This window comes from Microtus pennsylvanicus, chromosome 3, assembly GCF_037038515.1.
Source record: "Microtus pennsylvanicus isolate mMicPen1 chromosome 3, mMicPen1.hap1, whole genome shotgun sequence".
Taxonomy (NCBI): Eukaryota; Metazoa; Chordata; class Mammalia; order Rodentia; family Cricetidae; genus Microtus; species Microtus pennsylvanicus.
This window is the reverse complement of record NC_134581.1, coordinates 78,579,039-78,867,396: the sequence shown is the minus strand read 5'-3', so window position 1 is coordinate 78,867,396 and position 288,358 is coordinate 78,579,039. Positions and strand designations below refer to the sequence as shown.

The 288,358-nt window shown below is 45.1% G+C and overlaps 3 protein-coding genes across 5 annotated transcripts; all 3 read right to left on the bottom strand.

Annotated features, from left to right (window-relative positions):
• Positions 1–50,609: 50,609 nt before the first annotated feature.
• Positions 50,610–62,523, bottom strand: Sc5d (sterol-C5-desaturase). Of its 2 annotated transcripts, none has more exons than XM_075966275.1 (6): positions 62,359–62,523; positions 60,305–60,387; positions 58,693–58,910; positions 57,510–57,642; positions 54,881–54,981; positions 50,610–54,581 (listed from the first exon to the last, which is right to left on the bottom strand). In XM_075966275.1, the coding sequence occupies exons 3-6, from the start codon at positions 58,900–58,902 to the stop codon at positions 54,126–54,128; spliced, it is 900 nt and encodes a 299-aa protein (XP_075822390.1). In that variant the 5' UTR covers positions 58,903–58,910; positions 60,305–60,387; positions 62,359–62,523; the 3' UTR covers positions 50,610–54,125. The 2 variants fall into 2 exon arrangements, with proteins under 2 accessions (XP_075822390.1, XP_075822389.1); XM_075966274.1 differs by having other exon boundaries at positions 62,254–62,449.
• A 77,854-nt stretch (positions 62,524–140,377) lies between these two features.
• Positions 140,378–209,917, bottom strand: Tecta (tectorin alpha). 2 transcript variants are annotated; one of them, XM_075966272.1, is made up of 23 exons: positions 209,854–209,917; positions 206,435–206,568; positions 203,560–203,847; positions 199,755–199,892; positions 198,852–199,017; positions 194,549–194,961; positions 188,137–188,707; positions 185,507–186,099; positions 183,859–184,432; positions 178,016–178,617; positions 170,018–170,579; positions 163,659–163,858; positions 159,308–159,691; positions 156,806–157,092; positions 154,953–155,248; positions 151,515–151,625; positions 150,154–150,356; positions 148,925–149,088; positions 148,248–148,496; positions 143,140–143,302; positions 142,034–142,121; positions 141,644–141,760; positions 140,378–140,969 (listed from the first exon to the last, which is right to left on the bottom strand). In XM_075966272.1, exons 1-23 carry the CDS (start codon positions 209,915–209,917, stop codon positions 140,866–140,868), a joined length of 6,471 nt encoding a protein of 2,156 aa, XP_075822387.1. In that variant the 3' UTR covers positions 140,378–140,865. The 2 variants fall into 2 exon arrangements, with proteins under 2 accessions (XP_075822387.1, XP_075822386.1); XM_075966271.1 differs by having other exon boundaries at positions 154,953–155,233.
• A 13,491-nt stretch (positions 209,918–223,408) lies between these two features.
• Tbcel (tubulin folding cofactor E like) lies at positions 223,409–284,438 on the bottom strand. The gene is made up of 8 exons (XM_075966273.1): positions 284,256–284,438; positions 263,427–263,576; positions 260,387–260,526; positions 254,943–255,124; positions 253,359–253,615; positions 249,159–249,285; positions 247,461–247,577; positions 223,409–227,065 (listed from the first exon to the last, which is right to left on the bottom strand). The coding sequence occupies exons 2-8, from the start codon at positions 263,557–263,559 to the stop codon at positions 226,747–226,749; spliced, it is 1,275 nt and encodes a 424-aa protein (XP_075822388.1). The 5' UTR covers positions 263,560–263,576; positions 284,256–284,438; the 3' UTR covers positions 223,409–226,746.
• Between the last annotated feature and the right edge of the window lie 3,920 nt (positions 284,439–288,358).

Sequence of the window (288,358 nt, the reverse complement as noted above, 5' to 3'; positions counted from 1 at the left end):
GTAGTCCACCATCCCCTCTGGAGGGCTGGTCCTTGGCAGGCAGGTGAGGTAGTTCACCATCCCCTCTGGAGGGCTGGTCCTCGGCAGGCAGGTGAGGTAGTCCACCGTCCCCTCTGGAGGGCTGGTACCTAGCAGGTGGAGCCTTAAGCAGCTCAGCTTCTCAACTTGGCCCATCCCAGTCATCCTCTCAGGATCCCACACTCCAATCAGACATGTGCTTTCCCTCCTACATACTCACAGTTGAACCCAACCCCTGCCTCTCTCTTCCCTGTTCAACGTGCAGATACACATAGAAAAAACTTAGCCTGCTGCTGCCAGGACACCAGCACATCAAAATCTTTTCTGAAGAAGTTGTGTTATCCTTGCTTTAGAAACAGAGAAGTGTTTTTTTTAATATATTTTATTTTATGTGTATGAATGTTTTGTTAGCATACACACACACATATATATATATATATACACACACACATACACACACACACACATACACACACACACACACACACACACACACACACACACACACATATATATATATATATATATATATATATATACATGCACCAGCTCCCATGGTATAATGGTTAACACTCTGAACTCTGAATCCAGTGATCCCAGTTTGTATCTCAGTGGAACCTGCTCCTTGAGGAAGAGACCTGGTCAGTCATCCTCATCAACTCAGACAATGAAACCCAATATAAACAGGCTGCTCATGAATGCTTCAGCATTGCCAGGGGCATGTTTCATAGATATACATACACATCTATGTATATATAAGATAGATTGGTAGATAGATAGATAGATAGATAGATAGATAGATAGATAGATAGATAGATAGACTATATGCATACTTAGCAGCCAGGTCCTCTGTAAGAAGAGCAAGTGGTCATATGTAGGCAATTTTTCTGTCCTGACTGCCTGTTCCCAAATAAACAGCAGCCGCTTCCCAAATAACTGACTCAGAGACTCAATATAAAGTATAAATGCCTGGTCAATAGCTCAGGCTAATTACTATCTAACTCTTATATTTAAACTAATCCACATTTCTTATCTGTGAATTGTCATGTAGCTCATGGCTTGCTACCTCAATTTCTACACATCCTGCTTTGGTGGCAGCTGGCAGGTGTCTCTTTTAACTCCACCCTTCTTCCACCCAACATTCTCAGTTTGGCTATCTGGCCTATACCTTTTTTCCTGGCTACCCATCAATCAGTGTTTTATTAAACCAATTTGAGTGATTGGTGTAGGAGATCCTTCTGTTTATGTGTTGCTTTCATTGGTTAAATAAAGAAACTGCCTTGGCCTTTTGATAGGGTGGATCTCAGGTAGGTAGGGAAGACAGAACAGAATCTGGGAAGAAGGGCAGAGTGGCAGACGCCATGGTTCTCCTGCCCAAGACTGACACTGGTTAGGATCTTTCCCGGTAAGCCATGACCTCGTGATGTTACACAGATTGGTAGAAATGGGTTAGATCAGGATGTGAGAATTGGCCAAGAAGGGGCTAGATATAATGGGCCAGGCAGTGATTTAATTAATAAAATTTCTGTGTGGTTATTTTGGGGGTTAAGCTAGTCGGGCGGCAGGATGCAGCCAGCTCTTTTATACAACAAGTGATGTTGGAGGAGGAGGCCTAAGTGGCCCCGAAATAATCACACAGAAACTGTATTAATTAAATCACAGCTTGGCCCATTAGCTCTAGCTTCTTATTGGCTAACTATTACATATTAATTTAACCCATTTCTATTAATCTCTGTATCATAATGTGGCTGTGGTTTACTGGCTAAAGTTCCATCTGGCTCCAGCAGCTCCATGGTTTCTCTCTGACTCTGCCTTCCTTCCCCCACACTATAGGCTAAGCCAGTTTCTTTATTCATTAACCAATAAAAGCAACACATAGACAGAAGGAGCTCCCACACCAGAGTGACAAATATTCACACAGTGTACAGAAGGGTTATTCCACAACTGTCATGATCATGAGCCATCTCCCCACCGAAACTTCTTGTTCTTAACTCTTACCATATTCTGGGTTTTGTTTTGTTTTGTTTTGTTTTGATGACTATCAGGTTATTCTTCTGGGCAATCATTGTGGTACAGCAGGGAAAAAAAAAGATTTGAGATTAGAAGTATCCTGTCTTGACCTGTATAACATAAATGAAGTTGAGCAGGTTATTCTACTCCTCTATGGCTCAGTTCTACAATCTCTAAGAAAGTTGAATCCTACAACATACTAATGAGTAAATAAAGGACAAAGACTTTCTTATCCTTGACTCTTAAGTCACAGAGATTTGGCCCTAAGTATCTATTCTCTGACTTTTCCCTCCTGTACCTTCTCTATGGTCTCTCCACCTGAAGATCTCTCAGCCTTCAAAAGTCACAGGTCTTCAAATTTCCAAGCACTCTGGCAGGGCAGCTGGAGTCTTAGGACTGTGGCTGTTGCCAAATCGCTCACGCTGATCTGTACCTAAGAGGAAGGGCCAAAATGGGCTTAAATTTGTGTCAGAACTTTGTGAAGAAAAATGGAGGAAGAGACAGGAATGATCACATGACTATCAGATTGTGATGTGAGTCTAAATAGAGGAAGGAAGGCTGGGAAACTTTGCAGAGACTCACTAAGGCTACAACAGGCTTGCAAAGACCTTCAGGAAGCCCTTGAGCTCCTGTGGCCAGAGGGCTGTCTCTATATTTCCAGGGCGGGGGCGGGGATCTCTCTTAGTATCCATGTTCTGCTTTGTGTTACTGGAAGCAGCCCCTGGGAGGCACTGATGGGTGTTAGGGCAGAGTAGTCACATTGTTCAGCCATGCTCACTGTCCATGTAATAGCGGAGCCAAGGGTGATAGAAAGACTGAAAGAACGACATATCTCCTAATTCCACCCCCTCGTAGCTAGTAACCCTTAATAGAGAAGACTGCGACTTCTTCGGCTTTCTGTTTGAGATTTATAGCATGCCATAGTCACAGTCCCTTTAAATTCTATAATCTTAGACATTCAAATTTCCTCTAGAAAATACTGGTGAAGGTAACTCTATGACAGGCTGAAGGGTCAGTTGGCTTCACTCTTTCTGGGAATGAAGAGACGGATTTGGTTTCATCTGATCTAGTCCAGCCTGGTTTGGTCTGGCACATTCTGGTCTGGCCAAGTGGCTTTGACTCTCCTCTCACCTGAGACATCCGTGTCCCTCTCTCTGAGGGATTGGAGAAATGGCTTTGGTTCTGGTCTCAACTGTGTTCTCCTTTCTAAAGGCCTAGCTACCACCCCCTTAACTGGTTGTCTCTATGGTTGCCTACCAATCTCCCCTGGTAGAGTTGCAGCCCAGAGCCATTACCGAAAGTTTTCCTAATGCAGCCCCTCAGCATCTATGGAGGTAGGACCCACTCTGTACTTTCAGAAACATCCCCAAATGATTGTTGGTTAGCATAGAAGTCAAAGCTTTTGTGAAGAAACCATACAGCTGAGAGAAAGGGCTTACTAACTATTCACAGCTCCCAAACCATATCTGTATATACTCTGTGAACTATCCTATAACTTGCTACCTGCCCTTTTTGGACCTCTTCCCATGTCCCATGTGCCTCTCTCAGATCAGACTTATTAGTATACAGTATTTCCCAGGACATAGTTAAGGGGATGGATGGCTCTTCTGCATAGGCCTTGGCATCCTTAAGAAGATCCAATTTGTTTACCCTTCTTATACACTTTCTGGGGAATTTCACTAAAGGTCTGTGTGCCCTGAAAGCTTGTCACCCTCCCTTAGTAAACTAGTGACAGCTTGGCCATTATGTCAGTAGAATATAAAACTCAAATATAGGAGGACAGTAGAATCACACACACACACACACACACACACACACACACACACACACTTAAGAAGCAAATCAGCAATCCCTGCAATGTGTCAACCTGAGGTTACCCTTTGGTAACAGGAGTGTGGCAACTGAATTCAGCCTTCTGAGAGTTGTGCTTTGTGCCAGATGCCTAATTGTGCCTACTGAAGGTTCCCATGGGAGGGTGTGACCAACTGTCCAAGTTCCTGGCAGTAGTGTCTGGAAAATCCTCATCAAGGATCATGGAACAAAAGAGGGGCTCCTTGTTCTTGGCTATGACCTCTGCTAATGTATTGACTCTGCTCAATGCCAATACTAATTCGCTCTTCAAATAAGGGAAATAGTGATATTAAAATTTTACTGCCAGACAGAGTACAAAGTGCTTTTCATGAATCATATAACTTAATCCTCCCAACAGCTCTATGAGGAAGACATTTAATGGACAAAGAGTCTGAGGTTAGAGAGATGATGGCCTTGCTTAACACGAAAGCTCTTGAGTGTAAGAGGTTGTGCTGGACCATCAAGGCCAGACAGCTTCAGGCTCTTCCTGGTCTTCCTTCCTTCTGAGAGTTATCCTGTTTAATCTGGATAACTCCACTCACTGTGAAGTTCTCCAGGGCTGTCTCCCTGCCTCAACTATTTCACTTGTCGGTTCTCTTCCATGACCTCCCCCAACTTTGTCCAAAGTCCTTCAAGAAAGACCATCAAAGTCATCACATGATACAGAATTATTGCTCCCCTTAAAAGTGACATCCTTGGAGTCCTCACCGACTTGGTACCCTGTGACACCCTCCTCTTCCGGTTAAGTGTAGTGATCCTCTCTCATCTCTCGAGAGCGTCAGATGGGTCTGAGCTCAAGCTTCTTTTTGATATCAATCCTTAGGTGTTGTCAGCCCTAAAGATAAAAAGCACCAGTGTGCACAGAGGGCCTTACCCACATGATTAAGGCTAATAAGCTGATGTCAGGACTGCGTCATGAACTCAACTGTGCTTAGAAAATGGAAATGCTATGCCGAGAGGGATCAATAACTGTCAACAGATTTTTAGAGAAAAGCATTATGTGTCTGGACAGGCTTAGGTGGCATGTTAGTGTGATCAAGTTGTTCTGCCTTTGACATGTGACAGGTCAGTCTCCCAGACAGTAGCCAGGGTTTCGTGGGTGCCTGCTGCCCGCCTGGGGACACCATTGTGAAGAAGATTCACAGAGTCATGGTCTATATGGACCCAAGATTCAGTGGATACAGACTGCTTCCGTGCTACCCTTACTTTTTAATAATGTTGTAAATAATAAAAAAAAAAAGCCCAAGTGAGTGATGTTTTTCTAGGTGTCCTGGATGTCTGAAGGTGAACTTCAATTTCACTGCTCTGGTTATTTCTACCCAGTGCTCTCCAGTTTGAGATAGCATAGTAACAAGAGGGAGAGAGGGATTGGGGGGGGGGGGGATAATAAACAGGTAGATAGTAGAACCTGCTCAGCCTAGATGTGTTTAGAAGTGATTGCTGTTTTAGCCCCTATACTACACTCATCAACTTGCTTTTATTCATTCATGCATTTAATTATTCATTTATCAACCACTCATCCTGTGTTTATTATCTGCCTGGCCTTGTGCTGAGTGCTATAAGTTCCATGTCAATTAAGACATGCATCTCAATCCCTGTCATGTAAATAAGCAATTGCAGAGACTAAATTACAGGGTACTACCATATGATGGGAGCCAAAAGAGGGGTTGGCTGGCTTGGCCTGAAGATGTAATGTGTCTTGGCTGGGTTCTGGAGGGTAAGTATGGGCTTCCCAGGCAGATGAGGGGGAGTGATAGGGAAGAGCAGGAGCAAAGGACCAAAGGACCAGGCAAGATAAGATGAGCATTGTTATGATGCTGGAGTGTGATGCGTGCATTGTGATGGTCTTCTGCAGCCATTAAAAGTAATAACAGGGAAATCGTTAATCAGATCCTATGAGATTTGGACAGAATTCTGTCAATCTACTGACTCACTGATGGTTCCTAGACAAAGAAATAGCAAGCATATTTGTGGTGATACTTTGTTTGTGATCTAACGTATAAAGCTTGCCTGAAGATCTGAGTGAGGAGCCAGGGCACTAGTAGCCAGAGAGGCCAGGTAGTGGTGGCACATACCTTTAATCCCAGCACTCAGGAAGCAGAAGCAGGTGGATCTCTGTGAGATCCCTGGGCTATATTAGATTGCTCTAGTCTCAAAGAGAAGCAGAGCCAGGCAGTGGTGGATCACACCTTTAATCCCAGTGTTTGGGAGTCACGCGTCTTTAATCCCAGCACTAGGGAGGTGGAGACAGGAAGGGATGGCTGTACAGAGAGAGGGATATAAAGTGGAAGGAAACAGGAGCTCAGGGCATTCAGTCTGAGGATCCGTAGAGACAGAATATCCCATTTGGTCTGAGGATTCCATAGAGGTGTGGCTGGCTGCTCTGCTTCTCTGATCTTTTAGCTTTCACCCCAATATCTGACTCCGGTTGTTTTTATTAGGACCAATTAGAATTCAGACTACACATATTGCATTGTGTAGACTGTGCTATAGTCTAAGCAGTTCGCTCTGTTAGTGTCAAGGAAATCAGACTGAAGGAAGTAAGAGTAAGACTAGAAACAAGGACACTGTATTCCGTAAACTATGAGAGGGAAGCCCAGCGTCGCGCACACATCTTTAATCGCAACACTCTGGAGGCAGAAAATGGAGAATCTCTGAGGGCTTCAGGCCAGCCTGAGATACATGTCAGACCCTCTCTCAAAAAAAAAAAGAAAGAAAAGAAAAGAAAGGGAGAGGAAGAAGAGGGAAAGGTAGGGGAAGAGGAGGGGATAGGGAGAGAGTGGGGAAAAAGAGATGGGGAGAGGAAGCGTGAGAGACTTAAGGCACAGCTGGATCTGTGTGGAAAATATTTCCCTGAATGCAAGGATGAAGGACACTGTGCACTTCTTCCCCTTGAGTGGAGCAGCATAAGCACCCTAGACAGTGTTTCCATAGGATCGCATGGATGGAAGAAGCACATGTCCCTAAAGCATGTTGATGGAGTTACCAAAACAAGGAGTGAAGGGTACATACGACAGATAAAATTATGCCTGCTGGGGTCCCCTTCACCTAGGTAAAACTAATGAAGGACTGGGCTTGGGGAGGAAGAAGCACCCTTAAAGGGGTTAGAATGGATGAGATTCTGTGTCAAATTAGGGGATGAACAGAGAAGAAAGAACAAGCGGGCATGTATGGGGTGGTAAATACAGAGAACTGTAAGGAGATAAGTGAGTATGAGCTAGGTGGGAGTGTGAGCTAGGTGGGTGGTGTGAGCTAGGTGGATGGTGTGAGCTAGGTGGGAGTGTGAGCTATGTAGATAGTGTGAGCTAGGTGGATGGTGTGAGCTAGGTGGGAGTGTGAGCTATGTAGATAGTGTGAGCTAGGTGGGTGGTGTGAGCTAGGTGGGTGGTGTGAGCTAGGTGGGAGTGTGAGCTAGGTGGGTGGTGTGAGCTAGGTGGGAGTGTGAGCTAGGTGGGTGGTGTGAGCTAGATAGGTGGTGTGAGCTAGGTGGGAGTGAGCTAGGTGGGTGGTGTGAGCTAGGTGGGAGTGTGAGCTAGGTGGGAGTGTGAGCTAGGTGGGAGTGTGAGCTAGGTGGGAGTGTGAGCTAGGTGGGAGTGTGAGCTAGGTGGGAGTGTGAGCTAGGTGGGTGGTGTGAGCTAGGTGGGTGGTGTGAGCTAGGTGGGTGGTGTGAGCTAGGTGGGTGGTGTGAGCTAGGTGGGAGTGTGAGCTAGGTGGGCGGTGTGAGCTAGGTGGGCGGTGTGAGCTAGGTGGGCGGTGTGAGCTAGGTGGGCGGTGTGAGCTAGGTGGGCGGTGTGAGCTAGGTGGGCGGTGTGAGCTAGGTGGGCGGTGTGAGCTAGGTGGGCGGTGTGAGCTAGGTGGGCGGTGTGAGCTAGGTGGGCGGTGTGAGCTAGGTGGGCGGTGTGAGCTAGGTGGGCGGTGTGAGCTAGGTGGGCGGTGTGAGCTAGGTGGGCGGTGTGAGCTAGGTGGGCGGTGTGAGCTAGGTGGGCGGTGTGAGCTAGGTGGGTGGTGTGAGCTAGGTGGGTGGTGTGAGCTAGGTGGGCGTGTGAGCTAGGTGGGCGGTGTGAGCTAGGTGGGTGGTGTGAGCTAGATGGGCGGTGTGAGCTAGGTGAGTGGTGTGAGCTAGGTGGGAGTGTGAGCTAGGTGGGAGTGTGAGCGAGGTGGGAGTGTGAGCTAGGTGGGTGGTGTGAGCTAGGTGGGAGTCTGAGCTAGGTGGGAGTGTGAGCGAGGTGGGAGTGTGAGCGAGGTGGGAGTGTGAGCTAGGTGGGTGGTGTGAGCTAGATAGGTGGTGTGAGCTAGGTGGGCAGTGTGAATGCTGACAGTGAGTTCTTATGGCGCTTCACTGGGCTGCAACAGGGACTCGGTAAGGCATGTGGTTCGCACTGAGGATGGTTAAGAGGTAGGTGACATGGCCGGGAAGAAGGAAATGGTTGATAAATTCAGAGATCCCTCCTCAGGATCTATATCAACCACGGGTCAGAGGCAAGCTAACAAGTGATCTCTACTCATGGCCAGTATCAGGGTACACACAACAATCGATGAACGCATGCACCACCAAAGGGATGCTCTGTGTACCTTAGGCTCGATGTGGGACAATTAGTGTGCCCAGTGTACAAGATGCTCCTGCAACTCAGGAGCATTGCAGTTCTGGGCGGGGATCACTGCTGGCTGTGAGAGCTGTAGCGCTTGTGGAAATACCTGGAGCCAGCAGGACTCCCCCCCCCACCCATGACATTAGAATGCCTGTCTAGTAAGAAGCTGTCTCAGAGAAGGCTGTTTAGAAGTAGTGATTTCTGAAGGGCAACTTCCTTGCCAGACTTGTTGGCAGGGAACACAAGGAGAGTGGCAGCTCCTTGAGTCTAGGAAAGAATGGTTGGTGAGACTACAAGAAGGCTCTCCCACTGGCTTATAGCCCGAGAACGAGGCAGTAGGGGGCTGCCCAGGACATGGCAACTCTCACGACAATCAGAAAGGGGAGCGACATTGTGCAGGCCTTTGCTGGTTGGTATTTCTCATTAAGCCCAGAGCACAGGTGAGATAAGGACCTATGCTTCGGAACTGCTCTCAGAGCTGGGGTTCTCAACTTCATCCTTTCTGTCCTCAGGAATGGACAGAGATCAGCTGCCTCTAATGGGGCCACCAAACTCCCCTTCCAGGCCGTCTTCACCATCAGGATGGACCACAGCTGGACTGGCAGCATCCTCAGAACCAGAGTAAAATCCTGCTCCTGGTTGTACTGGTCAAACCCCTGTGAAGTTGTGAACTCCTGTGGCCATGTTTAGGGGGAAAAACCCTATATTCGCAAATTATCCTGATATCCTGTGTGTTGCTACTGAATCCAGAATGTAGTTTGTTTTTACTCTTTGGGGGCTGGTCACCCAGCTCCCAAATAAAAACACAGAGATTTGTTCTTAAGCCTGGCCTTAGCTTGGCTTGTTTCTAGCCAGGTTTTTTTTTGTTTGTTTGTTTGTTTATTTGTTTTTCCGAGACAGGGTTTCTCTGTGGTTTTGGAGCCTGTCCTGGAACTAGCTCTTGTAGACCAGGTTGGTCTGGAACTCACAGAGATCCGCCTGCCTCTGCCTCCCGAGTGCTGGGATTAAAGGCGTGCGCCACCACCGCCCGGCTTCTAGCCAGGTTTTCTTACTTAAATTATCCCATTTGTCTTTAACTACATTTTGTCCCTGGACTTTTACCTTTATTCTATATATCTTTCTTTCCTTATTATTCCATGGCTGGAAGGCTGGCTGGCTGGCTGCCTGGCTGGCTGGCTGGGAGGCTGGGTGACTGGCTAGCTGGCTGGCTGGATGGGTGAAGAGGCTGGCTGGCTGGCTGGCTGGCTGGCTGGTTGGGTGGCTGGGTGGGTGGGTGGCTGGGTGACTGGCTAGCTGGCTGGCTGGATGGGTGAGAGGCTGGCTGGCTGGCTGGCTGGTTGGGTGGCTGGGTGGGTGGGTGGCTGGGTGGCTAGAGGGGTGGGTGTCTGGGTGTCTGGGTGTCTGGGTGACTGGCTAGCTAGCTGGCCCCCGGTGCTGCCCTTGCCTTTTCCTTTTCTCACATCCTCCCTCCTTGTTCCTCTTCTTCCAAGCCTAGATTTCTTCTCCTATTTATTCTCTCTGCATGGCCCTGCCTATCCCTCTTATGTCTAGCTGTTGGCTATCCAGACCTTTATTAGACTAATCAAGTGTTTTAAGCAGGCAAAGTAACACAGCTTCAAGAATTAAACAAAAGCAACATAAAAGAATGCAACACATCTTTGCATCATTAAACAAATATTCCACAGCATAAACAAATGCAACACATTTTAAACTAATATTCCATAATGCCAGAAGAGTTTGTAACCCTGAGAAAGATGTCTACAATACATTTTTAATTGAAGAAATTAATTTTCAACCCAGTAAATGTATTATGAGCCTGGCAGAAATATACGGTGGATACATACTCAGCGAGGAAAATTAGGATTTCTCTTAAAAATTATTTATGTATTAAATTTATTAAATTAAAAATGCCTATGTCTTTGTGAATGAAAACCTCATGTGTTCAAGTGCCCAAAATGGCCAGAAGAGAGTTCTGGATCCCCTGGAGCTGAGGGTACAGGCCATTGAGAGTCATCTGGCTTGGGTGCTAGGAACAGAACATGGGTCCTCTAGAAGAGCAAGAAGTACTCTGAACCACTGAGCCATCTCTCCAGCCCAAAATTATGATTCTCAAATGCCATCCCATAATACCTATGAGGGATTGGTTTTGAGATCCCTGAGGTAATGAGAGTTCACTGAAGTCCAAGTCCCCTACAAAAAGTGGTGTGTACAGGCCTTGCACGTCTTCCTGCAGGGTTCTGAGGATGTCCAGACCGCCTTTGTCTCCAGAATAGAACAGAGGACATGGAGATGGGTGTGCTGCTCTAGTGGAGAGGAAGGCTGATGGCATGCTCCATGTAGTTACCCAGAGTCTGAAAAATATACACTAAAATGTTAGTAATGATTTTCTCTGTATTGTAAGAGAGAGAGAGAGAGTATTTGTGTCTGGGCCCGTGAATGCATTTGGCTTGTTTTGTTTATTCTAACTTTTCTTTGATGCCTACCTGTTATTTCTATGATGATGGCAATACTAACAATACAGATGAGAGATGCAAAATCATCTTCCAGCCCCATGCTCTTCCCGGCCTAAGGCCTGAAGTACAGTCAAGACAGCCCTGAAGAAAATGAAGATCACAAACCTGAGAAGTTTCCCTAGACTCCGCCTCAACCTTGGTGAAGATGCTGTTTGGAACTTGTCTAACGTGATAGAATCCTAAAGTGTCCACCCATCTCAAAGCAGCGTTGGCCTTTGACAAGTAATGACAAGAGTGGCCAAACTGGTACAGGAATTGAAAAATACCCATGTGTGTGTATGTATGTGGAGGCTAGGGGTTGGCACTTCAATCACCCTCGATTTTGTTTACTGGGGTAGGATCCCTCCTTGGACCTCACAAATCTGGTTATCTAGTTAGCCAACTTTCCCGAGGATTCTCGGCTTTCATCTCCCAAGCCCTGGGATTCCATGTAAGCTGTTATGCTCTCCTGGCTTTTCTATGGCTTGGGGTAACCTAAATTGTGGCCTTTCCACTTACAAAGCAAGCACTTTATTCAATGAGCTACGTCTCCAGGCCCATGAGAAAGACTTTTGCTCACTATGTGTGGTGTGGTGTTTTTTTATTCTAAGACCATAATGTTATCTTGGGTTTTGTTCCCAGTAGTTATGGAAACTAGATCAATACAGTGCTAGCCAGGTCTGCGGTGATGGCAATGCAAGGGAGGGTCAGGGCCCCTCACCTGAAATTCCTCCTCCTCCAGCTGCAAGTGAGTCTGGGAGATATCAACCTTCATAGAAGTTGGAAGATTAACTGAAAACAGAACCCCCGTGATGTAGCTTCCATGAGGCTGCCATCTATATGGGGTGGGGCTCGGTGGTCCTAAAGTTGTTTGGGGGTCACCATGTTCCTGGAAGTAACCCGCAGGTAAGCTTTGTTTGAAAAGCTCAATAAAGTCACTGGTCTCACTAAGTTGAACTTTAGTGAAGTCATACTGTTGTCTGTTGTTAACGCCCACGTGTAGTGGTCAGACATTCATTGTGCCACCCTAGGAAAGCAGCACAACATCATGTCGGCTCTCTGGAATTTTCACTATTGTATCATCTGCAAGCAACATTCATATGACTGAATGCTTATACTCAAAATTAGACTCCTTCCATTCATTTTCTCTCTAATTTGAACAGATCTTTGCTATATTCCCCGTTCACCTCCCTAGCCCCCCGTTATGGGATCATAAACTCCATCACCAAATCTGAGTCCTTGGGGTTTTCGGAGTCTGACACATTGGAAGTGTGAGATACAGCCATCTGGCAGGCTACAAAGCAAGAGGTTTTGAAATATTTATGTCCGTGAAGAATGAGCCATGATTTTAAACTGTGTGTTAGAGGTTGAGCAGACGCAGCACTTGGGGCCCTAGCAATGGAGCCAGCAGCTCTCTGATGAATTCTCCCTGTGTGAGAGAGCGGCTACAAAGCCTGCTTCATAAAGAATGAGAAAACTGTGTGGCTCTCCTTCCCTTTGCTTGGCCTTCTGTGTGTTTTCCGAAGGAATATTGGTGGAGAGAGAAGAGCTGATGCTGAGATTAATAACCCAGGATACTCTCGGAGGCCCCATAAGCTCTAGAAATGCTGTACAGATCTGGGTGATTAAGACTAGGCGAGAGGAGCCAGTCTTAATCAGCAGTGTGAGCTTAAATTTGGGGCTCTCTCTGGCAAAGTATCTGCAAGGGTCATTAGCTTTCATTAATTACACAATCAACAGAGCTCTAGTGGAGAGGGGCCACTGGTTACAGCAGGCTGGATTGGGAAGGCAGTTCAGGTGTCCTTGGGTGACAGTGGCACTCTGGACCTGCATACACAATTTTCCCCTGAGCATCTTCCTGCCGAAGAGCCGTGTGGACCAGCCCCATTTCCAGAGTCGGGGAAGAAGGACCCGTAGTCCACGTCTGAGGAGATCACCATTTGCTATTCTATCGACTCTGTTGTCAGACAGAGTGGAAAGAATAAAGACCCCTTTCTCCTCTTTCCTTTTCTCTTACATTTCCAGCCAAATCGGCGGGTATCGACTCACTCGTGGGGATGGTGTTCTTGGGGCTTTTCCAGGTTATTTTAAGAAGGCAGGCGTTCGCTGAAAATGAGCAGTCTATTTTTGTATTAATTTTGAAGACCATCTTTGATGGGGTTACTAGAATGCTAATAATATTTTTGATTTCCTCTATTTTCTTTCCAGAGCCTCCTAAATATCTTCCCTGGTCCTCGTGAGATGTAAGCGTGTGTGTGTGTATGTATATATATGTGTGTGTGTGTGTATGTGTGTGTAGGATGTATATGTATATATGTATGTATATGTCCCCAGAGCGCCACTGCAGAGGCCAGTGTCAGAGATGATGATAGGACTTCATGGTGGCTCCAGTTACATTACTTGGCAGCACTATTGTGTCCACATAGCTCATTCGAGAAGCTTGTGAGAGCACCATGCTAGAAGTGTAGCAGAGGATGCTTTTGGGGCTGTTCGTTTGACTGGCCCACTTTCCCTGACATCACCACTTCTAGCCATATCTTAACTTTGTCCAACTGCCCATTCCTGGCATCCCCTCAGCCTGTACCTACTGCTGAAGATCAGAACTCTTGACTAGAATTGGATGGAAGTCCCTTCTGAGGAGCAGCAGCTGCCGATGAGACAGGGCTGATGGCTGGACCCCTAGCGGGTGAATTTGTGAAGCAGTTCTACCAAAAATGAAGGAAAAGAGACCAGCAAGGTAAAAAAAACCAGGACCAGAGATGAGTCAGGAGCAAAGATGGAGAGCTTTCCCCTTTCTGCTTCTAGTTCCCTGCCCCCGGCTCTTGTTTCCAGACACATTCTGTTTGTCATTTTCTAATCAAACCCTTTTGTTTTTCTGTGGATTACCTGGAGATGGCTTCTGTGCCAGCAACAGAGGATTCCAATGTCTGAACTTCATGAGTTAGAGTCCCATCTTAACTGTTCTCTGAAGACCCGGGGTAGGTTCATGTTCCCTCTAGGCAAACTAATTTTGCTTGGTCCTGGAGCAACCGTTCATCTCTGTATCTGTTTTCACAGGTGAGAAAGAAGCAAAGATCAGCACTCCTGGTAGATGAACAGCGGAGAAGCAAATGTACTGTAGAGAGGGGGCATCTATTATCCTGGATTATGATCGATGGCATGTTATCAGACTGGTTTTTTTTTCTTTCCTGTCTGTGCAGCCTATAAACCTGAAGATTGGAGGAGAACAAATCTTGTCCGAAGATGCGGTTGATTTTCTTTATGGCCCCAGAACGATGTTAGCCAAGAAGACAGAAAGTCTTCACTGGTCTCAAATCAAATGAAGGAAAATGAGCAGAAGTGAGGATCGGGGAGATCTGGATGAGATACACAGCCGCAGAATCTAGAAGCCTGAATGCTATGTCCATGTTTCAGGGAGTGGTGGGGCTGTGGTCCCTACTCCCCGTCATTTGCTTTTCCTAAAGGGAGCGCAGGGTAAGGGGAGCAGCCGGGAGGGCAAGGTGCCACATGTATAGGTTTCCTAGGCAGCTCTAACAAAACACCACAAGCTAAATAGGAAAAATGCATTGACTTCCTTCTCTAGAAGCTAGCATTTCAAAATTTGTTTGCAAGGAGGAAGGAAAGATGCTGCCTATCCTTTCCCTTGTCCCCTGTGGTCCAAGCTCATGGCATTCTCAGTGCGTGCCTTCACGTCCTCTTCTGAGTGTTCACACTGCTTGGGTCCACATTGCCCTCTTCTTGTGGTGACATCATTGTTATTAGATTAAGGGCCCACCTGGGTAGACCATGACTTCATCTTAACTAATTATACCTTGTAACCACCATCTCTCCAAACAAGGTCACATTTTGAGATGTTGTAGGTTTTGGTTTAGGGATTCAACAAATCTTTTGGGGTGGGGCATCATACTCATTTGAGCTGAACTTGAAGCCATGTAGTTGTCTCAAGGATTTCAGGCTAATGCAGTAGGTATATGAAGCTGCCAATGAAGCTCAGAAAAATAATTGTTTTCAAGACGGGATTTTCCACAGTGAACCAGGGTGGCCTGTAATTAATGTGTGGGCCCCATTGACCTCGAACTCATGATCCTCCAATCTCATCCTGCCAAGAGCTGTGGTTGAGAGACACTCTATTTTGCTTTCTGTTGCTGTGATGAAGCACCTGACACAAAACTACCTGGGAAAGAAAGAGCTGATTTCAGCTTACAGGTTCTCATCCATGACTAAGGGAAGTCAAGGCAGGAACTCAACATAGGCACCTGAAATAGAAACCATGGAGAAAGCTTCTTCCTAGCTTGATCCCCCAGGCTTATACTCAGCTAGTTTTCTTATACCCGAAGAACATTCTGCCCAGGGGCAGCACAGGCCACAGAAGGCTAGGGCCTATGTCAATTAGCAATCAAGAAAATGGCCCACAGACATGCCATAGGCCCATCTGATGGAGGGGATTCCTTGGTTAATGTTCTCTCGTTCCAGGTGACTCTTGTTTGAGGCAAGCTGACAATAAAAACTAACCTGTATAACAGGTGTGTATTACCATACCAGGCTTCCTTAGAAACTTAGCATGTTAATTGGGTAGCTAGTAATGACCATTTTTTGATGAGATTGAGGATTTCTCCCGAAGGAAGGGATAGCCAGGAAGCAACATGGGCAGTGTGGAGGCATAGAGAGAACAAGGGGTTCTCTTAGCTCCATCTCACTATATCCAAGAGAAGAAAATGGGATTGGTTAGCCCCAAGGGACATGGGGCTCAACTCAGGCCTATAATTCCAGCGTGAAGACTAAAGAAGCATGGAGAAATTGAGACATCAGTGCCACTGGATGTACTGAGTGCATGTGGTTGGGATTCAGCAGCAGTTAGTATAAAGAGCTCAGAATCAGACCCCGATTATGGACGTTTTATGGCTAGGATCTCCAATTTGCCTCTCTGGCTGAGGAGTTACAGCCTTTTCATTTCCAGTCCCATTACAGAGAGCAGGTTTCAAATAAAGGACTCAACAAATAGTAGTTGACTGAAGGAACACATGCCTGCAGCAATTAGGCTGCCCAACAAACAGGACTGAGTGTGTGCAGTCCTACAAGGGGAGAGATAGAGGGACGGGAACTGGCATGTTCAATCTTAGCATTTGCGCCATCTGTGCCTGCCGTGGAGTGAGGAACAAGAAAACTCAACGTTGAGAGAAGGGAGGAGTCTGAAAAGCATTCTAACTACTGCCGAGCTGGCTTTTGCCTACTAAGTTTCGTTTGCAGTTTGTAATAAATCAATAGGTGTTCCATATTCAAATGTAAGAATGCATTATCCCATCAACTGAAAGATGAATTTGAATTATCCTTGTCATTGTTTCGCTCCATTCTATAATTGGTCATATTGATTTCTTCTGTCTGGGAAGTGTATCAGAACCAATGCATAATTACCGTGAAGTTGTATTCCCCTTAAAGTAATAGAAATATTCCTGGGACAGTTAAGTGTTAAGTATCCCTGGGGGTGAGCACTACCATTTCATTAAGTACCTGGACTCCAGTTGTTTCAACCCACTAATGGCAAAGATACAGAATTCAAGGAAGAATTTTTTTATTCTATCACAAAACCAGAAATACATAGTTTTAGAAGTCACAGCAGAGAGAAGGTTTTTTTTAATAATTCAAACTAGCTACCAACAAAGGGATTTCTATTGACTTTGCAGGAATCTGATCAGCCAGCCAGTATGAAATATTTCCAGGGATGGATAGCTCATCTGTTTGCCAGGAAGTCAGCTTTGTTATTGGACAACAGCCTGAGAGGGACTGGGATGAGACCCAAGAGTCTGTATTGTAATATCAATGATGTTGTGTCATGTTATTGAGCCTCAGCAAGGCTCGACTGTGTTTCAGAATCAGATTGGTGCTTCCCAAAGTTATGTCAGTTGGGTAGGCTATAGGTGAAGATACTGCTTTATGCAGAAGCGGGACATTCTAGGGAGAAGAGAGGATTGGAGAGACATTAGGTTGGGGCTCTGAATTCAAGGAATCCTCCAAGTAGCCAGCTTGCCCAGTGATGAGGGCAAGGACTGATCATAACCAGTAGCTAAACATGTAGCTTACTAATGAGCTCCAAAGACTAGGCCTATGAGCATCGGGTATTACCAGCTTAAAATGGTCTAGGCACAAGGTTGTACAAGACCCCTGGAGAGCTTAATAGAGAGAGGCAAGAAGGAAAGATGTGGAATGGACCTCCAAGGCTCTCTTATGCTCACAGTGGCACAGAACTTCCTGCTGCTTATAGTTGGCACACCATTGCTGAAACAATGCTGGTCCACGGCTAGGAAGAAGTTTAGTAGGTAAAGGTGCTTGTCTTCAAGTCTGATGACCTGAGTTTGTTCTGCAGGACCCATGTGGTGGGAGGAGAGAACTGATTGCCACCAATTGTCCTTTGACCTTCACATACATACATACTGTAGTGGATGTGCATGCTCTCTCTCTCTCTCTCTCTCTCTCTCTCTCTCTCTCTCTCTCTCTCTCTCTCTCTCACACACACACACACACACACACACACACACACACACACACATACACACACACCCTCCACCAGAGTACAGTTATCATTTATCACAAGAAAACACATGATCTTTTCTCCAGAAGCACCCAGGATCCAAAAGATGTTCTGAGATGTGCTATTTGATCTTGATTGTCATGATCGAGAGAAGCCATTGTCGTGTGGGTATGTTTGTGGCAGGGCAAGGGCACACATGCACATGTGTATGTGTGCATGTGCGTATGTGTGCACATGTGTATGCGTGCATGTGTATGCGTGCATGTGTATGTGTGCATGTGTATGCGTGCATGTGTATGCGTGCACGTGCGTATGTGTGCATGTGTGTATGTGTGCATGTGTATGTGTGCATGTGTATGCGTGCACGTGCGTATGTGTGCATGTGTGTATGTGTGCATGTGTATGTGTGCATGTGTATGCGTGCATGTGCGTATGTGTGCATGTGTGTATGTGTGCATGTTATGTGTGCATGTGTATGTGTGCATGTGTATGCGTGCATGTGTATGCGTACATGTGGAAGCCATAGATCAACGGCAGGTGTCTCCCCCAGCCACTGTCCATTAGTTTTCGAAACATGGCAGCTCACTGAACCTGGAGCTCACTGTGGATAGATCTGCTGGCCAGCAAATCGCAGGTATCCTCCATCTTTGCCTCCCTAGTGCTGGGACTGCCGGTGCATACTGCCACTCCCGGCTTCTAACATGGGGACCAGGAATCCAACCTCAAGACCTCATGCTTTCATGCCAGGAACTACACGAGCTTCCCAACTCCCTAGGCACAGAATGTCCTTATTTTCTTAGGTGGAAGGGCGCTAGTCCTTTTATTTGTGCGTATGCTGTTGAAAACAGAACCAGGGCTTCATACACAGTAGGCAAGTGACTTATCTGAGCTATTCTCCCAGCTTAGTGACAAGTTTTTGTGACAAGGTCGTTTTGAGATGATCTAATGATGAGAAGATGCTTGCTATGCCAAAAGAGGATAATGGAGAACTCCAAGTCACAGGGATAGTGAGAGAAAAGTCCATATGGTATGTTTGAATTTGAACATTTCTGAATGAAGATCTGTGTGGTTCAGGAGACTATGAATATGTATGTCTTCTAGGTGTGGAGGGAAGGTGAGGTGTGAGCGGAGCCATAATCAGGTGCCAGATAAAGACAGGCCTGCAGGAATTGTAAGGACTGGAGAAAGGGCACTGACTTTATTTGCTTTGACTTATGTAAAACCACACTAATTTGGGGTGGCCACTGTGTCTGGTTTTGAAAGTATTCACATCCAGCTGTCTATTAATCAGCTCGGGAATTTTCATGGGGATTTGTCTTTATCTGCTTCCAGTCATTATAACAAAATACCGGAGACAGGGTAAATTTGTAAAGGATAGAGATTTCTGGTTCCAGCCCCTAGGAAGTCTAAGAGCATGCTGCTGGCATCTGCTGGCAGTGCCTGTCAAGGGCCTCTCGCCACATCATAATGTGGCTGAATGTGAGCTATAGCAGCATAGTATTGGGGTTGAGCCCTTTGCTTCTTCTCAAGCCTCTAGTTTCATCATGGGATCTCCACCCTCATGACTTCCTTTCCTGACTCTTAAGAGCCCCACCTCTGAAAACCATCAGCTTCTGGGTTTGGGGGTCACATTTCCAATCCACAAATGTTTACAGTTTCCATAACAGGGCTGCTGCTGGATTTTAGTGTGTATTTTCCAAAGTCACTCCTTTCCCCATGCCGAAAGCTAGGTCAGGATCTCTCCATATCTTGTCCTCTTTTCCACGGCGTCTCAAAGACTTCCATGGGTTGATGCTGAGCCTAGGCCAGCAGGTCCCCACAACACTTGAGGGTATCCAAATAGGCTATCGATGCAGACAGTGAGAAGATTCTTTTTTTCTACATTGCCCAATATCTTCACCTTCATTTCTCTGTTGATGATATTTCTATTATTCTTTTCAGTTGGAAGATCTCACTTGACAGAGATGTACAATAGCGCCAGAGTGGTTTCCACTTTCTACTACTGGTTAAAATTGTCTTATCTTTTTGATTTTCCTTCCTGTTACTCTGAACATTAACATCTTGTTTGAACATTTTCTGCCAGTTTTAGCTCATACTATGTATTGCCTTTTCAGCACTGATATTCCTTTTATTTCTCTCTCTGTGTCTGCTGGACAATAGATGGTAGTAATCATTTTGTCTTCCAATTCCCACACATCAAGGCAGTTTCATACTTTAGTTCCCTCCATGCCCAATGTTTGGTCTGTTCTTATGCTGATCAGAAGCCCTGTTTGGACATTCCAAAAATACAGCTCAACTGATTTAAACCAATAGAGAGAGAGAAAGAAAGGAAGGGAGGGAGGGAGGGAGGGAGGGAGGGAGGGAGGGAGGGAGGGAGGGGAAGGAAGGAGGAAGGGAGGAGAAAAAGAAAAAAGGGAGTGGTCCCGATGACTTGGATGCTCACTGTTTGCAAGCAGAGAAGGCTCTTTGACCTTGAAGACGCGAAGATGATCCAGTCCCTCTGCCTCTGCTTATTGGTGTCACTTGTTGTCAAGTTTCAAAGGCCCCATGCCTTAGCCACACCATCTAACAAGACGGGGAAAGTCTTTTTAACTTTTAAAACTGTATTTCTTTATTGTGTATATGTGTGGGCATGCAAGCATAACACTATGAATGTGTGAGGGGCAGGGGACAAAGGTCTGTTCTTTCCTTGTGCCATATAGGACCCGGGGTTCATCATCAGGTCAGGAGGACTGCATCCACTCCAAGTTGCTCCCTGCTGGAGATATTAGCAAAGTCTCAGGGAATGCTTCTGTTGACCAGGCTCAGGGAGGACCCTACCCTAAATCAGTCCTTGGGAGATATGTGGTTGTCATTGGCCAAGTTGGAAGTATGGGCTTCACTCAAGCCTCCAGACCTGTGCATGTTAAAGGTAGTTAGCTCTTCATAAGAGGACCATCCAGAGTTCTCTTGTGAGAAGAGGGGGGCTGGATACCAACCTGTATGGCACACCCAGTGATCCCCGTCTTCTTGCTCTTTTCTTCTAAGTGTCCTTGTATTTGCTGTCTTCTTCCCCTGTTTTCTGTTCCTACCATAGCCGCAGCTTTGTAGTATATTTGAATTTTGCCAGGGTTGTTTGAAAGGGCCCCTTTAACGGGTCTCCCAAGTAATGTTTTCTTTAGAGAAATCCACATGCCATCCCTTATATGAAAGTGTTTATTTAGCCAACCTTATATACAGGAGCCTTCCTCTAAATCCTACCACTGAAGAGGCTGAGGCAGGAGGATCCTGAATTTGAGGCCAGCCTAGGCTTCTTAGCAAGCCTGGGCATCCCCTTCCCAAGTCTACAAGATTATGTTGTACAGCTCTGTGGACGTGACTTTCCAGCCCCCTACAGGTGACTCTCCTGGAATAATCTTCTAACATGCTTTTCCAATGTGCTGCCGTCTGCAGAGACCAGCATAGCAGGGGGAGAGAGAGAGTCAGAGAAGCATCATTCCGAGGAGGTACAGAAGCACCCTGTTTAACTGGACTAGCTGATGGGAGGAATACAAAGTGGTAGCAGAACTAGCCTCCAAACACAAAGAATTTTCAATATTAGAAAGAGAGGATACGCATGCCCCATTTATACTAGTATGGAGGAGCTAGCTGAGGGAGACTGTTCATATATTTTATAGATAGCTTGTAGCTAGAGCAATGAATGACAGTACCGTGCTGGAAATGCTTTATCTGGCTCTTGAAGGATGGGCAAGATGCTTCTGGCTAAGAGGAAATATGGATATGGGTGTGTCTTGCCAAGTGAACAGTTCAAAGCCGTGGCTAACTGAGCAGGAGGTCAGGGAACAGCAAGCGATTCAATACGCTCTTTGCGCAGGATAGTTGGAAATAGACGATGGCCTGTGTTTAGACTGGATTCTGCAGGGTGTTGAATGATGCCAGAAGTTAAATATGGTGGCTGTGATGCTAAAAGTTGCTAAGAGAGAGTGTAGCCCCAAGGTTAGCCAACCGTGTTCTGTAGTCCAAAGGGTCAATTGTCTTGTATGTTCCTAGGAAAACAAAGTCCTGGGCCTGGTACAGCAGGCGCTCCCCCCCCCATTAGAGTAGGGCTGGATTTTTTATCTCCGCAGTGGAGTGTGGCTGGCCCCGCTTTGATCAGGACTCGTGCCCAGGACAGAATTCAGTACTTGGGCCTCCATGATATTTTAAGATTTCCTCCTGACTAGCCCCATTTCTGACCCCTAACCAAGCCGAGTTCATCTGATGTTTTCTTATATCACAGCGGCAGCTCCAGGGGACCGTGTGCGACCTGCCAGCAGGCGACAGACAGAGTGGCATGGAGCATGATCTTTGTGCGTGCTCTGTGTGTGCTGCTGTTTCCCAGCTGGCCTGAAGGTCAGCCAAGGGAATGTGTTTGTGAAACCGGACAGCAGTCTAAGCTGTTGATGGGCTCCATTCTTCATTCTTCCTCTCTCTCCTAAGCCAGGACTGGGAGTCCGGTTTGCTTCTGGCAAGGAGCTTACCTTCTTTGTCAACTGACTAACCCCACCTTCCCACCCCTCTGTAAAGGAAGGGGTGGGTTTCTTGGCAGCTGTATTTCTGATGGTTTCTGAAAGGCCCTCGATTCTCCGCTGGCAGCGGCAGCTTCAGTGTTTTGTGCAATATGAGACAGTGGTGTGTCAAGACTTCATTCCAAGGTGCCCTGGGAAACACACCACATGGGCAGCCTCTCCCATCCCTCAGGAGTGCCTGGGAAGCAGAAGGAAGGAAGGTATGATGGTATGAGCAATGTTTGGGTAAGGCAGCCAGTTTGGGCAACTTCCTGTTCCAATGAGGCCTGTCTATTAGGATTAGGTCACAGACGCCCTGCCCAGCTTCAGACTAGCTTAGGAAGTGCAGGATGATGGCTAGAAGTCCTGAGAGAGAACTCCAGTTTGGAAGACTGTGACCTAGCCCTGACTGTCTATCAATCGGAGCCTGGTCCCTTGGTCCCTAAGTTCTCTTGCTAGTAGTAGGGCTAGGGACAGAGTTTACTCCCTACCCCAAAACACAGGTACCTCTGACACAGCCCTCAGAAGAGTTATCAGCTAACAGATACTGATCCGTCAGTTTCAAAGCTTCTGGGATTTGTTTCAATTCATTAGAGAACATCAAAGCCTGCCTTGAGAGGCAAGTCCACCCCCAACTCTTCAAGTACACTCTGCAAATCAAGAGAGTACCTGTCAGAATCAGACAGATCCAGATGAAAATCCGGATGTCCTCCAGGAGTGGCAAGCCACCATCAGGGCACCAGTGTCTGTGCCTGTTACATACTCACTCTGTAGTGATGCTAGCAATGCCTGTGCTGGGTTAGCCACACACTGTGATGCTACCTTTGCTATGATGGTGGAGATGTTGCCATGGCTGCTTGTCACTGACTAACCGGTTGTAGGAAACGGTCCCAAGATGAAACCCTAAGTTTTCCCGACTGTGGTTGCTCCCACAAACAGTCCGGAAAAGCTGTTAAACGACAGCGTCTCCACAGGGCTAATTTAACACAGTATTAATTCTAGGATGCAGCTGGGCCATCACCCCATCTGGGTGACTCCCACTCATGACTGGCACACTGCCCCGCAGAGGCAGCCTTCTCAGTGGCTTCCAGATTGACCTCAGGAGGGTGTTTGCAGCTCAGCTATCAAAGGGTTGTTAATTTTACACACATACCACATTAACACATGAGTTAACTGCTCTCATTAGCTTTTCTGCTGATAGCCAGCTTCAAAACTATTGCTCTGGCTATGGATGCTCTGCAGACATGCTCTCTCATTACTTGGGGTGGGGGGATAGCACCCCCACTCACCCATTAATCTAGAACAGCTGCTGTTTGGGGTTTTCCTGTGGTTCACTTGGTCAGTTAGACTGGACAAGTGGTGTGTCAGAAACCAGCACTCTACTGAGCAGCTGCGACAAGTGCAAAGAAGAAAGAGGTCTAGATGCTTCCGTGGTGAGCAGGTACCGTGGCGGACCACAAGGAGACAGAAAAGCACCTGCCGAAAGATCGCCATTGATGATGTTGAGCATGCGGACATCTATGCCTTACATTCAGGCTGCTTCATCCACTAAAGAAAATTTAGGAAAAAAAGGGGGGGGGACTCAGCAGTTCTTACAAAAATGTCCAGGCCATTTTTTAAAGTCCAGCCTTAGGTATAGCTTAACCACAGCTCAAGAATGTTGGGATTTTTTTCTTAATCTATCTCTACAGGACTCCAAAGTTGACTTTTTGGGAATGTCTTTCAAAATAAAAATGACGTTCCCTGTTTTGATGACTGAAGCTGTATGACAATGGTACAGATCCCATTTCAAAGACAACATGGTTGTGAGACCACGCGCACACTTGAGAAGCCCCTGTGTCTCTTTGGTTTGCCTTCGCCAGGGCAGGCAGTGGGCAGAGGGCGCTGGTTAGGGTGGTTTCTCTGGCCCACGTTGCTGTCCGCTCCGGAGGCTGTGACTGAGCCACCTGAATGTTCTCCTCCCTCTTTTGTGTCGATGCTCAGGGGAAGGGACCATCTCCTGCTAATGGGACGACTGTGAAGGGGGCTGAGGACCCAGGATCATTTGTCACAATCAGGCTTCCTCTTAGAAATCAAGGAGAGAGAATGTCATTCTGCCACATCCCTACATGTCCTTGACAGCCATCATCCATAAAAACAAAAACAAAATCAAAACAACCCTTTGAGTGATCACCCACCACCATACAGGAGGGCAATTGTGTAAACTGTGTGGGTCTGACCAGAAAGCCATTAACAGTAATCCTCAGCTGTTGGGACTGCCAGTGGGTAGCTTCCAAGTGCCACATGAATTCAAGGTGCACGGCCACTTTGCAGAGGCAGTTTCCAACACAGAGTGTTATTCGGCACTCCCATCTCCCCCACTGGGTTGGGTTGTAGGCTCCACGTGTTCAGGTCTGCCCATCCCATGGGGCAAGCTCAGAACCCAGTGGGCACCGTGAGTGTTCATTAGTGAAAGTCGGGTCGGAGCTATACAATGCCCATGGGGAAGAGCTTTGATCTGAACCACCTTATTGTGGCTGCATGCTGAAGACTAGAAAACATATTTCTTATATATGACTTAGCAATAAACGGGAGCGCTAGGACATTATGTACTAATGATTCCATTTTACACAGAGAGAAAGCAGAGGCCAAGAGACTTAGAAAAGTGGGGGGGGGGATCCAGAGGAGACAACTCCTAAACTGTCATGTTTTTTTTCTTTTCTTCTTGTATTTGCCTCTGTTCTTCAAAAAAAATTTTTATAGTGCACATATATTAGAAATAATCTTCATTAAAGTCGTCTGCGGAGCTTAAATACTTTGAAACCCACACACCCTCTTGCCAGCAGCTCAGCAAACAAAATGTCACTTCCTTTGTAGAATCCCTTTCATCAGGCGGCCGCCACCTTGTTTGTGTGACCTCCTTTCTTCTCTGGGGATATAATTCGTATTTTAGTTTGAAGAACCAGGTGACAAAGGAGAAAGCAAACCTCAACAAAAGCTCCTGGCAATCTAAAGGCTGATTTTTCTCCAAGCAAGTGTGCCTCTGTGGGGAGGGAGGGAGCCACTGTGTTGAATGGGTGTGAGCTGAAGTCACCACTAAATAGATGAGTCACTTTCCCCGAGGTCACGGCAAGGAGCAGGTGACTTCCTTTACTGAGAAGTTACCTTCCTCGGATTAACCGAGTTTCCTCGGAGCTTCTGTGTTTCCTTCCCTTGCTGCCTCCCTGTCTCTCCAGGGAGGATTCAAAGGCTTTGCCTTGCCTTGTGGTGGGGGTGGGCGCTGGACTGGGAAGAAGTGGGCCAGAGTGAGAGGGTGGGGAGGATGAACAAAGGAGAGACCATCCCAAGGAAGGCTAGCAGGTGATTCTTTGACATGCCCTTCTAGATTGCTTGCTACGTTACTGTTGCTATGTGCTCTCAGTGAACCTGGATGGCTACTCTGGGTGTCCAGCAAGCCCTGGTGTTGGGATTGTTTTACATGGGTTCTGGGGTATCAAACTCAGATCCTCATGTATGCATGGTATGCACTGTGCCAGATAAACCACCTTCCCACCGGTGCTGGCTAGTTCTATGTCAACTTGACATAAGCCAGAGTCATCTCAGAGGAGGGAACATCAAAGAAGAAAATCCTTCTGTAAGGTCAGGCTGTAGGCCGGCCTATAGGACCTTTTCTTAATCAGTAATTGATGTGGGAGAGTCAATGTGGGTGGCACCACCTCTGAGCTGAGGGTACTGGATGTTAAAGCAGGCTGAGCAAGCCATGGGGAAGAAGTCAGTGACCTGCAGCCCTCCATGGCCTCTGCATCAGTTCCTGCCTCCAGGTTTCTGCCCTGACTGCCTTCAGTGACAGTAAGCAGAGGAGTAAACTCTTTCTCCCCAAGTATCACAGCAATAATAGCTCCAGGATACCAGCCCTTGTGGGGAAATATTTTAGTGTTTGAAAACCCTCTCTCGAATGAAGCAGCAAGCACAGGGCCTACATCAGTCTGCATCAGGCTCTCTCTCTCTCTCTCTCTCTCTCTCTCTCTCTCTGTGTGTGTGTGTGTGTGTGTGTGTGTGTAATAACTTTCTGTTTAGTGTTTTTGTAGGATTCCTGAACATACAAACATGTGGGTCTCTGATTCTTGGGCCTTCTCTTGGGGCTCTCTTCCACCTGTTGGTTTGCCTTGTCCAACTTCGATGTGATAGTCTTTGTTTCATCTCATTATAATTTATTTTGTCATCTCTGGCTGTTATCTCTTAGAAGCCTGTTCTTTTCTAATGAGAGACAGAAACATAGTGGATTCATATGAGAAGGGAGATGGGGAGGAACTGGGAGGAGCAGAGGGAGGGGAAACTGTAATCAGGATATATTATGTGAGAAAAGATCCTATTTTTAATAAGTGGGAGAAAATAAAAAGTAAGATGAAAATTTTAAAAAGAAAAGGAAACCTTCTCGTGCTCCCAGTGATTGGGAGAATCTTTAGGTGTAAGTCACAGTGCTAGGAAAGACCTACTCAGAAATCAGACAGACAGTGATGAATAACAACTCTTCCTATTAGGCAAGTCTAGCCTCGGGGACTTCCTCACATGGCTCATGATGTGCAGTGGCTTAGCTGGTCATTCTCCTTGTGGGTTTTATTGTATTCTGCTTTAGCAACAGTGGTGAGCCATCAGAATGCTCTCTCTTAAGATTTTATTTTCTTTTTACTTGTGTGTGTGCACACACATGCATGCATTGTGCATATGAGTGTAGTGCCCATAGAGGCCAGAAAGGGGCTTCAGACCCCCCGAAGTTAGAGTAAGAACTGTTTGTGAGCTGCCTAATATGGGTGCTGGGAGCCCAACTCAGGTCCCATGAAAGAGCAAGCAGTATGTGTTCTTAATGGCTGAGTTTCCTCCCCAACCCCTCGGTATTCTTTTGAGAAACAGTGTGGTCCAAACTTGTCTACTCATTCACTTCTACTAGGGTAAGGTAAAGTCTCAACTGCCATGACAAGAATGTGATCCCCTCATTTCCCACACAGATGCCTATCCCCATTGTGTGAGGTTCCTCTGCCCCTCATACGCCTTTGGGAAGCCAGGTTCCTAAGCTTTGTTTTTCTTCTGTGCCATAGGCTGATATCACTGCACAATTCAGTGTGGCCTATGAGTGCCTCTATGGGGAAGCATGGCAGGAAACTCTGTTAGCGTAGCTTTACCTTCACAGCTTTAAGCCAGAAGTCCAGAGAGCACCTGTGTGGGCTGTCCTCTTATGTGCACAAATCGCGGCACCACTGACACCCATCACCATGGTGGGATGTTAGTTGCAGTCAGTGAATCCATACGCAGACATTGCCAACAATGGAAGGTCACAATTTCCACTTGGCCTCCCTCTCAGCGTTGGAGTTATATGTTCTGTGGTCTTGACAAACTTATGACATGTACCCACCATCCTAGCATCATACAAACAGCTTTATTATCACCCGAATCTCTGTGTTCTGCTCCCTCATGCCTCCCTCCCTGCTAGCTCCAGTTCACCTCTGATCTTTTTACAGTCCCCCTACTTCAGCCTCCCCCCAAAGCGCCATGCGGTTGGAATCACACAATAGCCTATATGCTTCTTCTACTTAGCCATTTTCTCCTTAGCATTGACTATGTCCGTATGTGTATGTGCACCGCAGAACATGTGTTCACCCCCTGAAGGATATTGTGGTTGGCCCCAAACTTCTGATAATTACAAAAAAAGCTGCTATGGACATCCAAGGGCAGGTGGATATTTGTATGCAAGTTTTTAGTTCATTTAGATACATGACCTGGATCGTATGTCTTCCAAGGCTGTGTCATTTTGAATCCCTTGAATCCCATATGAAAACCCACACTATTTTCCCCTCAGCATCCTTCGCCAGCGTTTGCTGCTTCCTATTTGCACAGGAGTGAGCATCCTTATCTGCAGGTGAACAGTTTCCTGCAGAACTGACTTAGTCGGCAGCAGAGTGGAGATGGTGACCACATATGAGCTCTCTTTGCCCTGTTACTTAACAGCCCCAAGTCCTTCACCAGGAAGGAAAGTTCTCTGGACTTTAGAGAAGACTTCGACATAACGGGAAAAGCCAGGTCAAAAAGGCTTAGGCTGGAAGATTGTGTATGTGTGTGTGTGGGGGGGGGGAGGTAGGCTTTTAATTTGCAGAGTGGCTCATTCCAAATTGGATCCTAGACTACTTCCTACTGCTGTTTGGGTATGCTTTGAGTTGGTGCCCAGGGATTCACATGTTGTTAGAGACTTGGATGTCAGTGTGGCCTCTTAAGAGGTGGTAGCACCTTTAAGAGGTAGGGAACTGCCTTTAGTGAAGATAGATGGATCCTTGGAGCTCATACCTCACCGATCAGCCAGTCCATCTAAATGAACAAGCTCCAGAGTTCGTCCGAGATCCCATCTCAAGACATGGTATAGAAGGGCTCAGTAGATAGAGTATCCTGCTTCCAGAAGAATTTGGCAAAGGAGGGGAAGCTGTGGGAAGGGACACATAGCAGTGGTCAGAGCTGAGGGAGGAGACTCGAGAGAGAGATGCCAAGGACTGGAGGAGAAATATAGCAAATGCCAGGCTCATACTGAGCTGGAGGGTGCTCTCGCCAGTTCGAAGAGTCGATTTTGAACGCAGCTTGAGTTTAGTCATGGGGTCAGAAGGCAGGTAGGACCCCCCAATTGGGTCTAAAACTGAGATACTATATTCAAGATTCTTGGTTGAGAGGTAAAGGAGAGGTCAAGAGGGGTTTGCATTTGTACAGCTGAGTCTTGATGTATTTATAGACAGGGTAAGGAGCCAATCAGAAGCTAGAGAACAATCTATTGGCGGGGTGCTCACAGATGGAGTAAGATTTCGAAGAGGAAAGTAGCTAATGAGTGAGAAGATGAGTTGGGGTAGGAAGAAGGTAGTGTGTGCTGGGGAAGGTGAGGAGGCCCTGTGAACAGGAGAAATCTCGAATAAGAGAGACACCAATAAACGAGAAAGAAGTTTCATTTTATTAGACTGTTGATGATGATTTTAATGGAGAAGGGAAGAAGCAAAAGTTCGTGTCAGGAGCCTCAAATTTTTTTTTTTGACAAAATAGCAGGCCAGGACATTGGGTGAAAGATTAGAGCTAACGATGACATCATAGCCTCCAGGCAGAATTGAAGATGCCAGTCAAGAAGTGGAAGTCTGGGGCTGGGGAGATGGCTCAGCAGCTAGGAGCACTTGTTCTTGTAGAGGACACAGGTTTAGTGCCCACCATCAACATGATGGCTTACCACCATTCGTAACTCCAGTTCCAGGGTACCGGATGCCTTCTTCTGACCTCCATGGGCACCAGCTAAGCACACTGCACATAACCTGGGGCAATATACTCACATATATAAAATAAAATAATAAATCAATCTTTAGTTAAAAAAACTTTAAAAAGAAGTTTCAGTCTAGACTCTACTTAAAGAGAAAGAAGCCAGGAGGGTCCCACAGTCTGGGTAGAAAACAGGAAGGGCAGGGAACAGGTGTGCTGGGAAGTCCCAGGAGGCAAGCAGGGCCCCAAAGCCGTGGGGAGATCAGGGATCATTAGCAGAGACTGCGATCAGGCACCTTCTCAAATACGTCCCGGCTCGACGCTTTTAAACAGTAAGCCATTCTTGGACATTTTAGGGAATGTTTTTATGGACGTGTTCCGTTTTGTTTTCATAGCAGCACTGTGAGGCGTGCCTTGTTCTTTCTCTACTCTGCAGAGAGACATAGCGTGACTCCGGGTCAGACAGGGAGCAGAGGCAAGATGGAGCACCAGGTATTGGGGTCGCCAGGCTCCACATAGGATATCATTTGATAGTTAAAGACACTGATGATGGAAGCTGATAATTAACTATGCTCCTGGGGTTAGTTTTCTAGGACCGTGGGATGAGTCTCCCGTTTCTACCAGTGCCCATGAGCACAGAGCAGCCACAGAGATGAACTCACAGGCACGTCTTGGCTTCCCTCCTCCCATCCACCCACACAGCCCTCACAGGCCCGCACACCCCATGCTCGGTCACACCTCAATGCTTCTGCACCTGCTGTCCTTCTGCCTGGAAAAGCCTCTCCGTGGCTGTCCCCTGCTTAGCTCCTACATTTTCCAATCTCACCTGCCACCTTCCCGCAGGCTGAGCTGAATGCCCTACTTTCTGTTTTGATCGCTGCCTCGGGCCGCCATCAGGTCTTTCGCTATGGTGTTGCTGCCCTTACACCCGTCTCTCTCGCCAGACAGAGAACTCCTGCGGACAGGCGCTGGCCCTTGCTTCTTTTTAGATCTCTGTGTAAACCGGCAAGGGTAGAGCTTGGTGGGTAAGTCCCCTGACGATGCAGGAGGGGACCCTGCTCCTGTCTCTCAGTGGAAAGCAGCCAAAAGCATCAGCCAGCTCCTCACAACTTGTGTGCCTTCACCTCACAGCTTCACGGCTCTTTAACGGAGATGACAAGATGTGACAGAAGCATGGAGAGACAGATAATTAACAAAAGCTTTCTTCCTTTCCGGAGACTTGCCTTCCTGCTCACCTTTTAACGTGTAGCATCGTGATGCATACAGACCTTCACTGCTTTCCCTCCCTCCAATAGCAGGCTGGGCCCGGGTGATTCTAAGAATCCTGGTCCCCCTGCTTTCCTTTACTCAGATCCTGGCCCTCGGTGACCCCATTGCAGTACCAGTCAGATCACCTGTCTATTCTCACCTCCAGTAACCCCCTTCTCCTTCCATCTGAAAGCCACAAATCCTTTCACATCTGGCCAGCGCTCTGCACAGCTGGCCCCATCACCTCTGACCCCACCCTCTCGATAACTACATGGCCATGATTCATAAGGCCCAGCTCACATCCTCCTCTGCCATTCCTACGCCTGGTTCTCCCTCTGATTCACTGTTTCTCTCTGACTCTCTCAGCTCACTCAGTAGCTCCTTCTTGGTGAGCATCCCTGATCACCCTCTCAGACATTACCACTTCCTCCCACCCCACCCCCCATACATCCTATCCACTTTTGGTTTCTCTTCCTACTTGGTACTAGAAGGGCACATGCGCCCCCTGCTATCTTGCCCGTCTCGTGTTTGCTGCTGAAGGGCAGTGATTTCAGATCCCTTTGGCGCCTGTCTGTGCTCCCGCCACCTAGAATGCTGTGTGTGGCCCAGATAGATCTTCAGCGACTTTTGTTGACTGAGATCCTGTTTCCAAGCTGAGCCTCTTGTTTCCTGGTTACAATTCATGCATCTCAATTTCTTTCATATGTGTTTGTTCTGTTTAATTAGACTGTGTCGTGTATACAATATATATCCTGTTACACACAAAAGCACAGAGCTTCTGCCCTGGGGCTTGTTGACTAAAGAAAGCGATGGTCCTCCCAGCTCAGCAGAGTCTGGGCCCTGACTTGCCCCCACCTCCCTGACAGCTACGCATCCTTTCCTCCTCTCCTCCCCTTATTGCTTTGTCTTAAGACAACATTATCACTCCTGGAGAAATCCTTCCTTCCCACTGTTTCTGCTAATTTAATCCTGGCTTTTTTAATCAGCTGTGAGGGGCGGGGGTGGAAGTGGGGAATGCAGCCAGACCACCATACATCATTGCATGGAAGAAAAGGCTTGACATTTTCATTGGCAAATCAATCCCGAAGCTCTGGGACTGGAGAAGACCCCAGAGGTCAGCCCATCCATCTCCACACCTCCAAGCAGTCTGTACTGAAAATCATCCCCTAAACCGACTGTCTAGCTTTTTCTCCGACTGTTCTCTAAGGGAGCTTCCCTCTTAACCTCTCTTGATGGGCCATTTTGGTGTTTTAGTGGGAAATGTGAAATTATTATTAAAGCAGTGGCAGTGCTGTAGGGCGGAGAATCGGAGCACAAATGAGCAGCCTGGAGGCCTAGGCAGAAGGCTCAGCTGGGGATGGGGCCAAGCTGGGTGTGTATTCTGAACTCACCACTAGCTACCTAGCTCAGCGACCTTGTGTAAGTAAATTAGCCTTAGAAAAAGATCCTTGAGGTAAGAAAACATAAATACAAAATAGAGATTAAGTACTTAATTAAAAATTCATTCCATTTTAAAATTTTAAGTGGTGTGTGTGTGTGTGTGTGTGTGTGTGTGTGTGTGTAGCTTATAGGGCAACCTGTAGGAGTTAGTCCTCTCCTTCCATGATGTGAGTTTTGGGGATCAAACTCAGACTGTCTGGCTTAGCAGCATGCACCTTTACCAAATGAGCCATCTCTTTGACTCCCTAAGGTCTCTAGCAACACACTGATACATACATACGTACATATGTACATACATATATACATACATGTGTACATACATAAAATAATAAATGCCCATGTTCAATAAGCATACAAATATATCCTCTCCTTTTGTTATTGCTCCCTTTCCCCAATCCAGATGCACTTTCTGCTCAATAAGGTTCTAAGCCAGTGGTTCTCAACCTCCCAAAAGGGGTGACCCTTCAACACAGTTCCTCATGCCCAAGTCCCTTTCTCAGGTCTGAAGCAGAGAAAGCTGCCTCTCACCAGGGTATGGGTGATGACTGGACCAAGAGCAAACCTCCAATGACTTAACTTCCTCCTTTCTCCCACCAGTTTCACAATATGCCAGACATTGGGGACCAAGCCTTTAGCATATAGCTGGGGGTGGGGGGCCAGGACATACACAACATTTATCCAAATCATATCACCGATGTTAAAAAGGTACTCCAAAATTATCTTCCATTATGATTTTAAAACTAGAAATAAGCTATAGTCATTAACTTCAAAAATACTAAAGAAAGTGGAGCAAGAGAAATTTTTGGGGAACTATGATTGATTCAGCAGGAAAGGAAAAGCTGCTACATCTTACTGGTGCCTCTAGTCACTGAGCGTCCAGATGTTCTTAATGCAGAGCCATCTGAGGTGTGGCACTTTCGCTACTAAAAGATGGTGATGGACCATTTAGAAAGAATGGTGCAAATCAAATAACCAGCTCAGGGTACCAAACTTGCAATGTCCTTCCTAAATGGCTGCTCTCCCAATTTAATCTGATAGCATATTAGTTCGTAATTTGTTAAATAGGCAGGCCGGCACTTGCTCTGAGCATATTTGAATGGGCTCCTGAAATACTCTGGGAGGCTTAAAGGAGGCTCAGGCTGCTTAGGAAGAGCATCCTACTCTGTCCAAGCACCCCATAATCGCTTTCTTTGATTCCTTTCACCCTTTGTGTGTGTGTGTGTGTGTGTGTGTGTGTGTGTGTGTGTGTGTGTAGGTATTCATACTCTAATGTGCATGTGTGGAGGACAGAAGTCAACATTGTGTGTCATTCCTCAGGACGTGGTTGGCCTTGTTTTTGAGACAAGCTTTTTCATTTTTACTCAGCACAAACTGATTCTGATTTGGCTGGCTGGCTGGCCAGCAAGCCCCACGCCTCTCCCTGTCTCTGCCGCCACAGCGTTGGGATTACAAACATGAGTCAACATGTTCAACTTTTTATGTGGCTGCTGGGAATCAAACTCAAGTCCTCATGCTCTCCTGGCTAGTACTTGACCCACTGAGCCACTTCCCTAGCTCCACACCCCCTGCCTTTCTGTGGGGAGTTCTCCCCTCAGCTTCCCTCTGCTTTTAACTTTTATCCGCTGAGAACTGAATCACCTCTCAAAGGAGGATTTTCCTGAACACTCACTCATTGTAGCATGTTCTCCCATGACTGTTCTAACTGGTCTGAGCTAGTTTCCCAGGGAAGCCTTGCAAAGCTCACACATGCCTCGTTTCTCACAGCAGCTTCAGCATCTAGATGAGGCCTGGTCAAAGGCCAAATACACATCAGTTTGCTAAATTCTACCTAAGGTATCTCTGTTTCCATCTTTTTCCATTTATCTCGAAGGTGTCTTCTTATACAGTGAACTGTAACCTGATGGAGGAGGGTCATTTGTCTATGTGTTACTTTCATTGGTTAATAAAGAAACTGCCTTGGCCTGAATTTAGATAGGCAGAGTAGACCGAACAGAATGCTGGGAAGAAGGGAAGTGAGCAGCCGCCATGACTCTCCTTTCTGAGACAGATGCAGGTTAAGATCTTCCTGGCAAGCTACCATTTCGTGGTGCTACACAGATTATTAGAAATGGGTTAATCAAGATGTGAGAGTTAGCCAATAAGAGGCTGAAACTAATGGGCCAGGCAGTGTTTAAAAGAATACAATTTGTGTGTTGTTATTTTGGGTATAAAGCTAGCCGTGAGGGAGCCGGGCCGCAGCCCACTGCTCCACACTACAGTAACCTAACTTGGGGTGTTAGCAAGATGGTAGCCTAGCCTCATAAAGAATGACTGGTTTTTAGCCAATAACAAGCAGGCAATTGTTCAGACCACCTTTGCACAAGACAGACAGGAGCTGCAGCCAATCTGCCTGTCTCTTCTAGTTTTACTCAACCCCTGGTTTGACTATAATTTGTCCCACTTTTGGTCCACACTGATGTCTGGTTCTAGAATTGGAAATAACATGTTATAAAACTAGATTGTTATATGGGGTATTTTTTGTAATTTTGTCTTTAGTGGCTCAAGCAAAAAAAAATTCTTTTTTAAGAAAAGCAAAATTTCAATATTCCCTTTAATTCCTGACACAGTTACAGAATGTACAAAGGCCCAGAATGTTCGTCTTCTCTGTGCCATGTTTAGTTCTAGGTGGGAGATTTTGTGTGACTGATTTAAATAGAGATGAATGACATACGACCTTGGGTTACTCAAAACTCAGAAAAAAGAGTGTCTCTGGTTGGATAGCTGGAGACAAAGTTCTCCTTGCCATTTAAAAAAAAGATTCAGAATGTCTGTCACCTCTACCCATTAGTATCTACAAAGGAAATACACGGAGTGGGGCCACAAACCAGTCGTCACTCTTATATGACTACAATGGTAAACCGAGACTCAGACTCTTACTAACATCCACACTGAGGGCTCACCATCTGCTGTACATTGAGTCTGTACAATAATGGGTAGCCTGCCCATTACCTGGGCAGGTTAAATTCATAGCAGAGAAAGAACAGGAAATACAGGCTATACCTGCCATCTCTCATATGGGAAAGTGCTCTGTACAACTGAGGCATGTAGTTGGCCAAGAGTCAGCCATCTTGTTTCTGCGTCAAGCTAACTTACAGTCCTCTGTGGCTGCAGTCTTCTGATCTTATTAGTGACCGCACGAGCTCTACAGAACTGCAACAACTTTCTCAAGTCTTCAAAACAAGTCCACAGCAAGAAGTGAGACCTAAAGCCAGGACTGTCAGGTGAGGAACTGATGTCCTCCCCATTACAAATGGCTAGGCTGATCGAGAGTTTTATACTCTCTGCAGCTGTACCACAAAGGGACACGAATGGGCAGAGTATGAAGAAGTAGGAAGGTCACAGGTCATGGTGAGTGCAGCCATCTTGGTGGTCACTGCTGAGCCCTCCAACAATATCCAACATCAGTCAGCCTCTGGGCCTTGACTTGAAATACGGCCTGGGGTTGGGTGGGGTGGGGGGAGGGTCAGAGCCTTCAGGCCCTAGGATGGTCAGTATGGGCCTATATCATTCAAGGCTCATGATTCCTGAGGAACTGGGGAAGGGGACGTCTTTGCTTTGACTCTGGGTGACATGGATAGTTGTTGGAAGTGATAGATGACTTTCTCAATTGTGGTAATACATCCAAATTCATCCAACAGTACACAGTATACATGTGCAGGGGCTTGTGCACCAGTGATATCATAACTAGGCAGCTTGCAGTAAGCAAATCAATAAATAAATACATAAAGTTGAAACCTGAATTTAAAAGAAAACAGAAAAGGGAAAGGCCATGGTAGCACGTGTTTGTAGTTCCAGCTACCAGAGCGGCTGAGGTAGAGGCCCACTTGAGCCCACGAGCTGGAGGCCAACACAATCACACTCCTGCCTGTGTATGTGAACATAAATGTGTGTGTGTGTATTGTGTATACGTAAGTGTATGTCCATGTATGTCTGTGTTGAGTATGGAAACCAGAAGCTGACATCACTAGAAGTTCCAGGTATATATTTTGTTTGTTTGTTTTTTGAGACAGGGTTTTGCTGTAACTATCAAGCCTATCCTGGAACTAGCTCTTGTAGACCAGGCTGGCCTGGAACCCACAGGAATCCACCTGCCTCTGCCTCCCGAGTGCTGGGATCCACCACCGCCCAGCTACTTTATTTTTTTTAACATGGGTCCTGAGGGACCAAACTCAGGGCCTCATATTTGAACAGCAAGCACTTTCTGAGGAAGCCATTCCCTAGCTCCAGTAGCCCATCTTTAAGAGAATGGCCCTGTAGAGTGTGTGCATAGACCGGTGTGATGTGCTGTAGCGCCCTGTAGAGTGTGTGCATAGACCAGTGTGATGTGCTGTAGCGCCCTGTAGAGTGTGTGCATAGACCAGTGTGATGTGCTGTAGCGCCCTGTAGAGTGTGTGCATAGACCAGTGTGATGTGCTGTAGCGCCCTGTAGAGTGTGTGCATGGACCAGTGTGATGTGCTGTAGCGCCCTGTAGAGTGTGTGCACAGACCGGTGTGATGTGCTGTAGCGCCCTGTAGAGTGTGTGCATAGACCAGTGTGATGTGCGGTAGTGCCCTGTAGAGTGTGTGCATAGACCGGTGTGATGTGCGGTAGTGCCCTGTAGAGTGTGTGCATAGACCGGTGCGATGTGCTGTAACGCCCTGTAGAGTGTGTGCATAGACCGGTGTGATGTGCTGTAACGCCCTGTAGAGTGTGTGCATAGACCAGTGTGATGTGCTGTAGCGCCCTGTAGAGTGTATGCATAGACCAGTGTGATGTGCTGTACCGCCCTGTAGAGTGTGTGCATAGACCAGTGTGATGTGCTGTAGCGCCCTATAGAGTGTGTGCATAGACCAGTGTGATGTGCTGTAGCGCCCTGTAGAGTGTGTGCATAGACCGGTGTGATGTGCTGTAGTGCCCTATAGAGTGTGTGTGCCCTATAGAGTGTGTGCATAGACCAGTGTGATGTGCTGTAACGCCCTGTAGAGTGTGTGCATAGACCAGTGTGATGTGCGGTAGTGCCCTGTAGAGTGTGTGCATAGACCGGTGTGATGTGCTGTAGCGCCCTGTAGAGTGTGTGCATAGACCAGTGTGATGTGCTGTAGCGCCCTGTAGAGTGTGTGCATAGACCGGTGTGATGTGCGGTAGTGCCCTGTAGAGTGTGTGCATAGACCAGTGTGATGTGCTGTAGCGCCCTGTAGAGTGTGTGCATAGACCAGTGTGATGTGCTGTAGCGCCCTGTAGAGTGTGTGCATAGACCGGTGTGATGTGCTGTAGCGCCCTGTAGAGTGTGTGCATAGACCGGTGTGATGTGCTGTAACGCCCTGTAGAGTGTGTGCATAGACCAGTGTGATGTGCTGTAACGCCCTGTAGAGTGTGTGCATAGACCGGTGTGATGTGCTGTAACGCCCTGTAGAGTGTGTGCATAGACCGGTGTGATGTGCTGTAACGCCCTGTAGAGTGTGTGCATAGACCGGTGTGATGTGCTGTAACGCCCTGTAGAGTGTGAGCAATGACCGGTGTGATGTGCTGTAACGCCCTGTAGAGTGTGTGCATAGACCAGTGTGATGTGCTGTAGCGCCCTGTAGAGTGTGTGCATAGACCAGTGTGATGTGCTGTAGCGCCCTGTAGAGTGTGTGCATAGACCGGTGTGATGTGCTGTAACGCCCTGTAGAGTGTGTGCATAGACCAGTGTGATGTGCTGTAACGCCCTGTAGAGTGTGTGCATAGACCGGTGTGATGTGCTGTAGTGCCCTATAGAGTGTGTGTGCCCTATAGAGTGTGTGCATAGACCAGTGTGATGTGCTGTAACGCCCTGTAGAGTGTGTGCATAGACCAGTGTGATGTGCGGTAGTGCCCTGTAGAGTGTGTGCATAGACCGGTGTGATGTGCTGTAGCGCCCTGTAGAGTGTGTGCATAGACCAGTGTGATGTGCTGTAGCGCCCTGTAGAGTGTGTGCATAGACCGGTGTGATGTGCGGTAGTGCCCTGTAGAGTGTGTGCATAGACCAGTGTGATGTGCTGTAGCGCCCTGTAGAGTGTGTGCATAGACCAGTGTGATGTGCTGTAGCGCCCTGTAGAGTGTGTGCATAGACCGGTGTGATGTGCTGTAGCGCCCTGTAGAGTGTGTGCATAGACCGGTGTGATGTGCTGTAACGCCCTGTAGAGTGTGTGTACAGACCGGTGTGATGTGCTGTAACGCCCTGTAGAGTGTGTGCATAGACCGGTGTGATGTGCTGTAGCGCCCTGTAGAGTGTGTGCATAGACCGGTGTGATTCAAGCCCAGCACAATGAAGACAAGAAAGGGTGGGGGGAAGGAGGAAGGAGGGAGGCAGCTGGCTGGAGAGAGAAAATGGTGGGGCAGCTTCTACATTCTTAAGCGGTTCTAAGTATCAAGTTTACCTCAACCGAGGCTGGTGGAGTGGAGTGGAGAACCGGATGGGGGATTTTCTGCAGACATTCCCCCTTTTCCTGTCTATGAACCTGGCTAGGGAAAAAACAAAATTACAGTCTGAGCTATTGCAAGCAAAACTCTAGCTCTGGTCTTGGCGGAGGCTTCCTGGTACTTCCTGGTTCTTTCTCCAGGGGGAGGAGGGCTCCTCTTCTCCAAAATAATACCACAGAAAAGGATGCTGCCTTCCAGTAATTTACCCTGTGGGTTTCAGATCACTGGATCCCACATTCCTGCGCTGAGACACTGGGACTAGGGAAAGGGTGTGCTTGCTTGTGCCCACCCCTCCCCCACGGTAGGCTCCACATGTAATCAGTGTGATTTATTTATCCCGCTTAATCTCTCCAAATGTCATTAGCTCTATTTGTGTCTGCCCTTATTGGACCATGCTGCGGTATTCAGTATACACTTAAAGTGGATACCGAGGAAAGCGGCTGCTCATTGCCAGCATTTCATACAAGTATCTAATTAAGTTCAGGTTATTGTGCTAACTATCATTCAGATCTATAAAGTTTATTAAGCTATCTGATTTTCCTATCATCCTACCGCAATTAGTGGTTATGTATTCATTCAACTGTCCAGATTTTTTTTTTTAAATTAAGTCTATGCCATGTCTCGGATGAATTGTTTCAATACACCTCACCATTAGGTTTGATCATAAAAATGTTTATGAGAGCAGGGCATGAAGTTTTCGCTTGAACTTCTGCCTTCAGCATACATATCTGTCATCAACTGTCAGGGGCACATCTTACACACTGAAAGGAAAGTTATATCCTGCCTCAATGGTGAATTCCAATTGTCAAGATTGGTTTTAAAAATGTATTTTGGGGGTGTGGTGAGCTGGAGAAAAGAAAGTAAGGGACATGAATGATGTAATCATCTTTTAATTTCCAAAAACAAATAGCATTTTCAGAATTTTCTAGTCCCCTAACCACTTCATACATACTATTTTACACACCCTCTTCAACAGGGAGGAGAAGGCTTCCCCTACAACCTGTTTGCTCACAGAGAAAATAAAAATGACCCCGGAGCTGCTCTCTGCCACTGAAGTCACACCCGTTTCCCCCACAGCCACCGCCTTCCTCAGGGACTATCCTCCGTCTCTGCGGCTGCTGGCCTTTATCTAGCTTTCTCCAGTCCTCTCTCCAGTCTGCAGTCAGTGCATAAACATCCTCCAAACTTTTCAAACCATGCCCCATCTGAACCCGAGCCCCACCAGCGCTCCAGACTCTGCGCTCCCACAAACACTGTGTGCTTCTCACTGTCTCTCCGCTTCTCTGGCTACTTCTGGGCAACATTCATTACTGGAGCCTCTTCTGCTTGGCGCTGAGAGACTGCTGAAGATGCTGGCCTGGCTCTGTTCCCCGGCCCTGCTCACTGCCTAGGCTGTGGCTACACATTGCTACTCTCAAATCTCTGACCCGAACCATCTTCCCATGCTCGCCTCAGCAGTCCGTAAGAATTTCTTATAAACCCCTCTACTCTGATCACCTCCCCAGATACCCTTCTCAGGGTCTTCCCATGCTCCTAGGATAAAGCCACCTCTTTCCAGGGCCACTGGAGTCCTTCAGAATCCAATCTCACCTTGTCCTCCAGCCTCTGTTCTTTTCCAACCTTCCAGAACTTTCCATTCAGCCATTCTGAACTTCCCTCAGAATCTTCAGTGGTCCATGTTCTCTTCAAACTCTGAACTTTCCTCCATCCAGTCCTTTTGCCTTGACCCTTCGCCACCTGTTCCAGATCATTCTACTGGCTCTGTTAGGTCCTGCTGACTTCTCACAGAACTTCTGTATATCTCTTCCCAAAATGTTTAATAGCCTCTTCTCCAGGCTTACGTGCTTGAGGCCTATATGGGGTGGACTGTCATGAGCCCTATATGAAGGGCCATTTGTCATGCCCTGCATCTGGGCAATGACTACCAGGTCTCACCCAGCTTATTTGTCCGCATTTGGAGGGAAGCATGAGGATTAAGAAGGAAATAGACAAGAGACAACTGATAGAGTCGGGAGGGCATCCAGCAAATCCCGAGATTTGCTTCGTGTTTATTTCTCATAGCCTCCATATACCCAATCCAAAGAGGAGGGGGGAGGCAAGAGACTCCTTTACCATGATACAAGGAATAAACAAAGTAATTACCTTCTTAGTACCCAAAAGACCAAGTAGCCACACCCTAGGTCAGAACATCCTCTTAGTTAGACCTTGAGTCAAACCTCCTGTCATAACCCTGAAGGAGGAAGAACAGGTCTGAACTCTCTGACCTTTAATCAAGGTAGAACAGATCTATTTCTGTGGGCTCCCACAGTGAACCTGTGATCTCCTGTTTGTTATTAACTATTGTTTCCAGGCTGACCTGCTCCTTCATACAGCGGTCAGGCAATTTTATAAGATTATGAAGGAAGACGCTGCCACTGTCAAAGACAGCTGTGCGGCTGTGCTGCTCTAAGATGCAGGGTGAGCATTTAATCAGGGGGGGAAAAATACCAAAAAAAGCAGAGCTACCGTCTGATTCAAACAACTCCTGCCTATTGTGCTTTCCTTCAGACTTTCTACAAAGCCACATTACACACCAAAGCCTATATTAGAGTTGACGGAAAAGAGGAAAGCAGAATTCCTCAATATTCAAAAACACGTTTACCGTATTTCTAAACATGGTATCATCAATTCTTAGATTTAGCACTTGCCTAACGTGTGTGAGGTCCTGCATTCTGTCCCAACCACCACAAGGAAAGAAGCAGCAAGAAAGGTTCATTTGAACTAGAAAGTCAAAATTAGATATGGGGGCACTTAGTCCCCTGGACTTAGACCAGTCTTTCCGCAAACCTCTCCTGGGTCTTGTCCAAGCTCTGGGAGACGTTGTCTCTTTCTAAATCTTGCAGTACCGGTTATTATTTTGCCCGGTGGCAATCATCTTCCCCTCTTGAGCCCTGTGTATCCCTCTGGACCTAAAATATCGGTAAGTCCCCATCTCAGATAAACAGAATGTTCCCTGCTAGGCAAAGGCATCCTTTACTCAACTATGACAAGGAAGGAAGACGCCCTGGTGACCTACAGCAGCCCACCGACGCAATTTTATCCCCACGAAAGAGATGTGCGCACACGCATGTTGTGTTTTATTGGGGATTTGTTGTTCTGCGGGTTTGGCTGTTGCTGAGCCAAGCATGAGCAAGGGCGCTGTAACCACGGTTGAAAGGCGCACAGCAGAGAACTGATTTAGGAGTCAGGTTTTCTAAAGACAAGAGAGGAAGTAGATGACCTTTCCGGATCCCTCCAGTCTGAAGGTTTTATGATTCCATGCACGTCCTCTGTCTAGACGTGAAATGTGGACGCGCTTGCTTTTATGGCTCCAACCTGAGAAAAGTCTAACTGCGCCACCTACAGTTTGATTCTAGGAAGTGCTCCTCTTCTGCCGGGGACAGTACCAAATCCGGACAAAAACAAGGGAGAAAAACCCACCGGAGAGAACACATTTCAGAGACTGTCCCCCAAGAATCTGAGTGTGTTCTCAGCCTAGCCTTTCAAAGAGACTGTGAAACAGCCCTCCAAAATTATTTGTTCATATAGTCAATGTCTCATGGGTTATGGGGGCAGAAAATTTGGCTCTTACTTTGACAAGTAGAAGACAAAGACCCATAGAGGCCGATTAGCCATCCACGGTTACACAGGGACCACATTACGACCAAGTGCTTTGACTCAGGAAATGACACTAGTGTGACGCTTCTCATACGCGCTCACGCACAGGTCTTGCGTACACCGTTCTACGGTCCAGGCAACCCGAACTCATCTCGTTCCTTTTGGCCATGTCTTTGTCTTTATAAATGCCTCCTCCTACTTCTGTAACTTTCCAGCTCCCAGAGGCCTCAGGGTAGGGTAGCCTCCGTCTTCCTCAAGCACACCAAAGACCTGCCCTGGATATGCTCTGACTCTCTGTCCCCCATGGGACCTATACTCTCGCTTACTCCCAGGAGTCAGCTTCAATGTTACCTCCTCAGGGATGGCGTCCTCAGCTGTCACAGCGGAGGTGGCCCCCCAGAGTCTGTCTTACTCGTTTTTCTAAGGTCAGTTTAAGTGTATTTTACAGATCCTTATTTGTCTGGGAATGGAACGAGTATACCGAATGGAACATGCAGTCCAAAGATCCCATCAGTGTGTTGGGGCTGTGGTTCCCACGCTAGGATCTCTCCAACCTGGATGTCTTCCGGCCTTGAGCCCATCTGATGGCTTCAAGACAGAGTGCTTGAGAAAGAAGACAAGAGGAAGAGGGGAAACGCAACGTGGAGTCATCCCTAGCTCCCACCTCAAGGAGAACAAGACAGAATTTATTTTGGAACTAAATATAAGTGCCTATGGTCCAAGAACACAGACTCATGTTACCACAAATGCTGTGCCCCAATGTGGCAACAGTTTTAGAAAGTTCCCATAGCAACAGAACAAAGAAAGTCTTAAATAAAGAACTTTTAGAATAAGTTGGTGGGAACATCAGATAAGTGTGTCATAGCCAAGAGGGGGAATCTGTTTTAGGGGACTCAGACTATCTGATGGCATTCCTGTCCTGAGGGCTGGTGAAAGCTAGTGCTCTGTTTCCACATTACATAGATAAGCAATGGAGGGGCATAAAGACAGGCCAGGATAATCTGCTTTGGAATGGTAATATTCCAGCTCTCCACACCCCAGAAGTTGTAATCAAGTAGTGAGCTGGTAGGATTGGCTCTATAGCACTGTTGGCTTCCCCCCTAGTTAGAGCTCTCCAAGCTCTGCACATGGGCTCATCACAGGCTGTTCCCTACCCCTCATACCTGCTTCTCATTACTAGTCAAGTACCTGGATGCTGGCCTCTCCAAAAGGAACAAAAACTTCCCAGCCAGCTCCTAACTCAGGAACCTGGGAAACTCCTTAGCTCCCTATAGAATGGAACTAGGGATAGAATCATGAAAGAGTTACCTGTAGCCACTCAGTGAGCTTGCCCCTGAGGGAACTGCTTTTTCCACAGCTGCAGCACTGGCTGCAAACCAAGATAACAACAGGAGGCAGCCTCCCATCAGTGTGGCCTTTAGCAAATTCCCCCATCTGCAGTGACCAAGTAGCAACTTAAGGGAAGACAAATTTATTCTGGTTTCAGTTCAAAAAGCTCATTCCATCACAGCAGGGGAGATATGGGAACAGGAACAGAAGGCTGGCTGGTCACATTATATCCACAGTCAGGAAGCAGGGAGCCATGCTATACGTGGCTCAGTTTGTCTTTATTCCAGATCTCAGCCCACAGAATGGTGTGGTCAGCTATAGTGCGTCCTTCTGCCTCGGTGAACCTAATCTAGACGTTCCTCCAGAGACACACTCAGAAGCTTGCCTCCATGGTGATTTTAGAGCCTGTCGGGTTGACAGCAGATATTAACCATCATCGTTTCTTTACAAGGCCTTCTCCATAGTTACCATTCAGGTTTAGGAGCTCACCATGTCATACTGGGGAATGGACCTGGTAGCTTCACATGGTTTGCTCCGCTGCAAACAGAAAATTGACCTTGCAATGACACCTGTGTCCTATGTGAATTTCACATGATGTGACTCCGTTAAAGATCATCAAAGAAGGGTTAAGATGCTAGTGATTTACCCCATGATGAGTCACAGGGATTTCCACATAAGGAGAGAGGTTTAGAGTTGAGCAGTTCGAAGATCCTCATCTCCTAAGGGGAGTTTAACTTTTAAAAGGCAAAAGTGCCTTGGATAGCAGATTAAATATAAAACAAGGGCAGTCATGTATTGAGGCTGACGTCAGATGACATAGGTATTTCCCCTTTCTATCCAGTCAATGTGTCCTGATGCATGAGCACACAAAATTGGTATTTGACAGGGGAGTTATATGCAGGGTCAGAGATACTCAGTGCCTAACCATGAGCACTGAGCCAATACCCAAACTTGTCAACTTTATGTTATGTCTCCTTTGACTAAACAGTAATACCTCACAACACTGTTCTTTCAGGGAACTCTTCCACTGCTGGAAAGAAGTGATCAGAGTCTCCAGATTCATATAAATTGATTAGACAATCCCTGTAGTGATGAGGCGAGCAGGCCTGCTTTTCATCCTGCCCGGCTCCTGCACGGCTAGCTTAGCTCTGGAAATAACAACACACAAACTGTATTCATTTAAACACTGCTTGGCCCATTAGCTCTAGCCTCTAACTGGCTAACTCTCACATCTTGATTAACCCATTTCTATTAATGTGTGTAGCACCACGAGGTGGTGGCTTACAGGGAAAGATTCTAGCCTACATCCATCTTGGAGAGGAGAGCCATGGCATCTGCCTTACTGCCTTCTTCTTCCCAGCATTCTGTTCTGTCTTCCCCGCCTACCTATGTTCTGACCCATCCGGCCAAGCAGTTTTCTTTATTAACCAATGAAATTAACACAGACACCATGGCTCTCCACTCCGAGATGGACGTAGGCTAGAATCTTTCCCTTCGTGGTGCTACACACATTAATAGAAATGGGTTAATCAAGATGTGAGAGTTAGCCAGTTAGAGGCTAGAGCTAATGAACCAAGCAATGTTTAAATGAATACAATTTGTGTGTTGTTATTTCGGGTCATAAGCTAGCCAGGCGGCAGGGAGTTGGGAGTAGTTTCTTCTACAAATCCCTGGCCACTGCTAACTTTTTACCCCTTCCTGACTGTGTTAGTCAGGGTTTCTATTGCTACAATAAAACACTATGACCAAGGTGACTTATAAAAGGAAGGGTTTGTTTGGGGCTCACAGTTGCGGAGAAATGAGTCTATCACTATCAAGCTGGGGAGCATGGCAGCAGGAAGGTACGTGATGGAGCAGCAGCTGAGATCCCACCTCTTGATTCACAAACAGGAAGCAGAGAGAGCTAGCTCAAAATGGCTTGAGTATTTAGAGACTTCAAAGCCCACCTCAAGTGACATATATTCTCCAGTAAGGACACACCTCCTAAGCCTACCCAAATAGCCACCATCTGGGGACCAAATAGACAAATGTCTGCCACTTAATGGGGTCATCTCATTCAAACTACCACACCAACCAATGCCATAGCTCAGAGGCCAACTGGCTATCAGTAGAACTTAAATTTGAGGGAGTTTCCTAAAAGCTTGGTCTTGTAAACCATACGAGATATGGTTCTATTTTAGAAAAGTTACCAAAGCTTTGGGGTGTCTTAACCAGGCCCTGAACTAGGAGTTAAAGGTCATGAGCTTATCATTTATTTTCTTAAGTTTCTCAGTACACTTAGGAACAACCAACCAACTCTGTCTCTGTTTCCACTAAAGTGTTAAATGCAGTATGTACTTATTCCTCTAAAGCCTTTCCTATAGGCACTTTATAGAATTCTATAGGGGATCTTAAAAATCAACTAAGTGTGTGTGTGTGTGTGTGTGTGTCTGTCTGTCTGTCTGTGTGTGCGCGTGTGTGTGCATGTGTCAGGGACCAACTCGTGAGGGTTGATTCTCTCCTTCCGCCACTTAGACCCTAGGTAAAGAACTCAGGCTGCCGTGCCTGGTAGCCATCACCTTTATCCACGAACCATCTCACAGGCCGTCCTCTGTAGGTGATTCCTAATTGTTCTGCTGTTGCCTATCATGAACTTCCAGCATCCCTCTTACTTGGAAAAAGGGTGTGGATGACTTTCAGGTTCGATCACATCAGAGAACCCACAGTACAGGGAGGAACAGTTCTGAAGGTTCTGACCTCTGGATTCTGTTTCAGTGTGAAACTCTTCATCAGTGTGGATCAGAGCAGCGGGGATTGACTGGGACAAGCCAAGGTCTTCGCCATCCTGCATCAGAAGCTGAAAGCCAGAGACACAGAGCAGGGCAGGAAGGAAAGACGAATGTCAGGAAGGGACAAGTTGGAGCTTGGGGTTTAGTTGGATACATCCTTAATCTTCCCCTGAAAGCCTCAACTTAAAATTTACTTTAAAAAACTTTAAAAAAATTTTTGTGTGTGTGTGTGTAAGGTGCCCACAGATGCCCCGGAGCTGAAGTTATAGGCAGTTGTAAGGTGCCTGACTTGGGTGGTGGGAACTGGACTTCTCTGGAAGGAGAGCAAGCTCTCTCAACCTGAGTTATCTCTCTGGCATTACTAGCTTCAACCTTGAGGTGAGACTTTTTTCTTTGGATGTCCAGGCCCTTCACTGTTGTAGGGTCACACACGGAGTGAACCCAGATGAGACAGGAACTGCAGGCATTGTGGAGCCAGACAAGCGAGGAGGCAATGGCAGCCAAGTGAGGTGCTTTCTAAATAGCTTCATCTCCTTCCCAAGACCTAAAGAGGGCCACTGCGACACTTCTACCTTCTAAGTCTCACACGAGACCGCAGCGTACCATGCCGAGTCTGAAACCAGTCAGGAAAGCCACTGTGCAAGCCACAGCTGTGGCCCAGATGAGGAAGCAATGCACACCCACCATACCTCTGGGTGAAAAGAGAAATCCCACTGAAACAGAAATCCCAAGTCAAGAACAAAAATGCGTGAGCCACAGCTACAGCCTGCTGTAGGTCCTCTCAGAGGACTTTATTGCATCAAATGTTTATACTTATAAAAGCAAAAAGAGATTAAATCAGGGATCAGAGCCTCCATTTTAAGCACCAGAGGGAAATGAGCAATTGAAAGGTAAAATAATTGGGAGGGGAAGAGAGAAAAAAATTGATGAGCCCAAAGACAAGCAACTAAGAAAAATCAGCAAATCTTGAAGTTGGAACTTTAGTCCATTTGTGATCCTGCCACAGTATATCTGGAGTGTTGGCTGGTTTTTGTTGTTTTAATTTATTTGAGATAGGGTTTCATGTATACCAGACTAGCCCTAAACTCCTTATATAGCGAAGGACAAACATCTGATCCTCCTGCCTCTGCCTCCCAAGTTCTAGGATTGCAGGCACACGTCATGTTACAAACCACAATATTATACATGTAATTGCTTGGCCATCTTTTCATGAGTGACTTATCAGAGCCAGGGGCTTTGGTAAAGGTTAAACTAAAAGGCAGGGCTTTTTGGTGTTATTGCTTTCTGAATAAAGTGGGTGGTTTTGGCTGCACATTTTCTCTGTAGCTGACTCCTCTTCTGTTACACATTTGGGAATTAATTCTCACAGTTCAGAACTGTTTCCTATGCCTTTGGGGATTACTGATCACATTTCCCTAGCTCTGTGTGAAAACGGTTTCTCACTGACAGGCCTTCGTCCCTCTCTCCTGGGTAAATGCAGAGATCTGCCTTCCTGCAATCAACAAGCATTTGGTCAGTGCTTAGTGTCAAGGCAAGAGCATTCCATTTAAGACATCCACAGGGGTCCAAGGACATAGAATCACTGCTTGTCCTACTGGCTAATTCATAGCTGCTCAGACAGATAGAAGAATACAATGCCCTGGTTTTACCTCACTTAAAAGATTCCTAACTCCTCACGCTCACCTCCACCTCAGTTTACTGATGATTTTAGTTCAGGAAATGGACTGCTTATGTTTGACTCTCAAGGGCAGTAGAAGAGATAATTAACAGCAACCAGACACAGACCCACAATGCCCACGATCAGAATGTCTGATAACAGCAAACCCCAGAACAGAAAATTTAGAGGCCTGGATCTCTTCTTTGTTTCTACCACTTAGAGCAATAAGTGTAAACTCCAGACCTAGGCCCATAGAAATTGCTGCATCTGCTGAATGTGCTAATGAGATAAGGAGCTTCCCCAAATGTTTACATAGGTTGCCTGGTTACCCTATATCCTCTATGCATGCTGGGGGAAAAAGGCAGTGCACTGACTTAAAATATAATCCATGCCTTGTTCTTAATTTTATTGAAAATAAACCTTTCATCTCTTTATCTAGCCACCTAAAAAGGCAGTATAGCATACGAGCCTTCCCCTCTAGAACTCCATGATTTAATTCCTTTCTTAAATAATAACTTTCTCCATTAAGGAATTCATTGGATGCGCACTAGCCACACACACACACACCCGTGTATGTGTGTTTGTGTAAAAACTCTTATCTGATTTTTATGGGGCAAAGGAATTTCAGCCCTGGAACCTGCTAGGACTGGGGAGCCGCTGGTTGTGGGGTATATATTACTGGGAACATTTGCAACAGGAGTTCTAAGGAATAAGAAAGAAGAAAGACGCAAAGAATATGTTGAGAGTAGATTTCTTAACCCTCAGGTTTTAGCTCCTTTTGCTTATTGTGGTGTTTCCTGAGCAATATTTGCTTTATTGAACCCTGCGAGGGGTTCCTTAGAAGTGGACTTTTGAGGACCCCGCTAGTTACTCTCAGTTTTCCTGTAAGAAGTCTGGGAATGGAATTCTATTTCTCGGCTCTGGAGCTGAGACCTGCTCTGACCCCCTGACTGGGTCATCCTCCAGAGCCAAGTGTGGGTCCTCACAAGGGCTGAAAAGGGGTGGAGAGCAGACCTCTGGACATTTTCTGATGTTTATAGCATTGACCTCACTTTAGGATGTGACTCCTTAAGTTCCTCAACTCCTAGTCCCTTTCCACCAAAGAAATTCTTATGTGGCCTCGAGTTTACAGCTATATAAAATATGCAGACAAACCAAGTATTTATTGACAATAAGCCATAAAGAAATTCACTTGACAGAATCGCTGGTTTAGAACAACTCTTGGTGTAGGTATAATTTTTCCACTTATTGAAGAAAGCAAACATCTGTGCTAATGACATGGATAATTAAATCCTAGCTGAGAAGTTGATCCTGCGGCTGATACTTTGGTCTTATTTATAGATTTTACTTTTGTGCTTAGGTGTATGTCTGTGTGTGTAAATGCCACACATGCTCAGGAAATCAGGACCGAGTGTCAGATTCCCTGAGGCAGGAGTTACAAAGGGCTGAGAGCCGCCCACCGTGGTGCTGGGAACCAAGCTTAGGTCCCCTGGAAGAGCAGTAGGTGCTCAGCCGCTGAGCCTGCTCTCCAGCCCTGACACTTTGATTTTATAGTCATCAACGCTGAGATGCAGAAATACCCAGTCCAAGTACATTTAGGGCTCTTTCAGAAATTGTTAGCAATTCTGTTCTAATCCGAAACCCAAATTCATTTCACAATCTTTATGACACTCGAGTCAGCATATCAAACGGCACCCTTTGAATCAAACATTTTGACAAAATTCACACAATTGGACAGCCACATGCAGAGGAGTGACAGCGGAGACACACTGAGCGTCTGTGCTCACCACAGGCCATCACGTGTCCAAGCAGAAGCCTTTATGTGCGCTGTAAGCACTGCGGCTTATAAGGCACAGGAGCTTGAAGGTGAACCGCGATGTTTCAAGCGTGTTCGCTGGCACTCAGCATGGGCACACACTGTGCAAAGCGACTGCGTGAAGCATCCAACTTGCACAGTGCATCATGGGTAAACACCCCCAAAAGCATCCCTCTCAGACTGATCAAAAAAACCAGAAACAAAAAAACCAATCAGTACTATAATGAGTTAAGGACCTATAACTATCGCTGCTGACATGTTAATAGGGGAATGTTCAAACAAGTTCGTGGCAAAAAATTTGTAAGTTAAACAAAGCAAACAAATTTCTTGAAATATAGTGCATCAAATCTGAAGAAAAGAGCTGACAACTTAAAAGGCCTTCTGCCACTAAAATGACTGGATTTACTCTGTGCTTTCAGGCCACAGTGAGGTGAGCAGCGTTGTACCCTACAGGCTCCCTGGCATGATCTTTTACCTCACCAGAGCCCAAGCAGAGCCACGTGACTGTGGACCGAAACTTCTGGATCACTAGACCACTACACATCACATCCCAGAATGGAAGAGAATGTGCCTCACCTTAGTCCCAGCCACGGAACCAAATGAACTTTGAACCACAAGGGAAGGGAAAGGAAGAAATGGGAGGCAAGGGTCACAGAATGAAATCTTGTCAAAATACAAAAACTGCCCAAGGACAACAGAATCTTCCCACAGCTTCCAGGCACACTGTGGGGGAGGTGAAGATGTCCTAGGAAGAACAATAAATGCAGTAACAAGGAAAGACGAATGTTGTCAAGTTGCCATTAACCAAAATTCAACATTTTTCCTTATAAGACATTAAGGAAGTGTGAAAGGACAGCTAAGGCCACGCAGAGAAACCCTGGCTCAGAAAACACGGAGAAAGGAAAGGAAGGAGGGAGGGAGGGAGGGAGGAAAGAACGAAGGAAGGAAACAACAACAAAATGAAATAAAAACACAAGTCCACACAACAATCTGTTCACAGATGTCCAGGGTAGCTTTATTCAAAGTATCTCCACACTGGAAATAATCCAAATATCCATCAACAAATATACAGATCAGCCAACAGTACTACAGTATTCAGTATAATGCTGTAATAGGAACACTACTCATCAATGAAAAGGAATGAAATATTGATAAATACAACAGTACACATGGCAAAACATGTTAAGCTAAAAAAAAAAGCTCAACACATAAGTATGTCTCATCTGATTGAATTTAAATGAAATTCTAGAATGGGCAAAATTAATCCCCAGGGACAGAGTAGATCCGTGGTTACCCAAGGTTGGGGGGAACTGCAGAGAGAGACAACGCATGCCCTGGTGAAGGACATGTTCTGCTTGATGGGGGGCAGGGGAGGGTGACATTGGTATTTAAATGATAAGGCTGAACTGTACAATTAGGACAGGCGCATGTAACTTTAGGAAAGCAAGCAGCATACAGACAAGAACCACGGGCACAGTGCCCCTTCGGGGCTGGATGTGTGCTAAATTTCTACCGGTTTCTTTAGCAGCATGTTAGGGGGTCGACTTTTCATCAAATGAACGGCTGAGTCAAATTACAATATCAAAAGAAATAGACATAAGTAATGGAGATTAACAGAAGCCTATGAGATAAGCTGGCTCTGCGAGAGGGCTCAGAGGGCGCCAAGTCAAAAGACTAACTTCTGATACCTCCCACTGTTCAGTGGCGATGTCTGAGGGATGGGTACCCAAACCCAAGTCTGACCAGGGGACTGAATCAAAATGTTAAGACTCTTACCAAGTTTAAGAAAATCTCATTATAAAAAAGACAAATGGTTGCATGTTCAGAAGAATTTGTCAGGCTCAAAAGAAACCAGAATATAAAAAAAAAAAAAGTCTATTGCACTTAGAATTAATAAAAATCTTCAACTTTAGAGATTTAGGAAGAAAACATTTTTGCCAGGCTGGGAATGAAGCTGAGAGCTTCATACAAGCTAAGCACACACTCTATCATTAGGCTACATTCTGTCCCCTGAACAATTATCTTCACAAAGCAAATTATCTATTTAACTTTTTTTTCTGATACCAAATCCTGCCCTGATGGTCAAGCCCACTAACCCTGAGTCATGCACTTCTTGTCCTTGAGAAGTGTATTCTGTTTGGGGAGGGAGGGGGGTGGGGACTGGCTTCTATCTTGTTTCTAAATTTTACTGTAGACTGGCTTGTAACATGCTTTGAAAAAGGATGCTGTAACAACAAAAATACTAGCTATTTTACCTCATTAAAGATAATTCACAGTGAGCAACATCTGGTTTTCAATTTTACTTCTATATTCCTGTAACTCAGCTCGATGTTCTTCACACTCCAGCGGGAAGGAGAAGGTAGCCTCCTCCACCATACTCCCGATAAGGACCCAGCAGAAGACTAAGAGCTATCATCACTGAAGGCAGAAAGAAGCCACTGTTCTCTGTGCTTGACCCTACTTGGGGGCAGTGGCTCATCTTTTATGAGGGGCAAGGTTGTAAAGGGCACCCGCTGTGACCCACTCGTCCTAGCAGCAACTGCTGAGGTGAAGCTGAAGATGACTTCCCAGGTTTGCCTCTGAAATTGTATTTAGCTGATCTTGACTTCATATACTTCCACAATGCAGTTTGACCGTATCCACGCCACTCTTCCTAACCCCAACTTCTCCCAATCTCTCTCCCAATTTCATATTCACCTTTTCTTCTTCTTTATAAGCCAGAGTCCAATTAGAGCTGCCCCTAGCCTCAGAGGTACAGGGTCACCCACTGGCAAAAAAGCAACTTAAAGAGTGTACCACTGCAAACAGACTCTCCCTTCCCTAGCAGCCATCAGCTGTCAGCAGCTCCCCGGCTAGAGTAGGGGCCTTGGGAGCCCCTCCACCCCATCCACGCTGGCATGTTCACTGGTTGGATGGTGTCCAGACAGACAGTTACAGTGAGATCGTAAGCACAATGGTCTCACATGTCCAGAATCTCACAGCATTCTCCCCTGGACTCGGATTCTTCCTTGATGTTTCCGGAGCCTTGGGGAGAAGGGGTGATGGAGATGTTCCATTCTGGGAAGAGGGTTTGCCCTTTCTTGATGTAGTATCAAACAGTGTATCTTGAGGATCCTTCGCTAAGAGTTGGGCGTGGGATTCATTCAACATCCCAATCATTCCTTATCTTAGTGATGCTTATGTATTCGGAAGCAGGGGTCCTGGTTATATCTCCAGGAAAAAGGAAGTCTAGCTCCTTACCCAGAGACTCTTTATTTCCATTTCTCCTCCCTCAGAGCACTTGATAATGTCAAATAACTGAGTGAGCAAGGGTTTGCTGAGTGAGAGATCCTTGTAGTAACTCTCACATCCAGCAGTCTGACCCTGGGTATCTGGGGCGCACTCAGCTTTTACAACCCACATCACCTCTGTCTTCAGAGTGACACTAATTTAAACAAAGGATGCTTTGTGCTATAACATTGAAGTGGTTAATAGCAGTCATGATCAACTTTTATTGCTTTTGCATAAACAGCCAATAGAATAGGTTTACACCAATATAATTAGCTTCCGGCACCCACCTTTCATGGGGCTGTCAAAGGATTTTTTTGCAGAGGCAGTAGGAAGAGGGGGAAGAAATGGAGGATGAGGTTTCAAAACGTATCTTAGGTAGATTTAAGTATTTGGCAATTATTCCCTTCATTTCAAAAGTCAGCTTCGTAACTTGGAAATACATAAAAGCACAGTGCCTCCACCTTATTAAAAAGAGATGTGCCACCTGGGTGCCCCAAGTTGATACCGAGCATTATCTGGATCCGTGTCTGTAGGCTTAGTAAACAGTAGTTTTAAATGACACGCATCAAGATCGTCTGTTAAATAATCTCATATCTGGATTGAATCATGGAAGAGCTGACATTTAAACAATTACCATTATTTATTCATTATTCAAATCTGATAATGCCCCAGGGAGTAAGGCGCCTATGTATAAGAAGATAATATAATCTTACTAACCAGCCATTAAATCAATCATATACCTAGCCACTTGTGTAACAGACAGTTCGGGCTGATGTTCCTATGTGAACAACGTCCTGCAAGTCCTCCACCGCCACTGCAGAGGCAGCGCTCCTGGGACAGGAGCCATCTTCATGTTAGTATTTCTTGGCTAGTCTCAGTATTGTTAAGCACAGCGAATTTTTCCCTTAATGAATATGAGTGGATTAAGGCAAAAGGACACAGACTAGCTTCTTCCATAGTTTATCTTCTACCTTATTTAAAGTTGCTGTTGGGGCTGCACAGGCTGCGGATCTGCTGGCCTGCAAAGACACAAACTGTCCCTGGGCCAATGCCTGACACATTAGCCACGAGCTTACAATCTTGGTGCTCCCAGCATCTTCCCTCAGTTTATTGTCAGGACTGCTCCTCAGCACGGCACGCAATGCTGAGATCAAATAACACCACTTATTTGCTATGTATCTTGGCTGTGTGTAGATTATTTCCTTATTTAAAATACTTAATAACTAGGCAATAATCTACTTAGTCTTTGCAAATTCGGCATTGCACAGTTTTTTGCTTTTACAGCCGTTTTCTGCAAGGCTGTTGAATTCTCCTTCTGCCATCTTCCTCACATAACTATGTGGTCCTTTCCCTTCAAAGGAGGAAGGATGCTTAAAAGAGCCCCCAATTCTATCCCACAGTGTGAAATACTGTCCGTAGTTATAGTCAAAATACATGTGGTGGTCTGTGTGATGAGCTGACCCATTAATAAATGGCCTTAAGACCTGGGGGACACGAAAATCACCGTCGTGAATAGAAATTGTCCAGACATTAACCAAGACATATAACCCTAGGTAGACCACCTTGTGCAGTGGGAAGACAAAGGGGTATATATGGTAAGGCAGACTCTGGAGGAAGCCATCCACAGGGTGAAAAGCATGACTTGCGAATGGAGTGGGGATCTTCCAGACATGATGAGGTTTATGTATGTGCTGAGGAGGAAAAGGATACGGTTAGAGCCATATGCAAACATAGCTTCCACTCCTGGTACAGATACGGCCTAACTGGAATTCACTTCCTCTTTACTTCCAGGGTTAGAACTGTACGACAGGCCCTCTAGATCCACGAAGGAAACCATTAATAAAATGCATAGAGCCCCTATGATGATGACCAGGAGAGCTTCTTGGGTATTGAATACAAGCAAGAGGAAGCCCTACAGTCTAGAGTATAGGCTTTATAATACTGAAATGTGTGCTATCTTCCCCCTTCTCTGCCCTTTAAATGACTCTACCTTGTAGACCAGTCTATGATGCAGGCCCCTGTGGATCCAGTAGATCAGCATGTCTGTGAAAAACAGGAACGATACCACACTAGCAACGAGATGAATCCAGCCTAAAAGAGACCACACAGAACAAGAGTCCAAGTTTGTCTCCATGATTAGTGCTCCCTTCCCACATGGCCACATAAATGCAAAAGGAGGTCCTAAATTCAAACACAATCAACACATTGAAAGGTCATCTCCCTTCACTACCTGGAACCACTTCCATCCCAGCTTCCCCTCACCTAACAACTTGACATGTTCTACCTTGCATTTTTTAATTCTAATTACATTTTTAGCTGTGATACAAAACCATAAAAATTGCCCAGACAGTATTTCTTTTCTTTTTTATGACTTAACTTTATTATTTTGCTTATCTGTTTCTCAAGACAGAATTTCTCTGTATAGCCCTGGCTGACCTGTAATTCACTCTGTAGACCCCAGGCTGGCCTCAAACTCACAGAGATCCACCTGCCTCTCCCTTCCAAGTGCTGGGATTAAAGGTGTGCACCACCATCGCCCAGCATTAACTTGACTATTTTTAACCATGTGTATGTAGTATGTGCATGTACGTATGAAGGTTCTGGTTCTTGTGTGGCTGGAATTACTAGCAGTCGTGAGCCCCTCAATGTGGATGCTGGGAACTGAACTTGGGGCCTCTTAGCTGGAGTCATCTTTCTAGTACAAGTATTAACTAAGCTACGACGATGCCCCTGATAGAGGACAGCCCCACTGCTTTCCTTCACCTTAGCCTTTTAAAATCCTATCGCTGTGCGCTGCCTCCTGCCCTGGAGCTCAGTTTCCCACGAAATACTGTCACTCCAGAAACTCACCCCACAATGAGTCCTTTTCTAAGATTTCCAGCCTCATCCTCCTGGGATTTTGCTCCAACCAGGCCGATGCACTCAACCTCCTCCGGTGCCTGCAGTATCTTACCTCTCTGACTTGGGCTAACTCTGACCCAGCATGGCCAGAATGCCCTCTCCCTGATTTTGCCCACTCCCTCAGTCACTGTCAAAGCCTCTTCTAATTAACCACCTCCTACTCTGAGAGCTCAGCTCTGGTATCAGCAAGCGGGGCTTCAAGCCTCGGAGCATATGGGCAGGTTCTCATTTGGTCCCCCATACGCTGCTTCTAAAAGCAGCCTGACAACTCTCTGCAGAGCTGCTGGAGAAAAGCAGTGGGTGGACACGGGGCAGAGCCGCAAGCTGCAGCTGGCGCCTGTCAATCTCAATGCATGCTGCTCTGCCCTCCTGTGTTCTGGATGTCAGGAACACATCTTGAAGGAACTTCAGAACTACACAGAGACCACATCGCTGCAAGACTACCTTTAAAAGAAGGAAGTCTCAAGCTCTAAATGCAGGGGTCAGTTTCTAAACTCTGAACAGAGACATAATGGACTACTATAATTAATATACTCTATGATGATATTTACAGATATGAAACTGGCCACGGTTACTAAATCATCAGAACGCAAACTGCATACACGGCATTGTTTCTGCAATGAAATCAAAGAAGCAGGCAGGCCCAGATGAGAGGGAGGACATACGGACAAACAGCAGGACAGCTGACTGTGACTTTCAGTTAAGTCTCACGAACTACTGGAATTACTTTCCCAGCAGTTTGAAGTAGCAGTCTTAGGAAATACACGGAAGGGTCCCTGATCAGTTTTTCCATAGGCACGATGTCATCGAAAACTGACTTTAAAAATGACAGTGGAGTTAAAGTCCACATGTGTGGCGAGACGTAAGTGGAAGTGAGCAGAACAGTAGAAACAACAGGGCAGTTGGAGATAGAGGCATGTTTGGAGACTTAAAGAAAGAAACCGTAAGACAATCACGGAGGCACACTTGGTGATTTTAAAGCCAGCCTGGGCTACACAGCAAGACTCTGTCAAGAAAGAAGAGAAAGAAAAAGGGAGGGGAGAAGGAAGGAAGAAAGGAAAGGGGAGAAGGGAGGAAGCAGGCAGGCCGGCTGGGGAGATGGTTCACCAGTAAAGCACTTGTCTCACAGGCCTGAGGGCCTGAGTATGATTCTTAAGAACCATACAAAAAAAAAAAAAAAAAGAAAAAAAGAAATGCTAACTGTGGTGATGGGGATTTGGATTCCACACTGGTGAGGTAGGAACACTGGTGCTGGCTGGCCAGCCAGTCTGGACCAACTGGCAAACTCCAGGCCAATGAGAGAACCTGTCTAGACTTGACCAGGTGGCACATGCCTTTAACTCCAGCACCTGGGAAACAGAGGCGACAGATGGATCTCTGTGTGGTTTTGTTCCATTTAAGTAAGTTCCAGGCCATTCAGGGCTACCTACTGTGAAGGCCTGTCTCAAAAAAAAAAAAAAAGCAAAACAAAACAAAGCAAAAAACAAAAACAAACACTGCCCCCCCCCCAAAATCAACAACAGCAACAAGAACAAAAAAACAACAATAAAAACCCAGGAGGTAAAGAATATTGCTGAAGCTGGCATTTGAGGTAGCCCTCTGACCTGTTTCATGCATGAACACATATGCACATACACATGAAGAAAGAACAAAAGAACAAACAACACAACAATAACAGCTTGTACTTAAGCCCCCGCCCGCCCCCAGTATCTGCTCACCACTTGGGAAGTCTCCTATGTCATCATAGAGCTTGCTGTAACCTCTTAGCTCCAGGAGGAACAGTGAAATGGTGGGGATACTAATCCAGGGCAAAGACTTGACCGTGAACATGATCTCTCGATAGACTTGATTCTAAAGATGAAAGTTCCAATTATTTACAAGTCACAAAAACTGTCATAAAGTTGATTGGGGGTGGATTTTTAAATATTTTCTGTTCATAGTTGGACTCTGGCTCGTATCAGGCAAGAACTCTACCACCAAACTATATTCCTACCCCTCAATTTTCTCTCTTTTCCTCAGATTCTATTTCATATTTTATTTTTAAATGTGTGTGTCTGTGTGCATGTAGATATGTGCCTATGAATGCAATGTTTGCAGAGACCAGAAGGCCCCAGAAGCTGATGTTTTAGGCAGCTGTGAGTTGTCAACATGGGTGCTGGGTACCAAACTTGGGTCCTCTGCAGAAAAAAAACATACACTCTCAACTGTTGCGCCCACTCTCCAAGCCCACTAAATTCTCTTTTATACTAAGAAGCCAACTTCCTAACTTTTCCTGTGAAGACTTTAACACACAGGAAATCATAAGAGATGCATTCCTTTATACCAACCAAAGGCAGCAAGTACCTTCACTTCTGAATTCTTTTCTCGTCTTCACCACGTCTATATGCTGAGTAGTCTGTATGGAGTAAAGCCTATGGAGCAATCTTTAAGTGAACTTCCCTCACCAGCTCCTTTCAGTCCAGGGACTACCCGACCAGTGACAGTGGCGGTCACAGAAAATTGTTCCAAGCTGATTATGAACAAGTCTCAACCGCTGACCTTGAATCCCCAGCTTAGCCGCCGAAAAAACACACATAGCAAAACTACCTTTCATCTTGCAATGGCCAGAGGGTAAAATATTTACATAAGCACAATAACTGCATACATATATTTATTCACCAATATCAGCAAAGTAATTCTCATCTATGTACATGGGGAAGTAAGATTTGCAGCTGGCGGAAAACCAGATCCACTTATTATTTAGAATATAAAAAGGAAAGAGGTGATTAACCCTTATAAAAACATCCAACCCATTCAGGGGGCTGTTTTAAAAAACTTTATTTACATATAACCAGTTTAATTAGCTGAAAAAGTCACCATACATTGTATCATTAAGGTAACAGAAACTCGAAAATCTCTTACCTTTAAAAACTGTGGATGCTTCATTAATGAATGATCATAGACAAAATAATAGCTCAGGGTTGCACAGAAGAAGTAGAGGATATAAGCACCCAGGTTTGTGACAATCAGGAGACTAATGGTTTGCCGGACGATGTTGTCCTCGGGCCACGAGACTGGGTATACGTATGGAGTAAAGAAGTAGTGATCGGCGACGCTGAGAACCAGGTCCATGGCAGCCCCTGCACGACAAGTGTGTGGCACTTTACTCCTCACATCTCCACAATGTTTCAGAAAAGCTGTAGGCAGTTTCTGGACTAACAGCAATCTTACGTAGCACAGACGTGGCCACCAGCCTCCCCTGGTGCCAGAAGAGAATCTATATACATACATCATTCCTAGTCTGACCTCTTCCTATCATATAATGCTGAAATTAGACATTAATCACATGTGAAGATCAGGATGGAGCAACACAGTGCAAGATACCTTTGATAGGGTTTCTTCTCCCTTGCCTATTGCCCTAAGGTTTGGCTTGCACGCTAGCTATTACCCTAAGTAATGCCTTTAACAATTTTCCCATAAGCGTTCACAACATAGCCACTCATGCTAGCTTACTACCCTCAGGCACTCTCGTCTAATAACCTTCCAGTAGTTTCCCAATCATGTCTCCAGAAGCAAGAGAATCAATGTGTAGCATATCCTCGAGGGTAGCCTCCCCTGAGCTATTCCCGGTTTTTTTAGACTTAGGAAACCCTTCATTTGGGCCGGGGAGATGGCTTAGTCAGCCAAGTGTCTGCCTTGGAAACATGAGGACTGAGTCTGGAGTCCCTGAACCCAGGTGAAGAGCAGGGCATGGTGGCTTGTGTCTAAATAATCCCACTGATGGCAAGATGGGAGGGAGACACAGGAGGACCCTGGAACTCCCTGGTCGGCTAGCTCAGCCTACCTAGGAGAGTCTCAGGCCAATGAGAGCCCCTATCTCAAACACAGGGTAGAAGGCACCCATGGACAGCAACTGAAGCTATTGTGCTGTAAACATTCTTTCTAACATGAAGCCAAGGAGAAGAATGTGCTAAAGAGTCGTCTACGCAGAAGGAACGTTCCCAAGTATCTTTCATTAGACTTCCAGATATTTCCCACAGTCCCATTTTCTTCATTTCTAGGTTCTTCCCTCTTACTACTGCTGCTAACAGGCACCAGTCTATTAACGTGCATTAACAGTAGTGCATGTATGCTGCCTGGTTTCATGATCAATGCAGCCACTAGCAACACCTGTTTACTTTTTTATTGTCACGCCTATGTTATCAAACATGGCTAGTATTTCATTTTTCTCTCCTAGGCAATATTTTGGTTGTCACTTCTGGTTAAAATTCAATAGTTTGTCTTGCCAGTCCAAAAGTCACGAGTGGCGTTAGTTCCCACACGGTCTCTTTCAGCAGGAGGCGTCAGAAACATACCACACACGGGGAGTGCCCTCAATATGTCCTGGGAAGTACTGACAGCAGCTTCCTTCTTGCTGCCACCCAGCAGGCTGTCTTCAGCCACTTCTGACATTTTCCCAAGGAAGTAGTAAATCAAAAGTTAACAAAACAACAAAAAGCCAAACATTGCCGGAGGGCACAGGCAGGAGGAGTACCTGGAATGCTGCCCACGAAACAAGAGGTGCACGTCAGTCACTTGGAGTCAGGACCTGTCATCAGGTGAGTGTGAGCACTGAACCTACGACAGAAAGAAGACAGCTGATTGGTTCCCAGGGCTTGCAGGCTCTGAGATGGAGACTGTGTGTAACCGGGGCAGGCTGCTCAGCTGCTCTCCACAGGTATGGAACCATTTTGTGTATCCAACTCCATAGGAAAGAGAAGACATCTTGGTGCTTACTTAATCCATATCTACCTTGAGTGATACTGAGCACAGCTTCATCCATTTGTAATAAATTATACTTTGTCTATGAATGGTCTTGATTTTATCCTTTAATCACTTCCCCCTGGGATGGTTCAGTTTCTCTGAAAATCTCTTCTACCTCTCCTCCTCTTCCTCCAGCTCCATTACTCAGGCCATCCTCCCTCCACAGCCTTCCAAGTAGCCTAGCCCAGAAGTTTGCAGCACCACGCCCAGCTAGGATCTGATTTATTAAGAGGCTTAGCCCTTTGCTTATGGGATGAATCACAAATATTTTTTCTCACTTTGTCATGAAAACAATAAATTTATATTAAGGGTTAGGTGTTTGGATCTCCATCATATATGCTACTGATCATTCAATTTAACTTGTACCAAGTTTTATATACAGTAATAAACACCCACACATTCATATAATTTTGTATGTAATTTAAAGGACTAAACCCCTTAAAGTCAGAGGGTCTGTGGACTCTCAGTTATTTGGGCACTGCTGCTTGAAACTGAAGTTTACATAAAACTTATACTGCCTTGAAGAAGAAGCGTGTTCCCCCCTTTAGAACATGGTTATCAATTAAACGGGTCTGGGCTGTAATTCATTGATATTCCTTCAGCCTAGTATGTCCAAAGTCCTGGTTCTTCCCCCAGAATCAGTTAATATGTAAATAAACACACTATTGTACTTTGACAACTTAAAACTAGTATATTTTTCTTAACTAAAAGAAAAAGCACAGAAACAATAGTTAGCATTTATATATTCTTCGAAAAGCCTATAATTATTAATTCACCACCCCACTCCACCCCCACCCCAGCCCCAGGGTCTTAGCTATGTAGCCTGGAACTTCAATCTCCTGCTTCAGCCTCCTGAGCTCCCAGATTCCTCGTACCACATCTCCTCTGACATTTACACATTTGGAGGCGTAATGGAGAGGTCTTCTCATCTAAGTCTCACCAGTCCATAAGGTATATACTTGTATAAGCGTAATATACAGGACAGTGAAGGCAGGAATAATTTAAATAACTTTGTCTGTAAGGAGTAGTCGATGTGATGTAAAGCCCACTGCTTGCTTCTTCTACATCACTACCTCTCTAGAGTCACACAGATGGATAAGGAACTCTGAGTTCTCCACACTAACTATATTACATAATGCATGCCCCAAAAATCCAAGTTAAAGATCAGGGGTCACACAGCTGTTACCAGCAAACACTTTAACAAAACAACTGAGGGCGCCACAAACTCAGCTAACCCACAAAGTTTTGACAAACCCAACCACTTTCCAGACTGGTAACTTCCCCAATGGGGTCAGGTTTTCAATGGGACCACCTTCGAGTTTACTAGGCAATAAAGCAGAGAGGCCAGGTTACGCGACTTTTCCTAATGATGCTCAAGGAAGCATGCCGCCTTCTTGCAGTCTTCAAAAAAAAAGGCAGGGAGAGCTGGCCCACTACCCTCACTAAGTCGCAGTAACTGTCAAATCAGACGCAGGTCGCAAAGCAACGCACCAGCGTTTCCCATCTCTGCCTGGAAGTGGGATCCACAACAGGCAACCTCCAGCACGGGTGGCAACCCAGCTCTCCAGGGTTGGTGTCTTTCCCTGCCCCTCAATAGCCCACATCGCAGGCCCCTCGGCCCAAGGTGTCCACCCGGCCACCACCCCATGCCACCTGCGCCTCTAGCGGGGACGGTCACACCTGTGCGGAGGATGCTGTCCCAGCATCCGGCAATTGGGGATCCCTTGTGATCGTTCGCAGGTCCTTCCACTCGTGGGTATCCAGCTGCCCGCACACCGAACCTACCTGCCGGGCCAGAGCCGCTCAGCACGCCGCCGCTACACCGCAAGCGGGGGCTGGAGCTGGAGAGTGCGAGACACCGCCCGCCCAGCAGAGCCCCGCCCACATGCAGGCAGCCCGCCAATCAGCGGCCGGCGCCATAAGCTGATGTGACGGCGAATCGCGCGACCTGGAGCGGCGCGGCCTCCGTGGTCACGTGGCCTCAGCTCGCGAGCCCCGCCCCCCGGTCGACTCACGTCTGAGCTTAACCCGACGCTGTGGGCCGCACGTCTGCGTGAGCACGGTCACCTGCCCACTTTCTTCCCGCCGTGGAAACCACCCGGGATCAGTGCAAAATGGCATTCAGCCTGAAGGAAAATCAATGACTTTTCCTTTGAAGTTAATAGCGGAGGCATTTGCCAATGCTTGTGGCTTAAACATTAATAATTTTTTTTTCACCTACCCGGAACAGATCCTTTTCTGTAGCATTGAAAGTTTAGCATTTGCATGAAATATGTAAAGTGAAAAAAAATCTGTGTAGTTTAGTCAATTAAAGAAGCAGTTATCTATGGAGAAAAAAGAAAAAGGTTATGATCTGACTGAACCTGGCTTACATAGGTGTTCAAACACTGACAAGATGAAAATACAGATAGAAAAAATAAATTTAGAGATCAAATTAGCTAATTATGACTCAAGAATGTAGGCAATAATCCATTCTATAAAATAAAAGAGCTTATCAAAAGTGAGCGGTAGAGATTGGCTGTATCAGCTAAAGGAAATGAACCTTAGAAGAAGAAAAGGCCAAAAGGATGGATGCTTTCGAAGTGGCATTCATAGGATTTACCTGTTCTGATTGGCTGCTGTCCTTTCTTTTTCCCAATGTAAAGGGTGGGTACTTCAAAAGTCAGTTTAGTTAAGTGGCATTGACCTTAAGAGACTCCATTCTGGCTTGGTCTGGTCTTCTAGACCTCTGAGGCAAGAGACTAGTTCAAAATAATGATCCTCCATAAATTTCACTTAATACGTGTGTTTTCCAGGGTTCTGTAGAGGGACAGAACTGATAACATGAATATATACATAAAGAGTTGTGAAACCAGCTTATATTAAAATAATAAGTAGTCTCACACCTGGAATAGCCCAGTAGCTGTTCCACCCTGGAGGCTGGTTATTTCACCAGGCAGTGACTGTCTCACACTGAAAGAATGAACAGCCTGGTAGAAGGTCTGCTCACAGGTTTGGGTGCTTCAGCAGTCCCTGTCTACCACCAAAAACTGGGAAGGTCTCCAGAGAGTCTCTGGTTCTCTGTCAACAATGCAAGCTTGGAAATGCTGGTTTTGATGTCGGCGATGGAATCAGCAGCAGCAAGGTCAGTGGCAAGGGGAAGACGGGAGGCCAAGCAAGGTAAAGGGAAAACATGCTCCTTCTATCCTACCCCTCCCTTTTTAATTGGGGGGGCACTATCAGAAATGCTGCCCACATGTAAGGTATCTTCTTTCGTATCAGTGAAGACAGTCACATCAATGAGCCTCCCTATTCAGATCATTCTAATTTGTGGCAAGTAGTCACTAAAACCAGCCACCGCACTAAGATAAAGCAAATCTGTGCAGAATTAAGCAGGAGGATGGGTGAGTTCTAGAGGTGTGCCTCGGTATGAGAGTATAGGATTTGCTTTGTGACAGTGGACCTGGCACATCACCATTTTGCTGGGGCTTCAACTATAGTGGTTCCCAAAGTCCTGTATCCTATCCACAGCATCAACAGTATTGGGGCAGCTACTAGGAATGTAGATGTGGGGGTTATGTTTCAATGTTAGAGGTAACCTGATAACTTCCATTCCGATTCCTTATATAAACAAGCTGTTCCCCCACCCCCAGAGAAGTCTTTGCTCTATGTATAGAATAAAGTGCTCTCCAACACTAGAATACAAATAAAAGCCAATTCAGTTTCTAAACATATCTTGTCATTTTGTCTTCTGACATTCCTGTAATGGTTAACCATGATTTTCAGTCCATTGGATTAATAAACACATAAGAGGGGCTGGAGAAACTGCTCAGTGGTTAAGAGCACGACCTGCTCTTCTTCATTTCCCAGTCTCCACATTGCAGCTCACAAACATATGTAATTCCAGGTTCTGCTGCCCTTTTCTAGCCTCTGCAGGAACCAGGCACACCCACAGTGTGCAGACATATATACGGGCAAAACACCACACGCACGCACGTGCGCACGCGCACACACACACACACACACACACACACACACACTGATAACCACCTAAGAGATTAGTAAGCATAGTGTAGCATAAGAGCACTTCTATCAAATCCTGAGGCTCTGACTTATTAATAACATCATCCAGTGATGGATTAAAATGTAAGGACTATTGAGAGAGAGTAGAAGAGTGGAATGTAGGGACCAGTGGGAGGAAGGTCACTGGTGAGGGAAGCCTTGCCCTGGCTTCCTTCCTGTATCTCCTTTTCTGCTTCCTGACCACTTCCTCCTCACCATGATGGACTAACACCTCTGAAATAGTGAGTCAAAATAAGACATCCCTCCTCTGAGCTAATTATGTAAATTATTGTGGCTCAGCAAGTCCAAGTCTGACTAATGTAATCCCCTTTGGTTGACTGGATTTCATATTTAAATAAATAAACTCTACAGAACCAACTGGAAAATCTGACCTGGGTTCCTCTGTGGGAATAACCAGCTGCAGTCACATTGACTGCTTCTGTCACGTGGCCCTTGGCCTTCTGGTTTAAATGAAGCTCCACAACTCTTACCAACTTCCCAGTTGTGCCATTTCCTGGTAACAGCAGTCATTGGCTTGTGTGCCTTCTTGATGTGGGAATATCATATATCCGTTGCTTTCATTTGTTAATTAATAAAGAAACTGCTTAGCCTGATAGGTTAGAACATAGGTGGGTGGAGTAAACAGAACAGAATGCTGGGAGGAAGAGGAAGTTAGCTCAGACACCATGCCGCTTCTCTCCAGGGCAGACACGATGAAGCTCTGATCCAGGATGGACGTAGGCTAGAATCTTCCTGGTAGGTGCACCTCATGGTGATCCACACATTAATAGAAATGGGCCAAGCAGTGTTTATATGAATACTGATGGAGGAAGGTCATTGGTTAAAATAAAAGAAACTGCTTGGCTCTCATTGGTTAGGAGATAGGTGGGAGGAATAAACAGAACAAAACGCTGGGAGGAAGAGGAAGTGAGCTCAGACTCGACAGCTCTCCTCTCGGGAGCAGACGCCTTCAGAGAGACGCCATGCCCGGCTCCCGGGCAGACACACGCAATGAAGCTCTGACCTAGAATCTTCCCGGTAAGACCGGTGCTCACAGATTATTAGAGATGGGTTGATTGGGATATCAGAATTAGCCAGTAAGGGCTAGAGCTAAGGGCCAAGCAGTGATTAAAAGAATACAGTGTCCGTGTAATTATTTTGGGTAAAGCTAGCCGGGCAGGCGGCTGGGGTGTTGGGGGACGCAGCCCCGCCGCCGCCACCCTTATTACTACAGAATACAGTTTGTGTGTCATTATTTTTGGGGCACAAGCTAGCCAGACGGCCAGGAGCCGGGCAGCAGGAATGCAGCCCATAGTTCTTTCAACACCTCTGACCTAGCATCTTGGGATTAGGAAGAGAAAACACTTTACATAATGAAATTTAAAATAAGTGAGAAGAATAAATGGTGAAAGGGTGTGTGTGTGTGTGTGTGTGTGTGTGTGTGTGTGTGTGTGTGTGTTATGTACAAGTATGTGCCTGTGGCACTCAGGAGACAGTGTTGAGGAGTCAGTTCTCACTTTCCACCCTCTGTTAAGACAGGATTTCTCTAGTTTCTACTGCCTCAATACTGTATACTCCAGGCTAGTTGGCTCATAAGCTTATGAAAGAGGATCAACCCCCAACACCCACATAAAGAGCTAGACATGTTGGCTCATAATTGTAATCCTATCCTCAGGAAAATGAAAACAGGAAGATCCCTGGGGTTTTCTGTCTAGCTAGCCAAGCCTAACTAGTGAGTGGTGGGTTAGTAAGAGACCCTGTCTCTCAAAACAAGGTGGGTGGCTATTGAAGAATGACATCTGAAGGTGAGTATTGACCTCTATATGTATCTGCACACATGCACGCACAAACACGCATGCACACACATGCACACACACACACAAACACACAGGAAATTGTAGGAGGCTTAAACACCAGAAAGGAGAGCTGTTGGGTAACATATTTTAAGCTATCTAGCACAATTGGTCTAGAGAGAATAAGAAAATAAAGTTACAGTTTGAATATGGGTAGTGTCCCTATAATCCCACATATTAAGATCTTGATAATTGGGGGTCCCTAGGTCATTAAAGACATTCCCTTGCTTGGGACAGGATTCAAGAAGTAGAAAAAAGTATTGAATTATAAACCAAGGTCAAACAGGGCCAGAGAGAAGCTTTTAGTGACTTATTTTTACAAGATTAACTAAGGCTGTACAAATAGGAGTAACAGACCCAGAAGCTAGACGAGTACTATTGAATCTCTGGAGTTTGAAACATACCAACTTAGAATGCAAAAAGATACCTGGGCCTTTAGAGTTTAGATAAGCACCAATGGACGAACAGATCCTGCATACAATGAACATTGAGACATTTGACTATAATACTGAATCTTGGGTAGGAGAAGCAATTTCCAAAGGAATGAGGAGACATCAAAATGCCAAATGTTTCAGTTGTGATAGAATACAATACAGGGAAGGATCCAAGTAGTTCTCTTTGAGGTCATAAAAGGCTGATTCAGTTATCACACATTTATTAGAAGTTATGGCCATCATTGGTATACCTGCACAAATAAAGACAGATAATGGTCCAGCATATGTCTCTAGGAAAATGAAACCATTTTTTTGCTTATTATAATATAAAGCATATTACAGGTATACCAAACAATCCCACAGGTCAGGCAGTTATAGAACTATAAAGGATATGCTAAACAAATAGAAAGGGATGAAAAATACCCCCAGGAATAGATTACATAATGCTTTATTAAATTTGAATTTTCTTAACGCTAATGAGAAAGGAAAAACAGCAGCAGAGAGACATTGGATAATAGAAAAATCTTCTGAATTAAATCAGCTGGGGTATTTCAAGGATGTGTTGACCTCACAATGAAAACCAGGAGATGTGCTATGTTGGGGAAGGGGTTTTGCTCTTGTTTCCATAGGAGAAGAAAAGCTATGGATACTATCAAAATTAATAAAGATTCAGTTTGAAAAAGAGAAACCTCCTGAGAAAGAGAAATGACAGCTCATCCACAAAGGTGACAACCATACAGGTAGTAAAGAAAACTCATACGGGTTGGGGCAGGGTTCTATTTTTGTCTTTGCAGAAAAATACTCATCTTCAAAAAATCTAGAGACCTTGGACATCTAGATGCTTAAAGGAGAAAAGATAACTATCCATAAAGAATCACCAAGCTAAGAGAATTATGACTTATGAGGACAGGTCATCTGAGGGTAAGAATCTCTGAACATAAACTAGAATAATAGTCATGACTCACTTAAAAATCAAAGCTGGCTTGGGAGTTGGACAATGGCTTTGTCCTTCTCTAAATCCAAGTGTGTTGTTAAGAGAAAAATTCAGAGTTTTTGTCTCATGTCAGGGGCCATCTGGTATGGGACAGAAAGAAGAAAGAATTTAGAAAAAAATTACTTTTTTTCATACCTATTTTTGTCTCTATTGTACCTTTCATTGAATATATGTCTGTATAAATTATGTTTAAGTTTTCTACAATGAACAATGGGTTTTCCTGCAGTAATCTTTGGAGTTTCCAGGAAGAAGATGGGACCCCACAATGACTCCACCTGGTTGATATAATGTCATGAGGCTGATAGCACTACAATAAGACCTGTTTTGGGTACCAACTGCTCAAGATGGTTTCGACTTAGTTAGCTGAAATGGTGCACCTTTTTACAACGTTCTGGCCAAAATTCTAAATATGATTCTCAGAAAAACCTTACTGAATACTCAGAGACTATTTGCAATTATACCAGACAGAAATCTTGAAACTTAACCATTATTTTACTTTCACTCCATAGAAAAAAACATCACCCCCATGACAGCTGGAAGTAATTCTAGAAGACAACGTCCCCTCTCTCAACAAAGTTTGTCCTCAGGGTTAGGGACATCAATTAAGGGTTGATTATAATTGGTATAGGATTGGGGGTTGGGGTGGAAATTATGTAAGCTCAGGATCTCTTTTTTTAAAAAAAATGGGAAATTGGATGGGATAATAGATTAGTATGAGAAAACTAACACTAATCATAGTGAGTAATTGAGTGAATACTTATGAGCTATTATTTATAGGCAATTTACACTGGTATAAATTCTTGTATATTGTTACAAATTCAAATTGTATTGACTATGTTTCTATTTCTGTTTATAGTATTTGTACACCCAGGAAAAGTTGTTTTGTCATACTATATGCATACATGCTTCTACCTCTGCTAAAGACATTTTGCATATTGGTATAATTTTAGGATATATTTATCATATTGAAATATACATTTCTACCTCTGACCAAGATACTTATATACTGTTTACATTTTGAGGTCATTGTCCTCATTTGTTGCACAGTTGTTTAAAGATTGTTTAATATTCTAGTATGAAGTCCTAGTCTTTAAGTTATATAGGTATTAAGAATTATAGGTCAATAGTCATCCATGTTTGTTATAGTTAGACTAATCAGGTTCTTTAGATACATAGAAATTGATAGGTAATCTTCAACCACTTCAAAGAGCTGTAGAATATGGCATTTAAATAACTTAGGGTTTTGTTGATGTGAGACATGATTGCTTCTGGCAGCACCAATCTATTCCTGAGAGAATGTTGAGCACCAAAGACACTCCACTTGGAGCTTGTTTTCTTCTTGGCAAAACTGGCCTTTGGGCAAGGAACTGCCCATGCATCAACCACTGACAAAATGCATGATGTCTGGCCAGGACAAGCAGAATACAATAAAAAAGACTGTCAAATCTTGCCAAGACAGCTTTGAAAATTTTCCTGCTTCTGAAAATGATCTGTCAGTTACTCTAGCCCTTAGCCAAAGTTGGTTGCTTCAACATTGCAAATGAGACTTGGGTGATTGCCCAGGTAGCCAGTTGTCTCTGTCATTTGTTGCACATTTTGGAAGTTGCTTGATTGCACTTCCTGCTTACTCAAGTAATATTATTTCTCTTCTTAGATCTTTAATGGGTTTGAAGATTAGATAGTTGTAGTTACTTGGCCAAGTTATTTATAATACAAGACTTAGACTCCTTAGGCTAGGGTAATTATTGAAATATTTATCACATGTTTCTTGCTTGATGTTTCTGCTGGTTAGAATTCTAATTTTTATACTTGATATGGAGAGTGAGGGAAGGCAGGCAGAAAGTAAAATCCCTTCCATGTCCTTGTATGTGGGCTGCTACCAGATGGTGTGGCCAAGATTTAGAGTAGGTCTCCCTTCCTCAAATATTCCACTCAAAAAGTCCCTCATAGGTGTGCCCAGCTGTGTGGGTTTTAGTTGACTCGAGAGTCGTTCAGTTTGACAACCAAGATTAGCCATCACACCCTGGAAGGGGCTTTGGAACCCTGGTTCATATTCTCTCTCTCTCTCTCTCTCTCTCTCTCTCTCTCTCTCTCTCTCTCTCTCTCTGCTTTTTAGCTTGTCGTCTGGCACCATTACAGAGGCCCAAAGCTTCAGGACACACCTGCACACCTTCAGAACCACGAGCTACATAACCCCTTTCTCTTTATCAGCTAATTGACTAGCTGAGGAATACAGAAATTTGGTACCAAGGAAGAGGGCCATTGTCATCCACGTGAGGAGGTGGAGGAGCCTTTGGAATTGGTTTGTGGGAAGAGTATGGAGGTTTTGGATGAACAAGCTAGAGCAATCCTAAAATGCTATTGAGAGGGCTGGATAGATAGCTCCATGGTTAATAGCACACACTGCTCTTCTAACGGACCTGAGTTCATCTCCCAAGTACCTAGGTCAGGGAGCCCACAGCCATTTATAACTCCAGCACCAGGGATCTGATGCTTTTGGCCTCAGCACTCTCAAGTACATGTGCTCACACACGCAAACACACACACATACACACATATAATTGCACATACTCAGAGACAGATACACACATGCACACTCTTGTATATACACATAGATATACACACATACACATGATAAAAAATAAAATAAATCTTAACAAACACGGCTAAGAGGAGCTTGATGTGGGACAGTTGTGATGGCTTTGAAGAGGATGCTGATAGCAATGTGAATAGTGAAAGTCATGCTGGTAACATTTCAGATGAAAAAGATTGTGGAACTGGAGAAAAGGCCCTTTTACTGATACCATGGCAAAGACTTGAACAATGCTGTGGCATTTTATGAATGCTAATCTTAAAGACAATGAACTGGTTTACCTGACAAACTCTGATTTTTTTCTCTATTTTTTCATTTTTATTAGTTCTTTGATAATTTTGTACAATATATTTTGATCATAGTCACCTGTCCCAGACTCCTCCTATATCTGTTTTTCCTTCCCATCTACCCAACTCTCTCCTCTTTACCTGCCCTCAAATCTGTCAAGGTCGGTTTCTGCTGCCCATATTCTCTTGGATGTGTGACTTTGACTAGAGGGTAGTCTTCCCCTCAGGGGTGGCACCCTTAAAGAAACCTGACTCTCCCTCTCGGAGCAACTATCATTGCCAAAAGCTTATTGGCTGTGGGGGCTTCATGCCCACCCCCTTCCCACACTGGAGTTTGGTCTGGCTTGTGTTACTGCAGTTTTGCACATGGTGTCTTGGTGCTGTGAGCTCGTATATGCAGAAAGTACTACCTGCTTACACTCACCCACCTCTGGCCCTTATACTCTTCACACTTCCTCTTCTACAATGACCTTTGAGCCTTGGGAGGAGGAGATGTGATATAGATGTCTCATTTAAGACTGAACATTACTTGGTCTCTCATTCTCTGCATCTTGATCAGTTGTGGGTTTCCGTGTTGGTTGCTATCTTCTACAACAGGACGCTTCTCTGATGAGTGTTGATAGATTCACAAATCTGGGTCCATGCCACATATCTTGCAGAGATTTTAGGACATCACACCAAAGGAATTACTGGTTGCTTTCAGTCATATTCACAGTGAGGTTAAAAAGATTGGAGAGACCTGTAGTTTAGTCAAAAAGAGAAAAAGTATGTAAAGGTGTGGGCAAGAAGGTTGCAATTGGTAAGCCTTAGTAATTGTGTTGGCTAGACTTATGTCAACTTGAAACATCAGGTCAATAGGAAAAGTCTCAAGAGTTCCCCGGAAATCAGCAAGTGCTGAGTGTGGAAGCACAGATGTATTTCAAAGACTTTCTACTGTAACTCATTACAAAATTGAGCTCCAGGGAAGCCTGCGGGTCCCTAGGATTCCACTTCTGTGTTTAGCAATTGCCATGGATTAAGTGGAGCCGAGCAGCTTGTTCCAGCGGCAGACATTGGTGCGTCTACACGACACTGGCTTTACCACTGTGGCAGAGTGCAAGAGTTACCCAGCCATGACCATTTCAAAAACTCTGGACGGTCAGCCAGTGAGTTACAGAGCTGAAGTTCCTGCAAAAACTCTCTCAATGGGTGTTGCATAGTGGAGCCGTGGGAGTCAAGTGAATGTTTGCAAGGGTGACAGTGGGAAGAAGCATCAGGAACGTGCAATGCCTGCCAAAGGAAGCTGCATGCGACCGACAGAGGCAGCCCAAGCCAGCAGTCAAACTGATTTTAACCCCACCACACATAGCATGCAAACAATACGGAAACATAAGCACACACAAGGGCATACACATGAACACACATGAAAATAAGCTCAAAGATTTTATAGATTTCCTTTCTGTTTCTCATTTGTCCATTTTAAAGATTAGATCGCATCTGATTATTTCCTACATGGTGCTAGTAATCCTTACTCTGAAATCTGTACTTCCAGAAACATCTCTTTCTTAAATTAGGCCAAAGGTCAGCAGGTGCAGTTTGGTTCTACAGACATAAGGTAGTATGTTCACCTGTTTCCAAAAGCTAAACATTCGAGGGGGGAAGTATCCTTATTAATAGGAAAATATTCTGAAACATCAATTTTAGGTCATTTTCTTCTTTACTTTGACTTACAGCTACTTATTCATACTCCCTGTATGTACCTCTGTGTCTAGAAGAGAAAGAAGAAGGAACAAACAAACTGGACTTCTCACACTCCTTTCCCACCCTACACTAGGCAACATTAGCCTGTTCTATATTTAAACCGAGATACGGTGAGTTTCCATCTGGACTGGACACTACAGGCTCATTCAGAGTAGCAAATTAATGGCTCGGGTGGCTAATTTTCAGGTGATGTCCCTAGATACTATGAACACAGCAAATTTTAACATGCACACACATTCACGCGTGCATGCACACACACACATGTATGCATGTGTTATCTGAATGAAGAAATAGTTCCTCACATGTATTTGCTGACTCTGTGTGTGAGCTTGTGCATGTTTGTATAAACACATGTGCACATCCGTGCCACATTACATGTGTGGAGGTCAGAGGACAACTCACAAAAGTTGGTCCTTTCCTTCCATCCTTTGAATTACAGGGCTAGAACTCAGGTCTTCAGGCTTAGCTTTAGCACTGGGCCACCTCAATGGCTATCTTTGGGCTTTAAAGACATAGTTAGAGAGAGCAGCTGGGCAAATGAGATCTCATGGATTCATCCATGCTGGTCTTAGAAATCTATAGAGGCTTTTTCCTCAAAATACCACTCAGGGCTTAGCCAGAAATAGACAGGAATCTGTTGTGATGGGTAAGAGATAAATGCTGTAAATGCAAGCTGAGAAGACAGTGTCACGGAGGTCAGCAGGGTGCTCAGATGTGCAGGCCACAGTCTCATAGGACACATTAAAGCCGAAAAGTAGGGAGCATGGTTAGGAAAGGGGGGAAGGTTGAGGGATAAACGGGGGCAAGAAGCAACCGTTCTTAGTGTTTGGGGACCAGACTGTAATGCTTCATGAAGCTTGCTCCTCTGAGAATTGTCCCATTTCAGTGCACCTCAACAGGGTGTCAGGTGGCTCTCCTGCAGGCAAAAGAGTAGCTTGGGATATTGGCGGATCAGTCCCTCCCACGATGTCTCTGTTGATGGTTCTGCATTGTTTCCAGGAACAGGGTATGGAGAGCTCCAGGGAGATGCCAGTCCTTGGACTTCTGATGGCATTCATTAACTACCACATGAGCCTTTTTTGGCTTGAAAACCAAGGTGAAGAAACCAGAGTACCATGGAAGCAAAGAGCAGAGCTGAGGACCAAGTCAAGGGCATTCAGCGGCAGTGTTTCAGAATATCCCTGTGTGGGTCATCAGGGGTGTCACAGACAGTGCAGCAGGGGTGGGAGACACAGCGCCACACCACCATCTGCAGCAGCCTGAGAAATTCTGTTCGGAGGTTTCCACTCAAGTGAAGCTGGGCTTCTCACTTTTACCACCTGAAAGAATTTCTGAGTAAGTCAGTAGGAAGCAACATTGAAGCTTGTTTTAAAAGCTTTGAGGCATGACCTTAAGTGTCTTTTGGCCATTTGAACTTCTTCTGTTGAGAATTCTCTGTTCAGTTCCGTGCCCCATTTTTTAATTGGGTTAATTAGCATTTTAAAGTCTAGTTTCTTGAGTTCTCTATATATTTTGGAGATCAGATCTTTGTCTGTTGCGGGGTTGGTGAAGATCTTCTCCCAGTCAGTAGGTTGCCTTTTTGTCTTAGTGACAGTGTCCTTTGCTTTACAGAAGCTTCTCAGTTTTAGTAGGTCCCATTTATTCAATGTTGCCCTTAATGTCTGTGCTGCTGGGGTTATACATAGGAAGTGATCTCCTGTGCCCATCTGTTGTAGGGTATTTCCCACTTTCTCTTCTATCAGGTTCAGTGTGTTCGGACTGATATTGAGGTCTTTGATCCATTTGGACTTGAGTTTTGTGCATGGTGATAGATATGGGTCTATTTTCATTCTTCTACAGGTTGACATCCAGTTGTGCCAGCACCATTTGTTGAAGATGCTTTCTTTCTTTTATTGTATACTTTTAGCTCCTTTATTGAAAATGAGGTGATCAAAGGTCATGCTTAACCTCCTTAGCGATCAGGGAAATGCAAATCAAAACAACTTTGAGATATCATCTTACACCTGTCAGAATGGCTAAAATCAAAAACACCAATGATAGCCTTTGCTGGAGAGGTTGTGGAGGAAGGGGTACCCTCATCCATTGCTGGTGGGAACGCAATCTTGTGCAACCACTTTGGAAATCAGTGTTTCGGTTTCTCAGGAAATTCGGGATCAACTTACCCCTGGACCCAGCAATACCACTCTTGGGAATATACCCAAGAGATGCCCTACCATATGACAAAAGCATTTGTTCAACTATGTTCATAACAGTATTATTTGTAATAGCCAGAACCTGGAGAAAACCCAGATGCCCTTCAATGGAAGAATGGATGAAGAAAGTGTGGAATATATACACATTAGAGTACTACGCTGCGGTAAAAAACAACGACTTCTCGAATTTTGCATGCAAATGGATGGAAATAGCAAACACTATCCTGAGTGAGGTTTCCCAGACCCAAAAAGATGAACATGGGATGTACTCACTCATAATTGGTTTCTAGCCATAAATAAAGGTCACGGAGTCAAAAAAGAAAGCTTTGAGGTCTGAAAAGAGGAGATGGCCCTGGTGTGGGAGGTCCTTCTATGTGCTGCTTTGATCAGTTAATGAATAAAGAACTGCGTTGAGCCTATGGCAGGGAAGAACAGAACTAGGCATGGGTTGGGGGAGGGGGAGACAGACATGGAGACATGAGACTAGGCTGTATGCTGGGAGAAAGAAGGGCGGAGTCAGAGAGCCACCTGAGACAGACATGCTGAAACTTTATCCAGAAAAGAGGCTGGATGTGTGCTTTACCTTGGCATAAATAATGTAAGAGGCCATGTCCAACTGGGCAGGTAACTTAAAGTCTACTGGCAGTAGGAATTCCTACAGCATGGCCCCACTGGGAAAATGGTTGCAGTGCAAGCTTGAGGGCCTGAGTTTGAATCCCCAGCATCGGTGGGAAATCCAGTTAGTGTGTAGCCCTGGGCTGGAGGGAGGAGTTAGGTGGAGCCCAGAAGCTGACTGGTTAGTCAGTTTAACTGAGATAGTATGCTCCGCGTTCAGTGAGAAATCTCATTTTAAAAAATGAGATAGAGAGTAATGAAGACATCCTGATGCCAACCTCTGGTCTCCACGTGTGCCCACATTGATAAGCTCAGCTGCAATCACATGTGTACACATGTGTACCAACCCCTCCCCAACACAGAAAGAAACACCTAAGTATAGACACTAACTACAGGGAGGGGGAGGGAAGAATAGTGTTGGCTCTTCATGGTAGGTAGCCCAGAAGGCCTCTGCTTCATGATGGCTCTGCCTATATTACCTTCAAGCATTTGTGCCACCAAAGCCTCCAGGTTAGTGGTTCTCAACCTTCCTAATGCTGCAACTCTTTAATACAGGTCCTCATGTCATGGTGACTGTTCAGTTGGAAGCTCTGCCTCGGCCCACTCCTCCCTCTCCAAACCCTGCCTGCTCAGAAAGACCATCAAAAGTCCAGGCTCCTCCCCCAAATCTCAAGACCAGTCCTACAGAGTATTTAGGCTCCCAGTCCCTAGATCTGCCACCTCAATTCTGGGGGGCTGAAAAGGTCACCTGAGAGCGCTTGGCTCATTAAACCTGGTCTTTTTAATTTGACTTGATCTGGCTTACTGTGTCAGTAGAGAAACCCACTATCAAGGATCCAAAAATAGCCATAAAATTATTTTTGCTTCTATTTCATAACTGTAATTTTGCTGCTATTATGAACTGTAATATACATGTTTGTGTTTTCTGATGGTTTTAGGCAAGCCCTCTGAAAGGGTCATTTGACCCCAAAAGGGATCATGACCCACAGGTTGAGAACTCCTGCTCTAGACTTTTTTTGCGACAGATCTACAACATGGTGTATTTTGTAGATTAGCTCCTTATCAGATAGATGATTTAAGAAGATTTTCTTCCATTCCATGGCCTGAATCTACATTTTATTGATTACTTCATTTGCTTCTCAGAAGGTTCAATATCGTCCCATTTGTTTATTTTTTATTATTCATTTTGTAGCTTCACCAAAAAAAATCATTACCAAATGTTTGAATGGAAGCTTCACCCCAGTCCCTGACATTTATGTATCCAAAGAGTCTGAAATGTTCAGATGGAAGTTCTAACCCAAGCCCCCTTCCCTTGGAGTTGCTCAGTCCAAACTCTGCCCCTGAGAAAGCCTGCCAAATGATGACCCCTCCCCAGAGATGCTCAAGACCTCTCCCACAGGTATTTAAACTGTCCCCCAGAAAACAAACACGTGTTTTTCAAGTCTTCCTTTCCTTTCCTGTCTCCTCTCTGGGGGGCTGGAAAACTGTCTGGGAGCATGGTATCCATTAAACCTGGACCTTTTCTAATTCTGTTTTTGTTTGGTCTGATTTGGATTACTGCATCGGCAGAGAGGCTTATTGGGGTGCAGAAACTTTTCATGTAGAGGTACCACTGAGGGGCTGTTTTTCTCCCACTGGCCCAGGGCCATGTGGTGAGGAAACCCCCTTCTCCCACATACCTGATCTCCATCAGTTTTCAACTGGGTAAGTCGTCCTTTCCAAATCATTGCCTTAGAGGCCCAGGGCCGCCTGCAATTTGGGGGGTGTCCTGCCAAAGACTCAGCTGTGCCAGACCTCTGACCTGTTACCGGGACAAGGACCTGCCTTTCTGTCCAAACAGCTGGACCTCACTGTCTGTGGATGGCAGCCATGCTTGAGATCTCTGGCAGCAGCAGCTAAACTCACCTGGGAGGCTCTCAAGAACACCCTGTTCAAGCCAGGCACGGTATATTTCCACCCACTGCCTCGCAGAATTTCTGAGTCATTCTTCTCTCTTCCTCCTTGGGCCTTCAACCCCAAATTACCTTGGCCTCCAGTCCTGCCCTAAAGTCTGCAACCCTCCTTCCTGTCCCCTCCCTCTCTGGTACCTCCTCTCACTCCTGCCTAGAGGCTGCAATGGCCTTATGCTCACCTTGGCCTGGTCTTCTAGATCAACCACTTAGAAATCCCCCACTCCCCCCTGTTTGTTGATGGAAGTTCCTTTATAGACAGGTCAGGGAACCACCAGGTAGCATAAGCAGTGGTCACTTCCACTAAAACAATTGAAGTGATCCACCAGTCTATGGGAACCTCTTCACAAAGGCCAAATTAATTGCTTTGACTAGAGCACTCCAGATAGCCAAGTGTCAATGGGCTAACATCTATACTGACTCTAAATATGCTTTTTTAATAGCCCATACTCATCTGTCCTCTGGAAGGTAAGGGGCTTCCTCGCTACCAAGGATACTCCCATAGTTAACCGGCCCTTATAGTCAAACTCTTGGAGGCCCTCCAGCTTCCTGCAGAAGTAGCCATAATTCACTACAGGAGATACCAGTCCTCCAAGGACCCGGGGGCCTTAGGCAATGCCAAGGCTGACTCGTTAGCCCACAGGCTGGCCTCCAGCTCCTCTGGATCAACAGAACATATTTTGGTTTTGACTCCCTCCTATCAGCCCTGCTATCAACCAGAAGACAGGGACAAACTCATGAAAAGGGGGGCCACACAAAGGATTGATGGTTCTACCTAAATAGCAGTCTCATCCGTCCACAGGGCCAGGCATTGCTTATCATTTCAGACATCCACCAGACCTTACACATAGGCCCCAAGGCTTTGTTCCATTTCGTAGAGCACCTCTTTGACCCTACCCATCTCTGAGCACGTATTTCACGGTTCACTCCTCCTGCCAGACGTGTGCCAAGGCCGATCCATAGGGGCCTTTGTACCAGCTTCGTGGACATCAACCGGGTGAAGATTGGCAGGTTGATTTCACTCCTGTGTCCACTCATAAAAGACTCCATTACCTCCTAATGTTGCTGACACTTTTACAGGATGGAGAGAGCTGTTTTCCACCTCCAGGGAAAGAGCACATGTGGTGGCCCAGGTACTCCTGGACTACATCATTCCTCCGTCTGGCGTGCCACAGACCATACACATGGACAATGGGCCAGCCTTCACTTCCACGGTCATGGAGCTCATGTCAGAAGCTCTCAGCATCTCCTGGAAGCTCCACATCCCCTACCATCCACAATCCTTGGGAAAGGTGGAGAGGGCCAATGGACTCATTAAGCAATAGCTAATGAAGCTCTCCACTGAACTCAGGTTATCTTGGCCCTCCCTTATCCCCATTGCCCTTCCCCACCCCACATTCTCCTACAGGTCTAAGCCCTTGAGAGCTTCTTTATGGCAGGCCCTTCCTCCTCATTCACCTCCTCCCAACCCAAATGCCTCCATTGGCTGGGTCCCTACCCTCCTCCTCCTTCTGAGGTCCCTTCTCTGTTCACATGCTGACTGCTATCTTCCTGCCCCCACACCAACAGACCCAATTGCCCCTGAGCCTGCTCTCGCTGGGGGACAGAGTACTCCTCAAACAGGTAGTTCCTAGGTTTTTTTGAGCCTCGATGGACAAGACCTAACACAGTGATCCTCACCACAACTTTGGCTGCCAAGCTCCTGGGACAACCATGCTGGTACCACCTCTCCAGGTTCAGGATACTTGGTCTGTCCAGCAGTTGGGACCCTCCGGTTTTTCAAGATGTTGCAATGAAGGGCCTATCTGCTCTTCTTCCTGACACACTCATCTTTGTTGGTACAACCAAGACATGATAACAATCTATTTTTTCTCCTAGCAACCTGCCTTCTCAACTCTCTCAGGGAACAGATGCCTGAGGCCTCCAGGAAGGCAGTTAACTGGATGCCTCTCCACCCACAACTCCCAACTCTCCCCTCCCCCACGTGGCACCATGCCCGCAGGAAGCAGCCAGACATGGACCGGCATCCATATATCCAAAGAGTCTGGGATGTTTGGATGGAAGCCTCACCCAAGCCCCTGACATCCACATATCCACAGAATCTGGAATGTTCTGGTGGAAGTTCAATCCCTAGTCTCCTTCCCCTGAGAAATTCCACCAAACATTGACCCCTCTTCAGAGATGCTCAAGACCACTCCCACAGGGTATTTAAACTGGCATCCAGACAACAAACAAGTGGTTTTCCAGTCTTCCTTTCTTGTCTCCTCTCTGGGGGGGGGGGGGGGCTGAAAAGCCATCCAGGAGCATGGTATCCATTAAACCTGGACTTTTTCTAATTGAGTTTTATTTGGTCTGATTTGGATTATTGCATCAGTAGGGAGGCTTATTGGGGTGCAGAAACTTTTCACTAAAACCAAAACTTTCTTCTGGAAGTTTTATGGTTTCAGTGAAGTGACTGAGGTAATGCTATCTTGTTTTGATCTTACCTTGTCTCCAGTTTGTGTCTGCTCAAGCATTTTTCAGCCCCTAGTTTGTAGCATGATTAGTAAAAACCTGGAAATAGATATTAAGGTTCAACCTGAAAGCCAGAAAAGCGAAACAGGCAGTCACTGGCTCTTACCTCTACCTCAGTCTGAAATGGCGATCCTGCCTCCAGGAATCTCAGAATGAGATTGTGTCTGAGAGATGTCTTTTCCCATCTTATATTCCTCTCTAGGGCTGAGATTAAAGGCATGCACCACTACTGCCCAGTTCCTATGGCAACCTAGTGTGGCTACTGAGATTAAAGGTGTGTCACCACTGCATGAACTGTAAAGATGGGGCTGTTGTATTCTCTGACCTTCAGTTAAGCTTTATTTATTGAAAATACAAAATAAATATCACTACACTAGTCTCCTGAACAATCACATCAGCCTTGGCAACATATTCAGGACATCCTATGACCTTGACCAAAGCCCAGATGTACAACCAAGACAATCGATGTGTTCTGAGAAAACAGATGTCACAAGGTTCCCCCTGACCTACACCTGACAATTGTGTCATTGAGGTTTTCCTGTATAAATGTTGTCCTCTGGAGTTTCAATCCCAAGAGGTTTTCTAAGACACCAGCCAGTTCATGGTCACTGGCTAAGAAAGGGACCCTCATTTAGCCTGATATGGGGTGGTGGTCTGTAACTCCTCGCAGGTCCTACAACATCAGGTTTTGTAGTTAAGTCTTTTGTGTGTGGTGTATTATAAGGGCCAAATCTCACCCTCTTGCATGCAGAGTTCTAGTTTTCTCCCCATCACTATTGAATTCCAACCTGTGAAAGGTGGGAAAACATGAAATTTAAAGGGAAAAGACGAGGAAATGGGGAGGGCATTGGATTAGACAGGAGGGAACAGAGGGTAAACCTGATCCATGTTGTAATAGGAGCGGCAGGGCTGCGTCCCCGGCACCTGGCCGCCCGCATGGCTAGCTTATGCCCCGAAATAATTACACGGAAACTGTATTCTTTTAAACACTGCCTGGCCCATTAGTTCCAGCCTCTTATTGGCTAGCTCTTACATATTGACCTAACCCATTTCATAAATCTGTGTAGCCTACGAGCTGGCTTACCAGGAATGATCTTAACCTGCGACTGCCTGGAGTGGGAGAATCATGGCGACTCACTTGACTCAGCTTCTTTCTCCCAGCATTCTGTTCTGTTTACTCCACCTACCTAATTTTATGTCCTATTAAAGGGCCAAGGCAGTCTCTTTATTTAACCAATGAAATTAACACAAAACAGAAGACTCTCCCCCATCAGATCCAAACACATTATACGAAGGCACATAATTATCACCGTCTTCTTTGGTGGTATAACAGCTTGTGCCAGGTTAGCACTTGTGGTCAGCTACATTGGTTACCAAATGAAAAGATGCCTAATGAATTTGAGCAAATGTCAGATCAATCTGGAAGATAGTGACCTGGATGGCTGCCACAAAGATTCTCATTTCTTAGAGCATATCATTAACCACTCTGGGCACAGTTTGATGAACAGAGTAGAGAGAAGGATGAAACAATCCTTTTCTGAAAGAGCAGGCACTCACAAAGAAAAAAAAAACTAAAAAAACAAAAAATCCTAAAATGTATAGATAATTATACTGTCCATCACTAAGACTGGTATCATTAGATATGGATTATGTTAAGAATGTCTTCTCTATAAAAAAATTTTAACATCTTGAGTAAATTGGAATTTTTACGTATTTGTTTTATTTTATTATACTTAAAATGATGTTGATGAACATGAGTCTGTGTGTGCTTACGTGCACAAATGCAGGTGTCCTCAGAGACCAGAGGCCTTTGGTCTGTAGAGCAGGAGCTATGGGAGGCTGAGAATTAACAAGCTTGAGTGATGGGATCTGAACTCGGGTCCTCTGCAAGAGCAGTGAAGGAGACTTCTGCAGAGTCGGGGCTCTCTCCTGGACCCCGGTTAGGCAGGAAGCATACAAAAACACCTGCTTTCACAGAGAGATCCTCTATTTATTGGGGAAGAAAAGTTAAAGTGGCTGCTTAAGCCGAGGAAAGAGGAGAGGTCTGTGCTAGGATGGGCTAGGAGGTGGTGGTATATTTTGTCTGGGCATATTAATTAAGGCAGCCAAAAGGAGGATTTTTGATTGCTGAACTTCAATACTGTGATAGCTGGACCTTGGTAGTCAGCCTCAGAAGGAGGAAGTGGCTACAAAAAAGGGAACAGACCTTTGTGGCTAGCTTTAGGAATGTAACCTTATAGTATTTAGCAAGACAGAGGGAAGGGGGGAGAAGGGTAAGGCCTGCCAGAGCCACAGGCTCCAGTGGGCTAGTCTCCCTTTAAGCAGTGTGCACTCTCAACTGCTCAACATCTCTCTGCCTGGAAAACTTGCACGTCGTAATGTGTATAAATAAAAGCAAGTCTAATTTCAGTAAGAGAGATGAATGTTAGCCTGTTTATATACCACAGTGCTTCAGGGCTGTGGAAACGCATTGTAGCTTTACTTATCAACTCATGTGAGCCTCAGAAATAGATAAGTGGGAAAAAAAAAACAGGCCAGGGGAAAAAACACACAACTTGATGATTTTAGTATCGTAATACGGCACAAGTGGGACCCAGTGGGCCCCAAAGTGGCTGAGTCCAAACCATGGCTGAGGGACAGACAAATATGCCATACAGACAGAGTTTGAGTGTGGAGTTTATTGCGACAAAGGGAATGGGAAGAGAAGAGAGAACAGGAGAGACAGAGAGACATAGACAAAGAGAGAAGGAGAGAGGGATGGAGGGAGACAGAAACGCCACCTCCTCAGAGAGAATGGCAGAGAGAAGGGAGTGGGTGGAGCTTGTCTTTTAAAGGGACCTTTGCACCTGCGCACAGACTAGGACCCTGGGCTGGCCAGCCTGGGTACATCCTGCCAGATGACAGGGCAGCCACCATAATCCCTGAATCCTAACAAATAATGCTTTCCAAAACTCGGACAGATCTTCCCTCCGTACACAGTAATATATCATACACTGTAAGTGAATTTTCACAAGAGCTATTGATCCATGTGCAGAGGAGAATAAGATGAGAGAGTGCCCGTTGGCTTCTGGGATTTATTTAGTTCTATTTTGTTCCTTAAGCTTGGAGATGGTTGTGGAGTATTCAGCCAGGCAGGCAGCTCGGCAGTGGAACGTTTGTCAGCCTTAGAGAGCATTGAGTTTGACCCCCAGAACAGTAAAAACAAACAAACAAGAACAGCCAAACGACACCGAAATCACCTCGCCTCAGAGCTGGGGATGTAGCTCAGCTGTAGGATGTTTGCCCAGCATACACAAAGTTCTGAATTTGACACCCAGCAGAGTAACAGCGCAAGTTGGCTTACACCTGCAATTCCAACGCTCAGGAAGCAGAGGCAGGAGGATCAGAAGTTCAAGGTCGTCCTTGACTACATAATGAGTTGGAGGCCATCTTAGGGTATATGAAACACAATATAAAAAGAAATAAGCCCAAGTAAACAAGAAATCAACACCTTGCCTGAGCAGATGATTGTTTTCATTGGTGAAGGGGACTCTCCAGCCTGAGCACAACAGACATGACGCTGGCAGGCCTTCCTCTCCCCCTTTCCCTCCTCCTCACTAAAATCTTTTAGACTGCATCCCTAAAGCTAGCCACAAAAGTCTCTTCCTTTATTTGGCCACTTCCTCCTCCTGATGCCAACTGCCAGGTTCTAGCTATCAAAGTATTGATTTCCAGAAATCAAAAGCCCCCATGTGGCTGTCCTAATTAACATGTCCAATCAAAATTAAACACCTTGTGTTAACACGGGGTTCTCTTTTACCTTTATAAACTGCCCTTTGCCTATGGACCACAACTGTCTCTTCTCTATCCAGAGGCAGCCCTGTGTCTCCTGAGGACCAATACCCCTTTGTCTTCTCTCTGGTTCCCTTCCCCTTCTCCATCGTCCTCTATCTCCTGTCTTTGTCTTTTATTCCCTGCCCTTTGTCCCTCTGGGGCAAATAAATCTCCTTCCTGCTGGGAACTTGGTCTGAGGGTGTCTTGTTCCAGTGCTGATTCTTTCAATCGGCGCTATTTAAATAATAAGTACATTTTATTCATTATTTTGTATACGTGACTTTTGTTTATTTAAAAAAGTTAAGTTTTGTTTTTAAAATCAGCCTAAATCCTGTCAGAAGGTCTTCATTATGAAATTGGTGCTTTTTCTTGGAAAACAACATATCAAATGGGTCCATCTAGTGGTGAGTCAGAGAATCGCCAGCGTACCTGGACGTCCACCAAGGGAATAACGCTTTTACATGGTAAAATCCTGGAAAGCCTATGATTTCCCCCATTCTCTTTCCCTTTCGGGTATTACAGTGCTTGCTTGCTGTGTGCCATCCTGTGGCAGGGACACTTTCCGCGCCTCTCTTCATCTACACATACATACATATAGACATCCCCTCCCAGTGTAGAGGTGTATCCTCACAGCGACACATGGTTCAGGCCACTCTGTAGGAGCATCTCATTGAAAGACACAAACAAGGTGCAGAGCGTGATGAAGCCTGTTGGGACAGCCGCTGGGACAGCCGATTTAAATTTTTCATTGTTTCTTTGATGAATTGTTCAAAGACTGTAGGCTCCTGTACGGAGGTTTGCCGCAGGGCATGACAATTCACTGCTGTACTAGAGGCAGGGATTTCAGGAGTTCAAGGTCATCCTTGGCTATATAGAGTTTGGAGTCCAGCTACATCTAATCAAGTCTCAAAGAAATAGCCAACTAACCAACAAACAAAAATCAAACAGGCTGTAGTACCAACTCCTGGGCTCAATCCCATCTTATTAACAGTGTAACTGTGTATCAATACCTCAACTCTTTTTTCTTCTTCAGCTTTCTCATTTGTGGAATAAGGATTATTCCACAAATATATTGATATATTTTGGTCTCATATAGTTATTGTAAAGATGAAGTGACTGTTAGCTGTCAGGTAATTAGAAAATACTAAGAACATAATAAGCATGCAATAAAGATTAGCTATTATTTTTATGTTTGCAAATTTGAAAACATTCAGAGTTTTATGTGGTGATTTTTTGTTTGTGATCTAACAAATAAAGCTTACCTGAGGATCAGAGTACAGCACTAAGCCACTAAGCCATAGAGGCCAGGCAATGGTGGCACACACCTTTAATCCCAGCATTTGGGATGCAGAGGCAGATGGATCTCTGTGAGTTCAAGGCCGCCCTGGGCTACACGAGATTGATCTAGTCTAAAAGAGAAACAGAGCCAGGCAGTAGTGGCAGGCACCTTTAATTCCAGTACTTGGAAATCACACATCTTTAATCCGAGCAATAGAGAGGTGGAGACAGGAAGGGATATGACTGGGCAGAGAGGTGGGGCTTTCTGACTCAGGCAGAAAAACAGCAGAAGACGACCTTGCAGGTGTAATTTTTAAAAGAAGGGGAGATCTGTGTTAGAATGGGCTAAGATGGGGTGGTAAAGGAGACAGGAGATGAGGGATAAGGGGAAGGAGACAAGGAAAAGAGGCAGGTAGGATTTGTTCTGGAAGGACAAAGGACTGCCTCTGGATAGAGGAGACACTTGGGCAAGTGGAGGTTTATAAAGGTAAGGGAGAAACCCTGTGTTCCAATGAGGTGTTTCATTTTAATTGCACAAGTTTGCCAAGTGAGCCAAGAGGACTTTTGATTGTTGGATTTGGTAGTCAGTCTCAGGAGGAGGAAGTGACCAAATAAGGAAACAGACCTTGGTGACCAGCTTTAGGAATGTGATCTAATGGTTTTTATGGAGGACGAGGAAAGGGGAGAAGAGCAAGGCCTATCGGAGCCATGTTTGCCAAGCTTGGGCAGAGGGAAGGGGGAAGAGGGGAAAGGCCCTCCAGAACCACATACTCGAGCCCGCTTGTGTGCCTTCAGTAACAGCATTTAAAACACGTGATTAACTAAAACTTTCAAGTCGGTTAGAAACGTTCCTTCTCCTCTATTTAAAATCATGATACAAAAATTTATTGTAAATGACAGGAATCTTGTAAACAGAAGATAATGCTTTTAGTTTATTAAAAACATGAAAAATCTACTTAAAACTTTTAAAGACTATAGAGACTTCATTTGATAAATTAAAATCTAAGCTATGAATCAGCTGGCATATGCATGACTACAGAAGGTTGGTGATGAAATAGTAAGAAGCAGAAAGAAATATTTCCAAGATCTCCTGGAGTTCTGCTGAAGACCTGTAGAGTGCATTATTCGACAGCAATCAAAATTCTGGCTTGTTCCGTGGAGATGGATGAAATAATCCTGAAATTATTTTGAATAAGATTATTGTCAATTAAAAAAAAAGAGATCCAGGTCTGGCTGTACGCTTCTATAATCCCAGTACTTGAGAGGCAGAGGCTGGAGGCTCATGAGTTTGTTGCCAGCCTTGCTGTATGATTGTGTCACAACAATCAGTCAGCCAATCAAATAAACTAACAAATCATAAATCAAACAAGGGGAAGGAAAGGGAGGAAAGAGAGAGAGGGAGACAGAACAGTCCACCCATGTTCTGAAATGTGTTTTAAATGTGATATGGACACAAAGACAGATATTTCCAGCAGTACGGTGGATTGGCCAAACCTTAAACATGTGATATTACATATGAAACTCTATACTGAGTGTCTCTCCATAGTCATGCCTGTTAGACTCCATGACCTCAGGGCACTACAGGAATAGCCCAGTCACACAAAATGAAAATCAGTTCACAGACATTTGACAACACAACACGACAGTCACAATAACACTGATTCAAACATCACTAAGACCCCACTTCTTAAAACAGGAAAAACGGTGGACTCAGGAACTATTTATTAATTTCTTCTGGATCTCTATGTGATGATCTACATCAACATACATGGAAATATTTATATTTTTGTCCTAGTGAAGATATGGTGTTGGTTTATCTTTAAACAATTTAAAAGATCAAACTGTACTCATGATAGTGTTAAATGAAGCATTCTTTAAAGTAAAAATGGAAAATAGGGACAAACTTAGAATATTTTACAATGGAGGCTATGAAGAGGGCAAGTTCATTTTATTTACCTTTTATATTTATTTGTCTTATGCTTGTGAGTGTTTGCTTGAATTTATGTGCACCCCACAGCCATACAGTGCCCAAGGAGGCCAGAAGAGGGTAGCAGAACTCCTGGAATGGTGTTAGAGGCATCATGTGGGTGCTGGAAACTGAATCCAGGTCCCCTGCAAGAGCAGCAAGTGCTCTTAGCAGCTGAGCCATCTCTCTGACCCTCAAAATTTCATTTTCTACTGAGTTAAGCATCCATTGCTACTCAAAAATGAAGAGTGTTGAGTTTGAGGGGTGTCACCGTGTATTGAACTCTTGTTATGAAGCAGATCATACACACACACACACACACACACAGACACACACGTATGCGCATGCACTCACGCACACACATACACAATCTCAGGCTCTCACAATCACTGTGCAAGGTAGAGATTTTCTATTCTCAGTGTCTAGATTTGAGGTCCATGCTCTCATGGAATCTCACGGCTCACAAAGGCAGCGCAGATAGTAAGGGAGGAAGCTGCCCTCGTTGCCTACCTCGCCCACAGCTGATCAAAGGGAATGGACCTTGCTCAGCTCCTGACAGGCGTCATTCTTTGGCCGGTTCGCTGTGACCTATGATTTCTAAACCCTCATCCAAACCGGCCTTCCTCACCACACAGTCTGACTCTGGTTCAGGAGCAGCCAATCCCACCGCAGACCCCTGACTAGTGCTATGGGCTGACACACAAAGCTCTGCCCGAGCGAGATGACAGGAATTGCCCACATAATCTCCATCTAGTCCAATTTTAGAAACTGCCAGTCAGGTAGTTGGTGGGGGCAAAAGTTTGGAGAACATGAGATAAGTATTGAGGGTTTTGACAAATAAAAAATTAGAAGAAGCCATTGGTTGGGGCTGAACTCTTCCTGAGGTCCCAGCAGACCAGACTAACACCCACAGAGTACTCACTTACACTGGGATCGTATATTCCAGGGATTGGGAGACAGAAACAGTAGTTTCAAAGCAGATCAATATGGAGTATGCTAGTAAGCTTGCTTCTGCCTTCATAATCACCAAAAAACTACTGTAAGCTAACCAGCTAATTGTTTTTCTAGTGTTCTCCCTCTGCGTGTCCTTCCTTGAAGGAAAATAATTGAAATAATCAATCCCCTTATAAATAATCAGTCCCCTTAGCGTTCTTAGGTTTGGGTTTCATTTGTGCAGTGTGGAGAGTCAAACCTGGCCCTTCTCACAGAGTAGACAAATGTTCTGCTCCTGAGCCGTGGCCCCCAACCCCATGTTCCCCACTCCTAATCGCCTTGTTTTCTCTGTCTATAAAAACAGACTCTTCTTGCCCAGCTCACTGAAACAGCTAGTCAGTTTCTTGAAATGTTGTGGGATCCTAGAATCACAAACCAAGCAGACTGAGAAGACAACAACTGAATCTGTAATGTTTTCTCTTTACAGAGCAGCCATGACTCAGAGGTGTCCCCTCCCCCTAAGTCTGTGCATTAGAAACTTAACCTTCAATTCAACACAGTTGTGAAATGAGACCTTTGAGAAGTGACCGAGTCTTGAGGACTCTGCCCTCACAATGGGTTGATATGCTTGTGGAAATAGCTTGTTACTAATGTTATGAGTGTGGGTTTGTTATAAAAGTGACGATAGCCCTGTCTTGCTTTTACACCTTTATCCATGGGATTATGTTGCAAGGAGACCGCTTGTTTGTCCTGGCTTCTCAGCCCCGAAATAACCACACAGAAACTGTGTTAATTAATCACTGCTTAGCCCATTAGCTCTAGCTTCTATTGGCTAACTCTTACATATTAATTTAACCCATTTCTATTAATCTGTATATCACCACGAGGTTGTGGCCTACCAGCAAAGTTTTAGTACATCTACCTCCGGCTGCAGATCCATGGTGTCTCCCTGACTCTGCCTTCTTCCTCCCAGAAATCAGTTCTGTCTTTCCCACCTAACTAAGTTTTGTCCTATCAACAGGCTAAGGCAGTTTCTTTATTCATTAACCGAGAAAAGCAACACACAGACAGAAGGACTCCCCCACACACACCAGGATAAGGTAAGGCAAAGTCCTTGCCAGTAGCCCCAGATCTTGGACTTTCTAGCTCTAGACTGTTAAAAAAAATTATATTTAATACAAATCATCTGGTGTGTGGTGGTGTTAGAGCCACAGGAAAAGAAAACAGAGGGTAATTAAGCTTGCTCTCAAGAACATCTCCTAATTAACAGAAATAGGGATAAACTGTTGCATCAACCAGTGACAGAAAGACCAGGGAAAAGAAAGAATGGATAGAATTGATCAAAAAAGAAAAGGAAAGAGAAACAATTGCTGACCATGCTAAATTCTACAAATGGTGCCTACCCTATAAAATCAGACTCACTTTGTGAGTCAGTATCTTCTCATCCTTACCACCTGTTGTGCAGCAGGAAGTTCTAAAGGGAGGGTCATTAAGACCCAGAAGTAAATTCACAAGTCTCAGGGAGTCCCTGAAACTTAGCTGGTGCACAAAGTTCTCCTTACCCCAACATTACGTAAGAAGTGAGGACTGCTGAAAAGAGAAGACGTACCCATCTGCCCAGCTGCCCGCAGGTTGTCCAGAGAACTCTTGGTGCTAGCTTTTGTAAGTCATCTCCTATGCTAGAGTGAGCTTTTGTTGATGCAGCTGGCTTTGTCTCACTTATGCTTCTTGAAGTAACCCCTTCACCCATACTTCTGTAAGTAACTACAGTAAACTCATTGGTTAGTCAGGTTGGACTTGGGTGATACTATTGCTTTGGTCTGGCATCAAATAACTATCTGGTACGAGCAGACAGCTGTTCACATCTCCCAAGGCATAGTGTCACACCATGTCACCTTTCTAGATTAGTTTCCTGCATGGCCTTTGTCAGAGCTCTTGATTCCGGCTACACAATCAACTGCGTGCGTACAAACACACCATGCCTGCTAGTAACAACTTGCCCTCAGTTCCAGAGTCATCCTTTTTTTTTTGAATCTGTCATACAAGTATACCATTGTTGGCCTGACTCCTTCTGTTGTATCCTATAAGACACAAGAGAAGCTTCTCTAAGAAGCTTTTCAGAACCTTCTTCATCAGACTAAAGTCACCTGAGCAGAGCGCCACTGTTCTTGGAGTTGGATTCAATCTAGAAAGTTCTTCTGAGATCTCTAAGTCATGAGCATATAGTAAACAAACAAGCAATAGAGGGAGGGCCAGCATCGAAACTTTTAGAATATCAACCCAAATAACCTCTAAGGTGAGTTTTTGTGTATTTGCTTTCTTTCTTTTTCTGAAAGGGTTTCTCCCTGTAACACCTTGGCTGCCCTAGAGCTCTCTCTGTAGACCAGACTCAGATCTAACCAGGATCAGAGAGATCTACCTGCCTCTGCCTCCTGAGTGCTGGGATTAAAGGCGTGCACCACCACTACCTAGCTCAACTATCCCTTCTAGACAGGGAGGAAGCCTTTGGGTTATGGTCATCCACATATCCTTGTTTTACTTTCTGAGTTAAAGCAAGTGTATTCTAAGATACACACAGTATGTAATTATATACACACAGTATATATATAATATGTACACACATGTATATACATGCATATTATTGACTCTGAAGGAGTAGACAGTTTTAATTCATTTGTAACTCATAACAAACAGATCTGGCCCTAAACTAACGTGAATGCTCCCTGGAACAGTCCATGTGTTCTTGAGACAGCCAAGAAATTGCTCCTGAAAGGGTAAGGCAGCTCTCTGAGTCCTGCAGAGAAATGATGCAAGTTCTTCTGGCTCTCTGCCTTCCCTTTATCCATTTGGTTCACTGGTTTGTGAGCAAATTTCTGTATGAGCCTTCCAAAGCTGCTGTAGCACCATCGAGTAAAGAGAGGACTGTGGCGGCACTTTGTATTTGTGTAAGGAGAGCAGCAGTCCCAGGTGAGCACATCGTTTCAAAATATTCTTTTCTATGTTCCTCATGTAACACTAGCCTGGAAGGAATTACACACATTAAAAACATGATACAGCCGGGTGGTGGTGGCGCACGCCTTTAATCCCAGCACTCGGGAGGCAGAGGCAGGTGGATCTCTGTGAGTTTGAGGCCAGCCTGGTCTACAAGATCTAGTTCCAGGACAGGAACCAAAAGCTACAGAGAAACCCTGTCTCGAAAATCAAAAAAAAAAAAAGATACAATAAGAACTCTTCCCAATGAGCTTGCACCAAAGTGGGTGTTATAATTCTACGTTCCTAGGGAATGGTTCTTTCAATTCAGAAACTTGAATTTTCAATGTCTGCCACCCCATCGATTCATAAATGATGTCTACAGTTTACTAAATGGTCAACTTAAAACTAAAAATAATAAATCACAAATCACTGGACACAAACTTTTAACATAAGAAACTTGATAGTGACTTCGTTACGTCTCTTCTGTGAATAAGACACCTATTTTCATCATTATTTTAAAATTTTTACTGAAAATTTAATGCAGGTCAATTGTTTAAAAGTTAAAAATTTTAGAAATCAAAGGAATAAAAAGAGTCGATGTGCAATCAGAACACTCAAGAATAGCTATTGTCAGTCATTTGGTGTGCTTTTCTCTCAGTCTCTCCAAGGTGCTCATATTAATATACAAAGCTTGAGTGGTTCATACCATCCTTACTTTTCAAATGATGCATTTTCCCGAAGTGATGAATATTCTTCATAAACTCCATTTTAATGGCTGCAACTATTACAAGTTATTTTCCACCCTCATCAGATTATACTTCTCCCACTGCCATGGACGTAGCAAGTTGTCATGACCTATGAGACTATACTTAAACTTTCCCCCACTTTGGCTCTTCCCGTCTTCCTCCTTTGCTTCTAGACTTTAGCTGTACCCTGTGGACTTCTGTGCACCGTGCTCTCTCTGACATCCTGCACCCTCACGTGTTGATCCTTCTAAGACCGTGGTGCTCAGCCTCCTAATGCTGTGACCCTTTAATACAGCTCCTCATGTTGTGGTGACCCCCACCATAGAATTATTTTTGGTTGCTACTCTGTAACTGTAATTTTACTACTTTTATGAATTGTAAAATAAGTTTCCAAGTTTTCCTAAGGTCTTAGGTGATCCCTGTGAAACGGTTGCTCAATCCCAAAGGGGTCACGACTCATAGTTTGAAAACCAGCATTTTAACACCTCTTACTTCCTTAACTTCTCAATCCTTCCATCTCCCTATTACTGGTTGGCTTTTCCCCTAAGTAATGTCTGCTGATCTCCAATGACCAGGATCAATGTGGCAGGGTGGTGGTGGTACATGGATAGAATAAAGGATGGGGTGTCTAGAGTTTGGTTCTTAATTTTTAGAAGGATGTACACAAAAGAAGCTGAGAAGAGCTCTCAAAGGAAATCCAAAGAAAATAAGCTATCATAGGAATTTAGCAGGAAAATTTGTCAAAATTTATAGATCAACCGAAGCCAGGATTACTGGCATACCCCTATACTCTCATGGCTCAGGGGGGTGAGGTGTGAACCTCCTGAGTCAGAGGCTAACCTGATCTATTTGTTTCTTTTTGGTTGCTGTACTAAAACTCTATAACCAATGCAATTCATATAAGAGAATTCATTTTGGCTCTTGGTTCCAGAGGGATAAGAGTCCATCACGGTGGGGAAGCATGACAACAAATGCCAGACCTGGCAGCAGGAGCAGTGAGCTGAGAGATGAATCACCTGCACAAGGTAGAGAGAGAACTGAAAATTGGGCAAGACTATACATGCTTAAAGCCCATCCCCAGTGACATACTTCCTCTATGGAGACAAGGCCTCCTAAATCTTCCCAAACAGCATCACCATCTTGGGACCAAGTGTTCAACTGTCTGAGCCCATGGGGAAACATTTATCATTCAAAGCACCACGCTGGGGTAAGACAATGTGATCTGTACCCTTCTTTTTGTTTTTAAAACAAGAACGACTGATACGCTTAACACATATAAATTTCAAAGACATACTAAGTTGTCTTGATTTGCATTTCCCTGATCGCTAAGGAAGCTGAGCATGACCTTAAATGTCTTTTGGCCATTTGAACTTCTTCTGTTGAGAATGATACCATCTTACACCTGTCAGAATGGCTAAAATCAAAAACACCAATGATAGCCTTTGCTAGAGAGGTTGTGGAGAAAGGGGTACACTCATCCATTGCTGGTGGGAATGCAAACTTGTGCAACCACTTTGGAAAGCAGTGTGGTGGTTTCTCAGGAAATTCGGAATCAACCTACCCCTGGACCTAGCAATACCACTCTTGGGAATATACCCAAGAGATGCCCTATCATACAACAAAAGTATATGCTCAACTATGTTCATAGCAGCATAGTTTGTAATAGCCAGAACCTGGAAACAACCTAGATGCCCTTCAATGGAAGAATAGATGAAGAAAGTGTGGAATATATACATATTAGAGTACTACTCAGCAGTAAAAAACAATGACTTTTTGAATTTTGCATGCAAATGGACGGAAATAGAAAACACTATCCTGAGTGAAGTAAGCCAGACCCAAAAAGAGGAACATGGGATGTACTCACTCATATATGGTTTCTAGCCATAAATAAAGGACATTGAGCCTATAATTCGTGATCCTAGAGACGCTAAATAAGAAGGTGAACCCAAAGAAAAACATAAACATCCTCCTGGATATTAACCTTCATCAGGCGATGAAAGGAGACAGAGACAGAAACCCATATTGGAGCACCCGACTGAAGTCTCAAGGTCCAAATCAGGAGCAGAAGGAGAGAGAGCACGAGCAAGGAACTCAGGGCCATGAGGGGTGCACCCACACACTGAGACAATGGGGATGTTCTTTCGGGAACTCACCAAGGCCAGCTTGACTGGGTCTGAAAAAGCATGGGATAAAACCGGACTCACTGAACATAGTGGACAATGAGGACTGCTGAGAAGTCAAGAACAATGGCACTGGGTTTTGATCCTACTGCATGTACTGGCTTTGTGGGAGCCTAGGCTGTTTGGATGTTCACCTTACTAGACCTGGAAGGAGGTGGGAGGTCCTTGGACTCCCCACAAGTCAGGGAACCTGGTCTGCTCTTGGGGCTGATGAGAGAGGGGGAGTTGATTGGGGGAGGGGGAGGGATATGGGAGGCGGTGGTGGGGAAGAGACAGAAATCTTTAATAAATAAATAAATTAATTAAAAAAAAACAAAAACATACTAAGTAAGAAAGAAAGAAAAGAAAAATATATAGTATACAATTCCAGTAATATGGATGCTAAATAATCTAAGATATACCCATAGAAAGCACATCAGTGAGTGTCTGGAATCATAGGCGTATGGAGCTTGATTGGATGGGGAACCAGGTTAACTTTTGAGGTATTGGGAATTTTCTTTTTATTGACTGTAGTTGTGGTTGTTCTAAAGATTTACACACTTGGAAAAATCTATCAAATAATAAATTTTGTACCAGCAAATTTTTTGGGGGGGGGGAGATGTGGGGGTGAATTACATCCAAAGCTATTGCAAAGTGAGATAGGTCATGTCCAGAGATGGGAACTTTGGAAACAGCATTGTTAGAAACCATGGGTTTTGTGTTAAGCAGTGTTTTGTTTTGTTTTGTTTCCCTGACACAAAATATCTAATTAAAAAGAAACTTAAATGAGGGAAAATGCGGTTTCAGTCTATGGTAGGTTGGCTCCGTCTCCTTAGGGCTGTGGTGAGCCAATATATCCTGTCAGAAGACTGGCTCACCTCACAGAAGCCAGGAGTCGGAGAGACAGGGAGGAGCCAGAGACAAGTAATAACCTCAAAGGCTCCCCCTACCCAGCCCCCCCTCCTGCTCAGTGTGAATGCAATAGTGAGTTAACCAGTTGATGAAGCCAGTACCCTTGTGACCCAGCCATCTCTCGGGATCAGCACCAGCTGGGGACCAAGTCTTAAATATTAAGTCTTGGTAACAATTTCATTTCAAAAAAACCTCATTAATAATTGTTTTGATGACAGGCCATGCCTGCCAGAAAGCCAAGTAGGCTGCCTATAGATCTATTTTCTTTGTGTTTCCCTAGATCCAATCCCAAGCCTCATCCCCAACTCTGCAGCAGGACAACTGTGGCACCCCTGTTCCCAAATTCTATGGATCCCACAGACCTTCCTCTCTTAGCCTTCCTCCCTCTTCTTGCGGCTTTATCCCAGCCCCCGACTCCAGCAGGCACTCCCTGCTAACCCACAGACCACTCCTGCAAAGGAAGCAGGTAGACTATCTTTAAATCCTCCCCTCTCTTTCTGTCCCTCTTGATTGGACCTCCTAGTCTCGTTCCATTTCTATAGCAGACCCTCTGGGGTAACCTCTCTTCACTGTCTCCCCCTATTCCAAGAAGATGAAACAAGCAGAGTCTGGTTGAACACTCTGCTCTCCTTCCTCCTCGGAGCTCCCAGTCCTCAGAAATATATTTTACCCACAACCCCCTTGGCCAAAACCATCAGGTACAAAGAAAATTTCCTCCCAGCCAATACACAGCCATCACAATCTCTGAAAATCCAGAGAGGAAACTAAGGAACAAAACACCCACCCAAGAAAGACAGACCCAGAAATCAGCACCTAGACCTATAATCATTCCAATTCTAGATGCCTAGACACCAGCATTTTGTTATTTTGGGGTTATCTTGATACCTAAATCACATAAAGACCCAACATAGAGTTACAGACCAATTTTCCTTATAAACCTGAGTGCAGAAATACTTAATAAAATACTAGCAAACAGAATCCAAGAACACATCAAAAAAATTACCTACCATGATCAAGTAGGTTTCATCCCAGAGATGCAGGAATGATTCAATATATATAACAGTCAATAAATGTAATTCACCATATAAACAAACTGAAAGACAAAAGCCACATAATCTTTTCATTAGATGCAGAAAAGGCCTTTGACATAATCCAACACCACGTCATGATAAAAAAAAAGGGGTGCTGTAGGAAGTGCTACAGCCATAGTTGCCTGCCCACTGGGGCATGGTCTCTTAAACTATTTTTATGTTGATGTTGAGCATGAGTCTGGCCTCTTTTCTGGATGCGAGATTCAGTTTCTGATCTCTGTTCTAGCAGAGGATTCTGTTTTGTGAGTCTATTCCTAAATAAATAACCATCTATTTCTCAATTCTGAGCTAGTATGGGATTTCTTTTAAGTGTCCTTCTTCAAAAAGGATATTAGGGATACAGGGACATATCTAAACATAAAAAAGCAGTTTCTGGCAAAGCCATAGCCAACATTGTAGGGTAAAAGGGTCAGCCAAAGAAATCTACCCTTACCCTGAAACCAGAGCCAGTGAAAAAAACCCATTCTGACCCTGAAACCTGAGTCAGTGAGAGAAACACTCTTTAGCCCTGAAACGGAACTAAAGAAACACACCCTGATCCTGAAACTAGAGACAAAAGGTTAAAAAGGGCCAGTGAAAGAAACACTCTTTGGCCCTGAAACCAGAGCCAAATCTTCCCCTGACCAACTGAGCATGAAACCAACCAATCCCTGAGCACAAAACAAACCAATCCCTAAGCATATAATCTAGCCAATTTGAGCTTGTCCAAGATCAAGGGGATTGAGATCTGACCAATTCCCTCCCTGAAAATCTTCTCCCTGGACAATCTCTGCCTCTAAGAAGCCTTATATAACCCCTGTGCCTGTTCAGTTGGTAGCTGCCCTTCTCCACCCTGGCAGAGGCAGATACACTTCTGGATTCCTCCTTCCCAAATAAATCTCTTGAAAGATTTTTGGGTGAAGACCTTCTTTTGCTGTTGTGGAGAAGAATATTTGCTGGGAACTCTCTTTGCATAGTGTCGCAGAGAAGCAATGTACACTTCTGCTGGGAAGCTCCCTTAGGAGAACCTAGCAGAGGTAACAACTTCCTGCTGGAGCCAGAGCTATATTTCTGCAGGGATTTCCTCCTTAGCAGAGTGAAGCAGAGAAGTAACTATTTGGGCCAGAGCTAGGAGGAAACAGACCTCCCTGTTGGGAAGCTCCCTAGTGGAGCTGAGCAGAGAAGCAACAGATACCTCTGCTGGGAAACTCTCTTCGAGGAGTGGAGCAGAATCTCAACAAGGAGCAGGGTTACCACATCCTCCACGGAGATCATCCCCCATCAGACCCAGCTTCAGGTATATCCTGACTTCCCAACAGTCAGGATACCTTTCTCCCCACAGCTGTAGGTATCCAGGACACCTTCTCTTCACAGCTTCAGATATAACCTGACTTCCCAACAAGCCAGGGTACCTTTCCTTCCGGAGCTGTAGTACTTGCAAACATCAACTTAAGTGGAGAGAAACTCAAAGCAATTCCACCAAAATCAGGAACAAGACAAGGTTATCCACTATCTCCAAACCTATACAATATGGTTCAATAAGTTAATATACCTTAGCTAGAATAATAAGATTGAAGAACTTCAAGGGGATACTGTTTGGAAAGAAAGAAGTCTAAGGATTTTTTTCATGTTTGGTTTTGTGGTGGCTTGAAAGAAAATGGCCCCCAAAAGAAGTGGCATTATTAGGAGGTGTGACCTTGTTTGAGTAGGCGTGGTCTTGTTGGAGTAAGTGTATCACTGTGGAGGTGGGGCTTTGAGGTCTCATATATGTTTAGGATACCACCCAGGACCTGAGACCACTCCCTGTTGCCTACATAAGATGTAGACCTCTCAGCTACCTCTCTAGCACCATGGCTACCTGCACATCATCATGTGCCTCCATGAGGATGATAATGGACTGAGCCTCTGGACAGCAAGTAAGCCACTAGAATTAAATGTTGTCTTTTATAAGAGTTGCTGTGCTCATGGTGTCTCTTCACAGCAACAGAAACCCTAAGACAGGGTGTATCTCCTAAAAGCCTATTTCTAATGACAGCCAGAAAGAGAGTGGATCTGGAGGGAAAGGGAGGAGAAGAACTTAGAGGAGTAAGGGGGGGTAGAATCTATTTTCAGAAAAAAAGAGTATTTTTGATATAAGTAGGCTGAAGAGTGAAGGGAGCTTAGGGAGTGTAAAAGGATTTTTACTTTTATTTATTTATTCTGTGTGTGTGCATGCGTGCATGGTGAACATAGGTATGTGAGAGTTAGAAACAAGTTCTGAGCGTTCATTCTCTCCCTCCGTCATGCAGGTTCCTGTAGTTGATTGTTTTTCACTCTACTCCGTCACTGTTGGCTTTTTGCTCTTTGACTGTTTTGGGAGCCCACCACCCAGCTCCCAAATAAATACACACAGAGACATATTCTTACTTATGAATGCCTGGCCTTAGCTTAACTTATTTCTAGCCAGCTTTTCTTAAATTATTCCCTCTACCTTTTGCCTCTGAGCTTTTGCCTTTCTCTATTTCTGTATATCTTTTCTTCTCTTCTTATTCTGTAACTGGTTGTGTGGCTGTGTGGCTGTGTGGCTGGCCCCTTCTTTTCTCCCTCTTCCCAGATTTCTCCTATGATTTATTCTCTCTGCCTGCCAGCCCCACCAATCCTTTCTCCTGCCTCACTATTGGCTGTTCAGCTCTTTATTAGACCAATCAGGTGTTTTAGATAGACGAAGTAACACAACTTCACAGATTTAAACAAAAGCAACATAAGAGAATGCAGCGCATCTTTGCATCATTAAACAAATACTCCACAGCATAAACAAATGTAACACACCTTAAAATAATATTCTACAACAGGTTCCAGAGATGAAACACACACTGTCAGGCTTCTTGGCAAGCCCTGTTACCCCCCTGAGCCAGTTTTGCTACCCCTTCCCCTGCAATGCAGTTCTTTTTAAGAACTTTTGCTTTGAACCAAAGTCAAGAAATGGGTGATAGCTTGTGCAGTCAAGTATGTTTCTTAACATTGGTTATTTAAGGCATGACTGGATGCTGCTGGGAACAGCCCAGTGACGGGAGTGAAACTAATGATATGAGAAAATAATTGTGATGAAGGTAAGAGTGTCCTGGATACAAACCTCAGAGAAAGCATCCATCTTGGACCAGAGCTGGAAGGGCATCCTTCACATTCGCTGGGCAGTGGACTGGGGAGGGGCAACAGATGAGCGGCTCTCTTTGATGTCTGTGTGCATTAAGGATGACTTGGGGGAGAAGCTATTGGGGGCTTAAGGAGAGACAGTAACCCAGGAATGCCCTCTAGAAGAGAGCATTTTCTAGAGAATATGAGAGGGATGTTTGGTTGGGGTGACTGTGCCTTTAAGCTTTATCCAGAGGGAAGCCCATGGGCACAGAAATGAGGTTTCCAGCAGCTACGCTCAGCTCCTGGACCACAGGCACACAGTTTTCAGGATGGTTTTTCTGCCCCCTGAGGTTGACATATTCCAGGTGACATTTGAATAGAGCTGGCAAAGCTTCTTGCTAGTTTCAAGGCAGGGATTATCTGATATCCACAGGTGTATCATGTGGGTGCTATGTAGGTGAGGTGTGAAGCAAAGATAAGAAGTGTGCCATAGATAAAAGGAAAGTGGCTATTAGCAGGTAGAAAGCTCTGCCCGGGTGAGAGAATTTAGGGGAGGTCAGGAAATCAATTGAAAAACTAAGAGATGGAGATCTGTGAGTCTGGCACTTAAAATCAAGATGGCAGATTTGTTCTTTTTTTTTTAATGTGAGTGATGGCTGCCATGAGTGGAGGTCAGTTCCTAGCTTGTCTATGGTTTGTGATAGGTTTCTGCATGCATCCAAAGTCTCCAGAACGGATAGGCTGCAGGCATAGACATGGGAAAGAACTGTAAGCCCAGACTAGAGGCTAAATTAGCAACAGGACTTAGCAAGTAATGACCTCACAGAAAGACAGAAGTCTAATTGTCTTACTTCTCACCACTAGCTCTAGCCCGCTCGCTCTTCAGGCTCTCTTAGTGTGTTTTGGAAGGTGGGAAAGAAGAACAAAACCAAATTGATTTCAGCTGTGTTTTAATGTGTGCTCTCCCCCCCGCCACGCCATTGATTTTCTACCTTGAATCAGTTACTTTCTTTTTCTGGATGAATAAAGTTTGAAGCAAGGTCTGCTGATGGGATTAGAGGTGTTCAGAAGGATGTTTTCCATGATTGCCCAATGCTAGCAGCTGTTACAATGCTGGGGGTGAAATTCTACTCATGGAATTACTTTGCTGAGCCTTGTTGACTGGTGCAGACCCAAAGCCAACTGTTGGTACCTGGTATCATGCCAAGATTCCTCCTCCACCCTCCACAATCACCTGTACAGGACAAACCTTCATCCCCAGCACATTTTTTCTATTATTAGTATCCCTCAAATAATAAGAAAAACCCAACCCTATTATTAATAAGCATAATTATAGTAATAGTCCTTTATGTAATGTCTCCCACATGCCTGGTACTATACTGGTTATAATAAGGCCTTAAAATCCAGCATACTGCAACACCACATGGTAACTCACTAGGGTCTGTCTGTCCATACACTGTGTGCATTCTGCCAATTGAACAAGTTGTGGAACTTGTCAGGCTTGGCTGCAAGTGGCTTTGCTTGCAGAGTCATCTTCCCAGCCCTCGTCGGCTTTTGTTTTCCTCCAGACCTCTGTGCTCTGGTTGTGTAATGTGATGTGCCGTACTCACTGTGATCTGGCAAAGGTTTAAGGCCATGATAAAGAGATTATGGCCCAAACATTCTTGAGCAAGATCACATTGTATTAAAAACTGGCTATAGATGGAGACTCAGAGTTGAATTTGAAATGGATGTGTTCACACTCTTGTATTTGTCCTCAATGTGCACTGAAGTATTTGCAAAGGTGGGCCTGCCTCTCGAAGATAATTTCCCGAGAGAGAGAAGCAGGCCCGTGAAGAAATAGGTGTAAAAAACAGCAAACGAGATAAACTCATCACGTGAGATGTAATTGATAGATTTGAGAGATGTTAAAGAGACCGGCTGACTCATTGCTTAGTCCCACCAAGGCCAGTCAAGTTGGGGAGACTCCTGTTGCCAGGTGTTTTTTTCCCCACTTTTCCATTGCTGCTGAGAGTCTGCGTTCCTGGAACAGCTGTGCCTAACAACACCCACTGCTCCAGTTTCCCAGTTACTGTGTAAGTTTAGTGTTTTCATTGTTGGCAGTTTGGTTTCTGGGGTACTGGGGTTATGTCTTGGGCAAGAACTCTATTACCAAGCTTAGCTCTCACCCTACTCTGCTTCCTGAAATCACCCCTAACTCCTGTTGCAGTAAGCACATATAGCAACTCTTTTCTAAACTGCCTCTTTCTGTCACTGTGCTCCATCCTGTGCACACAGCCATGTGTGCTTCCCTGCACAGCAGGAGAGGGGCCACCAGGGAATCTGTGTTTCCTATCACAGCTCTCTCTGGCAAAAGAGGCCTGGCTCATCTTCAGTCTTGATGCTGAAAGCATGGGGTAGATGGACAGGGTGGGATACCCAGTCCTGAGAAGGTGGGTGACTGCCAACAGCGGGCCAGAGACTGGTGGATGATGTAACCATAATATAAAAAGCACAGTGACCAATTATTGAGAGGAGAAGAGAAACAACTAAGAGTTGTGCTTTTTAAAAAAAAACAAAACCCATAAAATTTGGGGAAACTGGGTAAAAGGCTCATGCTTGTAAGGTATAGGGGAATTATTGGTGCTATTTTTATACTTATGTCTAAAATTATGTCCAAATGAATGTTTAACCAACTTTAACACACCTTCAAACACATGATTTTTGACAAAGAAGCAAAAAATATCAAATGGAAAAAAGAAAGCATATTTAACAAATGGTGTTGGCATGACTGGATATCAACATGTAGAAGAATGAAAATAGATCCATATCTATCACCATGCACAAAACTCAAGTCCAAATGGATCAAAGACCTCAACATAAAGCCAGCCACACTGAACCTCATAGAAGAGAAAGTGGGAAGTACACTTGAACGCATTGGCATGGGAGACCACTTCCTAAATATAACCCCAGTAGCACAGACACTGAGAGAAAAAATTAATAAATGGGACCTCCTGAAATTGAAAAGCTTCTATAAAGCAAAGGACATGGTGAACAAGACAAAACGACAGCCTACAGAATGGGAAAAGATCTTCACCAACCCCACATCAGACAGAGGTCTGATCTCCAAAATATACAAAGAACTCAAGAAATTGGTCATCAAAAAAACAAATAATCCAATAAAAAATGGAGTACAGACTTAAACAGAGAACTCTCAACAGAGGAAGCTAAAATGGACGAAAGACACTTAAGGAAATATTCAACACCCTTAGTCATCAGAAAAATGCAAATCAAAATAATTCTGAGATTCCATCTTTCACCTGTAAGAATGGCCAAGATCAAAAACACTGATGACAACTTATGCTGAATAGGATTTGGTGAAAGGGAACACTCTTGCATTGCTGGTGGGAGTGCAAGCTGGTATGGCCCCTTTGGATATCAGTGTGGCAATTTCTCAGAAAATTAGGAAACAACCTTCCTCAAGATACAGCAATACCACTTTTGAGTATATATTCAAAGGATGCTCAATCGTGCCACAAGGACATATACTCAACTATGTTCATAGCAGCATTGTTTGTCATAGCCAGAACCTGGAAACAACTTAAATGCCTCTTGACTGAAGAATGGATAAGGAAAATGTGTCACATTTATACAATGGAGTACTACATAGCAGAAAAAATAACAACCTCTTGAAATTTGCAGTTGATAGGATGGAGCTAGAAAACATCATTTTGAGTGAGGTAACTCAGACACAGAAAGACAGTTATCACATGTACTCACTCATAGGTTGTTTTTAAACATAAAGCAAAGAAAACCGGCCTAAGAATCACAATCTCAGAGAACCTAGACAACAATGAGGACACTAAGAGAGACACAACTTGATCTAATCTACATGGGAAGTAGAAAAAGACAGATCTGAGTAAATTGGGAGCATGGGAACCTTGGGAGAGAGTTGAAGGGGAGGGGAGCAGATAAAAATGTAGCACTCAATAAAAATCAATAATATATATTATTGATTATATATAAAATATTTATATATAAAATAAAAATGTATTATATATTGATTATATGTATAACACACACACACACACACACACATATATATATATATATATATATATATATATATATATATATATCACCAACTTGAATTTGGGATGCCCAGAAGTCATTGAAGGGATCATTGGGTAATCACAGTTACCAGTTCAATGGTATGGATCTAGAAGCAGCTTAGCTGTATGGAAGGGGCTGATGACACTGTAGCATGAATGGGGGGCATCAGGTAGCTAAGCTGCTGGCTAGGGCTTGAGCCATAAGCAGAAATCACCCATGGGTGGTAGCAGTGAAGGAACGACAGCTGGTGAGGAGTCGTGAGGAAGAAGCAGGAGACATGTTTTGGTGCTGAGGATCCAAATGTAAGCAGGACACTGTCAAATGTTAACCCAGATGCTCTGTTCCCCTCACGATGCTCTTGGTCTCTCCAGGCTGTAGCCAGGACTTTCTGTGCTGTTGTCTTTATCTGGATGGCCAATGTCAAAAAGCCAGCCTCTATGAGGGTCTTCTTGCTGCATCCCAACATGGTAGAGGAGATACAGCAAGACCAACAACGACAGTGCTAGCTGGATTCTTTCTTCCGATAAGCTCATCAGTTCCATCTTGCCCCTCACTATATGACATTTTTAAATCCCAATCCCTCCCCGTAGAGCACCACCTCTGGACACCATCTATGTGTGTGTCATGGAGTGAGCTTTAGAAGGCTTTAGGGGGCATTTGAATTATGGCCAAGGCCTTGAGGAAGGAGTGATGAGGCAAAAGAGGAGTCAGAATTCTGGATTCTGAGTTTCAAGGTATGCTGTCCAAAAACGAGCAAAGCAATGCATATTAAAATGAACTAAAGGCCAGGGAAAGGTATCAAAGGATAAAAGCTCTTGCCACCAAGCCCGAAGGACTGAGTTCAATCCCTGGGACCCACATCATAGAAAGAGAGAGAGAACTCCCAACAGTGGTCCTCTGGCCTCCATAGACACGCCATGGCATGATGCACCACACATATTCAAGACATAAATCAATGATAATTTCGAGTGGGCTAAATACAAAACAGATACTTCTGTAGTGATAAAGGCGCGGTGGGGCTGTGTTCCCAGCACCCCGGCCGCCTGCTCGGCTAGCTTATGCCCCGAAATAATTACACGGACACTGTATTCTTTTAATCACTGCTTGGCCCATTTCTATCTAGCCCTTACTGGCTAATTCTGATATTCTGATCAACCCATTTCTAATAAACTGTAGCACCGGTCTTACCGGGAAGATTCTAGCCTAAGTCCATCCTGGGTCAGAGCTTCATGCGTGCGTCTGCCCAGGAGCCAGGAGCATGGTGTCTCTCTGAGGCATCTACTCCCGAGAGGAGAGCTGTGGAGTCTGACCTCACTTCCTCTTCCTCCCAGCACTCCATTCTGTTTACTCCTCCCACCTATCTTCTAACCAATGAAATGGGCCAAGGCAGTTCCTTTATTAGCCAATGACCTTCCTCCATCGTACTTCATCAAAGAAGATACACGCGTGGTAATTGTCACCTTGAAAGGTAGACAACAGTGTGTTATTAGTTGAAATTCAAAACTATAATGGGGCTTTACTACATGCCTATTAGAATGACTAAAATCCAAAACAAAAGCTGACAATAGCAAATGCTGGCGAGGAGGCAGAGCAACAGGGAGTCTGACTCACTGCTGGTGGGAACACAGCATGGCGCAGCCTCCTTGGAAGAGAGTTTGGCAGTTTCTTCTCCGGATAAACCCTGGGTAGAGTGTGCGTTTAAGTTGGAAACAAACACAGTACTTGGAATGGGTTTGAGGAAACTTGTACCATATGCAGATTTTCTCCAAGTGGCTAAACAAAGAGCGAAAAGTGGGTAACAAGAAAAGGAAATGCTCCCAGTGCAGAGCTGGCAGCACAAACATGTCCACACACCTGTGTGGCACACCATTGACAGCTTTCTGTGCACAAGACTGACAGCCGGTGCTCCATGTGGTCACAATTTCCCACTGTAACAACACGCCGACACTTCCCTCAGGAAAATTATTCTTAAGGATGGCGTGATGGGTGTTCCTGCATCTGACCGGTTCCAACTTTAGGTGTGTACAGAAGCAGGCACCTGCAAAAGATTCCTTACCTGGTGTCAGGCAATGGCATAGGAGGAACTCAGCGACAGAATGAAGTCCTCATGGCTGCACTCGTGTGTTCATATGGTAGGTGAGACCTCCACAGGGGAATTTCAGATGGAGGGAAAGCGATGGAGCAACTTTGGCTGTGTTTCGGGTACACAGTCTGTCTTGACTCTGAAACCATCATTTGCACACACTTGTTCAGGTTCTTTAGATCAGTTGATGTAGCCGACCTGACAAGAAAACATTTTGACACAAAAATATGCAGAGAGATGGCTCATTCATCATTAACAGCATAACCACCCCCGAATCCTTTCCAGAGGCAATGAAAGTGTCCTTCAGTAGGCGAATGTGGACTGACGGGGTGGTGCGTTCATGCAATGGGATATTGTTCAGTGAGAAAAGGAAACGCCTTGACAGTCACAACAAGGCATACATGGACAAATCATATTGTATATATGCTAAGTGAAAAAGGTCACATCCTATATCATATACCACCTTTTTCTTTTCTCTCAATCTACCACTTCCTATAGTTATCATGTTAAATGTCTTCCATTTGTTAAAGGTGTAGTGTCTAGCTTGGAACTATTGGGATATGGTGGGAAATTCTATCTTTTCAAAAAATAGTATTTAGGGGCTGGAGAGATGGCTCAGTGATTAAGAGCATTGCCTGTTCTTCCAAAGGTCCTGAGTTCAATTCCTGGCAACCACATGGTGGCTCACAACCATCTGTAATGAGGTCTGGTGCCCTCTTCTGGCCTGCAGACATATACACAGACAAAATATTGTATACATAATAAATAAATAAATAAATATTTTAAAAAACTAGTATTTATTAATTATGCATAATGAGTTTCGTTGCAACATTCTCACATGTGTACATAACATATTTCTACCATGTTGACTCCCATTATGCTCTCTGGCCTCTCTCTCACTCATGCTGATCCTGCTTCCCTTCCCAGCTGTCCTCTCATGTCTTTGGTTAAATGCTCCACTGAGTTTGCTGACCGGAGCATGGACATCTTACCAGCAGCCTCCCCTCTGGATAAAATGCCTCTTTCTTATTCAGCAACCACTCACTGCCTGCAGATCCTCAGGGACAGGTGGTCCCAGCCACCAATCACTGCCTGCAGAGTCACGGGGACAGGTGGTCCCTCCTGAGATAGGGCCTAGTGACATGTCTTGTAACTGTTGAAGACATGTGTATGGGAACTCCAGAGCCTCTGTCTTCTTCTTCTGCTTCCTGCCCATCACAATGTGAATTGCTTTAGTCCACCAAGTATGTTCTACCACGGTGTGGTGCTTCCCCATGGTCCATGGGCAGCGAGGCCATCCAGCCACCGAGTGAAACCTTACATACCTTGAGACAAAGTGAAGCGTTCCTCTCTAGAAGTTGCTTAGTGTGACTTTTCTTTCAGTAACAGAAAGGCCGATGGCATATCCATTATATTATTATTAAAAAGACAAAAGGCATCGAAACAATACAAGATTATCAGTGGCTTCTAGGGCCTTGGAGATAGAGGGAAGAATAAGTGCAGCCCAGGGAATGTTTAGGGCCGCAAGACATTCCGCATGATATAGTAACGGGGGATACATGACACTGGAGCTGTGTCAAAACCTCTAGAATTTTATAGCATAGAGCGAGCTGTGATGCGTGCAAAGTTTGTAAAGCCTTTAGAGAGTCTCCATGTGAAACTGAGAACGTGGTGGAACATTCTACCTCTACTGTGAGCATACGAAGTAAGAGTTGCTAGAACTGGCATTATTTTAAGTACTTCCTAGAGGTAAAAGTGGCTAAATGGGTGGCAGGTACTGTGACCCAGGCTGTCACTCTTGGAGTGGGAGGCAGCAGATAAAACAATTCACATCGAAGTCTTTCTCATTTTAGAAGGACTGATGTGATTCCACTGAAGCCACCCCAATGATTCTGGAAGATTCCCCTCAGGTCCCGATCCTTCACTGAACCACTGGTGCAAAGTCCCAGAGCCACAGGTTCTGGGAAAGAGGATGTGGGATCTCGGTGTCTGCATCATGCTGCTTATCCAAGGATGGTTGAACAGGGATATGTAAGTATGTAAGTCGTGGATACGTAAGTACGGTTTAGCATATGCACTTATATTTTATTTTTTTCTAACATTTTAAATTGATTCTTTGGAATTTCACATCATGTACCCCAATCCCACCCATTTTCCAGTCCTTCTATGTCTGCCCTCTACCCTTAAAACCTCCCCCCAAAAGAGAGTTTTAAAAAATTAAAAATGAAATTAAACAAATAAAAATCTCGCTGACCCCTCTGGGCAATGACCTGCTCCACTATGGCCGTACGCTTTTCTCACCCCCAGCACAATTGCCTCGTCTGCAGTTCCACTGTGTGTGCCAATTCACGCTTCCTTCTCTCCACCTCCCCATCACATATTCGCTCATCGTAGTGGCCCTGGGAGCTGCCGTGTGTCATGCAGTAGACCCTTCTGCCCAAACATCTCTGCTTGAAAATGTTCATTTCAATGAGGCGTTGGTCTGGTTTGAGGCCTGTGAATTCGGCCACACCATCAATCCTGGACCCTCACTGAGACTGCTCTTGAATATCCTGCTGTTGGGACAGGTCATGGAGACCCTGCAGCTCTGCCAGCTTTCCTATGCCCACACCATTGGGGCTAGCTATTTCGCACCACCAGGGCCAGCAGCTCTTCTAAGTGGTCAGTAAGGTGACCAGGGAGGGGAGGGGAGGGGAGGTCAGTGCTCTTAACCTCTGAGCCATCTCTCCAGCCCCAGCGCTTGCTTTCTTATTCTGCCAGCCATGAGGGCTTGGAAGCCAACATGGTAGCAACAACCACACTTGACACTAGACTTTGCGTTTCTGGAACAATCTTTTGATTAAGAGAACAAGGGGCCCTTGGAGGAATGACAGACTGTAGGTAGGTGGCACATTGTCATTCGAGAAATAAGTGCCCAATCTTCTCTTACAGCCCAGATCTGATGCCTTCCACCCAAGCTTTTGCTTCAAATATGTGTCCCCTTGGTGGTGGCCCCATTTGAGGAGGTTGTAGCATCCTTAGAGGTGGGGTTTGGCTGGCAGAAGCAGGCCATTCTGTTACAGTCTCTGATTTCTAGTCCTCTGTACTGTGAATGGCTCCCACTGCCACCAACTGCTATATACGCTCCCGCCCTGGTGGACTGAAGCCTTTGAAACCACAAACCCAAGTAAGTCTTCCCTGCATGATGTGTTTGTCAGATGCTATGGTCACAGTGCTGCGGGGGTGACTAATGTCCTCTTAGTGACAGTCAACAGCTGTGACTTCTGTTTCCACCAGGACTGGGGCTTTTGTCCCCAGACAGACCGCTCCTGAAGGAAGACACTAGGGAGACAGGGTTTGCTGGCAGAAAGTGCTGACATACTAGATGACTGATGGAGACACTCTGTGGTGACATTCTGTTTGTCATCTAACAAATAAAGCTCACCTGAAAATCAGAGTGCAGAACTAAGCCACTAGTTAGCCAGAGAGGCCAAGCAGTGGTGGCACATACCTTTAATCCCAGCACTATGGGAGGCAGAGGCAGATGAATCTCGGTGAGTTCAAGGCCACCCTGGGCTACTTGAGAGTGATTCAGTCTAAAAGAGAAAAAGAACCAGGTGGTCACGGCTCACACCTTTAATCCCAGTACTTGGGAGTCATGTGCCTTTAATCCCAACACTAGGGAGATGGAGACTGGAAGGGATATGGCTGGGCAGAGAGAGGACTATAAGGCGGGAGGACACAGTAGCTTGTGGCATTCAGTCTGAGGATTTGTAGAGACAAGATCTTGCCCACCTTATTCTGAGGATTCAGCAGAGGGAAAAGGTCTCTTTAGAGGCTGGCTCCTTCACCTCTCTGATCTTTCAGCATTTACCTCAATATCTGACTCTGGTTTTTATTATTAAGACCAATTTGAATTCACATTACAAGACTTGGAAGCCTGACAGAGATATTCTCCACGACTGTCCCATCTATGGCCAGAACAACTTTTCTTGATTTCTTACTTTTCCTGGTTCAAAAGGCATCCAGTTTTTCCAGGGCAGCCTGTGGTGCTGCTTCCCTTTGACCTTGGTTCTTCCAGTTCTGAGAAGTTGGAGTGGCGCCATGGCCACGTTTGCAACGACAGAAGATTGTCTCCATGCCTGGCATAGGGCTGTCAGTGTGGGTTGCAGCCATTCTGTCTTCATAGGCTTTGAAGATCAGTGTGAGCTTTATGTGAGCTCTTGTCATGGGAACGGTGTGAGATCCAAAGATGTTGAAACTGATGATTATTTGGATTTTAAAAAGAACTTTGTCAAATCCATCTGTCGAAATCTAAAAAGAGAACCTCCCCACACTGTATCATGGAGAGGATCCCAGCATGCTCTTGGGCTCTTCTGAGTCATTTTTTTCTGCTTTCACCCTGACATCAGAAAGCAACCCAGCAGGGGCTTACTCCAGCTTTGGCCAACCCACGTCTTTGTCTTCGTTAACTAGCTCCTACCCGAGTGATGTGTACACAGCATCACGACGGGTTAGGAAAAGCCAGTGGGAGGGAAGGACCTCTGCCCAGTGTGAGCTCTGCCCGTGTTCTTGCATTTGAAGAATGGGGCAGGATGTGCGCACAAGACGAACCAGGCAAAATGTGTTTCAGCTGCAGCATAAGGTGGCCACTGTGACCTCCTGAGCGCTGAAGAAGAGGGAGGCCACAGCAGCTTAACCACAGGGTGGGGCCTGGGGAGGGGAGAGAGAGAAGGAGTTCACTTTCTTGGTCAATAGTTTTGTGTGTGTGTGTGTGTGTGTGTGTGTGTGTGTGTGTGTGTGTGTGTGTAAGTACATACCTGTATGTGCATGTACATGTATCTAAATCAGTGCTGACTTTTACATTTAAATATTTTAAATGACTACAAGTGATTTTAGGGGCAGAATTCTGAGATACGGTCTTACTATTTAATTAATTTTGTATCCCAGTAGAGTCTCACACTCGCAATAATACTTCTGCTTCAGCCTTCCAAGTTTGAGGACCACATGGATGAGCCAACAGGCCTCGCTGGAAAAAAAAAAAAGATACAAAATCTAACTGCTAAAGATCCATGATCACGTTAGAAGAATTTGAAAAAAAAATAGAATAAAATAGGGTTAGATTGCAACACAATATGTAAAATAAACCCCCTGAGGGCTCAAACTGATATGCATGAATGATTAGGTGGGGATTAATGGTAAAATCTTTCAGGCACAAGAATTTCAGATGAGATGTGGCTGCTCTGCACTGTGAAGCTAAGGCAAAGCCTCCCAACTTCAAGTACAGGCTGTGCACACCATCTTCCTTCCATAGAGTGTAATGTCGAAAAAGAGAACAAATAGGAATGGCTTTGAAATGGAGACATCTAACATGACTCCAGACACCGTGTTAGCATCAGCATCTCAACACCAAGTCACATCGATGTGTGGGATGACAACTGCATTTGGCCTCCATGAGCTTTCTCCCTCGGGGACGTGATCCTAATTTAATTATTGGGAAAGCACCAGTCAACTCCCAATATTACTCTGTAAACCTTCTGTAGCCATGTGCTAATGAGCTCTCCTGAAGACCAACAAGGGAAAGTTTAGGAAATGCATAGGACAAGAGATGTCTGAAGGGATGTGTTGACTTTATGTGCTCTAACATCGACCTGGACAGAGAAAGACCTTGGGACGTGATGGCGGAAACTGGAATGAGTGATGGGCTCTGGGGATGCTCTGCATCAGGACTGCTTCATCAGCTGTTAACAAGGTACCATGTAAGATGTTAAATGATGGGGAAATTCAGTGAGCCTTGGGAATTCTCTACACGGCCTGCAGTTTCTCAGTAAATCTAAAATAGTTCCAAAATGTAAGGTTAATTTTTTAAAAGTATAATAGATGAGAAAAGAAATCCTGAGCTTAGAAAATGTCAAACTTAGAAGAACATTGGTTAGTCAAAAGCAATCTTCACCACCCAGAGGGGGGAAGAGGTTTCCTTTTAAAGAAGAAAAAAGAGAAATTACCCGAGAATTAAAACTTTGTATTTTAGAACTGGAGAGATGGCTCAGTGGATAAGAGTACTTGTCTACTCTTCCAGAGTTCAATTTCTAGCAACCACATGATGGCTCACAACCATCTGTACTAGAACACTAATATATGTGTGTGTGTGTATACACATACAAATATATGTGTATATTATATGAATAAATAAATCTTTAAAAAATTATTTTGTGTTTCCAAGACAAAGAAGCCCATGCCTGCTTACCGTCCTCAAGAGTAAATCCAGAGCTTCAGGGCCCAAAGGAAGGATCTGTTTCCCTGTGGGATGGAAAGTTGTCCAGTTCCCAGTGTGCCATAGGAGCATGACGGAAATGACTAAAAGGGACTTCCAGGCACATTGGCCTGAGGCATCCGCACAGTCTCTGCATATCTCGGATTTTTTTTCTGTGTATGGGGATGTGAAGCTGTGAACCAGCATCCCGGCAGCCCTGGAGCATCCTGCAGTAAAGGCAGTGACCCACGGCCATCTATGTGGTCCAGTGACTGGAGACCAAGCAGCAGCAGGACACCTTAACAACTTTACACTAGATTGGCATTGAAGATTCCTGTACCTTGCTAATAAGCCTCCTAAATTTAGTTAAGATCTTAAGAAAAGACAACAGAAGTCTCTTCAGTGGTTGGTACCGAATTAACTAGGGCTTGGAATCTATTTCCTAGAGAATCTAAGTACAGATGTAGAAAAATAACTATATGTTGTATACCCTAAAGTGTGTAAGATGATAATTCAAACTCGTTGAACGAAGGACGGCCATTTTAAGAAGAGTAACGCTGACGAATTTCCTGGACTAATGATAAATATAGTAAAGACCCTATATTGGTCTCCTGGGACTATGACAGAAATGCTTCCTGGAAGCTAGAAGGGCAAAGCCAAGAAGCCACCTGGATCATATTTCCTCTGAAGTCTCCAGGGAAGAGTCCTTTCTTTCCTTCAAGAGTCTGTTGGCTGCTACGTGCCCTGGGCATTCCTTAGCTTAGGTTTGTATGACCCCAAGCTCAGCCATTGTTGGAGGAATTTCTCACTGTAGAGCTGTATCTCTTTGTTTCAAAAACCTTCCTCCTCTCTCCCATAAAAACCCCAGACATGTACAAGCCCATCCTAAGCCACTGCAGTCTCATTCTAACTGGATATAGAGTTTCAAAGGTTCTCCTTCTACATAATGTAACATGCCTATTAAAGGAATCCTACAGCATGTCTTCTTTGGTGACAGTGATGTCTGTCATGGCAACTGTAGCCATGCTAGTGGGGATGTGAAGGTCTGCATTTTCTGTCATTGGAATGTTAAACATATTTTAGCATCCTTTTTGGTCATTTGTGTGTCTTCTTTGGTGAAATATTACTCAAATAATTTACTCTAAGCACTTTAAATTGGATGATTTACACTAGTATTGAGTTGGAGAAGCTTATTATGTATTCTGTATACAAAGCTCTTATCAGACACATGATGTGAAAGTATTTTCTCCTAGTTTTTGACTTGTCCTTTCAGTTTCTTGATGTCTTTTACAGCACCAAAGTTTTCTTTCCTTCTTTTTTTCAAGACAGACTTTCTCTGTAGCTTTGGGGCCTGTCCTGGAATTAACTCTGTAGACCAGACTGGTCTCAGACTCACAGAGATCCTTCTGCCTCTGCCTCCCGAGTACTGGAATTAAAAGTGTGTACCACCACTGCCTGGCCAACAGCACCAAAGTTTAACGTTTTGATGAAATTCAACTTATGTATTTTTTGCGTTTGCATTTCTGATATCATATCTAAGAAGGCATTGCCTAATCCAAGAGGGTGAATATTTGTCTAAGAGTTTACCTAAAAACATTCGAATTGTGGACCATGCACTTTGATCCACTTTGAGTTATGTTTAGACATGACAGAAGGTCACATGCAAAGAAAGAATGTAACATCACTTTATACACACTAATACTTAGTCGTTCCAGCATCATTTGTTGAAGGATAAAAACCCCTTATTTCTTTCCCACTGATTTCTTTGCATATGATATATATATATATATTGACATATATATATGTCTATATATAATGTTATGTAAGTTTATCTCTAAATATTCTTCTTTTCTCCCCAATACCACACAGTCTTAATTAATGTAGCTTTGTGTTAAGTTGTGAGATCAGAATATGATTTTTTCCAAGCTTGTTTCTTTTTTCCCCCTGAAGATATCTTTAGACATTCAGGATCCTTACATGTTCACATGTTCATATGAACTTTTCTACTTCTGGGGGAAATTACATCTGTGAGATTTTTGTAGTAGACTGCATTGAATCTGTAGCTCAATTTAGGGACTATTGCTAAATTATTAGGTCGAATAGCAGCCTCCAAAAGCTACAACTTGTCTTAAATCAGAGAACCTGTGACTGTGACCTTTTAAGAGAAGATTTTCCCAGATATGATTAAGTTAAAGACCCTCAAATGAGATTATACTGAACTAGTGCTGGTGGTCTAACCTCAGGAGGCTAAGGTAGGAGGATCACAAGCTCAAGACCTATCTGGGCTACAAAACAAATTCAAGGTGCATAATTCAATCCCTGATATCATTTTTTTAATAAGAAGGGGCTGGAGGTGGATGAAGAAATGGTGATAGTGATGATGATCCTGGTTCTAAGATTATATGACGAACCTTACATCCAATGGATACCCACTTTGTAAAAGAAGGAGGAGGTGAGGAGCGGGGAGGAGAAGATGGCAATGGTGATCCTGGCTATAAGAATATATGGTGAACCCTACATCCAATGAGAGTTATATTTATAAAGGGGCAGAAGGATGTTTCAGACTCAGACATGCAAGCATGTAAAGATGGAGAAAGAGATTGGCACCACACACTCCCAAGCCAGGCCTGCGTGTTCTCACCAGTGGCTGGAAGAGGAGGCAAATATTTCCCCTAACACTTTTGGAGGGAGACATTCCCGTTGAGACATTGATTTCTGCCCTCACCCTGATTTGTTTCTTTACTTAAACAATTTTAAGCTGATTCGGGGCTTCAGTGGGAGATTCTGCCAATTGCTTTCGTTTCTCTGTGTCGGGGTGATACTATCATTTCTTGGTACATCATATAACTTTTGTGGTTGAAACCTGGAGCCCTCAAGCAGAGTACAGCCATCCTGCATTCTCCCACTACTTGGGGTTTGTTGTCTTCAGCCTGTTGAGTGACTGCTCTGTGCTGATTGCTTAGCATCTGTCTTTCCCCTCAGGTGTGGCTACTGGACTTTCAGCTTGGTTAGATTGGCAGTTACTCAAACCATTAGAAAGATGTATCTTTTGATGCTAAGGATCACTAAGACTCCCAGACTCCTTGCCTAGCACGTTTGATGTTCCCTGTTCAAATCCTAGGACTGTTCCCTGTAGTGATATGTCATTTGTATTTTAATAAATGAAGTTTGCCTGAAGATCAGAGAGTAAAACAGCTACCCTACTTAGTCTTACAGACCAGGCAGTGGTGACACACACCCTTAATCCCAGCAGCCACACTAGTTTGCCATAGAAACCGGGTGGTAGTGGTACACGCTTTTAAACCCAGCCCTAGAGAGGTATATAAGATAAGAGGAGACAACTCTTAGACACAATCTCATTCTGAGGATTCCTGGAGGCAAGATCACCATTTTGGACTGAGGTAGAGGTAAGAGCCAATGACTGGCTGTCTTGCTTTTCTGACCTTCAGGTTGAACCCCAATGTCAGTCTCAGGGCTTTTATTAATCATGCCACAGTTACTTCACACACCTTAAAAAAGAACAAAACAAAACAAAACAAGACTCAATGTATGTTTTGGGGGATAACCTCAACACCCAGCCAGTTATTTGACAATTTTATCTTAGCCTTCACTTTTCTACTTGAGAAGGATTGGTGGTGAGACCTTAGGATCTTCCCACATGCCTTTCTAGCTTCCCATTAACAATCTGCTATGGTTTTAAGGTTGACCATCTCTAAATATCCATCTATCAAATGCATGGTTCCTAGGGTGATGCTATTGGGGATGGTGGAGTCGAGGTTTTCAGAGGTCAGGACTAGCAGAAAGCTCTATTAGTTGCAATTCTAAAAGAACAGAGCGGGTATCATGAACACATACTAAAGGAGATTTCTTTTTTTTAATATTTATTTATTTATTATGGATACAATATTCTGTTTGCATATATGCCTACAGGCTAGAAGAGGGCACCAGACCCCATTAAAGATGGTTGTGAGCCACCATGTGGTTGCTGGGAATCGAACTCAGGTCCTTTGGAAGAGCACACAATGCTCTTAACCGCTGAGCCATCTCTCCAGCCCACTAAAGGAGATTTCTTAGACTGGCTTACACAATAGGATCAGAGTAGCTCAACAATGGCTGCCTCACACCAGCGAGCCTGAGAATCCAATTGTGCAATAGAAAGCTGAATGGCTCAACAGTCCCAGTCCTCGTGCTGAAAGCCTGAAGGAATCTATTCCTTGAGAGTCGCTGGTTTTCTGTGGTGAGATTTTGTTTGTGCTATAACAAATAAAGCCTGCCTGAAGATCAGAGTGTGGAGCTAACCACACCAGTTAGCCGTATTCAGCTCACATTGGAAGCCAGAAGAAGCTGGCTTTTGATATCAGTGAAAACATGCAGCAACAGCAACAGCCAGCAACACGTAGACGAACTTGCCAGGAAGGGCAAAGGCAAGCAGATAAAACCAAGTATTTCTTTCTGCCCGTTCCTCTCATCTGGGTTGCCACTAGAAGGTGCTGACCACACTTAGGGTTGATCTTCCCACTTCAAATAATCTGGCCAAGCAAATCCCTCATAGATCCTCCCAGCAGCTTACCTTTTAATTGATTCCAGCTCCAGTCAAACTGACAAATAAGATAAATCATCAAGAATTCTTCAAACCTGTGGGGTGCCATACCTCATCATGATGTGCCAACAGGTCCTAAACAGCCATGCCAGCCTGAATTCGGACTTGATGAAAACACCTTTTTTCCCTCTTTGTAAGTTCATTATCTCAAGTATTCCTTTTTGTCACCCAAACTGTCGGTTTCTTAAACCCCCACGTAGACATGCCATGTATCAACTTCTTCTTTCCTCACCTTAAGCCTTTTAGTTTTCTGGCACTCTGAAGGAGTCTTAGTTAGGGTTTCTGTTGCTGCAAGGAAACAACATGACCAGACAGCAAGTTGGGGAGGAAAGGGTTTATTTGCTGTTTATCACTGAAGACATCAGGAATCTCAAACGGGGCAGGATCCTGGAGGCAGGAGCTGATGCAGAAGCAATGCAGGGTGCTTGTTTCTGGCTTCCTCCCCATGATTTGCTCATTCTGCGTTCTTTACAGAACCAAGGACCACCAGACCAGGGATGATCCCATCCACAATGGACTGGGCCCTCCCCCATCAATCACTAATTAAGAAACTGCCTTCCAGATGGATCTTATGGAGGCATTTTTCTCAATTAAGATTCCCTCCTTTCTGATAACTCTAGCTTATGACAAGTTGGCCTAAGACTAGTCTGGATAAGTGGCATTGGCTTATTGTTGCTGTCTCTATGGTATCTAGGCAGCTGACTTTCATGGCTGCCAGTGAGATAGAGAGGAATGAGATCAAACTGAATCAAACGTCCCATTATCCCTCCCCTCCCAGCCCCTGTCTCTGCTTGTGTGTTTTCCTGATCTATCACTTATTTCCTTCTGCCTTTCAGGGAGTCCTCTCACTGAACCTGGAGCTAGACCAACAGTCAGCAAGCCCCAGAGGTCTTCCGGTCTTCAGGATTCCCAGTAGTGCTGAGGTTACAGGCATGTGTGACCTTGTTTTGGTTTTTCTATGGGTGCTAAGGAATTGAACTCAAGTCCTCTTGTTTGCATAGCAAGCATTTTTACTCACTGAACTATCTCCCCAGCCCTCAGAGATTTCTTGCTTTTGTTCTGTTTGGTTTTAGTACTAGGAATTGAACATAGGCCCTCATGTTTCTAAGGCAGATTTCTACCACTGAGCTAAAGATACAGTCCCAGCTCTTGATTGTTCTTCCCCTTACCTAGATCCAAATGGTTTGCTTAAGAGAGAGAAAATTAAAGTTTCCCTTTGCCTCAAACCTTTGGTTTGTTACCAGAGCTCCGTGGAAGTTGGTTCTGGTTGGTTTTGCCAGTGCCCCTGCTGCCTGTCTGGAGGCGTCTGGAGATCCCCATAGGCCATTCCCCTGATAGCCTACGGTCTTTGGATTTTGTTGTCGTTATTTATTTATTTTTTAAGCTGAACATATATTGTCAGATGTGTTCCAAATATCAAGAGCAGTTTAGATGACTGTTTGCACTGTAGATTAAGCATATTGATGAGGATCTTGCCAAAGCAGAGTATCTTTTTGTGCACTGAGATGGGTAACGGGAGGAGGGGGGGCCTGATTTACATCTGGATGTTATGAGCTAGCTGTTTATCTTGGAGTTGCGTGTAAATGTCAGCTTGGAGAGAGGGAGAGAGGATTGCTTATACATTAGCGAAGCTGAAATAAGCAGCCAGGCTCCTCAAATGCCATTAATAAAACATTGGAGGGTGTTATTTTGAGTTAAGCAGGTCTGCGTGGCTATGCCTAAGATGACTGAGAAATGTTTTCCTTTGAAAACTCAGTTCCTGAAGGGAGGAGTCAAAATCCATTTCTCAATTAAAAAAAAAAACAACAAAAAAAACATTTGTCTTTCTTTCCAATAAAATGTCACAACATGTGCAATAGGACCTCTCCTACACCATGGCCTCTCTTGAAGATGCCCAGCCCTCCAGCAAGTCAGAATGAGAAGGAGTAAGTGAGTCACTGTGTCCTCCTGCTGGGGGATGATTCAAACCAGCACAGGGCAATGGTACCCTCCCACACACTGGCTAGCCCTCAGCTCAGCTTTGCTTCTATGGCATTGCTGTATAAACAAGCCTCATGTGGAACATGACAAGGTCACGTTTGTATTTTGACAGATGTCGCTCATGTTTGGAAGCCATGCATTGGGGTAACGTGTCATCACCAGGAGAGTTAACTACCCATCTGTGGGCCTTGTATGAGGATACTACTCGGCATTCTATCTATAAGGTCCCTTCCTCATCACCCAGCATGCCATGTAGGGAAACTGATATTGTAATACTAGAGAGACTCATGGAATCTATTCTAGCTTAACATCACATGCATGCGCGTTCACACACACACACACACAATACACACAAGTATGTGTCTATGCATACATATGTATATGCATGTTTTTTTCCTAATATCTCACCATTTCTATCTCAGCTCTGGGACCTCTGAAATAGTTAGTGTGGACTGTGGGCTGAGAATGTATATTTCTAACTGTTTTCTGATAAAAAAAAAATGTTGGTCACAGGCGATAGACAGAATGGCTATCGCAACACAAGGGATTTGTTTTAGGTCTATGTTACTCTGCAGGCTCATGAAAATATCAGGTTTTCCCTTAACTCAACTGGAAGGGTGTTTGGAGTCCTACTATGGGTCAAACAAACACTTTGCTGAGTCCAGAAAGTGAAGTTCATGAACTCAGCCACCTGAGGAGGATAATCCAGTAGACAGAAGGTAGGAACAGGCCATTGCCATAAGATGCGATAGGTACCCTAACCATCCTCTCTGTGGGAACTCGGGGTCACTTCCTCAAGGAGATTGATTGGCTCTCTTCAATATTACTAACTTTTATTAGGAAATTTATACGTGTTTGCCTTGTCCAATGTAATCTTTGGGACTATGTTTACATGTTGGAAGCGTATTAACATACATTGCTTCGTGTACATAGGCTTTTTGTGGCAAGAATACTTACATCTCTAACTTTCTTCAGAATCACAGCTCATTGTGACCGACTACCACTGCCATGTGGCACAACCGGCCTCTCAGACTCACTCCTCCTGTCTAAATGCAATTTTAATCATTTATCAACATCTTTCCACACCCTGCTTGCGCCATGTCCATGCGTACAATGAGTTCTCCTGGAAGATAACCTGAAAGGTTCGCTAGGCTTTGTGTGCGGTTATTTTTATATTTCAAAATGATCTTATCTCGGAGTGTAAAGTTCACTTCTGCCTTTTCATATCCCCCACTCCCAAGAACCACAAAAAGTTTCTGGCAGGTCACAAGCGCATGACCTTCTGTACAAGCAAGTGTGAAAAGGGGGATTCTTGTTTGCCATGCTTGAGCAGCCGTAGCAATAGAAGATGTGCCCAGAAATGTTTCACGTCTCTGTTCCTTTTAAGTGTAATTAAAATAACTGGGCTAGTGCGTAGGTTACAATATTTGCTGGGAAGCCACTTGCTGATATGGTTCCTTTGAACGCCTGGATAGCAGTGATTAAAATGCATGAGGGGGTGTTTTCTGGAATGAATCAGTCAAGTTCCATTTTAGATGGCGAGCGCTGAGTGAGAAAAATGAGAGCCACATCACTTCAGTATTACTCGAGACTCTCCGCCTGGTATTTTTCATAAGAGAGGATTTTCACATTCCTCATAAACGTTTGCCGACCTGCTAATATCCACTATTTAAATTACTCTGCATAGCATCTACGCTGATAAATGAGGTGTCAAAAATATAAAAGCCATTTTATATTTCTTTTTCTTTCTTTTTTCTTTTTCTTTCTTTTTTCTCTTTCTTTTTTCTTTCTTTCTTTTTTTTTTTTTTTTTGTTTTTCAAAATAGAACTTCTCTATGTAGACCAGGCTGGCCTTAAACTCAGATCCTCCTGCTTCTGTCCTCTGAGTGTTTGTGTTAAAGGCATGCACCACCACTGCCTGGCAAAAAAATCATTTCTTAACCAGTGCCCTGTGATGCTTGGTTGGCATGGTCTCTCTGACTTCCTTATACCCTTGGCTAATTTTTTTAAAGATATTTATTATGTATACAACGTTCTGCCTCCATGTATGCCTGCACACCAGAGGAGGGCGCCAGATCTCATTACAGATGGTTGTGAGCCACCATGTGGTTGCTGGGAATTGAACTCAGGACCTTTGGAAGAGCAGCCAGTGCTCTTAACCACAGAGTCATCTCTCCAGTCCCATCCTTGGCTAATTTTTAATTGAGATGACAAAGAGAACAGAAGGTGGAAACTTCAGGACCTGGAGGGGAGGGGAGAATGATACTGGCTGGTGTGCCTGGTCTTCTCACTGAACTTTTGGCAGCTGTGTGAGCAGCGGCTCTCTCTATGCTTGGCAGCAGGTGTTGATACGCAACACCATATCAAAGCACTTTTGCAGAGATTGTGATGTGGATTCTGATTTGGAGTGGGCAGGGTATCACAGCTTGGCCCTCAAACCCAAAATCACCCTGTCTGTGAGTGACTCACGGAAGTACAGATTTCTTAAGAATCCCTGCCTCCTTCACAAATTCCACCCACGGGGACGACATCCTCTGTGAGTCAGAGATTGATCTGTCCCTACTGGGAGATGTTCTCTATCATCACCATGGATGAGCGGACTTAAAACCCACTAAGGGAGCAGTGAAGAAACATTAACTTTATTCGTATGACTTTTTAGTTACCAAGGAAACAAATTAAACTTTACTAACAATGAATACTTAGTCAATCCTGATGCTTTCATTCAATTTGTAAATTGGATAGCTGCTACCTATGGCAGGCTAGTCCCCAGTATTCCAAAGAAAAGATGGAAATGTCACAGTGTAGCAGGCTTGACAGTGGTGTTTTCAGTCACTATCTCTTATCATGCTGTCATCTAGACACATTATTTACACTAATTTATGTAAAATTCATGGTTTCTACAGGACCTTGGCTAAAGAAGAGTCTGACAAGGAGATCACAGACAAAATACAAAAACAGCATCACAAGATGCACAACTTAGCAAGAAAATGAAATGAAGCTTCCACGTGAGAAACAACCCTTGTGACATCAGCTGGTCCCTACGGTGACACATTATACATATAGGTCATAGAATTGTGACAAATAAGTGTTCATTTTTTTGTAGTAGAAATTAGAAAACGTAAAACTCCCATCAAATTGTTTAGGATTGAGCCAAAAATCTTTTCAGAGAGACATTTGTAGTGTTAAATACTTACGGTAGGGAAGAGTAGATATCTAATTAGTTTAGCCTGCACTTTGAGAAGTTATAGGAAAAAAAAACAAAAAAATACGTAAAGTTAAGGCTGGAGAGAGGGCTCTTGGCTGAGTGCTTGCTCTTCCTGGGGACTGGAGTTTGCTCCCCAGAACCCTTGTAGGATAACTCACAACAGTCTATAATTCTGTCTCCATGGAATCCAGTTCCCTCTTCTGTCCTCCATGGGCATTATAGTCATATGCACACACCGCCCCACACATACACATGTGATTAAAACTAAAATTTTGCTGGGTGTGGCAGCCTTTAATCCCAGCACTTGGGGGGGGGGCAGTGGCAGGTGGATCTCTAAATTTGAAGCTGGCCTGGTCTAACAAGTGAGCTCCAGGACAGCCAGGGATACAGAGAGAAACACTGTCTCAAAAAACAAAAACAAAAAAAACCAAAAAATAGATAAAAATATATCTTGAAAATACAATAAATAGGTATAATAACTTATAACATTTAAACTTTAACTAAAAGTCCCTGGAAAGGCATAAGATTAAAACTGATTCAAAAATAATTAGAGAATTAGAAGATGTTACAGCTGTAAAAGAAACTGAATCAGTTAAAATATGAGTAAATTAAAATATATTCCCCCCCAAAACTTCCTCTTGCTCTATGTAGGTTTTGAGGGAGAAACTTCAAAAACAAAGAAACGAAGGAAGGAAGGAAGGAAGGAAGGAAGGAAGGAAGGAAGGAAGGAAGGAAAGGAAGGAAGGAAGTTAGTTCTAATCTCTGAATGCAATTATGGGCAAACCAGAAAATATTCTATAACTCACAAGGCAGCAGAATTTTGGTTTAAAATTTCAGCGAGGAATATATGCAGGAAAAAATATAGGGAAATATGAACTAATTATTAGCAATATCACAATGTCAAAAGAGTAATCCTTCGTAAAAGAATTATTGTTGTTAAAAACATAAGTCAGGTAGTGGTGGCACATGCCTTTAACTCCAGCATTTGGGAAGTAGACACAGGCAGATCTCTATGAGTTCGAGGGCAGCTTGGTCTAAAAAGTGAGTTCCAGTGCAGTCAGAGCTGTTACACAGAGAAACCCTATCTCAAAAATAAAATAAAATAAATGTGGTAGTATAAAAAGCAAGCACCTGATCACATTAATCAATTAAGAGATAAACTATATGTTCACTACATGTTGAAAATCATATGAGAAAATTCAGTATTGTCATAATGCAAGTTATTGGAAAAGTAGAGGTGTAGAAGAATAGTCACAAAAAATTCAAAAGCAGAGGTTAGCTTAATGGGGGAAGCAGGAAAGTTTTTACTTGTCAAAATGAACAACCCAAAGCTCCCATTATACACACTGAACAGTGTTCTGGATATCCTAACACAGCCAGGCAAAATAATCGAAAGGTATGTGATGTGGGATTCCCCTCTGTATGCTATGAATATGTTTTATTACCACCGGTTATTAAAGAAGTTGTTTTGGCTTAGCAGAGTAAAGCCAGGCAGGAAATCTGAACAGAGATAGAGAGAGAAAGTAGGCGGAGTCAGGGAGATGCCAGAAGCTTACCTGTAGGCTACAGCCTTATGGAGATACACAGATTAATAGAAATGGGTTAATTTAAGATGTAAGAGTTAGCTAAAAATATGCCTAAGCTATTGGCCAAACAGTATTGGAATCAATATAGTTTCTGTGCTATTATTCAGGGAAATGAACAAGCAGTCTCCGTTTACAGTTATGAACATCAGACTGGGGCCTTGGGCATGGCTGTGGTAGAGGGCTTGCGGTGTGCACAGACCTGAGACAGAAATGAAGATAATAAAGATAGGTAGAGATAGAGATGGATGGGGTGATATGCAGAGAGATACATACAGATAAGTTATTGGAACTCCAGAGATTATCAAAATAGAAACATTCAATATACAAAAGCACCCGTGTTTCAACATCAGCAACAATTAGAAAATATATTAAGAAAGAAATATCATTCCCATTAACAACAAACCTTAAATGCCAGCATTTTGAAAATAAATATTTCCAAAACCTCACGAGCAAAAATGAAGCATATTTGAAAAGAAATTAAAACTCAAAATGGATGCAGATAGTATGTTTGTCATACTGTGTAGTTCTATAAAGGGATCTGTTTGAAAATGAATCTTTGCATATAATGCAATTCTTATAAAAAATTCTCACAATCTTTGGTTGCTTGTTTTGATTTTGGAGAACTTGAGCTGATTTTAACGTCTATACGCAAGAGCAGAGACTTGAGACTAAGACATCTTAACAAAGGGACTAAAACAGAAAGGTGCGCTCTGTAGTGTGTGAGATGCGTTATAAAACTATAGCAATTAAGACCCTGGCTTTAGGGCACAAGTAAATAAATAAGCCAATAGATAAAACAGAGAGTTCAAAAACATCTGTATGTAAAGGGGCACTAAAAATCAACGGAGAAAAGATAGGCTATTGCGTAAGCAGGCTTCGGCTTCTCATGACCTGGTGGTAGGAAAAATTGAATTTTATTTCAATTTCATACAAAACACAATCCTAGTGGATTCATTACGTAAATATTATTTTTTTTGTTAAAAACATTTAGGGGAGCAGAGGCAGGCAGATCTCTGTGAGTTCGAGGCCAGCCTGGTCTACAAGAGTTAGTTCCAGGACAGGCACCAAAGCTACAGAGAAACCCTGTCTCAGAAAAAAAAAAAAGTTTAGGGGAATAGCTTTCCATTCCTGAATTTTGGGTAGGACATGAATTTTTAAAACATATACAGTGAGACACTACTAATTATTGAAGGAGTAAAATTAAGAATTTGAATCTGTTTTTAAAATATATCTCAAGATGGGAGAGTGCATTTCCAGTACACGGAAGTGTAAATACTAGAGTCTGGACTCTAAATGAATTATAAGATTCAATCGGAAGTGACGAGTAACTAGACAGATGAACGGCAGACACAAACATTTGCCAGTAAAAATGGTACAGACGTTTATGCACTGATATAATTCACCTCAGCAGAAATGAAAATTTAAAGATATCTTTTTTCCCATTTCCTTTTTCAAAATGTGTATCCATATGTTCAGGTGTCCATGGAGGCCAGAAGAGGGCACCAGATTCCCCGGAACTGGAGTTACAAGCAGTTGGGAGGCACTGGATGTGCCTGTTGGACCCTGAAATCAGGTTCTCTGCAAGAAAAATACATGCTCTTAACTGCGGAACCATCTCTCTCCAGTCCCCTTTATGTCAAAACCTTGAAATGTAGTCTCAGACTCAACAAACTTGGGGGAAACCAACTTTGCAAACCTAGATGTCGGCAAGGCAACACAGCTGCAGAAAAACTGAAAGAAACTGATAACAAGCAGGGAGAGAGGCTGGGGTGAGTGACAAGGTTTATCCTTCCAGGGCATGGTTCCCCCAAATCACTTCTTCCAGTGAGGCCTGCCTTCTACTTCCCACCATCTCCCTGTAATGAAGCCACTTCCTCAGTCCAAGTGATTTGTCTGTTGGTGAAGTCAGAGCCCTCACGGTTTAACCAGCCCTCAGTGAGGGAATGTACTAACCTTCAACCTACCGGCGGGGACTTAGCTTTTGTCAGGAGAACCTTTTGGAGGGATGTGTGATACCCAGACTCTGATGGGACCTAAATGAATGTCCCGTCTATTGTGATTCTTCAAACCATGTATGTGCTCTTTTATAAATGCACAATACTTCACAACAAAAATATAAATTAACTGTTTATAATTCTGAAAATACTTGGACATTTTTCTTTGATTACTTGCAAATGTGTTTCTCAAAACAGCTTAATAATTAGACACCACATCCCTAAGCTAAAATAGCATAACATTAGAAATCTTAAATTAAAAATTAACATTATTAATTTTTGCTAGTATTTATAAAAAATTTCCAGATATTTCAAGTTTCTCAAAAATAGAGTGTATAGACATTTTCCCTTCTATGCTATTATTATGCAATGATTATTTGAAATTTAACTCTTTAATAATTTTTGTATGTGTCATAGCATATATTTGTAAATTCATGCTGACATTTCATTTGGTGGGATAGCATACGCTAAGACAAAAGTCTGCTTTTACCATCGGCTGACCTTGAATTCATGGCAATCCTCCCAGCTCAGTGTTCCAGGTGCTTGTATAACAAGTATGCCTGGTGAGATTTTATTTTTTTAGTAAAGACTGTTTTTTTAAGATTTATTTATTATTTATACAACATTCTGCCTGCACACCAGAAGAGGGCACCAGAGTTCATCATAGATGGTTGAGAGCCACCATTTGGTTGCTGGGAATTGAACTAAGGACCTCTGGAAAAGCAGTCAGTGCTCTTAACCTCTGAGTCATCTCTCCAGCCCCTAGACATTTTTTTTCTTAAGACGGAATATAACTATATATCCAAGCCCCTCCCCCCTGAAATCATAACTCCCTTGTCTCAGTCTCCTGAGAGCTTATAGGTGAATATCATCCAACCTTACCTACCCCACTACTCAGAAATATCAAAACACTTGCAGGCCATTGGTCAGGACAGGGTTAAACAGCAGTACTCAAGCTGAATGAAGGTGCTTAAGACCCACAGGAGTGCACAGGAGTGCACATCCCACATGCCGCTCTTCAACGTGGTACCCAGGATTATGATGAGTTTGCAGAGGACCCTGAAATGCCCATCTTTTGAATCATACTTCACACAGTTCTGCCATGAGTAGCTCATCTGCCGCAATTTTGTCCTTAACTTAGACCCCAATTAAGACACATCTCTCGAGAGCTACGTACGGTCTAGACTGCACAGATCTGCTTCTTCTGCAATTAGCGTGGAGATGATGCCGTTGACCTGTATGGAAGGGTGCCATAAGGAAGAAACGGCCCTTTGAATTCATGCCAACAATTGGAATGAAGATGTAATGGAGATACAATGCGGGGAAGGGGAGCAGATCCTGGAGCTCCATCTGCGGTGAGGGCAGGGGCAGCGGTGTAGGCAAGGGCAGCGGTGAGGGCAGGGGCAGCGGTGTGGGCAGGGGGCAGCGGTGTGGGCAGGGGGCAGTGGTGTAGGCAGGGGGCAGCGGTGTGGGCAGGGGCAGCGGTGCAGGCAGGGGCAGCGGTGTGGGGGGCAGGGGCAGTGGTGCAGGCAGGGGGCAGCGGTGTGGGCAGGGGCAGCGGTGCAGGCAGGGGGCAGCGGTGTGGGCAGGGGGCAGCGGTGTGGGCAGGGGCCAGCGGTGTGGGCAGGGACAGCGGTGTGGGCAGGGGCAGCGGTGTGGGCAGGGGCAGCGGTACCTTCTCACTGCGACAACACACAAGAGCACTCAGAAGGTAGTGTTTCCCTTCTCTATGCAGGGGACAATTAGGCTGTTCTGCGTGATCCTGAGACTTGAGAGTCTGCCTCTGCCCCCCCGTATTTGATCCTTGTTTTAGATGGCCGTCGTGACTGGCAGAAAGAACCTCCTGTGGATGAGAAGAGACTCAATAGCAAGCCTTACCACATGGTGACACCTATTTTACCCTCCCTACACACTAGTTAATCTAAGCAAAAAAAAAAAATCTTTTTATCCTATGAAAATTGAGTGGCTTTGGGATTGTTTGCTGGAGAGCCTGGCGGTCCATCCTCAGTCCTTGACGTAGGTTTCATCCCACCCACGTCTCTAAAAGGTCTCAGCGGCTCCTTATACTATCCATCCCTTTTCCTCATCTACTGGCAATATTTTAAATGTAAATTTCCTGCGTTTCTGCTACTGCTGTAAAGAACTGTCCGGCTGTTTTGAGAAGGACAGTGGAAGTATGGCCATGAACGAAAGGAGACTTGAGAAGGTGAGTCCGTCAAGTTGGGTCTAGTAAGTTCGGGCACGGCCTCAGCGAATGTGCAGCTCACAATACAGTCCGTCATGTATGCGCCTCTCCCTCTTCCATATTTAAACAGTAATTAGACCTTCCTGTAGTAAATTCTAACAACCCAAGGAGCTCTCCGTGGCTTTTCAGTTGCTCTGGTGTTTGTGTGGTTTTGAGATGGGGGCGGGGGGTCTTGCTATGTAACCTAGGTTGGCTTTGAACACCCGATCCTTCTGTCCCTACGTCCCAAATGCTAAGAGTACAGGCCTGTGTCCCCGACTTTGACTCTTTATGGAGATCTAAGCACATCTGTGTTGCTTTTGCTTCTAAAATGGTGTTTATGGCCCCGTAAAAACACTTGAGGTGAGTCCTTTTAGTTAATTGGAAAAGATTAGTCAAGTATTTTTTGATTGAATTTTCTTTAGGGCTTGTGTGTGTGCATGCTTGTGTGCGCATGGGCCTGAGGGTACGTGTGTGTGTGTGTGTGTGTGTGTGTGTGTGTGTGTGTGTGTGTGTGTGTGCATGCTTGTGTGCGCATGGGCCTGAGGGTACGTGTGTGTGTGTGTGTGTGTGTGTGTGTGTGTGTGTGTGTGAGTGCATGCTTGTGTGCACATGGGCCTGAGGGTACGTGTGCACGCGTGCACGCTTGTGTGCAGAGGCCAAAAGTCAATTGCAGGCTTCATTCTGCAGCCACCATCCACTGTCTTGAGCTAGGGAGTTCCGAATGAGGAGCTTTCTGATTAGTTGGTGCTGATTGGCAGTGAGCTCAAGGGATCTGCCTGTGTCCACCTCTACTTTTCTTGAATTTTTTGTTTTTTTTGTTGTTGTTTGTTTTGCTTTGACTTTCATTTTATTTAATTCTTTGTGTCTTTCACATATACATTTCAGTCCCATTCATTTCTCATCCCTGTGTATCTGCCCTCTGTCCTTACAGTCCCACCCCCATAAAATTTAAGAGGAAGAAAAAAGGGGGGAATCTTGTCATGGAAGCTGTAGTGTGCCATAGTGAGTCATGCAATGAACCCCTTTGTCCATACATCTTTTCTTGCACGTGTTCGTTGCAAAGAGTCGTTGGTCTGATTTGAGGCCCCTGGTTTCTGCTGCACTACGGATGCTGCGTTCTCGCTGGATTCCTCTGGGTTATCCTGTTATTGCCCTGTGTCGTGGAGATCCTGCAGCTTTGGGTCTGCAGGACCAGTACTTTCACATGTTCCAACAGATCACAGATGGGCTGGATGTTGGGATGGTCTGACCCATAACCTTGCTTCTGGGCCTGGGTAGTTGCAAGGTTGGTCAGCCTGCCAGCTCTCCCTTGTCCTCACCACCAGGGGGAGCTCTCCTGCATTCCCCTGGCTGTTTCACCCCTTGTAGTGATGAGCAGGGGGCAGGCCAGTTCTCCTGCTTTCAAGTCCTCAGGGTGGGATCTCCCACACCTACACCTTCAGGGCCGCTCTACTGTGCTGCCCAGGTAAGGTGCCGGGGCCACTCTCCTGAGTGCTGCAGCAGATGGGGGTCAGGGCTAATCCTCAGAGTCAGCTCTCTCGTCTGCCTCAGGCATTGATGGGCAAGGGAAGGGGGATGGGGAATTTGGGGTGGGAAGATGACACCTCTCCCCCAGCCATGCCCCCACATGACAGGTGAGTAATGGGAACAGTTCCTCCATGCTCACAATATGTGTAGCTCGTCCACACTTGTGCCAAAGGGGATGGCTGTACTGTGCTGCCCATGCAAGGTGCAGGACCTGCTCTCCCGAGTGGCAGCTAGTGGCAGTCACGTTTTAGAAAACAAACTTGGGTCCTAATGTTTGCCAAGCCCTGGTTGTTTTTTCCTGCTCTGAGTCAGTTGTTTGTGGGGAAAGCCATCTTAGAACAACTTTGTATGAATCAATCTTTTTCAAAGAAACTCCGGGTTTGCTTTTGTTTTGCCACACTAGCTGAGAACATTTTCATCTTACATTTCTACCTGCTGCTACCATTTAGCAAGAAGATCTAAGTGCATTAATAATGGGTCGGAAATGAGTGTGTTTACATAATTTTTAATAAATGCAATCTGCTCATTTTCTTTTCATTAATGCATTACTGTTCTTAGGAGCTTTTAATTTCTCCTGCCTTTTAGGAAAGCCTACACGCTGGATGATTTTCCTGCTTAAATGGCACTTCGGCATTCAGAAACACCAGTAAGCTCTGGGAAACTATTCCCACAAGAGGCTTCTGGGAAAAAGCTTTTCCAGTAAGTGGATCAGTGTTTTTAAGATGCTAATAACCGTGCTGATTTGGTCCCTCCTAGGGTTGTAGTTAAAATTAATTGAAAAACAACAACAGAACGCTCCTACACTTCACACAGAGACCAAATAGTGTCAGGAAACGGTGAACAAGCGAAGCCGATCTCGCGGTAATTAATGGCTCCCTTTCGGTGACGTTGGAAACTAGTGGCTTAGCAAAAGAAAATATTTCCCTCATATTTTAGAGTAATTTATATTGTCAAGAGGAAAATAAGAGTTAGATTGTCATTTTTAAGGATTGATTTTCCTTTGGCTTACATGTATGTCTGTGCTCGTGTATTGACAGAGGCAGTTGAGGGCAGTGCCTGCTGAGGCTAGGGAGGGGCATCAGAGTCTCTGGAGCTGGAGTTACAGTTCTGAGTCACCTAGTGTGGATGCTCTGGGAACTAAACTCAGGCCCTCTGCAAGACCGAGAACACTCGTGAGCACTGGCCCGTCTCTCCAGCCTTCTTGCTAGCAGAGGAATAGTTCTTTGCTGGTTAATCTTTTGCACAGCTGCTCTACAGCAAGACCTAAAGCTGTTGAGCTAGCAACACAGAGTTTCCTTAAACTACTGCACAATCAGTGAACACAGAGAGCCATGTTATGTGACTTAGAGTTGTCCTTTGACTTGATACTTTGGGCAGCTCATCCTTTATCTGTAGGTTGTACAGCTTCTCAAAAAGGCTAAATACCTGGCCTGTGACCCATGGTGCTCAGTATGATTAACCTCTTCGCCCTGCTTCAAATCTCCACCAACCCTGGGAGGAGTCACATCACCCCTTTGAGTTTTGCTGGGCTCTTTCTGGTCATCCTTTGGTCTCCTTATTTAATTTCTTCCTCGAATTCTTAAAACTCTCTCGGTGTGTGCACATGCAAGTGAACCCATGCATGATGTGTAGGGACACACATGTGCCAGAATGCATGTGTGGAGGTCAGAAGAAAGTCTGTGACGTCAGTTCTCTATTTCCATTTCTATGTGGGCTCCTGAGATCCAACTCAGGTCATGAGGATCTCACAGCAAGCCCTTTACCCACTAAACCATCTTGCAGGAGACTAATTTCTACTTTTTGTTCCACTCATCTTTGGTCTCTATTCCCCGACCTCTCCTAATTCTGTCTAGAGTCTAAAATATTATCAGAATCTACATGGCTGCTGTCTACAGCTGGTCTGCTGAGCTCCTGCCATGTGTCTTGCTGCCTACTTGACACCTCTTCTTGGATCTCTTAGAGACATCTCACGCTCAACACCTACAAAACTCAATTCCTGATTTCCTTTCTCAAACTACAGATTTCTCCCAGCTCAGTAGACGCTGTCAGCACACTTCCATCTGTATAGGTCAGATATTCCTTGCTACCTCTGTCCTTGCATCAAACCCCAAATATGACCCAGTCCCACAGCCTCTGGCTCCCAAACGTAGTTCAGAGCCGTCTGTTTCTCCCCACGCCTATGTCCCAGTGCTGAAGGCAGAGTCTGTGGATGCACCAAGCCCCTCTTGCATAGTATTTGCATATAACCCATTCACATTATCCTAAATATCTTTATTAACTCGCCTCTGGGTTACTTACAAAATATATTGTGATGCAATGATATGCAAATAATTGTGATATTAAGCTATTTAAGCAATATTTAAAAAGAAAGAAGTATTACCACAATTAAGAACAGTGTAGGGCAGGGTGACCGTACACACGCTTACATGTGGAGGTCAGAGGACACCTTTTAGAAATCAGGTTTCTCAATCTATTGTGAATTCCAGGAATATTGAGCTTAGGCCATCAGGATTTCATGGCAAGCACTTTGGTCCAGTAAACCATTTCACTGATCCTGGCATAAAAACAAACAGTAAGTGATTTTCTTACTTACTAAGTTTTCTAGTGGCTACCTGCCTATTTGTCCCCTAAATAAATTCAGACTACTTCTCATGGCTGATGAGGTCATGCCTACCCTTCTACCCCTAAAGCACACCAACCTAAAACATTTTATCCACACTGGCCAAGACACAGCTCCCCTGCTCTGTTCTGTCTGAAGCCCTCTCCTGACTCCTCCGTCTTCATGCTGTCTACTTCCTCCTCCCTTCCAGGACAAGGTGTGGGAATCAGTTTTCTCCTTCCACCAAGTTGGTCCGAGGGATGGAACTCGGGTCATCAGACATTACGCCTTACCAGCTGTGCCATCTTGCTGGCCCTAAGTTAGTGTCGTTTTTTTTTTAAATTTATTTATTTATTAAGGATTTCTGCCTCCTCCCCGCCACCGCCTCCCATTTCCCTCCCCCTCCCCCAATCAAGTCCCTCTCCCTCATCAGCTCGAAGAGCAATCAGGGTTCCCTGCCCTGTGGGAAGTCCAAGGACCACCTACCTCCATCCAGGTTTAGTAAGGTGAGCATCCAAATTGCCTAGGCTCCCCCAAAGCCAGTGCGTGCAGTAGGATCAAAAACCCATTGCCATTGTTCTTGAGTTCTCAGTAGTTCTCATTGTCTGCTATGTTCAGCAAGTCTGGTTTTACCTTCATCAGGCGATGAAAGGAGACAGAGACAGAGACCCACATTGGAGCACCGAACAGAAATCTCAAGGTCCAAATCAGGAGCAGAAGGAGAGGGAGCACGAGCAAGGAACTCAGGATCGCGAGGGGTACACCCACACACTGAGACAATGGGGATGTTCTATCGGGAATTCACCAAAGCATGGGTTAGTGTCGTTTTTGATCTTCACATTTAGCTCCTGAATTCCCACCTTGCTCTAAAGCACAGCCTCTTTTTGATGCGGGAATTAGACCAGCCTATGTAATCTTCTAAGTGGCTTTTAAAGAGAAGTTGGCTTCTGTCGTTCTCTGATTCTGCCTAAACAACAACACAAGGATAAGACACGGGCTCTTATAATGGGCATTTCTTTCCTCCCCTTCTTCCTCGATTCTCTTCCTCTGCCTCGGAGGCGTTTGTTAGCCAGGGTGTACTACATGTTCTAGTATTCTATCTCTTGTGCTTTAACGCAAGCCCGGGATCTCATTTTTCTTTGAGATCAGTTCAAAAGAACTGTGTTTCTTTTATAAAACATAACCAAATCTCAGGGCCTCTTTTCTCTTCCAGGGCTACAGGACTTCTCCAAAAAGCAGACAGACCAGTGGCTGGAGACCAGCGACCTCAACAGTCAGTTCCTGGTGCTATGAACCGTGGGGGAGGGGAAGAACTTTTACCAAATATTTATATGGTTTGGAAAGGGAAAGCTTAAGACCAAATAATAAAAATTATAAGGTTGGTAAAATGAAGTTTTTTCCATTGCCATTCATCCCGAGGCCTCAAACTTCATGCACAAACCCCATCTAAAGAAATAAAATAGAACCTGCCTCAAGCAAATGTCCAAGAAATAGTTTTACAACATCTTAGGGGGAAATTAAGAGTTTCCTAGAGGAACAACCAATCCAACTCCTGTGGATTAGCTTTAATATTTATTGCCTGGCTGTTCGGGGTACTCCATTAATTTTTTTGTTATAAAATCTTGTGTTTACTTGAAAGGAATAGTATCAAGATACTTTTTTCTTTCCTTTCCATCAGTTTAGCAGCCACAAGGGATATTTCGTTAAATTCAACTTTCTTACCCAGGGAACACTTGTCTAGAAATTTCCTTTCTCAGGTCTCAATTGCAGTAGGATTTGGGTTTGTTTGTTTGTTTTTTCCATTGAATTAAGACTAAGAGGCATTGCTCTTATAATGTCCTCACATATCTCAGGGTTAAGGTAATTTTATTTACCTTTGTGTTGGCTAATTTTTTTTTTTTTTTTTGGATTTTCGAGACAGGGTTTCTCTGTAGCTTTGGTTCCTGTCCTGGAACTAGCTCTTCTAGACCAGGCTGGCCTCAAACTCACAGAGATCCACCTGCCTCTGCCTCCCAAGTGCTTGTGTTGGCTAATCTTATGTCAACTTGTCTGAAGGGAGAGGACCTCCATTGAGAAAGTACCTCCATTAGACCCATCTGTAGGGCATTTTCTTAATTAGTGATTGATGTGGGAGGGCCGAGCCTATTGTGGGTAGTGCCACCCCTGGGCTGGTGGTCAAGGATTCTACAAGAAAACAGGCTGAGCAATCCAGGGGAAGCAAGTCAGTAAGCAGCTCCTCTCCATGGCTTCTGCATCAGCTCCTGCCTCCAGATTCCTGCCCCATTTGAGTTCCTGTCCTGACTTTTTTTGATGATAAACAGCAAACAAACCCTTGTCTCTTTCATTTGGTGTTTTGTTGCAGCAATAGAAACCCTAACTAAGACAGTCTTTTGGTACAACCTGCCTAGGTGTTCTAGAAGAAATGACCTCATCTTCTCTCAGCCTCTCTGGAAAGAGATGAGACTTTGGCAGCATCTGGTCAGCCAAGCTCCTTAAGGGTCCCATGAATAGCGGGGACCAGTGTGGGACTCACTTGAGCCTCTGGCCCCTTTGTAATCTCTCTGCCACTCCTAGCTGTGTTTTGTCCATGACTGAGCAGAATCTTCTCGTCATGCCTTCCAAAAATGAAAGAACTCCGCAGCTTACATTTTCCCGGCCCCCATGCATTTGCTTTCTTCTGGTGAGAGGAACAACTCAGAATAGAATTGGCATAAATAATGTAGGAACCAGTGAGCAAGCTTCCTTCCCCCTCCCAGGTCTTTACACAGTGCTCAGTGGCCCAAGTTTGTGTTTTAAGAAAGGACGTATTTTTAATAAGAGACCTAAAGATGAAGAAGATTGTGTTGTTGTCTTATGTGCGTGTATACGTTTAGGGGGGGGGTTGTATATCTGCCTCTACTCTTCTCTGCCTTATTCCTTTAAGATGAGTCTCCCGCGGAACCTGGAGCTAGGCTGGTTAGTGTTCAGTAAAGCTCAGCAATGCCCCTGACCCTCGCTTCCACAGCACCAGCGTTCTAGGCCCAGGCAACCATGCCTGACTTTCTGTCTGGGTGCTGGGGATTTGAACTCAAGTCCTCAGGCTTGAGCAGCAATCTCTCTCGCCCACTGAGTTCTGTAGTAATAAGGAGCGGTGGTGGGGCTGCGTCCCCAACACCCCAGCCGCCTGCTCGGCTAGCTTTTGCCCCGAAATAACAACACACAAACTGTATTCATTTAAACACTGCTTGGCCCTTTAGCTTTTGCCCTTACTGGCTAATTCTGATATACTGATCAACCCATCTCTAATAATCTGTGAGCACCGGTCTTACAGGGAAAGATTCAGCATGTCTGACCTGGCGGCTTGCTTCAACGTGTGCCTCTGCCCGGGAGCCGGGCATGGCATCTCTTCTCTGAGGCGTCGCTCCGGAGAGGAGAGCTGTGGAGTCTGAGCTCACTTCCTCTTCCTCCCGGCATTCTGTTCTGTTTACTCCACCTACCTATGTCCTAACCAATAAAATGGGCCAAAGCAGTTCCTTTATTAGCCAATGACCTTCCTCCATCAGAGTTCTCTCTCCAGCAGCCCCCATTGTCATTTTTGTGGTGCTGTCATATCAGAATGCCAGTTCTTGGTAACTCTGATTAGCATGCATATTTTACTATAAAATTTTCAAATCACTAGTCTTTAAGTCCTATCATTTCGTTCTCCCTACAAAATATGGGAAGCCCTCAAAATATGGTTGAGCTAGAACACCTTCATCCTGAGCCAGCTGTGAAGTTATTGGTTCCCTTGGTTTTGATGAGTCCTGGTGCCTCTTTGGGGGGTCCAGGGAGGATGGTAAATTTTGTTGAATACGTGTGCTTAAATTATAATGGTGGAATTACAGTAAAGTTTTTATGGTGGTGGTGATCTGGTGTCATAAAAAGGAAACATTTAGACTTGTATGGTAGAGACTCATTTCCCTGTGATTTAGGCAGCTCTTGCTTTGGGGACAATTTGCCCACTCAGAATATCTTTAAACTAGTGATCATCACCAGGTAAATGTTCAGCGTGGACCAAGGGAGTGTTGAAGGTATAAGTGATAAGTTTTCTTTCCCTCTATTAATTTAGCTTTCTGAATAAAAGTGAAGGTAGTCCTCTACAAAGTGACCAGGCTTAACTACAGTTAGAGCATGCTAGCCTGTGGGAGACAAGCCTTAAAATCTAACCTCCACGTAGGCCAAGATTCTGCTTATCCTGAATTAATAGGGTACTACCACTCATCTATCTTGGACGTTTAAAGTCAGCATTTAGAGCCTGAAACTTTTTTGTAACAGGCCAACGTGTGTGTGTGTGTGTGTGTGTGTGTGTGTGTGTGTGTGTGTGTGTGTGTGTGTTATTCACGGTTGTTTTCTCTCATTTTGTGCTGTGAATATTCCGATAGGACACCCAGGTGCATTCACAGGAGACAGTGAATCCTTTCCCCCTTGTCGAATCGGTTTGCCAAACTGCTTTCTGATCATGACTCTTCACGCAGCAGACTCCCTGCTCAGCGTGGATGCAAATAGCCCTTAACAGCACGTGGCAAGCGTCATTGCAAAGATTCATGGAAAATGTGAAAGAACACACACACTTATGACCCCACATACTTGGGAGGCTGGACACCACAGGTCCATGTAGGACCTAAAACACATTGAGGACCAGAATGAATACTGAATCATAAATGTTTATGAAAATTATGGTTTGGATGTGAAATGTCCCTCTCCATCCCCCTCCCCCCTCGTGTATTTAATCGCTTGGTCTCTAGTTAGTGGCACTGACCGGAGAGGTGGTGGAACCTTGGGGACTGGGCCTAGCTAGTGTAAGCTAGTTGCTGTCAGGCCTTGAAGTGGGTGTCTGTTTCTGGTTCCAGCCACAGCTCTCTACTCTCCCGTCAGCCACAAAGTAAATAAGCTAAAGAATAAGATATAGCGGTCGCAGACTGTGCCACATCATTCCATCCCTGCCACGGTGGATGGCAGCCCTGAAAACTCTGAACCAAAATATATCTTTCCTTCCTTAAGTTCTTGTGTCAAGCACTCTGTAGAGACAATGGGGAAACAAGCCATTACAGTAGATAAGAGTAGTAGCCCTGTCTTTTCTACCTTGGGCTAACATATAACCTAGAAGCAAAATTATATATAAAGACAGACTTTAAAAAATTTTTTAATAATTTTGAGTAGATTTAACGCAAAGATTTGCAAATCTTGAGAAACTAAACATGTTACTGTCTTTAATAGGATGTTTTTATTCCAGTTAAAATGGGACTACATAGTTGGATTCTTTTGTACCCTGAAGTATTGCATAAGGAAATTTAAGAATTAAGAGGAGGAAGCCTCATAGATTCCTGGTTATTAAAATATTATTCCCATTCAAATATCTCTCATTAGGAATTGACTGTTATAGAAAAAGTGTGCATGAAAAACCCATATATATACACACACATGCATACATATATACATATATATAACATACATACGTGGGATTTTCATGTATATTTATTCTCTAATGTATATATGAGAGTGGGCTCATGTTTTCCCCTAGTACTTGATACTATATGTGTTTTAACTTCAACTTAGCACCTCTGTAAGGTCTCCTCCAACGTGCAGCGTGATTCAAAGCCAAACAATATTAAATACAGCGGGAACGCATTCGTTATGGAGGGCACTGCATTTGCATAACATATTGCAATTTCATCTAATGGGAAAGCATCTTAGCTCCCCAAATATTTCACAATGGATATTTTATGCTAACAAACAAAACAGCAGCTAACCTAGAGGCTATGTGCAAACAGCACGCACACAAAATGTACAGTGAATATTATTCCTCCACTTGTTCCCTCAGCAAACAGAATTTGATTGCCGGGTTCTTCCTGGAATGATGAATCTTTTGTGTTTTATTTCTATCTATAGACACTGAGATCTGTCCCTCTGCCATGGTAATGTTTTCTTAGAAGAGAGCCGTATTTCAGTGAACATAATTAAACCATCACTAACAGATCCTTCCATTAGTCAGAGCCGAGTTACTGCTCTTGCTTGGTAGATACGGAGCTCAGCGGCTTACATTCTCCTGGAGGGAAAAGGCCACTAAATATTTCATGAGCTCTCTTCTCGGTCTGATTGTTTATTTCGCAACGTTTTAAAGAGATACTTAATGTTTTTCAGCAGCTATCTCTGTCATTGCGTTAGAGAAATAGATATTAAGGGCAAAATTTGCATGGGATGCCCAAAGCTGGTATTTTCTCGGAACAAGTCTTACTGTGCGCATAAAAATCAATCCCACGAAGTTCTTCAGAAGATGCCCTTGGCATTTGATGTGTTTTCTAAACTGTATTCTGGTAATGTTCTGTATCTAAGGTGTGGGGAGGCGGGGATTGTAATTTGATTGCTGTGGTTTGGTACAATTTGAGTTTCATGCTAAATTAAAAATAGACACTAGAGGGTGCTGTTTGATTTTCTTTTTTTCACTGGTCTGGCTGCCGCTGTCAGTACACCCATGACGGGAAGTCCCCCAGCAACGAAATAGGAGGTGAAGAGATACCCTAAGGTTTTGGAGGGAGTCGGAGAGATTCTAACAGGGTAGCTCTTAACTAATTTAGAATTAGTAGGGAACAATGCTTTGTATCCCAGCCCTGGTAGTTGTTACCTTTCAATAATTACCTAATTTCTTTAGTTGTGAGTTTTATTAGATTTCAAGCTCTCGCTAAATGTCAAATGGCTCTAAAAATAGTTGGAATATTAGACTATGTTAAATAATTAGTGCTCTCAAAACTCTGCCATGAAGATTTCGAGTAAAGCACATACCTAACACGAGTTAAGAAGCCAATTATAGCATCCCCAGCTGTCACAAATACCAGTTCCATGCTCCCCGGTGTTACTCTTGGTATCAAATACCCAGTCAACAAGCTTCCCAACCGGATTTCTTCTCTCTTTTCTACCCTAAGCTAGCACACCCTTTCTTCCCTTTCCCCCTTGAGTACAAAGACAAGATAAAGTTCTAGAATCATCTTTTTTGTTTATTTGAGATGGGGTCTCACATAGCCTGAAATGGCCTTTGAACTCCTGATCCTCCTGCCTCCACTTCCTAGGGTAGGGATAATAGGGATGTACCACCACATCTGGCTTCCAAATTATCTTAGTCAGCTATCACGGGGCTTATATTTCTCTAGTATCATTTTTCTAACCTAAGAATATTTAAAGGCCAGCATGATGGCTCATTTGGTAAAGGCACTTGCCATCAAGTCTGATGACCTGAATTTGATCCATGAGATTCAGAGGGAGAGAGAATCAGCTGGCACAAGCTGTCCTCTGACTTCCGACATGTGTGTTAGCACACGCAAACAAATAAGTAAATATGAGATCTACAGGCTATTCAAAGAAACGTCTGTGTTCTCATTTCGCAGGGAAGAAGATGAAGATGAGCATCAGGGGTGTTAAAAAATTTGTGTTTGGGGCAGAGTGTGAGACAAGTCAGGGCCGGCTCACTGTCTTCCTGCCTTCAGGGAAATGGGCTAAGTGACCTGCCTGTGTGTTCTCATTCCTGCAGGAGTATTTCTCAGCTCCGAGAGAAGTGCCTGTCTGAAGCCACCATGGAAGCCACTGCTGCTGATTTCCAGTCTTCCTTACAGGGGCCATCTCACAAGGTCTCTGAAAGTCAGGTATAGTCACATGACTCGCATCAGCCTACGGAATGGGGACGGCAACAGTAAGTGAGACTTCCAGGCAGAGAAGTGACAGAGGTGGGGCCATGGTGGGAAGGGTGCGGTTCTGCATGCCCTCCTCCTTTGAAGCCACGCATTGATCTGGTAGCATCAAAATATGATGACACCTCCATCCGCAGCTTGCCCCCCAGGAGGGCAATGAATGGTAGAATCCATAGAATGTGAGCCTTCACTGTTTAAGCCTCTGTGACTGCAGTCTTGTGCTAAGGCACCACAGCATGACTTCAGACAGGTGAGAAAGTCAAAGGAATGAAATTGTGGCAAAAAGATCATTTTATTTTATCTTACGTATGTACTATGGTGTGTATGTGTGTGTGCACACTCACATGTATGTGAATACAGATGTGTGTGCACCTTTGTGTGCACGCGCTGATGGTCCGAAGTTGACAGCAGATGGCTATCACTCTTCAACTTCTTCCTGAGTCAGTCCCTCTCAGCTGAACCCAGAGCTCACTGATCAGATAAATCGGTTACTCATCGTGCCCCAGGAATCCTGCCTCTGCCATCCAACGTTGAGAGAACAGTGGGCCTCCACACCTTCCTGGCTTACACATGGCTTCTGAACTCTAAGCCTCATGTTTGCGCACTGAGTACTTTATCCACTGAGCCCCATCCTCAACCCAAATCTTCACTTTAGAAGCTCAAGCCGAAACCAACAGTACTAAGTCTAGTAACTTTTGACGACGTGGTGAGAATCAGTAAAGATAAATTACTAAGCAGTATTTCTTTTCCTTCTTGATGCTTTTGTTCATACTTTATCTCAGGAACCCAATGGGAATGTATTGGGCTTGGCCCATCTGACCTGACGGGAAAGACCTGGCCTGCTCCGGAGTGGAGGGAAGTGGCGCGACAGCTCGGCCGCGGCTCTCATCTCAAGGAGCCAGGCCTTGAAGTTTCCACATAGACAGAGAAGATGCAGCTGACCATCAGCTTCTGCCCCAGCAAAGATGAATATGGAGAGCTGACCCAGAATGGTCAACCATGTTCAGTGTTTTCTCCAAAGACCCTAAGGTGTCCGTCTACACTGAAGCACACACTTCCTCATCTCCATCTGTCCCCATCCTTCTCCTAGCTCCAGGGCATGTGCAGATACTCCTACATCTGTCAGAAATCTCTGGTCCTGCCAACAGAGCCAACTCAGGGCAGCCTCTGACGACACCTTGCTTCCTCAAGCTCAGTAGCAGAGAGATGCTTGTGTCTTTGACACATGAAATGACAGTCATTGCTCAGAGCCCATGTACAAAGAGGTCACACGTTTTCCCTCAGCTTCTCAGAGTTTCCAGAAAAAAAATTTAATTGCCATAGATCTGATTCCAAGATAACTTCAAAACAAACTTGAAGTATGGCTTACTGTGTTTCTAGCCTTAGAAAGGGAGGCACCCCGGGAATAGATTTAGTAAGCCCTTTATCTTGTAGTTAATAATACTATGTGCTTATGTACCACATATAAAGGAGGATGCTACCTGCCTCTCTTCGGCGAGTATGTTTGTGCTCTGAGGATCTGAGGATGCTCTGTGAGTGCGAACCAACAAGGACATCACACACATCTGGCTGACAATGCTCGCCTGGTCCAGTGGCTACTATTGTTTCCTTTCTGTTGTTTAATCCTAGCATGCTACTAGTCTACATACAGAATTTAATCGCAAATCATGAGAATACTCGAACGCAAAGTTTATTTAAGGATAAAACACATTAAAAATTATTTGGTTGATTTGTAAAAAGTGAAGGAGTGGGTTTAAGGGTTGGGTGAGGTTCTCCAGGTCTGCAAACATTATATCCAGTGGTTGAAGCTGGTATGGCAAGGTGGAGGCCGCAGCACGGTGGGGGAAGGAGTTAAGTGTGATCAGTGGGCAGGCTTGCACATCAGAGATCACACTGCTGAACAGAAGGACTGCCTAGAGGGAGTCATAGCTTTAACTTAGAGTTACGGCAATAGGCCCGTCTCTAACAACAGGGGTCCAGAAACCACAGGGGACAGACTGAGTTTTCTCATCAGGCTTCTATAACCAGAGGCTTTCCCTGACTGGCTTTTGGCCTGAACCACAGTCCCCAGTGCCAACTGTATGAGCTTTAGGGTAAATGTATGCTTTCTCCCCATTTGTTTTGAAAAGCCGCCATTGCATACCATGGAAGAGGAGCCAGGAACTTCAGTGTCCTCCATATCTGACTGCTGGGGGAAGGTGGCATAAGTTTGAGAGGCTGTACACATTCAAACAGGTTTGGCCTTGGGGACACACACTTTTTATACCTACAGGGACTGAAGGAAGCACCATGAGTTCATTGTGAGGTTGTGCCTGATGTATAGACAAAATGCCATAGCGAAAACTGGGTCACGATGAGAAGAAGCGTCCAGACTTGAAGTTCGACAGAAGAATTCGAGGCTGTGGACAGAAAGAAGCATAGCAAGAACATGTCAGTTCAACAGGCTTCAGACCTGCCCGGCAGCACTCAAATAAAGGGAGTGTCTTGGGAAAATCCAAATGGCCCTGATTAAGAAAGAGAAAAAAAAAAAGCAAATAAATCTAACCTTTAAGAGAGCCCTGTGTTCCTTAGACCGAGGAAATCAGATGCCAAGGTTATGGACTTTCTGTCTGATTGTGTTTCTTTGAGCTAGGGTCTCACTGTACAACCCAATCTGATGTGGAGCTCACGAGTCTCCTGCCTCAGCCTTGCAGTTGCTGGAACTGCGGGTATGTGCCACCATGTCCACCTAAGACTACCAACTTCAGCGCAAGGGGCTTGGCTGAAATTTTATGGTCAACACATAGCCTAGAAATTACTGAATCAATTTTAATTGTCCACATCTTTTAGAGGAAAAAACAATGGCCCAAGGTATTTGTTGGTGGTGGTAGTGGTGTTTTTGGTGGTTTTTTTTTGGTGGGGGGTTATTTGTTTGTTTCTGTTTGCTTTGGGGTGCTGGAACTCCTTGGGTGCCCCTTGTCTTTCTCTGGGGCTGTCACAGACAAGACATTAAGTGGGCTTCAGCTGAGGTTCTCTTCATGGCGAAGGAGCTTCCTAGGTCACCTAGCATCCCGTCCCTTCAGAAGAGACCCACCTCTGCAGCTCCTGCCATCCTCCTGTAGGGAGCCAGTCACACAGCTGCACAGAGGCCCATCCACCCGGCTGGTGCAGATCTGCTCGCAACCCCCATTGTCCTCACACCAGTCCAGCCCTGAAAATGAACACATGGGAGACTTGATGACAGAAATACCAACCCTGCAACTCAGAATCAAGGCAGGGTCGGGGGCTTGAAGGAGAGGAGGGGAGGAAGAGTTGCTAAAACCCAATGAAAAGGTTTTCCTGGAGAACATAGGCAGTCCGCTCATACTGGTGTCTCCGGTGTCGCCCCCTTATCCACCAGACACACGTCACAAGTGAGGCTCGTCTGAGCCCTGACCTCCCATTGTCTTAGTAATTTATAGTGTGTTTTAGGGAACATACATACTTTTTCTCCTAATAGGTCCCACTGAAATGATCTGTTCTTTGGGCTCTTTTGTATAATCTGTGGCGATCCTGGAATTTTGCGGGCAATTCTGAAAGAAAGAACACCAGAGGGGGATTTCACACAATTAAGCTGATAACTTATTCTTCACCATGTTTCCACCTCCAAGAGAGACAGCGGCTTCGGCTTCCAGCACTATCGCTGCTCAGATTAATTAGAACCAATGCATTCTTGATCATCGAGCCCACTGGGACTCGAGGCTTTATGTCAAGCAGAATTAAATATACTCTCCACACTAGAATGAGACTCAAAGAGGCTCTCTGCTCAGGAATGAAAATTGCTGGCTCTCGCCTGATACTAATGTATGCAGCGCCATCTGATAGTAGCTCTGACCATAACTTACATCCCGCTTCTGTAAACATGAGGGAACCATAAAGATGAAACCTGAAAGACGAGGAATAAGAATCCAGAGCAATAACATCTCGAGGACATAGCCATCATGGTAAGGATGTAAGTCTGGCATAGAGGAGGTGATGGATTTGCCCTTTTGTCTGCAATCCCATCCAGTTCCAGACTGTTAGACGGTAGTGCAGATCTGATGAGCTATTGAGCACTTGGATGCATTGAATTCTGAGTTTGAGTACCAATGTTGTGATGCTCAGCCCATGGGCTATTCAATGCAGGAAGCGTGACTCAATACACTGCTGCAGACTACTGTGACAGTCCTTACTCAGGTCGGTCGTGTCTGTTCGGGGTATAGACATTCTTGGAGACAGCTTCAAAGTGTTACTACTGGAGAGGAAATACTACTGCCCTCTAGAGGCCCATAATGCTCTTAGCGCCCTACACTACACAGCTCAGCTCTCCTTCACAGCGTTGCTCCATCCAAGATGTCAATGGCTCCAGGAACCCTTGCCTAGTGTGATGTCACTTTGTAGTATTTTAGAGACTGAGTACTACATGGAGATCATTCCACTATACACTCTGCACCAAATATGACCACCCACTCTTGAAGGTGTTTGGATGCCTCCAACGCTGCCACCGGCATCCACAGTCACTGTGGGGCAGCTAGAGAAAGGCTGAGCACATCGTTTTTTTTTTACACTTACAATTTTGCAGGAGTATTTTTCCGAGTCACAGAGGGACACTGCACAGTGAAGATGAACTTCATCATAATCTCCGATGAATTTGAAGACAGTGACATGAAAACGACAGGTTAGGGACACTCCGTTCTCCTCGATGCCAATGGTGTTATCTTTGATGTTCTGACACCTATTCAGGAAAAAAAAAAATCATGGACTCCAGCTTCGTTTGGTTGTTTGTTTTTTCTCTCTCTCTTTTAGAGGTTAATCCTCATCTTTATTTCAATTTCTCACGTTTCATATAAAATGGCCATAAACACCAAGAATGAGTTCGCATTTGAAAGTGACCTCTGGATTGCTCCAGTGTGCCATTTATTACCACTCCCTCCTATTTTCATTGTTTGTTTTGAAACACTGACTGCCACCTTGAATCGCTAACCTAACAGCAACAACCAATGAAATGTTTGCGGGGACCGCTCTCAATTTCCCAACGCATCAGGAACTCGGTCGGCCCCCTCACAGCGCCATGTTCCACAGGAGACAATTTAACAAACACAAGTCCCACTTCCTCTGGTTTCTCCAGTTAATTATCGATGTTGGCAGGGGCCCTGATTCAAATCCCTTGGGGACTCTTCCCACACTAAAGTAGTTAGGAGCTAGAGGGAAGGAGGAACAGGATGGCTGAGTCCCAGGGATTGTTTTGGTGGAGGGGGACTGCCTCTTTCTCACCACCCTTGGCTTCTTGTTGTGTCGCCAAAACCCAGTTCCCACCACCAGCACATCCCCCCACAGGCATGGTGATTTTTCCCTCCCACAACCACTTAAAAGTTCCCAGCTGCATTATAGTCTGTTCTGCTCGTGTCTTCATGTGAGGTCTTCCCCACTGGAAGGCCTTTCTGCTCTTTTTTCCTGGGCCCAACCTATAGCGCTCACTCCCATGTAAGTATCTCTGATGCACATGCTGGACCCAGGCAGCAACAGGTAGCCTTTCCCAGACTTGACAGCAGGGTCCTGTGGAGTCCTTCAAGTGTAGGGAGAAAGTCACAGTCACCACTGCAGCTCTGCCATACCACATGGCATATGGCAGATATTCAAAAATCATTTTTGAATAGATGAATGAGGGAAGGAAGGAAGGGAGGGAGGGAGGGAGGAAGGGAGGGTGGAAGGAAGGGAGGGAGGAAGAGAGGAAGAGAGGAAGAGAGGAAGAGAGGAAGGGAGGAAGGAAGTGCCAAGACCACTGTGAGTCCAGAGGAGCCACAAGACTTTTAAGGGATAACGATCTTAAAAGGTGTCTCTTTTTCTTTCTTGTTTCTTTTCCCCAAGTCCACTGGATTAAATAGCTCAGCAATAAGGAAAATTAAAAATTGAAGTTATCCTTCAGTGTTCCCACACCTATTAGTTTTCGTAATTAGACAAAATGCAACTTGGCTTTTCGGAGCAGTAGTCTCTTAAATGCTTTGAAAGAAAGGCTAAGTGTGCCACGGTTTTCTTTGTCATTATTATTCATTGGGAGGATCAGAGTCAGCTCAAGGATTTTCAGACTCCCAGTCTTCACAGGGACCTTCCCTCTTAGGACAGGCTCCCTCCTCTCTCTGTACGTGGAGGCATAAAGTTTAGGTATCAGAAAGTCCTGCAAACGAGCAAAGGGTACGGCTGTCTGGACACTCTATTAGAGCAAGCAAACAATTCTTAAGAGCTCTTTCCAATGGCGTCTTGTCTAGACTGTTCCTTTGGGGGAGCAGGGGGTTGTCACAGAAGCCTTCAATGTCTTCCATTCTCAATTGTAAGTATGCAGTTCTCAATACCACTACAGACGAAGGTTTCTTGCCAGCTCCGGTTGGCGGGAGGGTGGATCACGGTTTTTGGCAACAATGTGGACCACAGACATCCACAAAGCCTCAGGCAGCAGCACAGACCATGGACTCAGCAAGGCCTCTGGTGGCAGTGTAGACCATGGACAAGAGAGCGCTTAAAGTTTGTGACAGGGACGCTGAAATGTTATTCTTCCCAGTTGAGGACTTCTGCCTGGGGGTTGGGGAAGAACTGTTTTCTTTAAGGAGCTGGCCACTGGGAGTTTGACCACGCTGCAGTGAGTATATGGGCAACATTGGACTCAGTGTGTGTGTGTGTGTGTGTGTGTTTCTTCTTCTTCTCCTCCTCCTTCTCCTTCCTCTTCTTTTGGGAGAGGGAACTAGGGTCAGGGGATGGACCTGGGAGGACTAGGAAGTGAGTGTGATTGGGGTGCATTATGTGAAATTCCCAAATAATCAATAAAAATATTGTGTTGGGGTAGGGAGGAGAAAGCAAACAAGCCAAGACTATTAATCGACACTTGTCCTTTTGCCTATCGGGACACCTGAACAGAAGGAAGACGTGGCCTGGATTCCCAAATGACTGGGCCAGTAGTAGAAGCTGATGTTGTCTCTTATCTTCCACTTCGCTGGGGAGGAACAGCTGCCCCCACCCCCGTACATGAAAGGGTCCATTTTGCTGCTCATTCACTAAGCTGAGCATGTTTCCCCATGAATTCATTGGGAGTGTGGGGGAAAAACAATACGCACATGCCTCATAGAAAGGTTAGGACTGATGAATTCCAGTTCTCTCTGAGGATGAGGTAATTTCTCACATAACAATGGTTTAATTTGAAGGCCTTTATTTAGACAGACCCAGGGGTAAGCTGAGATTTATGAACATGCTTGCTGGCTCACTCTCCCTCTCTGGGTCAAGTCTATTAAATACTATTTTTAAAATGCTAAATACCACGTCGTCCTTCAAAGGATACCTAAACTTTGTCATTTGGGTTTGTAGCTGGAGCACGGCTCCTGTCTTAGCTTCTTTACTTCAATAAAGGAAGGTGGTAAAGGAGGAGGGTGGGGGAAAGAGACACAGGAAAAGAGAAAAAAGGTACTGTCGATGCCGTCTTCAGGGACTGAGAGACACCTAGCAGTCTCCAAGTCCCCACTCGGCTCTTGGAGGGCTGAATATCTACTCAGAAAGATGAAGACTTTAGTGAGGGCTTTGCCGAGAAATTCCACAACACACCCAAACAATGCACTGGGTAGCACCCTGGGCACATAGGTCACTATGTGTTCAGACAGCTAAAATGACCCCTGTGCCTCCTGCTGGTTGGTGGCCTTGGGCGATATCTACCTAACTTCTCTGAGGTTGTTATCAGCAAAATCGTGGACTTTTACAACTTTCCCCGGGCCTCTCCCCATTCTCTCAGAGTTCCCATTCCTTTTCTAGTAGTCACAAAGCTAATGACAACTTCCAGAACTGCACTCCCCATCACCGAGGCCTCTGAGGTAGGTGGCAACCGGGGCCGGGGAAGTTCAATGCTGTCTCTTCCCAATAAGGGTGATCCTATATGAGCGTATCTGGAATTAGATGTGCCCCATTCTCAGTGAGGACAGCAGTGGCAGAATGTGAGGCCAGGATTGCCAGCAGCTGCCTAACTGGGCCAATGGCAGAGACAGACGGACAGGTGAAGGCAAGAGAAAACGGGAGAGCCTTGACATCTCCTTGAATCCGATCATCCCTGACATTCAGCCCTCATCCGTGACTGCATTTCATAAGCAGTAAATTCCCTTTTTATTTTCGTGTCAGCCAAATCACACTGACTTCTACTAGATTGAAAGAAATCTGATTAATGTAGTCACTCCAATTAAGAAAGCTTGTACCGTGGTGACGAAAGCATTGGAAAGTGAGACGCTGGGGGTGTTTACACTCTTCTTCTGGTGTACTAAAACGTCGTTGTATTTTACACTTAAAGCAACCACATCTTTTTTTTGCATAAGCATACCATGATAATAAAATAAATTAGTATGAAATTTACTAGTATAGGTGTAAATGGCCAAGCAACCCCATGTTCTTACTCTTTCTTGTTTGGTCTAGCCTTCTCATTCATGAATTGGATAAATTTTGTTGGGTAACCATGTTTCAGGAGATATGTGAGGGGCAGGCATATTATAGCAAGGATGAAGAAGCATGGTTAGCCTAAGATACCCCCTCTGACATATGGTTCTACTTTCTATAGTTTTGGTTATTCACGTTCAATCACAGTACAACAATATTCAGTGGAAAGACTAAGAAATAATTTATGAGGTTTGAAATTGCATGCCGTTCTGAGGACTACAACGGAATCTGGCGAAGCCCTGCTCCAGCAAGCCAGGACTCAATCATCCCTTCGTCTTCTTGTGTGTCCTTGCTGTGCATGGTACTTACCCAGCAGTCATTCGGTAGCCGCCTCGGCCGTCAGACTGATTAGTGTGGGAGCCCAGTGCATGCGCTAGTCATCTGTCTGTAGTCCTGAAGCTGAGTCCCAGGGCCTGCATTGTCCACCTCCCTCCTCTACCGCATCAGCACCGCGTCCTCTCATCATCACAAGGAGATGAAGGGTGAGTGCACTAAGTAAGATGCTTGGAGGGAGAAACAGTGCTCGCACAACTTCTATTACTCTACATTGTCACAAAAGCTCTTTTAATTATTAGCTATCCTCGTTAATCTCTTAATGGGCCTAATTTACAAGCTCAACTTTCTTATGGGTATAGGGCAGTGTGATCAGAACTGTCTACGGCTGCAGGACGTCACCGGGAGTCTTGGAATGTGTTCCATCTCCATAACGGGGAATCATGATATCCTAATTGCTTTTTACTTTTGGTGTTATTGCTGTAGCTCTTGTTGTTGGCACTGGGAGCTGCTCTCGAGCCTCAGCACGGGCTGGCAGAGAGCTCTACCAACGAGCGCCGTCCTTGCTCCCTTCTTTGCTATTTGTGCACCTGCCGTAGGCCTGGACCGCCACTCACTCTCACTCTCACTCATTGCTCATTTTCAGAATTCCAGATTCCTCTCGAAATGAAGGCGGAAGCGAGCATGTCGGGACTCCTTATTTAAAGCATTATATGGTAAATGCCTCCTGCAGGGGATCTGCCCCTAACTTGTGTGACTTTTGGCGAGTTGCTGAATCTTATACAGTCTACCTCCCAGGGTATGGGAGAGATGAATCTGCTCATATAAAACACTGGTAGGTGTCAACAGAAGTTAGCGCTATTCCCACTCTTAAAGGATGATACAGAAAATGGTACGTCAAAGGCTCTGAGCTTGTTGCCAATGGCAAGGCGGCCCCGGCCACTTACCCTCCTTCAATGATGAAGTACCGAAGCTTGTCATTGCTGTCTCGGGAGGGGGTGGCATAGCATTTGTTGAGTGTGAGGATCAAGTGTGTGGAGTCAGCTCCAACCACGAAGACCCCCACGTAGAGAACATCGCGCGTCGTCAGCACAACTTCCCCCTGGCGGTACGGGTGTTTGTACGAGGCGTTTTTGTAGAGCGCCATCTTGGTAGTGAAGCTGCCCTCTTGAGTGGGAACTGTCAGGTTGATGACGCTAACAAAGAGAGACTCACATGTGAGGCGAAGAACCCCCCCGCCAATTGTTATTTATTCAATGACCTGCTGTTTTCCAAGCTAAAATGTAGAGGAAGGCAGAACATGCAGGCCTAAAATGTAAGGCTGCCTTGAGTAATTTAGTCCCTACATGGGGCAATTTACATTTAAATGAAATTAAATAAAATAAAAAATTCAATTTATCAGTCCCCGGAGCCAAATTTCCAACACTCATTGGTCACAGGTAGTTACTGTACCACATAGTTCAGCAGCGAAGCATTCCCGTCATTAGTCGAGAGCATCTTGTTTCCGGAAACGTGAATTATATTTTCTCTGGTGCCTCAAAGACAAATGCTAGCTATTCTGAGGCTGCTAACCTTAGCTGTCAAGGAGAGAGGAAGCATAAGAGCAGCCCGTGAAATTCTTTACCTCAGCATAGGCTTCACGACAGAGTCCAAGGAGATCTTGATATCCAGCTCATAAGCGCATGAAAATTCCACATTGATCGTGCGGTCCCGAGTGATGATGTTGCCTGTGTTGTTGGCGCTCTCGATCCAGATTGTGTTTTTATACATGATATGAGTGCCATTGGACTGCAGATCAAGGGGAGGTCAGAAATCATTAAAATACGGGAGCATGCGGTTAGCATTTCAAATCTGTCTCCCGGAATGGTAGAGAAATGGCTTTGTTCCATACCAAACCCAGAGGCTAGAATACATCAGCATGGAAGCAGCCTCAGCACCAACTGGGGGAAAGAAGTATTGCCATAGATACGAGCAGTGCCCTTCAGTCTGATAACCTTGAGTGCCCGCAGGAGGCAGATTCCATGTGCCACTGAATTCCAGTTACAAACAGATATCTGTTGGAACTCGGGCTAGGGAGAGCATGGACTCGGGCTAGGGAGAGCATGGACTCGGGCTAGGGAAACCATGAACTCGGGCTAGGGAGAACACGGACTTGGGCTAGGGAGAGCACGGACTCGGGTTAGGAAGAGCATGAACTCAGGTAGGGAAAGCATGAGATACTGACAATGCCCAGAAAATGTTAATTGAATTGGAAATTCTTTTTCGGTCCTTAACCTGAAATCTCTCTTCTAACAAACATTTTTTTTCCAGGTACTCTTACAAGTACCAACTGAACAAGTGAGTTTCACCTCCTTAGCCCATTCTCCCTCTGATGAAAGCACTTTGTTACGTCATAGGAAGAAACGAGATGATGTGAGATGCTTCATTAAACCAAGTGCTGGAAACCCCGACACTAAAAGTTGGGGCCTTTCTATATTTATACCGCCAACTCCTTTCTTCAGCTGGCATCCTTATGACCTAAACCAGCTGGACCAGGCTCTATTTACCTGGAAAGATAACAGAAGCATACAAAAGGTAACGAAAGTCTTGCAGATAAATAGAACAAAGGACCGCAGTGGGCATTGCAAACCAAGGAAAGAAGTGTCCCACTCAGAACGTGTTTTCCGTTCACTCAACCACTGGGCCCCAAATGATGATCTCTCTTTCTGTCTTTGATTGTTGCATGTGTGCTCCGCTACGTGTCAATAAGTGTTCTAAGCACACTGCCCTGACTTTTAGGATGATCAATGAACACACTCCAGGAGATGACACTGCCTCAGCCAAATGCTCTCTCTGCCCGCCCCATTGTCTCACCTGCACAATGTTTCCGCAGTTCCCTTTGGTATTGTTGATCTGAAAGGAGATAAAATCCTCCCCCTCGATGCCGAGGCACTGTCTGTCATTGATCCTCACACCCTCTCTCTCGAAGCCCAGCTGGAAGAGCTTGCACTTAGAAATGGATACTTCCATCTGGGCCGCCTTGCAGGTCACCTCTGCGTCGATGATGTCATGTGAGTCTGTGAGAACAGTCAGGAGGATAAGCCTGTCAGGGGGAGTCGGTCTTGCTGCACGGGTGGGCTGGGGCCCCCATGGCTGTGTTTCTTTAGAAGCAGGAAGCAATCTCCACTCAGAGGCTGCAATTCTTTCTAATTACACTTTGATCACACCAACTGAGTACATGAATTCATTCGAAGCAATAACCTGGGCGTTGGTGGAGGCTTATTAAAAAGATAAAAATGCTAATAAAGTGCCTTTTGTCTTCTCTGTAGAAACCCAGGCCTTCCTCCCACACAGGCTGGTGGCAGGTACTTTTCTGTAAGTGACACACAGAATCTGTCACAGTGTGGTCTGGCTGAGGAGCTGATGCCTCAGGGAAAGCAGTGCTGGCCTGACCCCACCACCCACCGCCCTGGCTGAGCCCCGCTCAACAGAACCTCTAGGGATTCCGGGTGAGCTCCACTAGAAGGCTTTATCTCTGAGTACCTAAGCACCATAGAAACAAAGAAAAATGTTTTTGCTGCCTAGATGAACATGTCCCTTCCTATGCAACATTCTAGTCGACTGGGCTTTTATCTTTGAATGATGCTAATATTAGCATGTGCTGTGAGTTACTTGGTTTGGAAAAGGTCGTAAAGCCAAAAGACAAAGCACTTCCCCTTTAAGCTGGCATCCAGGTGGGCTCTGCTAAGGACAATGCCATTTCTAACCCTGGGGAACTAAGGTCAGGGACAGAAGGAACACTGGTTATCTGCTGTTCACATCAAACATTGCAGCCCTGTCTTCAGGATCAAATATCTTTGGGCCAGATAAAGCAGGCTGGAAGTCCGTCTTAAGGCATCTGGCTCTCTAATTCTTTCTTGTTGGCATCAAACCATTTACTTATTTGGGAGTCTAAAAGAGCAACTTGGATCTGTTCTGATGTTACTTGGACTCACGTAGGAATGACTAGTTCTATTCATATACGCATCTGCATGTCAGGATGTATTGAAAAGGATATTGCTATGAGGAAAAGATCATTAGCCTACGTTGACCCTGTCAAATTGTTTCCTTGACCCTGAAGGTTTTGCTTTGGGTTTCTAGCACAGTGCGGGGTGGGCACACAGCTCCTTCCCTGGCATTTTTCTTGATAAGCTTCCTCATTAGAGCTTCTGGGCAGAGATGCGTTAGCCACTCACTGTTTCCGTATGGGGGCGGCTCAATGCAGCCACACAATTCTCCTCCGTTGTCCAGCTCACAGGTCCTGTTGGGACAGTCCGCCCCCACACAGGGGTCTTCAACCACTCCTGCTAAAAAGGAAAACACAGAAACGCACAATTTGATTTTCACACCTACATGCAGTTGCATTGGATTACACTACATATTTGACACACAGTTCAGTAGGGACCAGTCAGGTGGGAAAGCTGACAGGCAGGGTAAACTCCAGGAAATAAAGGCAAGTACTCGTGATTGTATGTTTACTGTGACTCTGCACTATGCCTTAGCATGAATTAGCATGACTGACCCTCACAAATGCTCCTCAAGCTGAATATTAGAAACCCAGTTTCACAGCTAAAACTTACCCAACTTACCCAAGATCATCCAGGCAGGTAAGTTGTAGAAATAAAAACCAGACTTATCTACCAAGTAATTCTATAAATTCTGTACCCACCATACCATATCACAGTACATTTTATACATATTGTAATTACTTGAATTTTCTATATTTATAGAAAATTCACATCCAAATAATTTGTTTCTTGCTTTCCAGCATCCAGCCATCTCATAGGCAGTGCTCAACAAATATTTATCAATAACAAAAATCTTAGGACTCCTAAGATCGTAGAGAAGCCCCTCCTATGAGACTTCTTTGATTCACGGTGCACCTTCTCCCCAAACATCTACTTGATTTTATAAAGGTAGGCAGATCAACAACTATGCATCTTTCTCCAATTCAATCAACTGTACCATTTTGCTAAAGGGAACAAGGAATAAGGTAATGTGGAAGCTTAGGAGGTGTAAAACACCAGCCTGTTATTATGAACAATATTCTTGTAAGCCATGACTCTTCATCATCCCTTTGACACTCGCTAACTGAAAGTGTTCTCTTTAAGAGACTAATTCTTTATACGATGAATATCCTTCCAACCAAGAGAGAAAGAGCCTTGTTCAATGTGCCATAGCTTTTTGCTAAGGATACACTTGCCCATCATGAGGGAAGTTGCTCTGGGAGCTCTTTATGGGGCTTAGAAAGGTCACACATGTCAGTTATTAGAAACCATCTCAGATCAACTGCATATGTGGTGGTAATCAGTAACAAGACACTGGGGACTTAAAAACTACTCAGCAAGCAGAATTTTAAGTGATCATCACAGACACATACAAAAAAAATAAGGTTAATAACAAACTTCGGAGCCTGGAAAGATAGCTCAGCAGTTAAGGACAGTTGCTACTCTTTTAGGAGAGCCAAGTTTGGTTCTCAGCACCCATATAATGGCTCGCAACCATCTGTAATTCTAGTTTGAGGGGACTCAACTTCCTCCTTTAGTCTCTTCATACACTAGACATACACATGCTGTGCCTACGTATATATAGACAAATACATGTGCATAAGATAAAAATAAATGTTTTTAAAATACAATCTTCAACACACACATGCCTTGTTCAATGTGGATGTCAATCCCTGCTACTGAGTAACTAATTGTATGTGGTGAGATGGGGTGGGAAGTTCTTCTGTATATGTGTTGCTTTTATTGGTTAATGAATAAAAAGGCTGTGTGGGCCTATGGCAGGACAGAAAAGAGCAAGGTGGGAATTCCAAGCAGAGATAGAGGAGGAAAGGAGATGGAGTCATAGAGACACACGTAGCTGCTGAAGGAGAGAGACAACCTGGGACCTTACCAGTAAACCACAAAATAATAGGAGTGGGTTAATGTAAGAGTTAGTTAATAAGAAGCCTGAGCTAATAGGTCAAGCAGTGTTGTAATTAATATAGTCTCTGTGTTATTATTTGGGTTTGGGCAGCTGGGAACCAAACGAGCTGTCTCCATCTACAGTGAGAGTACAGAGATGGCTCAGCATCGTGCCTTATTTTCTAGAAAGACGAGTGAAGGAAAGCCATCAGCATTGCTTAGATGTGTCTATTCTGAAAAGGCTTTCTGTTTTTAAGACCTTTCTCTGCTCACCCAATGTGTTCAATATTTGACACAGGAACAAGCACACAGCGGGCAGTCAGCAGAGGGCGTCCATGGCTAATTCCATAGGAGACTGGCCAAAGAGAACAGAAATGATGAACAGTGTACGGCCTGCAGGAAGAAGAGCTCATCCAAAATGTAGAGGTCCTTCTCCCTCTTGACACACAAGGTATAAACACGCTCTGGCAGGAAGAAGCTTGTGTGTGTGTGTGTGTGTGTGTGTGTGTGTGTGTGTGTGTGTGTACAGATAAAAGCCAAACACATTTCAAAATTCAAACACTTAACTTTTAAGTTAGTTAAATTGTTTTACTTATGAACACACTAAACTCTGAGTTACCAAACAGATTTTTCAACAGACTAGTAATTTTTTTTAACAGTTTCTGAAATCACCAAAGACATTTTAATTAACTACATGATTTTTAGGTTCTGAACTGAGTGCACCTCAACCACTTAATCATATTTACTCTACAGACTCACTAATGCATGTGTGCTTTAGAAATGATCCTGAAAACCTACTGGCTCTTAGATGCACTCCGGGTTGGTATTGTGTCTGCATACAAACACATATTCTGTTGTTCACACCATCATACCGTACTGATGGAAATGGCCATTTATATAATGGGCACACCTATACTTATTACACACTTATTTGTGTCTGTATTATTAAGAATTACTTCATCAGGCAGTGGTGGCACATGTCTTTAATCCTAGCACTTGGGAGGCAGAGTCAGGAGGATCTTTGCGAGTTGTAGGCCAGCCTGGTCTACAAGAACTAGTTCCATGCTACAGAGAAATCCTGTCTCAGAAGAAGAAGGAGGAGGAGGAGGAGGAGGAGGAGGAAGGGGAGGAGGAGGAGGAGGAGGAAGAGGAGGAGGAAGAGGAAGAAGAAGAAGAAGAAGAAGAAGAAGAAGAAGAAGAAGAAGAAGAAGAAGAAGAAGAAGAAGAAGAAGAAGAAGAAATTACTTCATTTATTAAGACGGTAAACACACTGAAACATGGAAATACTACATACCCTGAAGTTTCTTACTACAGAACACAACACATGAAGCAGAAGTTTTTATTTCACCATCTAGTTTAATGTATGAACCCTACAGACACCCATCTGCAGCTTCCTTTGAAACCAGATAGAGCCAGTACACTCCAGCTCATCTTTCCACCGGCAATGCCTTCCCCTTTCTGCTATGGAAGTCATGGAGGAGCTGAGTTGAGAACTAAGAGCAACCAGGAGTCTCAAACTACCTACGCCCGTCCACCAAGTCACTAGACTGCTGCTTCTCCCACCTAGAGCCCCCCCTGGAAAGGCCCCCTCTTTGACTCTGGGGGCAGCCGACAGCACTCTCCTCTCCTCCTCAGGGAGCAGACGGACAAGGAAAGGTGGGGTGGACCCAACATCAGAGCAGTGCCACGCACACAGCACCCACAGAGAGAAAAGGATTCTCTTACAGCAGTTCTCCTTCTCGATCCACTCGGTGCTGAGGATGCCGAAGGAGCGGCAAGCCTCCCCGTAGGCGGCCAGGGAGCCGCAGAGCTGGAACTTCTTGTGGTTGTAGCAGCCGTCCAGGTAGCAGGACTCGTAGAAGGGGAGGGGATCAAGAAGGCCGTAGCAGGGCTGAAAGAAGCCCTTCATGTCGGTGAGCTTCAGGCAGTAGCCATCCCCCTGCATGGTTTGGATGTGCACGTTGTCACACGTGGCTGCGTACTGGGAGAATTGGAGCTCGTTGCAGCTGGGGGCGAGAGGTCTGGTCAGAATGCGGGAAGCGGAAACCGCCATCTGAGTTCGCCCACAGAACGTAAGACCACGTCTGTCGTGTCTGCTGGGCTAGCTAGGCCTGGAGCTCATATGATATGCAGATGTCAACTAACTAGCATTGTGACCTTAGGAAAGTCAGGTTCCAACTGTCTCTATCGACTTAAAAAAGTGAAACAATTTCGATTGTTCATATCGCTGGGATAGAGTGAAGATAAAATACCAGAATGGATAATTAACCAACAGGTATTGATATAGCAGTCATTCGCACTTCAATATAGTTCACTGATATCATTGGCACAATAATGGTTAACAGCATATTGGCAAAATAACAATACCAACAATAACGATGCCTACAGGATTAAAGAACGAGGAGGAAATTCAGGAGCTTCTAGACAGTTCCAATTTAGCTGTCAGAGAGCAAAAGCAAAATATTTGTAAGAGAGCTGTGTGCAGCTGAAGATAGTTCATAGCAGGAAAACCAAAGAAAGGCAGGAGGAAACAAAACAAAGTGGAAACAAAAACACAGCCTCTCCGGGGGCCTAGAGCCTTGCTTATTCGTGGGAAACCCGGAAGAGCTTAAATGCCCAAAAGCAGCTGTACTACCTGTGAGCCACTTTGCGGGACATAGAGGGAGAGGAGGCACCAAAGTAGAAGCAGAGGATTCTAGTCCTGGCTTGGCACTTCCAGGACCTCCTCATGCAAATGAGCCATTTAGAATGTTTCTCTAAGTAAAGAGAGATACCCAACTAGATGCTAAAATCCTTCCCAGCTCTGGGTCCACTGAGTTACAGACTCATTTACATATCATCTTGACATGATATATTATTCAGCGTTTGCTTAGGGCAAGGCCAGAAGCTTGGAGCACCCTTTCTACAGCTGGGTACTTAGATGGTATCTGACATGTAGGGCATGAAGAGGCCAGGCCCTTGGAGAAGCAAAGAAATGTCAGGAAGAAGAAACATGTTCACAGAGCCAGAAAGGTGTCCGCGGGATTCTGCAGCTGAGGGAGACCCTAAATCAAGATCCTCTGCAATACCGTGTTTAGCTCCGACTCAGCTGACCAGAGGGGAAGTGGCTGGTAATCACTTCTATAGCCCATGTTTACAGAACGACTTCTTCATTCACAACATCAGTAAAGCCTTCTGGGAAGATTGCAGGTTACCCAAGCAGCCTCAGCACTAAGTAGCAAAGAGCTGCCTTTCTCCAATGTCATCTCTCCATTGCATCACCAGTAGGCGATCCTAGATCTCAGGTAGATAGCTGGCGACAGCTTCAGATTCTAGTCCCAGGCACACTCTTCTGAGTGGCTGAGAACAGGATCACATGACAACTTAGAATTCTATCATCTAAACCCCACTCCTACAGTTGGAAAATTTACTGGGTCCTCCAATGCACCTAAACTCCAAAGGCCAAACACAGAGTTCTGCATGACAGGATGAGAAAGGATGCTAAGGGAAGTACACGCCCCGTTCACACCTCCTATGTATGTAGGGAGACTGGAGCAAAAAGTCCGTGGCCATGGTTTGAACTACTGGGATACACTCACCTCTTCTGCATGCCATTGGTCTTCCAGCTCTGGGCCAGCACCACACTGCTCACCACCGGTTTCCCCCGCAAGGTCACATAATCATCAGTCATGTCCCCATTGAAGTTGCCACAGAGGCCACACACTTTGTTCTGCAGCCTCTCACTGATGCTGATTTTAATGATGTTGAAACCATTGTAGTATATCTGGATGTCGGGGCTGGTGTCGATCACCAGAAACCCCTCGCTGCTGTAGATTTTGGTTGCCAAGCCAGTTATAAATGGTACATTTACTTGTGTGCCGTTCACCTATTAGATGCAGAGAGATAGGAAGTCCTTACCTGAGGGCTGGGATTGGCCCATCTTTTCAGCAAAGAGCCAGATGTTACAGGCCCTGATTTCTCTACCACAGTTACCCAACTCTGCCCATGTGCTGGGCCATCACCCACCCTGTGTAACAAAGTGAGTGGCTAGCTTCCAATCAATCTTTATTTACAAAGTCAGACAGGTGAGGTGGCAGCTCAGTCAGCATAGCGCTGCCCTCAAGAACATGAGGAAATGCTTTTAGTGTCAGGAACCCACAGTGCAAAAAGTCAGCAACCCATGGTGGCTCATGCTTATAATTCCAGAGCTGGGGAGAGGCTGAAACAGGAGAATCTCTGGGGCTTGTAAGGACAGCCAGTCTAACTCACTCCTCAAGCTCCAGGCAGCTGAGAGACCCCACCTCCAAAATGAATAAATAACTAAACAAGCAAACACACAAATAAATATATATGGGCAACCTGAGAAAAGACGCCTGAGGTTGTCCTCTGACTGCCACACACCAGAGCACACATGGGTATACACGTGCATTAACACACAGACACCGCAAGTAGATGTGGTCATGGGCTACAGACTCACCACCCCTGCCCTAGAGTTTATGAATATACACTTATCCCGCGGTTTCCAGAAAGGAAGCCAACTGTAGGAACAGAAAAGTTAAGAGGGAAGAAAACGTCAGAATAATACGCCTTCCTTTAATGGATAGATTTCTGTGTTAAACTTTCCCCAGCATCTACCAGTTACTGAAAATGACATCATAATCTTGTTCTAAGGAGAGTCCAACATGGTTACAATGGATCTTGGGATAGCTGCCACGTTTATTGCTTTCTTATTTATAATGTGCAAACCTCAGGTCTTCCCTGCTGTCTTATAAACACGGTATTTTCTGCATTTGTCATTTTCCTGGTCTATAAAATGTCTTAGCCTTTGGGATTAGATATAACGTGTTTTTCCTGTGCTTACAAAAGTGATTACAAAATCAATTGGATTACCCCCCCTTAGTTATTAGTAATGTTCCATAAAAAAAAAAGATGGCTTTAAAAAAATCCTGCCTTTTCTTTTGACTGGCTTGGGGTATTACTTGGCAGTGGTGTCTGTGTGCCTCTCCTGAGGGTCACTTTCACCTCGTCCTGTGTTCCCACCAGCGCAGCTGTGTCCCTGCAGGCCATTTTGCCAGAGGAATTAGAGTGTCAAAACCAGCTGCAGCTTTCCCGGAAGTTTAAAGCCAGTAGTAAAACCCGGATTCTTCCCTTTAAGCTTGCAAAAAGTCGGTCTCTTGCCTGGCACTATATGCCAAGCTATTTGATGACTCCTTAAATAAAAGTTCATTCAATGCTAGATTTAGCTGAGCTGGTAGTGGAAGGCCAATGAAAGGCCCAATGTTCCAGAACATGTACACGGGGCTCTTCTCCTCACATCCCCACCTTGTACCTGAGCTCACTGTAATGGAGCCTGGCTTCATCTTTTGGGTCAACCTAATGTGGCCAGTCTGGTATAGCTGCAGACCGGGGCCCAATAGTTCATTATTTTCCTACGTGGAATGAGTAACGGCATTTAAACCAAATATTCATTTTGGGGGGTGAGTGGGCCCTTCACATGTGTTGATATACAGGTCTTAGATTTAAAATTTTTAACAGCCAAGGCAATGACCCTAGGAAGAATCAACCTAAGATAAATTCGACATTTTCTTTCAGTTGGAACGTCATCATGGGGCTGCCGGTGAAGGCAGCTGCTCTCCTTGGCTTTATTCGCATCATTGTTTTTATAGGTAAATAAATACCTGCCATCTCTGTTTAGGGAATGCGTGGCAGAAATGCGGGTTGGTCTTAGTATAAGTGGGCAGCATCAAGAATAGTTGTAAAGGCTCTTAAGATTTAATGAGATGCCTTTTGGAAATTAATCCAGAGTAAAAGCTGGCTTATCTACCATTTTATCACCTGGATCCCGGTTGCCAGCCTGCTGTCAATACAGCCTGAGATGCTAAGTTTCCTGCAAGGCCTTTAAAAGCATGGGTAACAGAGGCAGTGGCCTATTCTTATGCCCGCAGAAGTTTCGGGCTTCAACTCTCTAAAATGTGGCCATGTGTGTAGGATACTTGGAGCAATTCCTTATTACCCTTCAACTCAGTTATTTGGGATAAACTACATCGAACAGCCCACTATTAAAGACCCGGCTCCCTTGGAACATTTCTTAAGAATCAAACCTTGACAGTGTTGCGGTCATTGATGAGAATCTGCTCTTCGTTGATGTAGAAATAGACAGGGGAGATGATGGTGAGGTTGGGCGAGGACCACTTGTCAAAGTTGATGATGAGCTGGAAGGAGATGTCGGGCAGCTTCTGGCAGATGGTGGATAGCACGAAGGCGCAGTTGGCCGGGAAGCGCAGGAAGGCACCATCGAAGGTGCGGAAGACGCCACCCCCTGCCGCTAAGCAGTAGGAGGTCTTGGTGCTAAAGCAGCCACGCACCCCACTGCGCAGGGCGCACTCCTCATCTGACTTGCACTGGCGTGGGTCGCACTGGATCAGGTTGCGCCTGAAGCAGCGGCAGCGCCTCGTGCAGTCTCCATTCCAGAACAGCTGCTTGGGCTGGAAGAGAGATGCCATTGGAGTTAAACTGTGACCTCAGATTGCCCTGGAGACCCCAGAGCCCAGCCTCGCCTCCCTTTCATAGCGCTGGTGTTTCGCTAGAGAGTGGAAGAGAGGCTGCCTGGATTCAAACACATATCCCTTTGATGCAATTCAGAGGCCAAAGAATACGCAATTTAGACTTTATTGGTTTCAATCAAGAACTCTGAACCTTTATGCCTGGCGTTGTTGAACTAATCAGAGCCTACCCGAATGTGCAGCCAGCTGTTAGAGGAGGTAGGTGAAGAGGAAAAATGCGTTGTAGATTTTCTTAAGCCTGAGAATCATGCTTCTAAGAAATATAGGCTCCCCTTTAAGATGAAATTTAAATTCACTCGGGAATGGGAGACCGGTGCTTTAAATCTCAACCCTCAAAAGAAAATGATAATCAACTCCTATGAGCAGCCATTTCACCGTTTCCCCATTCGGAGCTCTTCCCTCACTCCAGCCTGCTTCTGATTTGCCTCTGCTGCAAGCGCCTCCATTTCCCGGGGCTCTAAAGGTGACATGTCCAGCCAACACCTAGGTCTTTTTTTTTCCTCTATGAAAAGAAAGCTCTAGGATCAGATCACTGGCCAGTCGGTCCCAGCCCTGTCACCCTGTATACTCCATCTGGGGATCATCACTAAACATAGTGAGTTTGCTGGTCTGAAGTGGGGATCCTAATCACATCTCACAGGGCAGGCAGTGGTGAAGGTCAAACTAAACATGACATGTAAAGCCCATTTCCCGGCATCAAGTAACAACCAGATATATGCTCACCGCTGTTAGTTTTACACAAGAGCCTCTCAGCCTCCTTCAGAGGCTTTACACAAAATCATATAAATGCCTATGGCACAAGGTCTCCTCACGGATGAGACACTGGTTCAGATTCTTCCTCAGATGGGCAGCAATCTGCAGACACAATCCTACTTGATAGAGTTTATAGCCTTAACCTTGTACTTGCTCTAGATTGGGAATGTTGGGGAACAGTCATGGCCGTCTACGTGGGAGGACCACAATAAGTAGACGATGAGAGAAAGGGCTATGCAATGCCTTTTCGGCTGACCATCCCTTGTCATATGTACTATGAACAAGAGGAGTTTGGATTTGGGAGCTTTTCAGACTTAGGAGTAATTGCACATATATGATGAGCTATCTTGGGAAGAGGACCCATGTTCAAACATGAAATTCATTTTATGTTTCATATATTCACTCTACATTTAGCCTGATAATTTAATATGATATTTTACATGTCTTGTGTCAAAGTTTCATAGAGTAATTTTTTTTTTGCCTATAGCATCAGGTCAGTGCCCAAAGGACTTTATATTCTGTAGCATTTTGTATTTCAGATTTTTGGATCAGAGATGCGTAATTTATATCAATTTGGCAGATATAAAAGATGTCTTCAGATGCACAAAGGGGCCGATGATTCTCTCGGGTCCCTGTTTTCTTCTTTCACTACAGATTTCACGATACCCTGAGACTGACTGATTGCGACTCAGATTCAAGGGTGAGCAGAGGGCAAGCTCTTCCAACCAGTGTGTCATTCATCCTCCAAGTGAAGACATCAGGAGCCAGATCCCCGCTCCTCCTAGATCTGTAACACATCCCGGGTCCCAGAAGCCTCACAAACTGGCTTCATTTCTCTTATCAGATTTATACAATAATTGAGTGCTTGGCCTGGCCTCTGTTTGATAAGAACACAGACTTTACATTGGTGGGAAGGAAAAGATAACCTGATGTTTGTAGATATGATCGGGGGTAAATAATTCATCCACAGAAGAACTTGATTGCAAAACCAGCACCAAGGGGAGTGCCTGGCCCCATGCTGCTTTCTTTACCTTAATTAGACAGCTGGGTGATTACCCTACATGCTAATGACTAGATGTGTTCTCTCTTTATTTCCAGAGAAATCTGCTGTATAAACAAGCCTCCGAGCTTGTTTGAATTGAGGCAAATGGATGTGGATTATTTGTTCTGTGACTTTGTCACTTCCCGGATAGAAGCTGTTGTCAAAACCCACTGACTTTCCGATGAAAAACCAGATAATAATGTTGATAGAACTAATAGCTGCCGAGGGTTGTTATGAGACTTTCTGGAGGAGTCCAAGTGTTCTATATGCATCATTTACTAACATGTCTGGATCTTTTCTTTTATTTACTAAATGTTTCTCAAGAGAATAAGAGCCACCACCATAACAACAGCACTACCAATCACTGAAGGACTGGATGCCCGGTGCCAGGCTGGGTAACTAGCGTGGGGCATATGGATGACCCTATTGAGAAGCCACAGTTGGCTACATTTCATTCATAGGAGGCAGAAGGTCAGGGAAATGAGACCGTTGGCTCAATGTGATCCTCCAACAGTGAGACAGCCAGGGCCAAGCTCAAATCCTGTTCCCTTCGGCCACGCTGACACTTAGGATCCCTGTGTGAAGGGTACATGATACAGCGAATAAACAGACATATTTGGGCCGTCTCCAGGCTAGGAGCAGAGTTTAGAAGTGTGCTCTTTGAGTCTGGGACCTGGTTATAATCACTCCCCGATGAGGAGAACATGGAAATGATTTTCTTCCTCTGCCTTTCAAATGATCTTCCCAAGAGTTAAGTTGGGCCCTAGTTCTCTGGAGAAGCCCTCTTGCTAATTCTACTATTCTATGTTATGTTCACCCTGTCTTTCGGATATAACCTCCAAATGTCTTTTCCAATGAAAACGAAATTGAGCATAATGCCTACATTTCTATCCTTTTATTTATTCCCCAAATAAAGGCCGCTCAGTCAATCTCAAATGAGTCAAAGCATCTTTACAGAAAGGAGACATTATTTATTTTTGCCTAGTCGAGTTCCAGTTCAGATGCTTCAATTAGATTTCTGGCAAGCTCTCCTACCTTCATTTAAAATTGATCTGCTCTGTGGGGCATCATTTTTCACTTGTTGATATGCTATTTTGTAATTGTTCCCGTCTTTAAAGCACAATTTTTGTTTCTCTTGCGAATAGGTATTTCTAAGTCCCTTAAGGGAATACACTTCCTTGTCCTCTGAATGCTACTCAAAACAGTGGCTGGCACAGGGCCAATGAACGCTCAGCGTGTGGAGTTAACTGTCTGCTCACTCACATGTAAATAAAGATTGCTCTTGAGGCAACAGGACTGGCTGAAGACCTTCTCGTCAAGGCTTTCTTTAGCTTGGTGTTATGGAACATTAACTACCAGATGGCTAGAGATGTGCCCCCGTGCTAGAACCCTCTCCCGACGTGTTCGAGGACCTGAGTTCTATCCCTAGTGCTGCCTCTTCTCCCAGATCTAAATAGTAAAATGATTCAGCAAGCCAGTATGTTTTCTTGGGAAATGTGGAAGAGGGGCTTCTTGGTCAGCATTCTGTTTCTGTTCTCCCGCCCCCATCCCGGGAGAAGCAAAAGGTGGGATGAAAGCTGGAGGCAAGCGGTCCAGACTCGACATTCTGGGGATGAAGCTGAATGACAAATGGCACATGTGTGGGTGCTTCAATAGCCAGAGAGGGCAGGCCACTCCTCCCAGCCTCCAGCCCCATATTTTCTGCTTAAAAACATCCTTAACGGAGACAGCCACAAATGTCAGATTCACAGCCACTGTATTTCCAAACTAGAGCCCTGTCGGAAGCTTTCAGAGCAAGATTTACAGGGAGGCAGTCAGAAAGGCATGAGAGAGAGAGGAGGAGGAGGCCTTGCCCATGCAGAGGAGGCAGGAGAGTGAGGCCTGGCTGCAATTCCAAACCTCACAGAGAGCAAAGGCCTCTCCAGAACACCGCTTTACTTCCCAGCTCCGGCGTCAGCTCACCTATGCTAGAGTAAGCCCCATGTTCGTCAGTCATAACAGAGCAGGAAACCTGGGCAGTTCTGGCTGCCCCCTTGGCCTTGTAGAGAAGCCAGCGTGGCGTGGAGGAAGAGGCCAGCTGCCTCCTATACCCACCTCATAGTATTTGCCATCCGAGTAGCAGCCGCAGTTGTGGGGCAAGATGCAGCTCTTGCCGTTGAGGACATAGCCCGCGTCACACTGGCAGCCCTCCACGCAGTAGTGATTGCAGTCACTCTTCAGGCGGATGGCAGCGCAGCGAGGCTGGCAGACGCTCACACAGCTCTCATAGTGGCTGTTGGGAGGGCAGGTGACCGCTGGAACAGAAGGGACTAGTCACAGCCTTGCTTAGGGAGCGAGGGTGTGGGGCGAGGGAAGAGGTGTGAGGCTTGCCACTCTCCCTCACTCATACCCTTTGCCTATGAGAAGCCTCTGCCCAGTTTCTTATCCTCTAAATAACAGTCCAATGTGCAGAGGGAAGGGACTGGAGTCTCCTCACAGAATCTTCATCCTTTCTTCAGCATTAGCTTTTGCCATCTTTATTGCCTGCCACTGTGAAAACTCACCAGTCACAACAAATCCCCGCTTGGGCGAGAAAAGGCATGCGCACCCACCCCGCATCCAGGGCTTCATTCATATTGATCCCCTTATTCATATCCTGCTTCTCTCAACTGCCCATTCTTCGGGTCCCACTTAGAGAAACATGATGTAGTGTCCTCCTCCTGTTATCAATACCAGTTACCCTCACCTCAGAATCTCTACAGACCCTTACGTCTATCTAAACTGGTGGTTTATATCAGCAAGACTCCCGCGCTATGTAATGTCTGAAAATGTGTGTGTGTGTGTGTGTGTGTGTGTGTGTGTGTGTGTGTGTGTGTGTGTGTGTGTGTGTAAATCAATTACGTGCTACTGGTTCTGATTTGCATCTAAAACTGCATCCATGGAAGGTAGAGAAAATACTGGTGAATAACGAAGGTTACAAACAGGTTTCTTAGGATCTCTAAGGTTCAGCTTCTGTGTGTAGATAATGCAGATACCAACAGCACCTAAATTTGTATGCTTAGAAGAGCGCTGGCCATGTAGTGTTCAATAAGTATTAACCAAACATTAAAGCAAGTCTTGCTTGAAGGTTTTATAGATGCTGCCATCTTAATCAATGCATGCTAAAAGTACAACAACCATTCATGTGGAAACGTCTACTCTACAATATATGGACGGTTTGGGGGGGTTATCCTTCATCTAGTGGTAAAGGGGTACCTTTAGAGTGTGTAGTCCTAAAAATTTTAAGGCATGGGTATGTTCATATAAGCACTACCATAGTATGGTATCATAGTTTTGAAAAATATTTAGTTCAAAAGATAATATCCTCGTGTTATAGAAAATACAAACTGCCTGAGTGCAATAACTAACAAATTACAGTGGATTCTTGCATAAATCATCTCTGCACATAGATGCGCGCGCACGCATCTTCACCGCAGCCTTGGCTTTTACATAAATGGGAGCATAATCTACAAACCTCACTGCACATTGCTTTTTAATGACGATATTTCTTCCATTCGCTCTCAAATTATTGTCTTTACACAGCTTCAGGGTGTGTGCCTTTTATGTGAATATCATTGTATGTGTAGTTTTGCCCTCATAAATTAGGCTGCAGAATAAGTTCGGAAACATGGAATTTTTAAGTCAAAGGATAGAAACCCCTATATTATTGTTGTTACTGCTGCTACCACTGCTTCAGTGCTGGAGATCCAACCCAGGTCTCACACCTGCTAGATAAGCGTTCTACCATTGAGCTATGCTACCAGCCCCTCAAGTGTGTGGCAGATATCACTGAACTGCCCTGGAAGAGAAGAGAGTGTCCCAGTGAACGAGCAAGGAGATTCAGTTTCCTGGGGTCTTGATGACTACAACCAAAATTTCTGATTTCTGGAAATGTGGAAAGTTAAAAGAAATCTATTTCTGCTGTTTGTGCATTTAGTTCACATTTCTTTGAGCCTTATTATCTTTTTATTTGTTCATAATCATTTTTCTGTCTCCCGAGAATTGCCTTTTCTCATCCATTACACACTGTGTTGCTGAAGTTCCTTCTTATTAAACTGTAAGTGCTTTTTACAAATTAAAAATGTGCTTTTGTGTGCCGCATGTATTACGAAATACTTATCATTTGTCTCTGACTTTGCTTCTTTTGAAAAAAATTTCACTTTTTTAATTATGTTTTTGCCATGTAGAGAGGTAAAGATTTTTATGAGGTCAAGTTTATCTGGTTTTCCTCAACAGCTTTGATTGGAGGGTGGGAACAAACTCCTTTGTTTCATTCAAGTACTTTCATAATTCAATTTTTAAATGTTTAATCTTTATTATCTCTAGACTGTATGTTGTATCCAGAAGTGAAGGGAAGATTAAACTCTTATTTTTCCCAGAGAGTTTCCCCACCATCTTCTTACAATTTATTAGACAAACCTTCCTTTCCTCAAGCTCTCTGAAACCAGCTTTGCTGTATATCGAATCTATTGATTAGGTGACCAGGTCTTTTGCTGACGTGCTCAGTTTTTCAGCGGTTTGTCTTTCCATTGCTGCAGTTTATTCTTTTTATCTGCTGCTAGCGAATTTCATCATGAGAAAGTATTGACAGTGAGTGTTAGTTTATTAATGTAACATGAATACCATTAGTAGAGAATATTAGTAGTAAAATGTAGCCATTTTCGTATCTCAGAAGGCACTTATTTCTCTTTCTCCATATTTAAGACCTTGGATTCTTCCCTGGCATCTAAACAGCAATGAAAACATGGTGGCTGGCTGATCAATAGACACCTGATTGTCAAAATCAAATTTTCAAATTTCAGAAACTGATTTATTGCTCCTCTCGTCCCAAATGTGCTTCTGAGAGCTGGAGAATGATGACTGGTCACATGTGCTATGTTCAAGAATGTGACTCTTGTTGAGGCCAGAAGACCTATTTAAAATCGAGCCTGGGAGGATGGCAGGGTGCACAGACCCCAAGGAAAAGCAGTGGAACAGAATGGAACGGGCGAGCTCTTTGGAATCAGTCTGACCTGACTCCGAACACTGACTCCTACCATTAGCTGGCAGGGTCACCTTGCGCAGGTTCCTTATGTTTTCTGAACTCATTTATTTCCTCCCCTATAAAATGGGGGTGATGCTGCAGCTCTCTTACCAAGCAGCTGCTAAAATGAGATCGTTTGGAAGCTGCTAGTTCCTTCTTTCCTTTTCCTTCCTGTGAATAACAAAGGGGCTTTGTCCTTCTACGATTTGGATGGGCTCAAGGATGGCGGGACTATTTATAGTAGCTATTCATTTTAAAAAATTAATCTACAGGAGTCTGTTAGATTTGCAGGGGGAATAAGTAAAACAAATCCTTAATGTTTAAACACTGATGAAGGGGAACCCCGAAACGATTATGCTAATCAGTTTTGACCGCTCATATGCCAAGTGCTTAGGTGGGCATCAGAGAGGCATTGGTTCCTGATGGCCAATAGGGCAAGGCTGCCTCTGTATGCACTTTCCCTCTTCCACAAGTTGCTTTCTTTTTACACTGCCTGCTTTCCAGTTGCCCCTCTAGAAAGTCCACATGCCACACATCTTGAACAGGGCCTGGAAACAGCAAGAATGAAGGAGCACTACAAATTTGTGCCTTTTACTGTGTTCTCGCCTTCTTCTCTCTAAGTTCCTGAAGGAGCAACTAAAATAGCTCACCAGCCTCAGCTGATGGGGTTTTAGGTGGGGTTAGTAATTAAGACCATTTATCTCCCATTTTTCCTCCAAGGCCATTTGTTCAACGTGGGTAGAGAGGTTTTCAATGCATTTACAAATTAGGTAATTGAGTAATAAATTATCCCATTGATAGGAGCAGCCGATATTGTTGAGAAAAATTGGCATTTTACCTTGTAACCAATAAAGCGTATGTTGAATGGGCAGTTTGGTTTACTCCCACTAAGTCGAAAAAGGTTCACTTTTCCCTGAAAGTGCCGTTCTTATACATAACGTGTGAATGACACATTGGGTTAATTTTTAGAGGAATGATGACCCCCAACTTCCCAGAGGTCAAAGTCACCTAGGATTCAAAGGACCATGTCAGGCCAGGCTTTTTGTGAATGTCTCACTCAAATTGGAAAGCTAAGCCGCCGGCGACCCTGTCTTGTTTCCCACACCACCCACAAACCATCTTCAAAGGATACGTTTGTCCTCTGGGTCTAGCTCCCCTCTTTCTCACCCATTCACAGCCACCATCCTCCCACCTGCTCCGCATCTGGAATCTTTACCCCTGGTTTGAAAGGCTGAAACAGGAAAAGCTAAGTCACTCTGCACTGGGAACCTGTCTCTGAAGTATCAGCCTGGGACAAACTTGGGGAAGCTGATCTGTGCAGGGGTGGAATCTAAGGTTGACAGTCTGAATGCCCTGAATGGAAGTCTCTACGACTAGGTTAACCAATGCACACAGAAGTGTAGGGGCAGAACTTTGAAGAGAAAAGAGGACCTAGTCAGGAGGACAGGAGGAAATGGAAACTCTTCTTCATATCTCTCGTTACAAGTCAAGTTCTATCACAATAACTCTGCCTTCAGACAGAGGGTCCTATGGCTTCCCAGCTCAATTCTTTCTCCTTCCCACAAGTGTCAAAAGCTGAGGCCTATTAGCTGAGAGTGAAGTCTTGGTGATGGTAGTTCCTTTAATACCTTACCTTAGTTGTCACAGTTAGACATGATAGCATTTGGCATACATTATACCTGACTGTCCCTCCCTCCCCCCACCCCCGTCCAATCCATTTCAGCCATTCCAGAAAACCAGAGCCAATAAGCAAGGCTCCAGAGAAAGAGCTAGCTCCCTGTGACAGACCTCAAGGAAAAGCAGGCTGAAGCTCCTCATAGAAACCTGCTTTCTCATTCCATGCCATGTTCAGGTGTCTCTGCCAAGAGCCTGTTTTTCAGACATGGAGGAGGGCAAGCACTCCAGTCCCCCTGCACTGACTCCAGTGAATCCCCAGTAGCCCTGGAGATTGCTCTAGGCCCAGGACTTTGGTGAGCACATTTGTTTGAAAACACTAGAGGCTGATTTGTCTAGACAGTCATCCACAGACATCTTGTCCGCCACCTTCCTTGCTTGAGAACTGAACGTGGATGATACAGTCTCGGTATCATTTCCCTCCCCTCTCTCTTCTCCGCACCCCAAACCGTTTCCACCAATCCAATGGCTGTATATGAAATGCAGACTGATCATTAAAACACAATAGCTCTGCATCCAAATCTCCCATTTCCAGGATGCAAATGAGAGTTTGTTCTCTGTGGAGCCTGCCGCACCCTTTATTTAGAGTTCTGAGCATCCAGCATTAATTTGCACCCTTTTTCTACAATCAGATCTTTTATACAAAGCAATGTGCTATAGTTAATGAGATTAGGATAGGAAAATAGGATGTAACAGGTTAACTAAAAACCCACGGTGGCTTCGTCCTCAACCTTTTCCTACAGGCACCTACTGAATGCCGGCAAGTACTCTAGCTAACTCTTCTCCTATAGTTTATAGTCCACTAGTGTAGCACATGGGTATGGGGTGAGAAGGTCAAATCCCATTTGCCTTGCCATTGAGACTGACTGTCTAACCTTAGTCAAGTAACTCAGCTCCTGTGAGTTTCAATTTCATCTTGCCTATTTGGGTTATTGAAAAGAATCAATGAGATAACATTGATCAGAGTATTTTAGCAGAGGGTTTGACTCACAGCAAGTCATTAATATAATACTACCACCTAGCATTTATTGTGTGCTGGGATTCCAATGATTTGATTTTACCCTTTTGATATTACTGTGGATAAATGGTACAGGCAGCATTATAGCTGCTCTTAGGAGAAGAAGCTGAGTACCAGGGAGGGAAGTGAGTGGGTTACACTGATCCTTAAGGACCAAGTTGAGGCTAGAATCCATGACCTCTACTCCCTTTTCTAATGCTCTTAATATTCTACAGTCATGAAGTCAAGACTATATTTATATATGTATATATGTATATGCATATGTATATATGTATAATATAATGTATATGTATGTGTCAGACAGAATGACATATATAAGGAAGGTATGTAAGTTATCCATGCAATTATGGACCCATGAGGTTCAAGAGTAAATGAACAAACTAACCATCCAACTCTTCCCCTGTTAGTCTCTGGGGAGTATTTTATTGTGTACTTTGAATTCAAATGCAGTATGTGGCGTTCTGTGCATTAGATACCTGGTCTTATTCCACTCTCCAAGGCAACCCATCAAATTCATGGTGTTGACCCCTCTCTACAGAGAAAGAAAGGAAACTGTAGGAGGCTACAGCTTCTGTTTGAGATAGAAGACTCGGTCACAAAGTGCATGCCCTGAAGTCACTCTTCTCAATTTGCTCTCACTTCTGTGGAGCTGAGAGACCAGCCTCTCACACCTATCATAAATAAAAAGGAGCAAGCCAGAAAGACAGAAGATGGACTCACTGCAGGATGTGTAGTTCCTCCAGCCGGTCACTGCAATCCCTTGGGTCTGGCAGGTGCTGGCATAGTTTTGGAGCCAGCTGCAGGCTGTCTGCACAGCACCGCCATCAATACAGGAGTCAAACAAACAGTTTTTGTAGAAGAAGGTGGGGTTGACTTTGCTGTGACACTTGGCAAAGCCAGCATTCTGGTTGGGGATGAGGCCACACAGCTGTTGCACTTTGGAGAAACCTTCAACTTTGGCACAGGATGGGCAGCGGTCCCCACAGCCCACCTGGCAGAAGGTGTCTCTCTTCACCCAGCTCTGCCCAAACTCGTTGATGCTCAGTGCAAGCAGCCCCATGGGCATCTCCAAGTCATCATCAGGGTTGCCATTGTAGCGTCCACAAAGGCCATAGGTGCTGTTCTGCATGCTCCGGGGGAGAGTGATGGACAGGAAGGTTTTCCAGTCGTACACAAGCTTCAGGCCAAAGTCAGTCTCCACCACCACGTGAAAGCCAAAAGAAAAGATGTTTATCTTCCCTTGTCCTAACTTCAGGGGCAGGTACAAACGCTCATCGTTGACCTGTAAGGGACAGAGAAGAGAAGAGAAAAAGCCCAGTTGGCCCAAGGATTTCTCAGACCTCCTAGTCATCAGTTTCTTGAAGCACACATTCCATAGGTGGCTTGCCCAGGCAGAACATGGACTTTGTATGTAGTGTTGTTTATGCCAGTCAATTCTTATTATTAGGATTTGAACAGACTTAAATGACTATCCTTTGTACACTAATATACCTATTTATTTCGGTGCCTTCTGTTTGTTTATACAGCATTCTTTTCCCCTAGGAGTTCAAATTGTTTTCTCTAAGGTAATGAGAGGGTAATAAAAATTCAATTAACACTGAGAATAAAATACCAAAACTTAGAACTCCTGTGTTTCTATTTCTAGCTCTATGGTGGATTTATTTTAGGCAATCTCTTTATTAATTCCATTGGGATTTTTTTTTTTGAGGGTGACTTTTGGTTCCTCTACCTGCCACACCACTCGTCACACATCCCCATCTCTCTCATCCTCAGAATTGCTCCCATGCTCCTTCTCCAATAAAGCAAGATTCTCTGAGTCTAAGATCACGGTTAGTAGAATCACTCCCTCGCCTGGGCAGGCACAGCATGTCATATTTAGAATTCTCTTATATCTCCTCTAGATCAAACACGTGTACATGATCATTGAGGTATACATCCAAACCTCCCCTTTGATGCAACTGGTTATAGGTACTTCTGTCTTACCTGCAAGATTAGAAGCAACCTAAAGGCAGGAGTCATTATGTCCACCTTCTCCTTACGACCTTCTACACGCCTCACAGTTTAGTTTCCCAGATGAACCAAGCACACCATCCTAGCCCACTATCTCCTACGATTCAACTGTGTTTTTCCTGGTCCTGGCCAGGACCCTCGTCCCATGCACTGTGGCTGTGGTACAATGATAACACAGATGTCCATAGCCCACACAAAGGCAAGCCCTGGCCAATGAATGGTCCACACTGGTGACTATCTCCATGATATAGGTCATTTTCTGAATATTTAGAATCCTTGTACCTAACGCCAGTCTTTATTTCTTCCTCTAGGCTTTCCCTCACTTTCCTAAGAAGCCCTGTCTCAGGACTTGCTTCTAAGGAATGTTCCCCCAACACACCAAACAGGTCCTTCCTTTATGTCCTTTCACCCCTCAACACTCAGCTCTGCTTCTATGCATATTTTTCCAGGTAGAATCCATTCATCTAACAGACATCAGTGTGGCAACTACTGTGTGCCAAGCACAGTGCCAGGCTGGGGCAAGGCAAGAGCCTGTTTTCCAGCATATAGCAAGGCAAGGACTTGAACAGATAGTGAGACTGTCTGATAGAAGCATTAACACAGGCTCAGATATGCATGGACCTCAGACTCAGCCTGGGTAACAGAATTAGTGGAGCCTACAGAAGACAATACTCACGTGGAGTCTTAAAGGACACACAAGGGTGGGTGAGGTGAGGAGGAAGGAGCATAGCCAAAGCAAAAGCCCAGACAAGATCAAATAGCTTACTAACAATGAAAGATGATCACACTTTAGTACCGATGAAAAATCAAATGCAACTTTGGGAATAAAAGATGATCTAAAGACAGAGAGGTTGGAAGGACTTCAGTCAAGGATGGTCACGTTTTTAGTGTCCATCAGGCAAAGAGACCGTGACAGAAAGCTTGACCCATGGATGTCAGTCTTTAGGTGAGGGGACATTATCTAAGATCCTAACAGGAGAATTTAAATAGAATAATGAGATCAGAAAACACGCTGCACATAAAATAACAAGTAGGAGATCCAGAAAGAAAGATGATCCACAGAGGACTTCTGTTAGAAAGGGAGAAAGGGTGGGAGAGAGCTTGAGGAGTGGGCTTTGGTATAGAGTAAGCATGCTTATGGGTATCAGGGAAAGACCATAGAGAAAGAAGGCTGAAGATACTGGAGGAAGGGAAGAGGGCAGACAGGCCACACCCACAGGTTAAGGACAATGGAAAGGAGAGATGTCTGCATCTAGGCAGGGAGAAAATTGAATCATGAAGAGACAAGATACCTCAAGGATGGAGGGAGGACAAAGAAGGTGGGACACAGCTTGCTTCCCAACAGTAAACTTAAAGGCGAAAGTAGGTGGGCCATGTGCAAACACAGACTCTCCCCACCACCCCAGCAGATCACCAGGACAAAAGAGGCCACAGAAGTTCGGAGAAGCCACAGAAGCTCAGAGACACCTTGGAGGCTAATAATCTTGGCCGATGAGTGCAGCTTGCTTGTCTTGTATTATGGGTTCTTTAGTTCCTGAAGTCACATGGGAGATACCAACCCAGAGAGGCAAAACAATGCAATTAAACCTTGCACATGCACTGTCAAAGAGAACCTTGAAAGAAAGCATAGCCTCCATCTCTAACCAACTCAGATCTCCCTGTCTCTATTGCCCCATGATGCTACCTGTCATAGCCCATTGCCTTGACTCTCTCTGGAAATAAGGAAGGGGAGAATAGGGACCCCAGGGAGAGGAGTTCAGATGGAAGGAAAGCAGGAGGTTGATATTGCCAAAGGGTTTGATGGATGAAGTTAAAGGTGCATCAGAGGGTGAGTGGAAGGCACAAGGATGGTAGTTATCACACATCAGTACTTCCATGCCCAGAGGGAACTGAATCCATCACCCCTGAAGACATCAACTCCCAGGATACTTCAGACCCTTCTGTAATATACTAGCAATCTATTCATAGACTCTAGACACATAGTCTATCAGGCATTTGACCGCATGTGTCCTAGGATAGCTATGAACACAGCTCAACGTGAAATCATAAATTTACTTAAGCATTATGAATTGTTTTGTTTTTGTTGTTATAGGTGTGTGTGTGTGTGTAACTAATTCAGATGTTAGTCGAACAGATGATGATGTTTGTGACAATATCAGAGAGATGGACACACCTGCATGACCACCCCCAGGTTACTTGTAAGATGAAGATGCCATGGTAACAATGCTACACCACACAGTTTAGGAAAGAATGAAAAAAAATCCACACATACAGAATAGATGCAAATATAGACAGGATTGATGATGTTGGTTAAGCCTGTGGATGTGAGAGCTGTGGCAGGGAGTCGGATTTTACTGGAGATGAGATCACGTGCTAGCATTTCCATGACAGTTTCCCTCTGTGGGTTTCAGCTCACACCCCACACCCCGCTTTCTCTTCAGTTCTGCCCTGTTGCCTCCCTGACCAAGATGCTCTCAGCTCATTCTCTGCCTACTAGACAGGCTCCTCCAGGTTTAGATCTGGGTCACCTCTTCCAAGAACCCTTCCCTGAAGTCTAAAGCAGAACATTTTTGTATGCTTCATGATTACCACCGACATTGACTGTTAGCAGGTCCATTTCTCCCACTAGGCTCTTATGAGGGAAACCATGTTTAATTATTTCTGCTGGGTTTTTTTTTTCATTCTTGATGCCACGTGTAACACATTCCTTGACTGGGGAAATACTTCCTATATAACCATGAGGATCTGGATTCAAATCCCAAGAACACATAGAAGCCTGAACACAATAGTACATGTCCTTTGTTCTGTAGTCCTACGGGAGAGGAGAGGCACAGATAGGAGAATCTACAGATGCTTCTAGCCAGCAGGCCTGGTGAGCTCAGTGAAGAATGAGAGACGGTATCGCAGACAAGGTAGAATTTGAGGACCAACATCCAGACTTGTCCTATGACCTACACAAGCATGCTGTGTGGAATACACAAGCTTTTACTCAAACACATGAATGTGCGTGCATACACATACAGCTCTTTTAAATTTTCATCTTTTAGTACAGAGAGGGTTGTTGAACTGAACCATACCAGAGTGAAGCCCCAAAATTAATAAGAGGCTGAGAGAGGGTCCCCCATAGCCCAGCCTGGTCTGTACAGAACATGTTTGCTCCTAGCTTTATTTGCCGTGTTAATTTTTCCATTGCCTGCAGCACAGTTCAGTGCACACAAAGGTCAGAATCATAGCAGAATCTCATGTCCCAGAGAGTGCCTTCTATATTATCCTCCATTTCTAGGAGCACGGTGGTGGCCTGGGGCTCTGGGCTACACTTGGTCTTGTACTTTATTTCCCACTGTCACGGTGACAGCCATTATTCTTCAGCTATGGTGACTAATAATAACATCATGAAAAAACAAATGCAAATCACTGAATAAGCAGGTCCTGTAATGCATATTAATAATTCAAAGCAACTGCTAAATCTATCCCATGGGCTCCCAAAGTAAAAAGCCTTTGGTGAATCCCGAACTTGGCCTTCGTGTCAGGAGTTTGAAAGCTATCTGCTCTGTTCCCAGAATGGCACTTAGAAAGAAGGGTCCTGGCCAGGAGTCCTCATGACCCCTTGACCTCCACATCTTTGATGCTAATTTCTCTCTATCTGCCTCTGTTACGAGTGGAATGTGTACCCCAGGAAGATAAACTGAGGCTATAACTCGTGCTACCTGTGAATGTAGCCTAAACTGGGAAACACAGTCTTTAAGGACATAACCTAGATGAGATGAGGTCATGGTGGACTAAGCAGACCCCGCCCACATCCAAGGATGGCTGTCCTTAAAAGGAAAGGGAGATATGGATACTGATAAACAGGGTACAGAGAGTCCTTATGGTTCTTATCCATGAGCGCATTTCACAAGACCAGGGCAGGGCACGTGCCTGGAAGGTGGCCTGACTCTGTGCGGCTTAGCCCAACAATGGGAGGGAAAGAAAGGAAATGCACAAAGAGAATGGGGAACTAGCTCCTCTGAAGGACAGAGGAGGCATGTCATATTCGTGAATGTGTTGGTTAGTGGTTTTATTGTTTTGTTTGTTTGTTTATTCATTTCGTTTATTGATTGTCCTGACAACTTGACACAAGCTAGACTCATCTGGGGAGAAGAAACCTCAACTGGAAAAATGCCTCCATCAGATTGTCTACAGGCAAGTCTGTGGTATTTTTTTTTCATTAATGATTGATGTAGGAAGACCCAGACCACTGGAGGCAGGGCTCCCCTGGGCTGGTGGCCCCGGATTACATAAAACAAAGCAAGCTGAGCAGTGTTCCTCCATGGCCTCTTTAGTACCTACCTTGGCTTCCACTGTTGCCTGTAAAACCAAATCAACCTTTGCTCCCCCAAGTTGCTTTTGGTCACCTCATTTATCACAGCATTTATCTTACCAGTAGTAAGAAAACGAAAACAACAAGAATCCAATGAGCTATCTGTGCAAATGACTAGGAAGAGGCTAAACGAAAACCTGTACAACCTCAGATATCTACACCTTCATGCAAGGCAAGGCAGAAGCAGGATGTGCAGTAAAGTAGGTTGGCAAGGCTTATCAGCAGGCAAATATATTTTAGCGGGGAAACAATCCAACAACCTTGAAAGGCAAAAAGAAAAAGTGGAAGGGTATTGTGAATATCAAGGAGGTAATTAGCTGCATGAAAATTTATAAACCTAAGGGCAGAAATGTATCAGAGAAGGTAAAGGGAGGAGAGGACGAAAGTGAGGTAATAGCACAGACAGTGAGCGACACCTTTGCTTTGCCTCTGATGAGGATGGGATGGACAGAAGGTGCTACAGGGAGGTGCTTCAACTATCAAGACATCCGCCAGGAATTTTGATCTCAAGGCTGGGGAAGTGACTTAGCTAGTAAAGTGTTTATACACAAACAAATTCCCAGAAGCTACATAAAAAGCCAGGCTTGCTGGCACATGCCTGCGACTTCAGCATTGGGAAAAGATCAGAGAATCCAAGAGTCGTGTTGGCAAGCTAATCTAGCCAGTTACTAGCTCCAGGCTCGCTAACAGTTGAGAGATCCAATCTTAAAAAGTAATAATTAGGGTTGGAGAGATAGCTCACTGGTTAAGAACTCTGGCTGTTTTTCCAGAGGACCCAGGTTTAATTCCCAGCATCCACATAGTGGCTCACAACGGTCTGTTTTAGGGGAGATCCAATCACTATCTTCTCTTGGCCTCTGTGGGCACCAGGCACATGTGTGGTTTACATACATACATACATACATACATACATACATACATACATACATACAGGCAAAATACCCATACATTTAAAATAAAATTGAAAAAAAAATTGCATGGTGATCAATAAAGAGAGACAAACACAGACACACACACGCGCACACACACGCACACACACACACACACACGGAGAGGTATGGATACCTGTATACACACAAAGAAAAGCAGTCTAATCTGGCTAAGAGACAAACACCTGGCATATTCCTCACTAGCCTCATCGGCCCATTTAATAGCTCAGATTGCTAAAGAAATGACCAGAAGCAGAATGAAACACACAGGAACTTTAAAAGAAAAGGGTCATGATGTCACCTCAATCATTCACTTGACAAGTGTCACTGTGCATGGGGCACAATTCCAATCTATAGTGAGACTCTTCACCAGAAACAAAACATAAACACTCTAACGCTACACTAAGGCTGCTGCCTTAAATGCCAAGAAGGAAGTTTATCCAATAAATGTAAAAGGGAGGCTTTTCTGGAAGCTGTACCCTCTCTGTGTCAAAGCTAAATGGACCCCCAGGAGGAACTAAAACCAGGAGGACCTCTCGGGCAATAGTAGCCCATTGTGTTTTGCTTAGTTCACTTTATTCCAACATTTCAAAAAGAAAACCTACGATATGTAAAGAGGTCCTTTTGGAGATGATGAGTTATAGCGCAAACCTGTGAGGGGAAGGTTCATCCGCTAAATCCGTGCCTGTGAAACAGCCCCACAGTCTACCCTACCAGGTGAGCTGGCTGGTAGTCAACATCTGAGCATCAGGTTCAGATAAGACAGTATAGCAGGGAAAGCTTCTCTGCCATGGGGGCTGCTGTCCAAGGAACTCACGGGACTCCTTGTTCCTAATGCTCCCATCATCATGGTTCAAGAAGGCTTCATGGATGAGAGGGTAGTAAGAGTAGAAGGAGGGACCCAAAGCCTTCGTGAGTAAAGACAGCATAGTGGGCCCCCAAGTACTCCAGACGTGAGTAAGACTCTGGAACTCAGATGCCGTGACACCCAACAGGGAGAATGAGAGAGGTCAGTGAGGCCAGAGCAGGCAGAGGACAGGTTGGTCTCAGGAAAGGGGATGACAAATGAGGACATTAGTGCCATTGAGAGAAGCACGGTCTGTGCCAGGCATGCAGTTTCTTGCAGATAAACTAGAAGGTCATGGGATCGCCCTAGGTTGCACAGTGGTTATGGACACTAGATTTGAACCTAGATCTTTGCTCTTGATGCATCCTTCTATGATCTAAGGTCCATTGCGAGTACTTCTGCCTGTGACTTGGGCAATCCTTTGCTCTCTAATCCCCAAGGCCTCCCTCTAATAGCACACTATGATTGCCTTTGGATGCTGGACCGCCATGGCTCAGCAGCATCCGTCTGGACCAGGACACTGTCTCCATAAGTGCTGAATTCCTTCCGGAGGTTGGTCTTTCACTACTCACCATCACAGTGTGCTTGTAAGCCCGGTGAATCACAATGTTGTAGCCAAACACGCTCACATCCACCTGCTTCACCCACAAGGCCAGTGATGGGTCCCGATCCTCATTCTTGGCTGTTACAACGAACTTGGGGAAAGAGTCTGAGATGGATCTGCTTCCTGTGGTGCAGAGGATGAGAGGGCAACTGGTCTGAAAGTCAAAGGGATAGCCATCAAAGGTGAGGTAGTGGCCATAACCAGAGACGATACACGAAGCATCGGTCCGGGGCTGGCAGTAGAATAAGCCATTCTCTTCCATGCAGTATTCATCATCTCTGCAGGGAATGGTCTCACAGTGGACACTGTTGTCTGTGCCATTGCAGTAGCAGAAGATCTGGCAGTCCTGGTCCACCCAGAAGGTCTCATTGGTGGCAAGTTGATGCCCTTCAAAGTTGCAGCCACACTCACTCCGGGTCACACACTGACTGCCCTGCAGGGCATAGCCTTCATCACATTGGCATCCCTCCGAGCAGCTCTCCACACAGATGGGGCCCAGGGCCAGGGTCTCACAGGTCTCTGTACATGTCATACACTCCTCAAAATGACTGTTCTCTGGGCAGTCTAGAGCTGAGGGTGGTCAAAGAGAAGACAAGTTTGAGAATTGAACAGAGGGTAGAGACAAAAGTATGCTGTCATGTGCACTTTTGCAAAACTATGTGTGTGCAATCACATGTGGACTCATATTTGTGTAGGACAATGAGCTCTATGAAGTTGTATGGTTAAATGCTGTCATCCTCCCCGGCACGATCAAGGGCCAAAGGACACTCACAGGCTTCAACTGTGTATTTGATCTTCTATGTAAAAGATTCTTTGTCTATGAACACCTGCTACATGTGGCCCTTTTGTGAGCCTCATCTCAATCACCTGGATTAGGAAAAGTCTTTTTTTATTAATCACTATTCTATAGGTGAGGATAGGGAACGCCAATGATGTAGCTTATCTACCCGATGAGAACCACGCAGGGGTTCAAACAGGTGCCTTGACTTAGATTCTGAAGATGGTGTGTGATGTGCTACAAAGCCACTTGTTCTATGGCCATAGAGACCTCTCTCAGCCCTGACTTGTGAATATCTCTGAGCTCCAGTTCAACAATAGCCATATTTACCTGGTAGGATTGTTCTGAGGATTAATAATTTAATATGCTGAGTACATAGTAGAGTATCAATAAACAGCATGACCCCACCCACCCCCCAAACCCTGGAGCATCTTTCTCTTAAACATTTTGCCTTGGTCTGATTCCTTTCCTTTGTCTTTTATTTCTCTGTATCTGACACCCTGTGGTCTCCTTCACCCCCTCTCCATGCTCTGTAGGCAATGATCCGTCTGCCTCTTCTCACACTGTCCTCTGCCAGGATATCCCCCTACAACACTAGGTCTCTACACATCTTTCCAAATCACACTTTCTCCCAGCAGCCTTCCTCGTTAGATCAAGGCTCTGTCATAGAGGAGCACGTGCGACTCTCTGCGAGGTTTTGGGTTAGCACCCCACTTCTCTCCATGCTGTGGCTGGTGACAATTTGACAGGAGCAGGGGCAGAATCCAACAGCACAGGAGACATCTGCCTACAAGTCTGTGTGGTCTAAAGAGCTACAAAGGTCCCCACCCCTCCAGGAAAACAAGATCTTGTTTACAGAACTTTCTTTGGCTCTTAGACCTACAATCCTGCCTTGCCAATGTCTTATGATCCAAGGACATGAAGGACACTACAGAGAAATAAATTACAGGGACGCAATAGTTCTGCCCACAAGGACCAACTCAATCGCTCTGCACTATGGACTGAAAGCCCATCTTTTTTTTTTTCCCCCTCTAGTTTAAAGGACTCTCTCCATTTCCGTTGACTACAAAACCATATGGCTTTGGAGTTGAAGGCTAGTTCAACACTGATTATAGATGTCTGGACAGAGGGATTTTCACACTTGTCTCTAAATTATGAATGCTATAGCACCGACTGCAGGTTTATGGGGAAAGCAAATAGCATGACTTATTTAAATGGCTGTTGCTTCTGACTTATTGTGTTGTCTGGATTTGTCTGAAAGTCTGGAACATAGAGATGTGGAGTCATAAAACTTTCCCCTGCCCCTGAAATCACTCTGGGAAATAACTAAATTGGGGATGTGGCTCTGCCAAAAGGAGGGCTGGTTAAAAAATGGCCAAACACGGATAGCATGGTAGTCTCTTTACAAGTTCAAAGAAGATGTTATTCCTTGTCTGTAGCTGTCATTCAATCCTTTTTTTTTTCAGGACCCAGTCATAACAAGCCCTCGCTGCTCAGACAGCTGGCTGATCAAGTATACACACTTTGGTTATTCTCAACAGATTCAAACGAGCCAACTTAGTGGATAGACCAGGTGTAAGCCTGGCTCTTTTCCTAATGAAACTATTCTCCATGTGGCCACCTCTGCCCAAATCCCCCTTTAACAAGTGCTAACAAAAACTACCTCCACGCCATTGGCCTGGATGAGGCTTGGTGACATGCCTTTCTCAGGATCCTCACAGCCAGGCCAGGCTAAACTGAGTGCCACAAAAATGTGTTCTGTACAGTACAAAACAACCCATAAGCACTCCCTGCCGGGCAGGAGCTAGTTATCTAAAAGGATGTCCTGGCAGCAGCATAGATCTGGGATGAGGGATCTTGGCAAACCCACACCATGTGTGAAATCAAGCCAGAAAGCTGGGTGTGAGAACAGGGGCAAAGGAGAGGCTGGAGAAAGGAGGTGTGCGGGCGAGCAGATCAGAGGGGCTTTGGGGAAGTAGTTCAAGATCCCACTAGGTAGAGCAGTCGGCAGGAACATAGTGGCTTTCCTGCTGACAGAGACTTTGCAAAGAGTTAGGCTTCAAGACTCATGGCATCTGTTGCTAGTCCCTTCTGAACAAAGCTAAGGCTCATCAGCAGCGTACTCACCCAAGGTGAAAGTCACCAGGTCTCCCACATACTTATTAGATTTCTTAAGTTCATAAATTAGAGGCTTAAAATGCATGTGCCTGCATGCACGCGCGCATGTGTGTGTGTGTGTGTGTGTGTGTGTGTTTAACTCTGCTGAAAGAACCTATAGCAAAGCAAAGATAACCTCAAGAGCACGGGGTAACTGATTCCCAGGAGTTTGTCTCATCACACCCCTCACTGAAAGGAAGTAGAGCCCCTTGATATAAGGGCTGAATGTGGCCCAGGGAGGAGAGAATTGAGAGATAAATGTGAGTCTTTTGTTTGATTGGAAAATAAGACAGAGCTAAAAAGCACAACAGAGGCATGACAAAGAACAGGAGTCAGTTTGAAGGTTCCCACAGGCCAAACATGAAGCAATTTTAACATCAAAATTCTTTCTAAATGTAATATGAAATATAAAAGAACCACCCCAGAATCCGTGTCTATATTGTTGAGACAAGGTGACATAGACAAGAGGTCTGAGCAGATGGGTCGATCAACTGAGGGAGAGTTAGGAGAGATGGGAAGGCTCTTGCGCTGGGATGGCGATTTCTGACAGGTAACATAGGGAAGACGATGCTCCACCTGGAATTGTACAGTTGATAATCACAGTGCAGAAGTATAACACAAGCTAGAATCTACCATAGGTGTGCAACCAGGCGAAGATTTTGATGGACAGCAATAATGGACAATGTCAAAAACTCTCCCCACATTTTGCTTTTTGGCTGTAAGAGAAAACTCATGGGAATCTACCAAGGAGCCATTCTCCCATACCTTGACCTGGACATGAGCAGGCACCTCACCCACAAGGGGGCAGGCTGGATCTAGCCTGGGTCTGCTGGGAGAGCCTTGAGGAGGCAGAGTGGTGCGCAGCTGGGGTTCACATGAGTCTAAATGAGAAGCAATTCTATTTTAAAGGACACAGAAAGCTAAGGGATGCTTCAAATCATATTATGGGGCACATTATAGGACTAAAGAAACATGTTTTAAGATATGAACCTAGACAAGATCTGTGCAGAGGGGAAAAGCATAAAAGGTGTTGCTGAGTCAGGTGACAAGACTGGAATGCGGATCTTAGGTTGTTCTATCTACATTAGATTTCCTCAAGTAGATAACTGTACCGCGGTTACATAAGCTTCCCTCCTAAGTCTCAGGGAGTAACTACTGAAGAACTAGTGGGGATAGGTGACTGGTGGAAAGCCCCCTCAAAGTTAAAGTTCCCCAGCAAGGTCTTTGGAACATTAGGGGTGTGCCTTGAAACGGAGAGTAGGAATCCGGTGCTTCCTCTCCCTCCCCTTCCTACAATGAACATTTTTTCTTCCCCAGATGCACCCCACCATGCTGCACCCTCACTGCTGGCCCCAGAGCAATAGGGTCAATAGGGCCCATCAGCCCTTGAGCTGAACTATGAGCCAAAAAATAATGTTCACTCTTTGTAGGCTGATTACCCTTGGGCATTTTGTTATAGTCCCAGAAGGTTGAGGAAAGGGCCATGATATGTGCAAATTGCTCTCTGATTGGGGGGAGGGGAGGGCAGATGGGGGAAGGAAACAAAAGGGATAGACTGTACAGGTTTAGTCTGGGTAATAGGTACATAGGAATACTCACAATGTTTGTGTAACTTTGAAACTATTTTTTTTTAAATGATCACACTTAGAGTGGGTCATGCCAGAAAGATACACAGACCTAGAAGTTGGCATCTTCACAGTCTAGGTTTTGGTTTAGGGCCAGTCTTTAGTGGAGAGAGCAATGTGTAGAAGGCCTGGCCATGCCGTTCTTACTGTCCTGCATGGGTTCCGCCCTCTCAGCCCCTCCCCTTCTGCTTCTTCTGATAAGCTGGGTGTTAGGTATCTTGTCTGCTCAGGAGTAATTCTAATGACTACTAGTATCACCACTGCCTGGCTGAGAGGGATCACATACTCTGGGGACAAAATGAAGAGCCAGGTACATGGGACTGTCTTAATAGCCATTGTCAGGTTTGCCCCAGGGAGATACACTGATCTCCAACACCCTGAAAAAGCTTCCCAGCTGATTGTGCCCTACCAAATGAATGGGGCTCTTCTTTACTCAAGGTGAAGGCACCCATGGAGCCATCACCAAGATTTCTAATCTTTTAACCCAGTGTCTGTGCTCTCTGTGGATAAAACCACCAGACAGTGGGATGGCTAACTGCTCTACAATGAAAAGATGCTGTGTGCTGAGAAAGGAAAAGAAGGGACTTAGGAGGAGATGAGGTTGATGAAGTACCCACCGCACAAACACGAAGATCCCTAGCATCTATAGAAAAACCTCAGCACTGAGAAGTGGAACCCTGGAGCTCTCTAGTCAGTGAGTCTAGCCAATCAGTGAACTTAGATTCAGTAAGAGACACTGTCTCAAAAGATAAGGCTGGAGCGGCTGAAAAGGTGGGTCAACAATTAAGAGTGTGCAGAGGACCTGAGTTTGGGTACCAGTACCCATTCTGGGATGCTCACAGTGGTTTGTAACTCTAGCCCCACGGCATTGGATGTTCTCTGGCCTCCAATGTGCACACACGCACACGCACACACACACACACACACACACACACACACACACACACACACTTTAAAAATCTAACTCTTCAACCAAAAAAAGTAAGGTGGGAAGGAATAGTGGAAGATATCAATGTCAATCTCTAGCATCTACACACACATGTACATATGTACATGCACACATAGAAACCATATACACAGACACACACACACGAAAATAAAGATGAGAAACAGTCTAGTCTGGGGTAATGGGATCAAAAATAGGTCATTGGACTCCCCTTGAGCTCGGTCCCAGTAAGAAGTCCTGACTAGCAAACCATGGTAGAGGATGCATCCCCAGCCTTAGCCTCCCCACAGTGAGCCCTAACTTACGGCAGAAGTCATAGGTCCTCCAGGGGCCCACCTCCACATCTGCATTCTTGCAAGCACTGGCATAGCGGGCCACTGAATCACACAGCTCCGACTCATTGCCTCCGCTCTGGCACAGGCGGAAGAGGCAGGTGCGGTAGTAGGCAGTGACGTTGACCACCCCGTGACACTCTAGGAAGGAGCTGTTGGAGGGGTCGTTGATGATACCGCACCGGGAGCGGCCCCGGTAGAACTTGAGCAGCTCCGAGTCATTGTTACAGGCCTTCAGCAGGTCCCCACACTCGCCATTACAAATTTCCTCAAAGGTTGTCCAGCTCTCCAAGAACACTGCCAGGTTGTCTGTACATTTGCCATTAGGAAGGCAGAACTCATCGCTAGCATTGGCGTTGAAGAAGCCACACAGGCCCCCAGTACAGTTGAAGTACGCGGTGGAGAGCCGGATGTACAACAGGCCCACATCGGAGTACTGGACTGACACCACGCCTTTGGACTCCACGGTCGTGCTGTTTTTGTTTCGATGAATCTCCAGCCTCCCCGAAGGATGGAAGAAGGGTAATTCCACATCTTGACCATTGAGCTGAAAAAATCAAAAGCACTGTTATCAGTGACCGGGACCCACGAAGGACCCACTGCCTCCGAGGCTGGGAAAGAGCCGGCTTTGTGCCAGGACAAGCTCTGTGAAAACACGGAGCTGATGCTGTATGGAAACTGGACACAGACCCCAACTGTCTGTTCATAGGCTTGTTTCTTTCTTCTGAAATCCCCACTCTCTCATTACCTTAGTGTGCCCCAGACCTTAAGCTGGTCCCACACAAACACACTGAGTGAAACCGTCTTGAGAAGCTGTATTCCTCCTGCAGCCATTCCCCTTCCAGCACTGGTTCCCACACAGACCCCATCCTCCACACCTTTCTGCTTCCTTCTTTGATCATCGGATTTTAATTTTTCCTGTGCCCCAGACCACTGGAGCACATGGAGGAGAGCTAATGTCTAGATGTCCGTTCACCTGTGCCTGCTGTTCCTTCACTAGGCTAACCTCTGTCAATTCACATAGCCCCTCGGCACCTTCTATGGAATCGAGCATTGCCCAAGATTCCTTCCAGAACCAATGAACCTGGACTCCTGATCATGGCGACCTTAGCCCATGCCAGAGGGCAGGCACCCCAAGGAATCTTTCCTTGCCTTCTATATTGAGAACTGCCTTCTATCTGCAGAAGGAATATTACGGCATGCAGAACACAGATGACAACACCCGGCTTACCTGCACTTAAATCCCATTTTGAAGCTGTGTGTCCCGGAAGGAAGTGTCTTAACCTTTCTGTACCTTAGTTTTGACAGCTATGTGATAAAGGTAATACTATAAACTACTTCATGAAAAAGGCTTAGAAAAGTGCTTGGCACACAGCCTTCTGTGGAGATTTGTACTTATAGAGAGGGACTTTTACTCTCCGATTCAGAAAAGCCCAACCTGGCTCCATTTCTCTACCTGCTAAAATCTCATTTGGGGTCAATCATTTTTAAAACGCCACCATATGGGAGCCATGTTCTTTTCAGAATCCACTCACAGCCAGAGGAAGAGAGCCAAACCAGATGAAAAGGGCAAGTTCCATCACTCCATCCGAAGACCCTCGAAGGAAGCAAGGAATCTTACCTTGACTTCCAAAGCCCCAACTCCTCCTATCTTGACCTCTTGGTCAGCCACGAGGATCCGAAGACCCCGGAGCCAAGCAGGCCCTGCATCAGGCTTCTTCTTGTTGATGTCAATTTCCAAGTACTCAGGACGCTCGGGGCAGGTCTTGAGGAGTGTGTAAGAGAACTCCGATGGGAACGCGTAGGCAGCACCATCAAATGTATGCAGCACCTGGTTCTGGCTGAGCAGGCACACAGTCTCCCGCTTGGGGAAGCAGCCCTGGTAGCCATCCTCCACAGCACACACCTCCCCGCTCCGGCAGGTCTTGTTGAAGCAGTAGACATCCCCTCCCTCCTCGCATAAGCACTGCACCGTGCAGTTGGCCGTGGCCCAGAAGAACTCCCCCAGGGTGTAGTAGTGGCCGTCGAAGTCACAGCCACACTTGTGCAAGGGGACACACTGACTGGTGCTGAGAACAAAGCCCTCGTTGCACTCACAACCTTCCGTGCACGGGGTGGCACAGTTCTGAGAGGCCGTCAGGTCCGAGCAGGTGTCAGGGCAACTACTGGTGCAGACAGAATAATGGCTGAAGCTTGGGCACCGCACCGTGGACACTGGTGAGGAGAAAGGAAGACAGCTCAGTCATAGGTGAGTAGACCCAAAGCCAACCAGGACAGGGGCTGGGAGAAAACACAAATGCTCCTCCCAGATCATCCAGGCCCCAAAGTGAGGGCCGGGTGGCCACGCGCTGAGGGAGAGACGGAAGGGGGACACCTGTAAGTATTGACTCAATTGCTTTCTCTATACACTGGGGCTGTGAGGTTTTACCTGAATTCAAACCCACTAAATTTCACCTTGAAGTTGCTCCCTACTAACTTAGCCCTATTCCTCAATCAAGGGTTATTACTCGGTGATCTACGGTCATGAAGATGTTTTCCAATCCTCCACCAAGGACATAGGAGATGCCTTGATTTTAAATAGCATGGCCCATTCTTAGGAGGAAATAAAACTTTCAGGAGAAATGAAAATTGTGCCCGTTAGAGCAGCAATTTGAGGACATGAAATTTCAAACAAGAAGGCACTTAAAATATCAGAGTGTGACCGAGGCAGACTGTGGAAATGAATTCCTGGGACATTAAAAATGAGAAAGGAGCTGAGCAGTCTGCCGAGATTGTGTGCCTGTTCCTCTGGGAGGCTTGCTGGGAGCTAGCTGCTGCCTTCCGAGGCCCGTCCGTGCCTTAGAAGCTTGCGTCTCTTATTTAAAAGCGCTCAAGTCTACATAAATGTTTGAATCTAGTTGAATCCAGCAGGCATAAGTCTAGCAAACCAGCTTTGAATTAAATATAATTCATCCAAGTAAGGGGGTGAATATAAGGCGAGAATCAGACCACTAGGAAAAATATACAACCGTTATTTATAAAAATTTACTTGGGCAATTTGGATGCTCTTGGATTATATAAGGCTCAAAGAGAAGCCATATTCAACTTGGATCTGAATTATGAGAAGGCTCCTCAGAGTATAATGGAGGCTGGCCAGTCATTCACACAGCAAGAAAGATACACTGTCTCTCGGTAGTGTGACCAATATACTGAGATTTGAATCTGACAGACAATGATTTATGTGGCTCCAACTCACGCTTGTGGAGGGAAGCCCCGTATAGCCTTGGAATCCAGAGAAACTTAAATCTCACCTCCACACACAGCCTCTCAAAGGCATGGACAGCAACTGTCCATTTATTCGTGTGAAGGGAGCCAGGGCCCAGGAAGGAGACAAGTTATTATTGTGCCTTTATACTTTTATATAAGTAGGAAAGGGGAGATTTAACTGGGATGGGGAGGAGGAGAGAAACAGCTGACAGCTAAGCAGTATGGGAAAACTTCATCCATAAGCCTATTGTAAAATGTTCTGGACATGCACATGCTTTTAATCCTAGCACTTGAGAGGCAGAGGCAGGCAGATCTCTGCGAGTTTGAGGCCAACCTGGTTTATAGAGCAAGTTTCAAGATAGCCAGGGCTAGAGGAAGAAACCCTGTCTTGAAAAAAACAAAACAAAAAACAACAACAACAAAACCCCAAACAAACAAATAAAAAGTCCTGGATACCCCCAGTAGTCCAGGTGCCTCCTGACTCCCGGCAAGAAAGGGCTTCCATATTGATGCTAGGCTGTATTCTCTGTCTATGGCCCTTTCTCTGACAGGTCAGATGGGATGCTGTAGAACAAACTGCACAAACTCTGAAGGCCCTGGAGGTGGGGACCTAAGCTAAGGAGCTAAAGAGCCAGGGCAGAAGCCTCCACCTGGGAGGGAAGTCACGCCCCCACGAGGGCTCTATCCCCTAAGCTACCTTCTGCCCTTCCTCATGAGCCAACTGTGGAAGCTCCCCTCGCTGGCTCAGCTCTGGGCTGTCATCCCCACTACGTGCATTTTCTGCCATTCATTTCCTGTTTCTAGATGCCTTATATTCATCGATGCTACCTTATTTCTTGGTTCTGACAGTGGGAGCAAAGAGCTCTTCATCATTCATTCTGTATAATTTGTGATATTTCAATACCACCCTCACTCTCAGCCAGACCATGTCTGGAGGAGCCCTGACATCCAATCCCTGTCCCTGGAATGGGGGGCTGTCTTTCATAGAACAGCACACCAGCTTACCACACCCAGTTTGGATTCTCCAGTCTCCGATTGGGATGCCCAGGGCTTGACACACCAAGGCGTAGGCCTGAATGGCTTGGCAGAGGAGCGTGCCGTTGTCCCTCACGCTGCACAAGTCATACACACAGCTGTGCACGAAAGCTGTGGCATCCACAACAGTGCCACACTCCCACAGGGGACCGTCAGTCTTGTTGAGGAAGCCGCAGTAGTCAGAACCAAAGTAGAGAGCCTCGGTGGCCGCATCGCACTGGGTACAATTGTCCACACAGCCGGAACCACACTTCCAGTCGGCATGGTAGACACGCCAGCTCTCTCCCAGGTCCAGCACCGACATGGCCGGCCTGCCATCTGGGCGGAGGAAGTCATCCAGTGGGTTTTTATTGTAGTTCCCACAGAGCCCACAGGTGGAGTTTATGTAAGAGCCTGGGATGGAAATGGAGGCGTAGTGCTGGCCGTCAAACGTCACTAAGAGCCCAAAATCTGTTTCCACGGCAGTAGACATGCCACTCTGGTAGATTTTCACTGCCCCCAACTCTAAGGTGACAGGCAAAGAAGTCACCAGGTCATTAACCTGCCAACAGTAACAGTAGAAGGCAGGTGAGCAGGTGGCCACACATGCGCTCCAGCACAGGTTGGCAAGGGATGGCAGGACGACTGTTTAGCTATCTGGGGGAGGGAGGATTACTTAGGAAATGGTGAGCTCTGGGCCGGAAGACCCTGGCCATTTGAGCCCAACAACTCTGACAGTTCTAGTGCCATCGTGCGTGCCTCTGGGGACTGGCTGGCTGGCGCCCTTCTTGCCCGGCTCTAGCCTGACTTCAAGCTTTTGCCTGAGTGGTGCACCGCTTTGATTTCCCGTTTTTATTTCTCTAAAGATTCATTAAATCTGAAGTGTCACATGTGTTTTCCATGACCCCCTCACTTTGTACCCACTGGCCCTCTTGCCAGATGTTATGTGGTTGTGCCAACTTTAGAATGCTGCTGATCTTAGAGGTCACCCTAGGGCCTTACTCTAAGCATGCTTCACTGTGGTTTCCTGATTTCTGAACTACACCATTCGATCACTCAACATCAACAAGTCTAAATACTTGCTAAATACCACACACTAAGCCAGGATCCGAGAAGCACAGGGTTAAAGAAATAATATTCACCCTTGTTCCTCAAGGCGCTCTCCGCCTAGAGAAGAAGAGGAACACAAACAGATATTTATAGTAGTCAGTTTTAAATATGAATCAAGGGGTGCGATGGGAGAACAGAGTGAACACTTAACCCAGCCTTGGGGACTCATACATGGTTTTTAGAGGCAGTTAAATCTGACTTGAGTTTTTAGAGATAAACTCAAGTTGCCAGATAAAAGCCCTGGGGTGGGTGTTGAGCAGAGAATTCCAGGACCAAAGAATAAAGGCAGGGAATTAGAGGTAACTGTGTGGGGTGGGAAGAATTATGGGATGCTGAGGGTTGCTGAGGAAATCAGTAGCCAGAGAGGAAGCTGAAGACACAAACCAAGCCCTGGGGCTGCTCTGATGTCAGGCAGTGTTCTAAGACTTTAGAGTCACCAAGTGAATTGATCAAAATTCCCTTCCTTATGTAACCTAGCATTTAGCAAGGGAGACTAACCACCAGCAAAATGAAGGTGTACAGCATCTAAAGACGTGTGAATGAGGATTACAAATCCCAATGTTGAGAAGGAAGTTTTATAGCTGTAAGTGAATGGTCAGGGCGCAGCTTCATGGGAAGGTGACATCCGAGAGAGGAAGACGCCTTGCGGTGAGCTGTCACGGGGAGAGACCAGCAGGCCCTCAGGTGGGGGTGCTCTGGGTGCTACAGCATCAGGGTCTCCATGTGGTAGACCTGAGCAAGCAGTGGCGGGCAGTGGTAGTTGATGTCAGGCAGGGTAGCAGCCAGAACAAGACAGGACTTTGGTTTTAGCTCTGAGCAAAATGTTGAGCCACTTGGGTGTTTAAAGCAAAGGATCCACAGGATCTGACTTCCACTTTGAAAGAACCACTCTGGCTCCCCTGTTGAGAACAGACCTTGAAGGGCCTTTAAAAACAAGACAGCACAAATAGACCTGAATTTCTACTCAGTAGGGAGCAAGCCCCTGAAGGGTCATGAACAAAGAAATAACACAGGAGGTTTGCATTTCAGGAAGCTGATCCTGGCTGGCAGGAAGTGCTTGATGAACTAAGCCAAGATGAGCAGCAAGGAGCCTAGACAGCAGCTGCCAGGGCCCAAGAGAAGACAGGGGTTAAAGCAAAAACCGGACACAAAGTGGGAGGCACAAGCTGCGCACCCCACTCGATTGTCCCTCACAGTCTCTCCTGTGGTTGATTCAGAACTGGGGGAAAAATCAAGAGTGAATCTTAATCATCTAGAAAACACGAACAGGTGCTTCTAACAGAGAGTCAAACTTTACCTTCACAGTTACTGTCCCTAGCTTCTGAAGCTGTTCCTGTTCAAGACCTGGGGTGAAATGATTAGTCAGGGTCCTCGGTGGGCTTGACTTTAACTGCACTTCAGCTTCTCAGGCTGACCTAGATTCACACTGGTTTCTGGCATATAGAAACATCTGGACGGGAGCCTGACCTTCTATTTGGTCAGTACGTTCCCAGTTGGAAGTGAGTTGGTAAACTGCCTAGGTATTGCGCCCAAGGTTTACTGAAGTAAACACCTCAGGTATTCTCTGAGACTGGAAGCAGACCCTCAGCAGAGTTACCCTTAATGGTCTACTCACACTGATGTCGGCTCTGACTAGTCTGTACCTCAAAATTCCGGTAACTTCTGCCCAGTTTAACTCAGTTTTAAAGCTACAACTACACTTTTAGGAGTTTGTCCTGGTGGTCCCCCACTCCTGGTACAGTGTTCTGTCTTCACCTGCTTGACTTGTAATGAAATATTTCTAAACCACAGAAGCCTGGAAATTCAGGATAGGAATGCCCACAGGTTAGTGTTGTAAGGGCCAGCTTTCTGGTTCGTAGGTATGTATTCATGTGATAGAAAGGGCAAATTAGCTTTCTATGGCCTTCTATAGGGCACCAATCATATTACCTAATTATTTCCCCCATCCCATCTTCTAATACTACCTTCAGGAGAACTTATTAATGGAACATCAGCATATGAATGGGGAGAGCATAAACCTTCAGACTGTGCCAGTGGTAGAAGACTGAAGAAGCCTGAGACACTGTCCTGCAGTCAGAAATGGGAAACCACTGGCGATGGTGGCGCACACCTTTAATCCCAGTACTCAGGAGGCAGAGGCAGGCAGATCTCTGTGAGTTCGAGCCCAGCCTGGTCTACAAGAGCTAGTTCCAGGACAGGCTCCAAAGCCACAGAGAAACCCTGTCTCGGAAACCAAAAAGAAATGGGAAAACCAAGGAGTTGGGTCATTTGCCTCTATCTCATAGGTAGGGCTAAGTTAATAGGGGTACAGAAAGCCACTTTATAGGAAAGGGAAGCCTGCCAGAGTGACAAACAATTATCCCCTGTCCCTGTTTGGGTGTGGAAGAGTAAATCTTCTCTAAGATTGGTCTAATTTCAAATTCCAAGTAGGTTAATTGCTGGAGGCCTCCCTTCCCTCTCCCTTAAGTTCCTATTCCTAGCAAGGAGACAAAGTCTTCAAGGCCTCAAAGCAGAAGTCCTCAGCCTCTGGATTTTGCTACAGTCTCTAAACCCCCACCATGGGTTCCCTGTCTCTGTTCTCATTCTCCTCTGGTTGGAGAGTTTTTATCCCGGCCCAAGAGTGCACGGCGCTTTCTGTGCTCTTGCCACATCCAGCCACCATATTTATGTTCCCCAAGACTCAAAGCAGGAGCCCCTGGAGAACAATAAATGCCCTTGACATGTGATGTATTGCTTCATTGCTACCTTTAATTCACTAGTAACAGACAAACCTCTTGGCCTTTCCTTCTCCTTAGGTTCTAGGCACTTTCCTCGTCAGCCGGTCTCTCCGAAGATGTGTGCAGGGATAGGGCGGGAAGGGAGAAGAGGAATCACAAAGTGTGGGGCTTGGAAACGGTAATGTGGGACCAGCATGTGCTGAGTGCCTACTGTGTGCCAGCCTCTGTGATGCGGGATGTACATGTTTGTTCTAATCAATGTGTGTAAACCCTTAAAGGTTCCTACATGTTCTCTTCACTGTAAATGAGGCTAGCTAGAGCTTGTGACAGAACCGGACAGCTACTGAGGTCCAAAGCCATGCTTTGACATTGCTGCCCTGGCCTGGATTAGCTCTGAGAAGAGGCAACAAGTCCAGGCTATTGTCTAGGTGCCCGGTAGGTGACACAACTTCCCCACCTTTACAGAAAAGGAAAATGAAGCAGAGGCCGCGCTGCTGGAAGAGATAGCACAGGTACAGAGCAGGTCCCACTCCACAGTCAGAGCTCTCCCTACCACATGGGCTACATGGCCTGCCCAGCCCCTGGAAGTACCCTAAACCATTCAGGTTTATGGTGGGGAGAAACCAGAAAACCTTTCATCACTGAGAGACATTTGCTAAGTATGGACGCTCAGTCATGTTGACTTTCTTTGGACTTCATTAGCATACATAACCCAAATTGCTTATCATATGAGAATGGGTTCAGCAGGGAAAACCCCACTGAAAGAATACTGCTTCTAATCCAGCAAATGGAGGCAGGGTTGGAGAAAGGGGGCATGTGGTTTGCAAGGGCACAGCTTGCGTCATCCCTGGCACATTACGGCTGGCTAGGAGGTCAGCAGCTTCCCAGTAGTCTCCAGCTCCTTCCTGTTTCCTGGGCCTCTCCCTGGCTGTCCCCACATCACCCTGGGTCAGGGCCCTGCATCCGTCTAGCCACTCTGCCCAGGGTGGCAGGTGTATTCCAAGGCACTGGAAACCATTTGGCAAAGGGAAAAGGACGTCGTTGTTAGCTTGCAGTTGGAGTCACATAACCTTTTCTTGCCGAAGCATTGGTATTCACATCCACAGCTCCCTGTCGCTACAGAAAATTGAGGAATCCGCGCCCTACGCCTGGACGGCGGAATAGAGCCATGCAAAATTAGCAGAGCTGCTGGGCCTCAAAGAGACGACAGTGTCCTTTCTTTCATTAAAAAGAGAAAAAAAGAAGTAGAAAGTCTGAGCTTGAGCAAAAAGGAATTTTAATCAAAGTAGAAAATAGGGACAAAGCAAGACCCTTCCTTTTCAACTATTGGTATCGAACACACTGGTTTACAACACAGGCGAACTGGCAAAGCTGGTGGAAAAAAAAATTAGCTGGAAAGGTATCTATCCATGGGGATCAAAATGGCTCTCAATGGCACCGTACAAATTTACATTGGAAAAAGTCCAAACTTCTGTACGAGACTCCTTCGCTGATAGATGAACCTGTCCCTAGAGAGACTGGCCAAATAGCAAGCAAATTGGCATTTCCACCATGGTCACAGCTCACTTTCCTAATTAGAAAGCCGATGGCCTGCACACACTTGAGAATGGCTGCACCAGAAAAAGGAGAATTGGTTCCCTGGTTTTGCCTTTTGTCAGATATGCGACCGCAATGAAAACTACAGCGCATTTTTTTTTATTAGTTCTGGGTGGCCCTCTATTTAACAGCCAAGCATGGGATTAAAGATTGCATGGGATACAGCAATCACCCCTTGTGGTCTTCAAGTTAAGACTGCTTGAATAAATACATGGTTACACCAAGGTCTTCATTAACATTATGAAAATTGAGGCCTCCATCAATTGAGTAATTGCCAGTAGCTCCTAGCGTTCCCTCTTTAGTCAGTGCCCCTGTAACAAGAGTCATTTACATATGCTAAACAGGCCAGCAGAGATTTGTGCTCTTCTCTGTCAGTGTGGGCAGAAGTGGCGGTTTCTGCAGAGGAGCGTTTGGGTAAAGCTTTCCTGGGATCTTTTCATACAGGACTCATTAAGGAAGTCACCAAATCTGCTTTAGGGTAGTGCCTGTGTAGACATCAATCAATGTGGAAGTTTCTCTGTGAATGAAACAAGAGTTCCTGGGCAAACAGAATCAGGGTGCTGAGTGGATTGAGGATGATTCCAAGGCTATATACTGTCCAAGCCTGGACATGACCATATGACTTTAATTATTGCAAGCCAAGTCTACGAGGAACTAAGTTTGTCGGTTACGGTAACTTCTGAGAGACATATATATACCTGTATGTATGTGTACACATGTACATGTGAAAATATGTGCACATCAGTAAGAGAACTAGGAGTGTGCATGTGTTTGGTTTTTTTAAAAATATATGGTCTTGTTATGAGGCTTTTGCACAAATAAACTTCGGCTTATTAAAGCATCTTCCAAGGCAAGAAGTGCATCTACCTGTTTGGCACTATAGAAAGACAAACAACGAAACAGTAGACAGAGGGAAACTTTCCCCAGGACAAAGTATCCTGGATTCTCCATCTCCCCATGATATATGGAGAGGGTCTTACCTTGACTTTTCCATAGCTTCCTTTAGGGATGAGAATCTTGTAGCCATTGACCTCAACAGAGAGCTCCTTCACCCACGAGACAGCAGAGCCCCCTCGGTGCTCGTTCTTGGCCTCCACACTGAAGAAGGGGAGGCTGGAGGTTTGCAGACACTGTCGGGCCAATAGGTAAGCACAAGAGCCTTGGAAGTGGAAGAGGAAGCCATCGAAGGTGTGATAGTGTGGTTCCCCGAACACCACACAGGTGCTGGTCTCCACAGGGCTGCAGTAGAAGAACCGGCCCTTGGGCTCGCACACCTCATAGGGGCTGCAGGACGCTTCCTGACAGTAAATCTCATTGTTAAAATCCAGACAGCGGCACTTGACGGTGCAGTTCAGGTCATCCCAAAACACCTCCCCTCGCCGGAGGAACTGTCCTGGGAATAAGGACAGCAGAGCCAACACTTACTACTTCCCCTCTGTGCCAGGCACTGGGACAAAGGCTTGGCTTTGATTATGCCTTCTCGACCCACTCATGAACCCACTTAGGTAGAGATTAAAGACTGTCACCCTCATTTAACAATTGGGGAAACTGAGGCTTAAGAGCAGTTGAATAATTTCATTTAACGCCGCTCAGCAACTCAGCCAAGATTTCAGGCGGAGTGGGTCTGAATCCAGTGTGAGTTGCTGGCATTGTTAACTCCCCAGCTGGTGAGCAAGCCCACATTCAAGCAAAGACACATTGCCTTCGTCTGTGGGAAAGTCTCTGACACTCAGGAGCCATTTCCTTTTCAAGAATACGAGCAAGGGCATTCCAAAAGCAGACCCAGCTGATAGGACTGGGTCTCAGGACTCAGCAATCAGTTGTTCCTTTCCTAATTGGTTCACTGAATCAACAGTCTAGGCAGCATGTACGCAAAAAGGTCAACAGCACAAATCAGGAGGCAGCCATAAATCGCAGCTTCCTGGGAATAGTCTAGAAAAGACTGACCTCTTCTGTGCTACTTTCAAAGGTTCATAAATACTACAGATGCTGCTCAGGCTGAATTTCAACCCTTGCGAGTTGTTTTCTCTCCAGCTCCAGACTGTGCCCAAGTCTGGTATTCCTCTCTCTTTATCTTCTGGAGAGAACCTGTTGTCCAAGTCTAGGTCAGGGGAAGGACCAGGGGAATGACTTTAAGGCAGGTGCTAATTTGTAATAAATATTCACTACAGTTTATTTGACATACATTTAATCTTTAAAATCATTTCCCTAAATAAATTATGTAAAACACACACACACATACACACACACACACACACCCCAAGACTAAATATCTTGCAAGTTATACAAGTCTACCATCTTAACCCCAGAAGAAGGCAGGGGACTGTAGGAACAGCTCTTTCTATATCTGTCCAACAAGACTATGTCTCAACAAGCAATTATGCCTCCTACCTGTTGAGATTTGCAGCTAAAAGGAGATAATAGATGTATTCATATTCCCAGTAGGTTGTATGTATCCGCCCTTAAAACAGACCCTAAGTCCTCTAGCACTTTGGCGCTAGCTCAAGGCTGCACATCTTTTAACAGCCTTCATTCAGTATCATTTCCAGTCTCTGCATTTCCAGGCTTCCAATAAATGAGAGCAAAATGACTCCGAATAGAGGAGGTTTGGAGCAAAAGGTAGATGCTCTGTGATAATTTTGTTTGTGCAATGATGATTTAATAAGCCAGCTCCATGGAATCGAGTCCCCTGCTATAACCCAGGCCAAATCCCAATCTCATTAGATTGATATACGTCCAGTGGCACATAAAAACGCACAAGTCCTGTGTGGATATTGAATTTGCCCTGCATATGAAACCCAAACACATAACTCAAGAGGGAAAGAAAGCCGTGAAAGTGGGAACATTGCACACAGCCTGCATCAGTCTGTCCCCACAGCTCTGCCCGCCAATGCTGTCTGTCATTCCAGTGCTCATTCCCAGGACTCGGATGCGAGGTTGCCAGTGAGAGCTCACGTTGCACTCAGTAGTCAGTGAACTCGACATCACTTGAGCAAAAGGGAAGACATGCTAGGGTGAAAGTCTGAGCCGAGATGAGGAGGCAAGGGGATAGCATCTCAACAGTGTTAAGATAGTGTTAACTAGTGTGATGGGGAAACTATCAACCTATCACATCTAATTAGGGTGTGGCTACCTGGGGCCCAAGTAGAGATACTGGTAGATCCAGGTGTGCCCTCTCTCTCTGCACAGTGCTTGCCGGACCTATTGGATTTCGGACCTCCCACTCTTGTAGCGTGAGTTTTTGCTTTTCAACTATTAAAAAAAATGCAACTGTTGTTTTTGAGCTGGTCTGGTTATTTATCATGCCGACCTAATTCATCAGCATTAGTGTTGTGTTGATTTTCCCAAAAAGGAAGAGGGACAGTCTCAGAAATCATGCGGGGGTGGAGGGGGGCTTTGGGACCAGATTCTTTCCTATCCAGATTAATACCCACTAAGCTGCATAGTGCTTCTTGCTATTCCAGCATGAAGGACTTCACAGAATCCACAAGGCTAAGATGCCCAGGCAAACCATCCTCACATGCAACCTTGCCTGAGGGCAAAGTCAAGAGGTTAGTAAATCAGTAGGTGAATGCAGGGAGCATGGGAACTTCAGACCATATGAAACTGGCTTTTCTATGTGTTGAATATCAAGAGAGGCATCTGGCAGCAAAATAGGGAGACCATGTTTTCTACCCAAGGAGGAGAGATCTCCTTAGCCCAAAGCAAAAGGTTCTTACAGATCTGCAATCACTTTGCCCAACACATCCTGTGCTTCCACAATACTTTGTGCCATGCTTTTTATTTGTGCTACACTATGTCACCATTATTTCTGTGGTTATTTCTTTTGCTGTAATATTATCATGGGCAACTATAATACTGACATCTCTGCTACCTGAAGAGTAGTTGGGGTTCAGTGGGTCTCTTACATTGTTCTTTAGAAAGATAAAGTGGATGGATTTGGTGCATCAGTGGACATGTGAATAGATGGGTTGATAAGAAGACTAACGTAAGGTTGGGAGGATGGATGGATGGGTGGATAGTGGATGGGAGAATGAGAGGATGGGAGGATGGGTGGATGGGAGTACTGGAGGATGGGTGGATGGGTGGATGGGAGGATGGGTAGGTGGGAGAACGGGAGGATGGGTGGATGGGTGGATGGGAGAACGGGAGGATGGGTGGAGGGGAGGATGGGCTGATGGGAGGATGGGTGGAGGGGAGGATGGGTGGATGGAAGGATGGGTAGATGGGAGAATGAGAGAATGGGAGGATGGGTGGATGGGAGGATGGGTGGATGGGAGAACGGGAGGATGGGTGGATGGGCGGATGGGAGGATGGGTAGGTGGAAGAATGGGAGGATGGGTGGATGGGTGGCTAGGGGAATGAGTGAATAGGATGGTAGATGGAGATGGGGTGGGTAGAGAGGGGAATGTTGGATTGGTGAGTAGCTCAGCAAAAGGACGGAGAGGTAGATGATGGTCACTAGGTGAGCATCAGATAAACAGACAATTTCTTGCTTCTTGTTGCTGTAGCCTCTACTTCTACATACAGAGTTGTTAACAGAAATCTCGTTTCCTGAATCCTTTGAACTTAGGGGGCAGGAAACAATACCCAGGGATGCTCCTGTGAGAACTCCAGGGCTATTATGCAGTTCTGAAGAGATTTTGGTAGTTGAGAAAAGATACCACCACACTACAGAAACCAATGTAAAGGGAACTCACCGAGGAGCCTGTTCACACAGACTAGGAGCAGCTTTGATTCCCCCAGTCCCTGCAATGTCTTCCTACCCCTCCAAGGTTTTTAGAAGCTCCCCTAAAAAGTCTGCTACTTTTTTCTTTCTCCTTGTACTAGGAGTTCCTGATTTACCACTACAGGGACTTGGCGACACTCCAAGTTCACCCACTCCTGTGGCTCTACGGCATGCAGATGGCAGGAGAAGAGTAAAGATGAGGATGGAATCTTAAAGAGGAAGCAACAACAACAACAAAAATAACATGAGGACAGGAGGGCTCCCTTCTGTCCGTGTGGCTGGGAAATAACTTAGGATCCTGGTGCACTTTGAAGATAGTCCAAAGTAGTATCTGCATGCACCCTACAGGCAAGGGCTTGGAAGTATACTGCACGCAGTGTTCCTCCTGGGCTGATGAACGTGCGTGCTAAAATTACCTTGATCTCTATCAGGCAGCTGAAAGATGTCAAAAGAGTAAGCCATCAGGAAGGAGTCCGCCCCCATGGCTGGAAAGCACGCCTGTCAATCCAAGGGAAAGGAACCCTGCTCTGTCAGAGAAAAGAGGAAAGGTTTACCCCTGGAGGTGCAGCCATTGGCCGGGTCGATTTCCTTCCCGTCAACTTTAAATGCCCAGCGTCCTGGAACATTGACATTCGTGGTCTCTTGGATATTTACAATCTCAGGAGTTCTTGACCCCGGTAGGCTGAAGAAATTCGTGAGGTTTCCACCATTAAATCCCGCCTAGAGCAAGCGAGAGAGAGAGAGAGAGAGAGAGAGAGAGAGAGAGAGAGAGAGAGAGGAGAGGGGAGAGGGGAGAGGGGAGAGGGGAGAGGGGAGAGGGGAGAGGGGAGAGGGGAGAGGGGAGAGGGGAGAGGGGAGAGGGGAGAGGGGAGAGGGGAGAGGGGAGAGGGGAGAGGGGAGAGGGGAGAGGGGAGAGGGGAGAGGGGAGAGGGGAGAGGGGAGAGGGGAGAGGGGAGAGAGAGAGTTTTGAGTGAACACCATTTCTATTAGTTATCTGAGCTAACTACTTGTTTTTGTTTGTTTGTTTTGTATTTTTAGTTTTTTTGATACAGGGTTTCTCTGTGTAACAGCCCCAGCTGTCCTGGAACTAACTCTATAGACCAGGCTGGCCTCAAACTCACAGAGATCCATCTAACTCTGCCTCCCCAGTGTTGGGATTAAGGGTGTGTGCCAGCACTGCTCAGCACTTTAAGAATCCATCACACCTGGAAACAAGAGGTTACCTTTTCCCTGAACTCCACCAGGCCACCATTCAAGGTGTGGAAGGCCTATCTAGTTCACCCCATGCCCAGATTAAGGTAGAAAAGATGAACAAGGCTAGCCCCTCAGTGCAACTACAAATCAGACATGTTTCAAGAACAAGGGTATCGGCAGGGCTCTGTCCATGATGCTAAGCAAAGCAAGCAAAGGATGTAATAATTTAAATCTACAAGAGGACAAGACGGGGAGCCTCTTACCTGTGCCATCACACCCCCAAGGCCTGTCAGGGGGTCGCCACCACTCGCTGTCCCAGTAGTCCAGTTGATTTCATAGTAATTAAAGAGTGTGAATGTATAGGAGCCATCAGACACCAGCACGGCCTGGAAGGTGTTCACCTGCAGAATGTGCAGAACAAGCTCAGGAGCTCCTCACCCAGTGATGGCTCCCCGCCACTCCACAACCTCTATGGACCGCCCCCCCCTACCCTCCACCCTACCACCAAACAGCTCTGAACTGTACTGCTTCAGGGTCCTCATGCTCTGTCTTTTCTTGAAATTTGTCCTTGCCTCCAGTGCAAAAATGCAAGCTGTGTAGGACTGTGTATCCAAATGAGAAATTGGCTGAGATAAACCTGGAGTCTGACTCAGTGCTCCCCCCACCCCGTCCCACCCCATGACATCTCTTTTGGACCAAAAGAGAAGATTCAGAGGACCTGTCTGAGCATGCTATGACTTGAGAACACCTATAGATGGCAGCATGAGAATAAACTATAGGAAAGAGTCAAGCCAGGGACATCAGCATCCATCCCTGCTCCCACAGCCAGAGTGGGCAGGGTGGGGCGGGGAGGGACGCAGAGAACCCAAAGCTCCAGTACAGTGGTCCTCCGGACTGGGCTCTCCCAGTTCCTAGAAGACATCGCTAGTCTGGATGAGACGTCTCCCCTTTTTAAAACGAAAGTTGGGAAGTGATTTTTAAGAATCACTTTCTGGAAAGAAAATATTCCTCTAATTGAGCATTTATGCATGACTTAGTATCTGCAAAGTCATCAGTGCTCATCCGTAACTCAGACTGAAGCTAAGATGGGCAATGGTTTCAGTCCATTCCATTTAGAGCTAAGTAACTACGGACTAAGGGAAATGAGTTGCTGGAAACTGAGCAGTGACAGGGTCATGGTACATGGGATCGCAGCCAGAACACCCAGTCTACCTCTCAGGACATGGTCACTCCATGCCGTCTTAATCACAAACTTTTGAGAGGACAGAGATGTTATATAAATCCAAACCAACCTCGCAGTTGGTACTCAAATATAAGATGCATCAAGCTTTGACCTTTCCTATTTCCCTTTCCTAATCCCCACCCTTGGGCCTGTGTTTTCAGGTAATGCAGATCAAAAGAGAATTAAAAGTAGCCATTATGACCTTTCTCTGTTCAAGCCTCATCCTTTTCCCATCTGCCTGAGAGCGCCCCAGTTAGCATTCAGCGAGAGAGCAGAGGAAGACCCAAATTCCTATCCTGTGTAATCAGACTGGAGTGGAGGATCTTGGAAGCCCATTCTAGACAGTCCCAGGGAGGAGTACCTTGTTAGTAAAGAAAAGCCCCTTTTGTGAAAGAGAGCCTTCTCCTCCGGCCCTGTGCCTACCACAGCCGATGGCGTTTATGATAGAGTTGGCTGTGTATATGCCTTCATTCTTTGAGTTCGTTTACCAAAAGAGGAAAGTGGGACACAGAAATGAATGATCAATAAACTCAAGGTTTCTACAAGATCACTAGTAGGGCCAGATTCAAAGGATAGGTACAAAGTTAGGGTCGTGCAAGGACCGAAGCTGGACCCTGTTCACAGTAGGATGCCCCTTGAGAAGTGAATTTCTATCAACTTTAGGTTGGAAATACCTGTGGCTCAAGAAGTCCTGAGAGTTCCTCCCCAAATCACGCCATCTCTTGTTACTCCTAAACCAACCAGCTACCCCAAAGCTGACCTGTCTAACATATGCACACTCCTCAGGTGTTCACACACACACACACAAACACACATACACAAACACGCACACACATACACACACATATACACACACTTACATACACACATAAATACACATATACGCACACATACACATATACACACACACATACACATATACACACACATACACATATACACATACACACACATATACACATACACATACCTATGCACACATTTTTCCCAATACTAATTTTAAGACCGTTCTAGATCTGTTTTTGCACACGAATTCAGAGAACTCAGGATACTACCTGGGGGAAGTGCCTGAAGAAAGCGGTTAGGAGCCAGCCTACAGAGTTCAGCATGAAGCCTCTGCTCTGTCTCTTAGGAGGTTTGAACCCCTCTTATTGTCCCCTTGGAACATAGCACTTGGGGAATTTTTATGGGGCTTAAGAAACAGCCGACTCCAGGGCTGGCACATAGTTAGAACTTCAGTAAACACCAGTTCTCCTTAAATACATCCATTTCCTCTTTAGTTGGGCTTCCATGGCACTTCCTTTCCTTAAGGTCTCTCCAACCCCCTATTTAGTGGACCCAGTGATAAGCAGGCAGTCTTGGATTGGAGAGGTGGATCCATTTCAAAGATAGGGATGATGGGCACGTTGCTATTCTACAGAAACCATCTTTTTCTTTTCTCTCATAGAGCTCAAATCCTTCAAAGTTTCACTGTTCATCCTCATGGAAATAGATCTTACTTGCTTCGGAAACTGGCCCCGAACTAGGAAGCAGAAAGCACCCACATTATCTGGCCATTTTTACGGCCAGGAGAGGTTTCGGTAGAGGAAAATGGTGGTCAGCATTTGATGGGCATTTCTTCTCTCCCCTACCCCTTCACTGACACTAAAATTTATCGATTGCTGGCACCCTGCATTCTAGCGCTATAAGATATGAGGCTTAAAGAACATAAAGTATCACCCGAGGAGTCGTTAGCGATCCATAACGTGACAGAGGGAAATGCATGCTTCTTTAGGGGTTATTTCTAGCCAATGCATCTGCCGTTTATACGTGCGTCTTTCTGTTCTGCAGGACCTCTTAGCAATAAAGTGCTTTGAGCTTCTCTAGTCAGACAATACTAAACCACATGCTCATTGCATCCCAGCCATGAATTGCAAGAGCAGCACTTTTGAGCCTCTCTCTGGTACACAGGAATTTCAGTTCTACCCCTAAATAGTCAACTCATTGCCAGGAAAACAGATGGAATTAGAAATAACCCTACGAAAGAAGAGAACAGATATTTTTAAAGCATCTCTGCTTACTAGGGAACTGGAGTTGAAGATGCATGTGTTTGCAACTTCAAAAACCTCCATTATTGTGGTCACCCAAACAAGCTGTATGTGTCCATGGAAACTGGGGTTTTTCCCCTTTAGGCAGAAAGTTGATTGCCTCTATGATATTACCAGAGATAATCTTTTTTATTTGACTTTTATTCGACTGCTCATTTGGGATCTCAGAGCAGATGTTGAAACTTTATTCAGGAATTGCTTTAACTGCCCACTCTAATTAACATCAAATATGAATCATTTCAGCCCTGGTCATAATAAAAAAAGTCATAACATAATAAAATGAACCAGGCTGTTTGTTCCCAAATCAGACACCCTGCTTTTCTCTTCCTATCATATTTTATTGAGGGGGAGAAAAGGGAAATTATTGATAGTGAGAAACATTTGTGCCCCTGGCAAGAGAAAACGGCCTCTGTGTCCCTCAAAAGATCCCTAATCGCATGGCCTTGAATACGTCTCGGGGTCTCGGTTACTCTCTCACAAAATCGAGTGCTGCCTCCTGCAAGAATATTGTCAAGGAACGCCTCTTAGACACTGGTAATGAATTGTGACGGGTGACGCATCTGAAATATTTCAGCTGACTGGACTGGTTCACACTGATATTTCCCTCTGTTTCCTGGAAAGTGGGTGGCAAGACCTATTAGTGTAACTCAAGCGAGCTGACATTCCTCAGCTCTAGCAATTAGACTGCAGCTCGGTAGTGAGGACGGACAGGACCGAGGTGTCAGAGGCCCGCGGAAAGGGGGAAAGTTGAGTGATTACAGGCGTGGTGCTGCTGCCTCCGTAGAACGTGACTTCCTCCCAGGTCACGATGAAAACCCAAGTGGCAGAGAAGGTCGCCATGTCTTTGAAGTACTTCCTGATGTCCTTGGTGGCTCTTCTCAAGATGGCGGGGTCCATGGTCTCTCTGTAATAGATCTCCCCCCGAATTCCATTGTGTACATCTGCCCAAAATGGAGCAATGAAGGCCCTCCCGTCCGTCAGGGGAAAGGACTCCGGCGTAAACTGGCTCACTAGCACGTTGAAGGAAACAACACCATTGTTATTGACCTACAAAAATAAGAGAGGTTTTGCACAGGGGACCTGGAAACAGGGAAACTCCAGAGTCACAGATTAAGACAGACACACAGCCAATCACCTGGATGAAAGGGGCTTTTAAATCGCTGACTTTGAAGCCCTGAGTACCTGTTCCCAATGCTCAGATGAGGAGGTTCACTTACTCCCAGACGGTCTCATTGGTTTTCTTTCACTTTCAATTTGTAGTCAGCATCATTCCTTATTAATAACCAGCCTCGTTTTCATGTTCTCGGTCCAATCTCTATTTGCATTTATTAAATGCTACTGGGTTGTGGGGTGTGTGTGTGCGTGTGTGTGTTAGGTCAACCTGGGGATAATGAGACAAAAAAGACTAATTTGTTGAGAGCCACATGTTCACAGATGCAAACCAGAGAGGGGAAAACAAACAAACTTGAAAGTACAGTTCAGGTTAATAATTGAAGCACTTCATAGCGTACCCTGAGTCTTACTCTATAACGAGTCAGGGATAGATGACTCAAACACCCCTTGGCTGAACTCAGATCTCAGGGTGAGCTGTATCACCGTATCTCTCTGGGTGAGACATAAACAAACAAAGGAAAACTTCTCTTGTTATTGTAAGTTCTTCCTCACTCAGAAAAAGGACAAGGCTAAGACCTAAGGATGTCCAGTCTCTGCCCGGCTCTTGTCATTTGACAGTGTCTTTGTGCCATTGCTGCATAGAAATTGAGACATGAGTACTTCGCATTGCATGTAAAAATACTACCGAGTGGTGGTTGTTTTATGACCTGCAAATGGCTTAGGAATAACAAAACCTTACTGCAGTGTGTTCCCTCGGTTCATTCAGGACCTGAAATCCATCCTGTGTCTGAGAGAAACACCTGTGATGGGGATACTCACAGTTCCTGGGCAGAGGAAAGCCAGGGATGATTGCCCTCTACGTCACACTGTTTGTTCTATTCCCACCAATCAGCAACAGGCTAGACATTAGCACTGACCCTAGTTCCTTGGGGAAGTGCTTTGCCACTAGACTGAGGACACCTCAGCATGCATCGGAAGAAATTCTATGAGGTTTTGGTGTGAGAGGGCCAGAGCAGGGGAATGTTGGAATCCTATTGTCTTCAAGGAACAAAGAACCACCCAGAGGTCTTCGGATGATTGAAAGACTGTACTACTCAAAGCACCGGGAACTCGTGCAATAGTTTGCCACCCCCCCCCCCCCCCCCCCCCGCCCAATGATCCTGCCCTTAACTACGGTTTGTGCTTCTTCAAGGCCATGAACTGTGAAGCTCTGTCACACTGTGCAACGGGAGAGAAAGAGGAACTGGCTGAAATACAGGCCCTAGGGGCCTGGGAGGCTAAGACTCCCAGAATGGAAGGCGTTTCGTTTTCAAAAGCAGGTCAGCACACTTCAGAACTCACAGTCAGCTCCCTCAGACACAGTCCAGGGAGGCCCCCTCTGTGAGGAGGATGCCAGAGCCATGTATTTGCTAGGGGAGAACTGGTGTAATTAAAACACAGAGGCTCACCTGCGGAGGAGGCTGGCGGGGAGAGAGAAAGACAGAAAGACGTATGTGTTTTGATTGTATTCTATGGTTGAGAGCAGTGACTCTCAGACTTTGAGGGGCACCAGGATTACCTGGAGAGCTCATTAAGGCAGATTAGTAGGCTCTCTCCCCTGGTTTCTGAGTCAGCTCGGGTGGAAGGTGACAAGGCAGGTGGCGCTACCCTTGGTTCAGGAACCCTTCCTTAGAGTAGTGAAAGAGGGGGAGATTTTCTCGCTGCATGCCAGCAACCACCAACGCGGCAGCCTCGGGGCAGACATGGAAATGCTCCAAATTCATTTGTTTGTTCCTCTAGGGTAGGGCACAGACCTAGGGTGAGATGCGGCAGAATCTGCCTATGCCTCCCTTGGTCCATGAAGGCAGAGATGAAAACAGGCTCAGCTGCTCCAAACCACAGTCTCCCCAGCAGCAACTTAAACCCTCCAAACTACACAGCCTGAGAAGGCAGGTGCCGGGAGAGCTCTGACAGCCACGGAAGCACTTCCTAGCGCGGGCTCAGCGATGGCACGGGCTCGACAATGGCACCCTCTGGCACAGCTACCAACCTGAGAAGGGTGGCCAGTTCTGCAAACAACTTTTATGCAATCATTGATTATCCATCTCTCGCGCTCCAGCTCAGCCTCAAATTGGTTGGAAGCCCAAGAAGAGCAGATGCCTAAACTTTTCACACCCCCAGAAGGGAGCAAAAAAAAAATGATATTGCTCCTATTGTGGTTCATTGTATCTTTTTTTTTTCTTTATCTTGTTGAGTAGCCAAAATGATGTGCATGGCATTGGAGCCTCTGCTTCACTTCGGGGTTTAATCACCCACAAAGGCAATTTATTGCCCTGTATACTCCTCCACTATGAACATTAGCCATTAAATATACCTTTGACTTTCTTAATCATAAAACCCATCAGCTCATGAAATCTCAGAACTTGTTGTTTTGGCCGCCGATAAATTCTCTATAGTCAGAGCCCTGGAAAGGGGTATTCAAAGTGTTTTCCTTAATGACAAACAGAAGGGAGAGGCGCTCAGGAGCCGCTGCTGCACTTACATAGACGGTGCGGTAAGGAACACCAAAGAAGAAAACGGGGATGGCCAGCTTAATCTCAGATGAGCTTCCATCGTCTACTTTAGGGGTTTTGGTGTCATTCTGCCAAAATGGATACATGAGCTCCCTGGGCTGGGCTGTCAAGAGAGATGGTGGTTACAAAGATTAGACGGCAGCTGCCACTTCCATTCGGCAAGCTACTCCCCTCCCACCCACTAAAATCAGTTTGTCTGAGTGTGGTTTATAAGCCAAAGGCAAGGCAGACGGGCTTTCCACCCCAAGTCTATGCTATACCTAGTCCATGATCTTTGATTTCCTGTCTCTGGGGGAAAAGGGACACACACAGTCTCTACTTAAAGCAAAGACCTACACGCTTTATTATTGTGTGCCCGTGCACTGAAGAGAGCAGTGGTGAGTGTGGGTGGGAAGGTCATGCCACCATGGGTACCTGGGGCTCTCAGGGTATGGAGGCAGCCTTTAGATCTGCATGGCTGAGGAGGACTTGCTTCTTGAGTAGACGACCAGATGGTGAGAAGGTGGGTGAAACCAGAGAGCACCCTCCGAAGCTAAGAATTCTATTTACCAGGAGGGTCCCAAGAGTTTTTTCCTAAGACCCCTGTCCTTCCTGCCACACAGCAGAAGGCATCAGAGCCCAAGAGGAATAATATTGGAACCAGCACAAAGTGGGGAGAAAAGGGTTGGTAGTCACTGCCTGTAAGTGACCTTGACCGAGACTGGCCCAAGGCTCTCTGCCCAAGCTCTAGTCACAAAAAGCAGACATGGGATTCTCCAGCAGAGGGAGTTCTGTGTGTGTGTGTGTGTGTGTGTGTGTGTGTGTGTGTGTGTGTGTACGTGGAGTGCTGAAGTACTCTGTAGGGTGGACACAATGTTCCTCCTCGTCCTCTTAGTCAGAGATGAGGCGTTACACAGACTCCCTTCCTGGATGCTTGGGGTGCAAACTCTTGCAAGGTATGGCCCAGACTGGTGGGAAAAAAATAAGACAATGTCCCCAGGGCCTATGCTGCCAGGGACCTGGCACAACTGCACCTCTGAAGTAATCAACATGTCATGTCTGGTGTCACTTTTCTCTGTCACTGTTCTTTCTCCTTTTGAATGAAAGTTGGATAACAGAACATTTTTCTTCCTTTGAAAGTTTATCTGTAGTTTTCTGGGGGTGGGGGTGGGGGTACCTGATCCATGTGGGGGTGGGGCAGCTGATCCACACTGGGCTGTGGTCACAGCCCTCAAGCCTGTCTGTCCAGAAGCTGACACCCAGTCTCATGTCACCGCACTCTCCGGGAAAATCCCTGCTTTGCACTGATGGAGCTGATAGGGGGGAGGACAGCTGGTCGTGGCTAGTTCTTCCCCTTGGGGAGCCTTTTAGTAAGCGGACAACAGCCCCTGAAAAGAGCTTGCAGAGTGGACAGACAGCAGCCTGGAGGGCCAGGCAAAGCGCCCGCACCTTTGCTCTGGAGTTGGTGCAGGTCTGCCTGGATAAAGGTTCACTCTCTGGGGGACAGCATCAGGAAAGCAGGGCACTAGTCCAGTCATTAGTATTCACACATTATGCCGCGCATCTCAGAAGTCTGGGAAACTGACCAAATCCTAACCTGTAGGAGAGGCTGTGGCTGATTGAATCTGGGGAGCACTCAGCCAGTGATCTGGGTTTGAGATCACAATCCGTATTCAGAAAGGCTCTTCGAGCATTCTTACATTATGGCAACAAAGTGCAAATTTTTAGAAGATAAAAACTTAAAAAAAACTGTTTGTAATTCTTACTTTGGTATTAAACACAGGTACTTATTACATTTGAAGGTGATAGACTGCCTTGAATTGCTAGCACATATAGAGGCAAACTACAGGTCTGTCCTTCATAGGGAACTTTTTGGGAGTCATGCCCAGTACGGAAAACATCTCCAGTTCACATGGCATGCAATCCTTTCCAGGCAAAGGTCTAATTTGTATTTTGCACAGCAGTGGCCAATCTGTCTGGAGAAGGGAATATCAAGCCTGCTTTTAAGGACACAGAAAGCATTGACGATGGAGACCGCCCTAACTCTCTGTTTGTTCCAAGATTCTTCACTTAGTTTGTGATGTTGAACAGAAATAACACACAGCTAACAGTCTCCATCTCAAGAATATTACAGATAAGCACATCCAATACCGTACAACCTCAATAAAGATTTGTTGAATAAATAGGACACTCAACAAAAGGGGACAGAAGTAAACAGCAGTGATTGCCATCTTAGAACCTATTACCATTGAAAACAGCACATTTGGCAGCATGGCCTATGGCTAGTGTCAGAGTTAGCCACAGAAACACTATCCCTACCCATGCTTGCTCTAAACTAGGAATTACACAGTAAATAGAGTTGTGTTTCTAGATTTCTCCTTTTCACCAAAGAAAAACACACTTCCTTGGAGTAGAGGTGGGAAATGGAGTCGCTGGGATTATTGGAGGGAAATCACTCTATTGTTACTTTGGGTTATGTAATACAACTTTTTTTTTTATTTTCGAGACAGGGTTTCTCTGTAGCTTTTTTTTTTTTTTTTGGTTCCTGTTCTGGAACTAGCTCTTCTAGACCAGGCTGGCCTCGAACTCACAGAGATCTGCCTGCCTCTGCCTCCTAAGTGCTGGGATTAAAGGCGTGCACCACCACCGCCCGGCTGTAATACAACTATTAATTCACCCAATTCTAGGACAGTGGGCATGATCTGATCTTAAAGGAAAGGTCCTTCCAAGACCTGAAACCATGTGGCATCTGAACTTAACATATAAACATGCAAAACAAAGGTGCTTTGGAATATAAACCCTAGGAGAACAAGATGTACACAGATTGCCCTATCTTTCTAATCTAAAAGCCCAAGAACAGCAGGAGGAAGACATACACATGGTCCTTTGCTAACTTAAGGCAGAGACAGAGAGAAAAGAAGGGATCATGAGCACTCAGGGAGCTAAGTAGCTTATTCCATTTGTAGTTTTACATTTTTGGCCAATGTCATCGGTCCCTGAGAAACAGGTCACCAACACCATCGTTACTGCTGCAGCTTCCTAACTTGGAGCTAACATAAGAACACTCTTTAAAGTCTCCAGCATACGCTAGATGGGATCGATGACGAGAGAGGTGATGGACAGCCTCAACTCCTACATGTACTTGCACGAGAATTAGTCTGCATTATTTTATAGACCTTCACCGGTATATACAAATTGTATTCAAAGTTAAATAAGAAAAAGTGAGCATCATTCAAAGTTAATGCATTTTACCCTTGACAACAGAGTTTAATTTACTTTTTTTCCCCACCTTGTTGTATCTGCAGACACATGTACACCTGCCCTTGCAATTATGATGCCAACAAAAGTGTCTCTTTATAAATTCAAGAGCGTGCTGATCAAGAGCTTTATGAGATTCTGTCATACTCACCTTGGTGCTGAACAAGTGCGAAGATGAAAGAGACCCAAATTCTAAGTAATGATGAATAATTCATCCTGAAATTTTAAAAAAAGAAAAAGGAAAAAAAATCCCCTGCTTGCCAGAGTAAATACAACACCAGGTGTGTTTGGTGGCAAACCCCTGAGACACACCACAACCATCACAGAACACATTCACATCACGGCGTCAATCCTGCCGAGTCGGTCGGAATTCCCAGAAGGTTCGTGGGTCCTCCTGAGCTTAACACTTGGGGAACAAGGTAGACCCCCCAGAGGAGGACTGCCTAGAAGTGTACATGGGTGGTCAGGGAATTAGAGGGGAGTCGATGCAACTTGCAAGGAGCAAGGGAAAGGTGTCTACTCTGTATCTGATTCAAACAAAAATAGCATCCAACTCCAAAAATGCAGGTCCCAGACTGGGTCTCGGGAACGCTAGCCTCTATAAGACCCAGCAGTCCTAATCTCACAGTGCATTCTTCATCAGGGTCAAAGAAATGTTGGTTAAAAGATCACGTGTTTCTCCAGGTAGGAGGATTTAGAGTATGTCATCCTCTTCTCAATGACATGGAGCCAATCCAGTATTTTACTAATCAGACTCACGGGGTGGTCTAAGATTGCCCACCGACATTCTGCAGTGAAATGAATGATCGATGGTTGGCTTTGGTGCTCAAAGAGCATCCCACCAGAGTGGCTCCTTGGAGATACAACAGAAATAGAACCCGGCACGTGAGCAACTTGTTAGTTACAGGAAATTAATTAAAAGTAGGAACATCACAAAGCTGAACTCGTTTGCATGTTAATTTACGCTCAGTTGAGCGGGTGGCTTTACCCTCTGTTAGGAACGTAGATAGTCTGCGCTGCTCCAAAAAAGCTGAGATGCAAGCACACCCGCAAGCTCCAAGTTCAACGTGCACCTGCTTGAGAACCTAGGCACAGACCAGGAAACCTGCTCCCAACAGCGTTCTTAAAGATAAACACCCTGCTCTTATCATTTGAGGTTATCAGTTTTTTTTTAAAGCCAAACTTTTAGAAGAAGCCAATGAGATGATACTGTGAGAGTCTCATGGCAATCTTCAGCTACCAGTCATGCCCATTGAGGTCTCAAGCATAGAGCAAATCCTAGTTAGTTTGGCTGCAGACGGCAGAGGACTCTAGCAGATATCACATGCAGCTCGGGCAGAGGCAGCGCAAGCTTCAGGCTGGAGGCCTTGGGGGAGCGGTGCAGACAGCAGCAGCAAGGAGGAGTCATTTAGATAGTTGTATTTATGAAAACATGCCACTAACCTGTTCTGTCGAGGCTGGAGGAATTGAGTGGGAAATAATAAGCCAAATCTTGGTGAGTCCGGAAAATTAGGTATAAGAATTCACACTGGTTCTCCCGTCTCTCTGCCAATTATTTCTGATCCCTGAAATGACGTCCAAATCCTGAACTCTTAAAACCAAAAATTCGGTTCGTCCTGCGCTAAGCGTCAGGGAGTGTTGAGTTGCAATCAAGTTGCTTTCTATTGATTAAGGAAAAGTAAATCTGAAGATCGGTTTCAGGACTGCGTGGAGAGTCTCTTTTCCTGAAAAACTAGACCTCCCCTCTCCTTTAAAAGGAAAAAAAAAGTGGATTCAGATGGAAATGTCAGGTACTTGGAGCCGAAACCTTGGTTTTCTCTGATCGGAATCACTTTGCACTGAAAACACAAAGGAAACCCTCCCTTTCTCTTTGTACCCAGGAGAAGGCAAGTGTCTAGCATTACAGAATTAGCATCCACCAGCATGGGAGAAAACCCAACAAAGCGGCTCCCTCCGACAGTTAAATGAAGTTGGTTTTCTACTGAAGTTTCCTTTTTCTTTCTCTCTTTCTCTCTCTCCTTCCTTCCTCCATCCCTCCCTCTGTCTCTCCCTCTCCACTGTCTGTCCCTCTTTTCTTTCTTTCTTTCTTTCTTTCTTTCTTTCTTTCTTTCTTTCTTTCTTTCTTTCTTTCTTCTCTCTCTCTCTCTCTCTCTCTCTCTCTCTCTCTCTCTTTCTTTCTTTTCTCTCTTTCTTTTTCTTTCTTCCTTTCCTTCCTTCCTTCCTTCTCCCTCTCTTCCATTCTCTCTTGCTTTCTTCTTTCTTTCTTCTTTTCTTATCTGTTCACATACAGACTCTACTCTGATCCCCCTTTCCTCCCCACCTCCCCCCCACAGGTATATATAAAGTATTTAATGAAACTTTCCCAAATTAAAGGTATTTATTCCTTGTTCTCTCTCTGATTCATTCAGGGATGCTCAAGGGCACTTCCCAGGCTAAGGAGAAAAAGGAAACTACGCCTGTGACCCTTAGGCTGATACCCTTAAGGGTCTTCACAGGTAGTGGGGTACAGGCTTCCCCTGATGAAAGTGCCCAGGAAGGACTTTGGAAGGGGATTCAAACAAAGAAAGACCATTCAGCTTGATGCTTGCACAAGACCAGTGAACATAAACTAAATCCAATCCAAATTAGTTAACTCTGGGCAAATACACATACAAGCAACACTAGATGAACTCACTAGATTGTGTTTCCATTTGTGTATATAAATATAAATATATATGTATATATACATGCATGTACATATGCATGTATGTGTGCAAGTCTATGTAACAATAATAATTAAGAGATCATGAATTTGAAAGGGGGAGTTTGAGGGGAGGAGGGGGTAAGAGTGATATAGATACAATCTTCATATACAAAAATCTCAAAGAAAAATTTAAACATGTGGAGACTGCAAAATAGCTCTTGCTACCAACAAAATTAAAATACTCAAAGTGGAATTCACTAAAAAGAAGAAGTAATTTGGCTGCAGTGGAGAGGTCCTCTTGTGAATCAAATCAATAGGAATTTCACATTTGGCCAACTCTTTCTCCGGCCAGACACTGAAATGTTGCCTGCACCAGAAATAAAATGAACCAAAACAATCCCAGTTTTGCATATGTTGTGCTAAAAGGACAAGAGTGTTAGGAGAACCAGGTTTTTACCATAAGTTTCCCCATCTTTTGCCAAAATCCTGTGATAATTGTGTAAGCATTGCACAATGCGTTTATTCTTTCCCTGGAAATGTGAATTCTCCCCATAGACTCGCTTACAGATGTCTAATGACTCCTTTCTTCCAACAGGCACACATTTATGAAACGGAAGACGTAGTTGTTTGATGCCTGTGTGAAATAGAATTAAATTCAAGTCCAAGACTCACCTAGAGCAACAGAGCCCTTTGCCTGGCCCTGATTCAGCTTTTAGTCCAGTCTCATCAGACCTGACTGTCCAGAGGTAAAACAGGATGAATCTTAAGACCCTGCTGGTGGCATATTCTAATTGCTCCAGTTTCCCTTTCTCCTGTCCTCAAGGATATTTCTACCTCAGCCTTTTGACCCACATTAAATTCTTTATCCTTCTTGAGGCGGAACTGCTGCCGGGAGGGAGGCCATCTGGGCAGAACCATAGTCACAAGATGGCGGCATAAATGAATAAGAACGACTTTGGGACTCTGGAAACCAGTGAGAACCAGGTGCTTGGGAAAGTGGCTGATCTGGCCGAGGCTTGCTGGGCTGGAAGCGGGTCGGTTGAGGCATGCTCTGGTTGCACACTCTGGTGGTCACAGATGGATGAATAACAAAGGCTTCTATTCAAGGCAAGACACGTTGGGTTGAAGGTGCGAGGGGCGTAAAGATTCCTGCCAGGATTTCGACTGGGGATGGATGAAGTTGGGGTGGGTCGGTGCCAGTTACCCAAGATATTCCTGCTTTATGGGCATGACATAAATTGACACTGCTTCATAACTGACAGAAAAGACACCAGGGAAAGAAGTAAGCAGAAATGAATTTCCCTGAAAGAAAAGAGAACAGTTGTTAGGCACTGAATATTTCTGTTTTGTGCTCCAGGTTTCTTATGCTCTTTCTATGAAAGAGATGGCTGATTGGAGTGACTTTGAAATGAAGCAAGATGTCCTGTGGGGAAGGTTTTTGCTCCAGAGACTCCTGTTGAGTGACAAGATTCTGTTAGGTGCTCGCATCAAGAAGCTCTACTAGAGAGCAACAGGGCCTGTGTGGAAAAAAAAATACAAAAATTACATATGCATACACACATGCCTATTGTATGATTCATTATAAATACATATTTATGCATATTCTGTGTGTACATAAAATTAAATATAAATGTCCTTACATACATAGTCATGTGCCACATGGCAATATTTCTGTCCACAGCAAACCACATATACAACAGTGGTCGCAAAAGATGACATCACCAAGTTATACTGTAGTCCTAGTTGGTGTAGGAGCTCTATGACATCTGCACAATGACAAAGTTGTCAGCAATGTATTTCTCAGAAACCATCACCATTGTTAAGCTGGGAGGTACACGTGTCAAGGAGAGATGCCTTCGAGCATTTGAAAGAGCTCCCTCCCTGTCAGTCAAGGTAATAAATACAAAAGAGGGTGCATTCTGGGCTTGGGGCGGGGATTAACTGGTCAAGATTCCTGTCACTCTTAAGAGTTGAGGGATGGTGGAGTCTATCACTGGTCAGGCTGGTGGCTAGAGATTGGCTGTGCACTACTGCAGACTAATCAAAGCGATAGCTGCCTTGCCAACGTTCTCTCTTTTTCAGAGCCAAGAGTGTGGCTTCAGGTATATGAATGACACATTGGGGATGAAGGCCAGCAGTAGCTTCTGTCTTATGGAACAAATGGCAACACACATTCAAAGCTTTATCCCAGGGCTATGGGCGGTCACCGCGGTAGTTTGAGTGTCTCAGTGCAGCAGTGTTCAGAGCTGTGCCTCAGGAGAAGTGTTTGGAGAGGGGATGTGTTAGGGGTGGAGCCTCGCTGATCAACTGATGCTGTCTCGTGAGAGTAAGTTGTAGTTCTGGCAGGACAGGGCCACCATGAGAGTAGGCTGTTGTGAAGTCTTGGCCTTCTCTGTTCTGTTCTCTGTTCCATGTTGGCCTTTCTTCTTTTCACTATGCCTCGAACAATAGATGGCTACCACGCTAAGCAGCACCAGCATTATTCTCTTAGACTTGCAGAATCATGACATCAACAAAACCTCTTTTCTTTATAATTCACATGGTCTCTAGCATTCTGTTATAATGTCAGACAATGGACTAAGACACTTCTTTCATAATATAATGCCGAGTGTTCTGCACCATCTGGGTCTCCCAGTACATCATGCTGATTCACTACATAGTAACAAACCTCAGCATCCTGGGCACGATGAGCTAGGGATGGCAGAAGGTTAGCTGTCCTGGTGCCATCTGTTCTACAAAGTGGAAGATAAATCCTCCAGACTTGAAAATACTGTTTTAATAAAACTTTCAAAACCTGGTGGCCAAGAACACCTCCTCCAAAGTGAAAGGCAACATCCTTATTTTGTAGCTCTAGAAGACTCTCCTTTCTTTGTCTATGCTTTTGGGTTCTGAAGGCCACACATTCCAAACCTAAGAAAATGGCTCCAGCCCTGGAGGTCAGCCCGCATGGAGCTGGGCCGACAGTGTGAATGAATTCTATAGCAGCTCTAGGCTACAACGCAAACAGCTTTGTCGCTCAGGCCCTAGGTCCTGCTGACCATTTGATGTGGTATATGTTAGCAGTGGAGAGAGATGAAATGCATAGTTCCTAGCAAAGCCTGGTGGTTAAGCTACAATGCAGGCCCCCGGTGTTCTGCAATCAGGTCACACCTCTGGCAGCGAAGAGAAACACCTCTTCAAATTAAACTGCTGGCATGTGACTGGGGCCTCTGATGGGACATTTGCCCAAGAGACCAATGGCCATGTGGTTATTTTCTCTTATGATCTGAGCCCTATTGGATCCAAGGTTCAAAGGCAGGTAGACCCCAGCAATCTAATGAAACTCAGAGAAGAGTCATGAACAAACTGCCTAACTCGGTAGTTCAGGCTCTGTCACCTGCCACCCAGAACTCAGATCCCACCAGAGTTTGTGTAGGTGATGTGTACTGTGTGTGTGTGCGCGCATGTGTGTATAGCAGATAAATTGTAGCTATACGACAGCATCACATGCATGTCTTGTGTGATTCTCCTGGGAATTTTCACGAACACTGGCAATTTTAACAATGAGAAGGAGGCATCTTCCTGGTGTGTGGAGCTTTGAGTAATCCATCACATCGTGTACTTTTCACCAAAGGAGAAGAGTTTTGCGGAGACAGTATGTGCAAACTCAGAGGCAGTGCTGAACCACATTGCCAGCTGGACAGCGACTCGAAAAGTTGGAAAACCGGTGACAACAGTGACAAGGAGGTCTGGCGTGGAGACAGACGTGTGACAGGGAGGTCTGGCGTGGAGACACACGAACAGACAGAAGGGAGAGAATGCAAAGTGTGAAGATCTTTGTGTCGTATATCAACACCCACGAGAGCATCTGCTACAGAAGAGGGACTCCATAGACAAAAGCACTCGACCGGCTGATGTGACGCAGGCTTTGTCAGGGTTGGTACAATGGGTACATTTATAAGGTGGCCACAGCCACAGGGATGGAGATAGAGGGGACCAAGGCTATGAACTCCCATTTAGCAAGGCTCTTCTAGTGCCTCTGATCTCCAAATGCTCAATCTGTGGATGACCGAGCACAGCTGAGCCCTCAGCATGCCACTGCTTCTCAGGGACAGTGACTGACCTCAAATGGCAGGAAAATGATTCAATCAAACCACTTTTATCCTGGAAGACTGAACAGAGATAAAGTCTAAACTTAAATATTTCTAGTTTAGATACGAAGTGTCCTCCAAAAGACTCATGCACTCAAGTCTTGGTCCTGAAGCTAGCAGTGTTGAGAAGTAATTCTCTGGGGAAGCAGCTAGATCCCGAGGGCTCTGGCACCGACTAGTGTTCCCGGGTTTATCATGTTTGACAGACTGTTGGGATGTTGCAGAGCTGTGGAGAATGGCCTGGTTGGAGGAAGTACATCACTAGGGGCATGTCACTAAAGAACACATCTGGTCCTGGGCCTTTCTTCCATGCTCTTTGCTTTCTGGCTTTCATGAGACAAACAGCCTCTGCAGCACACTGCTGCCACCCCGATATTCCGCCTTACCCTAGGGCCCAAAGCAATGGCTCTAACTGCTAGGTCCAGGCAATCTATGAACTGAACCGTGAAACTGCTTCTTTCTCTCAGGTACCTGCCACAGTGATGAAAAGTCTGCCTAACACATGTGAGCATGCCTTTCTTGCCCAGAGACTTGAGGCAGCACCATCAATGGGAGGAAGGCTTGCAGGATGCAAGATCCAGAGGTCCTCACTAGGAAAAGCATTTCACAATGAAGGGGCTGTGAGCGTGGGCCCTGGCAGTGGATATGCATGTCACAGCATAAAAACCATGGCTGAGCTGACGCCATCCCAGGGAAGCAGTGAAATGAACGGCAGATGCCGCAGGGATGGCGGTTCTCTCAGCAGAGACATAGCAAGAACCCATGCAAGCACAATCTAGGATGCCCTGGGTCCTCTGTGTTAGATGAGCTGACAAGATGAACAGGGGGCAAAGGGCTCCATTTACAGAATGGGTTTGTGGACAGAGAATAGCATAGAGCTCGGGTAACTCACTCTGGTGCCTCTTGGTATGACTTTGCTTACTTGTGACTGAGCAGCATATGGTTACTGGGGTCTCGGGATATCCACAAATCAAGGTTCGGATGAAGCTATCAGGTAAGCTTCTAAGTCCAGCATAAGACAAGGGCTGAGGTGCTACAGTAGACAGAAGAGGGATTCTTCAGACCCCGGTTATGGCCCTGCAATAAACTGCAGTGACAGGCCAGATGTAGATCACGCCCCTAACCTTCCTCTCCCCAGTTCCCCCTCAGAAACAGGACCTCAGAGCCTAAAGGAGTTCCCCCAGTGGTGGCGAGAGGACTGGAGCCATTCTTGCCTCGGGTAGACTCTGTCTCAAGACACAGTGGCCAGATGTACCTTCGGTGATTTCTAGGAGACTGGAAAGAATATGCTATGCGAACAGCTCCCAACAGTCACCTCTTCAGGGTCCACACTGCGTTCAGAATGGGGGTATGTCCTTGTGCTTCCACCCCAGTGACTGAGGAAATCATTGGTAGAAGGCCAGAGCCAATTCTGTTTATGGCAGGACTCGCCCAGCAAGAATTCTTGTTCCAGAACATTCCTTTGGATGGGACTACCTTTGATGGATCTGCAGCTCAGTCTGAAGGCTTTTCCTGCTCCATCCTGAAGCTTCTCTTTTCTTTCCCAGGTGTTACTCCCCACAGACCTGCCGTTCCCCCACTGTATCTCAAATTTTGCTTCCAAGAAACTGAGCCTGGGGTGTTGGTGCCTTGAACCCCATACAAACTCGGTGTTTCCTGAATACGCTTACTTCTGCCACTTACCTGGTGACTAGTGAGGGCCATCCCCAACGCCCCCAGATCTAGCTGAGGCAACTATTATCTAAGACTATACGTGCATTTTTCCCTAGGAAAGAGTGATAGCATATCCTCAAAGTGGATGGCATGATGGAGGAAAACACAATTGCGTTCCTCTGGGTGAGTGTTCTACTTAATAGACTATTACACACGCGCACACACACACACACACACACTCCGAATGACCTCCAAGAGTCTCACTCTAGGAGTACACCTCTTCTATTTGCCTTCAGATCTTCACTCTAGGTCATGCTCATATAAACAAATGGCTTCTCCTCTTTTTTGTTTGTTTGTTTAAGATAGGGTCTATGTAACCCGGGCTAGCTTGGCATGTGCTATGTAGACCAGGGTGGCCTCAAATTCACAGTGACCACCTGCCTCTGTCTCCTAGGTGCTAGGATTAAAGGTGAGCAACACCACATCCAGGTGATTTCATTTTCTTTATTGCTATATGGAACGGGCATGATGTGTGCACGGAGGTCACGGGACAACTCTCGGAAGCCAGCTCTCTCCTTTCAACTTTGTATCTAGGTTTTGGATGTAGGTCACCAGGCTTGCACAGCAAGCGCCTCTACCTGCTGAGCCATCTTGCAGGCTCAGTTTTCCATCCTTGCAAACAAAGTTTTAAAACCCAATATTTCCAAAATTTATTATTCCCCTAAGTTCTATTTCTTTCTGTTCTAGTCACATTTGTACTATATATTCTGGGCCAATATTCATATGAAAAATATGATGTTGGATCTTTGAAAATCACAGAGTGATGCTTATTAATGTTTATTTATGAACCAGAATACTCCCTAAAGGCTCAATAACAAAAGATGTTCATATTTGAAATTTTAGCGATTTTTTGAAACCAAATTAAGTGTGTATAAGCAAAGAATTCATTATTAATTTGTGATATCGAAAAGGAGCCAGGGCCTCACACACACTAGGCAAGTCCTGTACCATGGGGCTACCTTCCTAGCTACAGTTAAGCAGCTAAACAGGAAGTAACAAGTAGATTCATGCAACTAAAACCTCAGAAGTGGCTTTGTTCTAATATCCATGCAGGCACATTGAGATTGGAGGGCACAGGCTCACTATATTCTCCATCCCCACAAAGAACAGCACGGATTCTCTACAAGACACTTAAACGGCAGGCAAGAGTCAGCTCTGACTAAAGCTTATTACAGACAATAAACACAGGATTTCAGGGTGAGCGACCCGACTTCCAGGGGCACTCAGGTGAAAAAGTGCTCACACATTGTTTGACACGAGTAACACGCCTTTTGTGGCAGAGATAAATCCTCCCAGGCCAGGCTGCAGAGAACAATGGTTCTTAGGCCAGGTGATGTGGGCTTACTGTGATGATTACATGCCAATTGATGTGGCGGAGAAACACTCACTTTAGTAAGGCCCAACTTGGGCACGTCCCTGGGAGCGTTTCCAGACACTGGGTCTGAAGGGCTCTGATGTCATCGTCTAACCCACTGATAGACTCAGAATCTGATAGACAGTTGAGAGTCTGTGGAGACCGTGGTGGGTAGGGCCTGGCTGAAGAAGAGTGATGTGGGCGGGTCTATCCAGCCCCTGCCCCTTCCTGCTTCTTCTCTGCCATGTTCACCCTGCACTGTGAGGTTCTATCTCACCAAGAGCTCAGGACCAATAGAGCTGATTGGACTGAAGTCTGTGAAAAAAAATCTAAACTAGAATGAACCCTTCTTCCCTTGGGCCTGATACCATGTGGCATCGGTCATGTGTTGAATCCAAGTGCCTGGGCTGCAAAGCCTGGCTGGGAAGGTGAACTCTGCCAAAAACCCAAGCTCAACCACAGTAAAGCTTTAGACTCTGTAGGGCTGTGCCAAATAATAAACCATTGCAACTTTGTGTTCTTTTGCTTTTGTTTTGTTGAGACAGGATCTCACTGTGTAGTCCTGGTTGGCTTAGAACTCAGTATGTAGACCAGGCTGGCCTTGAACTCACAGAGACTGACTTGCCTCTGGCTCTCAAGTGCTGGGATTAAAGGCACAAACCACCTTGCCTGAGCCTTTATATGTTAATTTTATATTATCCCACCGGAGAATAATTTGATAATATCTATCAACATTGCAAACTCTCTCGCCTTCTGATCCAGAGGCCCCAGACATGGGAATGTAGACTCTAGACACTTTCAAACACACAAAAGAACCGGCGCTGCTTTCTGGCAACAAACTGAAAGCAGGAGAGAGAGAGAGGGGGGGGGGAGAGGGGAGAGGGGAGAGGGGGAGAGGGGAGAGGGGAGAAGGGGAGAGGGGAAGAGGGGAAGAGAGGAGAGAGGAGAGAGGAGGGGAGGAGGGGAGGAGAGGAGAGAGGAGAGAGGAGAGAGGAGAGAGGAGAGAGAGAGAGAGAGAGAGAGAGAGAGAGAGAGAGAGAGAGAGGGAGGGAGGGAGAGAGAAGAGAAACTCAAATGTACCCAATAGGGTACCCATCAGATACATCAGTTCGTACAATGATTACTTCCAGTGTATAAAGAGGCGAAGATGATTTCCTACATCCTATCCCAGAGACATCTCCATGGACAAAGAAAGCAAGGCTGCTGACAGCACACAATGTGCACCCTTGGCTGTGTAAGAGCAAAGCAGCTAGAATGTATATTTGGATATGCTATTATTTGTGTAAACTCTGGGAGACACAAGAAATGAACAAAAGACACAGTAGAGATATTACAATGGGGGCCTTTCAATGTCTCCCTTACATTGCTGGAGTCCTGAACCTTGTGGAAGTCACCTGTTGGAAATTAAATTTAAACCTTTTTTTTTCTATTTTTTATTTTTTGGTTTTTCAAGACAGGGTTTCTCTGTCCTGGAACTAGCTCTTGTAGACCAGGCTGGCCTTGAACTCATAAAGATCTGCCTGCCTCTGCCTCCCAAGTGCTGGGATTAAAGGCATGTTTAAACATCTTAATGTTGTCTCTTTGTAATGTAAAATATGAAACATAGAAAAAAAGCATTTTAATACAACCGAGACAATTCACATCACCCCTGCTGTATTTCCTGAGTAAAGGAGACAGCTGCCCTCAAATGTGCCCATGGCATTTTTCCTTTTTAATTCCTTCATGTATGACCCTCCTATGACTGTTCTTTCTTAACACACTGATTGTGTTACCTGAAGTGACCGAGGAAGAGGTGGCTGTGAAGGACTCCACACATTCAAACTGCACTGGAATTGGCCTGGCAGACTCAGCTCCTGCAGGCCAGAATAGATAACCCATCTCTATTTTGTAGGCAATATTTATATGCTTCACACAGCTCCTTCTTGAATGCAAGGGAGGAACAATAGCAGTGGCAGCCACAAAAGGGCTCCACCAGGCTATAAACATATTTTCCCTTCCTTGATAAATGCTGATTGACATTAATCTCAATTGCAACGAGTGCCCCTCTCACCTTTGGCTCCATACTGAAACCAAGAATGACCGAAGTGAAAAACCGAATTAGCAGTTTCCTGACATCATATTACAGGTTCATTTTATCGACAGCACCAATCACAAGCACCCAATATGGCCTCTCAGAGAAGTAGGAATCTCAGTAGCTAGCCACCAACCACAAAGTGACAATTCTGTTATTGACACCGGGGCTTACGAAGCTGGACTGAGCACTGTCAGCCACACCAGTGACTCTGTTCTGAGCGACACGAGGATTAACAATGGAGGTGCGGGTTGGAAGGAGGGCTGCGGCCCTAGGCACGACACACAGCTGTCAATTCACTGGAGCCAAGTGCCATTTGCCCATGGTGCTGCTTTGGACAAGTTAAACAACCGATCTGTGCATCCATTTCACTCTCTAGGGAAAAACCGGCACAATAGTGCCTGCCTCAGTAAGTCAACAGGAAGACCAATGGGAGTTTCTGTTCCAGAGGGGCTGGAAAGCGACAAGTGACCTTAGGGGGACCTGGAGGAAGCAGCAGTAGTTTCAGCTCAGTTGGATGCCAGAATGCGAATCTACCTTCTAAGTATTTGGAACACCCAAAAATAAAGGATGACTGTGGTAGTGTGAATGTAATTGGCTGCCATTATCTCATAGGGAGAGGCACTACTAGGAGGTGTGGCTTTACTGAAATGGGTGTGGTTTTGTTGGAGGAAGTGTGTCACTGTGGGGGTGGGCTTTGAGGTTTTTCCTATGCCCAGGATACCAACCAGTTTCTCAGTCGACTTTCTGTTGCCTTATCAAGATGTAAGGACTCTCAGCTCCAGCAGCACGTCTGCCTACCTGCCACCATGCTCCCCGTCATGATGAGAACAGACTGCACCTCTGAAACCGTAAGCAGCCCTCCCAAGGAAATGTTCTCCTTTATGAGTTGTCATGGTCATGGTGTCTCTCCACAGAATTAAACCCCCTAAGACAGTAACTAGACAGACTTTAACCCAAGTTGAAGGCATCCACTCTTTGAACAGGAAACAGACCTCACCTCAATTAAACAGAGGACACCCACATCCTTCTGAAGCACTGAGAGGACTTCATGGGCACTACCTTTTAAGTACGGGAGCACACTCTCTGGTCCTTAATTCTCCAACGAATGTTAATTCCTACCAGTTTACCAAGAAATCATAGATGAACAGATAAGGGTAAAATGCCCCAAACCTGGAGGCAATGTTTTTAAGAAAAATGGCAAATTTGTACTTCACCAAAATGAAAATCTCACTCTTACTCAATAAAGAGGGTGCTGAATAGTTAGAAAGCTTTGTCCCCAAAAGATAAAAACAAAAACAAGGAGGTTGGAGAAATGGCTCAGAGGTTAAGAGCATTGCCTGCTCTTCCAAAGGTCCTGAGTTCAATTCCCGGCAACCACATGGTGGCTCACAACCATCTGCAATGGGGTCTGGTGTCCTCTTCTGGCCTGCAGACATACACACAGACAGAATATTGTATACATAATAAATAAATAAATAAACAAAACAAAACAAAAGCAAAACAGTGTAGAAAATGTGTTGGAAACCTAAAATTTGTTAACAAGAAACTAAAAACTGTTTTTTCTTAAAAATTTTAATTGAGATTTTTTTTCAGCCTCAGCAAAATTGCTATTGCACTTGGCAGGATGGCCAGGCTCCTACTAGCTTAAGCCACTCCTCCCAAGAAGGCATTCCAGAACCGATGTCCACCTGTATAAAAATGATCACACGTCTTTGTCCCGACCCTCCAAAAGAAACATCCAGAACACAAGAAGCAAATGGACTTGGATTTTTAATTTTTTAAAGATTATCTTTCTATATATATTAATAAAAAGTGCAAAGAATAGACCTTCATGTTTAAATTATATTCTAAAATAAAATATATATATATTTATATTTCCATTAACTGCAGGAGACAACTGTAAAGGGCCTGAGAGTCCAGTCCCTCTCTGTCACTACAATAAACATACATTTTAAGGAAGCACCTATGAAAAACAGTAGAGTTCACAATAACATTTGGGGACACAGAGCTTCTGGGCATTCTTGAAAGCAGTTTGTTTGCATTTCAGTCTTACATGGCATAAAGGGAAAAGTCAAATTCATCAACAGAAATGACAATGCGTAAGAACTATCGAGCATTCTGGAGTCATGGCCGACCTGCCCTTGGGCCTAAGCTGCCGTGCAGAGAGCCACACTGTGTTAGGAAAAGCTATTAGTGGCATGGCTCCCACAGTGATCACCTCTGCTACTTTCTTATGCATCTATGGCTACGGCTGCAGAATCTAGGAGATCTCAACCATCAAACCCAATCCATTTGGACCACAGCTTTAGCAGCTCCACCCACAGTGAAGACTCCCGATTTGGGTTTGGCTTTCTTTTTTGCGTTATTCCTTTCCTTTTCCACAACTGAAAAGAATTTCTACTTTAGGAAGGCATGCTCTCTCTGCTATGCCTGAAGGCACATCTCTGTAATACCGGTGAGGACAGCGTTTGCCTCCTAACTGTCAACATGTGCTCCCACTCAATCTGATGAAGTCAACATTAAAACAGACAACTACAGACCAGCATGGTGCGTGACGTGCAGACTCAAAGGTCCACAGTCTTGTCTTTCCTCCTTCTGCATCTGTTATAAAAGTAATTTTATAACAGCTTATAATAACATTCTAAATAATTATAAATGTCTACACAGCACCGATTTTACTTCAAAAGCAGCCTCTTTACTCAGCCACCCAACTAAGTCTGTAAATATGCATGCTCAAGCAGCTTTTCTCATTTACTCCTGTAATTCTAAAAGCCCAAGGACTGTATCTGAGATTTTCTTCGCTGGAAATGATCTGGCAATTATTCAAACCACCAATTACAATGCCCTAGAATACCTACATCAGTTATTGGATGAGAAGTTCCCTTTACATGCAACTGTAATAAAGGATTAGGCCTGCAGAAGATAAACACTGTTCTGTAATAACAGAAGAAACAGGTCTCAAAGAGTAAAAAAGCGTTTCGTAAAACTTTGTCATATATAAAATATCTTATTGTGACCATTCCACTTATGACCAAAGTGTAAGTGCTCACTCTGCCTTCTGCCGTGGGATGGAAGTGGCTCCAAAGTTCAAAAATAAGAGTGCATTTGTTTCCCAGGCTGACGAAAGCAAAGTCTGCATTTCAGTTCCTCCCGCAAACCCCTCCGCACTCACGCGTACACACAAAGCACCCAGTCTTCATCTTCGTGACACTGTCGCCACACTTTTCTTATTTCCAAAAAAAAAATCTGTCAAGAAAATGCAATTGCAAAATAACTGCCCTTGTCTGTACTGGCCGGATCCCTGCTGCTCATCTTTAGGATTCTGAGACAGTCTGCAGCAGGGAAGCTGGCCGCACTCATCTTTCTAATCCCTTTGGTTTTCACCTTTAGCGCTGCGGTGAAGCCGGCCTGCTTCCGTAGGCCTGATCAATAGCTTTAGACGTACCAAACCTGAAGTGCATCAAGAGAACAAACACCCGCCCCATGGCGGAGGAAACTTGAAAACACAACTCCCCACCCGTGAAGAAGTCATCAGAGTCCCCTAAGGAGTTTACAAGAAACTAAGTTTGTAGGAGAGGTGGAACCCTATAACAAAGGTGAAAAGACAATGGGGGGAAATAAAGACCAAAATCAAACAACAAACAAACACAAAACCAACTAGGCAACAGGTGCATTCTTTGAGATCCTCTGCTGCCTCCCACCAGTAGCCAGTGGACTAGAAAAAAAAATCTCCATACTGAAGAAAGGACTTAAATCTAACTAACAAAGAACAGAAGGCCAGAGAAATAGGTTCCAGAGTATGCAAGGAACTGGTGTTAAATACTTCTGCAAAAGAAACCCGGGCTGTGTGACACTCAAACTTCACTCATCGATTAGGCAAAAACCATCCACAGGGGACATAAAATAAAATACAAAACAACTGTTAATTATGACATCACAAAGTCCCAAGAAAAAGGTGGGAACCACAGTTCCCTTTGATTAAAGTCTCTCACTTTTAATGACACTGCAAGGACAAGGGCTTCGGATGCGCAACAAGGGCAGGAGAGCCAGCAGGCTCAGTCTCTCCAATCCCTCCACCTCCTCCTTCACACAGGCCTGGCCGCCCTCGGCTGACTCTCTGCTACAGAGTATATACCCAGAACTGTCCAGGCTCGTACTTTATTTCCAGTAGCTTATGAGGGAAAGCTGCCAGGAAATAATAACCACTGAGCAGAAAGAAAAGACGTAATGGGAGTGATGGCTGGCCAATGCACAACGGGCGTTCAGCGGGGCGGCAGCAGAGAGGTTAGAGCCCTCTGCCCATGCTTCCAGGACAACAGCATGTTTCCTTGGGTTAACTCTCACCTACTTCTCTTTAAAAGCCTAACGGAGTTCCTGAGATCAGATTCAGGCTGAAAAATGCTTAAAATACTCAAAAGTATTTAAAATGGGAAATGGGGGGAGGGAGACAAAATTTGAGGGGAAAAACCCACTAAGTAAATTACAAACAGAATAAAACAGGTAAGTATGTGCAAGTCAGAGTGAAAAAATGGAGCCCAGAAAGGAAAAGAGGAGGAGGAAAAGAATGACTGGAGACAGGGACGGAAGGTGCTGGCCCTTCAGGGAAGATCCCATCTCTGGATTTGAACACTGTGCACCACCCCTCTTGGGCACCACTGTCTTCCAGCCTAGCAGGAAAGAGCTCAGAGGCTGACAAACCCCAGCAACACAGTAAGAAGTCGGTGATTTCTCTGTCATCTTTCAAGAAAGAGAGGGAGAGAAAGACACAGAGAGAGAGAGAGAGAGAGAGAGAGAGAGAGAGAGAGAGAGAGAGAGAGAGAGAGAGAGAGAGAAAGAGAGAGAGAGAGACAAACAGAGAGAAAGAGAGAGAGAGAATAAAGACTGGAGATGCAGCAAGGTCTGCTGACTGAGCTGTGGTAGAAAATACCAAAAACAATCCCAGTCTAGGGGAAGAAAATATACAAAACCCCTTCAAAAGCCAAACAAAAACCAAAACGAAACGGAAATGTCCTTCTTCCTAAAGAAAAACACACTGGAAACAAACACCCTGCAGGAAGTCCTTATGTGAGTTTTTACAAGGCTGGTAGAGGTTATTTTGTTTTCGATTCCACAAAAATTTTATCTCCATCCCTAATGCCGAAAGAGTGCAGAGCTCGGGAGCTGTACTTCATCTCTTCGGGGCCAAAGGGTGCCTCGTGGTCAAAGTAGTACAGAAGCATGCTGCTCGTGGGCAACTGGACTAGAGTCTTGAGTTGTTTCTTCAGTTCGGCTACTGTTTGGTCCAGACGGATGCTCATTTCTTCCACTTGGTCATTAAAATGGACTTCTACCTTTGCGCTGCTCTGGGGCCTTAGGTCCACTTCCGCTAAAGGCTCCAATCTCCCGTATTTTGTAATGAGTTCATGATACCTACGGTATAAAAAGAACAGTGTCACCTTCAACAACTCACTCACAACACACAAGCAAACTACACCTCTGCTCGCACCATCTTTTCTCATCTTCTCCTGTGACTGTCCCATTCTTCCTACATGCAGAGCTAGCTACTGAATGACCGCTGTGGCTTCTGCGCTGTGCTGAGGCCAAAGGAAAACCACAAGATTGTGGAGAGAAGCATTTCTCTTGAAGATGGGCCCCATGCCTCTGCTATGTACAAACAGGCTTAGAGGGGCTGAGGATGTCTCTCAGTTAGCAGAGTGATTGCACACCTGTCACCTAGCACGCAGGAGGTAGGGGTAGAAGGATTAGAAGTTCAAGGTCATCCTCAGCTATGTAGCAAGGTCAAGGTCAGCCTTGGCTCTATGATACCCTCTCTCAAGCAATTGGGGATGAAAAAAAGTTAGAGAAAGAAAACAACCTAGAGAAGCAGGGGCTGCAAAGGCAACAGGGAAGAGTCCAATCCCTCCCCAGATTGTGCTTTTCTTGGGTGTTAGCACTGAGAAGTGAAAATGCCTAACTAAGCACATGTTTCTTGGTAATACAGGGGGATGGTAGGGGAGCAGTTTCTCCAAGTACCAAGAAACCATAATCTATAGAACAACAATACCATGTATTTCAGCTATTATCCAACTCCTTTAACGAAGTTTTGTTGGAATGTTCCAGCCTGGCTCCAGCTAAATATAAGAGTTATAAAAAGATCAAGGACTCATTCTTGGAAAAAGAGACCATAAATAAAGATGTTCTGTCATCGGGGCAGAGATAAAAAAGCAAAGCACATTAAGAGAAAGGTGAGTTCCAGCGGTGAGAACAGGGTCCCCAATAGTAAGTTCCTACACAGAAATTCTTGTAGCTACTGCCAGCCTTGAGGGAATGAAGTCTGAGCTGATGGAGGAAGTTGGACAGTCTCCTACATACCAGAGAGGGGGAAAGCCACCATGAGTTTGGCTGTAACTAAGACTTGCTGAGGTTAATCAAGGATCAGAACCTGACAGTCACGTAGCATGATGCTCCAGCTCTCCCACTCTACTTCTGGCTTCTCCTCAGCACAATCAGTGTCATAATAAGGTTAGTAGAACACTAACGACACAGTAAGACATTGTGCTGCGAGATGGAGGGAGAGGCAGGGTGGAGCAGAAATAGCACAGGCCCTGACTTTCAAGTCTGCATTGTGATTAACACGATGACTTTGCAGCTCTCGAGCCCTCTGGATCTGCTTCCTCATTAGCAAGTGTAGGATGCTGCGTCCTGCCCTTCCTACCTGAAGGACAGCCATAAATAAAACCAGTGAGTAAGGCCCTGTACATTCTAAGTTCATATACAAAAAAAATGGCATTATATCTTTGGAGCTTACAATAGTAACACACACACACACCCCCCTTAGAACCTACAACTGAAGTGTCCTTGGGAGGGACTTAGAGACGGTGCTGGTGTGACATGAAGAACTGTCTCGAGTGCTTGAGCCCAGATTAAAACAAACAAAGAAAACAAAACCCAAAACCACACACCATCAGCAGCAACACAAGAATGGGGCATAACCCCATGGCCAAAACCTTTCCAATGGAGCCCAGAGCTTGGTAGTGTGGGAGATAGAAGATCAAGTCAGATCTTCAGACTGTGGAAACTACTGCAGAGAAAGAAGGTAAAGAGAGAAAGTCTTCCTCAGTGAAAACACAGAGCCAGGGATGAAGGAGTCAGCCATGGTACAGAGAAACTAAGATGGAGAAAGGCCCAGGGATCAGAAGCCTGGCTGTCTGTCCACTGTCAGGATGTTAGCAAAGGCCAAGCCATCACAACACAGGAGGGGACACACACACACACACACACACTATGACCACAACCACCAGGACTTGAGATTGCAGAAGGCTCCACATTGAAACTTTCCCCATGCCTTCCTGTCGCATGCCTTCACACAAGCAGAGACATTGTGATATGCATCAAAAGCTGAAAAATGGCAGCTGAGGCCATATGGTCAAACGAGCTGACCCAACTTAAAGACATGTTTCCCCTCCAGACTACAGAAAAGTAGAAACAAGAGCAACACCCTCAAACTCTGCCTACAAGGGACAGAAGAGGCAACAACAAAGGGGTCAAGGAAAGCTAACACACGACAGGTTTCAGCAACCTAAGAAGTGTCCACTTCCAAACAAAAACTACATCAGCCACAGAAACAGAAGCACGTATCCCAAGAAAAGGAGGAGAGGGAAGAAACAAGAGGTGAAAAGGCAGAGGCAGAATGCAATCTGAAGCAAGCACACCCAGAGGAGAGAGGAAAGGATGCACAGGCACTGCGGTCTAGGACGCAGGAAGAGGGGAAGGACAAAATCCAAGAGTTCAAGGAGATGGTGAACAGATGCGGAGTGCGGGGTGGGAGGGAGAGAAGCGGTGGGTGCCACCACTGCCAACCAGACAAGCCACTGTCCCTAGCCCAATTCTGTGCAGCAATGATTTTAGCTAGGAGAAAGGACAGAGGGAATAGAGTTGCCATGAATTCTTCTAGTGAAAAAAGGCAATAGCAGGATTAGAGAATTAATAATAAAACCTGAGCCTGCTTAAATATGAAACTAAAACTTAACAATGGTAACTTTTGTATTTCTAGACTCACTTGACACTGAAGACAAATGAAACGATTTCAAGCATAAACATTACTATAAGCTAAGCTATACCCACAAAGAGCAACCAGCCTCACTGCTGCGAATGAGGAAGTGGATTTAGAAATCACATGATCCCTATGCTGGGACACTGTACTGTCCTACACATTTCTCAAGATCAACCACGTACAGAAATAACCGACTACTACCCCCAATTAGTTTTCTTACAATCTTTCATATCTTAGAAAACAGCACTGAAAACTATCCAATTACTCTAGCCAAACACTAAAAGCCAGTCTAGCTTCTTCCTGTTGTGTCTCTTTCCTCCAGTGCTTTCATCCAATCAATTAACATGTTTTAATTCTTCTTTCTCCTAAATGTTGTATTAATCTATTGCTTCCTTGTCCGTGTGTCTTATCAATTCAAGTCACTCTTATTAATTGTCTTAACATACATTTTCTTTCAATATATGTCTATATTTGTTAAATCTCTTCCTGGTTGGCCTTCTTAGACTGCAGAGTTTAAAAAAATAAAAACTACATTTCCCACATTCCCTCGCAGATGAGATTTAACTTCCACCACTATCAGTCAGCCTTGAACGAACCTAGCACACACAGCATGGGCACAGTCTGGCTAGCAGCTTCTTCAGTACCAAACTGAAGTTCAAGCAAGGTTCCTTCCAGGAGTCAACAGCCTGGCAGCATCCTGTTGATCTGGAGGTCAAACTAAGGTGACTAGATAAGCACCAAGGACAGAGCTTGAGATAGGCACCCCCTCCACCAGGTCACTACAGAGGAACAGTGCCCTTGGAGGCACTTTTGTGGCATTATTCTAGAGGCGAGCCTACGGAGACTGCTGAGGTCTACTCTTCCAGGTCTTCTAAGGAATCTGTATGGACATTAGTCATGGCATAAACCCCTTCTTAAGGAGCTATGACCTCCCACGAAACTACAACTAATCCTAACAAATGCTTCAATGAAAAGGGGCTACAAACGGTACAGATTCCAGTGGTACACTATTCTAGAGAAGCTAAAACAACAGGTCCAGCAAACAAGCTGTAGCTGACAGAGGGTAGGAGTCAGGGGAAAAGGTTGAGGAGGGAATATGTTTTAGATGATGGAAATTTTAGATTCTGGTTGTGCTGGAGGTTATATAATGGGACTGTCAAAATTCAGAACTATAAACTAAAAAGGGTGAAAATGTACTCCATGTCAGTTATATTGCAATAAATCAGATTTTAAAAAAGAAAATGTAGGGCTACAAAAATGCCTCAGTGGCTAAGAGTGCTTGGCAGGCAAGCATGACAGTCTCAACAGAGAGCAGAACCCATGTAAAATACTGCCTAACCTCAGTACTGTGGCGGCGGGGCCCAGAAATTGTTGGGGCTAGCTGGTCACCAACTCCAGGCAAAGCTGGAGTCTATTTCAAGAGGAACAGGGTAGAAAGTGACAGTGGAGGACACCCAGTGTCTTCGGGCCTGTACATGTGCACACATCACACATACATACACTCATATATACACACATCCCAAATTTCTTAAAATCTAAAATGGATCCAGATATAAGGTAACCATTTAATAGGATCCACCAAGACGAAGGGGAAAAGCAGAAGCGAACATCATGACTAGAATGTGAAAGAGACGATGATCACTGCCTGCTTTCCACACGGCAAGGCACTCACTAGGGTTCATACTAACAGCGTTAGCGTACAGCAGCACTGAATCAACTGCCTTGTGACCATCTCCATACAGAAATTCAGCACAACTGCAGTGGCTTTTGTTAGGAAACCGCTGCCAGCGGTTGCCTGGGAACTACGTGCTTCATGACTGCTAAGCACGTGAATAGAAAGATGCGCTTTTTGCTGCCATGTGGAAGTATTGTCCTCACAATGAAAACAGAGCAATGTAGAAACTGAGACACATAGCCCACAGATCATAAGAATACTGCTTTGAGTATGGAATCTTAAAGCTAAATGAAATACTTACTAGAAAAATAAGAAATTACCAGCCCAACTCTTTTTACAAAGCTGGTACAACACTTAAAAACCCAGAAGAGCAGAAGATTATTATAGGCCAATTTTACATTTTAAAATAAATGGGAACATTCCGGATAGCATAAAATTAAATCCTACCTGCTTATAAAGAATATTTCTTAGTCTATAACTAGCTGAACACTGGAATGCAAAAATGGTTCAGCAAAGGAAACACATTGTTAAATCCAGACTAAAGGAAGAAAACAACAATCAAATGCAAAAAGACCATTCTATAAAACCTGGTGCTATTCAATGACCAAAGAAACACCCTAGAAAGTCAAGAATAAAACTATCTCAACTCAGTAAAAGTCCAGTTTCATGTCAGAAGGCTTCACACTGAAGGCTGGATACATTCTCCTCAAACAGGAAGGGGATCACTGGATGGCTTCCTACACTTCTTTTCCGTCTGGGTGGTTTTAAGGATTGAAGTCAGAGCCTCCATCATGCATGTGGCACAAGTGTTCTACCATTTGAGCCACATCCCAGCCTGTCTGTCATTTTAATATCACACCAGAAAAAGAAATGAGCAGCACAGAAATTATTTGAGGAGATAACTGTGTGCAGGGAACTCCCCAAGGAAGTAAATATCAACTACTCCGTATGCCGTTAGGAAAGACAGACGACCAGCATGCAAAGCCTTCACTGGCCTTCCTAAAATGGAAAAGGGGATCTCATTGGAAAGAGCAACAAAAATTAAGAAAGTACCTAGAAAGGAACTTAACAATGCTGTGTAAGACATTGTGAGAGAAACGGAAAGCACCTGTGAAGGACACAGAACGTTCTGCATTCCACACAGAGAGGGCAGTCAGCAGAGGCAGGATGCTAATTCTCCCCACATATATCAACAAACTCACTGTGCTCTGTAGTTTCTGCAGGGTGAAACTTACAGTTCTAAAGGCTTCATGGGACACAAACAGCCCTACAATAACTAAAATAATTTGAAAAACACTTGTGAGGGAGGGGTTTACCTTTGCACACACAAGACCAGCACAGGCTTCAAGCCAGTCAAACTGCATCAAGGTGGGAGAGGAACTCACGAAATGTCACCCCTAGCTGAAGAGCTACTGGCAGCTCATAGCCACTGGAGAAGGGAGTACCAGTTCAGTGGATGACCCCACACCTATGCATACTGCCAGTACCAACTGGACTTAATGGTAAAAAACAAAGAATAGAATAAATGAAGTTGGGAGGGAGATAAAGTGGGGAAAGTTGGAGAGGGGTGGGGATCCTGTTTCCAAGAAAATACAACTGAAAAGACCAGGTGGGAATGCCACAGACCATAGGAAGATACTTCATTTCCACAGAAATATAAACCCGACTTTATATTTTGGTGGTGGTTTTAAGAAGAGATATCAAAGATACACATCAAGTTATTGGCATAAGGGGCTGGAGAAATGACTCAACAGTTAGGAGCACTTACTACTAATTTTGCAGAGGACTTGAGTTCAGTTCCAGTGCCTACATCAGACAGCTCACAACCACCGAGAACAGGGGGATTTGACAAACTCTTCTGGCTTCTGTGGGCACCTGCATTCATGTGCGCATACACCCCCCCCCCCAAATAAAACCTTTAAAAAATCTTGCTCTGGTTGCTTCCTGGAATAGGATGAGAGGAGAGGCAAAAAGAACCCCATTTTCTTTTCTGCAATATTATTTCTTCTTAATTAAAAATAAACCAAAGATAATGAGAAATATTAACTTCATCAGTTCTGAATGGTGGAAATTTGGTGTTTTATTACTCTTAGTATTTTTCAATATTATTTTTCATTAAAAAATACCACGAAAAAGATAACTGGCTACTTGTTCTGGCCAAAGCTGAAATCCATAGAGCAAAGCCAATGTCTGCAAGACCAGGGAACTTGGGAGGCTCATTCTCCCTCTCCTTTGCAGGTATATTAGAATGCTCATCTCTAACTGCTATCAAGATAGGAAGGCAGCTACCTCCTGCCAGGCTGGGAAAGAGGCAAGAAGTCAAAACCAAGTCCTGGGTAATTGGAATGACAAAGCCTGCAAGCTCCAGGGAAAGCTAACATTTCAGAGGGTCTCCAAGGAACAGGGAGGAGAAAGCCCCTTTGTCTCTCATCAGACTCCCAGCCCAAGGTTGAGCAGTGCTGTGTCACCCTCTTGACAGAGGATGATGGAGCTTGGCAACGCAGAGAACCCCAGGAGACCCGCGTCCAGGGGAGGAATGTTCTTCACAACAGCAGGCCCTCTGTGTGGAAGGAATATGAGGTAACGGACACAGTGTGCTAGGATTCCTCCAGCCTGGGAGACAAAACGGGCCTTCATCAGGGTGGTGTCCAAATACAGCCCGCTGCCCTGTCTCACAATCACAGGCAGATACAATCAGCTCGGCTAAGAAAAGCCATTAGTTTCTAGCAGGAAAACACCCTCCATACTTCACAAAGCATACCACTGGAGACAACTAAGTAAGCACTCTAGGAACTGGCCGCCTAATCCTTGACATGGTAAAGAAGCCTTCCCGGGACACAGCTTGGGGGCAGGAAGCTTTGGAAGGGCTGCAGAGCAAAGACTAGCTTAAGAAAGCCCCCCTCTGGCTCCGCTGCAGGCTCTGATGGCAGCACGCTCTGTGCAGCAGCTAACAGTTAACTGTTAGCACTTACAACTCATGGACGAGATATGAAATTTTAAAGTCTAAAAAAAGGCACCCCAAATCACTTACTTCCCCCTACTGTGCTCAAAATAAAAAGTCACTGCACCCCCAAAGATTACATGGCATGCTGACATTCAAAAGGAAGCTGCCGCCTTTTGTCCTTTTTCTCTCTCTTTAAAATTAAACAGTGGGCTACATATTAGTTCAGGACTAAAACAGCAATTTAATTCCCATCTCTCAGAGGAGATGGAGAGAGGAAGCAAACACAAGATAAAGGGAAAATGGTAAGCAGAAGCAATGTGACAGACATCTGATAAAGGGCAAAATAAAAATAATACACACGTGCAGGAGCAGTCAGCGCAGAGACTCCTGCCTCCCTGAACGATGTTTATATCCCCTGGAGGAGTCGCCACTATAAATATCTGAAAACAAGTAGGGCCGTGCAATGTGTTTTCCAGGGACGAATTCTATAACTCAGCCAAACGTGGGCATCTCTAAAAAGATCTGCGGTGCCCAGCACATGGCCTCTTTTACTACAGTCTCCATTACTAATTCAGTCTCCGGGTCTCTCTGCCCCTCCCTGAAACCAGAACCCAAGCCCACCTTTTGAACCGACCCATACACACCAACTTGCAGCAATTTCCTACTCACAGTAAGGAAAACAGCTAAGTCCTGAGCTACCCACCCCAGCTCCCCCTACCCCACCAGGGCCAGCACTGCCCGGTTCCTTTCACTACTTATGTGAGAACACCATGCAGAATCTTCTTCTCACCTTCATTAGGTTAATTCAAACATTTTCTAGCAAAGGATGGTCTTTTCCCTGACCTCATCCTCCTCACCCGCTCCGAGTGCAGTGATGCTACTAATTCCTGCAGTGTTCTAGGTCCTGGGGAGAAAGACACTGGTCAGGACCTGCTGCTCCTGCCTAGCTGACAGTACAGCGTGTAGGAGGGATGGAGGGATTAACTACAAACCGACAAACAATATGATGTAAATCAGGTGTTGGTGAGAAAATCAACCTAAGTGAAGGGAATTACAGGAGGCAAAGGTGTGCTGTTTTACATAGGGCGTGCAAAGACAGACTCTCAAGTAAGGTGAAAGGAAGAGGAAAAGCCACACAGGTAACCTGCTTGGTGCAGTCCAAACTGAGAGGGGAGGAGGGGGAGAGCACATGTGCCAGAGCCTGAGGAAAGAGGGTTACTAGATGCCTTGGTAGTCAGAAAGAGGGTTACTAGATGCCTTGGTAGTCAGAAAGAGGGTTACTAGATGCCTTGGTAGTCAGAAAGAGGGTTACTAGATGCCTTGGTAGTCAGAAAGAGGGTTACTAGATGCCTTGGTAGTCAGAAAGAGGGTTACTAGATGCCTTGGTAGTCAGAAAGAGGGTTACTAGATGCCTTGGTAGTCAGAAAGAGGGTTACTAGATGCCTTGGTAGTCAGAAAGAGGGTTACTAGATGCCTTGCTAGTCAGAAAGAGGGTTACTAGATGCCTTGCTAGTCAGAAAGAGGGTTACTAGATGCCTTGCTAGTCAGAAAGCAGGTTGCTGCTTCTGTCGTTTGAAATATACACACACTTGAGTTTCTGTCAACTGGTGGGTTCACGGACTGGTTACTAGGCTGCTGTAATGTAACAGTACAGGCGAGACCCGTGAAAGTTTAGATGCAAGAACATGGCAGACAGAAATTACAAGCCATCTAAGGCTAGTTCGTGAAAGTCTAACTTAAAAACACAAGAACACAGATGGTCTAGATCAGTGGTTCTCAATCTGGGTTGCAACCCTTTTGGCAAAGCTCTGTCTCCAAAAATATTTACATTACGTTCATAATAGCAGCAAAATGGCTGTTATGAAGTAGCACTGAGAACAATTGTATGGCTGGGGCTCACCACAGCATGAGGAACTGTGTTAAAGGGTTGAAGCATTAGGAAGACTGAGAGCCACTGGTCTAGATAAAGGCTAAGGAGAACAAAATCGTGGGTGACTCCATAGCTCTTGCAAGAGCTTAGGGCAGGAACAGAGGAGTGAGGAGTGGGCAGAGGGGCAGATGCAGGGGAGGAGGATCAGGTGTGGAGGGAACACATCAAAATCTGACATGCTCTGCTTCATCATCCAAGTGATAAATCAAGCAGATAACTGGATACACTGGTCTGTAGCTGAGGGACAGGCCACGGTGGCAGGTACCGCGACACAGGACTGGCGAATGGTATGAAATGGATGAGTGCAGAAAAGAAGAATCTAAGGAGGAAAGGCCTGGGGAAACTCAGTCTCTAGAGGTCAGAACCCAGCAGGGAAAGCTAGTGCCAGCTTGGCCTAAAGCAAGTCTCTCCAGACACTGTTGTTTGCCCATGCACCCCCAGTTCTGGCCCAGTGCCACTTGGTTTGCAGCAAATATTCAGTAAATAAATTAAACTTTCCCCTGAACCCTGGGGCTAGGATCTAGAGTCAATTCCTAGAAGTTCTCCTAGTGAGGCACAAGAATCCAGTAATTGAAACATGACCAGCCAGGAGAGGACATCTCTCCAGCCACCTGCAGCACACACTCGATTTACTGTGAAACAGTATACCACTGCTCCACGAGCCACTGGGAGACGAGGCACAGAGGAAGGCTCTAAAAGAACAGACCTATTGACCAGCAAACACCAGGACGCTCAAGGGCCAAGACTCTGAGAACAGAGGCTTTTCTTCTTTGGTTGTTTCACAAAGTAAATAAACACGCCGTCTCTGTCTGATGGCTCAGTTTCGTGCTAGCCAGTTATTCACCATAAGCACCATAGCAAGGAGGCCCCACCCAGCAAGAGAGGACAGTGAAAAGGGTAACTGGGCACCTGTAGGCAATAACTGAACTCTTAAGAGACACGCTCACAACACTGATGTATGGTTCCCTTCAGTGCCCTAAACATTTTATTCTGGGGTAGGAACACAGACTCAGTAAATCTCTGGTTTGTCCATAGGGAGTTTCATTGGTAAGATGATTGATCACAACCAAACAGATGTGAAGAAAGCTACCGAGTCACCAGGTTAGCTCTGCTACCTAAGGGACCCTCAGCTAAGCATCCCTGCCCTTCATGTGTCACTCAGAGACAACCTGGGTCTCTTTCCTTGCTGATGTCTAAGTTGAGTAGAGTGGCGTATGCCTAATTAACATGAGACAGGAAAACCAGAGAGAGGTTTTCAGGGAACTGAAACTAGGGGAGAATGTAGTGGAAGACAAGGTACAGGAAACCATGTTACTAGAGGAGACTGGAGAGGAAGTCGGTACAGGAAACCATGTTACTAGAGGAGACTGGAGAGGAAGTCGGTACAGGAAATCATGTTACTAGAGGAGACTGGAGAGGAAGTCGGTACAGGAAATCGTGTTGCTAGAGGAGACTGGAGAGGAAGTCGGTACAGGAAACCGTGTTAGAGGAGACTGTAGAGGAAGTCGGTACAGGAAACCGTGTTAGAGGAGACTGTAGAGGAAGTCGGTACAGGAAACCGTGTTGTTAGAGGAGACTGTAGAGGAAGTCGGTACAGGAAACCGTGTTACTAGAGGAGACTGTAGAGGAAGTCGGTACAGGAAACCATGTTACTAGAGGAGACTGTAGAGGAAGTTGGTACAGGAAACTGAGCTGTATGCTGACTCAACAGTACCACTCCCCCCAATACACCAACAGATTTAGTCACAGGAAGAGAAATGTTTTCTCCAAAACAAATGGACACACCTTCCAAGAGAGCAAAGCCCTTGTGACTCAGTACAAACAGTGGATTACCTCAGGAGTCACGCTTCCATAGGGCTGGGTGCCACATCCGTGCTTTAGGAAGAGGTAATCTAGGTAACTTGGAAGAGAAGAGGGTGAGTCCAGCACCAATGCTCTGCTCATGTATCACTGCTTCCATTCAGTGACGGTGGACTATACGTGCTATGCACTTGAGTGCACATGGACTACATACTATTATCTATCACTTCCTGTGGCTGTCAACCACAAATGCCACTTTAAAAGTTGCATTACATTCATTTATTCTGCGGGTACGGGTGCCATGGCACATACGGAGGAACAAAAGGCACTTTCAGGAGAGAGTTTTCTCTTCTCACCATGTGGGTACCAGAGATGCTACCCATGCTGTCAGGCTTGGTGGCAAGCACCTTCATCTGCTGTGCCATGTCACGAACACCCACAGTTTCTTTCTGAATGCCTAACATGGTTTGACATATCATTAGGGCTCAAAAAATTTGCTGAATAAATCCACCAAGAAATAAATATAAAAACTACTAGGGAATATGCATTGTAGTGGATGATGGAAGTCAACTTTGGCTATCTATATCTAAATTTACTTCTGATTACGACATCAGGGAAAGAGGATGACTCAAAACACATGAGATGTAAGCAGCTAAAAAAAAAGTACGAACAGTAAAGAGAAGATATTCTATGTTCCCCAAAAACTAGAAGAGAAAAAATGACATATGCCTGTCATTTTAAATCTTAAGTACTAGGCAAAGATGCAGGCACGACAGATTGTGTGTTTCTGTGTCCATCACATGTGTGCAAGAGCCCAAGGATGTCACAAGAGGGCATTAGATCCCATGGAACTAGAGTTCCAGACTGCCACATTGGTGCCGGGAACCAAGTTGGGTCTTTTGCAAAAGCAGAAAGCACTCTTAACTGCTCAGTCATTTTTCTAGTTCCTTCAGAGGTTGTTGGCAGCGGATGTAGATCTGAGGACTCACGGGCATGGCTACAAAGGTCTGATGGCAATGGTGGCACACCACCTGCTGAGTTCTGTCCAACCCTCACTAGCAGAAGCATGTTGCTCATGTATGGATACAGAAATCCTGGCTGGGCCATAGGTTCCACTGACCCTGCCCAGATATAATTCTCTAATCTTCTTGTCAGTTGTGTGAGCTGCACAACATTTATTATTCTCTTACTAAATTCCTACCCGACTTAACCTGTTCAGAGTTGATTCTATTGCTTGCACTAAGAAATCAATAGCAGAGATTGGATGAATTACAAGCAATAACCTCTCAGGTAATGAAGGGCAACCTGTGCTTGGTTTCTGCCTGGGAGTGGCCAGTGGATATCATATCAGTGCTCACAGAGACATTCTTAAATCCTCTGGGTGGAGACGTGGAAGGACTAATTATCACCCTGGTCACATGCAAGGCTCAGGGTGACCGACAGTACTGCCAAGAATGAGGAGCTTATGAATCCAAGGCCATGAGGCATAGCACCTATTAGCTTATGGGCTTAAATAAAAGGATATTAGGGTGAGATCCCCATAAACTATGCCCGGGGAGGAGACTGAAATGCAGGTACTATTCAAAACACAATCTAGTCAGGCATGGTGGTGCATGCTTATTACCCCAGCACTCACAAGACCGAGGAAGGAGCATCAAGAATTCACAGCTAGGGGATGGAGGGATAGTTCAGAGTTTAAGAATGTTTCCTGCTTAGTTTGGTTCTCAGAACACTTGTTAGGCAACTAACAAATCACCGGTTAACTCCAGCTCCAGGGAATCAAAGAGCTCTTCTGGCCTTCATAGGTGTCCATACAACTCATCCTCTGACATACTTAAATAAAAATTAATTTAAATCACATGAATTTGAGGCTAGCCTGGGCTACATAATAAAGATCCAATTCATGCCCTCCCTGAAAGAATTCTTTATTTTTCTAACAAAACAGCTAAGGCAGCCTTAAAAAATATACAAGAGTTTATATCTTTGTTTCTTAACTGCAAGCAAGTAAAGTCTGTAATAATCAAATGAGGACAGTAAAGCTGAGGAGTACGAAAGGAAAAAGGGGGGGGAGGGATGGCTCAGAAGAACACAAGCTTCTCTTGCAGTGGACCATGGCTCAGTTCCTAGCACTGCCACTGGGTGGCCCCAAGTTCCCCACAACTCCAGCTCCAGGGGATCTAACACCTCTGCCTGCACCAAGGGCTGCACTCACAGTCAAACCACATACATACAGATCTACACACGCCTACACATAATTTTTTTAAAAATCTATAAAGTAAAATATCTTTAGAAAAGAGGGCAAGAGAGGGCTGGAATGAAGGTGTATGGAGGCTTTGAAAGTCCCTGCGAACATGGTAAGTCTTCCATGCTTAATAATGAGTCTGATTCATTAAAATCCCCTTATCAGCACGCACTAAGACCTTCCACATACACATCCTGACCAGTTAGCATCCGATCAGGGCACACTCAGAGATGTTAATCACAAAACACAACTCTGGTCACTGAGAAGACAGACTATCAGAACTAAGTATACAAGGAGAGCCTGCAAGCTCAGACCAAGAAAGAAAGGGCACTTTTAGCTTCTGCTGGCCCTGTTAGCATAGAACTTGCTAAAATGTCTCAAATCTGATAGCCCCCATTAGCAGCTGAGAGCAGTTACAGTGTGTATCCAGCTGGCTAACCAGAAGGTGAATTTAATCATGGTCTAGGCTAAAGGAAGCTGAGATGCCAAATGTGTGTGTGTGTGTGTGTGTGTGTGTGTGTGTGTGTGTGTGTGTGTGTGTAAGTATGTGTGCATGCATGTGGCAGGCAGACAGACAGACAAACAGTGTGCAAGAATTCAAAACCTTGAGGGACACAAGAATAACACAAGTGATCATGTTTGTCACCCACACAGCCCTTTACACACCTTCTATTCACGAAACCTTAGAAGGACTTCTTACTCTAAGAAGAGCACCCACAGCTCTGAAAAAGCCTTCAAAGGCCCAAGATGCAGGCAGAGGACTGGAATTAGTCTATCCATGTCCATTTGAAAGACAGGAGTAGCCAAGCAGTGGCACTTAAGCACTAGTGGATGGGAAAGTGGGCACAGTGAGATAAAGAGGTAGAAAGGAAGGGAGAGTCCTTAAATAGTCTGTGTCAGAGGCTGGAGAGAGAGAGCTCTGACAGTACAGAGCCTGCAGCCTAGGTTCAGATCCATAACACCACTGTGAAAGGTCAGGGATATAATCTATATCTATATATATACGCACCTATAATCTCTGAAATAGGAGGACTCCTGGAACTTGTCTGCAAGCTAGTCAAACTAAATCATTGAGCCCTAGCTTCAATGAGAAACCTTGTCTCAAAAAATCATGTGGAGAGCAACTGAGGAAAGCAGCAGATGGCAATCTCTGGCCTCCATATTCATTGGCGTGCATGTGAGCGCACACACATATGTATATAGACATACCTATACCAGAATAAAGGAATGCATTAAAGTAAACAGTCTGTGTGAATCCTTTGCAGCAGTGAGTGGATTGTGGAGTCTTTAGGATCACTTTAAGGAGCCTATGAACTTGGTTCTACTACAGCATTAAACTGAGAGAACCACAGACAGTGTTACCATACAGACTTGGTGACTGGTAACTCTCCTTACATTTCTACTGACCTCTTCACTTGGGCCAAAATAATGCCAGTTCTTCCTGAGTCGGAGAAGGCCTGCGACCCCAAGGGCTGTCAGCCGAGTGCATGCCAGACCCTGAGCCCATCCAGCAAACAGCTTTTACACTGGCAAGCTTTATAAGGTTTCAAAGCTTAGTCCTCAGAACAACATCCCCCTGGAAATGCACCTCATAGCTACCCATTCTGTTTCTACACAATGCCAGGCCAAATGTATCGCCCAAAAATGTTTGTAGAGATGTCAGCCAAGGTAGGTTATTAAGTGTCAGGAGAAATAAAGGAGTCACATTTAGGCATGGATGGAATCCAGAGGCTAGCTCTCTTTAGAATCTCCCTATACTACCAGGTCGAGAGGGAGAGCTTCCAGACAAGGAAGCACAGATATGTAAAACTAGACTCCAACAGAAACTGCTGGCTCTGGCTGTATTTCCTGAAGTCAAAGAGAGTTATAAGCAAATGGGGGGGGGGTGAGGAGGGTGGCAGCAATGGGAGAAAGCAGTGATGCCAGCTGTGGCCTAGGGTCAGTGTATAACAGTATCGATCCACATTTATATTTGGTTCACTGTTATGCGCATGTACATACCTACGAATTTCAATTTATTTCCCATTTCTTTCTCATTTTTCATAATTCTGTAAAAGGTAAACTAGAGTGGTCAACTTCACTGCTGAGTCAACTTGTATCATGATATAAAAGTAAAAGTAATATGGATGTCACCTAAAGGTCCAAGGCTTAACACTAAAGCCATAGTGCATAAAGACCTGGGCTATTCATCCAGAAACACACTGCCATTTGCACAAGGACCGCAATGAGGATGCGTATGACCACTGGCTTTCTTACACCTGGGAAAAGGAATACACAGATGTTGGAAAGATTAAGAAGTAAGCTGTTACTTTTGGTGAAAGTGTGATGAAGATCAGGATGCTGGAGATGTACCTCATAGAGATACAGAGAGAGAGAGAGAGACAGAGAGACAGAGAGACAGAGACAGAGAGAGAGACAGAGACAGAGAGAGACAGAGACAGAGAGAGAGACAGAGAGGCAGAGAGAGAGAGACAGAGACAGAGACAGAGAGAGACAGAGACAGAGAGAGACAGAGACAGAGACAGAGAAAGACAGAGAGAGAGACAGAGAGGCAGAGAGAGAGAGACAGAGACAGAGAGAGACAGAGAGACAGAGAGAGAGAGACAGAGACAGAGAGAGACAGAGACAGAGAGAGAGACAGAAAGAGAGACAGAGAGGCAGAGAGAGAGAGAGTGTTCACCAGGCAAACCTAGGTTCTATCCTCAGCACTGTCCAATAGAAAAGCAAAATGAACAACCAAAAATCTGATGTTTCAGTGACTCTCAAAAGCAGTTCAGGAAAATTTCTAGAAAGAACAATGGTGGTTAAAACAAGAATGGTGGTCACATCTGTAGTCCCCATACTTAGGAGGCAGAGACAAGAAGGCCTAGGTTCAAGGTCAGTTGGGGTTGAAGTGAAAGCCAGTGAAAGCCAGTGAAAGCCAATGAAAGCCCCTATTAGAATGGGAGCCACACAGGAGGGTTCTGGTCATCCTCATTGGCTAGCTCTACAAAGCCACTAGTACATAGTAGGGACTTAATACAGATTTTTAAATGACAGAAATCACTGGCCAAAGACATAACTGGAGGAGTCAGAGGTAGTGCCCAGCACCGTGATGTCCACAGACAACAGTGCCACATCACATAGGAGCTGAAGGTTGTCAATGCCTCTCTTGGTTCCTGACTAACAATTCTTCCCAAAATCCTAATAAAGCATTTCTCTGCTGATTAAAACTAATCAAGGTTGATTTCCATGGCTTTCATTGTAGAACACTATTACAGAGGAATAAATTCACTTCAAGATAATTACACCATTAGGGGCAGAAAATAATTTTATCTATTCCTTTTTGTCAATCTGCACCTACATAGCTGCATCTGCAGGTATTAGTAAGTTAGTCAAATGAAAATGGATGCGGAACCATATTTTAAGTATAAGATATACCTACTTTCTGTGTGTACTCCTGTGTGTGTGTGAGTGAACATAAGCAGCCAGCACACCTGGGTGCACCAGCCAGTGGTTCATGACATGATGTGTGTGGAGGTCACAAGACAACATGCAGGACTGGGCTGTGTTCTTCCACACCGCAGGTCAGACTCCCACCATCACCCATGGACCTGATAAGTCACCTTGCCAGCCACGGACTACCTTTTTTTTTTTTTTTTTTTTTTTTTTTTGTTTTTCGAGACAGGGTTTCTCTGTGGTTTTTGGAGCCTGTCCTGGAACTAGCTCTTCTAGACCAGACTGGCCTCGAACTCACAGAGATCCACCTGCCTCTGCCTCCCGAGTGCTGGGATTAAAGGCGTGCGCCACCACCGCCACCTTTTAAACCTCTTTCTTTTTTTCATTTAGTTTAAGCCTCATATTATAGTGTTTATTTGAAAATATAATAACCCCCCCAGCTAGCAATTCTGAATTAAAGAATTTTGAGAATCTTTAATTTCTCTAATACTTTAAATACTTGAGAGTTTAAGTATTTCTAAACAACCACAGAGTTCTTTATGCAAATTTATAGCCCTACAAAATGACCACCACTTTATGTCACAAATATTAGTCTGTAAATATTAACTCATTTGAGGAGAAAGCATGTCCACCCAGCAAGACTGGATCAGAATCATGAGTATTTGTAGACATAAGGTTCAACTAACCTGCCTCACATCCCTCCCCACGTCCACCTTGCTCGGTTGAACCTTGGTTCTAGTAAGGGTTTCTATTATTCTTGAAGATTTCTTGCTGTGGTTTTACAATTTTGGTTTGACTGTTCATAGTGGTGGTTTTGTTTGATTGTTTTAAGACATTTAGCCCTTGCTAACCTCAAACTATGTAGCCAAAGATGGCCTTGAACTCTTTAATGTTAGGATTACAGATGTAATTACCAAACCTACTCCTCTTCCTCTTTCCTCCTTCTTTTCCTTCTTCTTCTTTTTTCTTTTGTCCAAGAAAGGGGTTCTCCCAGGCTTTTTCAGACCCAGGCCAGCTGGCCTTGGTGAGTTCCCGATAGAACATCCCCATTGTCTCAGTGTGTGGGTGTACCCCTCGCGGTCCTGAGTTCCTTGCTCGTGCTCTCTCTCCTTCTGCTCCTGATTTGGACCTTGAGATTTCTGTCCAGTGCTCCAATGTGAGTCTCTGTCTCTGTCTCCTTTCATTGCCTGATGAAGGTTAATATTCAGGAGGATGCCTATATGTTTTTCTTTGGGTTCTCCTTCTTATTTAGCTTCTCTAGGATCACAAATTATAGGCTCAATGTCCTTTATTTATGGCTAGAAACCAAATATGAGTGAGTACATCCCAAACCGGACTTGCTGAACATAGCGGACAATGAGGACTACTGAGAACTCAAGAACAATGGCAATGGGTTTTTGATCCTACTGCACGTACTGGCTTTGTGGAAGCCTAGGCAGTTTGGATGTTCACCTTACTAGACCTGGATGGAGGTGGGTGGTCCTTGGACTTCCCACAGGGCAGGGAACCCTGATTGCTCTTTGGGCTGACGAGGGAGGGGGACTTGATTGGGGGAGGGGGGAAAATGGGAGGCGGCGGGGAAGAGACAGAAATCTTTAATAAATAAATAAATTTAAAAAAACCACTAATCCCCCCCCCCAAAAAAGGGGGTTCTCTATGTAGCCATAGCTATCACTGAAACTCCTGGTTCTATTATCTCTTCTACCTCCTGAGGTCTGGGATTACAGGTAAATGCCACTGTGCCCAGCTATTTCTTTTTTCTTTTCTTTTTAATATTTCAAGGATAGCTTCTTTCTTTGTTCCTTTCTTGCATGTGTGTGTATCTGCGTACGTGGATGTGGTGCATATGTGCTGTAGTGTGCATGTGGAGGTCAGAGGTCAGCCTCTGTCTCACCTTCCACCTTATCTGAGACAGTGTCTCACTGTTCTTTTTCCACTGTGCACATAAAGCTAGCTGGTCCAAGGGCTTCAGATTCTCCTGTCTTCCCCTCCTATTTCCCCAGAAGGCTAAGATATCTCTTGGCACTAAGCATCTAACTTTAACTGTCCTCACGCTTCCTTAGCAAGCATACTCACCTCACTGAGCATCTTTATTTCTTCTTTCTTTCCTTTCTAATATTTATATGTGTTGTTTTTCTGTCGGCTTAGTGGTTGCACCTGAATCTACTGATTTTAACTGCCATATGTGCCCTGCCACCACTTGGGATGAGGCCTGGCAGGATTCCTGGTCCTGCCAGCACCAACACAGGCTTGGCCATGGCCACTAAATGTAGGGCTGTTTTTTTAAAAAATATTTATTTATTTATTATGTATACAATATTCTGTGTATATTCCTACAGGCCAGAAGAAGGCACCAGACCTCATTACAGATGGTTGTGAGCCAACATGTGGTGCTGGGAATTGAACTCAGGACCTCTGGAATAGCAGCCAATGCTCTTAACCACTGAGCCATCTCTCTAGTCCCTAAATGTAGGTTTTAACTAAGTTTCTATTGTTCTATTTATCAATAAAGATTTGGGAGCCAGATGTTGGAGTCAAAATCTGCTAGATTAGAGAAACTGAAAAGCAACCAGTTGACTGACCTTTCTTTTTGGCAGGCAACCAAGCAAAAGAAGCATCTCTCCACTTGTTCCAAATCAAAGCCACCTCCCAACACACCAAATCTCTAGGTCCCTCCCTACTACTTCCTGTGTGTCTATTTTTATTCCTGAGTCCTCCATACTCTCAATGGCCAATTCTTGTCAACTAGTCACTGGCTCCGCCCCCGATCCAAGTTTAATTTTATTAACACAGTCTTGGAGTTTCACAGTGCTATCAAATATCCTGTAACATCCATGTATGAGTATTTTGCTTACATGTATGTGTGGCACATGCATTCCTGGTACCTTAGGAAGTCAGAAGGAACCCAGGTCCTTTGCAAGAACAAGTGCTCTAAATGACCCAGTCATCCTCCTACCCCCCAAGCTTTTTCTTACATAAGGGAGGCATGGAACTTTTTTGGCAAGCAATTCTATTTGTCCACACCTGGAAAGCTGTTTTGGGGGTTCTCTTTTCTTTTGTATTTGGTGAAGTGCACCCTCTATCCTTCCCTTTATCTCTGGAGTATTATAGGGCCTTCTTTATACTAGCCAGAACGTCCTCCCCAAACTCTGACAATGCTATCTCGGCCTGCTACTCCTCCTATGCAGCCACCCACACTCATCCCTTCGAGAGCCCACTTTCAGTCCTTTCCTCCCTTGCCAAGCCTGCCGATCTGCAGAAGCTGCCACATCAAAGCAAACACAGCACACAGCTTGAGGACAGATGACTCGTGCTCTGAGAAGAGAAACTGGTGACACAAAGCACGGTGCGGGAAAACAGCTGTTAGCCAGATACCAGCCCTTTGTCTACAGAAGACTGGAGAGGATGCACGGCAGTGGTTCTCATCCTGCCTAACGCTGCAACCCTTTAATACAGTCCCTCATGTTGTCGTGAGCCGTAGCCAAAAAATTATTTCACTGCTACTTTATAACTGTAACTTTGATACCATTATGAATCATAATGTAAATATCTGACATGTGACCCCTGTGAAAGGGTCATTTGATCCCCCAAAGCGGTCATGACCCATAAGTTGAAAACCATTGCACTATGGAAAGAAAGATAAAATATGTCTGCTTTTATGTCTTCCTTTTCTCTCTAAGTCCAAGTACCAGAGGATCAGACCCTGGCCTGGCTCTCTACTGCGCCTGCTGAGAGCTTTTTACCTGAATGGCACTTCCTCCTGTGGGACGTCCACGTAGTACCGGATGAAAAACCTCTCAGAATCTTCTCGTTCTCCATCGGTGACAACGCTGCCATTGAGTTTGGAAACAGAGGGCAGTCTATAAGTGAAAGCCAAATAAAGACATTTTAAGGAGCTGGAAATAAAACAATGGGCTGTCGTTTTTGAAAGGACACAGCTGGCTGGGCCTTGTTCCTGTGTGAAGACTGACACACAGTGAAGTCATCAAAAGGATGAAATAAAGACTGTTGTATTTTTGGATATGATGCTGATCTTCTGTTTCAAACCTAACATTTCAGAGCATGGCTCTAAGTCACACTGTCCACCTTAGGTGATGAACGCAGCCCAGTGATGTGGCGGAAGTACCCAGTAGCTCCACTTTTTTTTTTCCTGTACGTGTCTGTCTTTGTATATGTACTTACATGTGAAGGTGTCTAAAGAGACCCAGAGAGGGTAACAGGCTCTCTAGAGCTGGAGATACAGGTAGCTAGCTGTACAGCACCTGATATGGGTACTGGGAACCAAACTCAGGTCCTTGGGAGAGCAGCAAGTACTCTTAACAACTGAGCCACCTCTCTAGCCCATTTTAAAAAGCAGAAAGGTAAAATTGTGACAATATATTTTATTTAATATAATATAACCAGAATATGAGCATTTCCACATGTAATCAATATTTTAAGAAGTCATGAGCTCTTCTGTAGTCTCTTACTCATGAACTAGGGGAAATCTAGTGTCTGTTTTATATTTCAAATTAGCAGAGGCATTATTTGAAGTGCTCATAGCCACCTAGGCTGGTGGCTGCCATGTTAAATAGCACAAGTTCAAAGTGTAGTTCGTACAAAATGAATATATAACTCACAAATCATCTGATGCTTGTAAATGAACTGTGTGAAGAACATAAAGCCTAAAGCCTGCCTACCACGAGACTCGGGCTTCCCAAGAGAACAGTGAGCCTTCTGACTGTGGTAAGAAGTACGGGCATGGGAGTGTGGAGCCAGGCATTAGCTGGGCAAAAGATCAATGCTGTGCTTAAGGAGGCCTCTTCTGCAGAAACCCCAAAGCCTACTGCCCATCCTTCAAGAGCTCCACGTGGGGTGCACACAGAGAGCAAAGCAAAGCCCTGGGGCTCTTTTCATTTTATCCTAAATCTTCTTTCTGCTAAAGGTTCATACGAGCATCCACACTGGAGGGAAGCTGCAGCAATATGCAGAGATAGCGCCAGAGACAGAAAAAGCCAGGAGCATGGAAGATGGTAACAGCCAGCCTTCTTAAGTCAACCAAGAGATAGATTCTCAAGAAGAAAAGACGTACTGAGAAGGCTCCATTTCCAGGTATAAATGCTCTTTACATGACCACTATGTTAGAGGAAATAAGGATACCTGCAGCAGATGATTCTCCATCAATAGGCTTTCACTCATCACCCTAAATGGGCTTTCAAATATTCTAAGCATTTAAAGACAAACAGAGAAAACATCTATTTACAAGGGTGTAAAGTGGCCAAGGCAGGACAGCTACAGGTCTTGCTCATGCCATTACATCTCTTCCTATCCAGGCCTGAGTGCTACAGAAGCAGCTTAAGCACAATCTGCTCAGGAGATGGGACAATGTACAGCACCCCCAAAGAGTATCCTGCCCGTTAAGGCCCCTTCAGAAAGCAGCAGGAGGGAGCAGGACAACATACCTGGCCACCACCAGTTTCCTGCGTTCCTCAGTGCTATATGGCTGCAGAAGAGGAATTCCTAGCAATCGCACTTCTTCAAGCTTGGGGAAGGAATTTAGTTTGTCAATGTCTTCCCATGACTGCAAACCTAATTGGAAAAAAAGATATTATTTAGGTAAACCCAGAAAAGAACAAAAGGAAGAAGATAAAGATGGCCAAGCAGTTACCTAGCAATTCCTGAAATGTTGAGGTGCAAACAGCCAGCCAGAAGCTGGCCCCTTTCCAAGGATACAGGAATGGACATGGTTAAACTTCAAAGTAACTTCCCTGGAAAACAGGCTCAGCGCTCTGCTGCATGTCTAGATTCTCACCTGCTCAAGTGAAGGCAGGAGGATCTGGAGTTCAAGGGCAGCTAAGGCAGGATAGTAAGGCGCTGCCAAAAGCAACAAAAACGACAAACACACCCACTTGCCAGAGCTTCTCCCATCTTTGTGAGTTCAACTGTGAAGGACAGAGAGGGTGGGCCTGGTTCTTCAACACGCTCCCATCTCCTGTTCCACAACAACGGCATCTAATTGGGTCATCACGGTTCCAGTAAACAGGCGCATGCTGTGATTTTTCTGAAAAGTGACTCAATTGACTTCTTTTACTGAAACGCAGACTAATGGACTGCGACTCTCTGAGGTGATGGTGGCAGGGCAAACCTTCCCCTAACGTGTTCTAACACGACAAGAGCAGAGAGCTAGAAACTAAGACTTATTATCTTCGTGCTACCCTCATGCTGGGGGCAGGAAAATGGGTCCAAGATCACTGCCAAAACCAACCCGAACCATGAGTACAGTAACCCCAAACCCTGAAGTAAGTAGAGAGGGGAAGACGCTGAGCTCTAAACTGAAGTTCTCGCTGGCCATGGGCAAGTGTGTCACCCAAGCCGATATCTGACTCCCAAGTCAGACACACACATGTGACATCCCGAGAGACCGAGTGGCCATGGGAAATCCATTTCAGAGAACATAACTGCTTGTGTTTGCCGCGCCCTGCAGCAAGGGGGAAGTCAGAGGGAGGACACGTGAGGACTCTGGCACAGAACTGTCCAAGTCACAGCTGTCCTCTTCTCTTACCAGTGGGTACGTCTACCTAGATGCAGGAGAGTTATGTCAAGGGCTGTCAAGCTGTGAAATAAAAAGCTTCCATGTGCAAAATCGTGGCTTTTAGAATGCATTTTTAGGGGCCAGTGAGATGGCTAAGCAGATAAAGGTGCCTGACACCAAGTCTGACCATCTGAGTGCAGTTCCTGAGGACATACATGGTAAAAGGAGAAAGCTGACTTCTGCAAGTTGTCCTCTGGCCTCTGTACGTGTGCCATGGCGTGTGTGCTATGTTCAGAAAAGAAGCATCGGACTCGCTGAACATAGCGGACAATGAGGACTACTGAGAACTCAAGAACAATGGCAATGGGTTTTTGATCCTACTGCACGTACTGGCTTTGTGGGAGCCTAGGCAGTTTGGATGCTCACCTTACTAGACCTGGATGGAGGTGGGTGGTCCTTGGACTTCCCACAGGGCAGGGAACCCTGATTGTTCTTTGGGCTGACGAGGGAGGGGGACTTGATTGGGGGAGGGGGCGGGAAATGGGAGGCGGTGGCAGGGAGGAGGCAGAAATCTTAAATAAATAAATAAATAAATTTAAATAAATAAATAAATAAATAAAAAGAAAGAAAGAAAGAAAAAGAAAATACGCATTTCCTACTCATCATCATAACCTCTATAGAGAATTAAACTAAGTTCATCTTTTTCAGTTTTAAGCACAGTTATTTTTAAGTATGTAGTTGTTTTAAGAACTAGGAAGAAAGCTAGGTTTAAAAATGAGAGTAAAAGTCAGATTGGGAGAAGTTTTTTTGCAAAAGACACATTTAACAAAGTCCATTGACGGAAACATACAAAAACTTTTAAAGCTCAATAAGCTGGGTCTGGTAGAACCAGTCTATTCTCCCAGCTACTCAAGGGGCTAAAAAAGGAGGGTCATAGGTTCAAGACTAACTTGATCAACTTAGTGAGATCTCATCTCAAAATCAAAAGTAAAAAGAAGGCAAGAAATATAGGTCACTGATAGATAACACAAACGAGACCCTAGGCTCAATCTACAGCATTGAAATCAATTCAACTACAACCTAAAAACCCAACTAACAGCCTATTAACTCAGATATCAAACTAACAACAATCCAACTAATAATCCAACAAAAATCCAACTTACACCCCAACTAATAGTTCAACCTGTTGTGTGGCAGTTTCCTCCAGATTAAAATCTTCTATCTTGAAGGAAAATATTTAATTTAAGGCAGAATGTTTACAGGGAGGGGAAACAACAGACCATTCTAAGGGGCATGAAATGCTATAGGGATGCTCCTAAGACTGGAAGTAAACAACTGAACATTAGTTTCAGGAAGTTCCTGAAACTGACTAGATTCACTAGGTCCCTCCCTCCCTCCCCAACAATATAAATGGTAAAGACTGCTGAGAATCAAGGGCAGACAAGCCCACATGCCTGGACAAAGTAGAGACTAGTCAGATTGCCTAGAAAAAAACAAAGACCAACTGATCCACTTGGACAAGGACACCGTCCACCTTGCTGACTTGCCTCTTCAGTGTGCTCCGGGTCTCCAGTTTTTGTGCACTGTCACTCATGCTGGGTGGGTTTGCTGATACAACCATCATTGTGCAATTTCTGCTCCTGTAAGTAATCTCTCACCCATAGTTCTATAAATAACCCCAAGAAAACTCACTGGTTCATCAAGTTGGACTTTGATGGTATCTTTTTTTGTTTTTTGTTCAGTACCTTATCTGGAGTGTTTGCTCTCATCTTCCCAAGAATAGTATCTCAACCCAGTGACAATCCAACTAACAACCTAACTATAACCAAAAGTGAAAAAAATCCCTAAACCCACCTTTTCACAGATGACAACACAGAAAAAGTAAGCAGACAGAAAGGCTCTTCCCCGTTTGGCAGTTAGGGAACTTTAAATTTAAGACCCTTATTAGAAGTCAAAGCATACATCACTGCCAACACCCAATGCTGTCAAGCATGTGGGGCAACACAACTCTTCATGCAGAGCTGGGAGAAATGGAAACTGGTGCAACTGCTTTGACAGTTTAGGTTTCTTTCAAAACTAAGTACAATCTTACTGTATGATTCAGCTATTCTACCCTTATCATTTACCTAAACAAACTGAAAGCTTATGCCCACTTGAAAATCTGAACAAATGGTTTCAGCTTTACTCATAGTTGTTCAAACTGGAAAGTAAATCAAAGCCTTCAGCAGAGTATGGATAAACTATGGTACCCCCTAGAAAATGGAATATCATTTTGGGCTGACAAGAGAGGACTTCTCAAGTGATGAGAAGGCATGAGGGGCTTAAATACGAATTACCAAGTGAAAGAAGCACCACATGGCGTGACTCTAAACAAATGACTGTGGCTGAGGTGGAAGTGCAGAGACAAAAGAGCACCAGACATGTCAGCATTAGAGGGAGGAACAGGTGCACCACGGGGCACCGGGAGAGCACTGAGCCAGTCTGTGCACACCACATGGAGGAGCTGTTCTGCTCATTTCTCAAAGCCCATGGGGTTCACCCTAAGGGAAACTATTGACTCTCAGATGCATGACATGTCAGAACCAGCTCATTGATGGGCACGGTACAAACATGCCAGTGGGGGTGGGAGGTACAAAATGGGGGCAGGTTGTTCACACATGAGAAACCATCTGTACTTTCTACTTAAGTTTTCCGTGAACCTAAAGCTGGTCTTAAATAAAAATCATTAACACATATTCATTCTTGTAATGTACAGGATACAGCAGCAATAAGGTGACAATCAAGAATGTATAGATGAGTATTTAAAAAGGCTGCCAGACCAGGATTCCTTACTCTGCATCTAGGTAAAATGATATAGTTTATAATTCTTTTCTGTCTTTTAATAACTACATCAATTTCATTTTACTTCTTTATGACTCTTTTTAATGTATAAAATATAAATTGTGAAAATAATTCTATGCTCCTTAACACTTATTACTTAAGAAGAAAATGATGTCTTAAATTAAGTGGATCGTAGGTACATGAAAACCTACCCTGTTACCAGTATAGTTATGAACAAAACACATTTTTATTATATTCCATGATGAACTTGACCAGACTGACACAGAACGAGGGCAAGCCTGTGCCTCACCTGACTTGTGAAGGCTGATGGATCGCAGATTAGGAAACAGCCTCGCCAGGGAGTCAGCAGGCTCCTCGATAGCATTCAAGTGATTGTTGGCCAGGACCAGGGTATCCAGTGAAGGGAACATTACACCGAGCTTTCGGATTTCAGTCCAGTCTTGGAGGTTATTGTCTGTTATGTGTAGGAGCTTAAGGGAATGACAGCAAACAGAAGGACAAGACACTGTTTCATAGTCATTAAGGCACAGGAAGAGCTCCTCCAGACTGCAGAGAGAAAGGAAACAGCCAATTGTTTAGAGCAGTTGAGTTTTACCTTCAGACACACCACCATGCATTCAGTAACTAATGGACGCAAGTGCCAGGAACCCCAGGAGGATGGGGAAGGAAGAGCATCAATCCAAGGCTAGCCTGGCTACTCAGTGATACCCTGTCTTAAAAACTAAAAATAAACAATCACACCATATGTGAGACTCTGGCTACATCACAGACAAAATATAAATGAGTTTTCCTGCAGCTCAGAACAGTGTATCTCTGGGAAGGGAAATCCAGAGTGAAGCATCAGAGGCTGCTGGGAGCTGCTGCTGGGTTAGTCCTGTGCTTAACCGAACGCCAGAGCATGCGGCACTAACTCTTAGAACAAGTGTCTTCTGGAGCAAAGAAACTGAAGTGCAAGTCTACGACACAGGAAAGAATGCCCGCTTCCAAGGAGGGACAGACTTAAGTAAGCCGAGAGACAACAGAAGAAAATCCCAGAAAACGTGGAGAAATGTTTATAAAAAGAAATGATAACTACCATATCCCTACCCTGTGTCAGCCCTTGTGCCAGGAACATATAATGGTGTCCACTTCACAGGCAAGGAAACTGGGCCCAAAGAGGTTAAGGGGATGTCAAAGGTCACATGGTTAGCAAGTGACACCTGAATTTAAGTTAATTCAACTGCCACAACTAATGGTACACACAAGTCATTCTGGCACCTACACGGTAGAGCCAGGAGAATAAGGAGTTCAATGCCAGCCTCAGCTACAGAGTGAGTGTGAGGCCAGCCTGGGCTTCATGAGACCCTGTCTCAAAGAACAATTAATTCAGTGCCATGCTAGAAGCCGTTCATCGTGAAGAAAGCTGATTAGCTTAACAGTGAGGAACTCAGGTGCAGTGAGTGGTGTGAGGCCAGATCCTGGGAGCCTGGATCATTTCTGTACTTAGAAAATCAAAGAAATTCCAGCTTTCTTTCTTTCTGGCAGAGGTTTCCTCTGTGCAGGTCCACTTTGCATCAGCCTACAGAGGCGCCCAGTCATCTCAACGTCAACACATTTTTTTTTTCTTCCAAAGAAAAGGCTAAAGCAATTCTTAAATTGGGCAATCAGAAGATGAAAGAGGTGCTCGGGACAGCAAGTGCTTCTCACGAGCTATCCCATGTCTCCCAGCTATGCCCCTGGAATGGTGAGCAGGTCACCCCACACCCTCACCCCAGTGACTTCATTTTTCTGACCTTTTTCCATTCAACCTACAGCTCTAGAGTTTCTTAGCTGAGAGATCAGCAGAGACACATATGGCAACATGACCCCACTCCCCTGTGCTCGCTGGGCTTACTCTGGTAACTCCTGAAGTATCGTGTGCACTGTTTCCCATGATGCTTTGCTGTTGTTGAGGACAAGTTTGCGAACCCCCGAGAAGGACCCAGCACATGTTCTCTCTAGAACCGACAGATTCAGAGGATTGGAACTCAGGTTTAGAAACTCCAGCTGAGGAACATTTGACACAATCTTACTGACCTGCAGAGAAAAGAGAGATGTGAGTCAGGTGGACATTGCAGCCTTGAAAGAGCAGTCACGTGTGCGAAGGCCTGAGTAGGTCCCCAGGTGAAGGGCTTGTACCTCGAGGAGTCCCACTTAGCAAAGGCACCTACAGAGCAGGAGGAGTGGTTCAACAAATTACGGCAAATCATTTAGTCTGTTTCCAAGGAAGAGTTAGTGGCACGGTTAGGATTCCCTGTGTGACCATTAGCAAGGCCCTGATTTCGCCCAGTACGATACACTCTCACGGAAGTAAGATAAAAGGATAATTTAGATGGTATTCTAGGCTATACATTTTTAAAGAGCTAAGATTAAGTCATGCAGTTCTGACTACCTTCACCCGCTCATTCTCATCACCTCACGATGTCTGAGTAAAAGCTTCCTCAGCTCCACCCCAGCCCTTCTGTAAAGATCTGTGTGTCCAAAGCTGACTGGAGAGACATCACCACTCAGGGATGCTTCAGTTTGTTTCCTAGAACAATGGCAATGGGTTTTTGATCCTACTGCACGTACTGGCTTTGTGGGAGCCTAGGCAGTTTGGATGCTCACCTTACTAGACCTGGATGGAGGTGGGTGGTCCTTGGACTTCCCACAGGGCAGGGACCCTGATTGATCTTTGGGCTGACGAGGGAGGGGGACTTGATTGGGGGAGAGGGAGGGAAATGGGAGGCGGTGGAGGGGAAGAGACAAAAATCTTAAATAAATAAATTAAAAAACCCCAAACTTTAAAATGAATTTATTCAAAAGCCCAAGACATCCAGAATAGACCAACAGACAGAAAGACAGATGATACACAGACAGACAGATGGAGACTGGTGAAGGAGAAAGCATGGTCACCAATTCACCAGTTTATGGCTTACTTAGCAACCTATAAAAAAAGTGGAGCAGGAGGTGTGGCTGAGTCTAACTATACACTCTTAACAGTTCTAGCTTTCTGGATACACACTCGTTCTCTGAACAACCTGCCAGCTGTGACTTTCTCATGGTGAAAACGAGGACACTGAAGCTCAGAGACATTCAATAACTTTGACTGTGGTCCCACTGTACATCACGAGTATAGCCGGGAGGAAACGAAGAACAACTGGAGAGCAGTGGGCACGGGCAGTGAGGACCAAGTGAAGGGAGCTGCAATGATGCTCACACCTACAAATGTATTAAGTCTCGCAGGGCCAGGCAGCAGTGGAGTCAGAGAGGAGCAGTAGGGACTCATTTAGGAGTGTGGAAGGCTTGCTTTCAAATCAGTTTCCAACACTTGCTAGCTGACTGGCTTCATCTCTTAACCTTTCCAAGTCTGTTTCCTTGCTGACAAAAGGGGAAAGTACCCAGATGGCCCAGGACTCTGTGAAGGGTTAAATGAGATGTGCGTGGATGTCACTCAGGGTTGACATCTCTGTACCAGTTTGTTTTCGGAGCTCTGGAAGAGACGCTGGGTACATCCAGAGAGGACCATGGGCAGAAGAAAAGGTGAGCTGCAGCTTCATCAGGCCACAGCGCCTGCTCAGTTCAGTGAGAAGATTAACTCGAGGGAGGCTCCCAGGAGTCCATCAGAGGAAAGGCCCTCCTCCCATTCACCATTCATCCACTCTGCACACTCAATGTTCCACAAATGAAGAAGAGAGCTGTCGAATAGGGAAGATGCACTGAGCTGTTGTATTCAGCGTGAGGGATGCCGACAGTATGAGGATATTCCTTCGCAGCCGCTTCTGTGAGTGAGTGTTACCAAACCGTAATGCAATGCGTGGCTGTGCCTACAACATAGCTCAATAGCTCACGCAGGGATCAATAGTGCATTACATTCCATGACCTAAATACCAATGAGAAGGACTTTCACACACTAGACGATGACCAGAAACCATCACCTCCCTCTAGATTTCTATAATAAAGAGCAAAATGCTTTAAAAAAAATAAGTTACTTAAAGGTTGTGAAACGAATTCTGGGGATTCCCAAGGCTAACAGCTGTGTGGTCTCTTTACCATCTACATTGGCCAAGTGTCCAGTGGGACCCTGCGCATGTTCCCGAACACTACACAGGACTCACACTAAGCAATCAGGCAGGAAGCATTTTCTGTGCTAGAAACAAATATTTTCTTTTAAAGTATGAAGATCCAAAAGGCTTCCTGTGTCACCTCACATGGATGCTAAGGAAAACATAGTATTCATTAGATTGATTAAAATTTACTTATGCTAGAAAAATTTCCCAACTGCAAAGTCGACACACTCTGTTGAGTTTCTACGGCAGCTCTTCATGTGCTGTCTTTAAATCACAGATTAAAAAGACTCCCCTGGCTGGAATGAGTTGAATTTGCTCATGTGCAAAAGTGAGGAGCTGAACTCGCATCACCTCTCAGACCTCTACAGATCAGGGTTTCATAGGGGTCCTCTACCCAGGCACCCATAAAGGGGGAAACTCAAGATGTAAGGAAATGGGGAAGGGATTGCAGATTACCATCGGTAATTTAAGCCCAAGCTTTTCTCTACCTCACCTGACCGGCTAACTCCTCCCTCCTTTCAAACACTTGATTCAATTTCTTTTATAAAATGGTTTCAATAAGAAAAAAAGGGGGGGAAACAGAGATATGTTGGGAAAGGTTGAGCAAAATTCTATCCAGCCAAAAATTCAAGTCACTAGCTAAAAACTGGAACTGCTTTATATACAAGTGCCAAATGAAGAAAAATGGACACATTTTTATCTCCCTCCAGACTACTACAGTTCTCACCCAGTGTGTTTGAGCCTTGAGATATATAGCATCTGAGAGCTTAAAACAAAAGAAATGGCTCCTAACTTGTAACATTAGTGACCACTCAGGAAACTCAAAGAACATTCCACATTACTTTGCTCCACATGGCTATGTTAATGCAGGCTGAAGTCAACTTGGTCAATGAAAAGGGGAAAATGATCTTCATAATCAGACACATGGATTGTAAGGGGATTGAAATGTGATGTCTTTAAACCAGTAACCCAGGAAGCATTTGTAGCCTGGCAAAGAGTTTAATCAAAGCAAAAGAAAAAAAATCAATATTCTTTTGTTGTCAGTTTTCCTCCAGTCCCTTTACACCCTGATATATACTCTAAAAGAGTGGGATCAACTACAGTTAGGAATCGGAGGATTACAAGAAATGGTTAAAAAAAAAAACAGAGTAAACTGAATGAGAAACTTGAAAGCAACAGCATCAGCAGGCTACCAAGTGCATAGGAGGATGCTCAAACAAAGTGCAGATACTTCAAATAAATATGCAGCCCCTGGCTGTATGCAATGTGGTCTGGGAAATAACACAGACCTTTGCTAAAGCAGACAGAAAGCCTGGTTCCTAGTGTAAGCTCCCTTCTGACGTGCAATTTACCATTACTAAACTGCTCTGAATAGTGAGCAAAAGCTCAGGTCCAAAGTCAAAGTACAGGTCAAAACCCAGCCTGTGGGGCAGTTCACATCACCAGGCAACAAAGTCAGAGGACTCAGCAGAGGAGTGAGAGGAGGATCTGGTCTGAACCCCCACCGTCCACACCCCACGGCAACTCTGGGGAGTCAGAGCTTCATCAACAGGACTGAAGAGAGTCCCAGCTTGGGAGGACTAGCAGGGTGGCTCTTTCTGCATCCAGGCAGTGTAGACAAAGCATGCCTGGTGACTGGGTGTCTCCGAACCAAAAAAGTACAAGCTATGATTTGTGATTAGTAAGATAAGTAGTTTATCCAGGCAAATGGATACATGTAAGGATGGAAACTGCTTCTCGAGCAGCCCGAGGAGTCTACACTTCCACTATAAGTCGGATGACATGAACATTCAAGTATTTTGATAAAAATCCTATCACAACAGGAACTGCCACTAAGACATGGACACCAAATTAAATAGAACAGGGGAACAGATACATAAAAAAAGCTGAACAAACAGTTCACTGAGTTTTCTTAACCAAGAAAGCTGTTTTAGGATTCGTGTAACACTTGATGGCTATGGAGTATTTCAATGGCTAATTACCAGCACCTGTACACTGGTGCGATGCGAAAGGACCAGGTGAATTCTGAGAAGTCATGGTAAGAGTTGCAGCAAGCGATCTTCACTAATCCATAAATGCAGCCAGTCACTCCTTAACATAGGCAACAGACATCTGATGCTCTAGTACACAGGGTGGTGGTGATTTAAAAAAGACAGAAACCGCCATTGAAAACAAGTTCACAGTCTCTTGAAAAAATATGGAGTCAGCAAGTGACCACACCACTCTGATACACTTCTGCAGTAGTAGACACAGATGCTCTGGGGTAATCTGGCTGCCTGAGTTGAGAGCAGGGGAATCGGACACAGGGATGACAACCCAGGCAGTGGCCAGAAGATGACAGAAAAACGGATTAAAGCAAGGAAGCTCCCGTGCCATTTGCCTGTGTTGTCTGCAATTGACAGCGCAGAGCTAAAGATAGACATGAAGTTCTGGGAACAGCAGAGAGCTATGTGATGAGGGCCATTCCTCAGGATTCAAGCCTCGGTTGCTAAGCAGGGGAAAGCAAAGGAAGGGTGTCACGCAGCAGGGTCCAGGGTGATTCATTTGCTACAGCAGTCTGTGGTGTACTGTGCAGCGATGGAGAAACAGGAGACGACAGGAATGGGAAAATCCATCAAGCAAACCTCTACAGATAATCAAAGCAAAAAGTATGAGCGTGATTTGAATGAACCAAGTAGGAAGAACTGGCTTCCCCTTATACTTTGTGGTAGTTTCGATCAGGAAATGTTTTAGTAAGTTAGGGATCGACATCTACGATAACAAGAAGGAATGCTATGAAGCTGTTAGTGTGTAGTTCGAGTTACTCTCAGGTCAAAAGGCATCAGATGTATCAAACTACTCAACACTTGATTAAAATAAGGGAAGTTCTGAAGGATTTGTCAAAGATTTCAGTAACAAGAAAATGACTATAATCTTGGTTTCGGTGGAAGCAATTCCAAGTCAATCTGCAGAGATAAACCCAGAAGTGGAAGCAGGGCATGAGCAGAAGATGTAGGACTGAGAAGGAGAAAGCACTGCTGCAGTCGAAGTGTCCGTAGGCTCATTAACCTTTCGATGCCTGGAATAAAATGTCTCTGTGCTGCCCACACTAATGAAAGCAGGGTGGCAGCAATAAACACTAACTGAGGAGCACTGCAGGGAGCACACACAGAGGCTCCAGGGAGAACTAGAGTCAGAGTATGCAAAGAGCACAGCAAGAGCACAGTGGTACCCAACGCCTTTCCCCAGTGCAGCACCGCACAGGCTGTACCTCCTGCCAGTCTTCCAGTTTGTTGTCAGAAAGATCGAGCTCTGACACGTGAGCGCAGAAGGCAGCGATTTCTCTTTCGTCTCCCGCGCAGGTGATTCCGCAGCTGTTCAGCACGAGCACACTGGGGAGGTTGAGGCGATCTGAATCACAGGAGACACAAAACACTTGCTCCATTCAGCCTAGTTCTCTTTTCATTATTATTCCCCCATATATTACATCCCGACCAGCTTCCCCTCCTCTCGTCCCCCCCCAGTCTCTCCCCCTCACCTCTCCTCTCCCCCAGACCCACCCCCTCTTCTCTCCACAGAAAAGAGCAGACCTCCCAGGGACATCAACCAAACACTGCACAATAAGACCAAGCACAGACCATTACATCAAGGCTGGATGAGGCAACCCAGTAGGAGGAAAAAGGAATCACAAGTAGGCAAAAGAGTCAGAGACCACACCCCCCCACTCCTAACTCTTAAGAATCCCACAAGAACACCAACCTACTCAGCCATAACATATATGTAGAAGACACAGGTCAGACCCCTACAGGCTCCCTGATCTCTGTGATTCCCCATGTGTCCCATTAGTTGATTCTGTGGACCGTGTTCTCGTGGTGTCCCTGACCACTCTAGTTCCTCCAATTCTTTCTCCCCCTCCTCCACAGGACTCTCCTAGCTCCACCTAATGTCTGGCTGTGGGACTTGGCATCTGCTCCCATCAGTTGCTGGAAGAAGTCTCTCTGGTCTCTTTGATGACGATTCTGCTATAGCCTAATTTTCGCCTATGTATGTTTAGCGCCCAGAAATCATCAGGTTAAAAAAAAACTACCTGTATCTTCTGCATTCCAAGAAGGCCTCGAAAATATAGTGGGATCTTGGGGCCTTGAATCCTAAAGGAAGAATTAAATATGGGCCAAAGAAACTCAGAAGTGCTGAACCCCCACCATGAAAGGTCTTCTCAGCTCTGCTCCTGGCTGGGCATCTGCCAGCCACCAGCAACACCCACACTGCTGGCTTCTTGCACACACACGGGACCCAGGCAACCTGTGTCTCAGAGCACCGCTGACTGACCTGAGGTCTGCAATTCTACAGCATCTGCACTCTTTCCTCTTGGAAGTTCCTTTCAAAAGTTATCTCCAATAGTTCATAGATTCAGTACAGAGTTGACCCCCAAGCATCCATCAAATCTATGAAGTGTTGGAACATCTGAAAGGGATGAACTCACAGATCAAAAACAGCAGGATCTCCATGACACAAGACAACAATAGGATATCCAAGAGGAGCCCATTATTGATGGAGTACCAGAAACCAGAGAACTTGAGCCAAACCAATGACTCATGGTAATGAACACTTGCAAGTAAAGATGAACAGACGAAAGGGTGAACTGTGTGACTCAGTGGGCCATACTACAGCTGCCATGACAAGATTCTTTTTTTTTTGTCTTTGTTTGGTTTGGTTTTTTATTTTCCTTTTGAATTTGGTTTTGATTTGAGGAGAGTTAGCGAGGGCAGAGGGTGGACGCAAGGGTACAGGGATGTAAAGGCATAAGAAAGCATGATGTGAAATCCACAAAGCATCAATAAAAGTTAAAAAAAAAACCTATCAAACTTCTCACAAGCTATCTGCTAAGCCACCTCTTCAAGTCTGTGTGTTCAAAACATCTTCTTCACTTATAGAAAGACAATTAAAATGCTGTTTCTTTCATTTCTGCCTAACAATTATTCCCTTTTTAGATTCATGTGTTAACAGATTTTTCCCATATGAAAATATAGCCTTCTTTTAAAATAAATTCCTAATTGGAGAAAAAGTTTCAGAATCTGAAAAACACAAAACTATGGCCGGCCAAATACAGAATCTGGCCTGGTATGCCCTAGTGTGTCAGCAAAGTCACTCACTGTCTCACAGAAAGAGACAGACGTGACACCTCAACCACTTTTTCTCCCATTTGGAAAAAAACCAAGGGCTCCTGAAGGTCATGATTCATAATTTGAGGCCTTGAATTATATAGTTTTTCTACTAAGTACTATTTTAGTATCAAATTCCTGATGTAGACCAGAGCCTAGGCAACAAACTGCCAACTCAGAAGTACATGATTACAAAGCTGGAGACAGTTCTATTGAGATATGACTGTCGGTAGACTCTGAGTACTAGAATAAAGCAAGGATTCCCTATGAACTCTCCTGAATGACAAAGAACTACTTCTAAAATCTGCTAAGTACAGCCAGGATAAAAAGGCTAGCAAAAACCCACCTTGCACACTTCTCTCTTCTAGAATGTCTTTGTCTCCTCTCTAATCATACTCTACATTTCCCAAGGGCTAGTTATCCTTTGAACCCTTTCCTGATAGTTTTATCTTCTAAATTTCATTCTTCGTCACTGTGGTTTTCATTTGGCTCAACATAAGCTACATTGTGATATACCTTAATCAATGTGAATGTCGTGTAATCTAACCAAGACCTGTGAAGGGCCTCAAGGGCAACGGTCAGCCTCGTACTATTCTGTATTCTTCGAGTTCCTTGAAAGGGTATGCACTTGAAGGATTATTCCCCAAGTATCAGTCTTGCCCTGTAAAGACAACTATAATGTCTCTGACCAATCTGGAAGAGAGCAGCTCTGTGAGGCTCTTTAAGAAAACACTGGAGTGAGATGACTCAGACCCAGAAAGACAGTTATCACATGCACTCACTCATAAGTGGCTTTTAGACATAAAGCAAAGAAAAAACAGCCTACAATTCACAATCCCAGAGAACCCAGACAACAAAGAGGATCTAATCTACATGGGAAGTAGAAAAAGACAAGATTTCATGAGTAAATTGGGAGCATGGGGACCATGGAAGAGGATAGAAGGGGAGGGGAGAGAAAGAAAGGGGAGCGGAGAAAAATACATATCTCAATGAAAACAAATGAAAAAAGAAAACTCTGGAATCATACATGTAATGATGACCATTTGACTCATAATTCAAAATAAACAAGGCACTCACAAATAAGGCGATGTTGTAAGCTAACCCAGATAATCGCAGATAAAGACATGTTCTTTGTTCCACCTGCCTTACCTTTCATAGGAGAGCCCTGAGGAGTGGCTGGGACATGGACTCCCATCCCAGGGCCACGGCGGTAAGGGAAGTTTTCAGGACTGTATTTTTCACACAACACTTGCATAAAACTTCTTCCACTGGGCTGGTCCATCTTCTTTTCTGAAAAGTCTACAAGAAAACAAGAAATCATCAAAATTATCTACTTACTCATGTAAGAACTATTTTTTGTTTATGAGGCAGGAGGCTGGGCACTGCAGATGTGTACAGCATATTACTGCCCCAGGCAAACTTCTGTGCTGAGACCATGAAATGTGCGGAGGACAGCAATGACGGCTCAGCACGGGGTGCACAGCATCACTAAACGGTAGTCCAGCACTCGGGGGGAGGGTGTCTTCCAGCCGTGGATAACAAGGACGCCCTTGGTTGGTAGGTAAGGTTCATGTAGTAATTAGAAAAAGACTGAACACAGGAGCAGATTAAACATCAGGTTAACTATGGACAGTTCGCATGAATTCTTTAATACTGTCCCTTGAAATTCCTTCTCTCCCCACAGTAACAGAACCTTTGTGTTTATATACATGTGGGGGGGGGGGTGGACGCATGCATACTTGTCTTTAGAAACGTATGAATAAGAAGTGGCTGATGGGATAGCAATCTCTGTGGTAATTTACAGAAATCTTGAAGACAGCCAGTGCTTTCCATCTGATCTTTTGCTTCCTGTTTCCTCTATTCTTTTGCTGCAGAACAGATGCCTTGCTGGAACGTGATCCAGGAAAGAAGCCTGATGGAAGTAGACGTGAGCAAAAGGGACCCAGGTCCCCAAGATCTCCATGGACCTAAGCTCTCAGACTGGCAGGAACCTTAGGAATTCAAGTGACCAATAATAGTCAGTTTTAACGTAAGCCACTGCCCTTCTCCACTGCCTGGTCCCTTATTATTGGACCTAAGTCCACCTAAAAGAAAGTGCTCTTTCTTCTGGTGCGGAATTTAGGTAAAGTCTGTCACTTCGCTTCTCTATTTGATCTCATCTAGGGGCCCGAACATTCAGTAAGTCTGGCACTTTCTCTGCACTACGCACACATCAAAGGAGAGAAGAGCAAACACGCTGACCTCTGACAGCCTGATAAGACACTACCCTAAGGGACTGCTCCGTGCTCCAGGTTTCACATCAGCCAGAATATGGGCAACCACAATTAGTCTCCAATTACCAGCCAGCATACTACTTTTTAAAATTAAAGTAATCAATAGAAAGGCTTGGAAATGGCACAGTGATAAGAGTGCACAGCGGCCTATGAATAACTTCAAGAAACACGGGGCTGCCAAAGCAGTTACAGTGGGAACTACTGCACACTCCATCAGTAGCTGAACAGAACGGGAGAGCTGGCTTTGGAGGAGGGAACATGGTTTGATTGCTTTTTTTGTATTGTTTTGTTTGTTTTAACTCATCATGGTACTTGACTACTTGACAAATATGATGGAACCAGGACCAAAGAGGAAGGAGTTAGGTCGACACCACAGACACACAGGCATAAGATGAGACCTGAGCGGATACAGGGGAACAATCAGTGCATATGGCTGGCTCAAGACAGGATTAGTAACCAAGGTTTTGGGGGAATATGGTGGCTAGCAAAAGGAGAGGTGGGCTGTGGGCTGTAAGACAACCTCAGGTTTCTGGTGCTGACTGCTGTAACTAGTCAAGAGATGAGGAACTGCACTTCCTCCATGGACAGTGTGGGCACCTGGTGACATTGCAGGAAACAGCATGTTAGGTGAGAAATGTTAGCTGAAGATGGACTCACATGTCACCTGAATAGAGGACATGTTATGAGGAAGGACAGGACAAAAGAACTCTGGGGCCTGGGGACAGAAGAGGCAATGAGTGACAAAAAGGGAGCAGGAACAACCAAAGAGCAGAGGGCACAGCCCCAGGCCAGGACCTTTGAGGAGGCCTGGAGGAAGATGGGATGACAAGCCCCTCAGTAACGAGGGTCAAGATTTCCTCCCTTAACCTAACAGAGTGGTTGGAGAGATGGCTCTATGCTTAACAACACTTGATGCTCCCCCAGTGGACCTTGGCTTGGTTTTAAACACCGACATGGCAGCTCAAAACTGTCTACAACCCCAGTTCCAGCAGATCCAAACCCTCTGCTGGCCTCCTCAGGCACGAGGTACACGTGGTGCACACACATATGTAAGCAAACACTCAGGCACACAAAAAATAAAAATTAATAAGTCATGAAAAACAATTAGAGATTTGAACGCAGTTACACATTAACTAGGGATGTGAAGGACTGGAAGACACCAGAAGGAACGAGCATTAAAGAGTTTCCCCCAGAGAGCTGTTAGATACTGACCAGACAATGCTTCTTATTGCTCCCAGTGAGTGCTGACATTTATTTCACCGTAGCAACACTGCTCTACTTATGCTTATATAGTTAAGTAAGCCAAATTCTGGGTCTTTTTCCCGGGCTATTATACTAACTCTGTCACTAAATTATGCAGAGAGCAGAAGTGTGGAATTCTGTACAGAGTCACGGCACACATGCAGCATGCACATGTATATGGCACGGGCTTGATAAATGGCGCCGAGTATTAAAGTCATTCATCTCCAGGGCGCTGAGTAGAAACGGCAGAGACTCTGGGAAGAGGGCAGATTAAGCCCACTCAGTTTTCATCACTCAATAGCTCTGTGATCCAACAGACAAGATGCACCACCTCCCGCGGTAGCAAACATGCCAGCCAACATTTAACTCCCCATGAAAAGAAGCACATCCATCTCATTACTATGCAAATTTGATTTTTTTTGTCCTAAATAAGCATTAAAATTATATGTATACCAAATAATTTCTTTAAGGTAAAATTTTATTATCATCAAGAAATGTTTGATTTACATATTTTATTTATCTATATACCTGAGGTTGTGTAAAAATTTCTTGGATGAAACAGGTCACAGGTGAAAGTTTTAAAAAGCCATGACCTGTGGAGTACTTGGCTCCTAGGGACAATGAAGCACTTCAAGTGTGCTACTTGCATTACAAGGCTGGAGGACAGCTCCCAGCTACACATGGCTGTTCATCCTGCATCGGTATCATGATAAAAACCCATGGACACGGGAAGTTCATGGTTTTCACAGACTAGGGACACATGAATTAGTTCCTAACCTCTCTCTCCTCCTCACCCCAGATGATTTAAACATCCCCCTCAGGTTTGCAGCAAGAGTTTAAGAGAAACCGAAGACAAAAATAGCCACTAAGCTGTCTACCCTCAACTGCAACCTGAGCACGTTTACAGGACTCTGTGGAATCCGTGCAGATGCCTAGAACACATGTGTTCACTCAACACATGCCTATCCAGGGAACACGTGCTTCTCTGTATAATCTGCCCGAGTTCCCCAGGCAGTTTCACCCCTTTATTTGTGAGCTTCCTGTCGGCACCTGTTTCAGTGCTATTGCTATGTGACAGGTTAGTTCACTGACCTACGGTGCTAAGGGTCGGAAGAGCTACTGAGAACTTCAGGAACCCTCAGATCAGAAGGTTCTTTGCTCATGGAAACTCACTACCGCCAACAGCAGCCACGGCCCAGAGGCTCCAGCACTAGTAAAGGGCGCCACAGCTCTAGCAATGCCTGTCTCAGGCAGGACACCAGGGGAGTTTTTTTAGAAATGGTTAACAAAAACATCAGAGAAGTTACACTGCCATCTCCCATAAACAGACAGTTCAAAAGACTAACGTACGTGGGAAGGCAGACTGTCACTGTGGCAGCCAAGGTCTCCGTGTTCAGGCAGCATCTCTGATCTGGAGGCTGCTGCAGCACTCACACCACATGACTCAAGGGCAGCTATTCGGACACCACTGAAATGCAGACCACGCCAGCCATGCAAAGGAAGCACTGACTCGAGTAAAGGTCGTGCCAAGAGATAAACAAGTGTGGGAACTTGGAAGTTTTCTCTTGAGCCTTTAAGCTTGAGAACTCTTCCAGAGCCAGGCCTGCTGGTGCCTGCCTGTAATCCTCCATACCTGAGAGGCAGAGGCAGGAGAATCCTAGGTCCAATCCAAGGTAGCCTGGACTACTAGTGATTTCTAGGCCACCCTGAACCGCTTCCCGAGGCTCTGTCTCAAAATGAAAATTAATAATAGAGAAGCCCAGGAGCACAGTTTGGGGGTAGTGTTCTTGCTCAGCACATACAAAGCTGTAGGTTCACCCTCCTCTCAACAAAACAAAGCCCTCTTCCAATATTCAGGAAGAAAAACTATGTAGTGTTCTCTGTGAGATTACGAAATGACCCCAGGCACCTTTAATGGTCATTGCCAGCATAGTTTACTGAAGAGTCTTCCAGCAATGCAGGCTTCACACATGCACACATGGCCGCTCAACTGGAACCTTAGAGACAAATAGATTGGTAACACAAAATCTGCTCGGACCTGCTGTATTTTAGGAGGAATGGTAGGTGAGAACGGGAGGCTGAAAACCAAGAAGACTGAAAGATGAGGAAATGTAGAATGGAAAAGATCTTTAACTGCAGTCTTTTAAAAGGCTTGGGGGTGGCGGGTAATCTATGGCTTTCTGGAAATAACAGGAGTCAGGTTACACTCGTCTACCTCTGCAGTTGGCAGAGTGCAAATGCATTTTAAACTGTTCTGAATTGGTGAAACCAGCCAGCCAGGAATCTTGGGTGATGCTGCTGGGTTCCATTACAGGTGGTGAAATATGCGAAAATCTCAAACCTTTGTGTCTCAAGATCCTGATCCAATATCATGTAAAGCGCCTGAAGAAAGTCACAGCAAAGCACGGGTGGGGCAGGCGCACAGGGCACTCCTGCTGGGTGGATGGATATGGGAGGAGAGCCACACAGAGAGTGTACCAGTCCCACACTCCTGCTGGGTGGATGGATATGGGAGGGGAGCCACACAGAGAGTGTACCAGTCCCACACTCCTGCTGGGTGGATGGATATGGGAGGAGAGCCACACAGAGAGTGTACCAGTCCTACATGCACACTATCAAACAGCCTGGCCTCTACGTTCCCGCCCAAAAAGGGGGAGATTAAAATAAGCATGAAACCCAACACAACCGTGAGCAGAAAACGGGTTAAAGCTGACCGTGGGTGCTAAGGTTAGTTAAGATGTAACCTCTAGTCAGCAGTGGCCGTGCTGTCCACAGACACAACGTGGAACAGGGTGCGTCCTAAAACAAACACTACCAGCCCTGCTCACAACTTCCGAAAGACAGAGATACAATCTCAGAGGGCCAAAATGTAAAATCTAAACCTTATAAGAATAGAATTATTGGCTTGTATATACACAGACTATCCCTGGAGAGAAATGAACTACAGCAGGACAGCAACCGAGGCTGAGAGAAGGCCTGGGAAGGAGGGCAGCAAGGAGCCCTGCCACTGTTGACTTGGAGGCAGCTGAGCTCAGCAGACCCAGGTGCCATCTTTCCGAGTGGGTGTTTTCATGTAATTTATACAGGTATGACCCAATCGTCTGTTGGCTTTTTATTATTTATTTAATCTCCTCAGGATTTATAGTTTCTATGAAAAAGGAAGATGGCGTTTCCGACATGTGGACTATATAGCGTTCTAATAAGTCTAAAGGAATGAAGAGGAAGAAACAAGAAATAGAACGGATGATCCAACAGAAGAAGGCAGCTTTGTAAAATGCAGTGGACAAGTGGGAGAGTGCATACCTGAGCCTCCGAAGCAAATTTCAGCATCGGGACCAGGGGAGGAGTGTAGGCGGTCAGGCAGGTGACAGCAGCCACCAGGTCCTACAGATCCTCACTGCTCCCTCACTAGGACAAAGGCAAGTTCCACTCTGGACTATGGGCCATGCAGCAGGGCTACAGGGACATCCGGCAAGCCTCTACCAGTCAAGTGCAGTTGCACAACCATACCAGGAAGCAGAGCTGAACTAAGTTCAGTTGGTGGCCTTGGAACTTCGGGCCACCAGGTCACTACTATCTGGAGACCCACAGAGAAGGGCTTCCAAGGTGGAGCACTCTCTGGGTAGTCTCTAAAAGCTACAATTGTCAATGGCTGGGACCAGAGTTACATTTTAGGAAAAGAAATAAAAATATTTATCCTAACCTAGGAAAACACTGATTTGGACCTAATTATATATAAGTCAGTCTTAGAAGTAGGGGACGCTGGCAGCGTATCTGACTCCATTTATTCGAAGAAGACAGAAAACTACACTCTGAAAGCACTGGCCAATGTTGACCTAAGAAAAAAGAAGGCAAACATTTTGCCTAAGTTTGCACCATTCTCCTGCAGCTTCTCTTAGTCAGGCGAGGTTTCACACCAGTGACATTTCTTTCCATGTAGATGTCTGCTTTCTTCAGAAGACTATCCGACCGTGGGACTCACAAACTGTTGGGCAGGGGTAAACAAAGGTTTTTCATTTTCTCTGTGACGTCTTTTTGAACTCTACCAAGTCATCCCAATGAGGTCTATCTGCCTGCTCATTTATGTATTGAATAGGCATTTCCATGGAGTGTATTTCACTTAGAGGATCAGTGAACATACGTGTACCAGAGGCTCAATCTGTGCTGAGCACTAGAGAAAGGAAGAAGAAATAAAATCCAAACCCTGACTCAGAGCATTTGCCCCGTAGAAGGAACTGAATGAGATAATACTTGTATAAACAAGTCACACAAAAGGGGGAAAGTGGGTGTTAGATAGACGGATCAGTAATTGAGAGGGCTCCCAGTAATTGAGAGTTCTTGCAGAGGACCTGGTTTCAGTTCCCAGCATCCATGCATTGGCCCATAACTGTCTCTAACTCCAGTTCCAGTGGGGCAGTGTCTCTTCTGACATACACATATACATACATACATATATATCTGCTTGTATGCATATATACAATATATATTTTTATATATTAAGAAACACAGGAAGTGTTAACTTTAGAAAGTATGACAAAGTAAGTGAATCCTGGGCCATCTAGCGGGAGGGCCAGCTGGAGAAGACCGTTCCAAGTACAAAAGACAAAGGAACACGGACAGGCAGAGAGACCTGAAACACTACCAACACCACTAGAATACAGGACAGCGGGGGAGGAAGTGCAGACGACTTCCTAGGAAGATGTTCAGGAGATGCTAGCCTCGCTCCGCCAGAGGTCGCCCTGCGGAGATAAAGAATGATAACCTCTCACAGGGCACTGTGGACCAGTGCAAAGATGGAGTTCCCAATCTTCAATAGTAAAAACAGAAATCAGCCGGGTGGTGGTGGTGCATGCCTTTAATCTCAGCTCTTAGGATGCAGAGGCAGGTGGATCTCTGTGAGTTTGAGATCAGCCTGGTCTACAGAGTGAGTTCCAGGACAGCAAGGATTGTTACACAGGGAAACCTTGTCTCGAAAAATGAAAGAAGAAAAGGAAAGGAAAGGAACAAAAGACAGAGAGATGGGACTTTAAGATCCTTACAGGGTGGAGCAATTTGTTCACCTCAGGGTCAGTGGCAGCAATTCCAGCACACACAAGGAAGTTAAACCACACCACAGGGCAATGAGGAAATAAAGAGGAAGCAGAGGCAAAGAACATGGGCCTGGTCTGAGGGACTTGGATGAAAGTGGAAGAGATGAACAGCTGCTGAAGAAAACCCAGAGGTAATACTTGCTGATTTTTAAGGTAAAAAACAGAAATGCATTGGCTAAGTATGAGGGGAGTCTGGGAAGGTCAGCAGGTCAACCGCAAGTGACAGAAAGAAGCTCAAGGAAGGCACTCTGCTGGGTCGTGCTCCACAATCACCCGGGGTTACCAGCTTTCTTAATTTTTTCAAGTTCTTTTCTTAGTCTATTTGACTTTCACTAAGTGTGGATGCCTCCTCTAATCGCATCACAAAAAAGCTTTCTGTTTTTGACACTAAACCTCTCTAGATCCTTCAACATTGTATTCTAGGAAGCTGCAGGGTTTTACTTGCTTCATTTCTGAACAAGTGTGTCTGGGCCATAGCACAAGTGCATCACCATTGAGACACAATCACGCTTGGGGCTGCGTACAGACAATGTACGGAAGAGTTACATATTTCCCTCAGGAAAAGATTTTAAGATTCTAAAGATGAGTAATCACCTTACTGGTTTAAAAAACTACATTATCTGATCTGAATGTTTTAAAACTCTTACTTGAAAGTAAGCAAGCAGTAAGGTCAGAACCACAGGACATGTAACTCCTGCCGTGGGGCCTTCCTTTCCTGACCTAGACGTGGCAGTAGATGCAGCCAAACGCCTTTCCTCTCTGCTGCAAATGTAGCCATAGCCACACCAGAACACACAAGCCAGTGGCAGGGAATGCACCTTATGGTGTTTGTCCTCCCAGACCACGCTTTCCAGGCTGTGGAGATGTGTATTCTCAACTCAAGGATAAAGTGGCTTTTAGACACATAACTTTAGAATCTGCCTCCAAGCTCAAGAAACACTTGTGTCCACACATACATACAAACTACAAGCCTACAAAAATTCCTGTTCAGGGTCTTAATCCCATTAAGGAGCTGTTACAGTGGAAGTCACAAATACTAGCCACACCTTCCAAATGGACACCTCAAGGACACAGTCCAAGGCAGTAAAAAAGGTGGATCTCTTTCTCCTGACACTCCCAATTTAATCTGTGCTGAAGTCAACATGCAGCCCCTCAACTCTACCTGCTCCCTCTGGGGTTATGTAATATATCTAGCTAGATGGCCTCTTTGGTTGAAAAGTAAAGAAAAGGAAAAGAGGTAAAGTAGAGAAAACTCTAGCAAACTTTCAGAGCTACCCTGCAGAAGACACGGCTAGCCAACCTGCTAGCTTCCTCTTCACATTCCAGATGTAAGACAAGTCTGGCTGGTAACTCGTCATCACCCCCACGTCATATCACCATTATCTCACACCAGTCAATCAATCACCCTATTCTCAGAGCCTCTCTGTCACCTGCATTCCACACAATATCTTAGTGTAATAGGCACCACATCATACTTTTTACACACACACACCTGTCAATGAAAACATTGGCAGATGAAATGTGAATTCGTCAAATTCTTCATTCTTAGGCCAAAGGTCTAGCAGCACCACAGGTCTCCTTACAACTTCAGGTCTGAAGTTCTGTCCTTGACACAGTGACATCAGAGATGCTAAAACTGAGGCTGTATGTTAGTTACCCAGGTGAGCTCTGCGTTTTCTACTGTAAGCCATACCGTAGCACATAAGTCACACACAAGTGTTGGCAAGGTTTTTCTCAGCTACAGGGACACACTAGCAAACACGGCTGATGCACATGCTAGCTGTTTAGTGTATTCAAGCACAGGACCTGAAATGCCTGACCCAGGGGGAGGAAACCTGACAAAGTACCTCTTCATGCAGAATTATTTCATAAGTATTCATTTCTAAATAATTCCTAATGTTTGTAGTTTCTAAATGACTAAAACATTCTGCAAACCAACTGCCCATATTCCTATTAGGCACCCAGAAACAGAAAAAAATGCTTCCCAGACACTCGGCAACCACAACACAGAGGTGAGCATTTACTGCACTCTACTTCAGCATCTTCCAGAGACTCCTCCTGAAGCCTCATGCCCATCTCACTCGCAAACAGATCAACACCCACCTGATGTTTCCATTTGACCTGGGTCCCATCTGAGGGATCTCACAGCTTTATCATCGCACAGACTCAGCAGGATTAGAGACACTGACTCTTGAAGAGATGTCCCCAAACCAAACCTCTCCACACAGAGATTAGCAATCACTTTAAAGCCTAGAAATTTTCCACAGGCGCTCTCTGAGACACACTCACACTTATCTGTATTTACAGCCTGGGCAACTGAGGGGATTTGCTCAGGCTTCTGGGGCCCGACCAGTCTGCTAAGTCATCCTTCTTGTATCTAATCTGCTGAGCCATGCTGACTTCATTAAAAAAGGAACACTTCATGTCAACAGTACACAGCATCACATACAAATCCTAGAACTAGACCTTGCAAAAGTGCATGAAAATTATTGCAGCCAAATTCTTACTGTAACTACGTTGAAGGCACTGAAGCCAAGCACAGAACAGGAGCCCTGCCTGGTCACTCACCAAAGCGGGGAAACTATTTGCAGCCACTGTCTCTGGAACAGCAGCACAGCACCCCCTCTTGAATGGATCACTTGTGCACATTTTCTTGCAGCTGTAGCACACAAGTTTAAGGTCATTACCTAGCTGTCTACAGATTACTTCATTATCTCTGCACTACAGAAGCAGCTAGGGAAGCCACTATGGGAGGGCCGAGGCTCATCAGGAACAGACAGCTAACGTATCCTACAACAGCCCTCTGCAGATAACAAAGCACTCTGGCAACCATGGGTTGCCAGACATTAGAAGAGCCACATGGAGAGTATGCCAAAGTTTACACACGGGAAGCAAAGTCACAAGTTCCATTCCATGCCGTGCTCCAGCCCTGTTGCCTGTGAGTGCTGACTCCGGAGCTAATGATAGAGTCCAGCAGGCCGTGTGGCTGAAGATCTCCAAGCCTTCGTGTGCTTATGCAACGGAAAGAGTAATAGCGTACCCTGAACTCCCATCTCAGAGACTTGCTGGAGAACAAACGGAGCGGTACCAGGAAACACATTTACCACAAGAGGCATCTACTGATGCTGGGGTCCTGTCATGCCCACCACCTACTACGACCATTACTCGGAGTGACCATGGGAGTAGGGGTATTGGTTTGGACAGCTTACTTACAATCCTTGTTAAATAGATTTGATCTAGACTTTTAGGGCCCAAGACTATGCTGATTAATGGCAAATAATGAGGCAGCATAGTGAAAATGTCTGATGTTCATAAAGCCTTCCTTGTTAACTGGATGACTTTCTGCCACCTTTCCACCTGCCCGAAGGATAACATAGGTAAGTTGTAATAAATGCATTTAGAGATATGAGTTATGAAGGATAAAATCATCATCTATACATTTCTTGTTAATATGAGAACACACATTGCTAAAGGAATGAAAGTTATTCTTTCATAAAGGGTACTTGCCTTTATAAAACTTAGGCCTTAAAATATTAATGATGCTCATGAAAAACATGATCTTAATGAGTCACTGCAATAAGGGTTTAATAATTTAGATTTATTTTTAACATAGTAAGAACTGAAAATCTTTCCTAATTTGCTTCAAACCTATGGACTTAGTAACAATGCCATGATTATAAATACAATAAAAGTATCCTTCAGAAAAGAAAGTCTTTTTATTGCACTAATGGCATATGTCAATCAGAAAACTTAGTATTTTAAAGACATCGCACTAAACTATTCTCTTAGAATAGTACTGAGATGCGTGTATGACAAGGAGAACATTGGAGCTAACCATCTCCTGAAAACTCATCTCCAGCATTTCACAGCTCCGTTCCACACGGCTTCCATGTCTCAAATCCATTTGCTTGCCAAAATGGATCTGCACATCAACACTCAGGGTTCCTGTAGTTACTTGTGGATACATGCAGAGGGTTGAGGATGTGAGTCACCAATGAGGACGGACCTGCAGCTGAGCAGAACTGGGTGGGACTCCGCCCTCTGGTTCCAGCTCTCCTGCTGTAAACAGGCTCCCATTTGGGGATCTAGTCAGAGCTAGGTTGGTCGTGGTTTTGTGAGTCTACTGCTGTCGCGGTTTAAGAAGTCTCCCAAGACTAGCGCTGAAATGGGATGTGCTCCAAAGACACAGGAGGCTCTGCTGCGTCTCTCAGAGAAAACACACCTGCTAGACAGCTTCACTCAGGCAAATCACAGCACAGTGAATTCACTGGGAGCCAAGCAAGTAAACAAGTGTCTTAAAACAGATACACAGAGGAGGTCATGGATTGTCACTGCTCGTTTGACCGACCATGTCCTCGGGGTCACGCGCTTACAGGAACTAGCCTGTATTTCCTGTGGGAACAAGTGTTTCACATCCACTAACTCTGGGTGGCTTTGCGGGAAACCAACTACAATTCATTCAAGAACAATCTAGGGAAAGAAGATTAGACCAAGAGAAGAGAAAGCAGGCCCATGTAAATAAGACATGCAGGGGCAGAGAAATCACAAGAAAAACATAAACCAGTCAATAATTAATCCTGGGACAGAGAAAATATATCCGGAAAAATAAAAAGATGGGAGAGAAGAAAGTCAGCGCCAACCTCAGAGCAGCACAGGGAAAAGGTCATCTTCAGATAAAAGGGAAGAGCAAGCGTCCCCAGGGAGGCGAACAGGCAGTCCGCCTAAGGACTGCTGTATGCCCTTGACTTAGACGGCACAACAAAACATCTGCAACACAGAAAGAAGCTGGACAGCGAAACTAAAAGTCTTTGATGGTCAAGACATTAAAAATGTAAAAGACAAGTCTGAAACTGGAAAAAGATTATGCATTACACATAAAGCATAAAGATTTCTTTTTATAAAGAAAAATTAAAATCCAACAGAAAAAAATGGATAAAAGACATGAACAAGTATGTATCAGGAGATAACTCTCAACTGGCTAATAAATTTATATAAAAGATGATCATAATAATCATCCGGACAAAAATGAAAATCTCCGCAGTTTTACACACACACAAGTGAAAGCTTAAAACCCTGACGGCAAAGGTACCGAGGAAAAGCACGCCTACACTGTAGAGAGCGCCGTGTAGCTAGCATGAGTACACTGATGTGCTCAGCTTAGAACACAATAGATCTCTGGACAGCAAACCTAAAGATAAACACCCCACTATTCATTTTGAGACAGTGTCTCACTGTGTTTGCCCAGGCCAGCCTGAGATTGTGATCATCCTGCCTCTACCTCCAGAGTGCTGGGAATACAGGCATGCACCACCAGGTCCTGCCAGCACCAGGTCCTGCCATTTGATCCACTGATTCTAACTCTCGAAGATCTAGAGCAGTGGTTCTCAACCCATAGGTTGTGACCTCTGTGGGGGTCAAATGACCCTTTCACAGGGGTCACATAAGACCATCAGAAAACACAAATATTTACATTAAGATTTACAATAGCAGCAAAATTACATGTATGAAGTAGCAACAAAAATAATTTTATGGTAGGGGTAACTGTATTAAAGCGTATCAGCATCAGGAAGATTACGAACCATTGCTCTAGAAGAACTGGTCCATTTGCACCCAGAGACAAGGGTAAGAATGCCATCAACAGCACTTTGAAACTGCAAAAATCCGGGAGCAAATGGATCTATTACAACATAGACATAAAATGAAATGTTACACAGCAGTGGAAGTTAACAACAGCTCATTAAGCTTCCTCGTCAACATGAATACATTTTACAACAATGTTGGGGCTTGGGGATTTGGGTTTGGGGTTTAGCTTTGGGTTCAGTCCCTAGAATTTAAAGGAAAAGTGTGAAACACACACACATACACACATATGTATCCCAGTTTATACAAATTTCAAAACATGGAAAAATAATCACTTCAGATCATATACCTAAGTGGCTTTTTAAAAAAAATAAGAACTCAGCTCAGTTAACAAAGTGCTTTCTATGCAAGTATAGGGACCCAAGTTCCATCTTACATACACAGACGTAAAATCTCAGAGTAAGGAGGCTCTCAGGAGCCTGTCTGCCAGCCAGCCAATCTAGCTAAGGCAAGCTTCACATTCACTTAGAGACCCTGTCTCAAAAAGAAAAACAAACAAACAAAAAACAAGAAAAGATAAAGAACAATCAAGGAAGATACCTGACCTTTGGCCTCCATACATATTTGACTATACACAAACACACATGTACAGAGAGAAAGAGAGAGAACCCAGAGAGGAACTAACCAGAGTAGAGCGGTGTTGAGAGTTGAGCACAGCCATACCCATGGGAGGCACCCTTGGAGGATGGAGGCCTTTGATTAGGAAGCGCCTGGGGCAGAATCAGAATCAGACCTCTACATCCCTCAGTCTGGCTGCTCTTCCTTCGTCAGCATCACATGCAAATCCACCTTGTTCTCCCTGTTTTTATCCCCTGGTCCAGATCAAGCAGCCTTAGCCCTCTGTAACAGTTTCCTCACCGGTGTCTCCTAGCTTCCTGGGAGCTACTCAACATGAAAGTCAAGTGGTGTCCTTCAAAATGCTGATGGCCTCCTTTCTCCCTCGGAATAAAACCAATCTCAACCGTGTGCCTCCCAGGCTTTATTTCCTTAGGTTTCCCGAGCTCTGCTCTCTGCCTATCCTTCTAACCCCACTTCCTTCCACTCTTTTCCTTTTCTTTCTAAAATTGCCCAGCTAATTTCCCCTTCGTTGGCTCTCTGCCGAGAGCTTCATCTCAGCATGCATGTGTCTCAAACTTAAAGACAAATGTCACCTTCCCAAAGAGGCTGCCTCTGACCACACTATCAAACACAGACACGGTGTCACTGTCGTCACCCTCTCTCCATCCTCTTCTACTCCACAAGACACGTCTTGTCCCCACCAGAGTGAGGCTGTGTCAGCCCCATTGTGTTACCACAGCAGAGCCTGGCACACAGCAAGTACTGGGTGGGTGAACGGAAAACTGGATGTCATTTTGTATAGACATGACACAGTAGGAGAATCAAGTACACTGGTGGGGGGAATCATCAAAGACTGGGAAGAAGAATCTGGAAAATCACAGGGAAAGCATTATCCTAAGAACAATTTTAACACCATCTGCAAAAGTACTTTGGGCTACATTCCTAAGGATGCTAATCAGATTTTCATACCACAAGATCCTGAGTTTTGAAAACGAAACTACTTAAAAATCTCCTGGTGTGTGTGTGTGTGTGTGTGTGTGTGTGTGTGTGTGTGTGTTTAATATTCTACTTTAAGAAAAACATTGTGCTTAAGAAGATGCTTCCAAGAGCTGGAGAGACAGGCCAGTGGTCAAGAGCATGTACTACTCCTGTGCCAGGAGGCTCACAACCACATACAACTCGTTCCGAAGGATCCAATGCCCTCTTCTGGACTTCACAGGCACCTGCACTCCCGTGCATGTACCCACACACAGGCACACAGTATATACATAATTAGAAATTAAAAAAAAATCTTTATTTTTAAAAAAAGCACGCTTCATTAAGTTCTGAGTTCATTCTCACTCACCATTAAGTAGTTTACACAAGTTACCTTTCTATGCCTGTGTCCTGGACAGTAAAATGAAGCAACACATTGCTGGTTTGAGCTGTTGTGAACATTACGGAATAAAATTCTTTCAATGAAAGCATCTATTTAAGTGGTCAGCAAATTGTATGGAATTAATAAACGGTTGTCAGTGTGAACACTGAGAGAGGGAAGTCACGGCAAAGAGAAGCCTAAGGTAAATCACCAACATCCTCTCCCTCTTGAGTTTACACGGTTTGCACACAACAGCTAGAAACACAACCAAGGCTAACCCTGCTCCCACCAACAAGTCAAGTATACACGTGGAGTTTATACAGAAGCATGGGCAGAGCACTCTAAGAACATGGAGGGTGTGACTAACTTCACTAAGGACGTGGGTCACACGTGATATGGTCTGGAAAGGAGCCATCAGAAACCCACCAGATGGAAAAGCGGGGAGCTGGTGTACCCGTAACAGTGAGTGACAGACGTAGGTAGAGAGGGCCTGGTGTCACTGCTGTGGTGTATTGTGGGAAGGGGCCTAGAAGGTGAGTACAGCTGTGGTCCCCCACAAGGAGCTATGTTTATAGAGTTTACATTCTCTTCACTGGGCAATGGGGAAATGGGGAGTGGGGTAAACAAGCTATTTTAATAGCAATCTTTTTAAAGACAGAAGAACATTCTTATGTCTTTAATTACTACATAGATCCTGGATCTGTTAACCTAAAGTGGAAAATCTGATCCGCCTGAATTCCTGAGACCATGCAAGCAGTTCCTATATTAGTGAAGACTGGGCTGGGGTCTGGCCTCCTGATCAACAGGTTTCCTGGCCAGGACGATGCTGTTAAAGCCACGATCTTCACAACAGAGAAACCTGAGTTTCCTGTGTGCAAATGCTGTGCTGTCTGCCACTGCCATCTCATTTAATTCTCACGACACTCATAAAAGGCGCTATTAACCCCATTTGAGACCAGAAAATCCAGGCAAAACAAAGTCCTGGGTCATTTGACTAGTGACTGACAGAGCCAGGATTCCAAGGGAGGCTGACTTCAAAGCCCGGGAATTAAAGCTGGAATTAAGCCTGTTGAAAGAGGACATTGCTCAGTTCGTTAAACATCATGTGCTCAAAAGCCATCTGTGTGTACCTGCTACAGTTTAAAGCATTATGCTAGGTTGGTCACTTGTAAATTTTACTGGGCAGAACAATCGTGGAGCAGAGCACTAAGTCATAGATTCCCGGGCTCCACCCAGAGATTTTGGTTCCGGAAGCTTGGGAAGGAATCAGGGATCTACTTTCTAACTGTAGGTTCTGCAGAATACTCACTTGTGTTGTGAACAATGTTGGCTAGCTTCGAGATTCAAGGTGGTGTCAGAGCCTGACCTCTGGGTACTTCTGGCACAGGAACAAAAGCACAAAAACTTCACATGAGAGAGGATACATGAGATGAAGGGAGAAGAATCAGGATTTGACAAAGAAAGGGATACCCTTTTCCAGGCAAAGGGAGGCACAATGAAGAGTATCTGCTTTGGGAAATGGAATGATGGTCACAGAGAAAATTGGGGAAAGCTGGAGAAGGCCCTGAATGTCCACCATTGCACTAGGGGCTTTATTTAGTGCCTCCACTGGGAAGCAGCTAGCTATTGGATTTTGTAGAGAAAAGAAATAACGATAGCCACCTTTTCTGTAAGAGCTCTCTCTCTCTCTCAAAGCTGGGCAAGATCAAGTGGAATCAGAATGTCACACATCAAGACAGCTGGCCGACCACAGATCTAAGCCCCAAGAGAAAAATCAGGCGGCATCGCCTCAAAGGGCAGGAAAGGCAACGCCATGACAAACCGTATGTAGGACACAGCTCAGGGTATTTGTCACCTATTAAACCCAAATTGTAGCCCCAAGCTACTTTTCAGAAATCTTCCCAGAGTATATAGGTCAGAGGTAGAGCATTCGCCTAGCATGGGTCAGGCCCTAGGTTCAATCTCCAGTTTGGTGACAGGGAAGCGGGGGGGAGGGGGGTTGTATTGGTGGTCTCTTATATAGCTGGCCAGACCCAGAATCCATGAAGCACTCAAAAAAAGCACAGTTCAGGAATAAGATGTGTAGACAGGCCTGAGTAGCCCACATAGATGTTATACCATTGAAATATCAAGAAACACACACACACACACAAACACACATGCACACACAAAAGTCATTATTCAGAGCAACGCAATCTCATTTTACAAGGAATTCTAACAAGTACTAAGAATCCAATTTCCAAACCCTCAGCAGTCTGGAAGCAAAATTTACAAGGGCAGAAGAGCCTTCTGTGGGTGTGAGGGTCAAGAGAAGAAATAAACACTTCAAAAGGACACAGGATCACACCCAGTGAGTGTGCCAAAGCCGTTTATTCAGGTGTACAAATGATCCCAAGATATAAAATGAGTGGGGATCTTCCTGAGTGAACTCAACACCTACTACAAAACGTTCTTCAAAACAAGCTATGTCTGGCTGGTCAGAAGGCACAGTGTCCAAAGATGGTTCACACATATCAGCCTAACCCTTCTCCACAGCAGCCATGCCACAGCCAACAGTGCAGGCAGGAGGCCCGTTTTATAAACCTCAGTCTGCCAGCGACCTGTGCGTTCATACAGCGTCTACCGAAGACATGCTCGATGGATGAGGTTTAACTTGGGCAACATTTTCCTGGTGATCATGCCTCTGATTCCATCTTCATCCACAATGCAAAGCAGCACTGTCAAGGTCATCTGAAGGGTACAGTCTGTCATCAGTTACTGAAATGAGGTGACATGTCACATTGCTGTGGGACACTTGTACACTGTGTGAAGATATATTGCTGGGATTGGTTTAATAAAGAGCTGAACGGCCAATAGCTAGGCAGGAAGTATAGGGAGGACTTCCGGGCCGAGAGAGGAAGTAGGAAAAGAAAATTGAGGAGCAGAAGAGACATCAACAAGACATGGGGGAAATCAGACATACAGAAAGAAAAGTAAAAGCCACATGGTAAAAAGTAGATTAATAAAAATGGGTTAATTTAAGTGATAAGAGCTAGTTAGGAACAAACTAAGATTTAGGCCAAGCTTTCATAATTAGTAAGATTATTTGGGAGCTGACTGACGGGACAGAGAAAGCCCCATTACACTACATGCTGGATGTCCTGGACAGGCTGTGTGAGAACTTTCAAGGGAGGCAGCAACACATGAAGGCCCCTCACTTTGTTCGCTAATACCAATCAATGTTTATTAAGAATTAACATTGGCTGGGCAATGGTGTCCCACACCTTTAATCCCAGCACTAGGGAGGCAGAAGCAAGTGGATCTCTGTGAGTTCAAGGCCAGTCTGATCTACAGAGTGAGTTCTAGGATACTCAGGGCTACACAGAGAAACTCTGTCTGGAAAAAAAATGAGTTAAAACTTCATTGTTTTTTTCTATGGATTTCATCTATTTTGTGTGGCTGTGTACATGTCTGCAGATACACATGCATGTATGAAGGCCAGCGATGGATGTGAGCTATCTTCCTTAGGTTTTGAGACAGTCTCTCATCAACCCTGGAGCTCAATGACTTAGCCCCTGAAATCTTGCCGTCTTGACCTCCCAAGTGCTTGGACTAGAGGTATGCCACAACACCTAGCTTCTTTAGGAGGATACTAGGGAACACAAGTCCTCACACGTGCAGGGGAAGCCACTTAGCTACTGAGTTACCTCCCCAGCCTGCCATCTATTTTGTAAACATTCAAAGAAGTGTCTTCATAGAAGAAACTCAGGTATTCCCTGAAGGTCATAGTCAATTTCTGATGGTTTAAAATGTGTACCAACACATGAGCTTTCTATCCTGATACAGACGGAAAGCAAATCCATCATCTAAAAACAACCCAAGAACTTGAGATGACATCAAAGAGCAGAAAGGTCAATCAGTCTTTCTTTCTCTCTTTATTTCTTTTTACAAACTGATTTTGTTTTTATGTGCATGGATGTGGGTATACCCGTGTGAGTACGTGCCACGTGTGTACAGGTGGCCACAGAGGCCAGAGGAAGTTTATGGATCCCCTTGGAACTGGAGCTACAGGCAGATGTGAGCCCCCTGACATGAGTGTTGGGAACGAAACTCCAGTCCTCTGGAAGAGCAGGGGCTCTCTCCAGTCTTACCTCTCAGAGTTACTGTTTAATACTGGAACAGAAAAAAAAAAAGTCTGTGAAGTATTACAGAAAGATAACGTGACGGAATGAACTAGGCCTGACGTGTTTCTCAGGCACAGCAAAGGCTAGAGAAAATAAAAGCACACTTGCCCCCAGTTTCATCAAAAACCAGCGTTGTGGTACTTCAGGAAATGGGTCAAACACATGGTAATGGTTACAACGGAAGCACTCAGCTGCCCCATCCGAAGAGCACACTGTTCTCCAGAAGCTTACAGTATAGGGACATTGACTCGCCCACGGCATAGGCCTAAAAATGACATTTTCTCTAACCACAAATTGTGACTTGTGAATCGATTTCATGGGATTCTGTCAGCATTTTTCTTTCCACTGGGGGGAAAAAATGGAATATAGCAGAAATAAGCAGAAGGCACCTGACAAGGGTAAACAAGGCAGCGTGAGGCCAAGCCTGGTACCTCATGCCTTGGAGCTCAGCACTGGGGAGGTTGAGACAGCAGGACTACAGTCAGTAGCAGGCTAACCCTGGGCTACACGGTTGAGTTCAAGGCCAACCGTACCAAGAGCGTCTGTACGAAAACAAAACAAATACACACAAAAACAGTACTTTATGAAGCTTTTCATTCATATGTAGATGTATGTACTAAAATATAATGTCTTTATTACTGAAGTTTTTGGTTTTAAGTTAGGAAAGTCATCACACAGAGAACTAAAGCCAGAGGACCCAGACTGACTAGCCATACTTAATCCTCAGGTCCTGCTCAAGCTCTCTGATCAAGATGGGCCTATGGAAACCTATTCAAGAGCCACAGAGACAGACACAAAGAAGAAACACAGCAGGAGCAAGCCCAGCCAAGCCTGTTTGGCCCCAAAGGCCTTGCCACCTTTCCCAAACAATCCACTCAAGCTCTCTTTGCTCAGGATGGACCCATAGAAACCTATTTAAGAACTCCTTGGCACACACACACAAACATCCACACAAAAACAGAGTCCCAGCCAAGCACTTAGCTGGCCTTGAGGTCCTGCCAGCCCTAAGGCGGTGCCTACAAACTAGAGTAGCTAAGCAACGTTGGAGTGAAGCTCCTCCTTCCTCCACTGTCTGTCAACAGTCCCAACTCTTTCAATTAACTTTTCTTCAACTACAACTTCTGCAACCACTGCCTGTGTTCATAAGGGGCAACTCTTCCTTGCTTAAATCCCAGACTGTCTTCCTATCAGCAGTCCCAGAAACCTGTACTCTTGATTCTCAACACACAGACCTTTCAACCACTTCCGAAAACCAAGATGGGGTCTCCGGGCAGCTCGCAATCTTACTTCGACTTGGGGCAACTAGATGCTCCCCAAATTCCTTTCAGCAGCCCTGGAAGGGACAGGCCTAGTGACCCAGGAGTATATGAACGGCTGCTGTTTCCCAGCAAGACACCAAACCTTACAGATAGGGACACACATTTTCCTGATTCAATTATTCAAAGCTAAGTTTCCCACCAAGGGAGCATCTCCCATACTCCAGGCCTCAGGGAGGTTGAGAGCATCCTAGCTTATTCCCGCTGCCCAGCCTCCCTCTGTCAATGCTCGGTCCTCCCGGGTTCCCAGGTCTGGCTTCCTAACCCCACTGCCCCACTCTTAGGAGAACACGCCTTGGGCCTCTGGCCCCAGCAGAGCGGCGGCCGAGCTACACTCACCCCTCGGCCTGGGAGGCGGCGGCTCCTCAGGCTGCGCCTCCGCCCGCCCGGCCACCGCCGTTGCCGCCGCTCGGCCTCCGGCCTGCTCCCGGCCGGCCCCGGCCCGGCTCCGCTTCACCTCGACCCCCTCTCCGGCCGCGGGAGCCCAGTGTCCTGCATTGACCCGGAAGCAGCTTTCGAAGGGCCCCCAACAACAACACGTGACCCCGCCGCACGTGTCACGTCCGCTGCGTGATTGGGAGGGGCCGTGCGCTGAGCCTCCCAGACCAAGCTGCGGTTGCCATGGCAACCGGGAGGGTGGTATCCACCTAGACTTGATCAGAAACGCACCCTGTCTGCTTGCTTTCCTTATTGGTGCACCAGGGGAGCACCCGCTGGTCCAAAGACCGATCACTTGCAAGAGAAATGTCTTCAGAGAAAGATTCCCTGGACTGAACCTGGCCACAGACCTGCAGTCTTGGCCTGACTCTGTGCCACCCTGACTATTTGTGACACTACCTGTCCCTGACTCCGCTGACCTCATCTATAAAATTTCCTGTAAAGCTCTCTATGCGTCATGTGCATCTAGGTGTGAGGACAATCCGCCCCTTGCTCTGTGCCCCCTCCAGGCCTGGGGCACCTGAAGCTTCCGACACTAACAGTTACAGCTGTCACCTATCGAGTGCTTTAACAGCCACAGCCCCTAAACACAGGAGATGAAAGAAAGAAAGAAAGAAAGAAAGAAAGAGAGAGAGAGAGAGAGAGAGAGAGAGAGAGAGAGGAAGGAAGGAAGAAAAGGCTTCTGCAAATATCCTAGTGATCTGCTTAAGACCACCTATTAGTCAAAATGGCCAGGCTGAGACTTGAAGCCAAGTCAAGCTATCTCCAAAGAACACGTGCATCACACCAGGCTATGCATAGCCCCTGCTCCAGAAGCCTCACGCGGGCTGCTCGGCTTTCATGCTTCTCTGTTCCTTTCTTTGCAGGACACTGCCTGTGGAATGGGGATGCTGCAGGCTGACCCTGAGGAGGACGCAGCTTTGCACAGATACATGCGTGGAAATTCTAGGAGCTAAGGAGATCTCTATGCACAAAGCCCATGTGCTTTTGTGTAGCATGTGTCCAGGAAGACGTGGGGGAATGCTATGAACACGCATATGTACATATTGATATTTCCCGAGAGACAGGATAAAATTTCTAGGCCAGTCCCAGTCTTGCTTACCATCCTCAGTCTCTAGGGACTTAAATTGGTCATTTTCTTTTGTTTTTTTTTTTCTTGTCACATAGGTGAGGATTAGGCTGGAGGGAGACATGAGAAGGACCTGGTTGATGACTGTGTTCCAAGGACAATGACTTGGGCAGTGAGTGGGCTTAGAGAACTCAGGGGATTGCCTCCAGCCCTGGAGAGCACTTTACTGACACCTTAGCATGTAATGACTTTGAGGGCCCCAGGTCATAGACAGGGCCATAGCTAAAGGCAGCCTCAGTGAGGAGGATCATGGGAAGAGCAGAGTGAACTGGGGGACCATGGGAGTAGTAGAGTGAACTAGAGGACTGTAGGAAGAGCGGAGTGAACTGGAGGACCATGGGAAGAGCAGTGTGAACTGGAGGATCGTGGGAAGAGCAGAGTGAACTGGAGGATCATGGGAAGAGCAGAGTGAACTGGAGGATCATGGGAAGAGCAGAGTGAACTGGAGGACTGTGGGAAGTGCAGAGTGAACTGGAGGATCGTGGGAAGAGCAGAGAGAACTGGAGGATCATGGGAAGAGCAGAGTGAACTGGAGGACCATGGGAAGAGCGACTGAACTGGAGGATCATGGGAAGAGCAGAGTGAACTGGAGGACCATGGGAAGAGCAACTGAATTGGAGGATTGTGGGAAGAGCAGAGTGAACTGGAGGATCATGGGAAGAGCAGAGTGAACTGGAGGATCATGGGAAGAGCAGAATGAACTGAAAACAGAAGGAAGAACAAGGGCAAGGGTCTCCCCTCTTGATACTCTGCTAGCTTGCTTCTGCCTAAATACCCAGATGGCAAACTTACTATGACTCCAAGTTCTATAGAGGACACTCAGAAATACTTAGGAAGATAGGTATCTTATGAGCAACTAGGGGGAAGTAAGAGCTGTAATTCTTTACTATTAACAAATCCCATTGCTATGACTAGAAACACACATATAGATATTGAATGTGATGGTCTCCTTAGAGAACAAACTTAGAGATTAATGTTTCTACCTGTCTCCATCTCCCCACAGCAGCTAGAATCCTCTAAAACTTGAATCAGACTGTATCACTCCCTGGAGCTGAAAACCCTTCCCGAGACTCCCAGTGACTCTTCTTCATCTCATCATGAAACTTAAAATCAACCACCTGCTTCTTGGAGTTCTTTACAATCTACCGACGTTCCCAGCCTCATTTCTTGCCTATGTCGATATTCTACAACTGCTTCATTCAGTCTGAGAGCTAAGAGCTATATGTGGCTACTTAGTTTTAATTAAAATCAGGAGTCGGGGGTATATCTCGGTTGGTAGGGAGAATGCTTGGCCAGCATGCAGGTGCAGTAAGCGCTGGATTCAGCCCTGGGCACCATATAACCCAGGTGTGGTGCCGCACATCTTGGTCACCAGCAATTGGGAGTTTGTAACAAGAGCCTCAGGCATTCAAGGTTGCCCATAGTGAGTTTGGGGCCAATATGGGTGATATGATACTCTGTCTCAAAAAATTAAAAAAATAAAATAAAATGAAGGACTAAGGATATAGATCCTGTGTAAATCCCGTGCCATGTTGTCCAAGAATCCTATAGAATCCCCCAGAACCAACACTCACACAGAGAGAGACAGAGACAGAGAGACAGAGAGATCACACACATACATACACAAGCATACACACACACACAACTTATGTTAAATTAGTGTTTTCCAAGTCACATGATACTACTATCACTTTAAGCACTATCATCACACATGGCTACTGACTATCATATCAAATTGTTCACATATGGAATAGTTTATCATCACAGAAACTTCTAGTGGGCAAGGACACTCTCACTAACAAATCTCCATCACGTGTCTTGCTTTGTAGGAATTCTTCTGCTAAGCCATTTGAGTAAAACCTTTCTATCTTTTTTTGATGGAAAATTGCATATGATTGCTTGTTTGTTGCAAGAATTAAGCATCAGTGGAGGCGGGAGCTAGGTTGATGCTATGTGGGGTTCAGTGGAGGCTGGAGTTAGTTTTGTGGTATTCATCATCAATTCCCATCCTTCCTAAAGGGTCATCATCGAGCAAAGAGTGGTAGACACTGGGCCAAGATGAAAAAGTAATAAAGGGACAACCATTTAGCCATTTTATTAGAAACTGTGGATACTGTGATCATTTTGATTAAAAAAAAGCAGCAATTCCATAAGAGTCAACCCAATAGTAATGATAAGTTTAGGCTGGGTATGTGGTACATGTCTGTAACCCTAGTGCTCAGGAGGCTGAAACACAAGAATTATGAGTTTCAGGCTATCCTGGGCTACAGAATGACACCCTAAGAAAGGAAGGAAGGGAAAAAGGGAAGGAGGGAGGAAGAGGGAAGAGAAAGGAAAGGAAGAGAAAAGAAAGAAAAAGAAGGCTTTTTGGAAGAATTGGAGTTGTTTTCGTAAGTTCTCATGAATTCCTTGTAGTTAAAATGGGCTAAACAAAGCAGAATCTGCTCTAACAATGTGTAGTGGTTCTTGGAGCAGCTGGTCTGGTTGACCAGTTGGTTCTTTGATTCAGGATTTGCCATGCCCTAAGAGCACTCTTAACTGCTTTCAGAGTTCTCTTTGTGCCAGCTGCTGCTGGAGGTATTTTACATCGATTTTTCCTTTTAATCCTCACAGTGATCTCATGCAGTTTATCTGATACTATCAGATCTGTCAAGAGAGGCTCAGCTTAGGTAATGCACCCAGGAACACACAGATAGTAAGTGGAGAGGCCAAATTCATATTGAGGTCAGTCTGACACAGGAATCTGAGTTCGTCATAGCCCTGTAATAATGGGCTAGCATTCAATTGTGAAGTCTCAGCCAGATGTTTGCACATCCTTTTGATTCAGCAAATGCCTATTTTATAATCAGGGTGTATCTGTATATCTTAGACATAG

Bases quoted from the DNA above. Each gene is read 5' to 3' on its own strand.
- Sc5d (XM_075966275.1), bottom strand. From the start codon at position 58,902: ATGGACCTGGTTCTCAGCGTCGCCGATCACTACTTCTTTACTCCATAC. The intron at 57,643-58,692 runs GTAAGAGATTTT...TTTCATCTTTAG, and splicing joins AGCATCCACAGTTTTTAAAG to AATCAAGTCTATCGAGAGAT. The intron at 54,582-54,880 runs GTAGAGTCATTT...TTTCCTCCTCAG, and splicing joins ATCATAGACTGGTCTACAAG to CACATACATAAACCTCATCA.
- Tbcel (XM_075966273.1), bottom strand. From the start codon at position 263,559: ATGGACCAGCCCAGTGGAAGAAGTTTTATGCAAGTGTTGTGTGAAAAA. The intron at 255,125-260,386 runs GTACAGCCTGTG...TTTTCTCTGCAG, and splicing joins AACTGGAAGACTGGCAGGAG to GTCAGTAAGATTGTGTCAAA. The intron at 249,286-253,358 runs GTGAGGCACAGG...TTTTCCAATTAG, and splicing joins CATCAGCCTTCACAAGTCAG to GTTTGCAGTCATGGGAAGAC.
- Tecta (XM_075966272.1), bottom strand. From the start codon at position 209,917: ATGAATTATTCATCATTACTTAGAATTTGGGTCTCTTTCATCTTCGCA. The intron at 186,100-188,136 runs GTAAGCTGGTGT...TCTCCTCACCAG, and splicing joins GAGAATCCAAACTGGGTGTG to TGTCCACGGTGCGGTGCCCA. The intron at 151,626-154,952 runs GTAAGAGAATCC...TTTCCTTTTTAG, and splicing joins GATCGAGAAGGAGAACTGCT to CAGGAGTGGTTGAAGACCCC.